The sequence below is a fragment of the Lithobates pipiens genome, unplaced genomic scaffold, assembly GCF_037356315.1.
Source record: "Lithobates pipiens isolate NorthernLeopardFrog02 unplaced genomic scaffold, aLitPip1_a1.2 Scaffold_8, whole genome shotgun sequence".
In the NCBI taxonomy this organism is placed as follows: domain Eukaryota; kingdom Metazoa; phylum Chordata; class Amphibia; order Anura; family Ranidae; genus Lithobates; species Lithobates pipiens.
In genome coordinates, this window is record NW_027507903.1 from 485269517 (window position 1) to 485525424 (window position 255908).

Here is a 255908-nt window from a genome sequence, read left to right on the forward strand (position 1 = left end):
CAACTATGCCGAACTGACATGTCAAGCTGGTGGCTCAGTCCTGCAGATTACAATGTGAGATAAGGGCCCTACTTGTGTATCCAGTGGCACTCGACTCCCCCATCACTGTGACACCAGTCTGCTATGTAGGAGGAATTTTGTGTGCCCCTGATAAACAGACCAAAACACCCAACTGCCACAGAGCTCTGATGATTAGACAAGAAGAGCAGCAATCTCCCTGTGTAATCTGCAGGACTGTGCTATCAGTTTGAGGCTGGGTTCACTCTGTTGCGAATTGGATGCAGCTTTTCCCACATCCAATTTGCATAGAAGGAGATTGTGACAGGCTCTCTATGGAGCCAGTTCACACATCTTGCACAGGAGTCCCATGCATCTATTGGTCTGTTTCAGGTCCGAATGCAGCCAAAAATTCAGACTGAAATGGTAACTGTGGACGCCTGCTGTGACATGGAGTGTGCTGCAGTGTGAACCCAGCATGACAGCTCGCGTCCTGCTCTGCATTCATTTATGAATGAATGCTACTACTGTAAAGTAAAAGTCATCCTCCTGCTAGGAACCAAGGAGTTTGACACCCTAGGATGTGTCAGTTTCCCAGTGGACTTCTAATGCCATGTACACATGACCGGATTTTCCGGCAGACTAGGTCCGACGGTCTTCTTGACGGACTTTCGGCGGAGTTCCCGATGGAACTTCCGAACTAACAAACTTGGCCACACACGAACGGACTAAGTCTTTTTAAAAGTCCGTCCATTTTGAACGTGATCACGTAAACGGGACTAAACAAGGAAGTTTAATATCCAGTAGCCAATAGCTTTCCTTGTGTCGTATTTGGTCCGTCGGACCAGCACACAGACAAATGGTTTGCCCGATTTTAGTCCGTCGGGATTGAGTCCGTCAGATGGATTTGAAACGTTCTATTTCTAGGTCCAATCATTTTTCAAAAAATAAATCCGACGGACTAGTCCACACACGATCAGATTGTCCAACGGACTAATCCCTTTGGACATAGTCTGCCGGAAAGTCCAGTCGTGTGTACATGGCATTAGACCAATTTTACAGAAGAGAGCAGTGTTTGGTAGCATTGGCAGCAGGTTCAGTCTCTTCTTTAGGCTAGGTTCACACCATAGCGATGCGGGAACGCCGCAAATCCGCGGCATTTTCCCGCATCGCATGCCTCCCACCGGCAGTTCACACTGCCCTATGCGGACTGCTGGTGTCAATGAAATCTTAATGACACCCCCAGACCAGTCCGCATATCGCAGTGCGATCTGCAAACTCGGACAGGAATCAGATCGCATGGTGTGAACACCCATGTGATCCGATTCTGCTGCGGACCAAAAAAAGGGTCCTGTGCGAGTTTGCGGCGGGTGCGATGTGAATTCAGCCATACTATCTGTATGGCTGAACTCGCATCGCACAGACAGATCGGATGTGATTTGCACTGCAGTGCGGTGCGAATCACATCCGGGTCTCCCACCTGCAGCGGTGTGAACCCAGCCTTACAGGTAACAGAGTCATTTGAAATGTTAGATTTGAACAGTCACTTTAACTTACCTTTCAAGTGAGTCAAAGTCAAGCGATGCCACTGCTGTCGGACACCAGGCATGTTGGATATAAGTTGCCAGCTTTTCTAGGAAAAGTACCAGCCTTGTATTCATAACATTGGGAAATAATTCTCTTTCTACTGACCAAGCTGGGAAAACCCCAGCCAGATGGCAACTCTAGTCAGATAAGGGCAGTGGGTGCTGTGATTCCTCCAGCATCTCACCATTCATAATAGCCTCTATGTTCTGTAATGTCAGTACCATCTATGGTCCTATCCACTGTCACCACCACATCCAGTTATGTTTTCATCATCCCCAGCCTCCCCACAACCAGTAATTTCTATATCAGGGCAGGGGTCTTCAAACTATGGCTCTCCAGTTGTTCAAGAACTACAATTCCCATCATGGCTAGTCATGTCTGTGAATGTCAGTTTTACAATGCCTCATGGGATGTGTAGTTCCGCAACAGCTGAAGGGATATCTCTGTCACCTTCATTTCCCCCACTGTCCCTGGTCCCATCATATCTCTGTGACCCCCAGTCCCCTCACTGTCCCTGGTCCCATAACATCTCTGTCATCCCCAGTCTCCTCACTGTCCCTGGTTCCATTATATCTGTCAACCCCATTCCCCCCACATCTCTCTCATCTCCAGTGCCCCCACTGTCCCCAGCCCCCTCATATCTCTGTCATCCCCAGTCTCCTCTACATCCGATATGACTCCATTCCCAGCTCCTTGCACCACTCCCACAATCCCCCCATTCATAGATGGGCACACACATATTATTCATTCACAATTCAGTAGTATTAATGACAATCCCCAGTCCCCTCACTGTCCCATAATATCTCTGTTATCCCCAGTCCCCCCACTGTCCCTGATCCCATCATATCTCTGTCATCCCCAGCCCCCCCACTGTCCCTGGTCCCATCATATCTCTGTCATCTCCAGTTACCCTACTGCCCCTGGTCCCATAATATCTCTGTCATCCCCGGACCCCCAACTGTCCCTGGTCCCATCATATCTCTGTCACCCCCAGTTCTCCCACTTTCCCTGGTCCCATTGTGTCTCTGTCACCTCCATTTCCCCCACTGTCCCGGGTTCCCTCATATCTCTGTCATCTCCAGTCTTCCCACTGTCCCTGGTCCCATCATATCTCTGTCATCCCCAGTCCCCTCACTGTCCCTGGTCCCATAATATCTCTGTAATCCCCACTCCTCTCACTCTCCCATCATATCTCTGTCATCCCCAGTCCCCCCACTGTCCCTGGTCCCATAATATCTCTGTCATCCCTGGACCCCCAACTGTCCCTGGTCCCATCATATCTCTGTCACCCCCAGTTCTCCCACTTTCCCTGGTCCCATTGTGTCTCTGTCACCTCCATTTCCCCCACTGTCCCGGGTTCCCTCATATCTCTGTCATCTCCAGTCTTCCCACTGTCCCTGGTCCCATCATATCTCTGACATCCCCAGTCCCATCACTGTCCCTGGTCCCATAATATCTCTGTCACCCCCAGTTCTCCCACTTTCCCCGGTCTCATCATATCTTTGTCATCCCCAGTCCCCCCACTGTCCCTGGTCCCATCATATCTCTGTCCCTGACTCCATTCCCAGCTCCTTGTATCCGCTCTCACAATCCCCCCATTCATAGATAGGCACAAACATATTATTCATTCACAATTCAGTAGTATTATTAATGACAATCACTAATAACAGTAGTAAGTGCAGATTAATGAGATTCCTCGCCCCCTGGGCTCTGATTGGCTGTCAGCGGCTTCTACACTCCCTCTGGCGGGCGCTCCTGGTGTTGCAGAGCTCAGTGACGGGTTCTCCTCCCCTGGGTTCTGATTGGCTCCGGTTAGACTCCTGGCTCCCTCTGGCGGCAGGTCCAGGTGGTGCCGTGCTGTGGTAGGCGCGGAGGGATATGCGCCCCCCACCTTTCTGAGTATCCCTCCACCTTCTCGCACCCTCCGGCCACGGGCAGAACCCAGGGTCCCCTCACACCACAGCCTCTCACCTCCGGAGCCTGTTTGTCCCCTCCCCTTATCTTCTCACGGCTGCGCACTAAGTTCCGACCGGCGGAGGAGGACAGTTCCGGCTGTCTCTGACCTGACTTCCGGCCCCGGACTTGGAACAAAACAAACCGGTGTTCGCTGTTCGGTGCCGGAGAAAATAGGCTGGAAGTGACGGTGACAAGAAACAGTGCTGGAGGAGCCGGAGGGGTCCCTGGAGAGACCGGAAGTACCTGTGCTGGGCCCCTAAGAACCGCAGAGAGGAGCCAGCTGATCAGGGGCCACTTTCAGGACTCAGTGAGAGGCCTCAGCATTACCTGAGGAGATCTCCGTGTGATCTATTACCTGGACCGATCTGAGGACCATGTATGACTTGGAGACATCTTGGAATGATCCATCATCTGGAGTGACGTGGGGGGTGATCTAATATCTGGACAGATCTGGGGGGTGGTAAGCTATTACCTGAGGAGGGATTCATGGCCTGGAGAGACCTGCAGGCTAATCTGTTATCTGGAGACATCTGAGGAGTGTCCCATTCGCTGGGGGCCCTGGAGGTTATCCATTACCCAGAGAGACCTGAGGATGATCCATTATCTTTAAAGATCTGGGGGCGATCCATCACCTGGAGAGATCTGGAGGGTGATCTGTTACCAAAAGAGACCCAGGGGGTTGATCCATTAAGAGCCGATACCTGGGAGGGGTCCATTACCCGGAGGGATCTGCTCTGGACCCTCTATCAGGAGACATCTGGTGGTGATCCATTACCTGGAGAGATCTGTCGGAAGGATTTTTCCCCTTAATTGCAGCAGTTCTATGAATCGCCTTGAGTGATCCTGTGATGGGATCTGTCTCTGTCTCCGTGTGGATTTTGGATTGTGACGTCTCCAGGGTGGATCTGTTATTGTGCATTTAGTGGATCAACCTGTAGGCATCCAGGGAAAGAATCTACTGATTATCTCTGATGGATTATAATTTGCAGCTTCACTGAAGGATTCTGAGACTGTCTTGTAGCTCTTTTAAAAGTTGGGGTGTTGTGTTAGACTAGATTTTACCCCCCCCCCCTGCGCGCTCCTCGGAATACGAGTGGCAGATGAACAAAGGGCTTTGTACTGCCAAGAGATGTTGAGGGTCCCGTTGTGACAAGGCCACATGCCTCTCCATCCGTTGGCACTCCACACTCCAAGCATCTGTGCTGCCTTTTACTGCTCTGTACATGTAACTCTATGCTGAAGGATTGATATTAACCCCTGGGATGGCTGCGTACAATGAATTTGTGCCCCCTCCGGAGTGCCCGGTCTTTGAACCAACCTGGGAGGAATTCTCAGATCCTCTCAGCTTCATCGGGCGTATTCGTCCCATTGCTGAGAGAACCGGAATATGCAAAATTAGGCCGCCCAAGGTAAGCCTGCCCTGCACACCGAGATGTTCTGACCTGGAAGGTTTATTCAACAGAACTATTTGCATGCAGCTGGCAGATGGTATTAAAGGGCTTTTGTCCACAAGCAAACACCTCAGTGAGAAGCCTCAGATGGTCTCGCTGGTCGTCTCCTATTTCTGACAAGTGACGTCCTTGACATCTGAGTCTTATTACCAAGGTGTGACGGAGCCCTTGTAAAATTTTTCCGTTGGGATAAGTGCAATAGAGAAGCCATTTTGTGTAGCTTAGAAATATGCCACCCAATTCCTCATAAATGGTCAGGGTGAATTTTGAATTGCAAATGATAACGTTCAGCAGGACACAGAGAGGATGATGGCAATAAAAATCTGACAGGAATCCTAACCCTTCCACATTCCTTGGCTTTAGATAACACCGCTTCTTATGAATTTGATTCCGGTTTATCTATCATGACCGGAATATACTGACCTCCTCCTAATAATGCCAGTTTGTCTGGCTTCAGTACTTTGAGTAATAAAATAGTCAGAATGCCTTATCTCTATACTTGATACTATGTCAATATCTCCAGAATGCACTAAAGAAAAGGCATCAATGTTGTACATAAAGGAAATAACATTCTTAAAAGTAGAGCTCAGCAATGACAGCCTACATAATTATCTTATGACAGGTGTACTTCAAGCTATGCTCATGTTTAGGCTGGGTTCACGCATGTGTGAATTGGCTGCGTGTTTCCCCACAGCCAATTCGCATGACATGCGAGTGTGACGACTCCTAATGGAGCCGAGGCAGCCGGATTGAAAAAGGGTCCTGTGTGGGCTTGGGTCCGCTTCATGTGCAAATTCAGGAAAAAATTTGGACCAGATTCGCACCTGGACAGGTGAACAGACACGCACGGGACCCCAGGCACTAACCTGCGGCCACATATATTTGAACCCGGCCTAAATGCATTGGTACCAATGATGGGGCACTATTCTTCCCCTTAATGCCAAATGTGATGAAGTTTACTCCTGCTGATGGCAGGAACATTTTTCTCTCCAGCTGGCCACAGTCCGGTCCCCCCCTAAGGTCTTAAGGACAATAAAATGCTCCTTTTGTTTAGAAAGTTTTGAGACCCCTGTTCTACATCTAACCCAATCATCCCCACCCAGGTCCTTACATCTGTTCGGACTGACAAACTCCTATGGCGCTGACTGCACCCACACACAGAGTCTCTGTAGACTTCATTGGGACCATATTCCTACACTAGAGACACTAAGGCCTCATTTACACAGCTCAGTCAGATGCGGGGTGGCAAATATTTAGCAGAAAACTGCTCTGGGAGCCCTGGTGTCTGAGTACAGTTGTGAATGGGAGGCCTGTAAGTCAGGCCATAGATTATGCAATTTTAGTTCCTGCAACCACAAGAACACAATGATTGTTGCTGGTGGTTATACTCCCTGGCAGTAATGGCATGCTAGAAATCCAGCATGCTGGTTGTTTTCAAGGCGATCAGTGGATCGCCTGTAGATGAACAGAATTTCAGCCTGTCCCTGCTGAACCAGCAGAGATTCAAACCATCAGTTGCTGGGTTAAACTGGATCTTTACTGCATCTGAGCACCACAAAGCAAAAACATTATTTATTTTGTCTTTAATATTCAGAGCAAACTCATCCATCCATGTCTCTGTACATTTTGTTGAGAAATCACTTTGAAAAACACCCCCTTGCATTTCTGGCTGTGGCCATCTTTAGTAAGGGCAGATGATTCATACAGCATTTACTTCCTGTGATCCATCTGCCCTTAGCTCAGGCATGCAGGCAGGAGGGTGTGCTTAGATGAGAAAACCCCTCTTCTACCCTTTTGAAGATTCATGGGATATATGACATCATTTGCCTAGGCAAGAAACCAGGAAGTAACTGAAGGAAAAAAAACAGTTTAAGACAAGTAAATATGATCTAGTTTCTTATCTATTTACTAATGCTAGCAGTATGAGGAATAAAAATAATCAATGTTGATTGAAAGTGTGAAGTTCCACTTTAAGCAACGTCGGGCTGACAGAGGCTGCAGCTGCCTGCCAGTGTTTGAACAAAATTGCACAGGGAGTGATTACCTCCAATTAGGGGCAGATCATTTCTGGATGTAAGCTTGTTTGGCCACTTGCGGACGCCTGCAGCCACTGTCAGCCTGTCATTGCTTTGTACAGGCTTCCCAGCCACAGCTGTCCGCACACACCTCAGCTCCCTGATACATTTTTCCTGCACAATACTTGCCACCAAGGCCAGTTTGGCCCTGTGAATGAGGCATTGGGGTACAGCCTCATTCTAGTCTGCAGGGACTCACTTCCCTGACATGCAATGCATCTGACCTGGGAGGGAGAAGCGGCTCAAAGAACCAATCGGCTGTGCTGTATTGCTTTTATTCTAACAAGAAACATACAAAGCAGAATAAGAGCCGGTTCACACAGCGGGCGATGCGAGGCGACACGATTTGCCTCGCCTCGCTCTCACAAGTCGCCCCCGTTCTGTACAATGGAACCGTTCTGAGAGGAGCGACTCGAGTCGCTCCAACTCAGAAAAAAGGTTCCTGTACTACTTTTGGGTGACCTCGGGGCGACTTGCATTGACTTCTATACAGAAGTCATTTGCAAGTCGCCGCTGAGGCCGCGGCAGGTCGCGGCGAGGCAAGTCGGAGTCGCCTCGCCTCGCCTGCTGTGTGAACCGGCCCTAAGAGAGAAGAACTTTTCAGTCTGCTGCTTCATATTTCACTGACCAATCATAAAGTGGTGGTGGGAGAGGACCCATAAATGTTACTTAACTACAGCAAAGAAAAATCAGGTATCCTGCCCCGCCAGACATTTTTTTAAAAGTTTTGTATAAGTTTGCTGCACACACTGCTCTTATACAAGCTGAAGCCTGTGTACAATAGCTTTATTCTTCTGCTTTGTCAAACTTAAAAAATTGTAGGCTTGCTATGTGGTTAAATTGTTATCTCAGCAATTACTTAGTAGGGATTTCAACTATACTAAGCTAGTGGAAAAATCCACAACTTTGGACATAAAATGCCATCATGGAAATGTGAAACGCAGGCACGTAAAATAGGAAAGTAAGATCAAAAATTGATTTCAAGGCAACTTTTCCAGAAGCTGTCCTTGTATAGCAAATCCCTGGATTCCCTTTCCCCTGCCCTCTGTAAATCTGTATATAGAGCATTGGTCTGAAATGGGAACAGGAGCAGATTACATAAAACTGAATAGTGCAGCATTTTCCTTTAGCCCCCCGGTTACACATGCGATTTGATCGTGTCAAAATGCATGACAAGCCGCACTCTCCGGTCCACAATGGAAGCAGTCAAATCGTTACGACTCCATCAGAGTAGCACCGACTTTGAAAGTAGTTCTTGCACTACTTTTTGCAAGTTAGGCGCAACTTGCATGAAGTCTCTCAGATGTCTTCCAAGTCGCACCTGAAGTTGCACTGACATACAGCTTAGAAATCTTGTGATTTTGTGTGAAGTCACACAACACTGGTCCTAGTGGCGTTGGAGGTCTGGTTCTCAAATCACACCTTGCCGATGGGAATAATGGCCCATTCAAAGTATGGATTGTGTGAATACACACTGAGATGTGCTGTTCATTTTGAATAGGCTGACAATGCACAAACCAAGTCCTGCTTTTTTGTTTTTCTTCCATCAGCAAAGTGGACCACAGTGTACAGGTGGCTCACACCTGTATATTGTAGTGCATGGTCTAGTTGTGTTGGGACGCTCATAACTCACTGATCTTAGTTCTAGTACTGCAATTCTCATAATGGTCCTAGGGCTTCATTCACGCTGACCTCTGCTGATGAGAATGCGTTTTTCCACCAGCAAGATTAACCATCTGCTATCACACAATTGATTTATTTAAACTGGAGAGTGCAAAATGTGGTGTAGCTGTGCATAGAAACCAATCGGCTTCCAGGTTTTAGACTCGGTTCACACTAGTGCGCACAGTGTTTGTTCGGGCATGGCAGTCCATTCATTTGAATGGGCTGCTGTGTCATATGAAACACACAAAAAAAGGTGCATGCACTTTTTTTGAAACGCGGCCGCAGGGAAACCACATGGTCTTTTTTACCATGTGGTACCCGCGATTGCGCTGCAGGCTGAGATGCATGGGGGGAGCCATTAAGAATGAATGGTAGCCCTGCACATCTCACAAGAGCAGTGGGGTGCAAGAATCGATGCAATACCTGCAGCTGGAACACACAGCCCGCACTAGTGTGAACCGAGCCTTATTGTCAAAGCCTAATTGAACAAGCTGAAGTTAGAAGCTCATTGGCCACCATGCACAGCTGCACCAGATTTTGCACTCTCCAGTTTTAGTAAATCAAACCCAGTATTTGCAAACATCTGCATCCAGGCTCTGTGCAAATCAATGGTCGGCATTGCCAATGCCTAAATGCAGTTTGTGTCCAGGTATGGCGTATATGGTTTCATACAAACTGCCCGCAGCTAATCTGCCTGTTTTTTGTATGGGATCATGGCCCAGAGTGCATACAGAGGCTGTGTTTAGCTGCATCTTAACGCAGCAGTCTATTTGCTCTCATTCACTCATCTGAATGAGCTCTAAAGCCTGGTACACAATATTATTATTTTTTTTTTTGTTCAACCCAACAAGGCTGAACGAAAAAAACAACAACTTGACAGCTCCAGAGGAGCCGCTGTACTAACCATGAGCCAGAGCATAGCCGTCAGCGCTTTCACCTTTTTTCGGTCATGCCCCATGGACAGAAGCCGGCTGAATGGCTGCAGTACACACGGGCCGAATGTCGTCTGGTTTCTGTTGAACCAGCCGATGCCGCCCAACATTCGTCCCGTCTGTACTGGGCTTAACGGTCATTCCTAGAGGGTAGTGCAAATGCTGGGAAAGCCTATATTCTCTCTGGTCATACCTTTATGACAAGGCTGGCAAGATGGGGAAGCTGGGGCCCTGCTGTGTGAGTTAACCACGCCCAAGAAACTCAATGCCTTTTAGGATGCCAGATATGTCCACATATATCCTTGTCGTCATGATCATAAATATGTTTCAAGTTGACTGTTGTCTCTGTGTCCAGTATAATTTTCATAATCATTTACACATAGCCTGCTTTGCATAGACAAATCTACAGTCCCATTATTTTACCCTATCTGTAAGAGTGGGAGACTCAGTAAAATATATTTAGAGCTGCTGAGATTACATGATCAGCCACATACAGTGGGGCAAAAGTATTTAGTCAGCCAACAAATTGTGCAAGTTCTCCCACTTAAAAAGGTGAGAGAGGCCTGTAATTGTCGTCATAGGTATACCTCTCAACTACGAGAGGCAAAATGTGGAAACAAATCCAGACAATCACATTGATTTTTGAAAGAATTTATTTGCAAATTATGGTGGAAAATAAGTATTTGGTCACCTACAAACAAGCAAGATTTCTGGCTCACAGACCTGTATCTTCTTCTTTAAGAGGCTCCTCTGTCCTCCACTCATTACCTGTATTAATGACACCTGTTTGAACTTGTTATCAGTATAAAAGACACCTGTCCACAACCTCAAACAGTCACACTCCAAACTCCACTATGGTGAAGACCAAAGAGCTGTCGGAGGACACCAGAAACAAAATTGTAGACCTGCACCAGTGGGAAGACTGAATCTGCAAAAGACAAGCAGCTTGGTGTGAAGGAATCAACTGTGGGAGAAATAATTAGAAAATGGAAGACATACAAGACCACTGATAATCTCCCTCGATCTGGGGCTCCACGTAAGATCTCACACCGTGGGGTCAAAATGATCACAAGAACGGTGAGCAAAAATCCCAGAACCACACGGTGGGGGGAGGGGGACCTAGTGAATGACCTGCAGAGAGCTGGGACCAACATAACAAAGGCTACTGTCAGTAACACACTACGCTGCCAGGGACTCAGATCCTGCAGTGCCAGACTTGTCCCCCCTGCTTAAGCCAGTACATGTCCGGGCCCCTCTGAGGTTTGCTAGAGAGCATGTGGATGATCCAGAAGAGGATTGAGAGAATGTCATATGGTCGGATGAAAGCAAAGTAGAACTGTTTGATAGAAACACAACTCGTCGTGTTTGGAGGAGAGAGAATGCTGAGTTGCAATCAAAGAACACGATACCTACTGTGAAGCATGGAGCTGGCAACATCATGTTTTGGGGATGTTTCTCTGCAAAGGGAACAGGATGGCTGATCTGTGTACATGAAAGAATGAATGGGGCCATGTATCGTGAGATTTTTGGGTTCAAACCTCCTCCCATCAGCAAGGGCATTGAAGAGGAAACGTGGCTGGGTCTTTCAGCATGACAATGATCCCAAACACATCGCCGGGGAACCAAAGGAGTGGCTTCGTAAGAAGCATTTCAAGGTCCCGGAGTGGCCTAGCCAGTCTCCAGATCTCAACCCCATAGAAAACCATTGGAGGGAGTTGAAAGTCCGTGTTGCCCAGCAACAGCCCCAAAACATCAGTGCTCTAGGACAGTGATGGCGAACCTTGGCACCCCAGATGTTTTGGAACTACATTTCCCATGATGCTCTAGTACACTACAGAGTGTCAGAGCATCATGGGAAATGTAGTTCCAAAACATCTGGGGTGCCAAGGTTCGCCATCACTGCTCTAGGAGATCTGCATGGAGCAATGGGCCAACATACCAGCAACAGTGTGTGACAACCTTGTGAAGATTTACAGAAAACTTTTGACCTCTGTCATTGCCAACACAGGATAAATAACAAAGTATTGAGATGAACTTTTGATATTGACCAAATACTTATTTTCCACCATAATTTGCAAATAAATTGTTTAAAAAAAATCAGACAATGTGATTGTCTGGATTTGTTTCTACATTTTATGTCTCATAGTTGAGGTATACCTATGATGACAATTACAGGCCTCGCTCCACTTTTTAAGTGGGAGAACTTGCACAATTGGTGGCTGACTAAATACTTTTTTGCCCCACTGTAGGGAATGTAGAGTTTTCATTATCCTGGCAATAAAGCACAATCACTGTACAACATTACTAAGCAGAAAAGAACAGCCTGCCTATTTAATGGAAACAGATGTGAAAACAGACATTTGGACTTAGGAAGTGTTATAACTAGCATCAAACTGATGAGGAGTTTAAAGCGGAGGTCCACCCTAAAATGGACCTTCCGCTCATCGGATTCCTCCCCCCCTCCGGCGCCACAATTGGCACCTTTCAGGGGGGAGGGGGGTGCAGTTACCTGGATAATCCAGGTAACTGCACCCACTTCCGGGCTAGCTCTCTGCGGAAAGGGGCGTACATTATGCCCCTTTCCGCAAGTGCCCACCCCCTTCCGCAAGTGCCTGCTGCCTGCTGGGAAACACACAGATCCCAGAGGCAGCGGGGACCGTCCTCATTGCGCAGCGCGGCTCGCGCATGCGCAGTAGGGAACCGGGAAATGAAGCCGAAAGGCTCCATTTCCTGATTCCCATACCCAAGATGGCGGCGGCAGCACTCGAGTGTCGATCTAGAGATCGGCTTCGGGTACCGACATCGCGGGCGCGCTGGACAGGTAAGTGTCACTATTTTAAAAGTCAGCAGCTGCAGTATTTGTAGCTGCTGACTTTAAAAAAAAAAAAAAATGCGGAGTCCCGGCGGACTCCCGCTTTAAAGGTGACATGCAGGGTGAATTTGCTTAAAATCACTAGTAAAAAGGCTTGATTTAAATTGACTCGATTTTAAGTCATAATTTTTAAAGCGCACCTGTCATCTCTGTCCCACAATGGCTCCTCCTCTGACCCACTGTTGACTCACCGACAGTCCCATTCACTTTAATGGGACAGCTGGTGATGCGGCAGTGACACAACAAGGTGAATGACGTGGTGGCAGTAGGTGAGTAGATGCCGGCTAACAGGCGCTGCCATGATGGATCTGAAATTATCTGAAATGACAGGTGCTCTTTAAATGTAAGGCCTTATTCTTGCTAGTAGAATCTTAAATTAAGGTTTTCTATTTAGAATAAGGGTGTTTATTTATTTATTTATTTATTTTCTTTAAATGTTTTTGCAATAGTATTTTCTTGTGTTTTATTAGAGTTTCTGCATTAAAATTTATTTTTATTTTTTTTTGGATCAAAAAATGGTAAACGCTGGTGAGATGTTTGAGCGTTTTATCAGCGTTTTTTTGATGGTGTCTGGGGTTGGCTGGGATGTAGTGTGTTTTTTTTATTTATTTATTTATTTTTTGTTTTTTATTGCAGAGGAGCGCAACTTTTGTACAAATGTCTTTTTTCCCCCACAAATGGAGCTTTCTTTTGGTGGTAATTGATCACCTCTACGATTTTTTATTTTTTGCGCTATAAACAAAATTAAGAACGACAATTTTGAAGGAAAAAAAACATTTTTTTTTACTTTTTGTAATAAATATCCCCCACATAAAAAAAAAAAAAAAAAAAAAATAATAATATTTCTTCCTCAGTTTAGGCCAATATGTATACTTCTACATATTTTTGGTAAACAAAAATTTGCAATAAGGATATATTGATTGGTTTACAAAATAGGGGCTATATTTATGTCATTTTTTTTTATTATCCTCCAGCTGGGCGCTCGCATGCTCCCTAGTAGTCTGAAAGCGAGCCAATGTATAGCTACGATGGCTCGCCCAGTAGAGCAAACCCGACGCAGTATAACTGCGGTGGCTGTTCAGGAGGTGGTTAAAGCCAGAAAACACCCAGACAAAAACTGCAGATAACAGCCTGTGTGCATGGACACATAGGATAACATTATGGGGAGTTTATTGACTGTAGAAAAAAACATCTGAAGCCAAAAACAGACGCTGTAAAAACGTCAAGTGTGCATGAGGTCTAAGGCTGAATATTTTGATTCTTGAATGAGCCTAAAGCCTAGTACACATGGTCCGAATGTCAGGAGCGGCATTGGCCGGTTCAACAGAAACCGATCGACATTCAGCCCATGTGTACTGCAGCCAGTCCGACAGAAGCTGACCATTTGTCGATCGTCTGTCGAAGGGGCATGACCAAAAAGGGTCCACCGATCGGCTCAACCAATGGCTGAGCGCACTGACTTGAATGTTCTGGTGGTGGAGCCAGCTGCCACACTGTCAGAACACAATAGCACAGCAGGGTATATCGCTGTACTAACATCACATAGTTAGTACAGCTTCTCTTCCTGAGCTGTCTTTTTTTTTTTTTTTTTTCCAGACCTGCTAGGTTGAACGAAAAAACACTAGCAGTGTATACCAGGCTTTGGCAGACCATAGATGAGCCAGCTGCAACATGCAATTTGTGTGCCACAATCAAGTGTGATCCAACATGCTGGATTTTGTTTCGAAAAACAAAAAATTATGGCACAATCGTATGCACCATTTTCTTTTTTCGATCGACAGAAGGTTCAACGTTTGACACGTCTATGGCCTGCCTTACATGTGATAATAGGAGATTGGAATATGCTATTATGATGAAATTCCTTGGCCTGCTATCTAATATGTTTGTGTGTAAACTGAAGAGCAGTACTTTTGTTTATACCGAAAATGTATTGTCTTTGCTTCTGCTGGTGTTTTGAATACATATATTCTAATTTGGCAAAAATTTTGACATTTCTTGAGGATTTCTAATCCTGTAATTTCCTTTTGTGTGTTTTTGTTTTATTGTATCGAATGGGGGGGGGGGGGGGGGGCAGTTAATACTCTGCTATTCTTTATCCTACTTCCTCTGAGTGCAGGTTGTCCTGGGCACTGAAAGGAGAAGCAGCACAGGGATGAGCTCATCTCTGTCACTCTGCTCTCTCCTATCATGTCAGCACATACACTGGCTGCTTGTGCTGCTTCTCCCTCTCACACTCCAGCCCTGTTGTACAGGGGCTGCAAGAGGGTGATATTAGGTCAAGTACATACAGGTACTTACACTGCTTGCATTTAACCACTTTCAGACCGGACTATTTTTCTGGCTTAAGACCAGAGCACTTTTTGCGATCCGGCACTGCGTCGCTTTAACTGACAATTGCGTGGTGGTGCGACATGGCTCCCGAACAAAATTGGCATCCTTTTTTTTTCCCCCACAAATATAGCTTTCTTTTGATGGTACTTAAAAAAAGAGCGACAATTTTGAAAAAAAAACACATTATTTTTTACTTTTTGCTATAATAAACATCCCCCAAAAATAACTTTTTTTTCCCCTCAGTTTAGGCCGATACGTATTCTTCTACATATTTTTGGCATATTTTTTCGCAATAAGCGATTATTGGTTTTCGCAAAATTTATAGCGTTTACAAAATAGGGGATAGTTTTATGCCATTTTTACTAGTAATGATGACGACCAGCGATTTTTTTTTTTTTTTTTTTTTTTTTTTTTTTTTTTACACATCAGGCATTTTTGGGACCATTTGTCATTTTATACAGCAATCACTGCTATAGAAATGCAGTGATTCCTGTGTAAATGACACTGGCAGTGAAGGGGTTAACCAGGGGGTGGCAGTGTAGGGGTTAAGTGTTCCTAGGGGTGTGTTACTAACTGTGGGGGGCGTGGCTGTGTGCTTAGTGAACAATGATCTCTACTCCAATCACAGGGAGCAGAGATCAGTGTCACTTGTTGCTAGGCAGAAGGGGGAGATGCTGTTTACTTCTGCATCTCCCCGTGAGACGATCACGGGTATCCCCGCGGCGATCGAGTCCGCGGAACCCACAACCGGTGTTGTGGGAGTCCTGACTGGCGCGTGCCCATGATGGCACGGCGGCATCCTTAAAGGGACGTACCTGTACGCCCATATGCCTGTCCGTGCCATTCTGCATCGTCGTGCGCCGCTCTGGAAGTGATTAAAATATAAATTCAGTAAACCTGTTACACAGTTGTATTAAAGTGATGATGGATTTTTTTTACATTAAAATAACAAACCTGTCACACATACTTGCTCTGCGCAGAGCAACACTGATCCTCCTCTTCTCAGGTCTCCCGCTGGCGCTTCTGGCCCTTTCCTCCTGCTGAGTGCCCCCAGAGCAAGCAGCTTGCTCTGGGGGCACCCAGGCAGGTTTGCTCCTGAGCCACTGCTGTGTCCATTCACATGCAGAGGCTCAGCCCCACCCCTCTCTCACTCCTCATTGGCTTACTGGCTGTGATTGACAGCAGTGGAAGCCATTGGCCAATGAGGAGGGAGAGTCCTGAATGAATAAAGGTAAAAACCTTGAGCCTTTAGGACCACTTTTAATGTGTTACTTTTATATCTGCCTGAAACTCAGTTTGAATGTTATGCATCAGGATTTGAATATATTTTAAGTATTTGGGTTATGTTATGCAGCCAGGTGTGATGTGAATTTTGCTTGGTGGTATTTTTAACCTTTTATTTTGTTTTTTACAATAATTTTCTTGCACTGTATATATATTTTTTTTTTTAGGACTGGCAGCCACCATTTGCTTGCGATGTCAAGAGTTTCAGCTTCACCCCTCGAGTGCAGCGACTCAATGAGCTGGAGGTACGGTACTTGTCGGAGTCTAGAGGTGGAATATTGTATGAGAGAGATACCTGGCTTGTGACAAACTCATTTGCATATTTGCTGGCTGGCAGATGCGTTGCAGGATGCAGCCAGCTTAACCTCTTGACGGTTTCACCCCCTTTTATGACGGGCATTTTTTGATATTCAGCACTGCGCTACTTTAACTGTCAATTGCTTGGTCATGTACGCCAATTAAATTGATATCATTTTTATCACCCAAATAGAGCTTTCTTTTTGGTTGTATTTATTCACCACTGGGATTTCTATGTTTTTTTTTGCTATATAAATTGAAAAATACAGACAATTTAAAAAAAATTAAAATAAAGTTTTTATTAGTTTCTGTAAAAATTTTGGAAACAAATAATCTTTCTTCATAAATTTAGGCCAAAATGTATTCTGCTACTTCTTTATTTATTTATTTATTTTTGCAAAAAATAACTCAAATCAGTGCTTATTTCATCTGTAGGAACGTTTATAGAGTCCACAAAATATGGTATCAATACTTGAAAATTGATCAATCCTGATGTACTGAGGTCTGATGACCTATCTCTCACTTTTTTGAAGCCCTAAAATGGCAGGACAGTAAGAATACCCCCCAAATGACTGGTTATTGGAAAGTAGACAGTCAAAGGTATTTAGTAAGAGACATGTAGAGTGTTTTGAAGTTGTAATTATTTTTTCACAATTTTTTTTAAAAAAAAATTGCATTACCAGTGCAGTACAGCATATGACTGGTGTGGCAGTGATCAGGGATACTGACTGGTGACAGTATGTTCAAACATTCCCCCCCCCCCCCCCTTTTTTTTTTTTTTTTTTTTTTTTTTTTTTTTTGCCACAGCTATTACATGGTACAGGTGCTGTAATTGGCCCAGGTACCATGTGATCACTGGTGACCAATGACACATCATAGACAGTAGTAATTAATGATCTCATGAGTGGATTCCCCAGTGGGCTGATGGGGGGGGGGGGGACAGAGGGAAGTGATCTCCCCCGCTGCACCTTTGTGTTCTGATAAGGGGACGCCAACATCCCATGTCCCGCTAGCCCCCCCCTCCCCCCCCCAACACAACAGATCATATTGATCTTCCCCCTATCTGTCCTTAACTAATTGAAAAGGTTTTGGCTGGGCTTATTTTTTCATATAGGTGTGGGTAAATTTTTTTTTTTTACTTATTTTCTTGTTAACTGTAATACAATTACACTTTGAACATATTAGTTAATGTTTTTTATCTTACCAAAGGTACAAATAAAATTGTTATTGTTTGCTAGGCAATAACCCGTGTGAAGCTTGACTTTTTGGATCAGCTGGCAAAGTTCTGGGAGTTACAAGGCTCCGCGTTGAGAATCCCAGTAGTGGATCGCAAGCTCTTGGATGTCTATGCATTGAGTAAGGTATGTCATTCTTTACATAAACACTGCTTTTCAGGAATGGATGTCAGTGATGGAATATTGTGGATGTGACCTCTGGTCAGCGGGTGCCAGTTATTTGTATTATTACGCTGCCTGATGGAGGTTGCTGGAAGAACACTGCCTTAAAACACTATTTTGTAAGTGAGGCCTTCACTTACTTTTCTGAAATTTACACAGTTGTAGTGATTTCTGTTTAGAGCCAACAACTCCTGTCTTCTGGAATTCTTTAACCGATTGCCGGTGTTGCATCTATGTTGTACAATATTTGCACAGCCATCAAATGCATATTTCCAGAAATAAAAATACACTTACGTTGAGTAAATAAATACATAACATTTCAATATTTAAAATTGCGCAGTTCTGTGAAATAGAGACAAACTACCTTACCCAAAATTGTCCGTAGACGAGGCTTTGAAAAGCCTGTACAAGTTACCAGTTTAGAGTCAAACATGAGCTATGGCATTAGAATTATTGTTCTCACTCCGACATTTGTGGTAATATCGACATGTGGTGCAATCACGGTTTACATATGTGTGTCAGACCCATGTGCATGTTTGCATTTAAAGAATTTTTATAGACTTTTTTTTTTTTTTTGTTTTTTTGTTTTTTTTTTTTGTTTTGTTTCTGTAACAAGAAACCACTTTTATTATTTTCACTGGTTACTGGGCTTTATAAGGTTTCTGCAAGGGCAGCTGCTGGGAGGTCAGTTCATTTTGACGTAAACACACCCTTAGCACTACATATGCCAAGATCCCTTTCCCTACACACAGCATGTAGGGAATTTCAGAGCTGAAAAGGTAAGTTGTCGGCCCAAGGAAATTTTGAACACACTGGATTTCTGGCAGATCAACGGGTATTTCTCTGTACTTGCAACTTTAAAATATGGTGAGAGATGTAGTAGATACAGTATCTCACAAAAGTGAGTACACCCCTTACATTTTTGTAAATATTTTATTATATCTTTTCATGTGACAACACTGAAGAAATTAGATTTTGCTACAATGTAAAGTAGTGAGTGTACAGCTTGTATAACAGTGTAAATTTGCTGTCCCCTCAAAATAACTCAACACACAGCCATTAATGTCTAAACCGCTGTCAACAAAAGTGAGTACACCCCTAAATGAAAATGTCCAAATTGGGCCCAAAGTGTCGATATTTTGTGTGGCCGCCATTATTTTCCAGCACTGCTTAACCCTCTTGGGCATGGAGTTCACCTGAGCTTCACCGGTTGCCACTGGAGTCCTCTTCCACTCCTCCATGAAAACATCACAGAGCTGGTGGATGTTAGAGATCTTGCGCTCCTCCACCTTCCGTTTTTAATGATGCCCCACTGATGCTCAATAAGGTTTAGGTCTGGAGACATGCTTGGCCAGTCCATCACCTTTACCCTCAGCTTCTTTAGCAAGGCAGTGGTTGTCTAGGAGGTGTGTTTGGGTCGTTATCAGGTTGGAATACTGCCCTGCAGCCCAGTCTCCGAAGGGAGGGGATCATTCTCTGCTTCAGTATGTCACAGTACATGGCATTCATGGTTCCCTCAATGCACTATAACTATCCAGTGCCAGCAGCGCTCATGCAGCCCCAGACCATGACACTCCCACCACCATGCTTGACTGTAGGCAAAACACACTTGTCTTTGTACTCCTCACCTAGTTGCCGCCACACACGCTTGACACCATCTGAACCAAATAAGTTTTATCTTGGTCTCATCAGACCACAGGACATGGTTCCAGTAATCCATGTTTGCGGGCTTTCTTGTGTATCATCTTTAGAAGAGGCTTCCTTCTGGGACAAAAGCCATGCAGACCAATTTGATGCAGTGTGCTGCGTATGGTCTGAGCACTGATAGGCTGACCACCCCTTCGACCTCTGCAGCAATGCTGGCAGCACTCGTACATCTATTTCCAAAAGACAACCTCTGGATATGACGCTGAGCCCGTGCACTCACCTTCTTTGGTCGCTAATGGAGAGGCCTGTTCTGAGTGGAACCTGTCCTGTTAAACCACTGTATGGTCTTGGTCACTGTGCTGCAGCTAAGTTTCAGGGTCTTTGTAATTTTCTTATAGCCTAGGCCATCTTTATGTAGAGCAACAATTATTTTTTTCAGATCTTTAGAGAGTTCTTTACCATGAGTTGCCATGTTGATCTTCCAGTGACTAGTATGGGAGAGTGAGATCGATAACACCAAATGTAACAAAGGAGGATGTTGGGATTTTTTTAGGTGCAAAAATAATATCAAATATATTTATTAAAAAGATTGTTTATTTTTAATAAAAAATGTAAAAAAAAATAAAAAAAAACACAAAGCAATTGGGATGTACAGTATATCACAATATTATCAGGACAGCACTGTATGATGGATATCCCAACATGTTTCACCCATAAGTCGGGCTTCTTCAGGGGAGGCTGTCCAGTTTGAAGTACAAGCCTTCTAACATAAAAACCAAACAGAAAAAATGCAAAATCCATAAATATGTTGACTAATTTATAGTTTTTATATTGTATATGTTGCATCATATTATATAAACTCAGTCACATAATGATTTATATGCACATGCATCTCAATTTTCAGGGCGATGCTTCTTACCTATATAGCCCAAAATGGTTCCAAATGCAGCCTCTCTCTCTAAACAGCATATCTCAAGGGGCTCCAGCAGCATCTAATAGCTGGAGCTAGCGGCCTTTTATACCCCCCCCCCCCATCTGGTCTGAGGGACCGGAAGCGGACATGTAAGCCGCATCGGTCACATCATTCCACACCAGCCAATGCTGGGTTCTAAGACTCGGATGTGAAGACAGAGGGAGTGGTTCCCTCCAGTGGTGGAATAAAGGAATTCACCCTTGTGAAATACAGGGAGAAATCCATAGGGGGAAAAGGAGTGATACGAAGGGCACAATAGTGGCATAGTAAATCGGGTACCCTGACTGACAGGCAATGACACCCTGGGCATCCATGTGGCCACCATATTACACAAAATGGACCAAGGCATACTTGAAATATGAGTTTTTAACAAGTATTCAATTCTATAAACAAATATAAAGTTTTATATATAAAAATATATGAATTTGTGAAATAATTAATGTGGTTATTATTTAATCATAAACAGATTTAAAATAAAGGAGGGTGGGCAAGGATGTAGAAACCCATATTATTATGATGAGGAGGGGGAAGGGAAAGGATCCTGACACTTATGATTTTGCATTTTTTCTGTTTGTTTTTTATGTTAGAAGGCTACTTCAAAACTGGACAGCCTCCCCTGAAGAAGCTCAACTTCTGGGTGAAACATGTTGGGATAGCCATCATACAGGGCTGTCCTGATAATATTGTGATATACTGTACATACCAATTGCTTTGTGTTTTAAAAAATTTGTCTTTCAAAATAAAAAATTATCTTTTTAATATATTTGATATTATTTTTGCACCTAAAAAAATCCCAACAACCTCCTTGGTCCATATACTTAATATAGGGTTGTGGTGCTAAAACAAAGTTGAAGTGTCCACGATCAAAAAAACTTTTCACCAAATGTAACACCCCTGCTCCCCATTCACACCTGAGACCTTGTAACACTAATGAGTCACATGACACCGGGGAGGGAAAATGGCTAATTGGACCCAATTTGGGCATTTTCACTTAGGGGTGCACTCACTTTTGTTGCCAGCGGTTTAGACATTAATGTGCGTTGTTATTTTGAGGGGACAGCAAATTTACACTCTATTACAAGCTGTACACTACTTTACATTGTAGCAAAGTGTCATTTCTTCAGTGTTGTCACATGAAAGGATAGAATAAACTATTTACAAAAATGTGAGGGGTGTACTCCATTTTTGTGAGATACTGTGTGTTTTTTTTTTTTCTTTGTTCCAACAGCCCCCCCAAACCATACGCTTCAAAGAACAGGAATCTATAAATTTTTAATGTTTTTTTTAATTAATTTTAGCATTTTACAGTTTGTAACCATTTGCTTTTACCTTCTCTTTTAGGTGGTTTCTAGTGAAGGAGGCTTCGAGGTCGTCAGCAAAGAGAAGAAATGGTCAAAAGTTGGTAGCCGTCTAGGGTACATGCCAGGCAAGGGCACAGGATCTCTTCTGAAGACCCACTATGAGCGTATTTTGTACCCATATGAGCTCTTCCAGTCTGGGATCAGCCTCATGGTAAGATCATTTCTCTTGATAAGCATGTTCTGCAGTAAAATAACAGCTAAGATGGGTGTAGTTTGTCTTGTGAGAAGTCATATACAAAATATCACCCTTTATTTTTTGAAGAACTACAGGGCTCAGCAGGAATCATTTGACTTTGCATTTTTTTTAGCTTGTGCAGAGTAGTAGGAAATCTACAGATTGTACGAAAACACTTCGAAGCGTCGTAAGGTTTTCTTTCTAATTTCTGAACAACCAGGGCATCCAGAAGCCTAATCTGAAGGCAGAGGAGAAAGTGGAGGTGACGGAGCCCTGTGAAGACTCCAAAGAATCTGCAGGAAGTGAGAAAATCAATATTCCTCTGAAGAGATCTCGGCGGATAAAGTCAGAGGTGTTTAGGGTTTTTAGTATTTGTTATTTTATTACCTGTATCCATCTCCTTTGCTTCTTGCAGTCTCGCCTAGAAAGCAGGTAAACCCCAGAGTAGGAGAGAGTTAATACCCATGTCAGGTTGCTGTCCCTGAATGCTGGAGAGATTCTTTCACTTCCTGTCCTAAAGTGACAACAGGAAATGGGAGAAAATCTCACCAAAGTGAATGGAATTTTTATGCTAGAGATTTGTCACAAGAACAGTTGTCATCGTTTTTTGGATTTTTCCTCATCTCTTGCTTCTTTGAGAACTCTAATGAGAAGCTAAAATGTATTCTTATGTTTTGCCTTCTCTGGTTCCTCCCTCCCCTCTCATCAGCATGCTAATTAAAGTGTAACTGCACTGTATCGGAGCACAAACCAAAAATGCTGTATAATTCATTTTTAATATTCAGAGAAAACTCCTCCATCCATCCATCCATCCATCTATCCATCCATGGCTCCATTCTTTATTTTGCTGAAAAATTTTACAAACACACCCTAGCATTTCTGGCAGAGGACATCTTGAGTAAGGGCAGATGATTCATGTAGAATTTACTTCCTGGAATCCACCTTTTCTTAGCTCAGGCATGGGCTGAGCTGAGAACACCCCCCTCCTGAAGACTCCTGGGATGTATGACCTCATTTGCCTAGGCATGGAAACCAGGCAGTAACTGAAGAAATGCAAAAATTTAAGTTTAAAACAAGTAAATATGATATACTTTCATATCTAGTTACTAACGCTAGCAGCATAAGGATTAGAACTAAAAACACATTGAGGTTTCCCCATGGGGTTTTTTTTTGCAGAAAAAGTAAGTCAAAAAGAGATTTTTCATAAAAATAGATTTTATTGTCAAAAAACTTTGAACATGGGTTACACAGTACACAAATTTAAAACATGAGCTCCGGTTTACATGATACGAGACAACTTGGATTGGATAGCAGATTGAACAGTAAATAGTATCATAAAAAGTTTTTGTTATGGGGAATATGCATCAAAATATGCTACCCACAAAATTGGTTATGGTTATACTGTTCGATGCTGGGGTTTTTTCCAGCATCGGGATGTGCAGCCTTATCAGACTCTTGATAGGTGTCATTCTATGCTAAAGGATTAGAAATAGGCCATCAAGATAAGAACTCACCGCAAACCATAGGCTAACCATGCCAGGGTTACACCTCCTGCTAGCAAAAGACCAGGTGCAGGCTCTGCAAGTGCATAGAGCAAAAACTAGCTATGATTAAGCACCCATTTGTGGTGTGCAACATGTAAGTCTTTCCTTGTCCTGTTCCTCTGGGACTGATGTGATTGTGACTATTTGGATTTTATCTGACTTCAATAAAGGTGTCTTAATGGAGTGCGGCCGTCCAGCCACTTTTTACTCTTAGAAATAGTCCATGTTTGAGCGTAAGGACTGCTTTAAATTTTTCATTGCGTACCTTATTTAAGGCCCAGTGATGTAATCACTGGATCTCTGTGTTTCTCTATGCAATGCGTTCAGGTCATAGCTGATGGGAGGCTCTAGCAGGATGCTATAGATATCGTTTCTCTCAATAGCTCTTAGACCTGATGCAAGCAATAACCTGGTTCTTCAGAGGAGCTATACAGATATCAAAATTACTTAATTGTTGGATGTCAGTGTGGAGGATATGGAGTTCTTGGGCAGATTGTATTTATATTTGCATGCAGACCACCATAGGTAAAGCCCATGAACAAGTTAAATGATGTTGGACATCCTCCAGCCAGAAAATCAGGTGGACACTATGGGGTGATTTACTAAAACTGAGTGCAAACTCTGGGTAGCTGTACATAGTAACCAATCTGCTTCTAAATTCAGCTTGTTCAATTAAGCTTTGACAATAAAACCTGGAAGCTGTTTTTTTATTTTTATTTTTTATTTTTTGCAGAGATGCACCAGGTCGTAATAAATCAACCCCCCATTGGACTTTCTGTAACTTCTAATTCTTACTGTGAAGTGAAATCAGAGTAGGCAATTTCAGTAGTGGAGAGGAGCCTGCACATCTATGCAAGACTGAATGTAAAGCTGGGGTTCAGTTTTAAAATTTTGGATTTCCCTCTTACTTGTGGCTTGGTGAATTATAGTCCCCAAAACCATGATCACAATACTTGATGATCGGTTTTGCTTTTCCTAATCCATTTACAACTACAAAAAAATAGTATGCCTTTACTTTACACATGAAGAAGTAAGAGTTACCCCCCCTGTAGGTTGTACTGTACCCCTGCAATAGGCACTGCTTGGTCAGTGCTTACTTTCTGTCTGTTAAACATAGACACTAAAGCCCAATTCACACTGATGCTCCCACTTTGAGAGCACATGTCGCATCACAAGTCACACCCCATTAAGTGCAATGGAACCTTTCTAACAGGAGTGACTTGAGTAGCTCTGACTTGGATAAAGGTTCCTGCACTACTTTTGGCTTTGACTTCGTGCTGGGATGTTGGCTTCAAAGCCGTGTGAACTGGGCTTAAGGGGGAGATTTACTAAGACTGGCCTAACACTATACATATTTCTTTTAGATTTACCTTCAACTATGTAGTACAAGGGCCTGCATTTGGTGCAGCTGTACATAGTAACCAATCAGCTTCTAACTTCAGCTTGTTCAATTAAGCTTTGACAACAAGGCCGGGTTCACACTGGTACGACAGATGCTCTGACATTGGGAGCTCATGTCGCATGACGTGTGAAAATCAATGTTTCCCTATGGGAGCCGTCTTAACTGGTCCGACACAAGTCGTTCCCACTTTGAAAATGCTCCCTGCACAACTTTGGTCTGACTTTGATCCTACTTCAGCCCGTTGGCTATCATTGAAGTCGGATCGCTGTCTTGCATGATCCGACTTTGGCATGCACTCCACGCCAAAATTTAAATTGAAAAAACTGATCCCCACCCTCTTTCCTGACTGGCCGGGCTGTGTTCTTGTATAAGGGTCTGGTATGGATTTTGGGGGGACCCCCATGCCGTTTTTTCTGCGTAGTGGGTTCACCTTAAAATCCATACCAGACCCAAGGGCCTGGTATGCTCCTGGAGTTCCCCCTCAAGATTCATACCAAACACAGTGCATGGTATTGGCGGGGATCCAAGTCTGATGCCTGTTCATTGAAAGTCGGACATATGTAGGCTTCAAGTCACAGAGCAAAGTCGGATCCAAAGTAGGACAAGTGTCATGTCGCACCAGTGTGAACCTGGCCTAAGCCCTCGTTCACACTGAACGCTGGTTTTAAATCATGCGAGTTCCACTGGCATGATTTCAAACCTGCATTTCAGTGCGTGTTCAGGGGTGATTTGAAAGACATCTGCGTGGATTCATGCACTGATGTCTATTGAAATTGCCCCTGAAGTCGCCAAAAGTAGTGTAAGAACTACTTTTGGCAATCGGCGGTGCCAAAAAGTCGGCATGGCACTGTCCCGTTGCCGGCAATAGGCTGCGATTTGGCATCTGGTTTGATATGTCACATCGCACGACAAATTGTGCTGATGTGAACGGGGGCTTAAACCTAGAAGCTGATTGGTTACTATGCACAGATTCTGTGTGCCAGTTGTAGTAGATCTCCCCCCAAGTATCTTCCAGGTCCAGTTCTTGATTTGCATACTCTTAATTATAGGAAACAAAAATTGTAAGAAATGTGGGGTAGCCATTGCTGGCTTCCTCCTGAATGTGGTAGCTGCCTGGCTGTCTCTGGCATGAATGATGCAGTAATTTGGAGCAACTATGCAGCCAGTGAAACTTGAACTGGTTTAGCAAAAGTTAGCATAGCGGCAAGGTAATCCAGCATTTTTAAAAAGTGGCGTCGTAGCAGTAGGGTCAGTCTCTTAGGACAAGTTTTCAACATTTACAAAAAAAAAAAAGAGGCTGCTACCCTTAAAATGCAGTAGAATCTGTCTTCCAGTTCTAGTATTGCCAATGGGGTATGTTTCCTGTGTGAAGTGTGCCAGATAGCCAACAGGCTCCATACTGTCAAAATAACAACCAGTCCAAGAACTCCAAAGTCGTTTTTTGCTCAATTGCACAATAGTTTTCCAGGATCCCCCCCACTCTTCATCAGATGCATGTAAAACTAACAGGCTAGGGAAGTTCAATTAAAGCCTAACTATTTAAAGTAAATCCAAAGATAGGCTATAAATAACAGCTGAGGACAGGAAACCACAAAGCTGCTACAGTACAAGATCCATCTCTTCTAATTCATGTTAATTTAGAAAAGCACCGAGAATTTTCTATGCTTTTCTGACGTTTACACAGCTCTGCTACATAGATCAACCCTGCCTGGAATGGGAGGAGACCCGAAATTTCCTTGTAGCAATCAAGTAGAATTTACAGGGCTTGTCCCTCCCTCAGTTTGACAAACTCCTCCTCTTATCAGTATGTCCCTAATTCTAGCACAGCTGAATGGCTCCTTATTTGGCTTCTCACAGTATGACTTTTTTTTGGAGGGGGGGATTTGCAAGAGGCTGTTTAGCAAGTCAGATTTAGGCACTTATGCATTTTTTTTTTTTTAACACATTACCCCTTTTAATGAATTTTGTGTGTGTTTTTTTATTTTTATTTATTTATTTATTTATTTATTTATTTTAATTTGTACATGTTCTGTTTTTAGCAGGAGATGGTGGAGAACAGAAAAAGCACAGAAGTAAAGAAGCTGCATGTGCTCGGAGCACCCAGGGTGATTGGTGTCAGTGATAGCGTTAAAGACAGAGCTGGTGAGAAACTATAAAAGCTGTTGTTATCCAAATATTTATGATCTGAAGTTATATTTCAGGATATTTTCTGGCAATTCCACAGGTATAATTACGATATCAAGAATATTATTGACTGAGATTTCCAACATCTGTGGCTGTGTGATTTTCTTTTACAGATGAAATGTTCAAGAAAAAGGGCTCAAAGTTGGAATTGTTTGGGATGCAAATGAGAAAGAAGAAAGGAGCCTTATCAGTTAATTTCGTAAGTGAGATAAAAATTCATATTATCCACATCTGCTTCATTTGTAATGAACATAAGAGAGTCTAGACCAGCCATTTTCAGGGTTCCTCCAGAGGTTTCTAGGGGTTCTTTGAGCTTTTGCTGACTGACATCCTATTTGATGCTGTCTGCATAGTTCTGGGACCAAAACCACTTGACCTAGCCAGTTACATAATACCAATTATGTTTTGTAGCAGTTTGTAGGGGTGACAATTAGACACATTTCTCATACTGGCCATCAATATAGGGGGCATTTTTACCACTGACCTCCAATGAATTGGTGTGAGCAGTGATTATACAAGGCCTGCAAGTGATCTCAAGGGCTTCCATGAAGTAAAAAAAAAAGTTGAGGAAATCTGATTAGATCTGGGAGCTTCAGATTCAGGCCTAGACTCCTGAAAATGCTTCTCCAGAAGTTAAAGCTGAACTCTGGAGAGGAAAGACATTAACCCTTGCATTGGCTCCTCCCCACCCACTTCAAGAATTAGCTGCTCATTCACCCAGGGGATGATGAGTAATGTGACATACTTGCCTTAACCCTCGTTGCTGCAGGCTTCCTCCTTTTTCCTGTAACTGGTCCCCCAAAGTCTCTTCCTTTCAATGCTCAGCTGCTCACACCTTCCTGACATCATCCCGTACATAGCACCAGCATTCCTGCATTATATGGGAGGATGTAGAGGGCCCATGAAGCATTGGAAAGAGGAGGTGGTTGCTGGGGGAGTAGGGAATAAGGCAAGTTATTCATAATCTCTGTTGTATTGTATTGTAAAGTCTTTGTTTGTTATTTTTATAGAAAAAAAAAACATGTTACACTTGTCCAGTTGGTTTTGCACAGAGCAGCCCAGATCCTCCTCTTCTCGTGTCCTCCTTCGGTGCTCTTGGCCCCTCTCTCCTGTCCAGTGCCCCCACAGCAAGCAACTTGCTATGGAGGCAGCCGAGTCACATCTCCCTGTGTCCATTCAGACACAGAGCCGCGTCCCGACCTTGCCCCCTCTATCTCCTGATTGGCTGACTGACTTTGACAGCAGCAGGAGCCAATGGCACCGCTGCTGTGTTTCAGCCAATCAGGAGGGAGAGTCTCCCACAGCTGAGACACTCGTGGACATCACTGGACAGAGAATGGGGCTCAGGTAAGTATTGGGGGGGGGGAGGCTGCTACACACAGTTTTTTTTTTTTTTTTTTTTTATCTGAATGCATTCAGATAAAAAACCTTCTGACTTTACAACCCCTTTAACTTTAGTCACTTTCAAAAGAGACTGTTCAGTAATTCAATGTTTTAAGCTCAGGGATGCTAAAGGCTGTTGGATACCTGAGCCCCTATCCCAAAGCAATCTGTTAAATAGCCCGAGCTGCCCTGCTAAGGGAATGTTAATCTATGCACCATTATAGAAATAGGCATTTGCAGCAGTGTAAACTTCTAGGTTCAAGACCACCCATTCACCGCTTTGTCGGCCAGTCACCACACCCACCGTAAACTGGGTTATTGTCAACCAGCCCTCCAAACCCTCTGTGCCCATTTAGCTATGCAGTGACACTGTCCCGTCACTGTATCCATTGGAAAATACTAACTGCTCCACTGCTCCTCCTCCCACTTTAGCATCATAAGAATGACAGGAAGAAGAGGTAGAAAAGGCTGTACGGGCACGTGACCTGAGATAGTAATTTTAAAACAAAACAATTTAGCAGTGTTTCTAAAAAATAAATCCTGGATTGCAGAATAGCATTAGTAAAGAGTACCTTTTGGGCCTCGTTCACACCATACATGCAGAAAAACTGATGGAAAAAAAAATCAGAATTCACTTGCAGAGACATGTTTACATCGGTTTTCATGCGCATTTCAGTGAGTTTTTTTTTACTTGTTGCAGATTCCTGCGCAGAAAAAAAATCTGCATGTGATACTAGTGCTGTGGTGTGAATAGGGCACATAGAGAACAATTATTTTCCTTGTGCCCTTGCAGAACGTGTGCAGACAAATCACATCTATGCAGGTAGTATGAATGAGGCCCAAGTGTCACTGGTCTAGATTTGCAGCTCCCATACCTCATAAACTGCATTATACAGAGCTAACACAATGGTATGTCATTGTATGTTCTTAAGTATATTGTAAGAAATTGCTGTGTAGCCCCTGCATGTTGAGAACAGTTTTTGGTGGTTGTTACAGGTGGATCTGTATATTTGCTTGTTCTGTGGCCGTGGAGACTGTGAAGAGAGACTTCTCCTCTGTGATGGCTGTGATGACAGTTACCATACCTTCTGCCTCATTCCTCCTCTCCCAGAAGTGCCCAAAGGTGACTGGAGGTGTCCAAAATGCATTGCTGAGGTAATAACGCTATATCATTCACAGAAATGTAAGTAGTGCCTCGTGAGGGGTTCTGCCTCCTATACCTCTTAAAGCTACAGAGTGAATCAAATCTTACTTGTTTGAGCTGGGCTTATTGAGACGCAGGTTGATCTTTCAACTAAAATAATAAGATGCCCATACTTCGATTATGAGTCTGTTTGGCCAGATACTCTCTGCTTTTAGATGTTTGCATCTGTTACTTTGGCTATTCAGGCTAGAGGGACAGTGTCTGTCAAATGCTACTCTAATTACCAGAAAGTGCCAGAGCTTTGACTGATCATAACAGACTGGCATTCAGGTATAGACAGGCTAGAAAAAGCCGGCATGTATTGGCAACACTAGGGGTCTGGATTTTATCAAGCATATATTATATATTAAAAATGAAGTTCTGGTATTTGAAATTTTTATATAGGTCCAACTTGGACCAATGTAAGTATGTATGTTCCATGTCTGTGGGATTCCTGTGAAAGCTGCAAATAGCTGTAGTAAGTACAGCCTACAACTCCATTAGCTTCTGGGTCCTGTGCTGAGCATCTGCCTTTCTGCTTAGTGCCTTTTACGGCGATTTTCATCTTCCACAGTGATCCCACAGGTATAGTAAATACCTACTGTACAAGCTGGACTAATGTAAAATTTACCATACCTAAACTTCAGCTTTTAAAGTGTACCTAAAGGCAATTTTTTTTCTTTTCCATCTGTGTCCCATTTGGGAGATTTCCTTTCAATTCCTGTCCCATAACCAAAACAGAAAGTGAGAGGAAATCCCTCCAAAGTGAACAGAACTAGTGCACCCATTGGAAGATTTCCTCTCTATTAGTATTCATACTAAAAAAAATGTGGGTTTTACTTTTGATGATGAACGTAACAAGGACAAATAGAGAGGGTGAATCTCCCTAACTGGGGCACAGACAGCAATAAAAATGGACAGGTGTTGTAATCCCTCCCCACTATATCCAAAACGAATAAAAAAAAAAAAAAAATTGCCTTTAGTTGCATATATAAAAAAAGTATTGAGGACTGCTTTAGTGCTCTGTGCCTCCATACTATGACCTTATCACTGTGGCAGTGCAGCTAGGTTATTCTGTTAAATGGTTGATAGGCTCCACTGCCATTTATCTTCTTGAAGCAACATTCTGAGTAATACTAGACTCTTCCATAATCTAATGTTTTTACAACGGCTTATGCAAAATAGTTTGCAGTTTGATAAAGCATAGCTGGACTTTGGGCATTTATATTACACCGACAGTTAACAAGAGCTTTACATACTGTACACACACACACACACACACACACACACACACACACACACACACACACACACACACACACACACACACACACACACACACACACACACACACACACACACACACACACACACACACACACACACACACACACACTGTAGTACCTGTAGGAAAGTGCAGGGATAACGTGCACACGCCATACAGATCGTGTCCTGGTTGGGATTTCAAATGAGGACCCAAGTCTTATCTACTAAGCTTCTGCGCTTTAAATTATCCCTCCAAATTATATAATCCCTAATGATGAACTTTTCTTCTTTGCTCCCTTTTGGTCTTTTGAATTTAGCATTTGAGGCATTTTGTTTCATCTATTTAATAAGTGCAAAAAAAGTTACAAATAAAAAAAAAACTGTCAAATTCAGAGCTGTCTTGTGTCTGCACATCCTGTGTTCTCTAAAAGACCCCCCAGCCCTTATCTTGAACTACAGAATAAGTAGCCTATATGTTGTAGAGATCTGAGAATGGGAGTGGTTGAGTAGTTTAGCAAAAGACAGCTGGGCACGACTGGCAACACTCAGTCCACAAAAAAGTTGTATGGTGTCCGCCCACAACAGAACTCAGGAATCCACAAAATATCTGACGGGCAAGTATTTCTCTGTTCTTTTAGAATCTTTAAAGGTATGAAATCTTTGAAAATGTGCATGTTGTGCAGAGATACACCACATGTATTTTTTTTTTTTCTTCCTTGAGATGCACTTCAAAGGGTAAGTTCACCTTTTAAGCGCGCGACCTTCAGAAGTTTTTACCCCCTACATGATCAGGCCATGTTTTGCTATTCCGCACTGTGCTACTTTCACTGGCAATTGCACAGTCATGCAACACTGTACAAAAATGACATTTTAAATCATTTTTTTGCACAAATAGAACTTTCTTTTGGTGGGATTTTCTTTTATTTATTTTTTTCCTTTTCATTTTTTGCTATATAAATGCTACCTGCTGTTTTATAAAATGTATCCAATCAAATTTCTGCATAAATTAAGGGCAAAATGTATTTTGCTACACATCTTTTGGTATACAAAAAATCCCAATGCGTGTATAGGAATTTGGTTTTGTGTGAAAGTTATAGTGTGTGTGCATGTGTGTGCATGTGTGAAAATTGAGCAACCCTGATGTTCCAATCGGATGTGCTGGGGTCTGGATTTCATCTTGAGAGATTATTTGAAAGCCCTTGAGCCTCACACGAGAGTGTAAGGCTTAGCAGTCGGTGAGTGTTTTCACGAAGGGGGGAGCATAAATCACGGATGGTGTGGTGAAGGAGTCACTTGTAGAAAGGAATCTGAACACTGGATATTTTTTTATGCATTTATAGAAAGACTTTCTGTAATCTGGATTCTTTTGCAAATACTGTGTGGTGGATGGACTATATTCACATTCGTTTATATTTTTCACTATATGTGTAATTTAAATGCAAATTTGGTTATTCACTGAGTGATTAACATTTATATATTTTGTTATTGATTATACAATTTATTATTTGAGATAGGATCACTGAGGGGGTGAGGACTTGTGCACTGAAAGATACACAGGTTATAGCGCCACGTGCAACTAATTAGTTCTTTGGAAGTTTATTACTATTTTTGTATGCACCTTTTTATATGTAACCCTGATGTACTGATGACGTAGCTAATTTCTTGAGCCCCTTTGAATGCCAGGACAGTACAAATATCCCCCTCCTCCCCCACCCAAATTACTCCTTTTTAGAAAGTAGAGTCTGAGGTATTTAGTAAGCAGCATAGCTATTTATTTATTTTTCATCATCTTTTGTCACGATTTGTTTGGAAAATGAAGAAATTAAACAAAATACGCTTTACACAGTTTTTTTTTTTTTTTTTTTTTTTTATATACATTCACCAGTGCAGTACAGCATCATCACATGACTGGTGTGGTGGTGATCAGGGATACTGATTGAAGGTTAAAATGTGTCGCCATAGAGATATGGTGAGGGGTGAAATCTGGTATATTTTTTTTTTTTCTATTATTTACACTTTGATGTTTACAGTAATGATTACTGTAACAGCAATGTTTTGAACTCTCATGAATGGGTTACATTCATAACAGCTGTGATTACTATTGTGTGCTGTGATTGGCTCACAGCTATCACATGTGATGTGATTGGCCCAGATACCATGTGATAGCGATGGCAATCACAAGCATCACTATAGGAAGCATAGCTGATCTGAATGAAAAAATGTGCATTTATTTTTTTATTTTTTCCCCCAGCAGCCTGCAAAGCATTGCACCCAAGATCATTGGATCCCTGGTGCAATGTTGGGCTTCTGCAGGCAATTACTCCAGCTTTCTTGCACAGGTGCTGATCGGTGCCCTTGTAGTTCATTGAGGACTACTATCTGTCTGGCATGGTGGCAAATGAAACTTGTAATTCATTAATTCACAAATTCCTGTGAATGAATGATGTGGCTGTGTTGGTGGTGCTGCACCAGTTTTAAAATGTGACAGTCAGTGTGGGTAGAGGATCCCACTGCCTGCTGTTAAAAGTGAAGGGGTGAGGGAGGTGAGTGGGGCACAAGCTGGAACATGATGCATATTTACACACTAAATATTGTTGTAACATGTTCGAGAAGGTGAACTTTTTAAGTGAAACTAAAGTGCTGTCAGGCAGACTTTCTACTTATTTATTTTGGCAAGTATACCCTGAACCACACATGGGCAGCTCAGTGTACAGCACAACTTTGTGCCAGCACAAAATAAGTCCTGTGCGCTTGCATGCATGGGAGTTGCATTATCCTGGCCTGGACTTTTAAGATTGCCAAAGGCTCTGAATCCAGAAGGAGCCTGTGAGCAAAAGAGCTGCCAGTGACAGAAAGAACGCACTGGAGAACGTTGTCTTACTAGATAAGATTGTCGTATTGTTCAATTATGCTACGTGTACTTGCACATTATGGCAAAAAGTTACTAGGGGCCCAACAATGTCTATCTGGTCTGGTAGTTTAGTTGTGCTTTAAGGCTTTTTTTTATAACTGAAAAACACTAGCAAAAGATTTTTCTTCTGTTATCTTTGTAGCATGTGGTTTTCTCCAACAGTACAGCTGCTCTTTACATCTCATCTGAGTCACAATGCTACCTGTAATAAAACATCTGGTAAAATCTAATCTCACAGGTCCAAGGAAAGGCAAAGTGAGGGAGAAATGAGAGGGACAGAACTAGGATAGATTGTAGGGGGTGCAGAAGCTGCATGTGGATGGGAAGATGGAATTCCAGATGTAGATCTAATATGATGACCTTTCCTTTTCTTCTATAAGGAGTGCAGCAAACCACGTGAAGCATTCGGTTTTGAACAGGCTGTGAGAGAGTACACCCTACAGAGCTTTGGAGAGATGGCAGACAGCTTCAAATCGGACTACTTCAACATGCCGGTGCATGTAAGTTTATGAATTTCATGGTTTGAATTCTGGCTCTCTAAAGAGATATAGTGAAGGTAACAAACTGCTGCAAGTATAAAGTGTAGGCAGTGAGAGTGGCACATATCTCTATCAGCCTCCCAAACACTCTTGTCATGGGGCAATACCAGGTGATTCTGACAAGTAAAACTTTTTGATACTTCTGGGTATTGTCCAAGCTTTCTGCTAAACTCCATCCTTGCACATTCCTGTTGGGACAGCAATCTAAAGGGCATAAACAAAATAGGCTTAAAACAAATAATAAAAATACATAAGCTGGTGACTAATTTAAACACATGTAAAATAAATCAGACCAATGTAAAACAGGTGAAACAAAATGGTAAACAGTCTAAATGGTTATCCACATGGGTAATAAATCCCTCCACCATGAAACGGCAAAACAATTGGTGCCTAGCCAATCTCCTATAAGTGGCACCTCTGTGTATGCAAGCCTCACATCTTACTGCCGTAAGGTTTACAGCATAAGTATAATCACAGGTAATAATCTTCAGAAGTTCCGTCTTGATCAAATAAATGAACCTTCTTTCAGTCGTGGTCTCAGTATGCAGTGTTTAAATATGGAAGAGAAAACAGCCCTTAGCGTGATCCCATATAGGAGGATTTGTTGTGACAGAAAAAATGAATGAACTCACTTTTCAAACTGTGACAACCGGCAACTATCCCCGAGCGCCGAGCTTGTATGCTTCTGCCCAATCCTGATGGTGCCTAATGTTCAAATCCCTTCACTAGTGGAATCCTGTGTGTGGGGTTTAAGCATCTGAAAGAAAGATGCCCATAGCATAATCCCATTTGGGAGAATTTATTAAAACAAACAAGGTAAGTAAAACTCACTTTTAAAATTGGGCAAACGGCAGCAATCCACAAGCGTCAAGCTCGTATACTCCCGTCAGTTCCTGGTGATACCTATTGCTCCAATCCCGACGCGTATCGTCACATCACGTGACTTCATCAGGGGTGGACAATAGGCTGCGATTACTGTCCTTATGTGTATTCACGTACAAAATATTTTAAATGGCTATGATAAACATAGCTTGTCTAAACATTTTGCTAAATGTCACATTAAAAATCCTACCCATTTAAAATTTTGGGGTATTGTACCTTCTACACAACCATGGCGAGGGGGTCACAAGGTGAGAACCCTTAGCGAACGCAAAGCTAAATGGATAATTTTGCACCCAGTGGATTGAACATTGAATTTGATTTAACCCTTTCATGACTAAGCCTATTTTTGGAATTTGGTGTTTACAAGTTAAAATCCATATTTTTTGCTAGAAAATTACTTGGAACCCCCAAACATTATATATATTTTTTTAGCAGAGACTCTAGAGAATAAAACGGCGATTGTTGCAATATTTTATGTCACACGGTATTTGCGCAGTAGTGTTTTAAACGCAACTTTTTGGGAAAAGGGACACTTTCATGAATAAAAAAAAAACAAAACAGTAAAATTAGCCCAATTTTTTTGCGTAATGTGAAAGATAATGTTACGCCGAGTAAATAGATACCAAACATGTTACACTTTATAATTGCGCGCACTTGTAGATTGACGACAAAATACGGTACCTAAAAATCTCAATAGGCGACGCTTTAATTTTTTTTTACGGTTGCCAGGTTAGCGTTACAGAGGAGGTCTAGTGCTAGAATTATTGCTCTCGCTCTGACGATCGCGGCGATACCTCACATGTGTGATTTGAACACCGTTTACATACGCGGGCGCGACTTCCGTATGCGTTTTCTTTGCTTCGCGAGCTCGCGGGGACGGCGGGCGCTTTAAAAAAAAAAATTTATTTTTTTATTTTAAAATAACTAAATTGTTTTAAAAAAAATAATAAAAATGATCACTTTTATTGCTGTCACAAGGAATGTAAACATCCCTTGTGACAGTAATAGGTGGTGACAGGTCCTCTTTATGGAGGGATCGGCGGTCTAAAAGACCCCCCACCCCTCCTTTACACTTCAATGTATTCAGATCGCCGAAAACGGCGATTCTGAATACCGGATATTTTTTTAAAACCGGCGCCATTGGCAGCCGAGTAAACGGGAAGTGACGTCATGATGTCGCTTCCGTGTTTACGATGAGGAGACTGGAACGAAGCCGATTACGGCTTCGTTCCAGTTCCTCCGCAGCAGCCGGAGGCGACGGATCACTGATCGGTGCTCCCGATCGAGCTCCCGATCGAGCGGGAGCACCGGTAGCAGCGGCGAGAGGCGGCGGGAGGGGGGGGGACGTCCCCTCCCGCTCCTCCGGCATAACAGTCGAGCGGCTTTTAGCCGCATCGGTTGTTATACCTGGATAGCCAATCGCCTGCTGCAAAAAACGGTACCGGGATGATGCCTGCAGGTGCGGGCATCATCCCGGTATAACCCCCGGAAGCCGAGTACGCATATCTGCGTACGCTCGGCGGGAAAGGGTTAAACTGTTTTATCATTTATTTATAGTTGTTTCATTATACCCCTCTCTGTTTCACCACTTCATATACTCCTACATTGAAGGAGATGCACAGAGGCGCCACTCTAAGTGCAGTAAACTTGTAATTTTTAATGAGCAAATTGACCATATATACTCACAAAGGTAGGATTAAAAAGAGCATATCAGGAGTAGGTAAATAAACGTCCATGAGGGAATCTATCCGGGGCTGTGCACTGGTATGATGGAGTGGGTTGCGCCGGTGGTTGCCGGCGTTTTCTGGACCTCGTTCACACAGGATGTTTACATTCCTTGTAATAGGAATAAAAGTGATTGTAAAAATTTAAAAAAAATTGAAGAAAAATAAAATTTTTAAACGCCCCTGTCCCCAGTAGCTCGCCATCAGAAGCGAACACACATAAGTCTTACCCACATATGTAAACGCCATTCAAACCACACGTGAGGTATCACCGCGTGTGTTAGAGCGTGTGCAACAATTCTAGCGCTAGACCTCCTCTGTAACTCTAAACTGGTAACCTGTAAACATTTTCAAAGCGTCGCCTATGGAAGTTTATAAGTACCGAAGTTTTGCCATCATTCCATGAGTGTTTGCAATTTTAAATCAAGACATGTTGGGTATCTATTTACTCGGCGTAACATCTTTCACATTTATACAAAAAAAAGTTGAAAAATGATTGCGCAAATATCGTGCAAGATAAAAAGTTGCAATGACTGCCATTTTATTCCCTAGTGTGTCTGCTAATAAAAAATATATAATGTTTGGGGGTTCTGACTAATTTTCTAGCAAAAAAATTATGATTTTTACATGTAGGAGAGAAGTGCCAGAATAGGCCCGGCATTGAAATGGTTAATAAATGAAAATATAAATATAAAAAAAATAGAAGAAATAAAAAAAATGAAAATGGGAATCAGGGGGACCAATCGGATCAAATGGTTCACCTCCTCATTGAGGCCCTTGGGTATGAGAGAGTCCAAGGTATAAATCCAATAAGTTTCCCTCTGGCAGAGGAGTTTGAAGTGTTCTGCCAGTGGGAATGTACTGGGGACAGACTCTATGACAGACACCCTGAGGCCTGCAGAAGATTGACCATGATGTTTTAAAAAATGTCATAGTCCTCCCAACATAGTGTAGGCCACACGGGCAAATAAGACAGTAAGCAGCAAACTCAGTGGAGCAGTTGAAAAAGTTGTAAATCTGGTATGTTTTGCCTTTGGTCACGAATTCTCTTTGGTCATGGTTAACATGTTTACAAGTCGGACATAGTGCTATTGTAGAGCTGCAACTAACGATTAATTTGGCTGCCGACTAATCTATCGATTATTTCTTCGATTAGTCAACGACTATCCGATTATTTTTTTTTATTTTTATTTTTTAATGAATCTAGTGGTTTTTTTTTGATTAGCTAATTAATCCCTTGGATAACCTTGAGAGTATTGTATGGCAGAGTATTGTATGGCAGAGTATTGTATGGCAGAGTATTGTATGGCAGAGTATTGTATGGCAGAGTATTGTATGGCAGAGTATTGTATGGCGGGCATTGCAGGGCAGAGTATTGGCGGGCATTGCAGGGCAGAGTATTGGCGGGCATGGCAGGGCAGGGCATTGGCGGGCAGGGCAGGGCATTGGCGTGCATTGCAGGGGAGGGCAGGGCATTGCAGGGCAGAGCAGAGTATAGTATAGTATTGCAGGGCAGAGTATTGCATTGGCAGGGTATGGAGGGATGGCTGCATCCATCCGACCTCTCCCCTCCACTGCACAGATCAGTACAGAGAGGGGAGAGAGAAACCGGCGTCATGTCATGACGCCGGTTTGTTAACAAGTGATCGCTCCATCGGAGCGATCACATTGTAAACGCCTGGGTGTAGAAAGATGGCCGCCGCTTCGGAGCTAGGCCGAAGCCACGGCCTCTCCTAAGGCCGAGACCGCGGAGCGCTCCGCGGATCGCGGCATGTGCGCACGGATCGGTGACGATCTGTTGCACCCCTAGGGACGGCGGCACGGAGGGGGAGAAGAGAGGGGGATGGCGGCACGGAGGGGGAGAAGAGAGGGGGACGGCGGCACGGAGGGGAGCAGTAAATGCTAAGCACTGCCCCCACTGTGACGCATTGACGCCCTGCACGCACGTCGACGTATTTTCTTAGTCGACGTAGTCGATTACGTCGACGCGTCGTGGCAGCTCTAAGTGCTATGCGGCACTGGTATATACCGACTAAAGAAATAAGGCGCAGAATGGGATTTGTACTTACTAGGGGCTATAAGGTTTTTGATGTTCCTAGCTTTTTTTCTGTAAGAGAATTTGGGTTTGGCCAGGATGGGGAATTGCAACTGAGGATTTTTCAAGTAGGATGGACCAGTGTCTGCTCAATATTCATTCCATTTCTTTGTGATTAGTATGGAATTGGGTAACGAACCTGACTGGTTGGCGAATGGACTCATTGATGCCTTCCAAGATTTGCTTCTTATCTCCACTGGGCTGCCTTCAAGGTGCTAATAGCAAGGACTATATGGCCTTTTATAGTCACTTACTGTTACTCATTTTTTAATGTCCCCTTCACTTTGAGGTATTAACAGTCAAGTGGCTCTTCACTGTGACTGGTGCAAGCACCAACTTTTCCCCATGTATACTCCTACATTACCTATCACCAGATCTGTCGCCTCCTATTCCCGTGTTCCATGAGATAGTAATGGTTTATTTTGCCACGTACATAGTCCACAAGTTTTGTGTTTGTTTTTTTTATATATTTTCTATTTTTACTCTCTTCCTGGTATCCCTGTGACTCCTTCATTTTTTTTGGTATTTTTCAAAACAATTTTTTCTGACTCTTATCCCAGATTATTGTAGTACATTTTTTATCATTTAGTCCATTTTTTGTCCGTTCAGAAGCAATAGGTTTCACCAGGAACTGACGGAAGTATATGAGCTCGGCACTCGTGGATTGCTGCTGTTTGGCAAATTTTTAAAAGTGAGTTTTACTTACCTTGTTTTAGCATAATCCTGTTTGGGAGAATTTTTATTATGGGCATCTTTATTTCATATGCTTAAACCCCACATACCGAGACCACTAGTGAAGGTATTTGAACATTAGACACCATCAGGATTGGGCAGAAGCATGCATACAAGCTCTGCGATCGTGGATTGTTGCCAGTTGTCACAGTTTGAAAAGTGAGTTCATTCATTTTGTCTGTCACAAAAAATCTTCCTATATGGCATCACGCTATGGGCTGTTTTCTCTTTCATATTTAAACCCTGCATACTGAGACCACGACTGAAAGAAGGTTCATTTATTTGATCAAGAGGGAACTTCTGAAGATTATTACCTGTGATTATACTTATGCTGATTGTAAACCTTACGGCAGTAAGGTGAGAGGCTTGTACACACAGATGTGCCACTTATAGAAGATTGGCTAGGCACTGGTTGTTTTGCTGTTCTATGGTGGAATGATTTATTACCTATGTGAATAACTGTTTAGACTGTTCTAGTGTAATACATTTTTCTGATCACATCGTTTAATCATGGGATTACCATCATTTATTTGGATTGCAGTTTTTTCACTGTTCATTCAGCTGTGCACATTGGACTTTTTACCATTTTGTTTCACCTGTTTTACATTGGTCTGATTTATGTGACATGTGTTTCAATTAGTCACCATCTTATGTATTTTTATTATTTATTTTAGGCCTTTGTTAATGCCTGTTTCCACGTGGTAATTTTATAATTAGCTAGTCCCCAGCACATACTTGCACTCACACAGCGCAACATCGCCATTTACACATTCACTATTTTTTAGACTAGGATCAGTTTTACTAGGTGTTTGCTGCCGTCTATCCCAGTCCCCTTTCTGACAGCACGGGAGTTACTTATTTATATAATCTAAAGAGCAGCCTTACTGGCTAATGAGAATGTGCTGGAAACAAAAGGCACAGGCAAGCCTTGCATGTCAGAATGGTCTGCGGTTCTTGCACATACCTGGCGAAATTTACCACCCTTCCTTCCAGTGACTTTATAAAGTAGAATTGTACAACAGATACAATTTAAAAAAAAATAGCCAAATCGCTAGCAAAATGTCTGCATTAGGGTTGCGAATGTGTTACTGAACTTTGAGTTTTGTCCAGAGTTGCCTAAAAACATGTTTAACAAAACTTCCTGATAACTCTATCTTCCTTGTATATACAGATGGTGCCCACCGAGCTGGTGGAAAAGGAGTTCTGGCGCCTGGTTAGCTCCATTGAAGAGGATGTCATTGTAGAATATGGGGCAGACATTTCTTCTAGAGATTTCGGCAGTGGCTTTCCGGTGCTCGATGGCCGGCGGAAGCTTTCTACAGATGAAGAGGTGAGAGGAAGCATGCACTGATTACAGGTTCTCTTTAGGGCTAATGTACCCAGGTGTTTGCAATTGGTTAAAGCTGAACTTCAGTTATGCCTTCAGTTGTACAGGCTTCTCTTGTGCTGAAATGAGTTGGGCTTGGTTCACACTAATGCGTCTCTGCGAGTCACATTTTCTTGGGCATGGCAGCCCATTCATTTGAATGGGTTGCTGTGTCTTTGTTTCGTGGAGGAAAAAGGCTCCTACACCATATGTAAACACTTCCTGACTGCTTGACGTCGTTCTACGTCGGCTTTAACGTTGAATACCATTATTATGGCAGCAGATAGCTGCAATAGCCCCAGTATTTTTAAAAATGGCGGGCAGGCCGCTTTCAGATAAAAGTGGTCTCTGTGGCGGATTTGCCACAAGATCACTTTTATCGGCAGCGGGAGAGATGCCCTCCCGCCGTGTCCCGGTCATCTCCAGCCGCTTACCAGAGCTGCCAGTAGCGGTGGAGACGATCCGATCCTTTCCCCTCAGAGGCTCGAAGTCAAGTGAGGGAATGATGGCCGCCACTCGACTCCATACCGATTGGATGACAGAAGTGACGCCAAACGTCGCTTCCTCCTAATTAAAGGGGAATTTATTTTATTTTTTTATTGGGGGGGGGGGGGAAAGGTTTTTCTTTCTTTCTTTTTTGTTTATTTTTTATTGCATTTAAGTGTAAATGTGAGATCTGTGGTCTTTTTGACCCCAGATCTCACATGAAAGAGGTCCTGTCATGCTTTTTTTTTCTATTACAAGGGATGTTTACATTCCTTTTAATAGGAATAAGAGTGATCCAAACTTTTTTCTTTTTTTTCTTTAAAGGGACAGTATAAAAAAAAGTAAAATAAATAATAAAAAAAAAGTTTAACCACTTCAGCCCCTGGAAGATTTGGTTGCTCAATGACGAGGCCATTTTTTGCAATTTGGCACCGCATCGCTTTCACTGACAAATGCGCGGTAATGCGACGCTGTACACAAACAAAATTTACGTATTTTTTTCCCCCAAAACTTAGCTTTCTTTTGGTGGTATTTGATCATCTCTGCAGTTTTTATTTTTTACACTATAAATAAAAAAAAAAAAAAAAATTTTGAAAAAAAACACAACATTTTATACTTTCTGCTATAAAACATATCCGATAACAAAAAATTTAAAAGAACAAATGTCGTCATTAAATTTAGGCCAATATGTGTTCTGCTACATATTTTTGGTATAAGAACGTTTGTGCAAAAGTTATAGCATCTACAAACCATAACATATATATATTTATGGAATTTTTATTTCATCAGCGACTTCTAGTGGGATTGCAATGTTGCAGCGGACAAATCCGACACTAACAAACTTTTTGGGGACCAGTGACACTGTACTAATGACACTGGCTGGGAATAAGTTAACAGGGGCGATCAAAGGGTTACCTGTGTGCCTAACAATGTGTTAGGGGGGGGTGTGTATTTTACTATGGTAAGGCAATGATCCATGTTCCTGCTTTGCAGGAACACAGGATCTATGCCTTACCTACTGACAGAATGGCAATGCGCCCTTTTTACATAGGCAGATCGCCATTCTGGCACTCTGCCTAATGATCTGCAGGTGAACACCTTCAGATCAACTCCGGATGTGTCTAATCGGAGTGGGTCGCTGGTGGCATGCATGCGCGCCCCGGAGCCCAGATATGCGGAATCGCATACTAGGTACGTGATTCTGTGCAGGAGAACCGCCTAGCAGTTAAACTCAGTTTTAAGGTCTCCGAGATCAGTTTTTGGTTTGGTTTGCTTCTATTCTTTCTAAAAGTCAATGTAAAATCTGTGTATAATTCACCTTTACTCTGACCATACACATTACAATTGTGCTCTCTTCTTTAGCTCTGTAATTCCTAATTAGATACAATTTTAAAAGGATTGCTAAAAAAGGCCTTCACATTGCGCAGTTTTAAATCTGAATAAAATTATTTTGTGATTGTATAATCAGCTTGTAATGTATATTGCCAGCTTTACACCTGGTTTGGTGTTAATACAGCGATCTCCCCCGCTGAGCTATTGTTTTCTGACAGGGGGATCGCCAACCCCCCCACCAGAACACAATGGTTAGTGCTATCGGCCACTTATCGAATGCAGATTGGCAGACTTTTTTCGGTCATGGCCGTCTGACAGAAGCTGGACAAGCTGCTGTACACATGGACCAAATGTCGGCTACTACCCTATATTCGGTCCGTGCTTTAAAATTTTAGGGGAAGGAAGAACAGCCTGTGCTGTTATATTATTTGGACACCTGTGTGGAGTTGATTTGTCACCTAGTGGTAAAACCTGTTAATTCTTCTTTTCCCCTAAATGACAGGATTATGCTCAATGTGGATGGAACCTCAATAATATGCCTGTTCTGGAGCAATCTGTACTGTCCCACATCAACGTGGACATCTCTGGCATGAAGGTGCCCTGGCTTTATGTGGGAATGTGCTTCTCTTCTTTCTGCTGGCATATCGAGGATCACTGGAGCTACTCCATCAATTACCTTCATTGGTATGTTACAAGAAACTGCATTCCTAACTTAAAGGAAAATGGTGGACTTTTTGTCTTTTTGTTATATTGTTGATTTGTTTTGCATCACTTATATTCAGGACTACTAGACTGCAAAAAGTTACCCCTGGGTACTCACTTCTGTGACTTCAACTTTTGTGTTTTCAACTATATTTTCTAAGTTAGCAGTTTGTAAGGCCTCGTTCACTCAGGGTATGTCTGTGCAGCCACTACATCCCACTTGAAAGCTATGGGACTGCCTGCATGGGGATGCACAAAACACCTGTGCATATCTGTGCCAGTAAACATGGTCCGGTATGTGGCACTGATTAAATCATCCCATGTGAATGAGGTCTAACACTCGGGCCATTCTATAGCAGAGAGATAATACCGCTATATTCCTCGACAATTTGGAATGTGGCATACATTTCAGGCAAGTCACTTGACTTTGAGGGTCATGTGACTGGGCTCTTCTGCCTTTTTTTTTTTTTTTAGTTCTTCATTCATTAAAATGGCACTTTGAAGTCTCAGCACACTTGTAAAGCATACCGCTGTGCACCATTATGGCTGCAGTAAGGTCATACTGCCGCTTTTAAAAAAGAGGTCTCTGTTTTAGGATAGGATTTCAGATGGTAAAGTAGAATTCCAGGCTAAACTGAAAGAGTAACACCAAAAAAAATGGCAAAAATAAAATATATATAATAACATACAGTTGCTCAAATCCAGGCCCCATGATCTGGCTCGCCTGTGTCTGCAATTGATGGCAGCAGGGGTGAGGAGGGAGCGATGGGAGCCTATGAGTGATGTCATTACTCTTAGGCATTCCCAGCTGTTGTTGAGCGCTCTCTCCTCCCCTGCAGCCACTGATGGCTGACACTCGGGGTCATGTGACCAAGCTGAAAATGGGTAACTATATATCTCTTTTACACAGCTTAGTCAACATGGGTGTTAGGAGGGACTAGTTGGGTTTAGCCTGGAATTTTACTTTGAAGTACAGAGAACACATTAACTTTGCTTTTATTTTTCTCTCCTCTGTTAAACATTTCCCCCATAATCTTCCCTGCAGGGGAGAGCCCAAGACTTGGTATGGTGTTCCATCCCATGCAGCGGAGCAGCTGGAGGATGTCATGAGAGAACTGGCCCCAGAATTGTTTGAGGCCCAGCCAGATCTGTTACATCAGCTTGTGACCATCATGAACCCCAACATCCTTATGGAACACAGTGTACCGGTGAGTCTGATGATGGTCACAGTGATGTCATTGCCATCTCTCATGGATTTTTAAGAAAATGGCAGACTACTCTTGCATTAAACTTTTTTGGTTCATATGCTTGATTTTAGGTTTACAGAACCAACCAGTGTGCTGGGGAGTTTGTGGTCACTTTCCCTCGTGCTTACCACTCCGGGTTCAACCAAGGCTACAACTTTGCTGAGGCAGTGAACTTCTGCACAGCGGACTGGGTATGTTTACCTAAATAGAATTGTTGTAGGACGTGCATCCTGGGGCAGATTAAAGTGTCTGCCAAAAAATGTAAATACTGACAGGCGTAGTGATACTGAGAAGAGATTAAAAGTAGACCAATGAGATGTGATTTTTATACATGATCCCGGCATATGACATATTGAGATGGATACTTTGGCTGCTCTCTTGGCTTGTTGTTTTTGTTCTGCAGTACCACACCAGGTCCATCACTTTGCTCTGATGTGGTTGGATAGTACTCCTCTGTTGTTGTGTTTGCTCACCATAAAATCCTTTTCTTGGAGTCTATTTAGAGACACAGGTCCCGCCACTCTGTATTTAGGGTCATGCCCTCCCTACTGCTTTGCTACAAAACCATAGGCATTCAGGTAGTAGGACGAGTTATCCTGGGCCGGCCTCTTTACTAAGGATGAGCTCAGGCATGTTCGCAATCGTACATGCAGAGCCCGTCAGGAAGTCGGCACAGCGCTAATTACAGGCAGTGAGACATTTACTGATCTCTGCGGCCACGGATCGGGAAAATGTCTCACTGCTTGTGATAAGCTATCCGCAGTGCCAAATTGCTGGCAGGCTCTGCACATGCGATTGCGAAGATCGCCAGAGCGCATCCTTTACTAAGGATGGCCATACACTTCAAACCTCGGCCAGTTTAGCAGGAACCGGACGAGAGTCAAACTGTTAATGGGCAGGCTGAATGTACCAAGTTAATCAATCGATCAACATGGGTACAACCAGCAAGCCAAATTCTCTTGCAATTATCGATAGTGGCTGCTATAGCCGTTAGCAATAATCACTGTCTTCTCCCAGCAGGGAAGCTTCTCCTGCCGCGGGAGCAGACAATGGCTCTGCAGGATGGATTCCCCTGTCCACATTGTCTGTGTTGGAAAAGAATTTCACACCGTGTGTGGCTGGCCTTGGAGAAATTGACAGAATTACTGTGTGTGAAAATGGGGAGAACTTATTTCCTGTGTGGTCACTGGGACACAAAGTGAGGGGGAAATGTCCCTGGGAACAGAAGGCATTTACCGTATTTATCAGCGTATAACACGCACTTTTTTCCCCTTAAAATCGCGGGTGCGTGTTATATGCCGATCCTTCACCATTTTGGAGCCTCTGGGTGGCTTTCGGCCGCCTTCGGCCCTTCTCGTCGGCCGAGGAGAAGGGCCGAAAGCCGACGAGAAGGGCCGAAGGTGGCCCAGAACTACGGAGTTCTGTGTATCTCGGCGGCGCCATTTTTAAAAATAAAAGTTGAAAATGACACTGACAAGGGTGCAATGATGGACAAGCCTGCATGACAAGGCTTCAGATGGACACTGATAAGGCTGCATTGATGGGCATTTAAATGTGTGTTTTTTTTTTTTTCCTTAAAATTCCCTCCTAAACTTGGGGTGCGTGTTACACGCCGATTTAAATACGGTAAATACTGACAGATTCTCTATACAAAATTTAAAGAAAAGTTTAGTTGGTATGATGGCTTAAAGTGGCTTGATAAGAAAGGCTGCCTATGCCACAGGATATCACAAGTGCCTCATGAATCGATAAGAGACCCCCATACAGTTTACGGGTACCATTCAGAGCAGTAGCTGGTTGATGCATGTTTCTGTGATGATCACACTTGAGAAAAAGCTATATTGATATAAATGAATTGCTCATGTGTGTTCGATCTCTGGTAGCTGCCGATGGGACGCCAGTGTGTGAATCATTACCGTCATTTGAGGCGATACTGTGTCTTCTCACACGAGGAGCTGATCTTCAAAATGGCAGCTGACCCTGAGTGCTTGGATGTTGGCTTGGCAGCTGCTGTATGCAAGGAGATGACCGTAATGATTGAGGAAGAGACACGACTACGTGAAGCTGTCCTACAGCTGGTAAGAACAGAGTTTTACATCTACATCTGCTGTTCAGTTTTTTTTAATTTTATGTTGGTTCATTCTATTTGTTGTTTTTGAGAACTGCTGTTTTTGGTTGCAGGGAGTCAAGCAGTCAGATGAAGAAGTATTTGAACTTGTCCCGGATGATGAGAGACAATGTTCATCTTGTAGAACAACTTGTTTTCTCTCTGCCCTCACTTGTAACTGCAGTTCTGACCGTCTTGTGTGTCTGCATCACGGCGAGGAGTTGTGCTCATGTCCAATGCAGGACAAGTGTCTCAGGTGAGCATTGTCATAACAGGTTTGTTCATGGTCAGAAACTTAGGCTACCCTAACCTCTACTTTACAATGTTAAAAGTCGAACACTAGTCAATGATTAATTTATTTTTAAAGTGTGGGAATAGTTCTCATTTCTGACTGTGACTACATTAATACGCTTTCCTCTTGCTTCCTTGTCCCTATGATTCCAATAAGGGAAATGTTTGTGGAATGTCATTGAGACAAGAAGACACGGACCGCAACAAAAACATTGTTCACTTTTTTAATCTTTAGTTTTGTTTGTGTCCCCTATGGAGATTTTTCCTTCACTTACTGTCCTAACAGGAAGTTGAGGTTAAATCTCCCTGAAAGGGACACCAACCGCTTTAAAAAACAGAGGCTCTGAACCCCTTTTATTGCCCTATCCAAAATAAAAATGCAGTTTGCTGTATATTTTGTAAGCTTTCCAGCAAAGTACAATTGTAATTTCTTTAAAAAAAAAACAACCACAACACATCACAGGTAGAGATTTAGCATGAATGTTTGAATGTATGGCTAAGCAGGATGGGTTGAGAATAATTAAACATTTGCAGTGAGTATTTATTATTGGTCAAACCATGCCTACTAGCCTGCAGTCCTGAAATCTTACTAGTTTTTCATGACAGGACAGATCACAGGACAGATGGCTGTAGTCCTAGACAATGGGTTATATGTAGGCCCCACCTATTTGCATGTCGATTCTGCTTGTGCTATAGTGATGTCATTGGCCCTTAAAGAGTCTCTCTTTAATGTTTCTTAACACCTGGTCAAAAGGGTAGGCATTTCTCAAACATGCGACTACTGTAAATGGCTATCGCAGTGAAATCCTACTGGCTTCTGATCGTTACTTTGTGGCCAGGGGCTATTGGTCACAGTGCTGGGACATGATTAGGAAAAAATAAGCGGCACATACAGTGAGGGAAAAAAGTGTTTGACCCCATGCTAATTTTGTACGTTTGCCCACTGACAAAGAAATGATCAGTCTATAATGTTAATGGTAGGCTTATTTTAACAGTGAGAGACAGAATAACAACAAAAATATCCAATCCATAAAAACGCATTTCAAAAATGTTATAAATTGATTTGCATTTTAATGAGTGAAACGAGTGTTTGACCCTTTCGCAAAACATGAATTGGTACTTGGTGGCAAAACACTTGTTGGCAATCACAGAGGTCAGACGTTTCTCGTAGTTGGCCACCAGGTTTACATACATATCAGGAGGGATGTTGTTCCCACTCCTCTTTGCAGATCCTCTCCAAGTCATTAAGGTTTTTAGGCTGACGTTTGGTAATTCAAATCTTCAACTCCCTTCACATATTTTCTGTTCTGGGATTAAGGTCTGGAGACTGGCTAGGCCGCTCCAGGACCTTAATGTTGTTCTTGAGCCACTCCTTTGTTGCCTTGGCAGCGTGTTTTTGGTCATTGTCATTCTGGAATACCCATTTTCAATGCCCTGGCTGAATGAAGGTTTTCACCCAAGATTTGACGGTACATGGCCCCAGCAATCGTCCCTTTGATGTGGTGAAGTTTTTCTGTTCCCTTAGCAGAAAAACACCCCCAAAGCATAATGTTTCCACCTCCATGTTTGACAGTGGGGATGATGTTCTTGGGATCATAGGCAGCATTCCTCCTCCTCCAAACACGGAGAGTTGAATTGATGCCAAAGAGCTTGATTTTGGTCTCATCTGACCACACCAGTTCTCCTCTGAATCATTCAGATGTTTATTAGCAAACTAAAGACGAGGCCTCTACATGTGCTTTCTTGAGCTGGGGGACCTTGCTGGTGCTGCAGGATTTAAGTCATTCATGGTGTAGTGTGTTACCAATTGTTTACTTGGTTATTTATGGTCCCAGCTGCCTTGAGATCATTGACAAGATCCTCCCGTGTAGTTTTAGGCTGATTCTTCACCGTTTTCATGATCATTGAAACCCCCACAAGGTGAGATCATTGAAACCCCACAAGGTGAGATCTTGCATGGAGCCCCAAACCGAGAGAGATTGACAGTTATTTTGTGTTCCTTCCATTTGCGAATAATCGCTCCAACTGTTGGCACCCTCTCACCAAGCTCCTTGGCGATGGTCTTGTAGCCCATTCTAGCCTTGTGTAGGTCTACAATCTTTTCCCTGACATCCTTGGACAGCTTTGGTCTTGGCCATGCTGTAGAGATCGTAATTTCATTGATTGCTTCTGTGGACAGGTGTCTTTTATAGAGGTAACAAGCTGAGATTAGGAGCACTCCCTTTAAGAAAGTGTTCCTAATCACTGCTCGTTACTTGTATAGAAGACACCTGGGAGCCATAAATCTTGCTGATTGATAGGGGATCAAATACTTATTTCACTCATTAAAATGCAAATCAATTTATAACTTTTTTGAAATGTGTTTTTCTGGATTTTTTTTTTTTTTTTTGTTCTCTCTCACTGTTAAAATAAAGTTGGCATTAAAATTATAGACTGATCATGTTTTTTGCCAGTGAGCAAGCGTACTACATCAGCAGGGGATCAAATACTTTTTTCCCCTCACTGTATATATGGCAGCACAGAAGCAGATGCACTTCCTTGTTGCTATAGTGTGTGTGTGTGTGTGTGTGTGTGTGTGTGTGTGTGTGTGTGTGTATATATATATATATATATATATATAATGTGTATATGTATATATAAAATATACTTTGGAGATCAAAATTAGAGAACAACATACAATTTCCTAAATTTCAAGGTCACTGTTTAGTCCTATTTGAAATGATTTAAACGGGAGTAAAAGAGCAGTTTTTGTTAAGCATATTTCATGAGTTACATATATTTTGAAGCACAGAATAAAAAAACTTCAATGAGATTTGAAAAGGAGCATTGATAAAAATTAGAGAACACTTTCAGACACCTCCCAGTTATTTGGGATAAAAGATCTTGCGAGCTACCAAGATTGATCGCTGTGCAATCTCCCTGAGGAAGACACGTGATCCCTGTGTCGACACGCGTTGGGGAGGGGTCAGGATAGTATAGGCAGTGACAGCTTTGCTGGAACGAGCAGAAAACGAATGGGCATATGGTCTTAATTGGATTTATATACAGATCTGCTTGACGGTGTGGTGTGCTACAAGCACCCTCAATATGTGAGTAACCTGTATGAGGAGCTTTTAACTGATAAAGCACTATGTAGCTTGTTTTTCTATTTGTGCACCAAGGATTTACCCATAGAGCGGCTCAAGAACCTGCAGAGTCAAAATAACACAAAACCCAGGGGTGGTTCAACAGTGATTCTGACCAAACTTAACTGTGTGGTCACACGCCCTGAGGTGAAGTTCATTACTTGAGGGGGGGGGGGGGGGGGGTGGCATGAGAGTGGTGACACTTTGGATAAGTTTGGAGCACTTTTCACATGGATTTACTTAAACTAAAATATTTTAAGAACTTTTCTTGATTGAAACAATTGAGCACTTTAGTGCACCTTATGGACAGCACAATTTATTGCTCATGTTGATATAATTAGCACCCTTTGTTTATATGGAATAGAATCCTGAACACTGGATATGTAATCTTGTTTTTGTTTTTATTTATCGGATATATTTGTTAATACATTTAGCACTTTTTGTTTATAAGGATTAGGATCCTGTACACTAGATGTGTAATTTTGCACTTACCTCCCAGTTATTGATGTTAATCTGGCACCCTGTGCTAATTTCAGTTTGTGAGATTTTTTTTTCTCACAAACCGTATTTAATTGCCAGCCTACCTTTCCAGTTTTCACTGACTTTCCAAGATGAGCCGTTCTAAAGTGACTGAAACCCTCTGACAGCAGGTTGTCCAAATAAAGGAGAAGGGGATGACTCTTTGAGCCATATCAAGAGAGTTTCATTCCAAATCTGTGATTTCTTGAATAGTGTATCTTTACAAAGGCACAAACTCATTCAGGTCCCCCAAGAAGGCTGGTCATCCACGAAAGAAAAATGCAAGCGAGGCCCGGATAATGCTGAGAATCTCTACGGGCAATCATTTCAACACTGCAGCTGCGATTGCTCGCCAGTTCAACGCTAAACAGAGTAAGGATCTGTCTCGTCATACAACTTCTTGCCATTTAAGAGACTTTGGACTGAAAGACCACTCTGCAGTGACCAAACCTCTTATTAGCAGAACAAATCAAAAAGGCTAGACTAACCTTTGCTGAGGAGCATTTTGTGTGGACAGAGGGGAATTGGTCCAAAGTTAACTTTAGTGATGAAAGAAAGTTTTACTTTATTTAGTAAACCAACCCAAAGTGTGTAAAGAAGTCAGTGAAAGGTGGAGGGGGAAGCGCCATGGTTTTGGGGATGTTTTCCGCAGCAGGAGTTGGGCTTCTTATACAGGAACATGGCAGAGTGCAAATGTTTTTCAGAACCTTCTTCCACAACATGCAGTTTCTTCCCTGCATTCATCACCCAATCGGCCAGCAAATTTCATGCACGACAATGCCCCCTGTCAAACAGCAAAACTGGTAAAGCATTTCCTTGAAGCTGAAAACATTGAAATAATGAAATGGCCATCCCAGAGTCCTGATCTAAACCCAATCGAAAATCTCTAGAAAATCCTTGGCTACAAAGTTATGGCCAAGAAACCTACTACAGTCACTGAACTGTAGAAGAGACTGGAAGAAGAGTGGAACAAACTCACACCAGAGTAGTGTGAGAGGCTAGTGATGTCCTGTGGCTGCAGATGTGCTGAAGTCATTCAAGGCAAAGCCCTGTACACTACCTATTAATTGTTGTAATCAACAAAAATGTTAGTTGTAATCATTCTCCGTGCTACAGTCATTGCTGTTCTCTAATTTTGATAATTTGTGTTTTCTGTAAAATAAGGATGGATCTGTGATGATCCGCCCTGTGGACATCCGCTCCGTCGATCCCACTGAGCAGGAAGATGACAGGTCTGTCTCTACACAATGCGCAGGGACGGATCTGTCAGAGCCCCACTCTCCCCTATGGGAGATCGGATGACGACGGACCTCAGAGTCCGTCGTCATCGGACCCGCAGACGGATGGAAAAGTAGGTTTTTCCTCCGTCGCACTTTTTCGGATCGGAGCGGGTCGGATGTCAGTGGACATGTCACAGCTGACATCCGACGCTCCATAGAGGTCTATGGAGCATCCGTTCAGGTCCACCTAAAAAAATGACAGGTGAACCTGAACGGATCGGTCATGTGAAAGAGGCCTAAAGGTTTTTTTTGTTGAAGGGCCTTGGTTATTTTGAAAAACGCTGTTCTATTAGCATGGTAAAGCCACAACAAAAATTCCTTTAAATGTTGAGCAATGAAGATTACAATATTTCTGAAAAAATATTCTGAGAAAAGTGTTCATAAATTGTTCTCTGATTTTGATCTTGTGTGAGTATGTGTGTATATATATATATATATATATGTGTGTGTGTGTGTATGGCCAGTAGGAAGGGGTTAAGGACAACCCCAAATCCAGTTTTACCTTCCCCATGTTACCCAATCTCCATACCTCCATAGTTCTTTAGAGCAGTGGTCTTCAACCCTGTCCTCAGGGCCCACTAACAGGCCAGGTTTTATGTATTACCTTGGGGAGATGTAGACTAGAATACTGCAATCACTGATCAGCAAATGATATCACCTGTGATGTATTTCTGTTATCGTGCAAACCTGGCCTGTTAGTGGGCCCTGAGGACAGAGTTGAGGACCACTGCTTTAGAGCCACTGCAAGATACATGGTGCTACCAGGTATGGAGATATGTGACGACTCCCATTGTTAACTATATCATCACTCTGACATGGAGCTTACACAGAGTTTGATGATCCTTCCTTTCTTACAGTTCATAGCACCAGATATTTATGGTTTGGCTCCCAAGAAACATAGGCGCTCTAAAGTGACTCTGTCCCTTTTACCCTGAGTGATAAAATATTTTATAGGTAGATTCTGTATAGAAGTGAAGAATAACAACAGATTTTATGTTACTTCAACACATACACTTTTTAAATTATTTTAAAGTCCATGTTTTAGGACCGCAGGCTGCATTTTACAAGTCCCCCCCCCCCCCTTTTTTAATTTATTATGCATTGTGCTTGCTGCTTTTAGGTACCGCTACTCTCTGGAAGAATTCCCTGCCTTGCTATACGGTGTAAAATCTCGGGCGCAGTCTTATGATACTTGGGTCAGTCGAGTAACTGAAGCACTGACTGCCAGCCTCAGTCACAAAAAAGGTGCGTCTGCTTGTTTGTGGAGGAAAGTTTATTAGGTTGTAATTGCTCACCCACAAGACTAATGTTTGTTTTAGAATTGCCAAAAAAAGGCTAGATAATCTAGTCTTTCTGCTGCACTCTTCAGTGAGTGCAAAAAAAAAAAAGAAATTGTTCATCCTCCCAGAAATCCAATGCTGTCCTGTGTATTTTGCAGTGTTATCTCAAACAATGATATTGGGAGGTTTTATTAGTACTACAGAACCTCTCCCCCATATGTTATAGGGGAGAGTGACTAAAAAGTGTTCTGTGTGGTTCCTACACACGTCCTATTATAAGATGCTTTTCCTCTAAATACAATACAGTACAGTACAGTGAGTGAACGTTGTGCAAGGACAGGAAAAGTGTTACTGGCAAGACTGCTTAAGAAGTTTCTCAAAGCTATCATTTAGATTCAAAGCTGTCTTGGAAGTTTGGATTTATTTGTAAAAAGTCCATTGGGTGTGACAGACTAAAGAACAGAGAGTACACAAATTTTACTGATGGTGTTTTATTGACAACTAGACAATATAAAACAGCCAAGACAAAAATGTATGCTATTGCAGCTTACCAGTTCTTGTATGTGGCTGCATTTGTATTTTTTATTTTTTATTTTATTTATTTTTTCTTTAATTTTACCTGTTGATCCAGCCAGTAATCTGTTTTTTTTTTTTTTTTTCAAATCCGTTTAACAGACCAGGCCATTCAGCAAAAGTTGCAGTTAGAAGGTGAAGATAAACCATGTATCGCTGACAGGGGTGCCTACAATCATCAGCTATTATTAATTTATGTAAAACCTTTAAAGGATAAGTTCACCTTTTGTAACATGTTGCGCTGATATTCAGGGTGTAAGGTGTTACGAATAGACCAGCACCTGATTCACCAATCGGACAGCTAGCGGGGATCTTCTCCCCCCTGCTAGATGTCGTAATTTTAAAAAAATGTGGCCAAGTGGGGCTATACCCGCCCAGCTGCGTTATACATTTACAGTGTCATGTGAATGGAAAATGACGACAAGTTCCGGCAGCCTTTGCAGCTGTTGGCTTGTAGTTTTCAATGAACTAGCACAGGGATGTGGAGCGCCGTGGTAGTTCATTCCCTCTTCCTGTCAGATTGTATCTGCTTGCCAGTACGGGATGTATGGGTACACAGATAGAATAGCAGATCTTCTGGGGACCTGCATGGCACCAATGCTTTACAGGTTCCAAAAAAAAAAAATCGCCTTTTTTACCTGTGAAAAATGTGCATTTATTATTTTTTTTTCTAAAGAGTGAACTTATCTTTTAACCAAATCGAGAAAAATAAAACTGCCGCTGTAACTACGTAAAATGTGTACCTGGAGATCAGCTTTACATTGTTAGTCAAGTCAATCTACTAGTGAATCTAACACCACCCTATCCCAAGATTGATGCTGCAGCTGTGTTCGTTGCTCCTCCATCCACAGTGGATATAACCTAAACAGGAAGTGTATTACTGGCCAGATAATTGGGTGAAAATGAAGGGGAAAGAACGCCCAAAAATAAAACTAACGCAGCCACCAAATTTAAGGCTTGGTAAACTGAAATATATAAAATTTTTGTTTTTGGGTTTAATAGCACTTTAATTAGAAGATAATACATAAAGTGCTGGTGCTAATCTAGCTCTTGTCTTTTTTTTGTGTCGTCCTTCTAAATAATACATTTTGGTTATTGTGCCATTTTTAGTCATTCCAAGTATACACTATAATTTAACCCTGAGGGAGAGGGGGATCCTTATTCCCCAAAACCTGTTTTAGCTGTTTTATATTGTCTTGTGAGTGAGCCCCATTATTAAAATATTTTGGACTCTCAGTGGTCTTAGACTGGTACTCTCAATGGTTTCCTTACACACACATTCCTAGAGTTTTTTTAGAGTACACCATATAGATGCCCATATAAACTTCATTCATCTTCTTCAACCATAATCCTTTGATGAGTTGAATGCAGCACCTCAAATAAAACACAACAGAAGCTTCAGGTAGTCCCCTCTCAGGGATTCTATGAAGAGTTCTCTGGAACAGATATATCTCTCATGATTATATGTAGAATCTCTGTTGTACAATTGTTAATATAGCCCTCTCTCAATGCATCCCACATGCCAGCAACTGGCCTGGGTGTCTTGTGGTTTGATACCAGCATATGCTAGTTTGTTCGAACCTGCAGTTTCTCTTGATTCTTCTTCATAACGTAGAGACTTGCCTTAGCTCTCAACCAATAATATTCAAACTGTTCTCTCCTGGTCCCTTTGCAGACATCATAGAGCTAAAAGTGATGTTGGAGGATGCCGAGGACCGGAAGTTCCCTGAGAATGAACTTTATCGGCGGCTCAGGGATGCTGTGAAGGAGGCAGAGACCTGTGCCTCTGTCGCTCAGCTGCTGCTCACCAAGAAACAAAAGCACAAGTGAGAATATTTCCTTTTCAGTTACACTGGCTTTTTTTTTTTTTTTTTGTATAGTGGAGAAGGGTTAAAACCTCCTGATGAAGTCCTTCCCGGGAGAAACTCATTGGCGTGTGGAACGTCAGGGTGAACCTTTTGTGTTTTATCATCCTGAACAAAACCAATGCTGATATCATTGGAATGCATGCAGTCTCTTTGCTTGCTAGAATACTGAGTGTAATTGACACGTTACACTTACCTTCCAAAATTTCCTTTTATATTGGAAATTAACTAGGAAGCAGTCTGCAAGTTTATGTATTGAATCAATTAACTATCTGTGGGGTTCTCTTCTTTAGTGCATTTAATATCTATGTTTGCGATTTTTCATTCAGGAAAATTATATCCCTTCTTTGCATGATGTGTTCTGATGAATTTTTTACCCTCTACGAGGATCAGTTGCCTCATTTGTTCTTGTTTTTGTACAGTAAACTGAGTCAGGACTCTGGGAAGGCACGTACCAAGCTCACTATGGAAGAGCTGAAAGCCTTTGTCCAACAGCTGTTCAGCTTGCCCTGCGTCATCACACAGGCCCGTCAGGTTAAGGTGAGCCCATATCCACATTCGTGTTTTTATTTCTAGAATGCCAGCGTATTTATTTGAATAAATGGAATGTAAAATGCAAGAAAATATAAAGATTGACGAAGGACAGGAAGTCTTCAGCACTGGTAGTTTAGCACCCAAGCTGTTGGGTAAGTACACACATCCCATGAGGCAATGCAAGACTGACAGCCACAGACATGACTCCCAGAAGCAGAGGTGCGATGGGATTTTAGTTTCGCAACAGCTGGGGTGCTGAGTTTGCCTACGCCTATAATATAATATGAGTGTTTTTTTTACGTAATTATTTAGTATTAGAGTTCGGTTAGGGGATTACAATTCTGGTTCGTTTTATAGATTTAAATAGATTTTTAACCTTACCAGCAATTAAGCCTTAACGCAGACCATACAGTAAAATGCAAAGTCCACTTACTGTCCAGGCCACCTCCCCCTTCAGAAATAATATACTGTTAGTAGGTGTAAAATGTATCTGTAAAGAAATAAATTTAGTTGTACATAATACCTCACCCATGTCTACCACCCATGTAGCCTAGGGGACAATGACATACTACTTCTGCCTACATCCTGGGGGGAGCAGCACAAATTTTTCACTTGCTCTGCATTCTCCAGTAATCTTTGTGAAAAAACAGTGATATCACATCCAGCAATGCGGAAGTTAGGTCTTTTATTTTTATTTTTTGCAGGGTTTTTTTTTTTATTTTATTTTTTTGCACCTGCTAAATGTAGATGATTTGTAAAGTGAAAGGGGACCAGGACAAATTGAGCAGACCTTGCATTATAGAGCAATACTGTCTGTAGTAATAGAAGCTCCCTACATGTTAAAACAATGTTACCATTCAGACATGGAAAGTTGCAACACTTCACTGTAGTGTCAGAACTTTCTGCCAAGTTTCACCTCCACAGATTCCTATTGGCCAGTCATTATATTAGCCAGCCTCCCTGATCACTAGCAGGAAGAGTAAGCAGGATTTGTCAGCCCTGGTACGAGCTGTAAAAGCAGAATTTTATAGTCTACAGCCAATATGTTTGTCTTAAAGTAACACTAAACCTACTTTCTTTTTATAAAATAAATTGAATATGTCTAAATATAACTAGAATGTACCTTTTTATATCTCTATTTTTGTTCTCAGACTTCCTATTTTAGTGTGGTTACATTTGTATGTGAAATGTGTAGACATATTCAGCGCTATGGAAATTGTAGTATGCATAGAGTGGAGCTAGTGACCAGAAAAAAAAACAGCATTGCTCACTTTACACTAGTAGCAGTGAGGTGCACCAGTGGAGGATAGGGGGTGTGCATGGGACAAAAAAAGAAGCCTGTAAACAATGGTAAGAGACTAAAACACAAAATCAAAACAAAGCCAGGGTGCACTTGATAATTTAGAACGATGTAAAAAAAATAGATTTTGGTGACACTTTGAAGGTGCCTGTACTCAATTTCTGTACAGATTTTTTAAGTGCCTAATGTAAGAGTGCTAAAATGCAGCTACCTTCTGATGCCTGCAAGTACCTGTGTTATCATTGTTAATAGGTTATATTTAGAGGTCAATATTGTGAAAATTATGTTGTGCAAAATTGTTCCTTTATGCTTTAAAATTTTCTGAACAAGTGTTGGTGTTGTAGTTATGCAAGTTTACACTTCCTATAAGTATATAGAAAGACATGAAAGATACTGGGGGTACAGGCCCCCATCATGGGAAGACAGCGCACTAAGACAGTTCCTCTTAATCGATATGAACACTGACAGCTTTTAGCTTTCCCAGTGTCTCCCATCTCCTATTGCATTTTACTCCAGCTCTTCTGTCGTTTTAAGACCCCTTTCACACTGGAGGCATTTTAGCGCTAGAAATAGCACCTGAAAAACGCCTCTCATGCCACCCCAATGTGAAAGCCTGAGTGCTTTCACACTGGGATGATGCGCTTGCAGAATGTTAGAAAAAGTCCTGTAAGCAGCGTCTTTGGGGCGGTGGATGTATACACCGCTCTTCCACTGCCCCTGCTCATTGAAATGAATGGTCAGCGCTGCCAAATTGCAGTGGCGCTTTTAACCCATTCTTCAGCCGCTAGCGGGGGTTAAAAGTGCCACCAAAACTACGGTAAAGTGCCACTAAAATTAGCGGCGCTTTACCACTAACGTGGCCCGCTGTCAGTGTGAAAGGGGTCTTGCTGTTCATTGGAACAGAATCCTTTCGTACACTATATGGCTAAAGTTTGTGGACAGCTGATCATTACACCTATATGAGCTTGTTGCACATCCCATTCTCAAAACATGGCCAATAATTTTATCATGTATTTTCCAGTTTTATATAGTTACAATGGTAGCAAATTAATATTTTACTTGCTGCATGGTAGCATTATATACAGTATGTCACAAAAGTGAGTACATCCCTCACATTTTTGTAAATATTTTATTATATTTTTCATGTGACAACACTGAAGGATTGACACTTTGCTACAACATGAAGTAGTGAGTGTTACAGCTTGTAGAACAGTGTAAATTTGCTGTCCCCTCAAAATAACTCAACACACAGCCATTAATGACTAAACTGATTGCAAAAAATGTGAGATCACCCCTAAGTGAAAATGTCCAAATTGGTCCCAAAGTGTCAAAGTGATATACAGTAAATCCTTGTATGAAAAGTGCAGAAAAAATTGATTGTAAAATGTGACCAGCACTTGACTAATTTTGACGTTGGTTTTTAATAAACGCCTTGTTATCTGTTGTGCAGAATCTGCTGGATGATGTGGAGGAGTTTCACGAGCGTGCACAGGAAGCCATGTTGGATGAAGTTCCAGATTCCAGCAAGCTGCAAGCTCTTATTGATTTGGGCTCCAACCTATACGTAGAACTCCCAGAGTTGCCTCGCTTAAAGCAGGAGCTGCTGCAGGCACGCTGGCTAGATGAAGTCCGTCAGACTCTGTCTGACCCGCACAAAGTCACCTTGGACGTGATGAAGAAGCTTATAGATTCCGGTGTTGGTTTGGCTCCTCATCACGCTGTAGAGAAAGCAATGGGCGAGCTTCAAGAATTGCTGACAGTGTCTGAAAGATGGGAGGAGAAGGCCAAAGCTTGTCTGCAGGCCAGGTGAGCACAGACCGTTTCCTCTTGCTGTTCATTAAGGAAAGTGAAACTGCATTGTTTGTCTTTAGAGGAGAACTGACACTTAGGCTGTTACTTTCTACCTTCTGGACCAGTACGATGCTTTGACTGACCTGTTTCTGTTTGAGGGGTTCATTTATAATAGGGAGAGAATGGCAGTATCTACTCTACATTATGCTGTGCTCCCTCTGCTTTTTAAAGAAACCCCTTAGTTTCCATGCGTGGAAGGCACTGTACTTATCACACTGTTTTTGTTAAAGGGTTTGTTTACTTTTACAAAAAACTGACTATGCAGGTAAAGGTAGTTTGTAGATAAGAAAATTGACTAATGTCCTTGCTATAGGTGTAGGCCTTTTTACATACCTTCCAAAGCTTGACTGGAATACTCCCAGGATGTTGCTAATTGAGGCCTAGTCATTTCTGCTCAGCTCCATCCTCAAAGAAGTGAACTTTTTCACTGATTCAAACCCCCTCACATGTGCTTTCTCTCCCCTGATGCAGTAGCACTGAGCTCAACGTTTGAGAAGTTCATGCCCGTCATGGAGTAGATGAGCAGTAACAACTAGGCCTCACTTAGCAAAGACCTAGCAATGTCCTGGAAATATTTGACTCATGCTTCAGGAGCTGAACATATTGTTTTTATCTACAAATGTCCCTTATCTGCATAGACCCTTTTATGGTAAAGGTGAATTAACCCTTTAAACTCCATCAATCCTCTGTATAACTCTGACTGTTTTTCCCTCCCCAGGCCACAACACACGGTCTCTAGTCTGGAGAGCATTATTGTCGAGGCCAAGAGCATCCAGGCATATCTACCCAACATGCTGGCATTGAAGGAGGCTCTCCAGAGAGCCAAAGATTGGACTGCCAAAGTTGAGGCCATTCAGGTAAGGACATCCTCTGAATCTCCGTTTTGTAACACTGCTATTTTCCATTCATTTGAACAGCTCACAATTCTTATAGTGAACTTTCCTCTCTTTTCAAGATGTACAAAAATGTGTAAATTTTGGTTATTCTGTCTCTGTAGAATGGTAGTCATTATGCCTATCTAGAACAGCTGGAGAGCTTGCTCGGCAAAGCTCGCCCCATACCAGTGCGTCTCGAAGCTCTCCCACAGTTAGAGTCTCAGGTAGCGGCCGCTCGAGCCTGGCGGGAACGTACAGCCAGGACCTTCCTGAAGAAGAATTCAAGCTACACATTGCTGCAGGTAAGATGGTACTCATCTGTGTTATTTTGCATATTTAACCCAGTACATTCTCTCCTTGCATGCCACGCTCTATACTTCAGCACCAGTTTCTGCTGTCTTCATGACTGGAAAACTGTCCCATGCCATTAGACTGCTTAGAAGTCTGTTGCTTCCCATTGGGCTAAGCAGTAGCTTCTCTGCAGCAGTATGACACACCACCCACCTTCTAAATCGGAACTAGAGCTCTCCAATCACCATGGAGCGTGAGCAATGCATGTTGCATCAAGGTCACTCAGTGGGGGAGGGGGGGAGTCACACAAAATTGAGAGAGGCTATTGCTTGCACACCGAGAGCAGCTATCCATTTTGCAACCTGCTGGCAGGGAACAGACTAGCAACAAAAACAAAAATAAGAGCTTAACCAGTTACTCGTGGATGCCCACTCAGTTGGTTTATTGACTTTTAAGGAAACCTTCAATTGGGCTTTAAAGTAGAACTATAGGCAAATTTTTGTTTTTCAATCAGGATACAGCAAGGAAGGGTTATAACTTGTGTCAGATTTTTATTTTTTTTTGCCATCTGTATTGTATTGGGGAGATTTCCCTTCACTTCCTGTCAAACAGGAAGTGAGAGGAAATCCCTGCAAATTATTGAAATTCCTTACGGGTCACCAGAACTAGTGTCCCCATTGGAACATTTTCCCTCTGTATTACAACCTAAAATTGTGGGATCTTCTTTTACTTTCACTTTCAATTATATTGGTAAATAGCTCAATTTAGAGAGGCTGAATCTCCTTAATGGGGACACAGACAGCAATAAAAACTGACAGGTGTTCTAATCTATCTCTACTCCATCAAAAACAAAAAATAAATAAAAATGTGTCTTTTTAGTTATACTTTAAGGGCAACAAAGGATAGGATGTACTTTATCACGAAAGGAAGGTTATACCCTCAAATCCATGCTACCTTTATCAGAGGGGGTGGACGATAGTTTCTTCTACAGTATCCCCTGCATGAAGAAGTAAGAATGAAGTAATTGCTCAGAAGCTATATTGTCAAGGTTATTAGAAACATCTCTGCTGCTGCTACTGCTGCCAAGGTTGTTTTAAAAAAAAAAAAAAAAAAAAAAACCGACTGCATCAACTCTTGTGTAGAAGTGAAACAAAAATATACTTTTTAAAGTCACTTTTAAAAGTTCTCTTCAAATAGCGAGACTGGTGGGAGATAATCTTTGGCCATTCCATATCATAATGGAGTATTGCAGCTACGATGGGTCCAAATCAATGGTGACATATAGGATGAAACTGCAATTCCACGTACTGCTTCTGAGAGGAGCTCAGTGGTGGAAAAGTGACATTGAAGTGGCATTTTAATAGTCATGTTTTTCCATAGCCTCCTGAAGACAGGAAGAACCCTACCTGATTTTAGGTCACTCTCCTTTTCATGTTATTTTGTTATCGCCGCAACTGTACTCCATAACTATTCAACGTTGTGATGGCAGAACTTTAACCTCCCTGTGTTTCTCATACATGCAGGTCTTGAGCCCTCGCAGCGATATTGGTGTTTACGGAAGCGGCCGGGGTAAACGGAGGAGAGTAAAAGAGCTCTTGGAAGAGAAGGATTTGGATTTGGACTCTCTGAGTGAACTCGAGGATCCTCTAGATGATCACCGGGACACAGCCTCTGTAGTAAGGAAATATGTCAGACTTTCAGTTCTACGTGTTATAAAGAGTTATTTTAATGCTTTTATATAAGAATATGGTATTATGGTGTCTCCACATTAGGTCCAAGAATGGGGTACTGAGCTTGTTATTAAACCATGCCCTACACCAGGGATATGCAATTAGCAGACCTCCAGCTGTTGCAGAACTACAAGTCCCTTGAGGCATAGCAAGACTCTGACAGCCACAAGCATGACACCTAGAGGCATGATGGGACTTGTAGTTTTGCAATAGCTGGAGGTCCGCTAATTGCATATCCCTGCCCTACACCATGCTATGATCTGAATATGATTCAGGAGCTGAAAAGATAGCCCATTTACAACAAAACCTCAAGCTAGCAAAAAGGAAATGCCCAGAACTTCAGAGTGTGGAAGAGCAAATGACTTGCTTCATGTGACAGTGCTGGGCTAGCAGTGCTGTCACACTGGGACACCATAATCCTGTGTAAGCAATGGCTAGCCACTTGTAGCTCTTGCATAGGACTTTCCTTTGCTCCCAGCAGCCAAATGGAGGTACAGGAAAGAAAAAAAAAAACGAAATATATAAATATTCTGCTTGGGAGGGGGGAGTTAAAGTGATTGTAAAGGCAGAAGGTTTGTTTATCTTAATGCATTTTAGGCTATTCTGCTTCTTATTTCACTGTCCAGTAACAGGCCAGCGGTATAGGGGGGGTCGGGGGGATTGGCGGCCTGTAAGTGTTAATAAATTGCAGTAGAGAAAAAAAGGCCTCCAGCCATGCCTGATAGGCCTATGCTGGATGGACAGAATTACAAATATTTTGGAAGGTAATATATGTATTTTTATATGTGTACTTAGCTGTTGGCCTGGAATTCAGCTTGAACAGTATTTGTGGGATGAACCAGGTTAAACTTCTTCATTGTAATATTTTTCTCTTGTGTACAGGTTGCTGTATTTAAAGAAATGGAGCGCAAAGAGGTGGACGCTATGCGTTCTCTAAGGGCTGCCAACCTGGCAAAGATGGCCATGGTGGACCGCATTGAGGAGGTGCGGTTTTGTGTTTGCCGCAAAGCTGCCAGCGGTTTCATGCTGCAATGTGAACTGTGCAAGGACTGGTTTCATGGCACATGCGTCCCCCTGCCCAAGACCAGCTCCCAAAAAAAGGGCAACAGCTGGCAATCGAAAGACGTTAAGTTTCTCTGCACGCAGTGTATGAGGTCCCGGCGGCCACGATTGGAGACAATCCTCTCGCTGCTGGTGTCATTGCAGAAGCTGCCAGTTCGGCTGCCAGAGGGGGAGGCGTTGCAGTGTCTAACAGAGCGAGCAATGAGCTGGCAGGACCGAGCGCGACAATCGTTGGCTACTGAGGAACTGTCATGTGCACTGGCCAAGTTGTCTGTGCTGAGTCAGCGCATGGTAGAACAGGCAGCGAGGGAAAAGACAGAGAAAATTATCAGCGCAGAACTCCAGAAAGCTGCAGCAAACCCTGACCTGCAGGTAAGTGCCTGAGGACATGATAGCGCTGATATTTCTGTTCACACTAGCTAGTATCCATTAACAGTGGTTGTATTCATTGATCTTATTGTTTCCTCTTATTCATTTTTTTTATTGTTTTTCACTTGTATACTGTCATTCACTGGTGATTTGTTTTAAGGTGCAATTAAACAATAACTGCCTTTTGCTTTTGATATTTCGGCTATGCTTCTCCTATGGATCATAGAAGTTCAGTTCGTTCTGCACTCCTCTGACTCGTTTTCAGCCAACAGCGGACTACATTTCACTGTTGGCTGACATTAGTCAGCCTGTTCAGGCTCTGGATAGATCTCGACTTTACAGTCGGGATCCACTCAAATGTCTACACGGACAGCTAGCTGAGCCTCTTGGGGAGCTGTTGGGAGACTGAGCCAGCTGCTCCGGCCCCCCTACACAGCCCAGTGCACCAGTGTGCGCTGAAGGGGCAGAGCAGAGAGCTGATGGCTGACAGTCATCTGTTCTCTGCAGAATGAAGACCGAGAGCTGAGCGATGAGTGGTGTTTAATCGTTTAGTTCTCGGTCTTAGAGGTGGCGGGGGTCAGCTGCAGCAGGGATTGGTGCTGCAGCCATCATCTACCTTAGGTAAGTATGTATTTTTTTTTTTTTTTGTTGAAGCCATACTTCTCTTTTTAATGTGTATTTCCACTTTTGCAGCCAAATTGGCATGCTTTATATTTGTTACCTATCCCAATTCACATAAATGAAAATAAATATTAAATTGCGTCTTATCTTTTTAAATGCTGTTTTTGGGACTCTCGTGCAAGAAAAAAAAATCCTAGTTAGTTCTCATTGTTTTGGAAGGGGCTGGGCAGCCGTCCTTGCCATAATTCATCCTTTCTGTATTGTGCATGCAGATCTTCATTATCAATTGTAACTAGATTTTAAAACTGCCTGTCCTAACAAAGGGTTAAAGGTGTAGAAGCTTTGCTTCTTGCATTGTATTGCAATGAGGACATACTTGGGACATATTTACTTTATCATTGTTCAAAAAAACAAACAAAAAAAAAAACCTTAGTTAGCCTGGACACCTTTTTTTCATGAAAAATATCTAAAAGGTAAGAAATATTTAAAAAATATTTTTTTTTAGGCATGCAATGCGAATAGGAACACATGACAAACATATAGTGGGGTTTTCTAAAATATGACTGCAAACATAGAAATACCCTTTAAGACAAAGTACCATTTTCCCTGACCTAATCTAACCCACCACCCTCCTCCTCCTCTACAGATGCACAATTCCCTTGTTTAGTATATCTCTGGAATACATGCACATTTCCTCATGTTCTATTCCTGTAAGTACGGAAAATTAACTGTTGAGATGCCAGAAGTATAATCTGCACCTAGCATGTGTTGTCAGCCCTGCCTACTTGATTTCTGGTGTATTACAAAGAACATTGACATTTTTTCAGCTACTGGAACCAGCTATTGGTGCATTTTCTGTTTGACAAACTGTAGCTAGTTGGACTCGGGCAATGAACAACCAACAGGATCCTGTCATCTAGGACTGAACTTCAGTGAAGCACTTACAAACTTTACCCTCTTCTTTGCTGTTTTGTGTTGATGCCCTAAAACAAGTCATGACACAAATCTCCAGAATGGTTCTGATGACTGTCCATATTTACAGAATCTTGTAGATAAACATATAGACAGCTGAAGCTGGCTGTAAAAGAGACTTCACATGTACAGTTAGGGAAAAAGTCTTTGAACCCCTGCTGATTTTGTTTGCCCACTGACAAAGAAATGACTAGTCTATAATTTTAATGGTAGGTTTATTTTAACAGTGAGAGACACAATAACAACAAAATCCAGAAAAACGCATTTCAGAAAATGTATACATTAATTTGCATTTAAATGAGTGAAAAAAGTATTTAACCCCTTCCCAAAACATGACTTAGTACTTGGTGGCAAAGCCCTTGTTGGCAATCGGAAGTCAGACATTTCTTGTGGTCACCAGGTTTACACACATCTCAGGAGGGATTTGTCCCACTACTCTTTGCAGATCCTCTTCAAGTCATTAAGGTTTCGAGTCTGTTTGGCAACTCAAACCTTCTGCTCTCTCCACATATTTTCTATGGGATTAAGGTTTGGAAACTGGCTGGGCCACTCCAGGACCTTAATGTGCTTATTCTTGATCCATTCCTTTGTTGCCTTGGCTGTGTGTTTTGGGTCATTTGTCATGCTGGAATACCCATCTACTACCCATTTTTAATGCCCTGGCTGAGGGAAGGAGGTTCTCACCCAAGATTTGATGTTACGTGGCCTCGTCTACCAACTCTTTGATGCGGTGAAGATGTCCTGTCCCCTTAGCAGCAAATCACCCCCCAAAGCATAATGTTTCCACCTCCATGTTTGACGGTTGGGATGGTGTTCTTGGGGTCATAGACACCATTCATCCTCCTCCTCCAAACATGGCAAGTTGCGTTGATGTGAAACGGCTTGAATTTGGTGTCATCTGACCACAATAATTTCACCCAGTTCTCCTCTGAATCATTCAGATGTCCATTAGCAAACTTCAGACTGGCCTGTACATGTGCTTTCTTGAGCAGGGGAACCTTGCCAGCGCTGCTAGATTTCTGTCCTTTACAGCGTAGTGTGTTACCAATTGTTTTCTTGGTGACTATTGTCCCAGCTGCCTTGAAATCATTGACAAGATTCTCCTGTGTAGTTCTGGGCTGATTCCTCGCTGTTCTCATGATCATTGAAACTTCATGAGGTGAGATCTTGCATGGAGCCCAGACCGAGGGAGATTGACAGTTATTTTGTGTTTCTTCCATTTGTGAATAATCACATCAACTGTTGTCATCCTCTCACCAAGCTGTATAACGATGGTCTTGTAGCCCATCCCAGCCTTGTGTAAGTCTAAAATCTTGTCCCTGACATTCTTGGACAGCTCTTTGGTCTTGGCCATGGTGGAGAAATTGGAATCTTATTTTCTTCTGTGGACAGGTGTCTTTTTTTATACAGGTAACAAGCTAAGATTAGGAGCACTCCCTTTAAGAGTGTTCCTAATATCAGCTCGTTACCTGTATAGAAGACACCTGGGAGCCAGAAATCTTGCTGATTGATAGGGGATCAAATACTTATACTTATTTCACTCATTAAAATGCAAATCAATTTATAACTTTTGAAATGCGTTTTCTGGATATTTTTGTTGTTGTTCTGCCTCTCACTGTTAAAAATAAACCTACCATTAAAATTCTAGACTGATCATTTTTATAATGTACAAAATCAGCTGGTGATCAAATACTTTTTTTCCCCTCACTGTATGCCCTTTCAAAGGAGGACATCTCTTTGGTGAGGTACTTCACCAAATTCACTAAAGGCTGCCCTGCGCAGCGTGTCTTCCTAATCCTATCGGAAAACCTTTTTTTGAACATTTCCACCATTTGTGCATCTTTTAACAAGCGCCCGTTTCGGTATCCCTCTCCTACATGTCTCAATGGGAGTGGGACCTCCAGTTCCCAATAGATCTGGCAAACTGGAGCAAGGCTTGGAAAATGGTTGCAAAATATTCCTTTAATACAAATATGCTTGAAGCTGCGTATAAGGTCCTTTTTCAGATGGTACTAGGTTCCTGCTCGACTTACTCTTGCTTACCTGGGAAGTTGTGACTGATGCTTTCGCAACTGTGGACAAAGGGGGGATGTCCTCCCATACGTGGTGGTTCTGTCCTAGACTGGTGGGGTTTTGGTCCCGGATCTTCAGCCTGCTCCAGACCCTGTTCTATCCAACGATCCACAGAGACGCTAAATTGGCCCTTTTGCATGGCCGATACCTGGCTTATATGCACCCCAGCAGCAGCTAGTCACTTTTTTTTTTTATCTCTGCCAAACAGACCCTAGCGCAAGCCTGGAACACCCCATGCATTGCCTTTCAAGGGGGGGAAGTCGCTTTTGACCGCTGTAATGCTCCATGAGCAGATGTCCAGTATTGTGAATGATTCCCATTCCACATGTCTCAAGATCTGGGAACCATGAATCTCATATAAATTTCCCTCCCTTGACCTGGCTTGTTCAGGCCTTATCTGACTGTCAATGGCAAAACTTCAGTCTGAGTTTTCTTCCTTTCTTTTCCTTCTTTCTTTCTTCTTTTTTTTTTTTTTTTACCTTTTCTCTGGATCTTATTTCTCCTTTTCTCTTTTCTACCTTCTTTCTGGCACCTCATCCTGTTTATACAAACGCTGTACTCTGGGGTTGATGGCGGAAGTTGTGCCACCTTGTTTGTAATTTTTATATGGAATCTTCTATAATACTTGACCAATCTTTAGCCCCTGTGTGGATGATTTTATATGCATACACTGGATATTTTACACTGAAAGATAAAACCAATAAATACACTGAAACAGAAAAACTTACGAAAGATGTAAATTTCCCTCTTCAGGGACTTCTATCTCCTCCAAAATGAAGAACATCTCAAAGCTCTACACACGCTTCAACTTCTAAGCCAAAATTCAGCACTTTCTTTTGGCGCAAGAATTTGAACACAGCATTCACCAAGTCTACCCCAAATCCCTCTTTCCAACGAAGGGGACCTCTCACTCCTAGGAGTGGGGGGCGTCTGTTACAGTTTGCTTCTCTCTTATCACAGACGTCCCACACCTGTGTGCTTATTCGGTAATTTCAAAGGGTTACATATAGAGTTCTCTACTCTACCCCCTAACCGTTTAATTCTCTCAAACCAACCAAAATTTGCTTAAGTCAGATTTACAGAACTATCTCTTGTCTTAGGGAGTGGTTGCTCAAGTATCATTGCGAAAAGGATTTGATTCAAACCTGTTTAATGTACCGAAACCCAATGGGGGTATTTATCACTCACATGTAAATTCCCTGAAGAAGTATCTTCAAGTTCTAAAATTTTGTATGTAATCCACAAGGAGTTTTAACCTGTCTGAGACCAGGGGAATACCTAGCATCTGTAGACATCTAAGATCCTTGTCTGTAAATTCCCATTTAGGCCCCTTTCACACGGGCGGATAGAATTGTGCTTTTAGTTGCGGACAGATGACGTTCTCTATCGCAGTTAAATGCACACAATGCTTTCCTATGGCCCCATTCACACACTGTGTTTAGTGACGGTTTTGTTACATGCGGTTTTGTGCAGATAGAAAAAATAAAGTTGACTGTGTCCAGGAATGATTTACTGCAGCTATCTGCACATAACTGCAGGTAATCAGTGTACTATTTCTCCTGCAGATAGCAGCGGCAACAAGGAAAGAAAAACAATAGGAAGCACATCAGAAATGGCAAGAATTTTCCAAACGCAGCTAAACGCAGCCGCATGTAAACGCAGCTAATCGCAATGTACAACTGCAAGTGAATGCCGTGCCAGGATTCTCTGAATTTCAAAATAACAAAACATGCTTTTAACAGCAGCAGAACAGCCACCCATGTGAAAGGGGCTTTACTCACTCCATTAGCACTTTCTACGCTTTGCAGTAGGGGACAATCACTTTCAGTTTTGTCACAATGCCTTTTATTCTGTCCTCTGCTTTCAGAGTATCCACACAGGTATTTGCAGCTTGTCTTGCCCTTCTGAGAACTCAGGGCATCTAGGTGACAGGTTATCTATACAGCCCTCTCTTGAAGAACTCCTCTCCCTTCCAGCTCTCTGCAGACTTCCACAGGACAATTCAACTACTTCCGGCTTTCAGCTGGGTAATCTGTTTCCAAAAATGTCCTCTCAATCCTCTCTTCCCCTGAAATATTTGGGCCTAATTCAAGACACAGCCCAAGCAAAAGTCTTCCTTCCAGAAAAGAATTTGCTCTCTCCCGCCTTAGATTTGAGATCTAAGAGACGCCCCCAGTGGGATTCTCCACGAATGTTGTGGTCTTCATGGTGGCCGCCTTCAAAGCTGTTTCATTTGCTTAATTTTATTTGAGACCTCTGCCAGTCAACACAACATCTTGTTGGCATAAAACAATTTCTCTCAATCTACCAATGCTCCTATCCATCTTAGATTTCCAAGTCATTGCACTCCAAAAGACAGGGCTCCTTCTGCACATTTATGTGCTTACTCCACTAGATCGGTGAGAGTCTCCTGGGCATTTTGACATCAAACCTCCCTGTTGCCAAACTTTGTAAGGCAGCACCCTTGTCTTCTGTTCATACATTTTACAAGATATTTTGACTTGCTTGTAAATTCCATGTATTGCGGTAGCATACAGGAGAAAGGCCACCCTCCCTTCTAATCCTGTTACTTTGTATTGCTTGCTACTAAGATGAGGAATTATGGAGTGAGATAGCCTTACAGGGGAATACCATGGGGGCAAATACTTCAAAGATTTGCCAGTGTTCAATCACATGAAAGCACCAGCCTATAACCCAAAGTCTATGAATATAAAACCTATGTCCTGTAATTTACTTCAAGATATGTAATTTACAGGTAAATCAAAATTCTTTAATAAACAGATGTTGCAACTGAGGTGGAAAGTTCACTTTAAATTTCAAACTTTCTGCACAGTAAAAGATGGCTACTAGTGTTTTGGTAAAATCAGAAGTCCTTTTTGAACCCATTAACAGATTTATACTGGGCACAACCATTTTTGTGTCCTTTTTGATTTTGGTTCAAGCTGCCAGAAACACCCATAAAACGTAGGCACCTCATCCCAATTAGAAACGTAATTTATAAATGGAGGGAACAGAGGGGGGATTTAAACATTTAATTTATTTCAATACAATTTAAATAACACACATTAGTGTATTATTTAACCATCTACATAAACAGATTACATGTAATGAACATGATTACGTGTAATCTGTTTATGTAGATGGTTATATAATACACTGTGTGTTATTTTAATTGTATTGAAATAAATTCAATGTTTTTATTTTACTGTACCTACTCTTTTTCTGTATTAATTTGTATGCACGCACCGCAAAAATTCCCCCTCTGTTCCCTCCATTTATAAATTATGTTTTTGTGTCCTGTTTGGGAAGTACAGAATATCTGTATGTGTGTCTGTCTATGTCACATATTCATATATATAATCGCACACTTTTGGTTTATGAAGTGCCAGCTGAAAACTTTGTTTAACACAGAGCCCTTTTTATTATGTCTTTGTTTTTTGTATTGTCACTTCAGGGTCACCTGCCCATTTTCCAGCAGGGCTCCTTTAGCCGAGGAATGTCTAGTTTGACTTCATCACCACAGGCTCCCCTGGAGTACGACGATGAAGAGACGGACTCAGATGAGGACATCCGGGAGACATATGGCTATGGTGTTAAGGTAAAGCAGCAGTCTTCAGAAATTACTACAAAACAAATTGCCTCCTATAATGTACAAAGTCTTAGACTGGCAAGTAATTATATTGGAAAAAAAATAGCAACGGGGCTACGCACGCCCATGCACCAATGACCAATAAGAGACGAAAAAAAATCGACCTTTGTTTATTATAAAGTATATCATGAAAAGAGAGAAAAAGCAGAGTCTGTTTATACTCGATGGTGGGACAAGGTAATTCAGTGCCCAGGGCAAAGATGCCAACTGCACCCCCCTCCCGAGCAGGGGTTGGAGCTATTTGAAGCATGCGCAGTGCACCAAAACCTATGTAATGGTTACACACACACAGCCAATTATATTGCTTTGATGATGGCTTGGTTTACAGGAGTAAACCAGGTAATAGCAATAGTGGCTGCCCAAAGGTGATGTCTGAAGATTGTAAATGGAGCTCAAGAACTAGCTGAAGCTGGCCTTGGCTTCTGTCAAATGGTCCTGTTGAAAATCCTCCTTTGATCAGCGGGCTGCAGCACTGATCATTGTATTCTGATCAGTGGAGGAGTCCTGCTGTCAGAGTACAATGGAACAGAGGGGAGAGGGGGGATTCTGAATCCACCTTGTTTGTGTACATGCAGGGATCTATTTTTCTTCCATCAGGCTTAATAAAAAAAAAAACTAATAGCGTATACCCAGCTTTAGACAATGTATCAAAGAAAACATTTGTCTTTCCTGGTACTGCTGCACATGAACAGTAAAAGGTGAGCATTCACTTTACAATCTGATTGTACAATTTCTGCATCTCCCTTCAATTTACCAAGACTTTGTAATATAGGTACAAACCTAAACAATTTGTTATTCAATTAGTAGTATCCAATCAGGCAGGCCCTTGTACTACGTAGTTGGTGGTAGATCCAAAAGATATAGTACAATCAGATTGTATAGTGAATGGTAAGCCGGCCATAGATGGATTTTTTGGATCAGTTAGTGTCTGATTGAAAAAAATTGAACCGATCCCCTCATCCACAAAAGTGAGGTGGATGGAGGAATCCTCTCCACTGAGACATTGCATTGTGATAGTGGTCAGAATACATTGATTAGCGCTGCATATAAAAGGAAACATTTAGGAAAAAAAGAGAAGTTGATCATATTAGATTGACTTCTCTTTAGCAGAAATGGCCATAGATGGATTGAAACTCACCCAGTCGTTGGTAAATCAGCTGAATTTCATTCCATGTCAAGACTTGGTAGCGCTTGTGTAAAATCCCTGTTTTCTGATGTCTGGGCAGCTGGGGAAATCAGTAGGCCTCATGTACATGAGTTGTTTAGGCCCATTCAGACATATATGTCCTGTGCAGGGCTCTCTTGCACATTGTGTGCATCCCTCTGCCAGTGTTCTATTCATTTCTATTGGGACCCAAACCTGCATGTCATATTAGAATACAGAGGCTGTGTGCATGCAACCTCATGTCCCAGTAGAAATGAATGGGTGCTGGCACAGGGATGCACACAATGCTCATGCATCCCCATGCTGATAAATGACAGCCCTGCGTGAGAACTGCATGTCTGCACCTAATCTTAAAAGGTCCTTAATAAAAAAACAGAATCAGAAAGAACAGTTTTCTTCAGAGCTAGAACTGTGATATCATGCCTGAAAGAAGGTTACCTGTTAGCTGAGTAGTGGCAGCCTCAGCAGCACAGAGACATAGGAGAGAGATGCCACTCGCTTTACAGTAGGAATGGAGCGGAGGGCATCCGAGGGAAAGGACACAGCAGGTGAAGGGGTCACAACACAGAGGAGGAGACACCTCCACATTGTCCAGAGCAGGGAGGAAAAAAACGGGAGGCTGGAAGGCAGAGCTGGTGATGTTACACAGACATCAGTACACTGAAAGTAGGAGTGATAGAAATAAATGGCGAGTGGAAGGAGAAGCCGCTGTCCAAGCAAGCAGAGCAGGAAAGCTGTATGCATCTGGAATCACAGGAAAGCATTGATATGTACCGTATTTTTCGGACTATAAGGCGCACCGGATTATAAGGCGCACTAGCAACGACCGGCTGATAAAATGGATATTTCCATATATAAGGCGCATCGGACTATAAGGCGCACCGGATTATAAGGCGCACTAGCAACGACCGGCTGATAAAATGGATATTTCCATATATATATAAGGCGCATCGGACTATAAGGCGCACGGTCGATTTTGTGAGAAAATTTAGGCTTTTACGTGCGCCTTATAGTCCGAAGGTTAACGTCAAGAGACTTGATCTGTGACTCCATGCGCGCCCATCTGACAGATACTGTTAACAAAGAACTCCAGCGATGTCAACAGGTCATATATAAGGCGCACCGGATTATAAGGCGCACGGTCGTTTTTGGGAGAAAATTTAGGCTTTTACGTGCGCCTTATAGTCCGAAAAATACGGTATTCCCAACCTCATGCGCCCCGCCCACTCCACTCTACTGTCACTCAAACTTGTACAGTGCACTGTGCAGGAAGGGGACGGGTGTAGTGTTACAATCTAGAATACACGCAGGAACAAAACTGATCTCTGCCTACTCTTAGATTCGGCACTCGGCAGCACATTCTGTGCTGGGCAAGGTTACACCTAGCAGACAGCGCCATCTTCCTCCAACGAAATCATTCTGCCCAGGGCAGCTGCCCATCCTGTCCACCCCTCGTATCGGCCCTGTGTATACTTCTATGATGGAAAGCATATCAATTCTGTAGGCGAGCAGAAGGCAGAAAGATAAGCCAGTAGTGCTAATCTGCTAATCATTTTTAGCCGGTCCCTATAATATACGAGTAATAGATCGATGGTCACTATCTGCAAGGAGGCCTCCTTCTCAAGCAATTTGACTGGCCAATTACCGTGGTATGGTGTCATGCATCCAAGCCACTCGTTGGCCTTTTTTCCTTTCACTAACATGGAGCTTATATGTTTGTTTGTCCTATTATTTTGATTTGGTGCACTATTTGGTACTCTTGACAAAGCTCGTTCAGTGAGCAAACATAAAGAGTTAAGTTATTTTTGCACCTATTTTCTAACTTTATTTTGGGGTGTCACATGGGACACATGGTTTACTAGGATGGTGAATAAGCAGTTTTCTGTGTAGTATGAGAGCTCTTTTTGACAGAGACCAACAAGTGGCTTGGATGCAAGACACCAACCATCCCACGGTAATTGGCCAGTCAAATTGCCTAGTAGGTTACAAGGGAGGTATGAGAATTACCCTTTTTTGACTGAGTAGCTTTGATGCGTGCCACCATACCACAGCAATTGGCCATTCAAATTGTTTGAGAGGGGGAGGTCTCCTTGGAGATAGTGACCATTTATCTGATACCCCTATATTATAGGGACAGGCTAAATAAGATTAGCAGATTAGTACGATTGGCGCTATCCTTCTACCTTCTGCACCCTTACAGGTTTTATATGCTTTCCATCTATAAGTATACACCTACTTATTTGCTTTTGTCTTTTTATAAGCAGTTTTATATGTAGTTAAGAGAGCTATTTTTGACTGAGGCCAACTAGAAGTTTGGATGCTAAACACCATCCCACTGTAATTGGCCAGTCATATTGCCCAGTAGGTCACAATGGAGATATGCAAATGTACCCCTTCTTTTTTTTTTTTTTTTTTTTTTTTTTATACTGAGACCGAGTGGCTTGGATGCATGACACCATACCACGGTAATTGGTCAGTCAAATTGTTTGGGAGATGGAGACCTCCTAGTGACAATCTATCTGATGCTCCTAAATTATAGGGACAAGCTAAAAAAAAATAGCACTACTGGCGTGTCTTTCTGCCTTCTGCTCTCCTACAGATTTAATATGCCTTCCATCCCATAAGTATACACATACACTCATTTGCTTTTTCTTTCTTTTCGTGATATACTTTAAAACGGTATTCTGCAATAACTGGAAGGGCTCACCTTGCTTAACAAAGGATAAAGAAATTTTACAGCACAGATCTATACCATTATAGCACTTTAATTGAACATATTTGCTGTGTAGTCTGCATTTTCTTATGAGTTTATAGTGACCCTTTACAGATCTGCCTGAATTAATTCCTGTCATGTCACAATATACAGCAACAGTATCTTTTTTTTTTTTGGGAAAAAGTTAAATTTTTAGTTAGAGTTGTCTTTGAGCTCCAGTCAGTGCCGTCACCTAGGCTGGGAGAATGTCACCAGTTTGCTGCAAGTAGTCTCCTTTTCCTTAGAAATCAGACTGCTTTTTAACTTTGTAGTACATACAGTTGTGCTCAGAATTTATGCCTCTCCACCTAACCTCTTTGACGAAGACATTGAGGAAAGTGGGGTGGATGCAGAAGAGGATCCTGCAGAGGAATTTTCACTTCCTGCATTTGATGAGACATAAGCTTGGACGAAATTAATGAAAAATGGTCTGCTCCAGTAGTGGCTCCTGCCATTTCTGTTTGTAACATGCATCTCACTGTTCTGCTGAGGATGTGTGTTTCTTTAAGGATTCTGTTAAAAGATGCTTTGAAGCCTTAGTGAAATCCAATATTTGCTCTCACTGGTCCTGCCTTACAGCAAGCTATTGTGGCTCTGTACTTTTGTCAGACTGTTGTTAACTAGATTGGGCAAACAAATAAAAAACCCAATCCTGTCTTTGAGGACCCTGTTCTGCTGGAACAATTGCAGCTCATGCCTTCAGCACTGTTATTTTGTGTTGATGCCCTAGAGAATGCACTTCCCCAGGTCTCTAGGATGACACTGTTCTCTGTGTATTTGTGTAAAATTGTGTGGTGAAAGGTGTCTTACACATGACTTCAATGGTGTCTGTCTGTTGAATCCTTTGATAGATTTACCAGTGGACATTACTGGGTGTATTTTTACCCCCCAAAAAATCAGCCTATGGCTACAGCAAAGGCAGATCCATCCTTTTGTTGCAAACCTTAGACCCCTAAAATCCTGCAAGCCTACCCAGAAGCCCTCCTCACAATGAAGGAAATAAGGGGCACCCCTTCCGGGGGGGGGGGGGGGGAATACCTGTAATTTCCAACAAAATAGAATTTCTATCCCGGCCCCCTCCTCAATTCCAGTCTTCCAGCTTCACTTCAAGGACGGACAGATGTATGGGTCATCCTGATTCAAATTTAGGCACAAGGAGTGGTAATCCCAGTTCCTACAGAGTAAAGGTTCAAATGTTTTTAACCAAACCAGTCCCAAAGCCAAATGCAGGCATTCGCCCAATTTTGGACCTAAAATCCCTAAACAGATTTCTATATTTGCCCAAATTCCACATGGAGTCCATAAATTCTGTCATCGCTTCTCTCAGATCAGTAGAATTTTTGGCATCAGTGGACAAACAAGATGTCTATTCTAACCTTCCAATGTTGTGGAGGCCAACCCTTTACTTTTGTCACCCTACCACTTGGACTTCCCTCAGCACTAAAAGACTTCACAAAAATGCTTGCTCCACCCCTGGCCATGCTAACGTCTCTTGTCATCCATGTTATGGGGTACTGGGGCAACCTTCTGCTGAAAGATTCCTCAGCCAAGGGTCCAGTCTTCCAATATCCAAAAGACAATCCAGTTCCTTCAAACTTTTGGTTGGCTGATTAACTTAAAACAGTCTGCCCTCCAGCCTTCCTTTCGCTTGGAGTATTTGGGGCCGATCTTGGACATGGTCCAGGCCAAAATTTCCCTTTTTCCAAGAAAAGAGTGACTCTGAGGTCTGGCAGTTGGACATAATGGCCTACAGATTTAACAAGAACCTGAAGGGGTTTATGGCCAAGTCCAAAGATCCCCTGATCTATGCATCAGATGCTCTGATGATTCTTTCATTTCTTTTTAACTGGTGCATGCATTTCTTTGATGGTCCTTATGTCATATTGGCCCAGAAGAACTTGGTATACAGAAATGCACATATTCCTGGCAGATGAGCCTTGACCCCTTCCAAACAGACCAGACCTCTTATCACAGGGCCCTCTGTTCCACTCTGCTTCTCAATCCCTGGCTTTAACAGCATGGCTGTCTAAACTTAGGTCCTACAGGATAGAGGCATTGCCTATGGCGATAAAATCCACTCTTTTTATAGAATCTACCTTTTCCCCTGGAGCGCCTTTGGCTGGTGTGAGAGAGGTTATCTTGGCTCCCAGATATATTCTGTTCCTCACATCCTGACCTTCCTCCAGCCTGATCTGGACCAGTATCTGGCTCTTGGTACTCTAAAGAGACAGGTTCCTACCTTAACCTTTGCTTCACAATCTCATGGCAACATGTTTATACAAGGAGTTGATCCCTTTAATCACCCACTCCAGCTTCCTGTGTCTACCTGTAATTTGAATGGGGGGGACTTTCAATTATTCAAAAACCTCCTTTTGAATCAATTCAGAATATCTCATGGGGGGGTAATCTCACAAGTAAGGTGGCCTTTTTGGTGGCCATTACCTCTATCGGGCATTAGGGATGGGCTTTATGTTCGGGTCGAATATGAGTTTGACTCGAACATTGGCCGTTCGCCGAATAGCAAACAATTTTGGGTGTTTGCGGCAAATACGAAAGCCACGGAACACCCTTTAAAAGTCTATGGGAGAAATCAAGTGCTAATTTTAAAGGTTAATATGCAAGATATTGTCGTCATAAAAAGTGTTTGGGCACCCAGGTCCTGCCCCAGGGGACATGCATCAATGCAAAAGAAAAGTTTTAAAAACGGCAGATTTGTGAAACAATAAAAGTGTAATATTCCTTTAAATTTCGTACCTGGGGATGTCTATAGTATGCCTGTAAAGTGGCGCATGTTTCCCGTGTTTAGAACAGTCTGACACCGAAATTACATTTCTAAAGGAAAAAAAGTCATTTAAAACTACTCGCAGCTATAAAGAATTGTCAGTCCGGCAATACACATAAAAGTTCATTGATAAAAACGGCATGGGATTTCCCCACAGGGGAACACCGAACCAAAATTAAAAAAACAAAAAAAATGCGTGAGGGTCCCCCCAAATTCTATACCAGGCCCTTCAGGTCTGGTATGGATATGAAGGGGAACCCCGTGCCAAAATGAAAAAAAAAAAGGCGTGCGATCCCCCCAAAAATCTATACCATGCCCTTATCCAAGCACGCAACCTGGCAGGCCGCAGGAAAAGAGGGGGGGACGAGAGAGCGCCCCCCCCCCCCCGAACCGTACCAGGCCACATGCCCTCAACATTGGGAGGGTGTTTTGGGGTAGCCCCCCAAAGCACCTTGTCCCCATGTTCATGGGGAGAAGGGTCTCATCCCCGTACCGGGTGACCCTGTCCACCTCTGACAACATGGGAAAAGCCATAGGGAAGTTCACGTGCGTCAGAGGGGGAGCGGGGTCACTGGGTGGCCCCACCCTCTTTTATTTAAGAACACAGAGGAAGACTCCCACTCAGGCGGATCATGCAGAGGACGAAGCGAAGAAGAAGCCGGAGGAAGATGTCGGACGAGAAGACCGGAGGAAGAAGCAGGGGAAGAAGAACACCGAAGAATGAAGATTGAAGAAGAAATTAATAAAGGAATCGCCAAAAACCGTCTTGTCTTTTTTAACACTTTTTTTTTGTGAAATGGTACCCCCCCCCATTACCAATTCACATGGGGGGGATGGAATCTGGGGGTCCCCCTGTTAAAGGGGGCTTCCAGATTCCGATAAGCCCCCCGCCCACAGACCCCCACAACCACCGGGCAAGGGTTGTGGGGCCCTTCTTCCCAGCAAAATGGGGACAAGGTGCTTTGGGGGCTACCCCGAAGCACACTCCCAATGTTGAGGGCATGTGGCCTGGTAGGGTTCAGGAGCGGGGGGGCACTCTCTCGTCCCCCCCCCCCTCTTTTCCTGCGGCCAGGTTGCGTGCTCTGATAAGGGTCTGTTATGGTTTTTTGGGGGGACCCTACGCCTTTTTTTTAATTTTATTTATTTTGGCACCGGGTTTCCTTTAAAATCCATACCAGACCCTGGTATGGATTTTGAGGGGGGCCCCCCCTTTTTTTTTTTTTTTTTTTTGGCACAGGTATGGAATTTAGGGGGGCGCCCACGTTTTTTTTTTTTTTTTACATTTTGGTTTGGGGTTCTCCTGTGGGGAAATCCCATGCCGTTTTTATCAATGAACTTTTATGTGTATTGCCGGACCGACAATTCATTATAACCGCAAGTAGTTTTAAATTACTTTTTTCTTTAAAAATGTAATTTTGCTGTTTAACATGTTTAGAACAGTCTGACATGCGCCATTTTACAGGAATACTATAGATACCCCCCAGGTACGAAATTTAAAGGAATATTACACTTTTATTTCACTTTAAGCATTATTAAAATCGCTTCTCCCGAAAAAACATTCGTTTTTTTAACACTTTTTTTTTTTTTTGCATTGATACTTTTCCCTGGGGCAGGACCGAGGTCCCCAAACACTTTTTATTATTATTATTATTATTATTATTATTTACTTTTTTAGGACAATATTGTGCATATAAGCCTTTAAAATTAGCACTTTTGATTTTTCATGTTCGTGACCCATAGACTTTAGCGGTGTTCGCATGTTCGAACAAATTCTTTGCCTGTTCGTGTGTTCTGGTGCGAACCGAACGGGGGGGGGGGTGTTCAGCCCATCCCTATCAGGCATGTCTCTAAGATGGCAGCTCTTCTTGTAAGGAACCATTTGTTTTCTTACATGGGGTCAAGGCGGTCCTTCCTCCCCAAGGTAGTTTCTTTCTTTAACCACAATGAACATTTTGGTCCTCCCTTCCCTATGTCCTGCTCCAAAACACGCCAAGGAGATTTCACTCAACTGCCTTGATATGGTCAGAGTGGGTCTACCGAGCTGCAACAGCTTCCTTTAGCATAACGGAGTACCCTTTTTCCCTTCTTTTAAGGGACATTCTGATTCCTTCTTCACAATTGCTAGGTGGCTCAGTTGCTCATTTCCAGGGCTAATTCCTCAGTTTAATGCTTGAGGATGTCTCATAGTTTACAATTTCCTGTCCTGTATTGTACGATTAGGATAATGGAAATTAATAGTAAATTCATGGAGTACAGTACAGGACGCAGATCCCTCCCCTCTCGTCTGTTTCTCTGTTTAACCTCCACGGAGTGGATGGAGCTGTACGAGTGCCCTGAGGGCATTCCCAGTGAAGCATTTGTCACTGTCCAATCACCTGAATATAGCAACATATAACCCCTGGTCTATTACTTTGGCCTGTACTGTACTCCAAGATAATGAATTTACCGAATTTTAAGTCAAAATTCTAAATTCACTGCCCAGTCACAGGCTGGAGTAGATTCAGGACATCCTGGGCTCAGAGAAAGTGAGTTGATTGATGCTGGCGTCCACTGGCAGAAAACTGTACTTTAAGCCCAGGTTCACACTATTGTGATGCGGGAACCAGAGCGATTCTGGTGCCGGTTCCTGCATCGCATCTCTCCCACGGGCAGTTCTCTCTGCCAAATGCTGTGGGTGTCAATACAAAGTTAATTGACACCCCCAGATTGGTTCACAGATCACCGTGCAAACTGTGAATTTGAAAAGGAATCGGATCGCATGGGTCTGAACACTCATGCGATCCGATTCCAGTGCAGGAAAACGGTTCCTGCATCTTTTTTGGGCGAATTCAATGCGAGTTCAGCCATACAAACTGTATGGTTAAATTCACGTGATGTTCACATAGGTGTGAACCCAAGCTAAGGAAAGTCTTTCAACTGAAGCTGAATATTGCAAAAAAAGTTATGTTATCATATCTTAATGTGCTATTCATTTCAATCTTGTATTCTGACTGGATTCCTGTTTTAGACAAGCACAAATTAGACTTTTTTTTTTTCCCTAGGAGACTGGCAGCATCAAGTCCTCAAGCAACCTAGAACCCAACCTGTTCTGTGATGAGGAGATACCAATTAAATCAGAGGAAGTGGTCAGCCATATGTGGGCCACCCCCTCATTCTGTGCAGAACATGCATATTCTTCCGCTTCCAAGAGCTGCATACAAAGTGAGTATGGACGCCATTATTCCATAGAATGATTGCACTGCCTGGTTTATCTCAGGGATTGAAGGAGTGCTTTTCTCAGAGGTTGGATGGGATTTCCAGGGACTTGTATTTCTTTAGCCGCTAAACCAGTAATTTCCTTTTGAGGTTAGCAGTGTTGTATTTTTTTTATTTTTTTTATTTAGCGTGAACCTGATCCAGCTTAAAACAATTTAGGCAAGATGGGAACAGTTCTGAAGTGCTACACCTTGTGTTAATCAATCCCCGTGGAACTCCTCAGATCCTTATACTAGGCTGAGTGTGGGTCCTTGATTTCTACACAGATCAGGAATGTCTATAATTTTAAGAAGGTGAAGCTACAGGTAGCATATAGGTGTGCGTATTGGGGACAACGCAGAGACCAATGAGAACAGTAGGAAGTGCTTATATGCACTTGTCTGCTGGAAAGTTAAATACAAAAACCATTGTAAAGATAGTTACCAAACCGCTGGCAAACTGCCACTGCAGCAGCGATTTGCGGGCAGTTTTAACCCTTTTTCGGCCGCTAGCGGGGGTTAAAACCTCCCGCTAGTAGCCGAATAGCGCCGCTAAAATGACGGTAAAGCAGTGCTAAAAATAGCACTGCTTTACCGCTGCCGCCCCAGTGTCAAAGTAGCCTAACTTCAGGTTTCATTTTACTTTAAATAGTTTGTAACAGAGCGAATTCCATTACAAAGAAAGGCAGCTGCTGTCAGCACAGTATAAACTGTATGTAGCATCAGCTGTATACAGTACGCAGCTCTGTGGTTCCCGACCGCAGTAAAAGAACTTCCCATCCTATTTCAGCAACAAAGTCAAGTTGGGCTAAGGGCTGCTCAGTCATTCACAGGAATCTTTGTATTGTAACAATTAATACAAGGCTTCCTCTGATTAGCTGAGGTGGAGAGGCAGGTGGATGACATTATAAACTTTACCTCAGTGAATCAGAGAAAGCCTTGTATTCATTCATAAAAATATAAGACTTTCTGTGAATGTGAATGGATAGTGCAGCCTCAGTTATGTTCTTAGAGCAGGACGGTTAGTCCCCATACAGCGCTGTATACTTTATGTAGCTCATGCTATATACAGCTTATACAGTACTGATAGCAGGAGCTTTTCTTGGCTATGGAAATAGTTATGGAAACAAATAATTAAAAATTTAAGTTTAAGTTATAGTTGAGCTTTAACATTCAAATAATTTCCTATGACGCTAACCCTGTTACTAGAATTTTCCTCTTTAAAGCGGACCTCCACCCTGAAGTGGAAGTTACGCTCATCTGATCCCTCCCCCCCTCCGGTGCCACAATTGGCACCTTTCAGGGGGGAGGGGGGGTGCAGATACCTGGATAATCCAGGTATCTGCACCCACTTCCGGGACAAGCTAGCCGCAGGAAAGGAAACCTAACCCTTCTTAAAGGTACAGGTGCACACTGAGTACCCAGCAAATCGCACAATGGCTGCGAAGGTGTCAGTTTGCGTTTTGCATGTAGACTGCCCTAGGTAATACCCATACATGATAATGAGCCTCCGTGATTAAAAGAACTGAAATCCGATGTATAAAATGGGCATACCATGGACAGTAAGGCCTCATGCACACAGGATGTTTTGCAAACTCTCCTATAAGCCTTTTCTCCTGGAAGCAGAGATTTGGCAGAAAAAACGCCTGATGCTCGTAAAAGTGTTTAGGCTCATTTATAGGCATCAAGCGCTTGAGCAATAATTTATTCATTTAATTGACCAGAATAATCATTTATTCTGCCCACTACAATTAATTAACGTTCATGCACTTTATTTGATTTTATTGAGTTTCAAGTTTTTGACAATAGAAAATAAAGTTTATTCTGACCAGTGATAGCTATAGAAGACACTGCAGAGCAGGGCAATGGATGAGTACATGGTACAACAGACATATCAGGAATATGAAATGTTGAGGTCACGTACTATTTAAGGTAGCTGTAGCCAAAAACGTGTGTTTTTTTTTTTTTTTTAAATGGTTAAGTGTGGAAGGCTTAAACCTGGGTACACACTGTAAGTTTTTTTCCGTTCAGCCCAGTGGATTGGACGAAAAAAAGAAAAACTTAGATTGCTGGACTAATGTTGGTGTGGTGATCTCCTCTGCTTAACTATTGTATTCTGGTGGGGACTGACCCCCTCCCCCCAATTTTCTTCCAATTTAAGTTTTAATTTTAGTGGAGAGTCACTGTGTAAGAAAGTGATTTCTACTCTGGAGAGATCTTCTCTTGTTTTTTGTTGTCTCTAGGCCAGGAAACGGCGTAATCTCAACAGCACAAATTAAAATGGATTTTAAAAACGCCATGGTCTATTGAATGCAAATACCTTTTTGGCTTTAGAGATAGTTTAAACATATGACATCAGGATAATCTTCTTTTTTAAAAGCTTCAGGAACCCCTCGGAAGCAGCCTCGGAAGACCCCTCTCGTGCCCCGTAGCCTGGAGCCCCCTGTTTTAGAGCTATCTCCTGGAGCTAAATGCCAGCTGGACGAACTCATGATGTTTGGGGACCTTCTGGAGGTGTCTCTGGATGAGACGCAACATATATGGCGTATTTTGCAAGCCACACATCCTCCATCAGAGGAGAGGTTCCTGCACGTTATGGAGGTACTGGATATTCAGCAAAACTATTCAGAATTTGGTCATTTTTGACAAATGATTTGCATTTGTTTTTCTTTGTTTATAACATTTTAAAGGGTCAATTCAGTTGGGTCCAAAATTGTTTGAAAACACTGAGAATTACCAGATTTGTTTATGTTAGATGGATTTTTGAGGATTTTTTGCATTGGGGCGTTTTCCCTTCACTTCTTGTCCCATATCCAAAATATGAAGTAAGAGGAAATACTCCAAAAGTGAGGGCATCCTGGGGTGTAACCAGAACTAGTGTTCCCATTGGAAAATGTCCCCTGTATGTATTCCTGTTCTAGTGTCAACCAAAATTTGGGATTTTCTTTTAATTTCACTTTCTTTGATAACTGTAAAGGGGACAAATAAAGAGGGGGGGGATCTCCTAAGCAGAAGCACAGACAGCGATTAAAAACCTGACGGGTTCAAATCCCTCACCACTCTACCCAGAACTAAAAAAAATAAAGTTTTGTCTTTAGTTATAGCTTAAGTACAGCACTGTCTGACATCCTCTGGTCAAATCATTTCTTGTGGAAACGTTTAATTCTAAGTTCAGTGTTTCTACAGGTTAAAAAGTCCCAACTTTGCCCATCAAGTCTTCCTATAGACAAGTGTTGTTTAGAAGAATGCTTCTCTAGTATGAGATAACAGGCCATAGTCCCATCTATCCACATTCTCTGTTCAGCATGGCTGTAAAGGAAACTTTCCTGAATAGCACTGATAGCTTGGATGATTGGTTTATCTTGTCACTTTGAGTTGTTTTGAATACCCATTTTGTCTTCCTACAGGATGACAGCCTGGATGAGAAACCTGTGAAGGTAAAGAAAGAGTCATCGGAGAAGAAACGAAAGAGGAAATTGGAGAGGGCAGAGCAGTTCTTAACTGAGGGTAAACAGAGGTCGAAGGAACTGAAGAAACTTGACAAGACAAAAAAGAAAAAACTCAAGCTGGGTCATGACAAGGCCAAGGAGCTCACCAAACTTGCCAAGCGGCTTGCCAAAGAGGAGGAGCGAAAGAGGAAGAAAGAGAAGGCAGCGGCGGCAAAAGCCGAGCTTAACAAGGAGATCACCGAGAAGAAGAGGGAAAAAAAGGTCCTGGACATTCCCTCGAAGTACGACTGGTCCGGAGCGGAAGATTCGGATGACGAGAACGCCATATGTGCTGCGCAGAACTGCCAGCGCCCATGCAAGGACAAGGTGAGGGAGGTGCACAGGTGGATGGGCGCGTGGAGTTTTCAGAATAGCTTGCTCACATTAGTTGATACTGTCTGTGCATGACCACGTGTCCTTCCTGTGCTTAATATTTGTTTTAAAGGTATTTTCTACATTTTACAGGACCTCTAGCACAGTAGAGCACTACAGTGGCTTTGCTATGTACAGACGCCCTCTTATTTAGCTGTACAGTTTGTTTCTGTGTACCTACTGAACCTTTCCTTAGGACAGTGCCATTGTTAATGTTAAGGCCACATGCAGGTTAGGGACCACTCTAGAACCCCTTCCCACATTTAAAGCTGTAATCCAGGTTCATTTTTTTCTAAGGTCCACCATTTCTGCAGTGCTCACCACCTCTCTGGCACTGTTTACCCAGAAATTATTCACCAAAAAAAAAATGTCTATTTTTTTGGGATGACTGACACCCAGCGGATTTACTGTGAGTGCAAGGTATCATGGACCCACTCCCTGAGAAGGCATCATCATATCAGTGCCACTCTCTGCATCATTCACGGCCAGCCACCACCAAAGTAAATATGAAGAGTGGACCCAGCACTTGACTGTCTTCAACACATCTGGAAAAGTATAAAATAAATAAAAGTTGGGGAAGGAAGGGGGTGGAGTTGGGCTTTAAAGTGTATGTCCAGCCAACACCTCTTATCTTAATTGCACTTCTGCTCCATCATATTGGGCAAAAATGTTCACACGATGCTTTCTGCACTTCCTGCTGCCTTCTGCTAAAGAGACCCAGCAAGACAACTGTTTCACCAAATGGGAGTGGGTGTAAATATGCAACAGGGACATCAGTAAAAATCAGAGAGGTATTCTAGCCTTCTCCTAGTCTGCTAAACAAAAACATTTTATCTAAATCTGTTTTTTTTTTTCTTGTGGTAAATTTTCTCTTACGCCCTCTCTGGTAAAATTGTTGCCACTGGGGACAGTTGGACCCCTTTCACACTGAGGCTCTTTACACAAGCTATAGCACTAAAAATAGTGCCTGTAAAGCACCACTCCTTTCACTGGAGCGGTGTGCTGGTAGGATGCTCAAAGTCCTGCAAGCAGCATCTTTGAGGCCCTGTAGGAGCGGTGTATACAGCACCCTGATTTTTGCTCTTCTGCAAAAATCGCTAATCATTTCACCAGGTACTTAAGCCCCTTTCACAATGAGACCCAGCAAGACAACTGTTACACCAAATGGGAGTGGGTGTAAATATGCAACAGGGACATCAATAAAAATCGGATAGGTATTCTAGCCTTTTTCTACTCTGGTAAACAAAAGCATTTTTATCTAAATCTGTATTTTTTCTTGTGGTGGATTTTCTCTTATGCCCTCTCTGGTAAAATTGTTGCCACTGGGGACAGTTAGACCCCTTTCACACTGAGGTGCTTTACAGGCGCTATAGCGCTAAAAATAGTGCCTGCAAATGCGCCTCTCCTTTCACTCCAATGTGAAAGCCAGAGAGATTATGGACAATAGAAGCTTTAACCCCTCCCACCTGCTCAGTTTTGCTGTGTGTCTGCTTCCTTTTCTGCAAATTTTTTTTTGCTTTCTATTATGAACAGCTACTGGAAGATTAAAGTATGATCCTGAATATTCTGGTCTCTCCATTTAGCCAAGGAGCTCCATTGTGTATACTGTTCTCTCCATGATGGTCCTGCAGTCAGTGGATAAATCCCATCTGTGCTACAGTTAACACAAGACTCATCTTTAAGGATAGGCCATCCAATCCTTTCACATTCTATCCAAAAAAAAAAAAAGCTTTAGCTGGACATCCACTACAAGTTTCGAAGAACCTCAATATACATACCTTAATTCCAGTAGTACCATGTACTGTTTCAGTCCTTTTTTTTTTTTTTTTTTTTGAAAAGGGGAGATCTTTTTATGGAGCAGTGAACAATCCTCATCTCTTCCAAGCATGTAACGGGGAAACATACAAATACAAGGCTAGGTAGAAACTAGTGAGACCCCACAGCACCTTGAAAATCACTGCTGTGGGGACCTCTAATGTATGTTAACTGGAGTTCATAGATTACATCAGCATATAACATAATACTGCTAGAGCGTTTTAGCAATACAAATGCAGGAGGTTCACCGTCCAGTTAACCCCTTAATGAGGCAGATGGCATTATAAAAGATTGTGGACTTGGGAGTCTAGCATTGTTATTGCCAAATCATGATGGGGTAGTATTGGTGGCAATAGTGCCTCTAACTCAAATTGTGCGATAACTAAGGCACTTGTAACTATCACCATTGTAACTATGAAGTACGAAGGATCAAATTCCTCAAAGAGTGCCCAGGTCAGTCTGGAATACATAAAAGGGGGGCTACACCCCTGCGAATCCAAGTTTGGCTAAGAATAGTAAAAGGAATAGAGAAAGGAAGGAAAGAGAGCGAGTAAAATCCATACCAGGCGCATCACGCCAGTCGATTCAGAAAATATCTCATGCATTAGGGACCTGCAAGTAGGCAAGCCAAGGGGACCATGTTTTATCGAATAGGGATTGTTTGTTGCGTAGTACAGTCATTATTTTTTCATTCAACATGATCCACGTGAGCTTGTGTTTTAAAATTATGGCCATGTCTATAACAGGACTTTTGCATGTTGTGGCAATTTTGGCATGCAAAATTTTCTAAGGTTATCCTGCGTTATGTCTCCGTGTGGGCATGTCCATGACCGCCTGGGTTCCCATGGAGTGGGTTGAATAATGCCGGGAACCATTCAACCTGGAAGAGTTGTGACAGCCAGCAAAGGAGGAGTACGTGGATGGAGGGGGTGGAGAACCGAAACCCATGGAATTTCGTTTTAGTGTAAACGGCTAACTTGCTTATTCACTGTCCCTTGTGCTATAGTTGCTAACAGCCTGTTCTGTTTGTTAACAAGTGGCTTCTGTTCTCTAGTCTCGTGGAAAGGAAATCTGCATTTCATTCCGTCTTTGCGGATTTCTCTTAAAAAATAATCCTCTTCCAGAAAAGACCAGTTTCTCATGAGCTGCTGAGTACCATGGGTTGTGCTGCGCTTTGTATGAGTGACAAAGTGTTAATTACCATGTGATTTATTTTTTATGCAGCTGCAGACATAACTTCCCTTTCAATAGTTAAAACTGATGTTTAATCTGCTTATATTTTGCCTTCCCTGGTTCCACCTCTCATTCCTCCCCCATCAACATAAGGACATTTTTTAATCAAATCTCTCATTTTTCATTGCATGCCTTATTTTAGATCCACTAGGCAACACTAAAGTGAGTTATACTGCAGGAGATTGAACACTAGCAGACAAAGTTGTTTATCAGCCAGATATAACCTCTGCTACTCCCATCATTCTCTAGTTTTGTGCAAGTGTCTTAGGAGAATTGACGTCTTCTCTCTCTGAGAGAAGCAAACCCTTTCTACTAGATGTTTCCTCTTTCTTTTTTTTTCTTCTATCGAGATCATTTTTTTCAGTCAGGCTTCTTCGCTTTTTTTTTTTTTTGCAGTTTTGTGGACTGGCTGAACCATGGCTTAGTCTTGGAGGCTGTAACCAAACAGATGAGCATTTCAGTTTGCTGCTTTGCCTTTCACTTTCCAGTCACAAAGTGGGGGTGGGGAGTAGACCTGAAAGTGAAAGTATCCTCCCCTGCCAAGCCTGGGTGTGCTGTGTGTGTGTAAATCTTGGGACTGGTTGGATTCGGCAGATAAAACAGCTCACATATATGTATTTAATGTAAAATATTTAGGTATGCTCCTAGTACATGTGTTTCCAGTTTAACATTTCCCTTTGCTTCACGCAGGTTGACTGGGTGCAGTGCGATGGCGGCTGCGACGAGTGGTTCCACCAAGTTTGTGTTGGTGTCTCTTCTGAGATGGCAGAGAACGAGGATTACATCTGCACGAACTGTACTCGCAAGAGAGTCCAGGGACCTTGTCCCCCCTGCCCTCCCAGCCTGAGTTGCCCACCAGGGTTTCCTATGCCGAGCATCGAGGTGAAACAGGAAGTCAGCTAGCATCACAGACTCTTCTGATGTAGACTTTGGCAGCTCCTTTTCTTCTGTAGCTCTAAAAAGTACCATACTCTACCTGTGTCTGTAGAGCCACTCATGTTAGGTAGCCCCCTTTCTGCACCGTGTGTTCTACATAAGGGGAGGCCCCAGACACGGGCAGATTTCTGTGGTCAGTTGGAGAAACCCAGTCATCAAACTGTCCTCATGCCTTGGGCTGTTTTGGACCCTTTTGCAGGTTGAACTCGGTAGCTTTGAAAGCATTGACGGCTTAACCCAAATCCTTTTTTTTTTTTCATAATTTCGTAACGGTTTCAGTCTCTCCTGAAACTTCTTAAAGCAACTTTTTATAATGAATGCCCATTCCCCACAAACCCGGGCACAATGCACAGGGAGTGTTTGCTCGCTCAGGTGATAGTATGTTTTCCTTTTATGCTTTTTGTGTCAATGCTGTAACTTGGATGCAGAGCAAGAGAGATTGACCATCGTTACAAAGAGCTGGACCACTTTCTAAATGCTTCCAACAGTTGTATGGCACCATCATAGTGCAAATCAATGGTTTTGCATCTCATCAAGGAGCTCCTGCACATATGGTTAATCTTGCCGACAGTGCAGAAAGATTGCCATTTCCCGAAGAGGGCAGGTGGAAGGATTGCAGTAGTCTTTGGTTTCAGAAAAGCCCAGGGTAGAATAAAAAAACCTTAGACCTTTCCTGGCCTGGTTTCCCTCCTAAGACTACTGACTGTTTAAAAATTTTCTCCCATAGTACAAGATTGTTTGTAAACCGGAGATCAAGGAGTCTTCGAAAAGCCTTTTTTTCTTTGTCGTTGTTTTTCCTTTGCGATATACATATTTTATCAAAAAAATTGAAGTGAAAAACATTTAAGACTCTGGGTGGATAGATACATTATTTATAAAAATTTGGTGAACGTTTGCTTTTGGTTTTGTTAGCTTGAGTAAAAATCTGGTATTGAGAGTCCTTTTTGGTATTGAGAGATAATTTTGTCATTATACCCTTTAAAGAAGAGGATGAATACTTTACTTGCCATCTGCACAGTTCAGCACTGCGTCGCTGCAAAGAACTGCAACAGAGGATACATTAGAGTCCTGCGGTCAGAGGGAGGTAACAGTAAGATCTGCTAGGACCACGAAGATCAAGACTCCCGGAAGTGTCGGTTTCCTTCAGATGTTGGGCTACCAGTTCTCTGCAGCAGTGGCAGGAGAGTACAACTGGCCATAGTTGGGTCAAAATTCGGGCAGTTCAGCAGGGACCCATCAAATTTAAATCATGTGTAGCCACTCCCGCTCGACAGAAGGTATGGTCAGCTTTAGGTTCCCAGAAATGTGACAGGACGTGAGTGACAACTGCCTTAGTCGGGATTTCCCTTCATTTTGTTGTGGCCACAGGACAGGAAGTGAAGGAAGATCTCCCTAATAGAATATAGCTGGGGTAAAAAGTTTGATATATGAAGGGTCTTGCAGAAATAAAATTAACAACATTCCCACAAAGTACAACACATGGTATAAAATGAGGTGTTATGTGTTGAATGACATTGTTTTCTGCAGCTTTTGGACTGTCCTTACACAGTTTAGTAATGGTCACTGCTAGGTCATAGTAATTATATATGCCGTATACAGTGCCTTGTAAAAGTATTCATACCCCTTGAAATTTTCCACATTTTGTCATTTTACAACCAAAAATATAAATGTATTTTATTGGGATTTTATATGATAGACCAACACAAAGTGGCACAAAATGATAAATCGTTTTCAAATTTTTTTACAAATAAATATCTGAAAATTGTGGTGTGCATTTGTATTCGGCCCCCATGAGTCAATAATTTGTAGAACCACCCTTTGCTGCAATTACAGCTGCAAGTCTTTTTGGGGATGTCTCTACCAGCTTTGCACATCTAGAGTGACTTTTTTGCCCATTCTTCTTTTCAAAATAGCTCAACCTCTGCCAGATTGGATGGAGAGCGTCTGTGAATAGCAATTTAAGTCTTGCCACAGATTCTCAATTGGAATTAGGTCTGGGCTTTGCCTGGGCCATTCTAATACATGAATATGCTTTGATCTAAAACATTACATTGTAGCTATGGCTATATGTTTAGGGTCTTAGTCCTGCTGGAAGGTGAACCTCTGCCCCAGTCTCAAATCTTTTGCAGGCTTTCTTTTAAGATTGCCCTTTATTTGGCTCCATCCATCTTCCCATCAACTCTGACCAGCTTCCCTGTCCCTGCTGAAGAAAAGCATCCCCACAACATGATGCTGCCACCACGTTTCACGGTGGGGATGGTGTGTTCAGGGTGATGTGCAGGGTTACCTTTCTGACAAACATAGCGTTTTGCTTTTAGGCCAAAAAGTTAAATTTTGGTCTCGTCTGACCAGAGCCCCTTCTTCCCCATGTTTGCTGTGTCCCCCACAAGGCTTCGCACAAACTGCAAATGGTACTTCTTATGGCTTTTTTTCAACAATGGCTTTCTTCTTGTCACTCTTAAGGCCAGATTTGTGGAGTGCATGACTAATAGTTGTCCTGTGGACAGATTCTCCCATCTGTAGATTTCTACAGCTCCTCCAGAGTTACCATGGGCCTCTTGGTTGCTTCTCTGATTAATGCTCTCCGTGGACAGCCATGTCTTGGTAGGTTTGCAGTTGTGCCATACTCTTTCCATTTTCACATGGTGGATTAAACAGTGCTCCGTGAGATGTATGAAAGCTTGGGATATTTTATTATAACCTAACCCTGCTTTAACCTGCCTGGCGGTAATCCAAAGTGTGGCTTGGGGTTAAATTTCAGTACCATTAGCAGTAGCCCCAAGCCACACTCGGGATTGCAGGGGTGAACAGCGGCGCTAGATATGATGATAACTTATATAGCAACTAGAATATAGGTATACATAAAGTGTGTGTGTGTGAGAGTGAGTGTGAGTGAGTGTGAATAAGCACACATAATATTAAAACATTTGTTTAAAACATAATGTTCATCAATGATCCAAGATCTTGTATGATTAGCACCTGGAGGCAGCTCCCTTAGAGTGAAGCGATGGGCTCTGTGTAGAAATGGGAACAGAGGGGTACCAGAGTGCAGTATAAATCGTATATTTAATAAAAACAAGTAGTAACTCACAGGTTAAATTAGATGAGTTCAGTATGTGGTGAAAATCGCCAATCCTGGAGTCTCATAAATGTCTTCCCTTTGCAACCTGGGGCACTGGGGTGATTTTACAGGGATCAAGAGAATGCTGGGAACCAGGAGGCAGGAAACAAGAAGCAGCTGGTTGTGACGTCACAGGAACAGGAAATGTGATTATTCACAGTGGCAAGGAATGGTAATGCATTTCGAAGCTACAGCTTCTTCATCAGACCATGATTGTCTGGCAAACCTGGAAGTCTTAAATACAGAGGAAATAGAAACGGAGAGATCTGATTAGCTGGCCAGCCCGTCAATCAAATAGACAGATTTAAAGATACACTGGAGATTGCATTGCAGAATCCTGGTCCAGGTTACTTACCTTGTCCCCAGGATCCTGTAATGTCCCCCCGCTGTGGCTGTGTGATGGGCTCCGTTCCCTGCGAGCGTGGCAACGCATGGGGGCAGCGCCCATTGGCGAATTCAAAAAGTACAAAACACATACAGTACACTGTAATCTTATAGATTACATTACTGTATCAAATCATTTCACATCCCTTTTTGTCTAGTGCCCTGCATGCACTTTTCTATTATAAATACTGTTCTTTCTGCCTGAAAACTTGAGATTGTCCATGGCTACCAAAAAGTCTCCCTTTACATCAAAAGCGGTTTTAGACCAGCTAGAAAACAGCGATAGTAAATTAGAAAACTTGCATAATTGAGCGATAGTGAATCGTGGGGAAATTAATTTAATTTTTATTATATTATTATTTTTTATAATTGTTTATACAGTGGTGTGAAAAAGTGTTTGCCCCCTTCCTCATTTCCTGTTCCTTTGCATGTTTGTCACACTTAAGTGTTTCGGAACATCAAACCAATTTAAACAATAGTCAAGGACAACACAAGTAAACACAAAATGCAATTTGTAAATGAAGGTGTTTATTATTAAAGGTGAAAAAAAATCCAAACCATCATGGCCCTGTGTGAAAAAGTGATTGCCCCCTAAACCTAATAACTGGTTGGGCCACCCTTAGCAGCAACAACTGCAACCAAGCGTTTGCGATAACGTGCAATGAGGCTTTTACAGCGTCCTGGAGGAATTTTGGCCCACTCATCTTTGCAGAATTGTCCTAATTCAGTTACATTAGAGGGTTTTCAAGCATGAACGGCCTTTTTAAGGTCATACCACAACATCTCAATAGGATTCAGGTCAGGACTTTGGCTAGGCCACTCCAAAGTCTTCATTTTGTTTTTCTTCAGCCATTCGGTGGTGGACTTGCTGGTGTGTTTAGGATCATTGTCCTGCTGCAGAACCCAAGTTCGTTTCAGCTTGAGTACACGAACAGATGGTCGGACATTCTCCTTCAGGATCTCTTGGTAGACAGCAGAATTCATAGTTCCTTTTATCACGGCAAGTCTTCCAGGTCCTGAAGCAGCAAAACAGCCCCAGACCATCACACTACCACCACCATATTTTACTGTTGGTATAATGTTCTTTTTATGAAATGCAGTGTTCCTTCTACGCCAGATATACTTGGACACACATCTTCCAAAGAGTTCCACTTTTGTCTCATCGGTCCACAGAATGTTGTCCCAAAAGTCTTGGGGATCATCAAGATGTGTTGTGGAGAAATTGAGACGAGCTTTGATGTTCTTTTTGCTCAGCAGTGGTTTTCTCCTTGGAACTCTGCCATGCAGGCCATTTTTGCCCAGTCTTTTCCTGATGGTGGAGGCATGAACGCTGACCTTAACTGAGGCAAGTGAGGCCTGCAGTTCCTTGGACGTTGTTGTGGGGTCTTTTGTGACCTCTTGGATGAGTCGTCGCTGCGCTCTTGGGGTAATTTTGGGCGGCCGGCCACTCCTGGGAAGGTTCACCACTGTTCCATGTCTTCGCCATTTGTGGATAATGGCTCTCACTGTGGTTCGCTGGATTCCCAAAGCTTTGGAAATGGCTTTATAACCCTTTCCAGACTGATAGATCTCAATTACTTTCTTTCTCAATTGTTCCTGAATTTCTTTGGGTCTCGGCATGATGTGTAGCTTTTAAGGATCTTCTGGTGGACCTTACTGTGTCAAGCAGCTCCTATTTAAGTGATGCCTTGATTGTGAACAGGTGTGGCAATAATCAGGCCTGGGTGTGGCTAGAGAAATTGAACTCAGGTGTGGACAACCACAGTTATAGTATGTTTTAACAAGGGGGGCAATCACTTTTTCACACAGGGCCATGATGGTTTGGATTTTTTTTCACCTTTAATAATAAACACCTTCATTTACAAATTTCATTTTGTGTTTACTTGTGTTGTCCTTGACTATTGTTTAAATTGGTTTGATGTTCCGAAACACTTAAGTGTGACAAACATGCAAAGGAACAGGAAATGAGGAAGGGGGCAAACACTTTTTCACACCACTGTAGTTATTTATTATATTATAATTTATGATTTCGTGTTTCAAACTTTATCATACCCGGGATGTCTACTAAACTCTTGTTTGGAAAGATTTAAGTGTGTTTATACCAGGAATTACAGGCCTACAATCTAAAATGCCAAATTTCTATGCAAAACAATGTACCGCTTTTGAGATTCAAAAATCTGACACAATCATTCCGCCAGGGAGGTTAAACTTCTCCGCAACTTTATCCCTGACCTGTCTGGTGTGTTCCTTGGCCTTCACGATGCTGTTTGTTCACTAAGGATCTCTAACAAACCTCTGGGGGCTTCACAGAACAGCTGTATTTATACTGGGATTAAATGACATACAGGTGGACTCTATTTACTCATTTGGTGACTTCTAAAGGCAATTGGTTCCACTAGATTTTAGTTAGAGGTATACGATTGAAGGGGGCTAAATACAAATGCATGCCATACTTTTCAGATATTTGCAAAAAAAAAAAATTAAAACCATTTATCATTTTCCTTCCACTTCACAATTATGTGCCATTTTGTGTTGGTCTATCACATAAAATTCCAATAAAATACATTTACGTTTTTGGTTAAACCATGACTAAATTTGGAAAATTTCAAGGGGTATGAATACTTTTTCAAGGCACTGTATGTGTTACATTCCTCTATGTAATGCCAATTTGAGTACATTGCAGCAAAATGAACAAAAAAAAAAAAAAAAAAAGGAATCAAGTATGGCCATCCTAAATTAGCCTATACAAGACATCTACTGAGATGATGGATCTCATACTAGCTTTGACTCGTTAATGTAATTTCAGAGGCTTTCATTCAAATAGTTGCTGGTGATCTCTCCGTGAAGGACCTTGTTCAGGCACTTCCTTTAAAGGGTGACCAAGGTGTCCCAATCATTGTCCCTGTGTTGCATCCTTTTCTAGTGGTGATTTCAAGCAGCCATGCTGACATACATTGCACAGCCATGGTCCACTACTGTCACTATAAGGAAGTAGGTCCAGAGCAATGACATGCAGCCAACAATGGAACACGTGCATGTTAACAGCAAGTGGTTGAAAGAGGCTAAATGAGATCAACAGCACTGAGATGGGGGGAAAAAAATAAAACATTTGAAAACAGATTTTTTTTGGGGGGAAAAAAAAAAGCAATTGTTTATTCTACACCCGCACAGATAAAACAAAATGTAATCTATTTAGGGTTTGCATTGTTTAAATAGACTTAATCTCCAGGCCTATAGATAAAACACAGCAATTTAAACACTTCACATTGTAAAAGTCAAACATTCACCTTTTATGATGGAGTACAATGAGGTAACTTTCCATTCCATGGATAAGTTCCTCTGCTGCAAACACCCAACATGTCTGAATATCCACGGGGTTCGCAAAATGTCGGAGATTTACCTGAAGATTGTCTCAAGCTGGAGCCTGGAGGTGAGATAAGAAATCTGCTCACTTTTCATTTTTTTTTTTTTGTAGATATTGATGTATTTGGGGTAATGTAAAGAAACCATAATAACTGCTTTCCGTCCCACTTTAGCCACTTGCTCACCAGGCCTTTTTCTGACATTTGTTGTTTTACAAGTAAAAAAATCTGTATCTTTTGCTAGAAAATTACTTAGAACCCCCAAATAGTATATATTTTTTTTAACCAGAGACCCTAGAGAATAAAATGGCGGTCATTGCAATATTTTATGTCACACTGTATTTGAGCAGCGGTATTTCAAACGCAGTCTTCTTTGGAAAAAAATACACTTTAATGAATTAAAACAAAAAAAAAAATATTTACCCCAATTGTTTGGTATAATGTGAGATGATGTTATGCTGAGTAAGTAGATTGATAAAAAGAAAAAACTGTAAGTGCAAATATTTGTGTACATTATGTAATATAACAGGCAATATAAGAGCAATAACAGCTCAATAGTCCATACAGCAACAGTTCTTAAGGCGAGGAGGCAGCTGTCCTCAGAGAAAAGCCAGCTCTGTAAGCAGATTGAGGAAGGGGGAGAGACACAGGAAGCGCCAACCTGAGTGTAGTATATTAGATACGATTTATTAGCAAAGAAAGTAATGCACTTACAGGAAATAACATAAAAACAGGCTCATCTGTAAATGGTGGTGTCTGCAGGTGTAGATCGGCATCCAAAACGAGCGTCCACGGATCTGGCAGATGACTGGGGGAGCCTCAATCCGTCCTGTGGCCGCCAAAAAGTCGGTCTGGGCCACTGTGGAGCGCAGGGAGATGACGTCACCTGGAAGCAGTAATACTGTACCCAAATACATTTTTTGTCCTTTATTTCATACAAATAGAGTAACCTCTGAGTTAATTCTTTGCGCTATAAATGAAAAAAAGACCAAAAATTTGGAAAAAAAACAACACATTTTTCTTTCTTTCTGTGATAAAATTTTGCAAATTATAAATTTTTCTTCATACATTTTGGCCACAATTTATACTGCTACGTATCTTTGGTTAAAAAAATAACCCAAATTAGTGGATATTATTTGGTCTTTGTGAAAGTTGGAGTCTACAAGCTGTGGTGCAAATCAAAAAATTGATCACACCTGATGTACTGGTGGCCTATCTCATTTCTTGCAACCCAAAGGCCCCTTTCACACTGGGGCAGTTTTCAGGCGCTACAGCGCTAAAAATAGCACCTGAAAAAAACTGGCCCCTTTCACACTGGAGTGGTGCGCTAGCAGGACGGTGAAAAAAGTCCTGCTAGCCGCATCTTTGGAGCGGTGAAAGGAGCAGTGTATTCACCGCTAATACCCATTGAAATCAATGGGACAGTGCGGCTATGCCGCCGGGAAAGCGCCGTGGGCGGTTTTAACACTTTTTCGGCCACTAGTGGGGGTTAAAGCCACCCCACTAGCGGCCGCAGACCGCCGCTAAAACGATGGTAAAGCGCTGCTAAAAAATAGTGGCGCTTTACTGCCGACGGCCGCACTGCCCTAGTGTGAAATGGGCCTAACAAGCCAGGAAAGTACAAATACTCCCCAATGACCACTTTTTTGAAAGTAGACATTCCAAGGTATTCAGTAAGAAGCATGGTGAGGTTTTTGATGTCATTTATTTTTTCCCACAATTCTTTGTATAATTAATATTTTTTTTCCCCACAAAATTGTCATTGTAATAGGTTATTTCTCTCACATGACATGTGTATACCACAAATTACACCACAAAATACATAACTCCTCTGGAGTATTGCGATACCACATGTGTGGGACTATTTCACAGTCTAGCCACATAGAGAGGCCCAACATGCAGGGAGCACCATCAGGTGTTCTAGGAGCAAAAATTACAGATCTAACTTGTTAACTACCTATTACACTTTTGAAGGCCCTGGAGCACCAGGACAATGACACTGATGTGGCACTGATGGCACATGACACTAATGTGGCACTGATGACACGTGACACTGACAGATGGCACAAATATGTGGCACTGATGACAGATGGCACTTATACGTGGTTCTGGGGACACTGAAAACAGGTGGCACTGGGGACACTGATAACAGATGGCACGTGACACTGACAGGTGGCACTGGGGACAGATGGCACTGATAGGTGGCACTGGGGACAGATGGCACTGATAGGTACTGTGGGCACTGTGTTGTGTTAGTGTGGCATTGTAATTTATGATTTTTTCACTCACGCTGCAGCACAGAAGCTCTCCTTCCTCACACGCGGTCTCTGTGTGAGGAGGGAGAGCTGGTGTCCAGTCAAATACTGTCCCCCGTCAGATAGTGTCCGCTGTGTACTGTGCATGTGCAATACCCATGACAAGCAGATTTAGAAAATATCCGAAGATGAACGGCGCCTGCGCCGTGATTTCAGGTTCAAGCCCCACCATCCAAGTGGAGTTAGAATATAAAAGAGCCGAGCGAAGCGAGGCCATGCCCAAAGCATGGTGAGTGGCCCTCTAACTACGTGCAGTCCTATGTCCACTTGGATGGTGGGGCTTGCACCTGGACTCACGGCGCAGGTGCCGTTCATCTTCGGAGATTTTCCGAATCTCCTTGTGCTCCGTACTGCGCAGGCGCTGCGCCTGCGAAGTACACAGCGGATACTATTCGATAGGCAGACATTTTTTGACAGAACAGGCAATGAGAGATGATCTCATATGATTACATATGAGATTATCTCTCATTAGACACTCTGATCGAGTGCTAAATGGCCGCTGTGATTGGCTGTGTCTAAGGGACACGGTCAACATAGATTTCCCCCGATGCGCCACCGCGGCAGCGCGCAAGGAGGAAGTAAACAGGAGGACGTCCATGAAAGCTCTCCCAGCAATTGAGTTCCGCGCTGTAGCCATCTTTCGGCTATAGCACAGCTACATATTGGTTAAGAGCACAGCAATAAATAAATGTGAGTTTAAAGTGGAAGTAAACCCTCCTATTATTTTCAGCCATGGAAGCTGCCATCTTGGTCTCTGTTTAATCTTCAACTGCCATGATGCTGCACATGTAATCAGTTATGACACCAGCCATTGGATGGTGTGACAGTTTGGTTAAGAGCACAACTAATGTGACAGTTAGCATTTCCGGCATGCCGGGAATGTAACTGTTTTTTGGAACTATTAAATCGTTGGGTTTACTTCCGCTTTAAATGGAAACATAATGTTCATATAACTATCCATAAATAAAACAGAGAAGGGTATGGAGCCCACTGAGTTAATAAAAACATATATATTATATAATTATTATTATTTATGCGCAATACCATTTCTCTATACATTTTTTATTGTGATTATTATGGTTTTGCATATGTGCACATGCTTGTATATATGTGTGTGCATATATGTATGTATGCGCATATGTGGCCAATCAATTGTCACTTGTCTAACGATGCCTTTTATGATTTCTTAATTATCTTGTGAAAGCTTTTATTATTATTTTATAATTTAATACACGGGCGTGTATATGCTATTTATACGCGTATACATGTTGTGACTATGAGAGAGAGAGAGGTGTGTGTGTATGTATATATATGTGTGTGTGTATATGTACAGTGGGGATCGAAAGTTTGGGCATCCCAGGTAAAAATGTGTATTAATGTGCTAAACAAAGCCAAGGAAAAATGGAAAAATCTCCAAACGGCATCAAATTACAGATTAGACATTCTTATAATATGTCAAAAAAAGTTAGATTTTATTTCCATCATTTATACTTTCAAAATTACAGAAAACAAAAAAATGGCGTCTGCAAACTTTTGGGCACCCTGCAGAGTTAATATCTTGTACTGCCCCCTTTGGCAAGTATCACAACTTGTAAACGCTTTTTGTAGCCAGCCAAGAGTCTTTCAATTCTTGTTTGAGGTATCTTTGCCCATTCTTCCTTACAAAAGTATTCCAGTTCTTTGAGATTTCTGGGCTATCTGTCATGCACTGCTCTTTTAAGGTCTATCCATAGATTTTCAATAATGTTGAGGTCAGGAGATTGGGAAGGCCATGGCAAAACCTTCAGTTTACGCCTCTTGATGTAATCCCCCGTGGATTTTGAGGCGTATTTAGGATCATTATGCATTTGTCTCTTTAACTTCAGATTTTTCACAGATGGCATCAAGTTACCATCCAAAATTTGGTGAAATTTTATTGAATCCATTTTTCCTTCTACTCGTGAAATGTTCCCTGTTCCACTGGCTGCAATACAACCCCAAAGCATGATTGATCCACCCCCATGCTTAACAGTTGAACAGAGGTTCTTTTCATTAAATTCTGTGCCCTTTCTTCTCCAAACGTACCTTTGCTCATTCCGGCCAAAAAGTTCTATTTTAACCTCCATCGGTCCACAGAACTTGTTTCCAAAATGCCTCAGGCTTGTCTATATGTTCATTTGCAAAGTTCAAACGCTGATTTTTGTGGTGAAGACGTAGAAGAGGTTTTCTTCTGATGACTCTTCCATGAAGACCATATTTGTACAAGTATCTCTATAGTGGAACAGTGTACTACAACTCCAGTGTCTGCCAGATCTTTCTGGAGGGATCATGCAGTCAAACGTGGGTTTTGAATTGCTTTTCTCACAATCCTGCAAGCTGTTCTGTCTGATATTTTTCTTGGTCTTTCAGATCTTGCTTTGACTTCCACTGTTCCTGATGACTGCCATTTCTTAATTACATTCCGAACAGAGGATATTGACATCTGAAAACGCTTTGCTATCTTCTTATAGCCTTCTCCAGCTTTGTGAGCATTAACTATTTTTAGTTTTCTAGACAACTGCTTAGAAGAACCCATGGTGCTGATTGTTGGGGCAAGGTCAGATGAGTCTGGCCATTTAAAACCTTTGAGATTGACATCACCTGGTCTTCCCAGACGATGATTGAGAACAATCCATGACACTGGCAGGTCTCAGCTTTGCAAAGGGGGCAGTGCATGCTATAAAATCTGCAGGGTGCCCAAACTTTTGCAGAGGCCATTTTTTTGTTTTCTGTAATTTTGAAAGTGTAAATGATGGAAATAAAATCTAACATTTTTTGACATATTATAAGAATGTCTAATCTGTAATTGGATCCCCACTGTGTGTGTGTGTGTGTGTGTGTGTGTGTGTGTGTGTGTGTGTGTGTGTATGTATGTGTGTGTGTATATATATATATATATATATATATATATATACACACACACAAAGGGCTGTGGAAATTAAAGATTAATTCCTGGATTAATCGTTCATTTTTTTTTTTTTTTTGATCGATCAAAAAAAAAATCAATTAGATCTTTTCTTTCTACCCATGACCTGACGTCCTTGCTGAGATCTAAGGAGACCAATGCTTTACGGTGAGAGTGATTAGTTAGCCCGGACATGGAGGAATTGTCCCGCTACTGTGGGAAAAAAATGATGTCAGTTCTACAGTTTGAATTTAAAATGTTTTGTATGAACTGTGAAGTTAGGTCATGGATTGTGGAAACTAACTAGTGTCGGGTGATTGTATATAGTGTATACCATATTTACCACTGACTAATGCAGAGTTGCAGTGCAAGGAGATCAGCTAAAAGTAGTTGGATCTGTATGTGCGTTATAATTAATCAAAATTAGTTGATCAAATTTTTTTTTTAATTGATTAATCGAACACGAAAATTTAAATCAGTAACCATCCTAATAAAAAAAAAAAAATATAATAAAAAAAAAAAATATATATATATATATATATATATATGTGTGTGTGTGTGTGTGTGTGTGTGTGTGTGTGTGTATGTATATATGTGGTTTTATGAACTCTGCGGGCTCCATCCCATTCTCTTTTTTATTTATGGATACTGGGTAGGTTTAATATTTAGTGTCAGGCTGACCCATTTTGTGATTAGTGATCACATCACCATCAGGTGAGCTGGAGCCCAGACATATAAATACCACCAGTCCAGCACTTCCCCCATATGTCACCATCAGGAATACCTCCTCTGTGTGAACAATTTCTAAACTGTAGCTTGCGGTACAGTGCAAGTAAATCGTAATGACTTTCCACAAAGACTGGTCATCACAAAATGTAAAAAGGGGGGGGGGGGGGGTTCAGCAAGTTTGCGCAATGACGAAATCGTGGCCTTTAAATAGAAGGATTAGTGGGATATCTGTCATTTCTTCCATCCTCAAAGACACCTCAGTGGAAATCTAGGGACCTATTTGCATACACAAATACAATCAATTATTGGGAGGTGTAGATTTAAATAATGGAATGATAAAGTCCTACCCGGGCAGTGGCCACAAGAAGATTAATTCACTGGTTTAACAAAGTGTCCATCTACTTATTTATATTGGCAAAATTACAACTCTTATGCCTCGTTTCCACTGAGCGGATCAGTTCGGTACGCTATTTTAAGTGTTTCCATTATGAAAGCGGCCCATACAACCGAACCATACCGCACCATTCAGGGTCCTGCTTCAGATGTGGGGCCATAGAAAATGGTCTGGTATAGTTAGGGCGGAGCTACGATACATTCCACTGATTGGCAGACAGAAAAACATCTGCCAATCAGTGTGAGGCCACGCTAGGCATTTTTTCTAAACCCCGTATGGCCCCTGGTGGTCCAACTTGCAGTGGAAACGCTCACCTGAATAGTCCAGACCATTCTAACCCTTCCAAACTGTACCGACCCGAACCAATCCACTCAGTGGAAACAAGGCATTACTTCATCTACAGGGCCATGGGAAGAATTGACTCCTTCCTAAAATACCAAGAAGAGGTTGTAACAGACCTTATTTACCAGCATGGCCCTGCACCTGAAAACCTGTGAGAGACACTTCCCCAATAGTATGTATCCCTCCTACCAACACAGGCCAAAGACTCCCCAAAAATGTTGCGCATGCATCAAAGATGGAGTAAGGCATGACACACGTTACCATTGTCCCTTACAACCTGGCCTCTGCATAGTAGACTGCTTCTGTCACTACCATACCTCACTACAATATTAGTGAAGTGATTCTGACTACCTGCATTTTGCCTGTACCGGCTGTTTTCTCAACCACGTTTCTGCCCCTGACCCGACTATTTGCCTGCATACTGAAACTGACCCTGGTCTGTTTATTGAACATGCTTCTGCCTGCCACCTGAATTGATCTGTCTCCATATTGACCACGGCTGCCTGAAATTACCTTGGCCTGTTAATCGCCCATGATTTTACCTGCCACCTGGACTGACCTTTTGCCTGCTTACTGACCACGTTGTTGCCTGCTGGTCGGACTGATCCTTTGGCTATTTGCTGACCATGTCTCTGCCTGCTGCATGTACTGACCCTAGCCTATTTATCGACCATGATTGTGCCTGCTGCTTGGACCAATACTTTTGCTGCTTGCTGACCATGTCCCTCCCTGCCATCAGTACTGACCCATCTGCATGTGCCACTGACTACATTCCTGCAAGACACCAGTCCCACCCACCCTCTGTGAACAACAGCACTACTGAAACAACAGATACTCTTTTGTTCACCACTTCGACAGACTCCTGTACTTCATGGCCGGTGAACACAGCATTGTGCTATGGTGGCAGACCTATACTAGTAGAATATGCCTGTTTGGCTTTTCGGAACGGGGACTGCTGCAGGTGAAGCTACACAAAGCTATATTCACTGATTACTTGCACAGAGGCAATCTTTATGGTATTTTTTCTATACAGTGTTGGTTGATTTTTCTGATAAGCAAGATGTAATTCCAGGTACATAATCCATCCAAACATTGAAAAAGGCTCACACATGTGGCATTCTCATACTTGGCAAGAGAAGCAGATGGTGTTTTGGTGTGTAATTATAAGTGTGAGAAGTAGTTAGGAAAATAGATGTGTAATTGGTAAATAGATGCTCCTTGGATTTTGGGCTTCTCTATGGGGTTGGGATGCGGAAAATTCTCACACAGGATATCCCCATATTTGGGATAATTAGCAGAATGTGTCTTGGGGCGTAATTGTAAGTATGCCTATGCTGTGTGTAAAATGTAACTTGTCAAAAAAAAATTACTTTCATTAATTTCCAAAGAATTTTGGCAAAAAGTACTACTTCAAAAAAAATGCACCCGCCTCTTACTAAATGGCTTAGACTGTCTACTTTCCATAAAGGGGTAATTTTGGGGGTATTTGTACTTGGCTTACATTTTAGGACCTCAAGAATTAAGATAGGCAGTCAGAACATCAGGATTGATCAATTTTTAAACATGAATACCATAGTTTGTAGACTCTAACTTTCTAAACAATATACCTATTTTTTTTTCACCAATTCAATGTAAGGCAATCTTTTGCCTGCATTTTTAAAGAAATATTTATTTGCAAAGTTTTATTACAGAAACGAAGAAACATTTTCCAGTCTTTTTTCTTTTATATAGCAAAAAAATAAAAATCACAACAAAAAAACAGTGGTGGCTAAATACCACCAAATGAAAGCTCTATCAGTCTCATAGAAGAGTATAACATTCATTTGGGTAAAGTGTTGCATTACTGAGTAATTGTCATTCAAAATGTGACAGTACTGAGAAATGCTAGTGCTGTCCCTAGTTTTTTTTTTAAATCTGAATTATATGTGATGAATCAGAACCCAATAGTTAAGTTGGTGAGGTAAAATAAGAAAAATATATACATAAAACTATTTTTCAGAAATAAAAAACTGATAATTGGCATGTGCATATGTATTCACCGCCTTTGTTATGAAGCCCATAAAAATCTCTGGTGCAACCAGTTACCTTCAGAACTCACATAATTAGTGAAATGATGTCCACCTGTGTGCAATCGAAGTGTCAAATGATCGGTCATTACATACACACCTTTTTGAAAGGCCCCAACACCTAAGCAAGAGGTACCACTAACCAAACACTGCCATGAAGACCAAGGAACTCTCCAAACAAGTAAGGGACAATGTTGTTAAGAAGTCAGGTTTAGGTTATAAAAAAAATATCCAAATCTTTGATGATCCCTAGGAGCACCATCAAATCTATCATAACCAAATGGAAAGAACATGGCACAACAGCATACCTGCAAAGATACGGCTACACACCAGAACTCACGGACAAGGAGGGCATTAATCAGAGAGGCAGCACAGAGATCTAAGGTAACCCTGGAGGAGCTGCTGAGTTCCACAGCAGAGACTGGAGTATCTGTACATAGGATGGCAATAAGCCGTACGCTCCATAGAGTTGGGCTTTATGGCAGAGAAGCCAGAAGAAAGCCATTACTTTCAGCAAAAAACAAAATGGCATGTTTTGAGTTTGCAAAAAGGCATGTGGGAGACTCCCAATATGTATGGAGGAAGGTGCACTGGTCCGAGACTAAAATTGAACTTTTGGCCATCAAAGAAAACGCTAGTCAACAGTCAGGGCTGGGAAACTGGTCAGAGTTGAGGGAAAGATAGATGGTAGGCTTGTGCAAATCGTTTCGTAACTAATGGTTTTTCGTAACTAATCGAAATTTGGATGAATTTTGCATCTGATGCATACGAATAAAAAAATAATGAATTTCAACTACTATGAAAGAAATTATAGCAGATATAATGAATGAATTCGACATGATTCGGTAATTCGTTAAAGATGTAATGAAACAAAAGTAAATCTTACAGTCCGATCAACTGATTAATTTTGTGCTGGAGGTTGGATTACTGGCAAAGTGCATTCCTGAGAACTGAGTGAGAAGGGTGTTGTATTTGAGCAGAGGAGAAGAGATATTGTCATTGTGTGTGTTAATAGATTCAATAAACAAACAACGTTCCAAAATACAAATCATTATCACGAATCAATATACATACATAAATATCGAATTTCAACGAATACAAAAGAAATTATAGCGGATATGAATGAATTTGACATGATTCGGTAATTCGTTAAAAATGGAATGAAACTAAAGGTTAACTCAAAGTAAATCTTATGCCGCGTACACACAAGCAGACTTTGCGTCAGACTAGGTCCGACTGTCTTTCCGACGGACCTTCGGCGGAGTTCCGAAGGACTTTCTGAATGAACGGACTTGGCCACACACAATCACACCAAAGTCCAGCAGATTCTAACGTGATGACGTACGACCGGAATAGAATAAGGAAGTTCATAGCCAGTAGCCAATAGCTGCCCTAGCGTCAGTTTTCATCGGTTGGACTAGCATACACACGAGCGGATTTCTCGATAGGAACTACAGTGCCTTGCGAAAGTATTCGGCCCCCTTGAACTTTTCAACCTTTTGCCACATTTCAGGCTTCAAACATAAAGATATAACATTTAAATTTTTTGTGAAGAATCACCAACAAGTGGGACACAATTGTGAAGTGGAACGAAATCTATTGGATTTTTTAAACTTTTTTAACTAATAAAAAAATGAAAAGTGGGGCGTGCAAAATTATCCAGCCCCCTTGCATTAACACTTTGTAGAGCCACCTTTTGCTGCGATTACAGCTGCAAATCGCTTGGGGTATGTCTCTATCAGTTTTGCACATCGAGAGACTGAAATTCTTGCCCATTCTTCCTTGCAAAACAGCTCGAGCTCAGTGAGGTTGGATGGAGAGCGTTTGTGAACAGCAGTTTTCAGCTCTTTCCACAGATTCTCGATTGGATTCAGGTCTGGACTTTGACTTGGCCATTCTAACACCTGGATACGTTTATTTGTGAACCATTCCTTTGTAGATTCTGCTGTATGTTTGGGATCATTGTCTTGTTGGAAGATAAATCTCCGTCCCAGTTTCAGGTCTTTTGCAGACTCCAACAGGTTTTCATCCAGAATGGTCCTGTATTTGGCTGCATCCATCTTCCCCTCAATTTTAACCATCTCCCCTGTCCCTGCTGAAGAAAAGCAGGCCCAAACCATGATGCTGCCACCATCATGTTTGACAGTGGGGATGGTGTGTTGAGGGTGATGAGCTGTGTTGCTTTTACGCCAAACATATCGTTTTGCATTGTGGGCAAAAAGTTGGATTTTGGTTTCATCTGACCAGAGCACCTTCTTCCACATGTTTGGTGTGTCTCCCAGGGGGCTTGTGGCAAACTTTAGACGAGACTTTTTATGGATATCTTTGAGAAATGGCTTTCTTCTTGCCACTCTTCCATAAAGGCCAGATTTGTGCAGTGTACGACTGATTGTTGTCCTATGGACAGACTCTCCCACCTCAGCTGTAGTTCTCTGCAGTTCATCCAGAGTGATCATGGGCCTCTTGGCTGCATCTCTGATCAGTCTTCTCCTTGTCTGAGCTGAAAGTTTAGAGGGACGGCCAGGTCTTGGTAGATTTGCAGTGGTCTGATACTCCTTCCATTTCAAAATGATCGCTTGCACAGTGCTCCTTGGGATGTTTAAAGCTTGGGAAATCTTTTTGTATCCAAATCCGGCTTTAAACTTCTCCACAACGGTATTACGGACCTGCCTGGTGTGTTCCTTGGTGTTCATGATGCTCTCTGTGCTTTCAACAGAACCCTGAGACTATCACAGAGCAGGTGCATTTATACAGAGACTTGATTACACACAGGTGGATTCTATTTATCACCATCAGTCATTTAGGACAACATTGGATCATTCAGAGATCCTCGCTGAACTTCTGGAGTGAGTTTGCTGCACTGAAAGTAAAGGGGCCGAATAATTTTGCACGCACCACTTTTAAGTTTTTTATTTGCTAAAAAAGTTTAAAATATCTAATAGATTTCGTTCCACTTCACAATTGTGCCCCACTTGTTGGTGATTCTTCACAAAAAATAAAAATTTTATATCTTTGTTTGAAGCCTTAAATGTGGCAAAAGGTTGAAAAGTTCAAGGGGGCCGAATACTTTCGCAAGGCACTGTAGGGCTCGATAGGAATCCCAGGAACTTCGAGCGATCAGGCTATGCCTCTCCACATGGTCGATGAGACTACAAGGACGTCCGATCAGGATCCAGTCAGACAACACCACAGCGGTGGCATATGTCAACCATCAAGGAGGAATAAGAAGCTTGGCTGCAGCACGGGAGGTCGCTCACATCCTTCGATGGGCAGAGCGGCACGTACCGGCCCTGTCGGCCATATACATCCCGGGAGTAGAAAACTGGCAGGTGGACTATCTAAGTCGCCAGATGCTGAACCCAGGAGAGTTCAAGAGACAGACAAGAGATCCTTCCTTGGGTGGATGCGTCAGAGGCGTTGTTGGCTCCATTGGGAGCAGTACTGGCTGATTTACGCCTTTCCTCCGCTAAAACTGTTACCACGTCTGCTCCGCAGAGTGGAGGCCGAGGGGATTCCGGTGATACTTATTGCCCCAGATTGGCCTCGGCATCCTTGGTACGCCGACCTAGTACGCCTGGTGGCAGATGATCCTTGGCAGTTACCGATGCGAGAAGACCTTCTGTCACAAGGCCCGATTATCCATCCTGCTTTACCATCGCTGGTTTTAAAGGCATGGCTGTTGAAATCCAGGTGCTAAGGAACTAAGGTCTGTCTGACTCTGTGATTTCCACTATGTTAAGGGCATGGAAATCTTCTCGGAAGATATACCATCATACGTGGAAGGCTTATATCTCCATGTGTGAGGAGATAGGGTGGCGTCCATGCACCTATTCCGTTTCCAGGATCCTGTTGTTCCTACAGCGAGGAGTGGACCAGAAACTGGCCTTAAGCACCATCAAGGGACAGATATCAGCCTTGGCTGTCTTTTTTCAATGACCCCTGGCGTCTCTCTCTAGTGAGCACCTTTGTACAAGGGGTCCAGGAAGTAGCCCCCCGGTGCGTCCACCCTTACCTCCATGGGATCTTAACCTGGTGTTGTCAGGGCTTCAGAAACCGCTGTTTGAGAACATCAGGGAAATCCTTTAACACTCTCTCAGAAAGTGGTCTTGCTAGTGGCCATTACATTGGCCAGGAGGGTTTCGGAACTGGCGGCCTTGTCTTGCAAGTCATCCTATCTCGTTATACATAAGGATTGTCACATTAATGAAGACATTGTGTTACCATCTCTGTGTCCTAAACCGACACATCCTAAGGAGGTGGCCCTCCATTCCTTGGACATGGTTCGGGCTCTAAGGGTATATCTGTCTGCCACGGCTCCCTTCCGGAAGTCAGACTCTCTGTTAGTTTCGGTAGCTGGTCCGAAAAAAGGATTGGCGTTCTTTTCGTCCACCATTTCTAGGTGGATCAGACAGATTGTGGTCCAAGCTTATGCCTTAAAGGGACAGGTGCCCCACTTTCCTGTCACGGCCCACTCCACCAGGGCAATTGGGGCCCCTTGGGCCTTCCGACATCAAGCGTCAGTCGCTCAAGTGTGTAAGGCTGCGACTTGGTCGTCCGTTCACACTTTTACAAAATTCTACAAAGTGGATGTAAGCGCATTTACTGATGCTTGCTTTGGCCGCAAAGTTTTGCAGGAGGCCGTGTAATGTTGCAATTTTACACTCTTTCTTCTGTTAAGAGAAGGTTGCCTTTTTTGAATGTTAATGCACTCTGATGCATATGTTGCCTGCAAGTTCTGATGCTGTTGGTTCAGATCGTGACTCCCCCGTTAGGGAGCACCTCTGTTTGCGGGTAAAGTTATGTTGCTGTTCCCACACCTCATTATGACACTGCTTGGGGACGTCCCTATGGTCAAGATTACTGGAGCTGTGTCCGTCAATGAACGAAAGAGAAAATAGGATTTTTTGTACTCGCCGTAAAATCCTTTTCTCTGAAGTTCATTGACGGACACAGCGCCCTCCCCTCCTATTGGTTTACGTACTGAGCTGCAGGAAGCAGGGTGAGGGGTTATCACCAGAGGGACTGCCCCCTGGGCGGAACTGTACAGTTCTGTGTGTTTGACTTGTTTTACATGTTCTGCCTAGTCCTCTCCTGAAGGTGGCGTAATAACCTACGGTCAAGATTACTGGAGCTGTGTCCATCAATAAACTTCAGAGAAAAGGGTTTTACGGTGAGCACAAAAATTCTATTTTTGCTATTCACCACTGCACTACTTTAATTGGCAATTGCTCAGTCATGCAACACTTTGCGCAAAATAAATTTATATAATTGTTTTCACCCAAATAGAGCTTTCTTTTTTAATCACTGCTGGGGGGGTTTTTCTTGCTATATAAACTACATACAGAAAATTTTGAAAAAAAAACAAAACGTGTTTTTCTTAGTTTCTGTTATAAAATTTTGCAAACAAATAATCTTTCTTCATAAATTTAGACCAAAATGTACTCTGCTATATTTCTTTGGTAAAAATAACCCAAATCAGTGTGTTATTTAGTCTGTGTAAAAGTAATATTTACACACTATAGTTATATACCTATCTCATTCGATCCTAAAATGCCAGGACACCACAAATACCTATTTTTTTTTTTTTTTTCTTTTTTCTTTTTTTTTTGGGGGGAAAGTAGACAGTATGTAAAAAGTAAAAATGTTTAAATCTTTTAACGTTTTTTTTTACATCCTGTCATTAGAGTACTTCAGTGTCACCACAGTGAATAATAATAATAGATGCAAATATTTTTTGCAGAAAAAAAGTGAATTTATTATTTTTTCCTACAGGAGCCTGCAAAGCATTGTACAGGTTGTGAGTGCAATGTTAAGCTCATGCACACTCCCCCTCCAGCTTTCTGCCTGTACCTCTGCAGAGGCTTTCAGTTAGAAAACTGGAGAAAGAGTGAATGGACTACAAGCATGTTAATCATCATGCTTGCAGCCCATTGAGCATAGCTCCCAACTGTCCCTAATTTGGAGCAATGGCCCTCTGGCCCTCTTTCCTCCTCATTAGTCCCTCATTTTGGTCCAATCTATGTAGTTGTATATAATATGCACTATTTATCTTTCAAAATGTTTTTCTGAGTACTAAACCTTTCATCCAATTTCTAAATTGCTGCATTCATAGATTTCAAAAGCCAGTATAAAGGAATAGCAGTGGTAAAAAAAAAAACAGAAAAACAAAAACAAAAAACAAAACAAAAAAAAAAAACTTGTGGGTTTAATTAATTTCTTTTTGTAAAATTCTCCATTAAGGGGGTGTAGCAGTGTTTCCTATGCCTTTATACAGTTGCTAATAGGTGTCCCTCGTTCCCATCTCAAAAAGTTGTGAGGTATGCATTGAGAACTACAAGCCGTCTGCCGTGGTGGAAGAAGGACTTGTAGATTCATTTATAGATTCACAGAGATCTGTGAATGAATGATGTGACTGTCTGGGCATTGCCCCGCATAATAATGTCAATTTTAAATATGAGAGCGAGGGAGGGGATCCTTAGCTCTGTCACAGTGGAAGGGGGTCAGGGTAGAGGCGGGTAGGAACTGGAGCATGTTACACTATAAATACAGGTGTAACATGTTCTAAATGGTGAATTTAGTCTTTAAAGCGGAGGTCCACCCTAAAGTGGACCTTCCACTCATTGGAATCCTCCCCCCCCCCTCCTGCGCCACAATTGGCACCTTTCAGGGGGGAGGGGGGTGCAAGTACCTGTACAGTACAGGTATCTGCACTGACTTCCGGCGTAGATTCTGCAGAATCTACGCCCCTTTCCGCAGAATCTACGCCCCTTTCCAAAAGTCCCCCGCTGCCTGCTGGGAAACACACGGATCCCAGAGACAGCGGGGACCATCCTTATTGCGCAGCGTGACTCGCGCATGCGCAGTAGGGAACCGGTAAATGAAGCCGAAAGGCTCCACTTCCTGATTCCCATACCCAAGATGGCGGCGGCAGCACCCGAGAGATGATCGAGAGATCGGCTTCGGGTGCCGACATCGTGGGCGCGCTGGGCGGGTAAGTGTCACTATTTTAGTATTTGTAGCTGCTGGCTTTAAAAAAAAAAAAAAAACGGTGGACTCCCGGCGGACTCCCGCTTTAAGGCTCCATTCACATGTGCATTTTGCCACTATGCCAATCCCAGCAGCTAGGAATCTACGGATTTTTGCTGCTGGGTTTGACAGCTGGAAGTGGATAGCTGCGACTGCCAAACTCTTTGACTGCAATGATAGGCTGTCGGCAGCCACAGCTATTTGTGCCTGTTTGCACACCCATGATCAGCTGTGGCTATCACAGTTAGATGCACACAGCTGCTTGCAATTGTAAAATCCAGTAGCAAAAATCTGTAGATTCCTGCCCCTAGGATTCGCACCTGGGGTGGACGGGAGGGAAGGAGGGGCCGGCAGGGAGGTGCGTGCCATGAGAGGTCTCCGCGCAGCATGGGGGAACCAGTATGGGGTGTGTCTCCAGATCTCCCGGCTCTGTCCAGCCCCCTCCCCTGGCTACAGACAGAAGACGGAGCAGGCCATACTCCATTCGGCCGCTTGGGTTGCTCTGTCTGTGACTGAGTGACAGTCCTAGCCAGGAGATCGCCCGACACTCGCAAGTCTCCAGGAGCCTGCAGTCAAATGTGGGAGACTCCCGTGACTCATAGGAGACTTGAGAAGTCTGCTAACTGGAAAGACAAATGAATAGAGAACATGAACCTATCATTGATGAAATGTGCTCTCATATTGTAGCTGATGTCCTCGGCCTTATTGTTTTGTGTTGACACCTTAGAGCCATGGTGCCCAACACAGGGCCCAAAGGTCGCTGCCTGTTGGGTACGTGCTCTGTGTTCCAGTGCCCAGCACAGAAAGAGAGACTGTACTGTGTGTGGCGTTCTCAGTGCTGCAGTGTGTGATACGTAAGTGGCCAATGGCCATCAATAGGTGGATAACCTACCATGGCCACCATGCTGGGGGATGTGGTGGATATTATTATTGTGTCCACTGACACAATGTTGGGGGTTATTATATCCACTGACACCAATTTAGGTACAATTTATTATGGCCGCCATAATGGGTTACTCACAAAAAGTAGGCGGTATACAGGCACTTTAATATGGGTACTCTCTGGGAGGTCTGTCCGTCTATTCCTTGAGCTCTGGGCAGCTGTGGGGGTGTGGAGCTTTAACCGGATGGCAGCCACAGAAGCCCTCGAGCAGTTCTGGGATCCGAGGTGGACCCCAGCGTGGAGCGCAGCCTTGCGTGAGTGGTGAGGAAGGTGCTGACGTCACAGGTCCCAGGATGCCGCGTGATGCGTTTCGGTGCATGCGTCATGCTGAGTTTGACCATGCGCACTCCTTTTTCAAGCTTCAGATATGATGGGGAACCTAGCATTCAAATATATATATATATGTGTGTGTGTGTGTGTGTATGTGTGTATGTATGTATGTATATATATATATATATATAATTTATTAGACACACACAGTATCTCACAAAAGTGAGTACACTCCTCACATTTTGGTAAATATTTTATTATATCTTTTCATGTGACAACACTGAAGAAATGACACTTGGCTACAATGTAAAGTAGTGAGTGTACAGCTTGTATAACAGTGTAAATTTTCTATCCCCTCAAAATAACTCAACACACAGCCATTAATGTCTGAACCGCTGGCAATAAAAGTGAGTACACCCCTAAGTGAAAATATCCACATTGGGCCCAAAGTGTCAATATTTTGTTTGGCCATCATTTTTCTCCAAAAAAGTCCTGCAAGTAGCATGAGGCGTTGTAGGAGCGGGGTATACAGGGAGCGGGGTATAAACCTCAACTAAAGCGCTCCTGCCTATTGAAACCAATGGGCAGTGGCGCTTTGCAGGTGCTTTTAACTCTTTTTTTTGGCTGTTAGCTGGGGTTAAAAGTACCCCGATAGCAGCCGAAAAGCATTGCAAAAACGACAGAAAAGCGCAGCTAAAAAATATTTTATAACATATACTTTGAGTAAAACTCCAATGAATCATAGTAATCATGTTTTAAAGGTGAAATCATTTATGGTTATAACTGCTCCTAGGCTCTTGGTAACCTGAGAGGTAGCAGTGCCCAAAGGGTTTTGGAACTGCAAAAAGGGGGAAATATATCAACATGGGGAAAACATTCAAATAATATTCAGAAAGTGCACCTAGTGGGACTCGAATCCAGGACTCCAGCATTCCAAGACCATGGTGGTAAACAGTGATTTTGAACATTTCTTTATTTGACTCAAGTCTGAGGTCACATCAGTGCACACTGCAAGTTACTCTGTACAATCTATAGAATGAGTCTGGTGTTAGTTTCCTCCCACATAAACACCTCTATAAATACTCTGAGTTAAAGATTTAGCCAAAGGACTAAGTGCAAAGGGATATTTATACTTAACAAGGCTGTAACGAATTAACCGTAAGTAAACTTGAGCTAGTTCAGCTTTTTATAGGAATTGCTGTGGTAAAGTGTGTTTTTTTAAAGTGGTTGTAAACCCTTACAGACCACTTTAACCTACAGGTAAGCCTAGATTAAGGCTTACCTGTAGGTGCAAGAAATATCTCCTTAACCTACACGGTTAAGGACATATTTTCCTAAAAACTACACCGATGTCTATGGCGCATGTGCGCCGTAGACAACGGCGCAGGCGCACTGAGCATGCCGTTAGTGAAGGTGATCATGCCGTCACTGACGGCTCCCGCGCACATGCCGTGGAGTGATGTCATCGCTGCTCCGGCCAGTCACAGCGCCAGAGCGGCGATACCCGGAAGTCACTCCGGGTATCATGGCGGCGACGGAGGATGTGAATGAGGGTCGCTTCGGGGGCTTTGAATCTTAGGTAAGTAATTCATAATGAGCTAGTATGCTATGCATACTAGCTCATTATGCCTTTGTTCTGCAGGGTGTTTTTTTTAGTTTTTTTTTTGACAGGCTTTACTTGCTCTTTAAAGAGATGCTGTTTGTTCTAGAAAATATTTTGATACTGTATTAGAAAGTACATGTGTAACTCTCACCATTAATTCCTCTTGGTAAATCCAACCATCGCTAACCTACCAACTTAAAGCGGAGTTCCGAGCTGCTGACTTTTAATATAAGGACACTTACCTGTCCTGGGAGCCCACAATGTCGGCACCCAAAGCCGACCCATCCCTTGGCTCCAGGTGCAGGCGCCAACATATTTACTAAGGGAAACAGCAAGTGAAGCCTTACGGCTTCACAACTTATTCCTGCTGTCTGCTGGGACCTGTGTGTATCCCAGAAGGAAGCAGGGGGGGAGGAGGAGGGGGCCGGACATTACGTAGTTCGCCGCAGAATGTGCAGCAATCTTTCCCCAAAAGTGGGAGCAGATACCTGAATTTGACAGGTATCTGCTCCCCCCCTCCTCCTTGAAAGGTGCCAAATGTGGCACCGGAGGGCGGGAGGAATCCTTAACCTTAATATATTTTTTAATCAAAAATAATGAACATGGTCTGTTAGTATATAATACCCACCTAGGGACAACAAGTATATACCAACAACCATGAACGAATCAATAACTCATGGATCAGCTCATAAGGCTGTACCCAGATAGTCCCTATAGATTAGTTAGTCTATCTATACTCTGAGCGCATGCTATCGTTAATATCACAATACTATAACAATTAGCTATGAAACCAAATACACGGTCTAGGATCAATCAAATCTCATTTATTTCCCAAGGAAATAAGAAAGCTTGCATAAGGTATCAATAGAAGTTACAAGAAAACATAGCATACAATCAGAATACAATATAAGCAGTATACTTATCAGACCCTCGTGACTGGACCTCCTGATGGAATGAGAGGCAGATCTCATTGATGAAACCCTTTTTTATAAACACACCTCAGCCACACCACACCCCATTGCCCACCCTCCTTTGCCTGTGGACCAATCAGCGTCTCTGGGGCGTCTCCTCCCCCAGGCTAAATATTTCTGACAGTCCTGACATAATTGGCCTTTGGGGGGCAGTGTTTGCCCATGAATTGCAACTGCTCCGACTGGGTTCACATCTTGTGATTCGATCTCGGACGCCCTTCCCGCTCATTAGCTCCCTATCTGTCCTTACACACAGACCGGAGCCCTCATTGTCCGAAATCTCTTTGAAGCTTCGTGCACACCAGGTGGGCTGAATAGAACTCATTCTGCTATGCAGATTGTGTTTGGTGACTTGGTTTTACCAACAGATATGTAGAAACTTTAGATGTATCATGTTCGATTCCAACACCCCCCCCATCCTCCAAATGAGAGGGGGTCCAGGGGATAGAGCCATGGGACAGCCCGACCACCACACCACATCCCCACATATGTGTAATGAGTGCACTCAATTAAAAAAAATACAAACCTACAATTTTTTTTTTTTAAATAGTACATAGATGAATGAATGAAGTGAAATTAAAAAAATAAAAAAGGAAAAAAAGTATGAATCTAAAAGTATGCAGTGAAAATGATGAAAGCTACTATAAATATTGAATAAAACATCTATGGGGGTTACTTATGAAAGGCAAATCCACGCAGTCTGCCCACCTCTGCTGTGACATAGGATGGAAAAGAAATGCCCAGGCTTCAGGCATCACTGAGTGCCGTGAGCAGGGCGTGTCTGCATGGCGTCGAGATCAAACCCTGCCCCCATCGCAAGATAGGGATAGGGGAGGAGAGAGAGAGCTGGGCACCTCGCAACTCCTGAAATAAGAACAGAGTATCCATACACTTCGCCCATGAGCTGGGCTTACTAACACATACATGGAAATATTTATAGTAGCTTTCATCATTTTCACAGCATACTTTTGGATTCGTATGTTTTTTTATTTTTTATTTTATTTCCCTTCATTTCCTTCACCTACAGTGCCTTGCAAAAGTATTCACCCCCCTTTGGCTTTTTACCTATTTTGTTACATTACAGCCTTTAGTTTAATGTTTTTTAAATCTGACTTATATGTGATGGATCAGAACACAATAATCTTAATTTGGTGAAGTAAACTTAGAAAAAGTTTATATAGTATATACTTGTTGTCCCTAGGTGGGCAATATATACTAAGAGACCTTTTCATTTATACATAAAACTATTTTTCAGAAATAAAAAACTGATAATTGGCATGTGTGTATGTATTCACCCCCTTTGTTATGAAGCCCATAAAAAGCTCTGGTGCAACCAATTACCTTCAGGAGTCACCTAATTAGTGAAATGATGTCCACCTGTGTGCAATCTAAGTGTCACATAATCTGTCATTACATATACACACCTTTTTTAAAGGCCCCAGAGGCTGCAACACCTAAGCAAGAGGCACCACTAACCAAACACTGCCACGAATACTAAGGAACTCTCCAAACAAGTAAGAGACTATGTTGTCGAGAAGTACAAGTCAGGGTTAGGTTATAAAAAAAATATCCAAATCTTTGATGATCCCTAGGAGCACCATCAAATCTATCATAATCAAATGGAAAGAACATGGCAAGAGATGGCCAGAACACAAAAACTCACGGACTGGGCAAGGAGGGCATTAATCAGAGAGGCAGCACAGAGACCTAAGGTAACTGGAGGAACTGCAGCAGAGACTGGAGTACCTGTACATAGGACAACAATAAGCCGAACGCTCCATAGAGTTGAGCTTTATGGCAGAGTGGCCAGAAGAAAGCCATTATTTTTAGAAAAAAAACAAAATGGCACGTTTTGAGTTTGCGAAAAGGCATATGGGAGACTTCCAAAATGTATGGAGGAAGGTGCTCTGGTCTGATGAGACTAAAATTGAACTTTTTGGCCATCTAAGAAAATGCTATTTCTGGCACAAACCCAACACATCACTCAAAGAACACCATGGTGGTGTCAGCATCACGCTGTGGGGATGTTTTTCAGCAGTCGGGACTGGGAAACTGGTCAGAGATGAGGGAAGGATGAATGGTGCTAAATACAGGGATATTCTTGAGCAAAACCTGTACCAGTCTGTGTGTGATTTGAGGCTAGGATGGAGGTTCACCTTCCAGAAGAACAATGACCCCAAACACACTGCTAAAGCAAAACTTGAGTGGTTTAAGGGGAAACATGTAAATGGGTTGGAATGGCCTAGTCAAAGCCCAGCCCTCAATCCAATAGAAAATCTGTGGTCAGACTTAAATATTGCTGATCACAAGCACAAACCATCCAACTTGAAGTAGCTGGAGCAGTTTTGCAAGAAGGAATGGGCAAAAATCACAATGGTAGGATGTGGCAAGCTCATATCGTTTTATCCAAAGCGACTTGGAGCTTTGATAGCTGCAAAAGGTGGCTCTACAAAGTATTGACTTTAGGGGGGTGAATAGTTATGCACATTGACTTTTTCTGTTATTTTGTCCTATTGTGTTGTTTGCTTCGCAATAAAAAAAAATCTTCAAAGTTGTGGGCATGGTCTGTCAATTAAATCATGCAAATCATCATACAATCCATGTTAATTCAAGGTTGTGAGGCAACAAAACACGAAAAATGCCAATGGGGGTGAATACTTTTGCAAGGCACTGTATGTACTATTCTTTTAAAAAAAAATTGTAGGTTTGCATTTTTTGACTGAGTGTACTCATCACACATATGTGGGGATGTGATGTGTTGTGGTGGTCGGGTTGTCCTATGGTTGTTTCCACTGGACCCCCTCTCATTTGGAGGATGGGGGAGTCTCTCACCTCAACCCCGGGTGAGACAGTCTGTCCAGGCCCCTCACCCTTTCCATCTCATAGCTGTGTACAGCTTATGAGCTGATCAATAAGTTATTGATTTGTTTATGGTTGCTGCTATATACTTGTTGTCCCTAGGTAGGCAATATATACTAAGACCTTTTAATTTATCCATCTTTAGTTTTACCATTGCATCCTACTCCTGATGAGTAGCTATAGGCTATGAAACTTGTAGAGTCAACAACAATGGGTATCAAGACCAGTCTGTTTTGAGCCTGTAAATATAAATTTTAATACTTAATTTTTAACATTATATATTTAGTCGCATATTGGATGTATTATGCTATCTTGGATTTATTCTGTTGATTATGTTCACATGATTAATTTATATCATCAACTTCTAATTTTTAACTTCTGTATCAATCATGTCTGTCAAATTATGTATGATTGTTAATTGACATGTTCATTATTTTTGACTAAAAATATATTAACCACTTGCCTACTGGGCACTTAAACCCCCCTCCTGCCCAGACCAATTTTCAGCTTTCAGTGCTCTCACACTTTGAATGACAATTACTCAGTCATGTAACACTGCACCCAAATTAATTTTTTGTTCTTTTTTTCATATAAATAGAGCTTTGATTTGGTGGTATTTGATCACCTCTGGGTTTTTTATTTTTTGCGCTATAAATGAAAAAAGACCGTAAATTTTGAAAAAAAAACACATTTTTCTTTGTTTCTGTGATAACATTTTGCAAATTATTAATTTTTTTTTATGAATTTTGTCCACAATTTATACTGCTACATATCTTTGGTAAAAATAACCCAAATTAGTGGATATTATTTAGTCTTTGTGAAAGTTAGAGAGTCTACAAACTGTGGTGCGAATCATACAAAATTGATCACACCTGATGTACTGATGGCCTATCTCATTTCTTGCGACCTGAACAAGCCAGGAAAGTACAAATACCCCCCAAATGACCCCTTTTTGGAAAGTAGACATTCCAAGGTATTTAGTAAGAGACATAGTGAGGTTTTTGGTGTTGTAATTTTTTCCCACAATTCTTTGCAAAATGAAGATTTTTTTTTTATTTTTCATTTTTTTCCCCACAAAATTGTCATTGTAATAGGTTATTTCTCTCACATGGCATGTGTATACCACAAGTAATTCCCCAAAATACATTCTGCTACTCCTCCTGAGTATTACAATACCACTTGTGTGGGACTTTTTCACAGCCTGGCCACTTAGAGAGGCCCAACATGCAGGGAGCGCCATCACATGTTCTAGGAGCATAAATTACACATCTAACTTGTTGACTACCTATTACACTTTTGAAGGCCCTGGAGCACCAGGACAATGGCAGATGGCACTGATACGTGGCACTGATGGCACGTGACACTGATGTGACACTGATGACAGATGGCACTAATACGTGGCACTGATGACACCTGACACTGATGACAGATGGCACTAATACGTGCCACTGATGACACGTGACACTGACAGGTGGCACTGGGGACAGGTGGCACGGATAGGGGCACTGGGGACAGGTGGTACTGGGGACAGATGACACTGATAGGTGGCACTGGGGACAGATGGCACTGATAGGTGGGACTGGGGACAGATGGCACTGATAGGTGGCACTGGAGACAGGTGGGCATGTGTGTGTGTGTTTTACTGGTTGTGTGTGTGTGTGTTCTCACTGACGCTGCAGCTGCAGCACGGAAGCTCTCCCTCCTCACACGCTGTCTCTGTGTGAGGAGGGGAGCTGGCGATGAGAGATGATCTCATATGTTTACATATGAGATCACCTCTCATTGGACAGGCCGATCGAGTGCTAAATGGCCGCTGTGTTTGGCCATTTAGCACGATCTGTGATTGGCTGAGTCCAAGGGACACGGCCAACACAGAACTTCCCTAATGCGTGCCCGTGGTGGCACGCAGAGGGGAAGTAAATAGGACTCCAGGGACGCCCTCCCGGCATATAGCGTCCACGCTGTAGCCGTCTTTTGGCTATAGCGCGGGCGCGGAGTGGTTAATATTATTATTATTGTCATAATTATCAATATTCTTATTGTTATCCTTATTATTATTAGCATTTTCATGAATTAATTATTTGTGTTCAACAGTCCCGCAATGTATTGTGATATTACATTACATTTATCCAGCCAGACTCAGTGGAGGGAGATTTCTGCAGCATATGTGACAAGTAGAGAATCACAGCATGTGTAGAATAATATGCAAAATGGTTGGAAGGAAGTTTCAGAATGGCAAAGATGTTTTTATTACAAATTATTTGAGCAGTTCCTCTTTAAAGAGGCAGATCTCATTGGCCCTCTTATGACTCACCCCCCACCCTTCCTGGCAAACTCTCACTAGAGAGAAAGAGAGAGAGAGCTGTGCATGATGTCATAAGCCTATGCCTTTTTACCGGACAAGAAACAGGAAGAGGGCTGTATAGGGTATTTACTGGCCAAAAAAAACATGTTTTACTATCCAAAGTTAAAACGACAAGGGCAGAAGATTTAATAGATGGAAAGATGAAGAAATGACTGAAGTTCCACTTTAAGAGGCATTGCTGATCTAGGGATCTAGTGCCCTCTACTGTCTCTAATTACAGTAGATATTTAAATACCTGTGCTGCTGATATATACTGTATTATGTATGCACTTCCTGACACTGGGATGTGGGACTGAAAGCCCCAGAAGGAGGAAGTCAAGAGAGAAAGAGAGGGAGACAATCTGAGACCTTGTGTCCTGTCCATGAAAAGGCTGTTCCTAAATTCAGGCCAGAAGGATTAATAATAGGCAAGTGCTCTTATGTATAATAGTTTACTATTGTTGTTTCTGGGTGAATGTGTGTATATATATATATATATATATACATAGTGCTATGAAAAAGTATTTGCCCCTTCCCGATTCAGTTCATCAAACAAATAATATTAATTTAATATTAATTTATAAAATTATATTAATTTAATATTGCACAAAGATAACCCGAGTAAATTATTATTTCATTTATTAGGGAAAAAAAGCTGTTCAAACCTGCCTGACCCTATGTGAAAAAGTAACTGCTCCAACTCATGCTGAATCATGAATGAACTGTGATTAACCACAATTTTGGAAAGCTGAGTTAAATTTCACTTGCCACACCCAGGCTCGATTACTGCCAGACCTGTTGAATCAAGAAATCACATAAATAGAAGCTGTCTGACAAAGTGAAGCACACTAACAGATCACAAAAAGCCATCATGCTACAATCTAAAAAAAATAATCAAGAACAGATTAGAAACAAAGTAATGTACATGTATTGGTCTAGGAAGGGTTTCAAAGCCATTTCTAAGGCTTTGGGTGAACCACAGGGAGAGCCATTATCCACAAAATGGAGATAAAAATCTCTCAAAAATTGCACTCGTCTGCTCGCATTTTGCGAGTGCATTTTGAGTGCTGGCTTTGAAGGGCTGCCTGGAGCGGAGCGAGCACCGCCAGCAGCCTGGGTGGAATGGAAATCCTTCTCCCAGTGATCATGGATGGGAGAGAGAGGGCAGCCGCAACAGCGCAGTGCAGGGAACACATCGATATTAGCTTTCATTTCACATTGCTGTGTTCCCCGCCACTCGCTGTCAGATACAGCCCCCTGGAACCGGGACTTTGATAGACAGATACACTAAGAATTTTGCTACGGAAGTGACGTCCCGTCGCCGCTAACTTGCTACACCCCACACTCGTCCACAGTAAGGATACACTAAGAAGGGGGGAAACTGGACATGTTCTTACACCCACCAGAGTTTTGCATTTTACACGTATTTATAACAGTAAAGTGCGTTTATATAGTGAAATACAGGACATAGAACTCCGTCTGACTAATTATAGCTTGAATTTTAAAAGCAGAGGCAACCCTGCTCAACTCACAGGTTTGCTAATCTGGCAGAAGTTCTCTGCTTTTAAAATTCAACATCTAAGCAGTTAGACAGAGTTGTAAGTACTGTATTTCAATATATAAACTCACTTTACTGTTATAAATACATCTAAAATGCAAAACTCCGTTGGGTGTAACATGTCCGCTTTACCCTTCTTAGTATATCCTTACTGCGGACGAATGTGGGATGTAGCAAGATGGCGGCGACTGAATGTCACTTCCGTAGCAAACTGCAATGGGTCGCCGAATATTTCATTACTACGCCGCCGGGTGTACCAAGATGGCCGCCGCTCCATGGCCTTTCCTAAGGCCGAGGCAGTGGAGCACTGCGCGGATCGCGTGGTGTGCCGATCCGAACAGGTTGACCCTTTTGGATTACGGATTGTTGATGCTCCGTTGCACCACTAGGCTGCATGGTGGATGGTGGGAACAGGGTGGATGGTGGGCACAGGCTGGATGGTGGACACAGGTTGCATGGTGGATGATGGGCGGAGGCTGCATGGTGGGCACAGGCTGCATAGTGGATGGTGACCACAGGGTGCATGGTGGATGGTGGGCACAGGCTGCATGGTGGACACAGGCTGCATGATGCACGGTGGACACAGGCTGCATGGTGCATGGTGGGCACAGGCTGCATGGTGCACGGTGGGCACTGGCTGCATTGGTGGGCACAGGCAGCTTGCATTGGTGGATGGTGGACAGAGGCTGCATGGTGGATGGTGGGCACAGGGTGGATGGTGGGCACAGGCTGCATGGTGCATGGTGGGCACAGGCTGCATTGGTGGATTGGTGGGCACAGGCAGCTTGCATTGGTGGACACAGATAAAGTTGTTTTTTTTTTTAAATATCTTAATTCTGCATAAAACATTTAAGTGTCATTAAATGAGATAATTTATGAGGGCGTGTTTAGGGGCGGGGTGGAGTGGGCCGTGTTGTGGGGCAGGGTTGGGCGGTGCAACTGGTTTCGCGTAACCCTTGAGGCCTGGCTAGTAGCTCAGGACTTGAAATTTTGAGCCCTGTATATATATATATATATATATATATATATATACATATACATATATATATATATATATATATATATATATATATATATATATATATACATATATATATATATATATATATATATATATATATATATATATATATATACAGACAGACAGACAGACACACACACACACACACACACACACTCTGTATATACACAAGTGGTTAATTACTAAAGGCATTTGTAATATGCAGCATGAGGGGGTTAATGTATTGCCACTGGTCACTGATGCATTAGTGACCAGTGGCAGGTAATTACCTCTTTGTGCTGCATTAGTGGCACCAATGTCAGTGTTAATTAACACTGACATTGGTGCCTGCCACTAATGTAGCACAAAGGAGTTATTATCTGCCAATGGTCACTAATGCATCAGTAACCAGTGCCAATGCATTAACCCCCCATGCTGCATATTACAGATGCCATTGGTAATTAACCTCCCCCTCCCCAATCCAAACAGTTAACAAATTAATCTGCAGATGGCAATCTGCTTACTTGCTGTGTGATGCACACTTGCTTGCTCCTCCTGCACTCGCAGGTCCAGCAGCAGCACTCCGTGCTCCTCTCCCATTCCACCTCAGGCCGGCCTCTCAATGACATCACGCCGAGCCGGAATAGGAAGCGCCTGTCAGGCGTAGATACCTTGCTTGATCTCCACCTGACAGGGAAGTGAAGGGCCTGTCCCTCCTAGGCTTGTGCCTGGTACAGGAGCACACTCTGCACATTACTGTAACTATGTAGCGATAGCGTGTGGCCGGTGTGTACAGTCACAGACAGTGTCAGTATGTCCATTAGGGGAGCCCGGTTACTGCCCCCTCTCTCCATGCCACCCCCTATATGAATAATAGATAGATTCATGCATAGCATGAATCCATGGCCACTGCAGCCACCCTCAAATCAGACATCCGGGCCCTTTAAGGACACTGGGCGCCTGAATTACAACGGCGGGGGTGCTTTTTCTTAAGCACCCGATTAGAGCCATAGACTCTAATAGGCTTCAAAATAGGGTGGGCTCGGAGCGCAGAGCAATGCGCCATGAGCCCATCCAAGTGTTACAACAGCGAAAGAATTTTGGCTGTTGTAACACTGATCCTCAATCCAGCCAATCAGGAGCAGGTCCGAGACCCGTTTGCCAATTGGCCGAAAATAGAAGAATCCCAATTGGCCATCAAGGAGGAGGGAGGAAATAGAAACCCCCAATGCCTATGGAGAACAGGGAAAGGGAGAGTTGTCGCCGCCGAGTAGCAAGGGAAGCCACCAGTGAAGCACTGCATAATTGAGGTAAGTGCACCTGACTCACCCGTCGGGGTGCCCTTCGCTAAAAAATTACCACTGGCCGCCACTGGACAGTGTACTTCTGCAGCCAGATGTGGGATTTCAAGTGGGATTTGTCCCAATCAAGTTTGTATTTGGTTCTGCAATGGTAGGATGGCTAAAGACTTCTGACACATTAGCCATTGTATCATTGTCCTTCTCCTTCTCCAATGGACTAATTGGTAGTGGACGTGGTTCGACAGTTACAAACTCCCCATGATTGAGAGAGTAATGACTCCCCTGAAAGTGTACATCCTATGCTGGTCAGTGTAACAGCATGTAGTTCAGAAGGCCAAAGCTGAAAGAGTAGGAAAGCTATAGAAATTAGACAAGATAGAAAAGGTCTTGCAGCAAGGTAAAGTAATGTGTCTGTGGGCTTCGGTCAAATATAATCGGGATAAACCTGGTCCTTATGATATTTTTGAGGGTAATCTACATCGGTAACATTTGAGTTTGGAATTGATCCAAATTAAGAAGTAGTTTTTATGTAGGGTCTACGGAGAACCCATGGGAAAGTTCCTCTTCATGTATGCAATATTATTAATTCTCCAGTAAAGCTTCAGCCTCGAATGATGATAGGACAAGTGGTGAGGGGAGCCACAGAAGAGTTGTCAGGGGAGATCAGTTCTATCCAAAGAACTCCCCTATGAAAACTGAATGGAAAGAATGGGCCAAGTAACACATTTTAAACTGGCGGAAGTATTCTCCAAAAATCAGTTCAACATGGGATATGCAAAGAGCGCTTAGCATCGCATTCATCTTCAAGAGGACAACCCGTTTAGAGAAAGCTTTCCACAAATCACATTAGCAGACTTGGATGACCTCAAAGAACAGATTGTGGAGTTGAAGAGGACAGTTGTGGTGGTGAGGAAGAAAAATGCACCATTGAGAATGTGCATCGACCCTCAACAAAAGGACCATCCCATACCAGAACACCACTCCTTGAATAGAAGACACTCTGCAATATATATCTATGCAAAATAGTTAGGTGTGTTGGACCTGAGAAGAGCGTGTCATCAGATCCCTATGCACCCTGATGATCAGTGGGGTTATTTGAGTTTACTTGGATGCCACAAGATCTACCAGGAACCCCTGCAACATTTCAGTGTTTAATGGAGTATTATATTGGCAACTTGAACCGCAATGCAGTGCTGGCATACCTGGAAGACATAATAGTCTTTGGACAGACTTTAGAAGAGCATGAGGAGCCTTTGGAGAAAGTTCTGAAGTGTCTCTTTAAAAAAGGGCTGAAGTTGTCTATTGAGAAGTGCCAATTCTATCAACCATAAGTCACCTACTTGTTGGGCATGTTGCCTCCATTGAGGGACCTAAAGAAGTGTGAAGCTGTCACCACCTGGCCCAGGCCCTGAAATGTGAATGAGCTGAGATTGTTTCTGGGGTTCTGTTCTTGCTACTGGAGGTTCGTAGTAGGGTTTGCAAAGATACCCCAACCTCTCACCGAGCTCCTGCGGGCTGAAGAAGAAGATTGAGGAAGAGCAAGAGATCTTAGAAGGAGTTCATCAAGCCAAAGGGCTGAGAAAGTCCTGAGAGTACATAGAGGGAGAATGGTCCAACCAATGTGAACAGGCCTTTCTTCAGTTGAAATAAGTTTGACCAATGCCCCAAAGATTTTAAAGTGGTTGTAAACCCTTACAGACCACTTTTACCTACATGTAAGCCTAGATTAAGGCTTACCTGTAGGTGCAAGAAATATCTCCTAAACCTACATGGTTTAGGAAATATTTGCAAAAGACAGGCACCGATGTCTATGGCTATCGCGCTGTTAGTGGCAGCTCCCACACGCATGCATGGGAGTGACGTCATTGCGGCTCCGGCCAATCACAGTGCCGGAGCCACAATACCCGGAAGGAAGATGGACACTTCGTGGAAGAGGGGACAATGGTGACATCGCAGGCTCCTGTGTCAGGTAAGTGACACATAATAGTAGCCCATTATGCTTTACCTTTGCAGGGAAACAAAGAGGAAGTAAAACCCATCAGGGTTTACTTCCTCTTTAAGAGCAGGCTCAATGCACAGCTGTTTGGGTTTTGGGATCTACATAGACAGAACATCAGCACAACTCACAGAGGCTATGTGGACAGGCTCCAGAAGAAACTAAAGAAGGCCTATGAGAAAGCTCAAGAAGCTTCTGATGTCAGAGGTCAGTAGAACAAGACTTGTTGTGATCTGAGAGTATATGACTTACAGTTGGTGTTGCTATGAAATCTGGGACCTCTTCGAAAGTTAGCTAACCGGTGGAGTTCTCTTCTGAAGACCTGACATAAACATTTACTGCCCCTGAGTGAAGCTGTCAGGGTACCTGCAAGAACTGAGGTGCAATCACCCAGATTGTCTTCTTCCAGGCAAGTTCCAGTCACTGGGTCTGATTTGGTCAACTCCGAAGCAGAACAAGATGATTACAGTGTTGATTTCTTAAACTTGTATTGGTTGTGGCCTTCTGAGCCTGTGTACGCCACTCTATCCACTTCTGCCATGGGGTGTTGTTCCAGTGTACTTGGGTCTGAAGCTCCAGAGTTCGTGTCACAGACTCAAGTGGAAGAGAAACTGAGGTACTCAAAAAAAGGAACCTCTGCAGAATTCCTTAAAGTGGTAACAAAACTGTCTTTAGCACCCCCTTCAGTATCTTATCCAGTGTCCCCAGATGTTAAGAACCTTGGGTATTGAGTCTGACTTAGTGGAAGGGGACCTCTCTTACGGCTCTGGTTCTGGTCTCACTGGAATGGGAACAGGGAGACCGGAGCGCAGTGGGGTAGGAGAGTCCAGCCAGGTGCAGCAGCAGGTGTCGGGAGATGATGATCCTCTGAAGCAGGAACTCTCTGTAGCAGGGAAGCAGAAGGCTGCAGGCCACTGGATCAGGATGGATGGAACCTCTGGATGCAAGGTAGCAGATACAGGAACAGGCAGGAGACAGCAGAGGTATCAGGTGCAAGCAGGGGTTCGGCAACAGGAAATCAGTCCAAGAAGGGTCAAACAAGCCGGGGTCGGAGCAGGAGAGGTCAGCAAGGTCAAACGGAGCCGGGTCAGATATCAGATAGGTAGCAGGCAGGTAAGCAGGTATTTTCAGGCACTAGCTGCAGACGAGACAGCACAGAACCACTGTAGCTGCGCCTTTAAAAAGGGCCACTGGCGCCAATCGAGCTAACGCTCGTCCGTGCGTGCGTGTACCGCGCGCACATACGATCGACGTGCACCCGCACGCGTTGGAAGACGCTCGTACCCACGACGACCCGCGGCACGAGTGCGCGTGCGCGTACGGAAAGTCGATCGTACGGAACGGACGGATTCCTGACATTGCCCCCCCACAAGGGGCAACCTCCGGGTGCCCCAAGTGGCTCTTTTTTCCGGGTGTGCAGCAAAGAAGGCTCGGATCAGTCTATTAGCATGTACATTGGAAGCAGGTTCCCAAGAATTATTCTCCGGGCCATAGCCCTTCCATTTAATTAGAAACTGACCTTTTCCCCGTCGTTTTCTGAAATCCAGAATGGCCTCCACTTCAAATTCCTTGCTGCCATCAACCAGCACAGGGTCAGGTGGTCTTGTTTCTCTACCAGGGAAGGGATCAGGTACAGCAGGCTTAAGAAGAGCTACATGAAAGACTGGGTGTATTCTCATGGAATCAGGCAGGGACAATTCATAAGACACCTCGTTAATCCTCCTCTTAACGGGAAATGGGCCCAGAAACTTGGGTGCCAATTTCCTGGAGGGACATGCTAATTTTAGATTAGAAGAAGACAGCCATACCTGGTCCCCGACTTGAAGGATCAATTCTCCCCTTCTTCCTCGATCAAAGCTCTTCTTGATGTCAGCCTGAGCCTTGGTTATGACCTCCTGCAGGGTCCGATTATTCTGCTGGAGAAAGGATACCGTATCCTGTACTGCTGGCACATGAGATTCTGTAAGGATATCGGGAAGAAAAGACAAGTTAAAACCGTAATTGGCAAAGAACGGGGACTGCCCGGTGGTGGCATGGCTGGCATTGTTGTAGGCGAATTCCGCCAGTGGTAACAGGGAGACCCAATCGTCTTGGACAAAAGAAGAAAAGCACCTAATATACTGCTCAAGGGTTTGATTGGTGCGCTCCGTTTGCCCATTGGTCTGTGGGTGGTAGGCAGAGGACAGGGCCAATTCAATCTTTAAAGATTCACATAGGGCTCGCCAGAAACGGGAGGTGAATTGAACCCCTCTATCAGACACAATATTGGTGGGCACCCCGTGGAGCCTGATTATTTCTTTAATAAGATGGCAGTGCAATTCTCGGACGGGGGAAGTTCCACAATGAAATCCATAGTGATCATCCGCCAAGGGCGGTCGGGTGCGGGAAGAGGTTTAAGCAGCCCCCAAGCCCGAATTCTGGGAACTTTATTCCGATTGCATACAGGGCAGGAACTTACATACTGTTTGCAAAACTCCCTCATGCCTGGCCACCAGAAGGAGCGCTGCACCAGTTCTAAAGTCTTACGGACACCAAAGTGCCCAGCGAGTGGGTGGTCATGAAGGAGGCCCAAAACCTTAATTCTCACATCTTCAGGGACGAAGATCAGGTTATCCTTCCAAAACAAGCCTTCTCTGGACGCTAGTGAGAGTCCCGAGGGACAGGAAGATGTAGAAGAGGCACTCCTTAGCAGAGACACTAGGTCTGGCTGGATGAGTAGGAAGGAGTTAGCAGGGAGGATGGTATCCGGGGGTGTGATGTCCTTGGGGCTGTCAAACATACGGGAAAGGGCATCTGGCTTGACGTTTCTTGATCCAGGGCGATAGGTTATGTGGAAACAGAACCGGGAGAAAAAGAGGGCCCAGCGAGCCTGCCGAGGTTTTAAGCGTTTTGCGGTACGGAGGTACTCGAGGTTTTTGTGGTCCGTGTAGATGAGCACGGGGTGTACCGCCCCCTCGAGTAAGTATCTCCACTCCTCCAAAGCAGACTTGATGGCAAGTAATTCCCGGTCGCCCACATCATAATTCCTCTCCGCCGGAGAGAGTTTTCGGGAAAAGAACCCCACGGGGTGCATCAGGTCGTCTTTACCTATGCGTTGGGAGACCACTGCCCCTACTGCTATCTCAGAGGCGTCTACCTCCAGAATATAAGGTCTAGATGGATCCGGGTGACTGAGGATAGGAGCAGAGGTGAATAAGTCCTTGAGTCTTTTGAAGGCGGCCTGGGCTTCAGGGCCCCAATGGAAGCACGTATTTAGTTTGGTGAGCTGGGTGATGGGCGAGATAATGGCTGAGAAACCCTTAATGAATTTTCTATAAAAGTTGGCGAAGCCCACAAAGCGTTGGATGCCTTTTTTGTCAGAGGGGGCTGGCCATTCGAGGACAGCAGCGACCTTCTGCGGGTCCATCCTGATGCCCGCTGGGGAGATTTCAAGGCCGAGGAATTGGATCTCCTGTTGTTCGAATTTACACTTCTCGGCTTTAGCGTAGAGTCCGTGTTGCCGGAGCCGAAGTAGTACTCTGCCAACGTGTCCCCGGTGCTGCTCCAGGGACCCAGAGAAGATCAGGATGTCATCAAGATATACGATGACAAAGGTATCCAAGAAATCCCGGAAGACGTCATTAATTAAGTGCTGAAAGGTAGCTGGGGCGTTACATAACCCGAAAGGCATCACTAGATACTCGTAGTGCCCAAAACGAGTTCGGAACGCAGTCTTCCATTCGTCACCTGCTCGAATGCGGACCAAATTATAGGCTCCTCTCAAGTCTAGCTTAGTGAAGATAGTGGCCGACCTTAGTTTCTGGAAGAGTTCTGGAATCAGGGGTAGGGGATAGCGGTTTTTAATTGTGACCCTGTTCAGCTCCCGATAGTCCACACAGGGTCGAAGGGTCTGGTCCTTCTTAGTAACAAAAAATATTCCAGCCCCGGCCGGAGATGTAGAGTGCCGGATGAACCCCTTTTGGAGATTCTCGGAGATGTATGTCTTCAGAGCCTCCTGTTCCTTCTCGGACAATGGATAGACACGTCCAAACGGGATCTCTGCCCCAGGGAGGAGCTCTATGGGACAGTCGTAGGGGCGATGCGGGGGGTAAGGAATCAGCCCCCCGTTTACTGAAAACATCCAGAAACTCATGGTAAGGCTCGGGGACGGATTGACATGAGTCCAGATCTGGGTCTAGGCAGAGAAGAGTTCCGGATTGTTCAGAAGCCCCTGAAAAGTAGTGGTCCTGGCAGTAAGAGGAAAGGAACTTCACCTCCCCCGAAGTCCAGTTAATGGAGGGATTGTGGGCCTGCAGCCATGGGATGCCCAGAATCACAGGAAAGAGTGGGGATGAAATTACATCAAGGATCAACAGTTCCGTGTGTTGGCAAGAGGTGGAGGTAGGTAGTGGAAGGGTCTCCTGGGTGACTCGGCTGGACTTAATCTGGGAACCATCAGCCAAGAAGATAGCGAGTCCATGAGTCTTTTGCTTGAGTGGAATGGAATGTAGGTCGGTGAAGGCGGAATCAATGAAGCAACCGCAGGCTCCGGAGTCAAGGATGGCGTTGACGTGGATCGTTCTTCCCGAAAGCTGAAACGAGAGCAGAAGGGCAACATGGAGAGAGTTGGAGGGAAGGATACAGGTACTGCGAGACACTGAAGAGAGGCACTTACGTGACTTCACCGGACAGCTGGCCACATAATGTCCGGAGCCGCCACAGTATAGACACAAGTTCATCTGACGGCAGCGGGCTCGCTCTTCAGGAGACAGGGAAGGTCGGAGAAGTCCAAGCTGCATAGGTTCCTCAGGAGCAGGAGGCACACTGGCAGGTCCTCTTTGAGGGAGAGGAGAGAAGAAAGGTGTGGAAGATGGGGTCCTGGCCGTCATCCAGGCAGGTCTCAGTGGTTGGGAAGAGCGTTCGGCCCTACGCTCGCGAAGTCTGCGGTCTATCTGAATGGCCAAAGCAATCAAGTCCTCTAAGGCGTCGGGAGTGCCAACGCGAGCTAACTCGTCCTTGAGACCTTCAGACAGGCCCATGCGGAATTGGTGTCTGAGGGCCGACTCATTCCACTGGGTATCTGCGCTCCAGCGTCTAAAGTCCTAGACATAGTCCTCAGCCGTCCTACGGCCTTGCTGGAGCGCAGTTAATGCGGATTCTGCGGTGGCAGCCCGTTGGGGATCATCATAAAGCTGTGCCATCCCTTCGAAGAAGGTGGAGAGAGTCTGTGTAAGGGGACTGTCATTCTCCAGGAGATGGTGGGCCCAGGACTGAGGTTCTTCTTGCAGGAGAGAAATGACAAATCCCACCTTAGTTGCCTCCAGCGAAAAAGTCCTGGGCTGGAGGGCAAAGTAAAGCTGGCAGGCGTTGCGAAAAGCCCGGAACTTGGAGCGGTCCCCAGAAAATCTTTCCGGAATGGGAACCCTAGGCTCAGGTGGAAGCATCATGACTGTCCTATGAGCTGCTGGCTGGGCAGCAGGAGGCTGAGGTGTGGTGTCTGGAGACCCCGAAATGGAGAGATGCTGGACCCGCTCCTCCAATCTGGTGTAGCCATCCTGAAGGGACTTCACGGCCTGGGTGAGAGCCGCAAGGTGAGAGCAAATCTCCTTCATGGCGGAGGCCCCTTCCGCAGACTCAGACATGGCTGTCTCGTACTGTTAAGAACCTTGGGTATTGAGTCTGACTTAGTGGAAGGGGGCCTCTCTTACGGCTCTGGTTCTGGTCACACTAGAATGGGAACAGGGAGACCGGAGCGCAGTGGGGTAGGAGAGTCCAGCCAGGTGCAGCAGCAGGTGTCGGGAGATGATGATCCTCTGAAGCAGGAACTCTCTGTAGCAGGGAAGCAGAAGGCTGCAGGCCACTGGATCAGGATGGATGGAACCTCTGGATGCAAGGTAGCAGATACAGGAACAGGCAGGAGACAGCAGAGGTATCAGGTGCAAGCAGGGGTTCGGCAACAGGAAATCAGTCCAAGAAGGGTCAAACAAGCCGGGGTCGGAGCAGGAGAGGTCAGCAAGGTCAAACGGAGCCGGGTCAGATATCAGATAGGTAGCAGGCAGGTAAGCAGGTATTTTCAGGCACTAGCTGCAGACGAGACAGCACAGAACCACTGTAGCTGCGCCTTTAAAAAGGGCCACTGGCGCCAATCGAGCTAACGCTCGTCCGTGCGTGCGTGTACCGCGCGCACATACGATCGACGTGCACCCGCGCGCGTTGGAAGACGCTCGTACCCACGACGACCCGCGGCACGAGTGCGCGTGCGCGTACGGAAAGTCGATCGTACGGAACGGACGGATTCCTGACACCAGAGCTGTCTGAACCCAGGTCAAGAGAATGGTACAATCCCCATGAAGATTTACAATACATATGATTCACAGAGCAACGGTTCATAAGAGATCCTGACTGTGCATGTGTTGCACTCTTCAATGCTACCTATGACAGCACCAGAGGCAAGGCCTACTTGCTACACACCAACACACCCTTATGGCAGCCTCTATTAGCTGGTGTGTTTGTTAGGGAATGACATAAAATCAGTGTAGTTTTTAGGTAACTTTTTTATGAGTTTGAACACCTTTGGTGTGGGGGGGGGTATGTAACCTAGACTGTAGCCAATAACTGCCGTGAAATCTTCTGCAGTGTGGACAGGGTTAAACGAAATATTTATTAATGCAGCAGTGAGACAGCTTTAAGGGGAGGCTTTTGCAATACTCATCTATGGAGTGTCTCCAGTGCAGGGGGCTGATATCATGGCCGAGCATGGATGGATCTTGGAGGACAGTGACTGGCTGATGCAACAAAGCAAGGAGAAGTATGTCTACAGGTTGCTGAGAGGAAAAGATAGGACAGTCTTAAAGCTACAAGGGGGTGATAAAACTACAGGCTGTTGACTGAATGGAACACATCAATTGAGTGAGACCTCATACAAGCTAAGAGACAGCTCATCGCCCAGGACTTTGCCTCAGTGACTGGGAATCTTCTGTTTGGGAGAGTGTGAGGTGTGATTCGGATGCCTGGTGAGATCAGATGGTGCTTAGACAGCATTCCCACCACTTATAAAGGAAGGAAAAGTGGGACTGTACTAGCAGGATTGAAAGAGATATCACAGTAACACCTATCTTCAGTCTAAGAACTGAATCAAAGCATGTGTTTGGAGACCCAGAAGGGGGCACCATGGGTCTAGTAAGAGACTAACAGTGTACAAGTTAAAGCAGTAATAAACCCAAAAGCAAACATTTATTATATTGCAGCTTACCAACTCTTGGATGTGATGACTGCATTCGTTTTCCTGCTTTCTTTCCTTTATTTTCATTCATCTGGTTATTCAGTCAGGAAATCTGTTGTTTTTCAATAGAACATGCTGTCCTGCAAAAAAAGTTGTATATGATTTTAGAGTGTTGAGACAAACCATTTACCGCTAACAGAAGTGCTTATAATAATCAGCTTTTATTTATTCATCTAAAACCTTTATTCCAAAAGAAAAAAATCTGCCTTCTGCAACTGCTTGTGTAAATGCAGTGGGAACTGGAGTTTGGCTTCAATTTGGCAGTGTATCTAAATCAAATCTGATCTACAACTCCTCACCCCAGATTAAGAATGCTGCTGTCCATAGGGGCCTCCTGTGCTCATTAATTCAGAGTGGGGGTACTCTAAAGCAGGAGGTGTGTTACTGGCCAAATCACCAGGTGAAAATAGAGGGGAATTAAGCCTATAAAAAGAAAAGAAATGCAGCCACCACATCTAAGGATTGGCAAATTGCAATATATAAATTTTTGGTTTTGGCTTTAATACCGCTTTAATCTGCTGTCTTCTGGGAACTGTTATGCTTTTTTCAAAGGCCCTAACTTTGCTAGGCAGTGCTCAGTGGGATAAAATGTAGATTATTATAGCAAGGTAGGACTGTCTTTTTATTCTGTTGCTAGGTAAATACAATTAGTTTATTTTAAGTCATAACTTTTTTCAGTCAAGGCACCCTTTAAAATTATGGACAATCTTGAGGCACCCTCCAAAATTATGAGCAGCCTCGAGGCACCCCATTCTAAAATGCAAAAACTATTCTGATAGTTTTACATGTAACACCCTGGTGTTTAGGCAGGGTATCTAGTAAATTTAGTTTGCCAGGCAGTAGTTGCCCTGGTTGATTGTTAGTAGATCCACTGATTCCTCTCTAGTTCTGGACTTGCTGCACCTTCTCTAGTCTGTCGCTAGGTGGTGTTATGCTGGTGACATTAGATAGACAAGGGCTTAGCAAGGTCAGGATGGGGTGTCTTAGCCAATGGGCTGCCATAAAATAAGAGCGTGTTACCAATAGTTAAGTACAACTACCATTAGTGACTATTACAAGATTGTTGCCATAAGAGACAGCGGTCCTACCTATACAGAAGTGGTGTCCGGAGGCCATCAACTGTATAGCTGTCTACCTATAGAAGTCCTGAAGTCTGGTAATTATTATTGCATCTACTTAAGGGTGTCCTGGCCCTAACCATCTCTCCCACAGTTCTTGTTCAAGAAATAATAAATCTCTTTGCATTCAAAAAGTGTCTGGCGCCCATAACTTCACCTTATATTACACCCACCATGCCTTGTAACCCACTCTACCAAGAAGGATGTCGGCTCTCCCTGACTCTGGAGGTCACCAATAGGCCTCCAGAGGTCCGGGACCTTGTTACATACATAATGCAGCAGTTGGCAGCTCGAAAGTTGTAATAGTGTACAATGAAAACCTGTTTCTTTGTGTAACTGAAAGGCAGGTTTCATCCACCCACCAGCTTGTATACAATTTTTGGGCAATTTATAGGCATTTTGCCAAGGCACCCCTGAAGAAACATCAAGCCATCCCAGGGGTGCCTGGGCACCCTAGTTGAAAAAGGCTGATTCAGAATACTGCAGGTGTTTAGCCACATCTCTCAGAGTAAAGTTTTATTGTCTCATCAATTGTATAAGTGCATTTGCCAATCCTCTCTTCTTTTAGGCTATGCTTGGTCTAATTAGTTCTTTGAAATACCTCAAGGTGTGTCGGTAAGTGCTGGGTGAGGTGGTCATCTACATATGTCATGTCATCTACATATGTGCAGAGAAATTACAATAAACTTCAGTGGCTACTCTGGTGATAGTGCTAAACTCATAAAACATGTCAGAGCCTAGGAGGAGCCTAGGGGACACTGTCCTGAGCTGAGCTCTGATGTGTTTTGCTGCCTGGAGAGATGCCAGCTACTGTAGTAGTAAAAGATTGCAGCATCTGGGACCTGGTGCACTCTGCGATGTGGGGCACGTGCCCCAGGTGTCCGACACTAGAATGCTCCCACTAGTGCTGTGCACTAAATTTACGGATTCAAGTGCTGGAACTTGTTTCCCCATTGGGTTCTGGAACCCAGCACGGAACCGCGGGACACTGGAATTTGTTTGAAATCCCAGGACAGTCCTACAAGATCTAGGTTGGTTGGGAGGTGTGGTAGACAAGCTCCTGGACAACAAGCAGGAGGAAGTACATTGGTTGGTGACCTATTCATGCTGCAGAATAATCACCTTAATGTGTGTGTATAGAGGTGGAAACGGTTAGAATCCCTTTTATTGTAGTCTGAGGGTTCATTAGAGAGGTTGTCAGAATTTTGTTTGACATTTTTAACTTAAGAACGTTAATTTTTCTAATCATTTCTAATCATTAGTGGGGTCAAATTGATGTTTGTTTTTGACCACAGTGATGAGATCATTCAAATGAGTAAGATGGAACATTTTTCTAAAATGTATGAATTTCTTAAAGTGTTGTGTGTTGTTTTTTTTTTTTTGTCCATTCATTCAAAAGTGGAATTTTAAAAGCAAACAAAATCTTGAACTACTTTTCAGATGATATTCGAATGTACTGGGAATTTTCATATGAACTTTCATATAAATTTGGGTTAAAAATTCTACTAGTTTATAACCACCTTTACTCACCATCGCTGGGACAACTTTTCCACCAGACAGGAAGTGAGGGGAATTCTCCAACAGCAAGATAGAGATACAGTGGGGAAAATAATTATTTGATCCCCTGCAGAATTTGTAAGTTTGCCCACTTACAAAAAATGAAGGGTCTATAATTGTTATCATAGGTTTTAAATGATAGAGACAGAATATCAACCAAAAATTCAGAAAAAACACATGATACAAAATGTTGATGTAAATTGAGTTGCAGTTCAGTGAGTAAAATAAGTATTTGATCTCCTACCAACCAAAAAGAATTCTGGCTCCCACAGACTGGCTACAGTATGTGCTCATGTGATACACAGATTAGACCTGTCAATTTCTTTTTCAAATATTTTCTTGAGAATAGCACAGGACATAGTAAGGCTTCTCAATAATTAATCAAGACAAAACAAATGTTATTTGTTATTTTCATTAAGTTATGCAATACAACGGGTATTCTACTGGGCATATCTTTAGGCTATGTATGTCACAAATAGCTAACAGAGTAGAGTTAGAACTTAAAATCATTGTAATATATCTTAAAACATGGGATTGATGAAGACAAGGTAATCTATTGGTTAATAGGATGGTTAATTAAGGGATAGTTGGGGAAGGTATTCATTTAACCAGGACCAAGATCCGGCTATGTGGCTTGACTTATCCTGGGGATAGGATCAATAATACCAACTATCTCAAGTGCACCCATCGTTGTTTTAATTTTAAACTATGGGTAGGTGACCTTTACCGTCTTGGTTTCTTATGTATTGGGGGATCAATAGGTCACAGGCAGCATGAGATATGAGAACAACGGTGTAATAAGTGGGTGGGGATGAGCGGGATCTGAAGGGAAGTTGGAGGAGAGAAAGTGTCTCCAGAGGGGGTCAGTGTTTTAATTAACCAAGCATTGTTTATGGATAATAAAGTGGCGGATGGTAAGTATCCTCAGGGTAATAGAAGTGTGCACTCAAAACCAGTGGTAGATTGTGTTCGATCCATGGGAGCCACAGTGATTTGAATTTAGAAAGTTTATCTAGTAAGATTGCCTCTGTTTTAGCGTGGATCATTGCCTGTGCTACTCGTTGTTTAATCAACACTATGCATAGTGTGGATGATTTCCAGGTTTTCGCAATGGATTGTTTTGCTGCCGTGGTAACAAACAGTAGGAGTTTGAATTGACTGTGTTATGGTTTGTGGTTTGCTATTCAAGAGCACTACTGTTGGGTCAGGTAACAAGGTGGTTTTGAACATGGTAGAGAAAATGTTGAATATTTTTGATCAAAAGGCTTGGGCTGTGGGGCAGGCCCACCAGATATGTAGATGTGTACCTGGGTCACTACAGGAATTTTGATATTCTTGCAGGGACCAAGTACCATCTGTTAAGTACCTTGTAATTAGTTTCAAGGGCTGCTATGTTTGGTGTGGCTGATTTTGTAACTTGCCAGATTTGAGCCCAATCTAATGTGTCTTATTGTAGATTCAAATCAATCTCCCATTTGATAGTATAGGATGGGGGGGGAAGAGTTTGTGTGTTAGAGTAGTTGGGTGTACAAATCTGAGATGAGTCCACGTTTTTGAGGGTCTAATGTACAGATGGAGATGGATGCTAAGAGGGATTCTGTGCGAAAGGAACAACCTACGAGGCGATAATTGAATTCTTCAACCATAAAGGGGATAGTAAGGTATGAAAGCGTTTATAGTAGGTAGCCAAAAAGCCATCAGGGCCTGGGCGTTTGTGTAGTTTTAATGTTTTAATTGCGGATTGGACTTCTAAATCTGAGAAATGTTTGTCAAGGGTTGTTCTTGTTGAGCAGTGGAGAGGGAGGGAAGTGGATAAAAGGGTATCTACACGTGTTTGGTCAAATGGTTTTCTGCGGAACACATGTAGAATCTTTTGTGGGTTACTAGAGTACCTATCCTTAGTTATTTGAAGTCAGATTGGTTTCGGGGTGTAGTCAGTCCTACGTAGTGTTAAGGCTAAGAATGTGGTCAGCTTGTTTGTTTACATGTAGAAAGTGTGTTAGATTTGCGGAGAATCTTTTCTGCCAAGACCATCAGGAAGAGATCAAGTCCTAATCTTGCTTTATCATAGGTTAGTTTATTTGAAGGAGAGGGCATGTTTTGAAAATTCTCATTAGCTTTGTAGAAAGCTTCATCTAATTGCTTATGAAGTTGTCGTTTTAGTTTACGTTGATAGGATGCTTGGCTGATGCAAACCCCTCTGATGGATGGTTTAAGAGCTTCCCATAGTGTCATGGGGTTTGTATCCCTGGGTGAATTATTTATTAGGTAGTCCTGTATAGCTTTTTCTTGTTGATACGTTGGATTGGCTAGTAGACTCATTTATATACCAGGTTCAGAGTTTGGGTCTTGGGATCAATCAGGAGAAAGTCGTCAAGACTGCATTGTGGTCTGACCAAGCGCATGGGATGATTAACGAGTTTGGTATAAGTGGTGAGGTACTGATGTTTACAAATAGAACTACTTATGGGGATGGGAATAATGTGCATATTGTCACCTTTTAGGGTTTTGTTCTCGCCATGAATCAAGGAGGGAGTGTTGGTTAAGGAGCTGTTGGTAGGCGAGGCGATGAACCTTTAAGGGAGTCAGTGATTTATCTAAAATTGGGTATAGTACTTGATTCGAGTCACCACTTATCATGAGGGTACCCTGTTTATGGGATTCCACTATGAAGAAAAAGTAATAATAATAATAATACATTTTATTTATAATGCACTTTTCATCAAAAAGATTTCAAAGTGCTACATGAATACAAAAAATACAACAAAAGCATACATCTAACGTGAACAAAAAACTTTGCTAAAAAGAAAAGTCTTTAGTCCTTTTTTAAAACAATCAGTAGATTGAGGAGCCCTCAGACTATCAGGTAGGGCATTCCACAAATGTGGGGCAGCAGCACAGAAGGCCCTATCTACCATTGTCTTCAATCTAGTTTTTGGAATTAAGTGGGAGAGGAATGACAATGGGTTTTTATTAGGGGCATAATATGAAACAATGGTCATTTTGCTGTCTAGCAAGAGACCAGTAAGTAGTAGATATCACCCTTCTGGATCTTTGATAATATTTTCGTAAGTAACCTTAAGATGGAGAACCCATCATGAGGCAGAGTATAAGGTCTGTCCCAGGGGGTTGTATCCATCAGGTCCTAGTGTGCGTGGTGAAAACATATAAAGGTCCTTAAGGCATAATATCACCCATAGGAGCTACTTCAGTCCATTTGATCTCGTGGTGCTGGTGGTGGTGAGCAAAGTGGCTTCTCTTGTGGGTGCTGGAGTGGGCTTGATGTTCAGTATTGTCCTGTTGATTTTTGGGGGAGCTTGATGTTGTTCCGTGTTTGGACCCTTCAGCAGCATTTTCTGGCATTGACAGGCGGGGATCTTGGATTACGGTGAGGAGGTCATCTGCTGATTTGCAGGTATAGGAGGTACCTTTGTAAGAAAAGCGGAAGGCGAAAGGGAAACTCCAACGATAGGAGATGTGATGGTGTTGGAGGATCTGTAGGTGTGGCTTCATCGCTTTTTGCTTGATGAGGGTTTGTTGTGAGAGGTCTTGGAAGATTTGGTAACAGTGTCCCTAGAGGGTCAATGAGGGGCTGCTTCCATTAATTGTTCCTTGGTGCGGATGTAATGTAGTATTATAATAATATCTCTGGGGGGGGGGCCCCTCTTCTTTTCGGGGAGCCAGAGTTCTGTGGATCCTGTCCATCTCTAGGCTTTCAATGGGAATCGATGGGGCGAGTTCCTGAAAGAGCTCTGTTATGGTAGATTGGAGATCCTCTATAGCCTCAGGTATGCCACGGACACGAAGGTTAAACCTCCTGGCTCTATTCTCAAAATCCTCAAGGCGGTTATAGAGAGAAGAATTTTCCTCCCTAAGGGCTTCCAATTCATCATTGTGGTTAGTGGTGACGCCATCTAGCTCATCCAGCCTCTGTTCCAGAATAAACGCACGGCGGCCCACCTCACGAATTTCCCACGTGAGCTTTTCAGTGATAGTGTCTGATGTGTTTTGAAGGGCCTTTTGTAGAACCTGTTCAAATTGACTAAGGAGGTCTGAGCCAGGAGGGGTTTTTTGTAGGCTAATGGGAGTCAACCCAAAATTGAAGTTGGACACATTGCACTGAGAGTAATGTAAATTCCGGGTTTGTTTCTGCACATGTGGCAGTGCAGAGCGGGAAGATGGTGCGGCCGCCATTTTAGTGTTGAAAATATTTTTATTGGTGTATTTCAAGAGAAAACAGTAAAACAGTAAACATCATGAGATAAATGCAAGCAAAGAACAGTAACAGAAATACATTTACGGGGGGCCGGCTAATGACTTTCGGTCACAGCTGGTCCCCGTCAGTAAGCTTGGAGAATTGGGAAGATAGCCTATTCTCTGATCCACGAGGTCATACTAGTGAGAGATGCTCATGGGTTACTACATGAGGCAATGTTTAAACAATAGCATAAAGGAGAAAGAAAGAGAGAGAAAAGAGGAAAGAGAAGAGAAGAACAAAACAAAGAGGAACAAAGTGGTAGAGGGGTGAGCTGAACAGCAAGGAGAGAGGAGAGTAGAGGGAGGGGGAGAAGGGGAATAGATACGGATAGGGGGGTAGGGTAAGAGAGAGCCCATAGTGTCCCTATGCATTCGAAATTTTGTTCAACAAAGTGTCAGAGGAGAAGAAGTGGAGCCAGATCGACCATCGAGTTATAAATTTGGCGTAGGTGTCATTGTCCAGCGCCAGCATCTCCTCCATTCTCATGGTGTCATTCATAATTGATACCCACCGTGACAATGGAGGAGTATTCTTTGTCTTCCAATAAGCAGGTATCAATTGCCTAGCAGAGGACATAAAGAAACGGAGCAATCTTTGCCTCGATTTAATAGACCTGGGCAGTATAGAGAGTAATGCAATTTTCGGAGAGATAGGAACCGGTCTATCAAATAAAAGATTATAACATTCAAAAACCTGTGTCCAGAAGGGGCGGATCCTCTCACAGTCCCACCAGACATGTATATAAGTTCCGACTGAGGTTTCACAGCGCCAGCAGGTGGCTGGTGTAGACGGGAAGATTTTTTGTAAAGTTGCAGGGTCTCTGTACCATCTGGACAAGAGCTTGTAGTTCTTTTCTTGGGAGTAGCAGGAGATGGTTGACTTATGTGTAAAGTGAAAAGAGGTTTGCCATTCCGGCACAGAGATGTCTTCACCCAAGTCCGCAGACCACAGCCTAGTGTAATGCGGGAGTTGATCATGTGCTAAAGTCTGTAGTAGGTTATATAAGGAGGATAGGAGGTCTTTGGGAGTTTCTAGAAGCGAGCACAGTTCCTCGAAGTTGGTAAGCTTGCGATGTATTTGAGAGGAGGAGTGTAGGCGTCTGGTAAATGTGGACACATGGAAGGCTGTGAGCCAATCTTCAGAGTCTGCCGGGTGGACCGGAGTCCCCTGAGAAGAGTGTACAAATGTGCGGCCGCCATTTTAAATGTGGCTCTCGTCAGCGCTTCTTGACAGTTCACTGGCTTCAGCTTGGATTTTCTTCCACTGTATGTCCTGTCAGTATGTGCCCTGGGGTCTCAGTAAGAAGTGGATCACTGTGGGGATGCGGTATGCAGTTGTTACTCAGCGTATCGAGGTTGTCGGGTCCCGGTAGGTGCAGAGTGCTAAGCAGCCATGTCCTGCCTAGTCAGCCTTGCGTATGCGCCCCCTGGATTGAAATCCTGCAGTGCCCGCAAAATTCCCCTCCTCAAGAAGGCACATATACAGGCCCATCTGTAGTTTGCCCATGAATATCTAAATGATTCAGAGAAGGATTGGGTGAAAGTGCTGTGGTCAGATGAGACCAAAATTAAGTTATTTGGCATTAACTCGAATTGTCCTGTTTGGAGGAAGAAAAATGCTGACTATAACCCTAAGAACACCATCTCTACAGTCAAGCACAGAGGTGGAAGCATTATGCTTTGGGGCCATTTCTCTGCTTAAGGTACAGGCCGACTTTGCTGCATTGAGGGGCCAATGGATGGGGCCATGTATTGTAAAATCTTGGATGAGAACCTTCTTCCCTCAGCCAGAACACTGAAGATGAGTCGTATATGGGTCTCCCAGCATGAGCATTACCCAAAACATACCGCCAAGGCATCAAAAGAGTGGCTCAGGAAGAAACACATTAAGGTTATGGAGTGGCCTAGCCAGTCTCCAGACCTTAATCCTATAGAAAATTTATGGAGGGAGCTGATTTTTCGAGTTAAAAAGTGACAGCCAAGAAACCTTAAGGATTTAGAGATGATCTGTAAAGAAGCGTGGACCTGAGATGTGTGTAAACCTGGTTACCAACTACAATAAACGTCTTACCTCTGTGCTTACCAACAAGGGTTTCTTCACAAAGTACTAAGTCATGTTTTGCTTGGGGATCAAATACTTATTTTAGTCACTGAACTGCAACTCAATTTATAAAATTAAAAATGATAGACCCTTAATTTCTTTGTAAGTGGGCAAACTTACAAAATCTGCAGGGGATCAAATAATTATTTTTCCCGCTGTACTTGTAAAAATTGGGGGTCAAATAACAGCAGTCTAAAAGATTTCTCCATCCATGCTATACCGTACTGAGGGGGGCGAATCTTGCAGTGCAAGCTCTTGTGTTCTGAATACACTGTTCACTGCCAGCACTGTTTAGCTGACAGTTTTTCAGCTGGCGCCTTTGGCAAGAGTTAAAAAAAAAAAAAAAAAAAACAATTGTGAAAGATTCAATAGAAATTGGTTGAATATATGGCCAACTTTATATTCAGTCAAAGTTGTACAGATCCCTCTCCTAGACCAAAATTGCTTACTGCACACTGTGAGCTTTCTCTCATAGTGTACATTAGACTCCTCCCAAGAGCCAGCCCGTTTCTTGCATTAGGCCTCCACTATTAAAGGGACACTCTAGAGCAGTGTTTCTCAACCTTTTATCAGGCAATTCTTCACAATCTTGCGGCACCCCATTCAAAAATGTTAAGAAACAAAACTAATATTTTTAGACATTGGAGCAACATCCACACATGTAGGATTACCAATGTTAGAGGTGATTTATTCTTCCACAGCAAACACACCTTTGCACACTGGTACTGATTAGACAATGCTACCTCCCAACATTTTCAGATGGGAATGAGGGACACCTACTAGCAAATGTATGTAGGCATAGGACACGCCCCTTGCCACACCCCCTTAAACGAGAATTAACCCCCCAAAAAAGGTTAATTAAATCCACAAGTGCTTTTTTTACCACTACTATTCCTTCATATTGGCTTTAAAAAAATGTACAAATGCCGCAATTTAGAAATTGAATGAAAGGTTTATCACTAGGAAACACTTCTTGAAAGATAAAAAGTGCATTTTATATACAACTATATAGATCAGACCAAAATGAGGGACAAATGAGGAGGAATGAGGGATAGAAGCACATTGCTCCAAATCAGGGACAGTCCCTCGAAATCAGGGACAGTTGGGAGGTATGTCATTGGTTGTCAGTACACTGGCAGCTGGAAGGTTGTAATAGTGCGGAATGAAAACCTGTGGCTTTTTGTAACTAAAGGGCAGGCTTCATCCATCCACTGGCTTGTATAAAATTTTTGGGCAATATCTAGCAATTTTGTCAAGGCACCCCTAAATAAACCTGAAGGCACCCCAGGTTGCCTGGGCATCCTAGTTGAAAAAGGCTGGTCTAGAGAAGTGTTGGGAATGGATAAAATTCTCAGGCACTCAGGACATTCATGCCAAAGTGCACTCACAGCCGCCTCTATCAAAATGTGAATAGCAACTGTACATGCTAGCAAATGGGGCAGGTTCTTTCTGACTTGCTGCAGCTTCTGAAGCGCATTGGGGGTTATTTACTAAAGGCAACTCCACTTTGCACTACAAGTGATAACTACAAGTACAAAGTGCCCTTGAAAGTGCAGTCACTGCAGATCCGAGGGGGACATGCAAGGAAAATAAAAAACAGCATTTTAGCTTGATTGGATAATAAAATCAGCAGAGCTTCCCCTCATTCAGATCTACCCTTCAGATTTACAGTGACTGCACTTCCAAGTGCACTCTCAGTGCAATTTCAAGTGCATTTTGCACTTGTAGTGCAAAGTGGATTTGCCTTTCGTAAATAACCCTCATTGTGAGAATCTCACAGTGTGCAGTAAAGTCAGAGTAAGCAATTTCAGTACAGGGAAGACGCCTGCACAACAGTGCAAGACTGAAGGTAAGGCTGGAGTTCAGCTTTAACCCCCCTAGCGGTATTCCCAAGTCTGGCTCGGGGTGAAAATTCAGAACCATTAGAGGTAACCCTGGGCCAGACTCGGGATCGCATCGCAGGATCCAGGATGAATATGCTTAGCTTATCCACTGGATCCAGTGATGTCTCCCCGCAGTGCAAGCAGCTTGTCCTCCGCTCAATCTATCACGGAGCTGAGCTCTGTTCCCTGAGAGCGCTGCGACGCATGAGCGCGGAGAACGGCGCCAAATTCAAAAAGTGAAACACACACATTACATACAGTATAATGTAATCTTACAGATTACATTGCTGTATGTAATAATTTCACATCCCCTTTGTCCCTAGTGGTCTGCCAAGTGCCCTGCATGCAGTTTTATAATATAAAAACTGTTCTTTCTGCCTGGAAACTGGAGATTGTCCATAGCAACCAAAACTGTCCCTTTACATCAAAAGTGGTTTTAGACCAGCTAGAAAACAGCGATAATAAATTAGAATCACTCGCAGAATTGAGGGATAGCGATTTGTGGGGAGATCCGTCATCAAATACTGAAAAGTAATGACAGTGACAATTCTGAAACTGAGCAAATTTCTGTGTTTTTGATTTGATTACATTATTGAATAATTTTTCTTATTATTATATTATTATTTGGTATAATTATTTATATTTATTTATTATATTTTCATTTATGATTTTGTTTTTCAAACTTTATCATACCCGGGATGTCTGCTAGACTCTGGTTTGGACAGATTTAAGAGAGTTATTCCTAAGAATTACAGGCCTACAATCTAAAACGCCAAATTTCCATGCAAAACATTGTACCGCTTTCAGCACCTAAAATCCAACATAATCATACTGGCAGAGGTTAAAGGCAAAGGGGATAGATAAAAAAAAAAAAACAATTCCACCAGTGATGACTTTTTCTTGTGCTATTGTAGGACATTTCCAGGGACACAGTTTTAGAAGCAGGGACAGTCCCTGGAAATCAGACTCCAAGGGGTGGATTTACTAAAGGCAAATAGGCTGTGCATGTTGCAAAGTGCAGTTGCTCCAGAGCTTAGTAAATGAGCAGAAGCTCTGCTGACTTCCACCATCCAATCGTGTGCAAGCAAAAATACAGTTTTTTTCATTTTCCTTGCACATGATTGGGTATTCTTTGCACAGTTAAGGTTTACCTCATTTACTAAGCTCGGGAGCAACTGCTCTTGCAGAGTGTAACTGCATTTGTGAAATCCACTATTTGCCTTTATTAAACCAACCCTCAAGTGTGTCAGCAGCTTTACAAGGTTTCTTTTCCCAGGACACAAATCTTCTGTAGAGAAGATAGAGCTCAGAGCACTTGTGGGAATATAGGGGGTTGTTTACTAAAGGCAAATCCACTTTGCACTACAAGTGCACTTGGAAGTAAAGTCGCTGTAAATCCGAGGGGGACATGCAAGTAAAATAAACAGCATTTTAGCTTGCACATGATTGGATGATAAAATCATCAGAGCTTCCATTCATTTCAGATCTACCCCTTAGATTTAGAGCGACTGCAGTTCCAAGTGCACTTGCAGTGCAAAGTGGATTTGCTTTTCGTAAAACCCCCATAGTATTCGTTTTCACCATCTACAATATCTACTAATTTCCACACAGGAAATATCTGTTGATTCAAGACTCATTTTTACATCCTGGCAAGGACAGGGTTATCCATATTCCTGGGGGCCCCCTGCAGACTCTGGAATTTTTGGGATGCTATTTCTCTCCAGCCCTTGAGCTATGGATGCATCTGCTGGACCGCACACTGCGACGGCAGCTGGATTGTCAGATGTTCTGAGAGATGACAGTGAACAGCAGGGCGGCGACACTCAGAGGGGGGAGAGTCACCTTTATATAGTTAAGTAAATGTGCAGCGTATGCAGGAAAGCATGAAATACACAGCACATTAACCCAGGAAGAGCCAAGGGGTTATAACAGGCTAAAGGGAATCAATAGTCCTCAATTAGATATAAACCCCAGCTGGATGGCAATGAATTTGCTCTATGCACTGTGTATCATAAACAGTTGCCATTTATTTGTGATTTCCCCCTATTTTTGTCCTTTGTTGCAAATCAGTGCTGCTGATCTCCCTCAACCTCTTTGCAGCCACGTCCTCTCTGCATGCAGTCCAGTGATGTCTGCATGGAATTTGATACGGTTGATTTTCTAATGGTGATCACAGTGGACCATGCCAACATAATATGCATCATCACAGATAATTATAGCCTGTATGACAGAGTAACAACACAATTAGAGACAATAACACATTAGAGCTGATATGTGATTGTAGAGATGGGGGGTTCACATCTACTTTATATGTTTTTATTCTCTCAGGTTACTGTCTACTTAGAGTTTGTGTACTTTTTCTGTGTCTGTGGGGGGAGCACCATCCTGGTGGAGCAACCGGATTGCTCTTAAATTGATTGCAGCATATGTTTGTCTTTATGCCTTTGGTGGGGGCATTTTCTTGCAAGCTCTTTTGCGTTTTCCACCATCACTATGCTGTGTTCCTGGGTCTGAAGACCTGTTGTGCCCATTATGAGGGGTTTCCACCATCACTAAGTCCCAGGTCTGTACTTCTGCTAAGCCAATTACAAGGGGTTCCCACCATCCCTGCACTGAGTTCCCAGGTCTGCAAATTTGCTGTACCCATAATGAATGATTCCACTATTGCTGCACCGATATCCACAAGTGCTATTCCCACTATGAGGGGCTCCCTCCATTCCTGTGCTGAGTTTCTGGCTAGGCACACCTACTTTTCCTACTATGTGGGGCTTCCACCATCCCTGTGCTAAGTTCCTAAGTCTGTACACCTGATATGCCCATAATGAGGGGTTCCTATCATCCCAGTGCTGTACACCTACTGTGGCCATCTGGATGGTTTCCCACCATCACTAATCTAAGTCCCAGGTCTGTACTTCTGCTAAGCCAATTATGAGGGCTTCCCACCATCCCTGCACTGACTTACTAGGTCTGTACACCTGCTGTGCCCATTATGATGGGTTCCTACTTTGCGGAGACTGAATTCCCAGGTCTGCAAACCTGCTGTACACATAATGAATGATTCCACCATTGCTGCACTGAGTTCCTGGTTCTGTACAACTGCTAATCCCACCATGAGGGGCTCCCACCATTGTGTGTGAAAATGGATGCCCTCGTAGCCGCACATCTAAGCAAGCCCGTGTGTTGGGGCTGAGTTTCTGGGTCTGCACACCCGCTGCACCCAATATAAGAGGCTTCTAATATCCCTGAACTAAGTCCCTGGTTCTGTATACCTACAGTGTTCATTATGATGGGCTCCCTCCATTCCTGCACTGAGTTCCCAGGTCTGCACACCTCTTTTACCCAATATGAGGAGCTCCCACCATCCAAGCTTTGAGTTTATTTATTAATAATTTATATTGTGGAGAATGTAGCATGATGAGCTAGAACAAAAAAGGTGAGAACGCCCTAAAACCAAGGCCATCTTTAATGTTGATTGGACCCTGGACAGACATTTTCTTGCCCCCACCCTATGCAATTTTGCTCTCCACCTGCCTGCACACCATGGACTGGGGTGGTGTGAGAACTTAACAGACAGATAACTCCTAGGGATCCTCAAACTCCTGGGATCAGTGGCAGTGTTGGGGGGGGGGGGGAGGGTGTGATCAATGGCAATGCTGATTTTACTGACTACCAATATAAAGAGGAGTCTCAACACTGGCCACCAATGTAATAGGGGTTTACACTGACCACTAATGTAATAGAAGCATTCACAGTAACCACCAATGTAAGAAGGGGGACCTTCACACTGGCCACTAGTGTGAATAAGAGGATTGTACACCAAGCCCAAATGTAATGAGAAGATTTACACTGATCACCAATGTAAAGGGGATTTGACCACTGACCACTAATGTAATAGGAGCATTCACAGTAACCACAAATGTAACAAACGATTTAAACTGACCACCAATGTAAGGGGAACCTTCACACTGGCCACCAGTGTGAATGAAAGGATTCTACACCAAGCCCCAATGTAATGAGAAGATTTACACTGACCACCAATGTAAGTAAGACATTTAGCCTGCCCCTGCTAACCTCTGCACCCCAAACCTCCCCCATCCTCTCCACTCCAATCCTCCACCCAACTCTAACTGCCTCTTCTGATTATCTTTACACCCACCTTCCTTACCTCTATACATCCCCTCCTTGCTCACCTGTGCACACCAAACTAATTCTTTCTATGCCAACTTCTGCACACCCCACACTACCTTCCCCCACCAATTTGCTTACCTTTGCAGAACATGTCTGATGTTAGGCTGAATGACCACAGATGTAGGCAGGGCTTTCAAGCATGCGCCTTTATCTCCCCAGTGGGCAGCATTCAGTATAGGTGATGGTAAATATGACTTCAGGGGGGCATGATATACATTTGAATGCTGCCTCTATTTACATATCAATGCAGCAGGCCTGTGGCTATTTAGATATGAATGCAGCAGCTATTTACATATCAATGCAGGCTATTTACATGCAAACACAGGTTCTGCAGGTAAGTCATCTGTACACAATAGGGCAGTTAGGCAGCATTAGTAGCAACACTTCACACTGAGATATCGGGACACAGCACGGGACTAAAAGTTCAAGGGACAATGGAATTTCAACCAAAATAGATAGCAAGTATAAGGTTATTATTATTATTATTATTATTCAGGATTTATATAGCGCCAGCAATTTACGCAGCGCTTTACAATATAAAAGGGAGACAATACAGTTACAATACAATTAAATACAAGAGGATTAAGAGGGCCCTGCTCAGAAGAGCTTACAATCTAAAAGGGTGGGGCAGGTGGTACATAAGGTATAAGGTAGCTGCTTTGGGCCCCACAACAGTGACTGACCCCAGGGCAGCTGCCCCTTTTGCCCTGCCTTAAAAATGGCCCTGCCTAAAACAGGTAGACAGGTGTAATAAATTATGCTGTAACTTATGAATATAATTTTTTGAAAATTTCAACATGTTTAAAAAGCCAGGGACTGCTAAATTCACCAGGCTCCATATAAATCATAATGATAACAGAAATCACCGAAATGGCCCTGATCAAAAGTTTCCATATCCTGGAATGTATGTCTTTGGAACAGACACACAAGGTGAAACAAGCAGGTTAGAATGACACTTAAAGGTTAATTTACTAAATCTGAGCCTTTTTAAATTGCAATTAGTGTCTGTGTATAAGCTCTTGTTCACATTGGAGTGACTTGTCATGCGATTTGACAGGTCAAATCGCATGACAAGTCACACCCTATTGTCAGCAATGGCCATGTTCACATCAATGTGACGCCAACTTTGCGGTGCCACATTGATTTGAAAAAGTAATTACTAAACTACTTTTGGCAATTTCGGGTGCGCCTTGCATAGACATCTGCACAGATATCTTTGAAGTTGCACTGACTGACTTCAGATGAAGTTGCATGATTTAAAAGCCACATTCAATGTGAACGAGGGCTTCATAGTCAATGAATTTGTTAGCTCTCATGTTGATGCATTAAGCAGGCTAGACACTGAGCCATGAGGAGCAGAAAAGAACTGTCAAAAGACCTGCGTAGCACGGTAATATAACTTTATAAATATAGAAGAGCACAATGGGTTGACTGACCCATTTCAAGCAGTATTAAACACAAACCCAAAAGTGTAATATATTGCAGCTTACCAATCATTAGATGTGTTGGCTGCATTTGTTTTTCTTTTTTTAGTCTTTCTTCCTTGTTTTCACCTGGTGATCTGGCCAGTAACACACCACCTGTATTAGAGTGCCCCCACTCTGAATGAAGGAGCACAGGGGAACCTTTGGACAGCAGCGTTGTCAGTCTAGGGGAGAGGGGACTGTTAGATGCACTAGCAAATTTAGATACACTAACACTTTAAAGCCAGACTCCAGCTAATACTTTATAATCAGTTACAGCAAACATTTGTTTTCCTTTTGGGATAAAGGTTTTACATGAGTACATAAAATTGGATCATTCTAAACACTCCTATCAGAGGTAAATGCTTTGTCTCATCTGTCTAACTGCTACATATGGAAGAAAGCTTGTTCTTTGAAAAACGACAGACTTACTGGCCAGATCATCAGATGAAAATATAAGAAAGAAAGCCTAAAAAAAAAGAAAAGAAATGCAGCCCCTAGATCTATGAATTGGTAAGCTGCAATACATTATAATAAATATTTGCCTTTAACTTTAATACCAATTTGAGGCAATCTGGAATTATGGATACAGAATATAGTGATTATTCCAGATTCCAACAGAATGAATGGGAAGGGTTATTATATTTCTGCGTGAACTGCTGCATGAAGTGGAATGTGTCCTGGTACCTGGTAAAACATTAAATTAATATCTGAGATGGGAATGGGTATATACGAGAAAATCGAATTGGACAGAAAGGCCTATACTGCACCATGCAACCATTGGGCAACTGTAGACAGCCAGGGGTTAAATAACCAAGTGATTCCCAGTTGTGTTTGTCCTGTTGCCCCTGCAGGACAGAATTGGCTCTTCTAGCTGCCCTGTGACCCCTCTGCTCTCACTGCTGGACCCTGGAATGTAAGAGGGCGGAGAAGTTTACAATTACTCCTTCGTCCTTTAAATATCTCCAGCTTAGGGATTTGTAGCTTGGTGTTTGGGAGAGTGAAGCTGGTGGGTGCCACAGCCGTGCCATCTCTGCCTTCAGCATGCTTTCCTTCTGTCTGCCACCTCTTACGGTCTGACCTAACCAGGAACTCTTTGTTTGGATATACCCAGGACGCACCGTTCACACCGCCGTGCCTGGTAGCCGGCTGCTGGCACCCTGAAAAGTATCTCGCTGCTGCGCACTTTCCTGCTCCTGTCACCCCAAAAAGGTATTGCTTTTTAACTTTTTTTCCCTTAAAATCTATTTAAGCCAGAACAGTTATGCCGCATACACACGATCGGACTTTCTAACAACAAAGTTTTTTTGGCGGAAAATTTGAGAACCTGCTAGCTAACATTTGTTGGCGGGAAGTCCGACAGCAAATGTTCGATGGAGCATTCACACGGTCGCACTTTCCGACAACAAGCTCATATCATTTCCCATCTGAATATCCGACTGTGTGTACGCTGCATTAAAGTGTATGTCCAACAATTTTTTTTCTAGGTTTGCATAATGTTGGGAAGGATTAGAACCCCTGTCAGGTTTTCATTGCTATTCTTCCTGCCTTTCTGTCCTGGTGACAACGGCTTTCCAGAAAGGAAAGGAGCGCAAAAATCTGAAACAGGGACAATGACAGAAACAAAGATCTGACAGGGGTTCTGACCAAATTCCTGAAAAGAAAAAACATTTTTATTTCTTTGTGTGTTACGGTTTCTCTCCTGTCCTGTCTGGTGAAGCCGCAAAGGAGTGAAACTCTCACAGGGCTTGTAATCCTTCTCCATTCTATCCAAAGCTAAAATCAAAAGTGTTGGCTGGATACACACATTAAACCAAATATATTGTTGCACAAAATGTTTGAAGCCTTTATCAATTTGATCAAGCCTGGTAACCCTACCAGCCAAATGTATATACAAGCACTTTTCAATGGTGACAACACTTACTCAATTCAGCTGTGGTGTTGTCACCCTTTCCTGCACTCACAAGTTAGACTACAAGCAATTGTGGCGAAACAGTGCGCTGACATTCTCCAACTCTGGAGCGTGCGCACATCCACAGGAAATTCATACAAAGGATGTGCACAACAAGGCAGTGATAGAATCAATGAACACTGTAAGGACCTGTTCACATGGGTAGCCACCCACCTAAACACTGCGATGCAGCCACACAGGGCTATACCCATGCCGGCATGTTGCATCATTTATGTGAATGGGTTCATACCACAAACTTCCTTCAACTGCATGCAATGCACATGGTTTCAGTTCAGTAGTTAAAGCAGGCGCCTCCTGAATGCCTGTTAAATGCCTCTGAAAAATGATCCATCACGGATCACTTGTCAGAGGAGCCGCAAGCACTGCCACAAGTGTGACCAAGCTTTTGGCACCCTACACAACTAAAGTGTAACAAAATAAAAAATTACATGCATTCGGGTTGATTTACTAAAGGCATATCCACTATGCACTATAAGTGCACTGGAAGTGCAGTCACTGTAGATCTGAGGAGTAGATCTGAAATGAGGGGAAGCTCTGCTGATTTTATCCAATCATGTGCAAGCTATAATGCTGTTTTTTTATTTTCCTTGCATGTCCACCTGCAAAGTGGATTTGTCTTTAGTAACTAACCCCCATTATGTAGTCTGTCAGTAGTATTAACGCAGCAGTTAGGTCAAGCTGTCCATCAAAAGTGAAAGTTACAGAGGTTGGGCAAACCTTTCATTACTGCCTGGGGCACTTACAATGGTCAGCTTTTATTCATCTTTTATTCATTGATTCAAGGGGGTTATTTATGAAAGGCAAATCCACTTTGCACTACAAGTGCAAAGTGTACTTGAAATTGCACTCAAAGTGCACTTGGAAGTTCAGTCGCTGTAGACCTGAGGGGGACATGTAAGGAAAATAAAAAACAACATTTTAGCACATGATTGGATGATAAAATCAGCAGAGCTTCCTCTCATTTCAGATCTACCCCTTAGATTTAGAGCGACTGCACTTCCAAGTGCACTTGTAGTGCAAAGTGGATTTGCCTTTTGTAAATAAACCCTCCCCCCGACTGCTCTGTCTATATCTGGCGGTATGATTATTTCAGATTTTAGGTGCTGACTGCGGTACCATTATTTTGCATGGAAATTAATTCTTAGAAATAATTCACTTAAATCTGTCCAAACAAGAGTCTAATAGACATCCCAGGTATGATAAAATTTGAAAAAAAATAAAATAAATAAATATATATATATATATATATATATATATATATATATATATATATATATATAATATTATACTTTATGATTTCATATTTCAAATTTTATTATACCTGGGGTGTATATAAATAAAATATAATAAATAACTATAAATAATTATAACAAATAATATAATAATAATAAAAATTATTCAATAATGTAATCAAATCAAAAACACTGAAATATGCTGAGTTGCAGAATTGTCACTGTCATTACTTTTAGTCTTTGATGATGAATTTCCCCACGAATCACTATCGCTCAATTCTGCAAGTGATTCTAATTTTATTATCGCTGTTTTCTAGCTGGTCTAAAAGTACTTTTGATGTAAACGGACATTTTTTGGTTGCTATGGACAATCTCCAGTTTCCTGGCATAAAGAACAGTATTTATAATATAAAACTGCATGCAGGACACTGGACAAACCAAAGGAGATGTGTAATTATTTGATACAGTACAGTAATCTGTAAGATTACATTATACTGTATCTATACTGTGTTTTTTACTTTTTGAATTTGGCGCCAAACTCCGTCCTCGTGCATTGCAACGCTCGCAGGGAATGAAGCTCGGCACTGTGACAGATCTAGCGAGACACAGTGGCTTGCAGATCACAGCGCGGAGACATCAGAGGATCCAGGGGACAAGGTAAGTAAACCTCTACATGGATCCTACGATGCGATCCAGAGTCTGGCTCGGGAATACCGCTTTTGGTACTGAAATCTCACCTCGAACCAGACTCGGGAATACTGCCAGGGAGGCTACAGTGTAACTTAAGGCATATATTTTTATTTTTGGATAGAGTGGAGAGGTATAAGAACCCCTGTCAGGTTTTTATTGCTGTCTGTGTCCCCATTCGGGAAATTCACCCTCTTTTTTGTCCTGTTTTCTGATATTGTCGAAAGTGAAATATACAGTTGGCCTCAGAAAAGGAAGTGAAGGGACACAGATGGCAAAAAACCTGACAGGGATTATAACCCACCCTTACTTTATCCAAAAAAAAAAAGTTTTGCATTTAGTTCTTAGTTATACTTTAAATGCCCTCTTTTTTGTAGCCAGATAGTCCGGCACATGCGGGTGCAGACTATCCGGAACCAATGCCCAGAACATGGCACTGACATAGCAACAAAAAGGTACAAAAAGAAAAATGTAACAAAAAAAAAATGACATCCATAGAAAATAAAAATGCAGCAGTTGTGTATGTAGTTTGTGCAAAAGTACGTGTATATTTAATGATATTTACGCTACATCATTGATGTCTCCCTTCGAAGACAGGATAATAGTAGGAGTGAATACATAAATAGTAATCTACCCCCAGTCTGGACTCATATACCGGTAACAATTATGCCATGGCTGCATTCTCCATCCACTTTGCCCAGACCTTAGGAAACTTACGGGTGCAGCCTCTGTGTGCATAATGTCTTTGTAGAGTGGTAAATTAACGTTAACCAATTGCTTCTGTAGCAACCTCTACTTTTGTAAGCAGGTCTAGCTGTCATCTAGGTCTGTTTGTTTTGATCTGTGTTGGCTGTAGGGTTACCGCCTGTCCAGGAATCACCCAGACAGTCCAGGTTTTGCATCATGTTTCCGGGTTTCAGACCACCTGATACCCAGACACAATATTCAGAATGTACTGTGGCTCCCCAAGTGACCAAGTACCACAACCGCTGAGTGCATAGGTGTGCACATGGGCCCAACCCCCATACACGGACAGGAGAGGAGAGAGGGCTTCATCTGCTCCTCCTCCTCCCGTCCCTACCCCTCTGTCTGCCCACCCACACTCCAATCCCGGAGTTCTGTGCCTCAGAAAAGGGATGTGTGGGCTGGAAGTTTGAAGCTTAGCAACCAGCAGATACATTGTGGATGAAAGGTGCCCGAGCCTCTATCCCCTGATGAGTGAGCTCACCATCCACTGTCTGTGACTGAAGTCTCTGCCCTCCCTCCCTTCTCTCTCCTGCCTTCAAGCGAGTGAGTACACTAAGGGAAGGTGGACTCAGATGTAAGGGGTGCCTTGTGGACTCTGATGAAATGGGGGCTTTGGGAACCCTAATTTAAGGGGGAATGCTGGAAACTCTGATGTAAGTGAGAGGTTTGGTGAACAAAAACCCCCTTACATCAGAGTTTTCCTTTACACCAGAGTCCACAGCATTCCCCCTTAAAAATAATATGTTTCCATGCATGGATAAAGTGTTCGTGTTTGGTTTGAAGAAAAGGTGGCACCCCTAGTGGGCAGGGAATGGCTCAGTATAGGCTGGTGACTCACAGATAGCTTCATCTTTCGGTTTCCTCCCTCTGGATTCTAGAGAATTCTAGAAGGGAGGAGGGGAAGAGGGGTGGAGCTGTCTGAAGGTGTCTTAAGGAGTAGTGATGGACGAACTTCCGACGGGACGTTTCGCGAACGCGAAACGCGAACGGACACAAACGTTCGCGAAAACGACCGTTCGCCGCGGGCTCCATTGACTTCAATGGGAGGCGAATTTCGCAAACCTTTAGGTCGAATTTGCGGCCACGGGGTAATTATTAGGGGGTAGCACGTAGTCCCACCACCTGGACAATAGCATAATACATGTATGAGGTGAATTTGGGATCGATAACTACAAGCATTTTTTTTTTATTTGGGAAATTGTTCTGACAATTCAGGACTATGGAGCTAATGAAGGCAATGGAGGAGAGGGAAGGTCAGGGACCAGGGTAGGCAAACAAGAGGGTGCAGGAGATACAGAGCACTGACAGCAGCACCGTAATACAGAGCACTGACATCAGCACCGTGACATACAGCGCTGACAGCAGCTCCGTGACATACAGCGCTGACAGCAGCTCCGTGACATACAGCGCTGACAGCAGCTCCGTGACATACAGCGCTGACAGCAGCTCCGTGACATACAGCGCTGACAGCAGCTCCGTGACATACAGCGCTGACAGCAGCACCGTGACATACAGCGCTGACAGCAGCTCCGTGACATACAGCGCTGACAGCAGCTCCGTGACATACAGCGCTGACAGCAGCTCCGTGACATACAGCACTGACAGCAGCTCCGTGACATACAGCGCTGACAGCAGCTCCGTGACATACAGCGCTGACAGCAGCACCGTGACATACAGCGCTGACAGCAGCTCCGTGACATACAGCGCTGACAGCAGCTCCGTGACATACAGCGCTGACAGCAGCTCCGTGACATACAGCGCTGACAGCAGCTCCGTGACATACAGCGCTGACAGCAGCACCGTGACATACAGCGCTGACAGCAGCTCCGTGACATACAGCGCTGACAGCAGCTCCGTGACATACAGCGCTGACAGCAGCTCCGTGACATACAGCGCTGACAGCAGCTCCGTGACATACAGCGCTGACAGCAGCTCCGTGACATACAGCGCTGACAGCAGCTCCGTGACATACAGCGCTGACAGCAGCACCGTGACATACAGCGCTGACAGCAGCTCCGTGACATACAGCGCTGACAGCAGCTCCGTGACATACAGCGCTGACAGCAGCTCCGTGACATACAGCACTGACAGCAGCTCCGTGACATACAGCGCTGACAGCAGCTCCGTGACATACAGCGCTGACAGCAGCACCGTGACATACAGCGCTGACAGCAGCTCCGTGACATACAGCGCTGACAGCAGCTCCGTGACATACAGCGCTGACAGCAGCTCCGTGACATACAGCGCTGACAGCAGCTCCGTGACATACAGCGCTGACAGCAGCTCCGTGACATACAGCGCTGACAGCAGCTCCGTGACATACAGCGCTGACAGCAGCTCCGTGACATACAGCGCTGACAGCAGCTCCGTGACATACAGCGCTGACAGCAGCTCCGTGACATACAGCGCTGACAGCAGCTCCGTGACATACAGCGCTGACAGCAGCACCGTAAGCAGCCCCAGGAGGAAGTCAGCACAGCACAGGGATGGTGTGATCCCCTCATAATAAGAACCCCCAGGAGGAAGTCAGCACAGCACAGGGATGGTGGGAGCCCCTCATAATAAGAACACCCAGGAGGAAGTCAGCACAGCACAGGGATGGTGGGAACCCCTCATAATAAGCAGCCCCAGTAGAAATATGACACCGCTCAACCTCTTCAAAGAGGAGGGTAGGGGCATATAGTACGGTGTGCTTTTTTGGGTCAGGGAAGTGAGCCAAATGAATTAAGAAGGTCTGTGTGCTTGATTCCAAAAATTGTTTATAGACATATACATGGTCTACTGATCACATGTGTTGAATTCCTCCGAGATCCATGCCTCATTCATTTTTAGAAATGTGAGGTAGTTAACACTGTGGTGAGCTAGGCGAGTACGCTTATCGGTCACAATCCCCCCTGCTGCGCTGAACGTCCTTTCGGACAGGACACTGGATGAGGGGCAAGCCAACAGTTCGATTGCAAATTGGGCAAGCTCTGGCCAGAGGTCAAGCCTGCCCACCCAGTAGTCTAGGGGTTCATCACTCCTCAGAGCGTCCACATCGGCCGTTAACCCAATGTAGTCGGACACCTGACGGTCTAGGCGTTCCCTGATGCTGGATCCGGATGACACCTGTCGATGGGTCGGCTGAAAGAATGACCTCATATCCGAAGTCACCAACACATCTTCAAACCGGCCTCTTCTTGCAGGCGCTGTTGGATTGGTACCCGCAAATCCTTCTCTGGGAGTGGGAATTGCTCCTCTGCCAGCGCACGCAAAAGCAGAATGCAGCATTTCTCGAAGCAAGGCCTGGAAGTGCTGCATTCTGACAGCCCTCTGCGACGGCGGTAACATTTCCGCCATTTTGTGTTTGTACCGGGGGTCTAAGTACGTTGCCACCCAGTACTGGTCCTTGACCCTCATGCTTTTTATACGGGGGTCCCTATTAAAACACTGGAGCATGAAGGCCCCCATTTGCACTAAAGTGGAAGCGGTGTGGTGGCCTGGCTCCTGCTCATCATCCAGGATAATGTCGTCCTCTTCATTCTCCTCTCCCCATCCTCGCACAACAGGGATCCCAGAAAGGTTTAAAGCATGCTCTTCTTGCTCCTGCTCATCCGCCCCGGCACCATCCTCCTCTGACTCCTCATCAGACTCCTGTTGTTGACTTGTCTCAGATAGAGTAGCCCCCCCTGGGAATTCATCCAGCATTGCGACTTCCTCATCTTCCCGCTCCTGCTCCTCCACAGCCTGATCAATGACACGACGCAATGCACGCTCCAGAAAGAAGGCATAAGGTACCATGTCACTGATGGCGCCATGGCTGCGACTGACCAGTTTGGTGATCTCCTCAAATGGCCGCAGAAGTCTGCATGTGTCGCGCATGAGCAGCCACTGGCGCGGTGAAAAAAAACCCAGCTCCCCAGAACCGTTTCTTTCGCAGAGTTCATACAGGTAGACGTTAACTGCACGTTTCTGCTGGAGCAGCCTATCAAGCATATAGAAGGTTGAGTTCCATCGCGTCGGGCAATCGCAAATAAGACGTCTGACCGGCAGATGGTGTCGCCGCTGAATGTCAGCAAGGCGAGCCATGGCCGTGTAAGATCTTCTGAAATGGGCCGAGATTTTCCTTGCCTGCCGCAAGATGTCCTGGACCCCAGGGTATTTGACAAGGAATCGCTGCACGACCAAGTTTAAGACGTGTGCCATGCACGGCACGTGCGTGATTTTGCCCTGTTTCAATGCGCTAAGCAGATTGGCACCGTTGTCACACACCACTTTACCAACTGTCAAATTGAGCGGTGTTAGCCACTCATCTGCCTGTGAACGCAAAGCTGAAAGGAGTGCCGGGCCAGTGTGGCTCTTTGCTTCCAGGCACAACAGACGCAGCACGGCATGGCAACGTCTCACCTGGCATGTGGAATAGGTTCTGGGGAGCTTGGGCGGTGCAGTGGAAGAGACGCTAGCAGCGGAAAAGGAGGAGGCAGCTGAGGAGGAGAGGGAGGAGGATGGAGTAGGAGGAGGAGAAGAAGAGTCAGGCCTGCATGCAATCCGTGGCGGTAAAACCAAATCTACACGGGTGCCACGGGTTACATGCTTGACGGCCGTCAGAAGGTTCACCCAGTGGGCAGTAAAACTGATATACCTTCCCTGCCCGTGTTTGCTAGACCACGTGTCTGTGGTCAGATGTATCTTGGCACCGACACTGTGTGCCAGAGATACATTCACTTGCCGCTGAACATGGCCATATAGCTCTGGGATGCCCTTCTCTGAGAAATACTTCCTTCCTGGGACCTTCCATTGTGGTGTTCCAATGGCCACAAATTTGCGAAAGGCCTCCGAGTCCACCAGTTTATATGGCAGTAGTTGGCGGGCTATGAGTTCTGACAAGCCAGCCGCCAACCGTTGGGCAAGAGGGTTATCCGGCGTCATCATTTTTTTACGCTCAAACATTAGGCCCACGGAAGCCTGCCTTTTTGCAGAAAAATGTGAGCTTGGCGTGATGGAAGGTGGAGTGGAGGACAATTGTGAGGAGAGAGGAGAAGGAGAAGTAGAAGACGAGGCTGGACGGTGAGAGCCTGCAGTGTGGCTTTGTGTGTTCCGTTGCTCCCACTGGGCTCGGTGATGGCTGCTCATGTGCCTTCTTAAGGCGGTCGTCCCTAGGTGAGTATTGGGCTTACCGCGACTAACGCGTTGACTGCAAAGATTGCAGATGGCAACGCTATTGTCAGCAGCGGACACGTTAAAAAAAGCCCACACTGCGGAGCCATGTGCCGGTGTCCTGGGAGCGCCAGATGTGACCGTACATGGTCGATGACTCGCTCCTGATACATTTGCAGTCTGCTTTGTCCCTGCTGTGCAATGTAAGTCATTGCTGCTTCTCCTCCCTATCTGCTGGTCCATATCTCCCTCTGAACTCCCCTCCTCTTCCTCTCTTGTGGGCACCCACGTGACATCACTAGACACGTCATCATCAACGTCACCTTCCCCACCGCTATAAGTAGAGTAGGCAGCAACACCGGGGACCAACCTCCTCCTTGGGCTGATCTGGGTACTGGCGTCAGACTGCTGAGTAGCGCTTGTTGCTACCTCCTCTTCCTGATCCAATACCAAGAGTGGCTGCGCATCAGAAATGTCCTCTTGATATGGATCGGAAAATAATTCCAGTGACTCAAGCGGAAGGTATGTGGTGGTGGTGGTGGTGGTCGTGTTGTTGGTGGTAGTGTCTTTGGGGGTGCACATAGCAGAGAGTGAAGAAGAGGGTGCAGATCGAGAGGATGAGGAGGGTGCAGAAGAGTAAGGCTGAGCGAGCCACTCAACCAAGTCTGGTGCATCCTTTAAAGTAATTGAACGCACCTTCTGCAACTTCCCACTTTGGCTCAAGCCTGTTGCTCCTGCCCTACCCCTACCACCCCTGCGGAAGGGCCTGCCTCTTCCTCTGCATGTCATTTTTTAAATGACCCTGTGACAAAACTCTTAGTCCCTATACCGCTGAAGGACTGCTGCAGTATAGGTGAGCGGTCAGCAGTGGTGCACGTCAACCCTATCTATTGTGGACCTATAGCGGTCCTTACAGAACAGCAGACTGTACCGCACTCAAGCCTATGTACCGTAGCACCCTATACCAAGTTACCAGTCCTTATAAGAACTTTTGTGGACCAAGCAGGTTGTGTATTAGTGTTTAGCAGACTGTACGTCAGTCCCTATACCGCTGAAGGACTGCTGCAGTATAGGGCAGCGGTCAGCAGTGGTGCACGTCAACCCTATCTATTGTGGACCGATAGCGGTCCTTACAGAACAGCAGACTGTACCGCACTCAAGCCTATGTACCGTAGCACCCTATACCAAGTTACCAGTCCTTATAAGAACTTTTGTGGACCAAGCAGGTTGTGTATTAGTGTTTAGCAGACTGTACGTCAGTCCCTATACCGCTGAAGGACTGCTGCAGTATAGGGCAGCGGTCAGCAGTGGTGCACGTCAACCCTATCTATTGTGGACCGATAGCGGTCCTTACAGAACAGCAGACTGTACCGCACTCAAGCCTATGTACCGTAGCACCCTATACCAAGTTACCAGTCCTTATAAGAACTTTTGTGGAACAAGCAGGTTGTGTGTTAGTGATTAGCAGACTGTACGTCAGTCCCTATACCAATGAAGGACTGCTGCAGTATAGGGCAGCGGTCAGCAGTAGTGCACGGCAACCCTATGTATTGTGGACCGATAGCGGTCCTTACAGAACAGCAGACTGTACTGCACTCAGGCCTATGTACCGTAGCACCCTATACCAAGTTACCAGTCCTTATAAGAACTTTTGTGGACCAAGCAGGTTGTGTGTTAGTGTTTAGCAGACTGTGCGTCAGTCCCTATACCGCTGAAGGACTGCTGCAGTATAGGGCAGCGGTCAGCAGTAGTGCACGGCAACCCTATGTATTGTGGACCGATAGCGGTCCTTACAGAACAGCAGACTGTAACGCACTCAGGCCTATGTACCGTAGCACCCTATACCAAGTTACCAGTCCTTATAAGAACTTTTGTGGACCAAGCAGGTTGTGTGTTAGTGATTAGCAGACTGTACGTCAGTCCCTATACCAATGAAGGACTGCTGCAGTATAGGGCAGCGGTCAGCAGTAGTGCACGGCAACCCTATGTATTGTGGACCGATAGCGGTCCTTACAGAACAGCAGACTGTAACGCACTCAGGCCTATGTACCGTAGCACCCTATACCAAGTTACCAGTCCTTATAAAAACTTTTGTGGACCAAGCAGGTTGTGTGTTAGTGTTTAGCAGACTGTGCGTCAGTCCCTATACCGCTGAAGGACTGCTGCAGTATAGGGCAGCGGTCAGCAGTGGTGCACGTCAACCCTATCTATTGTGGACCGATAGCGGTCCTTACAGAACAGCAGACTGTACCGCACTCAAGCCTATGTACCGTAGCACCCTATACCAAGTTACCAGTCCTTATAAGAACTTTTGTGGACCAAGCAGGTTGTGTATTAGTGTTTAGCAGACTGTACGTCAGTCCCTATACCGCTGAAGGACTGCTGCAGTATAGGGCAGCGGTCAGCAGTGGTGCACGTCAACCCTATCTATTGTGGACCGATAGCGGTCCTTACAGAACAGCAGACTGTACCGCACTCAAGCCTATGTACCGTAGCACCCTATACCAAGTTACCAGTCCTTATAAGAACTTTTGTGGAACAAGCAGGTTGTGTGTTAGTGATTAGCAGACTGTACGTCAGTCCCTATACCAATGAAGGACTGCTGCAGTATAGGGCAGCGGTCAGCAGTAGTGCACGGCAACCCTATGTATTGTGGACCGATAGCGGTCCTTACAGAACAGCAGACTGTACTGCACTCAGGCCTATGTACCGTAGCACCCTATACCAAGTTACCAGTCCTTATAAGAACTTTTGTGGACCAAGCAGGTTGTGTGTTAGTGTTTAGCAGACTGTGCGTCAGTCCCTATACCGCTGAAGGACTGCTGCAGTATAGGGCAGCGGTCAGCAGTAGTGCACGGCAACCCTATGTATTGTGGACCGATAGCGGTCCTTACAGAACAGCAGACTGTAACGCACTCAGGCCTATGTACCGTAGCACCCTATACCAAGTTACCAGTCCTTATAAGAACTTTTGTGGACCAAGCAGGTTGTGTGTTAGTGATTAGCAGACTGTACGTCAGTCCCTATACCAATGAAGGACTGCTGCAGTATAGGGCAGCGGTCAGCAGTAGTGCACGGCAACCCTATGTATTGTGGACCGATAGCGGTCCTTACAGAACAGCAGACTGTAACGCACTCAGGCCTATGTACCGTAGCACCCTATACCAAGTTACCAGTCCTTATAAAAACTTTTGTGGACCAAGCAGGTTGTGTGTTAGTGTTTAGCAGACTGTGCGTCAGTCCCTATACCGCTGAAGGACTGCTGCAGTATAGGGCAGCGGTCAGCAGTGGTGCACGTCAACCCTATCTATTGTGGACCGATAGCGGTCCTTACAGAACAGCAGACTGTACCGCACTCAAGCCTATGTACCGTAGCACCCTATACCAAGTTACCAGTCCTTATAAGAACTTTTGTGGACCAAGCAGGTTGTGTATTAGTGTTTAGCAGACTGTACGTCAGTCCCTATACCGCTGAAGGACTGCTGCAGTATAGGGCAGCGGTCAGCAGTGGTGCACGTCAACCCTATCTATTGTGGACCGATAGCGGTCCTTACAGAACAGCAGACTGTACCGCACTCAAGCCTATGTACCGTAGCACCCTATACCAAGTTACCAGTCCTTATAAGAACTTTTGTGGAACAAGCAGGTTGTGTGTTAGTGATTAGCAGACTGTACGTCAGTCCCTATACCAATGAAGGACTGCTGCAGTATAGGGCAGCGGTCAGCAGTAGTGCACGGCAACCCTATGTATTGTGGACCGATAGCGGTCCTTACAGAACAGCAGACTGTACTGCACTCAGGCCTATGTACCGTAGCACCCTATACCAAGTTACCAGTCCTTATAAGAACTTTTGTGGACCAAGCAGGTTGTGTGTTAGTGTTTAGCAGACTGTGCGTCAGTCCCTATACCGCTGAAGGACTGCTGCAGTATAGGGCAGCGGTCAGCAGTAGTGCACGGCAACCCTATGTATTGTGGACCGATAGCGGTCCTTACAGAACAGCAGACTGTAACGCACTCAGGCCTATGTACCGTAGCACCCTATACCAAGTTACCAGTCCTTATAAGAACTTTTGTGGACCAAGCAGGTTGTGTGTTAGTGATTAGCAGACTGTACGTCAGTCCCTATACCAATGAAGGACTGCTGCAGTATAGGGCAGCGGTCAGCAGTAGTGCACGGCAACCCTATGTATTGTGGACCGATAGCGGTCCTTACAGAACAGCAGACTGTAACGCACTCAGGCCTATGTACCGTAGCACCCTATACCAAGTTACCAGTCCTTATAAAAACTTTTGTGGACCAAGCAGGTTGTGTGTTAGTGTTTAGCAGACTGTGCGTCAGTCCCTATACCGCTGAAGGACTGCTGCAGTATAGGGCAGCGGTCAGCAGTGGTGCACGTCAACCCTATCTATTGTGGACCGATAGCGGTCCTTACAGAACAGCAGACTGTACCGCACTCAAGCCTATGTACCGTAGCACCCTATACCAAGTTACCAGTCCTTATAAGAACTTTTGTGGACCAAGCAGGTTGTGTATTAGTGTTTAGCAGACTGTACGTCAGTCCCTATACCGCTGAAGGACTGCTGCAGTATAGGGCAGCGGTCAGCAGTGGTGCACGTCAACCCTATCTATTGTGGACCGATAGCGGTCCTTACAGAACAGCAGACTGTACCGCACTCAAGCCTATGTACCGTAGCACCCTATACCAAGTTACCAGTCCTTATAAGAACTTTTGTGGAACAAGCAGGTTGTGTGTTAGTGATTAGCAGACTGTACGTCAGTCCCTATACCAATGAAGGACTGCTGCAGTATAGGGCAGCGGTCAGCAGTAGTGCACGGCAACCCTATGTATTGTGGACCGATAGCGGTCCTTACAGAACAGCAGACTGTAACGCACTCAGGCCTATGTACCGTAGCACCCTATACCAAGTTACCAGTCCTTATAAGAACTTTTGTGGACCAAGCAGGTTGTGTGTTAGTGATTAGCAGACTGTACGTCAGTCCCTATACCAATGAAGGACTGCTGCAGTATAGGGCAGCGGTCAGCAGTAGTGCACGGCAACCCTATGTATTGTGGACCGATAGCGGTCCTTACAGAACAGCAGACTGTACTGCACTCAGGCCTATGTACCGTAGCACCCTATACCAAGTTACCAGTCCTTATAAAAACTTTTGTGGACCAAGCAGGTTGTGTGTTAGTGTTTAGCAGACTGTGCGTCAGTCCCTATACCGCTGAAGGACTGCTGCAGTATAGGGCAGCGGTCAGCAGTAGTGCACGGCAACCCTATGTATTGTGGACCGATAGCGGTCCTTACAGAACAGCAGACTGTAACGCACTCAGGCCTATGTACCGTAGCACCCTATACCAAGTTACCAGTCCTTATAAGAACTTTTGTGGACCAAGCAGGTTGTGTGTTAGTGATTAGCAGACTGTACGTCAGTCCCTATACCAATGAAGGACTGCTGCAGTATAGGGCAGCGGTCAGCAGTAGTGCACGGCAACCCTATGTATTGTGGACCGATAGCGGTCCTTACAGAACAGCAGACTGTACCGCACCCAAGCCTATGTACCGTAGCACCCTAGACAGACCAAGTTACCAGTCCTGATAAAGAGCTTTGTGGAACAAGTGAGTTGTGAATGATTAGCAGACTGCAGCAGAAGGGCAGCAGTCAAGTATAATATTCTTTCTATATTTGGAAGAAAGAATATTATACGTGTACAAGCCTATTACCGTACCACTGATACCAGTCCTGAAAAGAACCTTTGTGGAACTAATAGTAACAGCAAGTCTTTAAAATTATCCTCACTGCCTGACACACTGCTTCCTGCCTGTCCCTATACAAATTGGCAAAAAAGAGTAGGCTGGAACGATTAGCTGGAACAGCTCTTTTGTGGACCTGATAGTAACAGCTAATGATGATGATGATGATGATGATGAAGAAAGACTAATCTGGCTGAGCTGTCCCTAAAATAGCAGCATACAGCGCTCTGTCCCTTTATCTAAACTGACAAAAGAAACTCAGGCTGCTGACCTAACACCTATACCAGTCCTGAAAAGAACTTTTGTGTACCAAATAGCTAGCGTTTTCTCTGTCCCTACTCCACACAGGATCCTTTCCCTACAGTGACAGAAGAAAGAATGTAAAATGGCCACCGGATCGGGTGTATTTATAGGTTAGGGGGAATGTCCAAGTGTCCATGAGCTGTCATGTCTCAATTGGTTGTCCTGTAACACATGATAAACGTGTCACGAAAGGTTAAAGTTCTTGTATACATTAAACACGTAAGTCCGCCGGGGCGAACGACGGAAAAAGGCGTTCGAACCCGCGGACGGCGAAAGTCGGAAATTCGCCGCGAAACGACCGCCGGGCGAACCGTTCGGCCATCACTATTAAGGAGCTCTGACCAATCCCCAACTAGGATTGGCAGGGGGAAGGCCTCCTTGGTATACCCAGGGTCAGCCCAGCTGGGGAAGAGTTGTTGGGTGGAAGAAGCTGGAGCACTAGGCTGTTGGGCCTTTGGAGCACTAGTCTAGGGGGTTGACCTTGGGCCTGAGGGGGTTTCAGGTGAAAGTTAAAGCCTTTCTGAGAAACAAAGAAGGATCTGGACAGGAGGTACAAAGAGGGACCGGGAAAGACAGCAGGAGCTAGTGTTTCCAGGGAAGTCTCTAGGAGGGATCCGCTGGAGTGCTGCCAGGAGGGCTGGCAAGGAGAGGCACAGTTGGGAGATCTGGGAAGGCATGCCGGAGCAGAGTTGGAGTGTGCACTGAGATGGATGTAGAGCCAGCAGGAGAGACTGAGGTCATGGACAGTGGAGTTGGGCAGCTGCAGTCAGGAGGGCTGGCAGGGCCTGAAGAGGACTGACTGGGAGCAGTAGTCCACCAAAGTACAGCTAGCATTAAAGGACTTTTCTTCTACTATTTGTTGCTACACTAAAGGGGCCCATGGTCCCTGCCTGCAAATGTCAGTTGCTAAGGCCTGACAGTCTCTGGAAATTATTTTACCATTATTACCAGCTGTAGAAGAAGCTGCAAAGCTCTCCATACAACTAAAGATTCCCCACCCATGTTAAACAATGTGGATTGAGGCATTTCCCTCTGCCTACCATTGTATTCTGATAGCTGGGACCTGCACCTGTCAGAAAATCCAAACAGTGATTGGGTGATCACTGTTAAGGTTTCCACCTGTCCAGGATTCACCCGGACAGTTTGGGTTTTAAATCACGTGTCCGGGTTTCAGGGGGCTGTCTGAAGGCAGGTTCGGCATCACTGGGATGCAGGGTGAAGATGTCAGCAATAGCAATTTGACCACAATCACTGTTTGCTTTGGGAAGCTATGCGCACAACATTACTACACTCCTTAGGGCACCCAAAGGTGTCCCAGGCTGCTAAAGTGTTCAGGTTTGGCTTGAAGAAAAGATGGCAACCCTAGTCACTGTATAGCTGACTTTTTCCCACCAAGCTCCTTCGATTTCTCAACTAAAGTTTGTAGATCCATGTGCATTAAGTAGGACCACCATAACTCACAGATTTGCTAAAATTCGAGCCATGTTTAGACAGTATAAGGAGGTTTAGAAAAGGTACTTACTGTATGGCACACTTGCTTGATGGAACTTCCAAACATTTCTTTGGGCATAGCTATCTAAATGTTCTTTAACCTCCCTGGCGGTACGATTATTTTGGATTTTAGGTGCTGAAAGCGGTACAGTTATTTTGCATGAAAATTTGTCGTTTTATACTGTAGGCCTGTAATTCTTAGGAATAACTCTCTTAAATCTGTCCAAACCAGAGTCTAGCAGACATCCCGGGTATGATAAAGTTTGAAAAATGAAATCATAAATTATAATATAATAAATAACTATAAATAATTATACCAAATAATAATATAACAATAATAAAAATTATTCAATAATGTAATCAAATCAAAAACACAGAAATTTGCTCAGCTGCAGAATTGTCACTGTCATTACTTTTCAATATTTGATGACAGATCTCCCCACAAATCACTATCGCTCAATTCTGCGAGTGATTCTAATTTATTATCGCTGTTTTCTAGCTGGTCTAAAATCATTTTTGATGTAAAGGGCCAGTTTTGGTTGCTATGGACAATCTCCAGTTTCCAGGCATAAAGACCAGTTTTTATAATATAAAACTGCATGCAGGGCACTGGGCAGAACACTAGGGACAAAAGGGATGTGAAATAATTACATACAGCAATGTAATCTGTAAGATTACATTATACTGTATGTAATGTGTGTGTTTCACTTTTTGAATTTTGCGCCGTTCTCCGTCCCCGTGCGTCGCAACGCTCGCAGGGAACGGAGATCGGCTCCGTGATGATTCGAGCGGAGGAAGAGCCGCTCGTACAGCAGGGGGACATCGCTGGATCCAAGGGAAAAGGTAAGTAAACCTCCTCCTGGATTCAGTCCTTCCACTTGTTTTTTTGTATTTTTATTGAGGGATATTAAACTTGGATAAGGTAAGGGAGTAAGGGATGCCCACTTAATTGAAACATAATTTACACAGGACTCAACGTATATACACCTCAGTATTATACACTTCTTCTCTTCTCTCCAGCACATCATTTGCTTGTAGACGATCTCTCCTTAATACCTCCAGCACATCACTTGCTTGCACTTCCCAGACCAGCTAGCACTGATTTGTAGGCCTGACACTGGCTCAGCCAGGCCTAGGGTAAATGCCCTTTGTAGGCAGGGACAGCAGGCCCTTTTAATGTAGCAAAAATAAGGTAGTCCACATTTTCAGGACCTGCCAGCCCACATGGCTGCAGCTGCCACTCTCCACTGCCTGTGACACCCCCATCCACTCCCCTGGCTCTGCATCCATCTCAGACTGCACTCTCCCAGTCCTCTCAGGTGTACCTCCACCGTCTTCTCCCAAATGTGTGTCACTCACCAGTGTTACAGGCTGTCAACTGTTCCTCTCCTGAACACTTTGCCTGGGAGTGCTCTCCTGCTGTCCTCTCTTGCACCCATGGCACCTGTCCAAGAAGGGTTCTGAAGGGTTCTGTCCCCACCTGAGCCCCAGGCCCAAGGTCACCCCCCCCCCCCCCCGAGACTGGGAAGCTCCCTCAAAGGCCTGACAGCCTAGCACTCCATCTCCAGCTTCCACACCGAACAACTCCTCCCCAGCTGGGCTGACCCTAAGTATTTAAGGAGGCCTGCGCCCTGTCAATCCAAGTTGGGGATTGGTCAGGGCTCCTCAAAGCACCCCAAACAGCTTTGCCTCTCCTCCCCACCTCTCTTTCCAGAAAGTACCAGAACATTCTGGAAAGAAGTGGGAGGTCTTGATGATGCTGCTTGTGAGTCACCAGCTCTACACTGAGCCACTCCCAACCCAGATCAAAACAAACAGGCCTACCTAAATTTACCTACTCTGCCAAAAAAAAATATTTACCTTCATCTAGTAACCAAGAGGGTGCTACAAACTACAAAGCTTTTATTGGTGTAAAACATTAAAGAAAGACCAACAATGCATTGCTTATTGACTGGATCGTGTGATGATGCTGTTAAGCCTCTCTCGTGTCTCTTTATCGACTATAATTATTGGCCTGATTTGGATCTTTTTTGATCCATACCTTGATGCCCTCTGATTGGATTAGCACCACTTTACCACCACAACTCATCATTTGAGTGTTTGATGAATCTTTGGGCTGGTATATCTTTTGGCAGCTCCATGAGTACCGCTTGTGCTGTACCAGACACCTTAAAGCCTAGTATACACTAGCAGTTTTTTTTTCATTCAACACAGCAGGGCTGAATGAAAAAAAAAACTAACAGGTCTGGAGGAGCCACTGTACTAACCATGCAATGTTAGTGCAGCGATCTCCCTTGCTGTTCTATTGTGTTCTGACAGTGGGACGGCCTACCCATCAGAACACTCCAGTCAGCACTCTCAGCCATCGGTTGGGATCGCTGATCGGGATTCGGCCGGAAGACCTTTTTTGGTCATGCCCCATAGACTGAATGGCCAGCTTCTGTCGGACCAGATGTCGTACACATGGGCAGATGCCGCCCGACATTCAGCTCGTGTGTACTAAGCTGTAGAAGAAGATGCTTTTTGTGAGTTGAAACATGTTGGGATCTACTATATATACACACTTTAGGCAATCTTTCTCGCACTGAAGATACCTTTTCAGTGGTGGTTTAAAGTCACGCTTTAAGCTGTTTATATGTATATGAAATCGTGATGTTTAGACCTGTTTGTCTTTCTGTAATCTTATACACCAATAAAAGTTTTGTTTTTTATACTTTTACTTTTTTGTGGTGCCTTAAAATCCTTCTCCCAATGTAAACAGTTTTTTAAGTTATTGTTTAGGACAGGGGTCGGCAACCTACGGCCTGTGGACATTTTAACCCCGGTTGGCTATTATGATAACAATCGATGCGGCCAAGAAGCTCGGCTGTTATCCGAAGCAGCGCCCCCCCGCTGCATTCTGCGGCTCGCGCAGGCTCTCCCGTCCCACTAGGAGGCCCAAATGACCAGCCAGCACCTCCGCCAGCTGGCCGGAGACCAGAACAAAGCTGCAATGGGCTTCGATCGGGTCTCGGATCTAGTAGCCCGGATGCGATGTCATGACATCACTTCCAGTTTACAGAAGACTTAAAGCCACCAAATTTAAAAAAAATTAGAGTAGTCAAAACAGCCAACTTGGTGCCTTAATGCTTTTAAGTGCAAAGGAGCGATTTGGGGTCTTATATACACAGATCCCTCCATAAAGAGTACCTGTCACTGACTACTACTGTCACAAGGGATGTTTACATTCCTTCTGACAGCAGAAAAAAATGATCGTTAGAGTGAGAGTAATGTAGAAAATTTGAAAGCGTTGCCTATGGAGATTTTTAAGTAGTCTAGTTTGTTGCTATTGCACAAGTGTGCGCAATTTTAAAGCATAACATGAGGAGGGCTGTGTAATATGCAGAGGGGGCTGGGTGGGGGGGGGGGGGGGACTGTGTGATGTGCAAGGGGGGCTGTGTAATATGCAGGGAGGGCCTGTGTAATGTAAAGGGGTCCAGAGGTGCAGGGCTGTGTAATGTAAACAGATCCAGAAGTGCAGGTAGGGTTGTCACCTTTTCGTCAAGTCAAACCCGAAACTATACATATATTTTGCTATTATTTTGCTATTAAATAACATTTCTAATCATATGAAGTTAATAACAAGAGTCCCCCTTTACATCAGAGTCCACAGCGTTCCCTTTCACTGTAAAAGGAGTCCGCCGGGAGTTCCGGCGTTTTTTTTTTTTTTTTTTTTTAAAAGCCAGCAGCTACAAATACTGCAGCTGCTGACTTTTAAAATAAGGACACTTACCCGCCCAGCGCGCCCGCGATGTCGGCACCCGAAGCCGATCTCTCGATCGTCTCTCGGGTGCTGCCGCCGCCATCTTGGGTATGGGAATCAGGAAGTGGAGCCTTTCGGCTTCATTTCCCGATTCCCTACTGCACATGCGCGAGTCGCGCTGCGCAATAAGGATGGACACACTACCTCTGGGATCTGTGTGTTTCCCAGCAGGCAGCGGGGAACTTTCGGAAAGGTGCCAATTGTGGCGCCGGAGGGGGGGAGGATTCCAATGAGCGGAAGGTCCACTTTAGGGTGGACCTCCGCTTTAAGTGGAAAAGGGTTGCCGACCTCTGGTTTAGGATGTGGTATCTTTAGATCATATTGATCTAGTAAAGGCACAACTAAAAATATTGGAGCTCACCAGACCCTATATGTGATGGCTGTTTTAGTTTTCTTTTTTCAAGCTTTTTTCCCTTTATTTTTAATTGGTGGTCTTGCCAGAAACACACTTTCTGCCCTGGGGTGACAAAGATCACTCACTGTAGTTTTTGCACAGCTCTGTGTACACTGAGGTTTTAAATTAGTGAGTAAAGTTCCACCCTATTATCAAAATGCCATATAAGCTTTAACATATTAATGTCATTCTCTTCCAATCCTGCCATGAAAAGCATTTCTCTTGTGAGGTGACAATGCACTCTCCCTGTCTCCCAGTTGTAATCCTGTATTGTCACCTTGCCACATTGATACATATGAGACACTGTGCACAGAATACACTAAATATCATCTAGTTAGTGTTTAGATATTCTTTAAAGTGGTTACAAATCCTTACATATACTCACTGAAAATAACAACAAGCCTCAGGTGGTACACAGAGATACACCTAATCCTCCAACATAAGTTGCAACTGTTTATCTGCTGCCTTCTCTTCTACAGAGCTATTTAATGTACACAGATTAAAGGCTATTTCTGAGCTCCAAAAAGCAGGGGGCATGGATCTGACACACTGCACAGCATACAGCAGGGGTAGGCAACCCCCAGTACACAAAGCCTCTTTTACCGGCACTCTTCCCTCCCCAACAGCAGAGCGGGGAAGTGTCAGTAAGACGCTAATGCATTCCAATCTCACAATTCCCCATGCCGCACCTGCACTGAGGGGGAGGCACTGTGCCCCCACACATTGTAAATGATGGGAAACATTGATTGGTTATCTAACTTTTTTGTATGTGATGGGGAAAAGATTGGGTGCAGTTCTGCTAGGGGGGCAGTCCCTGTTTCCAGGAGGAGGACTGTGATTGGCCACTGCCAAAGTCAATCCAAATCCTGCTAGCCCCGCCCACCATGTGGAGGAAGATGACTCGCTTGGTTGCCACTACCAATCTCAAAGAAGGGATTTCACTGTGATTGAGAAAAGTGTGACAGTTTGTGGAATTACGGTTGAGCTTCTGGGAACTTTGTTAAAAAGAACAAAAAAAATAAAATATATATATATATATATATATATATGCAGTGGCGTAACTAGAAACTTCAGGGCCTCTGTGCAAGAAACCATGGACCTCCCGCCAGGGCCCTTCCCACTGATCTCAGGGGCAGCAGGACCTGGATAGGAGGGGGAAAAATCCCCTCTATTTACCTCCTGCAGCCACTTAATGCCAGAGGGTGAGGAGGAGAAGCAGACTTTTAGTGGCTGCAGGAGAAAAATTGAGGGGATTTGTTCCTCTAAAACTCCCCCCCCTCCCATCCAGGTGTTCAGGGGCAACATTTGCGCTATTGCAATTGTGACCCCTGTAGTTATACCCCTGGGATGAATGGCAGCGGTGGTGGTGGGGGATGGGATTAGTGGCAGCAGTGGCGGCTGGGGAGGGATAGGATCAGTGGCATCGGTGGTGGGGGATGGGATGGGTGGCAGTGGTGAGAGAGCGATGGGATGAGTGACAGCTGTGGTGGTTGGGTGGGGATGGGATCAGTAGTAGCGGTGGTGGTGGGGGGATGGGATGAGTGGCAGCAGTGAGGCGGTGAGGGGGATGGGATCAGTGGCAAGGGTTGTGGTTGGGGGGTGGATCAGTGGTGGGGGGGGTTGAATGGGATGAGTGGCAGAGGTGGTGGGGGGAATGGGATCAGTGGCAAGGGTATTGGTTGGAAGGGGATGGGATCCGTGGCGAGGGCGGTGGTTGGGGGGGGTGGGATGGAGAATGGTATCAGTGGCAGCAGTGTTGTGGTGGTGTGGGGGAGGGGGAATCAGTGGCAGCAGTGTTGTGGTGGTGTGGGGGGTATCAGTGGCAGTAGTGGTGGTGTGGGGGGAGTATCAGTGGCAGTAGTGGTGGTGTGGGGGGGAGTATCAGTGGCAGTAGTGGTGGTGTGGGGGGGAGTATCAGTGGCAGTAGTGGTGGTGTGGGGGGGAGTATCAGTGGCAGTAGTGGTGGTGTGGGGGGGAGTATCAGTGGCAGTAGTGGTGGTGTGGGGGGAGTATCAGTGGCAGTAGTGGTGGTGTGGGGGGTATCAGTGGCAGTAGTGGTGGTGTGGGGGGTATAAGTGACAGTAGTGGTGGTGTGGGGGTATAAGTGGCAGTAGTGGTGGTGTGGGGGGTATTAATGGCAGTAGTGATGGTGTGGGGGGCGTATCAATGTGGCAGTAGTGGTGGTGTGGGGGGGGATCAATTGCAGTAGTGGTGGTGTGGGGGGGCATCAATTGCAGTAGTGGTGGTGTGGGGGGTCATCAATTGCAGTAGTGGTGGTTTGGGTGGTATAAGTGGCACTAGTGGTGGTTTGGGTTGTTATCATTGGCAGCAGCGGTGTGGGAAGGGGGGTTCAGTGGCAGCAGTGGTGTGGGGAGGGATTCAGTGGCAGCAGTGGTGTGTGGGGGGGGTATCAGTGGCAGTGTTGAAATTGAGGGATGGGTGCCACTCACTTGCAGATCACTTGGTTCCCCCTCCTTGATCAGTCTTGCTTGGGTGAGCCGAGAGGATGGGCGGGGCCTTGAGTGAAGGCGGAGTGGGTGGGGACTGTGCCTGTGGGCGGGGACAGAGAAGATGGGCGGGGACCCCAAAGCATCCTTCCCATGTTGGGGACGGATGCCTGGTACGGTTCAGGAGGGGGGGCACGCTATCGCCTCCTCCCTTTTCCTGCGGCCTGCCAGGTTGCATGCTCGGATAAGGGTCTGGTTTGGGGGGGGGAGGCCCCCCGCGCCATTTTTTTTTACATTTTGTCACGGGGTTCCCCTTAAAATCCATCCAAGCCCTGAAGGGCCTAACATTTTGGTGCAGGGTTCACCTTAACCACTTCAATACACTGTGTTATATAAACTACCGTGCCTGCACTGACTGAATATAGAGTCTACATTGAATATATCATCTACGCTAAATGCAGAATATATATATATATATATATATATATATATATATATCTCAAATACACTGCCACTAACTAACCTGCCTGGGTGATCTAGCTCAATCTATCTTCGTCCACACACGATACACGTCCGCTATGTAAACAGCCTTATATAGTGTGGGGCATGGACTTAGTCCCCCTGAGCCATGATTGGCCAAATGCACCCTGCCTTTGGTCAATTATGGCTCTCTCAGCAGAGCGCGCTGTGATTGGCCAAAACATGCAGGTCAGGTGCATGCTTTGGCCAATCACCATACAGCAATGCACTGCAATCTCGCAGTGCAATATGGGGCATTCCACGGCACTCGAATTTCCAATGAACACCCCATAATATTCGCTGTTTGGCGAACGGGCAAACACCCAATGTTCGAGTTGAACTTAAGTTCGACTCGAAAATCGAGCTCATCCCTAATCAAGTATCCAGCAATGAATATTTATCATGTCTCAGCCAATACCTGGAAGGGGGGGGGGGGTCCAGAAGGTGGTTGGAAAGGTGATAAATGTCTGGGAGTCCTAGCCAGAGTGTTCTTCCTCTGCTTTAGGGGTTCCAGTTCTCATAGGGCTGCAGCTCCTGGTAGGCTGCTAGAGGCCTCAGCAGGTGCGGGGCTGAGGGCCGGGAGAAGATTACTAAAGGGACTTTTTCTGGAGGGTACCGTCTGAGAATCCTTATCTAGAGAAAAAGCTTTATCTGTCTCACTGAGGAATTACTGGTGGAAGCTGGATGACAGACAACTCATGTAATATTGAGCAATATTGAGTCTTATTGATTGTAGTTTCATTTGGAGTACCCTTTTCTCTGACCACCTCTCCTGTTTCATGTTATTCAGAAATGAATTCTAAAAATGCATCCACTAGACTGAGCTTGAATTGTCAGTGTGCATGGAACTGTGCTTGTGACTGGCAGCCTCTGTATTAGCAAGGGAGACCTGGGGCAATCTACAGGGACCCCTCTGGGGGTGAGTGCTATGCTAAGCTTGGACCACATACCATGTCTGCTTTCTCTTTCAGGTACCATGGACAACAAGGTCCCGGGAGCTGTGGTTAATGGGGAATCCTTTCCAGCTCAGCCACTGATGGAGAAGGAGCCTCAGGAGCTGAACGAGCAACACATGACAGAGAGAGGACAATGGAAAAACAAGATGGAGTTTGTCTTGTCGGTAGCTGGAGAGATTATTGGATTGGGGAATGTATGGAGGTTTCCATACCTTTGCTACAAGAATGGAGGAGGTACGTCACTACAACAAATACAGACTTCTTAGGAGCAATGAGGATGTGTCGCGTTTGCCTTTGTTCACTTCAAATGGGTTTAGCATTTCCATTCACTCATTTCAAGCCTATGGGAATGCAAAATCTCTTGAAACAAGTCAAGTGCATTTCAGAAAGAGGTCAACTGCAGGTCAAATGCACCTGTCAATGATTTCTGATTGATCGCAAAAGCATTTGAAACTGATGTCATTGACACAAGCTCAAAACCATTTTTTTTATTGTGCTTTCCTCTGTTTCCATTATTAGTTTGTTGTAAAAAGATTCAAGCTGCAATTTATACTCCATAGAGGATGAGTGATTAGATCAGTGACTCCTCTCCCTCCCTTTATATATCTGCATCTGAGGTTTCAGTAAGACCCGGTTCACACTGAGGCAGCACGACTTGCAGCACGACTGCCTCAGGCCACCGGGATCCGACTTTAGCGGCGGCTTGCAAAATGACTTCTGTTTAGAAGTCAATGCAAGTCGCCCCAAAAGTTGTACAGGAACCTTCCATTGCACAGAATGGGACGCAACTTGCCAGGCGGCTAAGTCACCTGACGAGTCGCCCCTGTGTGAACCGGCTCTAAGGCAGACCGAGCAAGCCTGAAGGCCCTGAAGGCAGCCACCCACTAAGCTCTCTCTTTAGGTAACCCATTGTCATACTTTGTCAGTTTGCTGTGGTGGTAAAAATGGGTCATATGCATTTTACTGGGCCGTTGCAGTGTGTTGACACAAAGAATGGACTGACTGTGAAATCAAAAGGGAAAAGACAAGCGCAACCGCCATAGTGTAGTAAACAAAGTGAACAATATTTATTAATAATTAAAAAACGCACTCACAAAGGGACAGCTTGTGCAAAGTGATAAAAGTCAAAACTGCTGCTTCAGCCATGAACAGGGGGAGAATAGCACAGGCAGGATGGAGCTGCTGCTGCAGGAAGACAACCTGACCAGGGATGGAAGCCAGGACCTGGATGGAGAGGATGCCTGACACCGCTGGGAGTGCGCTGGGAAATAGGGACATGTTTCAAAGCACTTCGCTTCTTCTTCAGGCTATCTAATCTAAAATTGTCTACCTGCCGAAAATAAATACAGCACTATAGGGGTGGGTCCAGGAATGGCTGCAACTGCTCACCAGGAGGGTCAAAATGCCACAGGTGCTGGTATTGGGACCCACCTGGAGCCACAAATGCAAGCGTGTAGGACCAAGGGGTGAACTGCTTCACATGGTATATATCCTAATAAGAGCAAATAATAAAGTTGTGGTTGTGTCATAGTAAAACATATACACACACATATACATGTATATATATATATATATATATATATATATATATATATATATATAGCCTTGAAAAAGTATTTATACCCCTTGAAATTGTCCACATTTTGTCATGTTACAACTAAAAATGTAAATGTAGTTTATTGGAATTTGATACGATAGACCAACACAAAGTGGCACATAATTGTGAAGTGGAAGGAAAATGATAAATGGTTTTCCAATTTATTTTCAAATAAATATCTAAAAAGTGTGGCATATATTTGTATGCAACAATTTTTACTGTAATACCCCTAACTAAAATCTAGTGGAACCTATTGCCTTCAAAAGTCTCCTAATTTGTAAATAGAGTCAACCTGTTTGTAATTTAATCTCAGTATAAATAAAGCTGTTCTGTGAAGCCCTCAGAGGTTTGAGAATTAACAAACAGCATCATGAAGGCCAAGGAACACAGTAGATGGGTAAAGGATAAAGTTATGGAGAAGTTTAAAGCAGGGTTAGTTTATAAAAAAAAAATTCCCAAGCTTTGAACATCCCACTGAGCACTGTTTAATCCATCATGTGAAAATGGAAACAGTATGGCACAACTGCAAACCCACCAAGACATGGCCGTCCACCTAAACTGATAGGCTGGGCAAGGAGAGCATAATTCAATAATTGAAGCAGCCAAGAGGACCATAGAACTCTGGGGGAGCTACAGAGATCCACAGCTCAGGTGGTAGAATCTGTCCACAGGACAACTATTAGTCGTGCACTCCACAAATCTGGCCATTATGGAAGAGTGGCAAGAAGAAAGCCATTGTTGAAAGAAAGCCATAAGAAGAATTCTTGTTTTCAGTTTGAGAGAAGCCATATGGGGGACACAGAAAACATATGGAAGAGGGTGCTCTGATTAGATGAGACCAAAATTTAACTTTTTGGCCTAAAAGCAAAACTAAGCTATGTGTGGCAGAAAACTTACACTGTACATCACCCTGAACAACATCCCCACCATGAAACATGGTGGTTACAGCATCATGTTGTGGGGGTGCTTTTCTTCAGCAGCGACGGGGAAGCTGGTCAGAGTTGATGGGAAGATGGATGGATCCAATTTCAGGGCAATCGTAGAAGAAAACCTGTTTGAATCTGCAAAAGACTTGAGACTGGGGCAGATGTTCACCTTCCAACAGGACAATGACCCTAAACATACAGCCAGAGCTACAATGGAATGGTTTAGATCAAAGCATATTTATGTGTTAGAATAGCCCAGTCAAAGTCCAGACCTAAATCCAATTGAGAAACTGTGGCAAGACTTAAAAATTGCTGTTCACAGATGCTCTCCATCCAATTTGACAGAGCTTGAGCTATTTTGCAAAGAAGAATGGGCAAAAATGTCACATTCTAGATGTGCAAAGCTGGTAGAGGCATACCCAAAAGTATTTGCAGCTGTAATTGTAGCGAAAGGTGGTTCTACAAAGCACTGACTCTGGGGGCTGAATACAAATGCTTTCACATATTTGTAAAAAGATTTGAAAACCATTTATCAGTTTCCTTCTACTTCACAATTATGTGCCACTTTGTGCTGGTCTATCACATAAAATCCCAATAAAATACATTTACTTTTTTGGTTGTAACATGACAAAATGTGGAAAATTTCAAGGGGTATGAATACTTTTTCAAGGCACTGTATACACACACACACACACACACACACACACACACACACATAAAAAAACAGTTGTATTGGAATAAAAAAGTATAGTTAATGCATATACATTATAAAAGTGCACAAATAAATATGTATATGTATCTCTCTTGAGACCATACAATAAAAATCTATGAAAAATAGAAATATTTTGGGGAATAAACAAAGACTGGGCACAATGGTCTCTTGGATTAAAACAAACATATAGCATATAATATGGTGTATGAACAGAGACATTTCTGACCACCTGCGAATATATATATATATATATATATATATATATATATATATATATATATATATATATATATATATATATATATATATATATATATATATATATATATATATATATATATATATATATATATATATATACACACACACACACACACACACACACACACACACACACACACACACACACACACACACACACACACATACAGTTGTGCTCATAAGTATGCATACCCTGGCAGAATTTATGATTTCTTGGCCATTTTTCAGAGAATATGAATAACACAAACAACTTTTCTTTCACCCGTGGTGTTAGTGTTTGGCTGAAGCCATTTATTATCAACTGTTTTTCTCTTTTTAAATCATAATTACAACAGAAACTACCCAAATGACCCTGGTCAAAAGTTTACATACCCTGGTGATTTTGGCCTGATAACATGCACACAAGTTGACAAAAAGGGGTTCCAATGGCTATTAAAGGTAACCATCCTCACCTGTGATCTGTTTTCTTGTAATTAATGTGTGTGTGTATAAAAGGTCAATGAGTTTCTGGACTCCTGACAGACCCTTGCATCTTCCAGTGCTACACTGACGTTTCTGGATTCTGAGTCATGGGGAAAGCAAAAGAAATGTCAAAGGATCTGCAGGAAAAAGGTAGTTGAACTTTATAAAACAGCAAATGAATTTAAAAAGATTTCCAAGGAATTCAGAATGCCCATCAGCAGTTTTCAAACTCTAATCAAGAAGTGGAAAATGAGCGGTTCTGTTGAAACCAAACCACGGTCAGGTAGAGCAACTAAAATTTCAGCCACAACTGCCGGGATGCAAAGAGAAACCCATAAATAACTTCAGGTGAAATACAGGACTCTCTGAAAACATGGTGTGGTGTGGCTGTTTCAAGATGCACAATAAGGAGGCACTTGAAGAAAGATGGGCTGCATGGTCGAGTTGCCAGAAGAAAGCCATTACTACGCAAATGTCACAAACTATCCCGCTTACAATACACCAAACAGCACAGAGACAAGCTTCAAATCTTCTGGCACATAGTAATTTGGAGTGATGAGACCAAAATTTTTGGCCACAACCATAAAAGCTACAAGGCCTATGATGAAAGGTTCACCATTCCTACTGTGAAACACGGAGGTGGATTACTGATGCTTTGGGGATGTGTGAGCTACAAAGGCACAGGACATTTGATCAAAATTGATAGAAAGATGAATGCAGTATGTTATCAAAAAATACTGGAGTAACATTTGCCTTCATCAGCCAGGAAGCTACGCATGGGACGTACTTGGACATTCCAACATGACACTGATCCAAAACACAAAGCCAAGTCGACCTGTCATTGGCTACAGCAGAATAAAGTGAAGGTTCTGGAATGGCCATCTCAGTCTTCAACAACCTCAATATCATTGAGCTACTCTAGAGATCTCAAACGTGCAGTTCATGCAAGACAGCCCAAAAATGTACAGGAACTGGAGGCTTTTTGCCAAGAGGAATGGGCAGCTTTACTATCTGAGAAGATAAAGAGCCTCATCCACAAATACCACAAAGACTTCAACCTGTCATTGATGTTTAAGGGGGCAATACACTGTATTAAGAAATGGGGTGTGCAAACTTTTGATCAGGGTCATTTGGGTAGTTTCTGTTGTGATTATGATTTAAAAAGAGTAAACACAGTTGATTGATAATAAATGGCGTCAGCCAAACACTAACCATGAGTGAAAGAAAAGTTAGTGTTATCATTAATATTATGAAATCATAAATCCTGCCAGGGTATGTGAACTTATGAGTACAACGATATATATATATATATATATATATATATATATATATATATATATATATATATATATATATACACACACATACACATACAAACACATAGGGATATAAACATAATTAAATTACTCTGCTTCTAGGAGGACCTTCATGATGTAATAAACAAATATGTCAAAACCATAAGTGACCATGTTCCTGTGTCCTGGATGATAGAGTTATATAGGGTTCTCGCATAATCTCTAACCACATGGGAGAATCAAGATGGAAGATTGAAAATAAAGACATGTCATTGGTAGCATGTCATATACAATGTATGGTATATGGATGGGTGGGGACTATAATGGATCTGCAGGAGGCCCAGGGGGGGGGGGGGGCAATGAATGATGACCAGACACCACTCCTTATAATGGCCAAGATGAAACAGGGCCTGTAGAACTCCAGAATGAAATAGCTCAGGTGCAAAAGATGATTATAAGATGATATTCATATCAAGCTCCTCATTGAGGCCATTGGGGGACATAGTTTTGAGCCTAAATATTCAATAAGTCTCTCTGGAGCACAATGCCTTGAAACATTTGCTCTCTGGCAGGGACCGTGTAATGGATTTAATCACAAACTCTGAGTACACTGGTATCCTTGTGATGTTGCATAGACAATAAACAATATAAAGTAATCTTGCGCATTGGCGTATTAACAATCAGCCTAAAAGCCGACAGTATTATAACAGTGAATGATAAAGTCCAAGAAAATGGTCAAAAAAAAGGAGGGACGGTGGGTTTCAAATAATTATACGGTTCAAAAAATAGAATGGAATATATAAAAAATTAATAAAAGTAACAAGAGTCCATACACGGATATAAATATATCAAAGAAATGTCCACTTCTCCAATATGTCATTTCATAGACTCCACATAATGAATATCCAATAGAAAATGAGCTCACAGAACTCTCACCTCAAATCTGTATGTAACCAGCATGAACACCATAAGGGCAGCCTTTAACCTTCTATTCCTCCATCCTTCATTATGGCATCCCCGTCTTTAAGGAATTATCCAGGAATCATGCATCAAGTACTGGGATTTGGTGATGGACACACCCTGTCCGGCCCTATGTGCTCAAAATCGCCACAGGAGGGCTGGAAGGAAAGGAATGCTTCCAATAGTGCAGTATGTTAAATAACCACAAATAATTTATTAAAGTGGTTGTAAACCCTTACAACCAACTTTGACCTACAGGTAAGCCTAGATTAAGGCTTACCTGTAGGTCCAAGAAATATCTCCTAAACCTACACGGTTTAGGAGATATTTGCCGAAAGACACGCGCCGTAGACAGCGGCGCGCAGGCGCACTGAGCGCACCGCGGTCAACGGCCATATGCCGCGAGTGGCGGCTCCCGTGCGCATGCGCGGGAGTGACGTCATCGTGGCTTCGCCGAATGACAGCGGCGGAGCAGCGAGACCCACCAAGAAGATGGATGCTCCGGACTACAGGGGACAGTGGTGACTTCGCTGGCTCCTGTATCAGGTAAGTGACACATAATGGACTACTATGTGATGCATAGTAGTACATTATGCTTTACCTTTGCAGGGAATGAAAGAGGAAGTAAACTCATCAGGGTTTACTTCCTCAGTCTTTAAGTACAAATGGTTGAACTCAGAACAAAATGAAAAAGCAAAAAAGACTCAAGCAAAAGTGCAGGATGAAAAAACATAAAAGAAAAAATAAATAGTGCCCGTGAAGGGCGTAGGCTAGGCCCTAAGGCCTGGTAGCTAAAAAATTGCCCTGTACTTAGCCAAAAGTGTTGAAAAAGCATAGCTGCCGTGACTCTGTGCTCTATTCTGACGCCCATGTAATACTAAGTGGAACCATGGGGAAACCAGCTCCCAGGGGGCACTGATACTGTGGATCCTCTGCCTTCCCAGCCCATGGCCAGACAAGGTAGACCAATTCAAATAAGTAGGCACTAGGCTCCTCCAATCTTCCTGGGGGGAATTACTTCAGTACCCCACATCCCGTTGGCGCCCCAGTTTCTGTTCCAGCCATCAGAGCCCCCATCAAACCAGCAGGGATACTATACAGCCAACCATTATTACCAAAAGGCCAGAATTAAGCACCCCCTACTGGACACTGAGAATAAATATACACTTGATCTTAGCCAAAAAGGGTGTGGTTGTGGTGCTTTTCAGAATTCAACAAACATTGTGGAGCACAAACGTTAGAGGATGATTCACACCAGTAAGTGCATGGCATGTTGTGAGTTGTGCACACTTGCTAGGATGCATTGTTACAACACAGAGTGTCTTTTAACTTTATACATAAGAGCTCATTGTGATGCGCTGATGCACATTGAAGAGATTTTTGTATGTTGCGTTGCATTAAAATGCAGATATGTACAATTTTTAGTCAATGCATTCCAACACATTGCTGATCAACATAGCATAAAGCAACTAAATGCACTTGCTTGTGCACAAGCATTAAAGCGCATCATAATGCATGTTTAACGTGCACAAATGCATAATCAAAGGTGCGATTAGAGGCCAGACACATACTTGCACCCATGTACAGTGCAAATAGAAATATGATGGCATTAGCCACATGAACCACACCATTAACATTACATTTATTGTCTTACGCTGACTATGTCAATGAGGCCAAAGTGTGCGGCCTGTGCCTAAGCAATGATAACACAGGTAATAGGAAGGTTTGGCGTTTGTATGTTCTAGATAAAAGTGAGCCTGTAAAGATAATCTTTCATGGAATTTTCTTTAGCTCATTTTCTCTGGAATTTTGCAGGATTTGCATTGATTACTGAGCAAATAAGACATTCTCGGCTGAAGCAAACAGAGCACAATGAGAAGAAGTGTGCAGCCCCCCCAGAAACTGACATCTGAGGCAAAGGCTGAGCCAAGGGTTAGGCAGAAAAGGTGGCTTTGGGTGCTATTGCAAGATGGAGAAAAAAAAAGATCAGGACCTGCAACCTATCCTTCAGAAATAGTGCACAGCTCATAGGGGGTCATACTTTGGCCTTTTGGGTACAAAAGTACCTTGTCCCACAACAGTCTAGGGCAGTAATTCCAGAGGGCAGCATCAAACCATAGCATTGAAATCACAAAATTATATATGCTAATTTGAAGAAAATATTACTGAAATTAAAACAGTGTTGTTTTACCAACAGGAAGAATTTAGATGTCTGTTCTCTTTTAATTTAAGGGCTTTCCATATGCATCAGGGAATGGACAGATATGCAGCCTTGACCTAACCATCCAGGTGCCAGATTTACTATTTGTACAGCTACCCAAGAACTCTCTGGCAGCTCATTTATACTAGCCCGGCCCTGGGACCCCCCACTGTCTCATAGATCTGGAGGACATGACTCACTTCCATCTAGCTGTCAATCAATATGCAGTGAATTCATATTTGTCCTTGGCCAGTATTTTCAGGGGGGGTCTTGATCTTGGACAGGGCCCCTTGGTGACTTTTGTCCATCTAGGCATGAGGTCCAGCTTTGGGCATAAATATGAAGGTTTGGAGTTGGGTTAATTTCATTCTACAGACCACAGAGGAAGGAGACTATGCAGTAATCTCTGGATCCACTTTATAAGGAAGGCACAGTGACTTCTATTTAATCTGGGATCTCTTGGTCTGCATGTTCTGCAGATGCCCAAAGTCATGGGATGAGATCATACACTGATTTATCTCAAGGGGCATATTTATAACGCTGCTATGTATGTGGCTTTCACAATATATTGACCAGTGGTGAATCAATCACTGTCATTTAAAACACATGCACCAGGATGATTCACCAGCAGTGAGTGAATATTTGGTAATTGACAAATTTACTGCTTTATATATATAAATATACTCCCAAATGTGTAGATCTGGTTGTGTTTGATGAGCAGTCTGCTGGCTATCTGCTATGAGGGAAACAATTCACTGGGTGGGTTGGTAAACCTGTTGAGATAGCAGCAGAAGCAGTATTCTTTTCACTGGAAGCCCACGGGCAAAGTTCTGTGCGTGAAACAGTAAAGCACAATCACTTGTTCTATCCTGCTAACCATGAAGAAAAATACATCCATATATATTACAAATATGACAGCTCTCATGTACATAAGTATCTCAAAATATATAAATAGAACACAAATAAAATATAAATAAGGAGAAAGCAGAGTGTCAGAGAGCTCACCAGTCTGAAGCTTTACATTTCTCTGTCCAATCACAGGCTGGGGAGGTATCAGACCTGTGATCTTATTGAACTGCAGCAAACAAAAATCAGGTCTTCCTCCCTACCAGCCAGGATTGTGCAGAGCTTTATAAATCTCATAAATGCATGGACAAGAATCCAAATCCTCTGGCAGGTACAAAATTCTCCCATATATGTATTTAATCTCTGTGTTTAGTTGTTTGCTGGAGTTCACTTTTAGGATGCATTGAAATTATTGTCATTATGGGTTTTGGTCAACTGTATTTATATTTTTAAAGCCAAAAAAATAAAAATGCTTTCAAAGATTGTTATATATACTGATATTGACAATCTGCTAAAAACACAGAATTACTGAATTTATAAAAATGGTCAGTTATGACACCGCTTGCTTAGTTCCATCAGTGGCCGGTGTCAGTGACCTGTAATCTGTGTATATTGAGTTTCCTTGAACTCCATATAACATAACCTTTGTACAGACATTTACATTCATGCTGTCATAGGTATGTTACTCATGGTACCTGGCATTATAATGCTGAATGCATATGGATAGTATATTCACCAACTATCTCTAATTACAAGGGTCTGTGACTAATCATGACATAAATAATGAAATGAAAAAAGCCATGTGTTGCAGTCTTTCACCAACATAATTTGTTTTATTGAGCCTTTCCCACTTCCTGAAACAGAAGGTTTCAAGATTTCTATAATGAAATATGGGGATACCCTACTGACCACACCCACAAAACCCATGCCCCTATTTGTAGCGACGATAACAAAATTACCACAAATCAATATGGTTGCACAGTACAGATAGTTTCATTGTATGTGTGGCTGGCTCCAGCAGCACCATATTGGGGTGGTGCTTGTGTCTCTTAGTGGCACCGTCACGAACATGGCTACCCAACAGCACAAGATAATGGAGAGCTCAGGGGTGTTGGTGGGACAGTGAAAGACCTGGGCCAACCTTGGGCACTCACTCAGCTATACGTGCCATGACAACTGTTGGGTGTGGCCAAATTGCAGTGGGAGGGGTATAGTTAAATAAAAACTGAGCCTACTCTGCTCTGTGCCAAGAATAAGTATAGCACGGAGTCCAGGGGTCAGGAGTAAGTAATGCACAGAGTGCAAGGTCAGGAGTAAGTAATGCACAGAGTGCAGGGGTCAGGAGTAAGTAATGTACAGAGTGCAGGGGTCAGAGTAAGTAATGCACAGAGTGCAGGGGTGAGAGTAAGTAATGTACAGAGTGCAGGGGTCAGGAGTATATAATGTACAGAGTGCAGGGGTCAGGAGTATGTAATGTACAGAGTGCAGGGGTCAGAGTAAGTAATGCACAGAGTGCAGGGGTGAGAGTAAGTAATGTACAGAGTGCAGGGGTCAGGAGTAAGTAATGCACAGAGTGCAGGGGTCAGGAGTAAGTAATGTACAGAGTGCAGGGGTCAGAGTAAGTAATGCACAGAGTGCAGGGGTGAGAGTAAGTAATGTACAGAGTGCAGGGGTCAGGAGTATATAATGTACAGAGTGCAGGGGTCAGGAGTAAGTAATGCACAGAGTGCAGGGGTCAGAGTAAGTAATGTACAGAGTGCAGGGGTCAGGAGTATGTCATGTACAGAGTGCAGGGGTCAGGAGTATGTCATGTACAGGGTGCAGGGGTCAGAGTAAGTAATGTACAGAGTGCAGGGGTCAGAGTAAGTAATGTACAGAGTGCAGGGGTCAGAGTAAGTAATGTACAGAGTGCAGGGGTCAGAGTAAGTAATCTACAGAGTGCAGGGGTCAGGAGTAAGTAATGCACAATGGCGAAGGCTAATGTCTTTTGAGGTTAAACCCTCTTCTTCCGTTCAGCACTTATACATAGCTATTGTACTAGCATAGCTATGCTACTATAGCATAGTTAATAGAGCCACTGGTCATATACCTGACTAAAGCTGGCTTCTGGTTTATGCATATGAGCTCCTCATCCAGTTTGGTTTGTGAGTGTAACTATATGTGTTTATTAGTTTAATAAATAGTACCTGGGGTAATGCACGAGGCTGATGTGCCCTTCTTGCTTCTTGTTTATTTTGTTTGCAAAGTGGTTGTAAAGCCTAAACTTTTTTACCTTAATGCATTCCCTACATTAAAGCGGAAGTAAACCCGCTGACGTTTTGTTTTTTCAGACCTGCAAGGGAAAAGTCATAATGAGCTAGTATGCACCACATACTAGCTCATTATGAAATACTTACCTTAGAACGAGGCCCCAACATCTCATCCGATCCAGGCTGAGAAAGCTGACATGTTCCCTCGGCGTGTCTTCCAGGCATCGCGGCTCCGGCGCTGTGAGTGGCCAGAGCTGAGCTATCGTCACTCCCGCGCATGCGCAAGGGAGATTTCTTCCTGGCAGGGTCGGGTGTCTGCCAGACTTTCAGCCGAGAATCCCCTATGCGCATGCGCCGCTGCAGTCAGTGGCGCATTGCGAGGTAATATCTCCTAAACCATACATGTTTAGGAGATTTTTTTTACCTACAGGTAAGCCTTATTATAGGTAAATATAATAAGGTAAAAGTTATAAAAAAAGACTATACAACCGCTTTAAGGTAAAAAATGTTTCAGTAAGTGTATTGCCTGACTGACACCCTGCAACTACAATCTCGGTAAAGACTCTCCGACAGAGATTCTTTGCTACGTGATCAGCCGATCAGCTGCTCCTCTGACATGGGGGGTCTGTGCTGATTGATTATCAGCGCAGCCCCCCCCCCCCCCCCAGATGATGCCGACACTGGACCACCAGGGACGCCACCAGACCACCAGGGATGCCCAGCACAAGGTATGCCACCCTAGACCACCAGGCATTCCAGTCAGTGCCCACGATGGATGCCAATCAGTGCCCACAATGGATGCCAATCAGTGCCCACAATGGGCATCACTGATTGGCATGCATTATTGTTTGGCACTGATTGGCATCCATTAGTACAGTATGATACAATACAATGCCGCCTATCAGTGCCTATCTGTGCCGCCTATCAGTGCCCATCTGTGCCACCTATCAGTGCCCATCTGTGCCACCTATCAGTGCCCATCCATGCCGCCTATCCATGCCCATCTGTGCCGTCTATCCATGCCCATCTGTACCGCCTATCCATGCCAATCCGTGCCAGCTATCAGTGCCAATTTTTGCCACCTATCAGTGCCCATCAGTGCCACCTATCAGTGCCACATATCAGTGTCCATCAATGCCACCTCATCAGTGCCACCTCATTGGTGCCCATCAGTGCCGCCTTATCAGTGCCCATCAGTGCCCATCAGTGAAGGAGAAAACTTACTTATTTACAAAGTTTTGAAACTGAAACAAAAAAAACATTTTTTTTTTAATTTTCGGTATTTTTTTATTTGTTTAGCAAAACAAACACCATCAAACACATCAAACACATCAAACACCACCAAAAGAAAGCTCTATTTGTGGGAAAAAAATGATAAAAATTTCATTTGGGTACAGTGTAGCATGACCGCGCAATTGTCATTCAAAGTGCGACAGCGCTGAAAGCTTAAAATTGATCTGGGCAGGAAGGTGTTTAACCTCCCTGGCGGTATGATTAGTTCTGATTTTAGGTGCTGAAAGCGGTACAATTATTTTGCATGGAAATTTGGCATTTTATATTGTAGGCCTGCAATTCTTAGGAATAACTCTCTTAAATCTGTTCAAACCAGAGTCTAGCAGACATCCTGGGTATGATAAAATTTATAATATAATAAATAATGATAATAAATAATAATAAAAATTATTCAATAATGTAATCAAATCCAAAAACACTGAAATTTGCTCATTTGCAGAATTGTCGCTGTCATTAGATTTAGTGTTTGATGACGAATTTCCCCACAAATCGCTATCGCTCAATTCTGCAAGTGATTATAATTTATTATCGCTGTTTTCTAGTTGGTCTAAAATCACTTTTGACATAAAGGGACACTTTTTGGTTGCTATGGACAATCTCCAAATTCCAGGCAGAAAAAACACTATTTATAATATAAAAGTACATGCAGGGCACTGCACAGACCACTAGCGACAAAGGGGGGGGGGGGGGGGTGTATTTTTTTTATATAGTACTGTAATCTGTAAGATTACAGTACTGTGTGTGTTTTGTGTGTTTTTACTTTTTTGAATTTGGCGCCGATCTCCGCTCCCGTGCGCCGTAACATCGCAGGGAACGGAGCTCGACGCCACTCGGGCACTGTGTGAATCGAGCGGAGGACAGCTCGCACACACAGTGCGGAGGACATCGCTGGATCCAGGGGACAAGGTAAGTAACCTCTCCCTGTATCCAGCGATGCGATCCCGAGTCTGGCTCAGGGTTACCGCTCGTGGTACTGAAATCCCAGCCCGAGCCAGACTCGGGATCACCACCAGGGAAGTTAAGTGCCCTGTATTGAAGTGGTTAAAGAAAAAAAAAGAAAATTTTTTAAAAAGATCTAAAACACTATTTTGTAGATTTTCAGACAGCAGTGTAATAAAATATTATGCATGACAGAATCCCTTCTCATAGGCAGGTAGTTTTAGACAAGTTACCTGCACCTGCTGTCGCTTATACTGGCCATTAGGGATGAGCTTCGTGTTCGAGTCGAACATACGTTTGACTCGAACATCGGCTGTTCGCCCGTTCGGCGAATTCCGAACGTTATGGGCCGTTTGCGCCAAATTCGTGTGGCGCTCACGGCCCACAATGCACTGCGATAGTACACGCCCCACACTATATAAAAGGCGCCAGCGCCGTGGCCTTGTGTAGTGTGTTGGTGTCTGTAACAGTTAGTGGGTGTTGTGTGTACCTTCAACACAGTATACACCGATCGTTATCGGACGATTTTTAATTCTTGCTCTTCTGTGGTGGTTGTTGTCTGCGTGCCCTGACCACAGTATACACCGCTATATTCACCTATATAGCTAACTATCTTACTCGTTTTAAATAGAGCTGTCAGTCAGTGTTAGGAGATTGTGCGTGCTGTCTGCGTGCTCTGAACGCAGTATACACCGCTATATGCACCTATATAGCTAACTATCTTGCTTGTTTTAAATAGAGCTTTCAGTCAGTGTTAGGAAATTGTGCGTGCTGTCTGCGTGCTCTGAACGCAGTATACACCGCTATATCCACCTATATAGCTAACTATCTTGCTTGTTTTAAATAGAGCTTTCAGTCAGTGTTAGGAGATTGTGCGTGCTGTCTGCGTGCTCTGAACGCAATATACACTGCTATATCCACCTATATAGCTAACTATCTTGCTCGTTTTAAATAGAGCTTTCAGTCAGTGTTAGAAGATTGTGCGTGCTGTCTGCGTGCTCTGAACGCAGTATATACCGCTATATCCACCTATATAGCAAACTATAATGCTCGTTTTATATAGAGCTTGCAGTCAGCGGTAGGAGATTGTGCATGCTGTCTGCGTGCTCTGAATTGCAAACAGATTCTACTTAACACAACAAACCTACACAGTCCCTGTCTTGTTTGCACCGCCTGTATACTGCTGTTCTGAGTATATAGGGCCTGGGGGCCACACGTATTTCCTTTTTTCAATATGGGTACGGGGTTCCCTTTAATATCCATACAAGACCCAAAGGGGCTGGTAATGGGCAGGGAGGGCTACCCATGCCATTTTTCTCAATGATTTTCAACCATATTGCAGGAACCAGATATAACATTAAAACCGCAAGCAGTTTTAAATGACATTATTTCCGTTAAATGTCATTTTGTGCAGGGACTGTTCTAAACACAGGAAACACGTGGCACTTCACAGGCATACTACAGACACCCCCCAGGCATGATATTTAAAAGAATATTTCACTTTTTTTTTCCACTTTAATCGTCATTAAAATCAGTGCTCCCGCCAAAATGGCCATTTTTAAAAGTTTTTTTTTTCATTGACCCATGTCCCCTGGGGCAGGAGCCAGGTCCCCCCACCACAGTATACACTGCTATATTCACCTATATAGCTAACTATCTTGCTCCTTTTAAATAGAGCTGTCAGTCAGTGTTAGGAGATTGTGCATGCTGTCTGTGTGCTCTGAACCCAGTATACACCGCTATATCCACCTATATAGCTAACTATCTTGCTCGTTTTAAATAGAGCTTTCAGTCAGTGTTAGGAGATTGTGTGTGCTGTCTGCATGCTCTGAACGCAGTATACACCGCTATATGCACCTATATAGCTAACTATCTTGCTTGTTTTAAATAGAGCTTTCAGTCAGTGTTAGGAAATTGTGCGTGCTGTCTGCGTGCTCTGAACGCAGTATACACCGCTATATCCACCTATATAGCTAACTATCTTGCTCGTTTTAAATAGAGCTTTCAGTCAGTGTTAGGAGATTGTGTGTGCTGTCTGCGTGCTCTGAACGCAGTATACACCGCTATATGCACCTATATAGCTAACTATCTTGCTTGTTTTAAATAGAGCTTTCAGTCAGTGTTAGGAAATTGTGCGTGCTGTCTGCGTGCTCTGAACGCAGTATACACCGCTATATCCACCTATATAGCTAACTATCTTGCTTGTTTTAAATAGAGCTTTCAGTCAGTGTTAGGAGATTGTGCGTGCTGTCTGCGTGCTCTGAACGCAATATACACTGCTATATCCACCTATATAGCTAACTATCTTGCTCGTTTTAAATAGAGCTTTCAGTCAGTGTTAGGAGATTGTGCTTGCTGTCTGCGTGCTCTGAACGCAGTATATACCGCTATATCCACCTATATAGCAAACTATCTTGCTCGTTTTATATAGAGCTTGCAGTCAGCGGTAGGAGATTGTGCGTGCTGTCTGCGTGCTCTGAATTACAAACAGATTCTACTTAACACAACAAACCTACACAGTCCCTGTCTTGTTTGCACCGCCTGTATACTGCTGTTCTGAGTATATAGGGCCTGGGGGCCACACGTATTTCCTTTTTTCAATATGGGTACGGGGTTCCCTTTAATATCCATACAAGACCCAAAGGGGCTGGTAATGGGCAGGGAGGGCTACCCATGCCATTTTTCTCAATGATTTTCAACCATATTGCAGGAACCAGATATAACATTAAAACCGCAAGCAGTTTTAAATGACATTATTTCCGTTAAATGTCATTTTGTGCAGGGACTGTTCTAAACACAGGAAACACGTGGCACTTCACAGGCATACTACAGACACCCCCCAGGCACGATATTTAAAAGAATATTTCACTTTTTTTTCCACTTTAATCGTCATTAAAATCAGTGCTCCCGCCAAAAAAAACTTTTCCTGTTCGAACAAATATTTGTACAGGGTATCTGGTTTTCATTTAGACATTACATTCATTTTAAAATTGAATTTTACAAGCAAGTAAACTTTCGAACAAGATTTGACCATTCGTCGAATGTACAAAGATATTTCATACAAATATCTGTACGAATATGCATTGTCCAAAAATCGATATGTGTATGGCCGGCATAAGATTTGGCTGCATGTTTTTTTTTATCACCTTTCGTGATGGGATTAAATAAACAAAAATTATCCCTTTATATTACAAAAAAAGAGACATTTTAATTGTAATGCCTGGCGAACACAGGGAACACACCCCAGCAGGCTGAATCAAAAAAAGCGAGGGGCTCAATGTACTAATTATATGATGTTATATATATATATAACATATATATATATATGATTTGGTATATTTTCTATATTTTTTGGGATGCATAGAATGCACTTTTTGGTTACGTTCTATTGGCAGATAGCATGTCTAATTTTATTTTTTACATTTTTATAATGGACAATAAAAAAAATTAGTAGAATACTACATGGCTATGTGTTTTACTTCAAATTACATTTTGGAAGTAGGCAGATACATAAAAAAAAAAATACAATTTAAAATTAACAAAGAACACCAACATAGTTGTATCTTTGTTCTTAAAAACTACGGAATAATGGTGTTGTGGTAACTTTCCCAAATAATAAAAAAAGGCAAATAATATTATTCTTGATATCACTAGAAAAAAAAAGCCTTTGAAAATTTGTTTGCAATAACTCCATCAGTATCACCAGCAAAGCAGCTTCATTATTATCCCATTAAAGTAGAAGAGAATGTGCGCTGCATTTCGAGATTTCATAATTTGCCGCGTCACGAATGTTAATTCTCCATTACGAACGCTAGTTTACAAGACCGACCGCTTCTGGCTCATCCTTGCTTCCGATCATGCGTGTTTGTACTTTGGACTTTTGTCCGACGGACTTGTGTACACATGCTCGGAAAACCCAACAACAGACATTTGTCCGTGGAAATTTGAAAACCTGCTAGCCAACATTTGTTGGTGGAAAGTCTGACAACACTTGTCTGATGGAGCATACACACGGTCGGATTTACCGACAACAGCCTGTCATCAAACATTTCCCGTCGGAAAGTCCAATCGTGTGTACGGGGCTTTCCAGTATTGTGGGACAAAAAACATTTTTTTTGCTCAGTCATGCCCCATTGCATTGAGCAAAATTCCTGTTGCTGTTGTGTTGCTCTGTGTCTGCAGTGCAATATACTATTTTAACCAGTAGATGGTGCAAGTACACATGTACAGAAAGGTACTTTACCCCAGAGGGGATAAAAAAATTGGTGGGATTAGGTGAATGTCCAGCGAATGCCCAATAAACTATATTTTCATCAAATGCAGTCAGGTCTCCTGGGGATCATCTCTAAGGCTGGGTTACTGCGGAGATGTCTGAACCTGCTTCCTAGAGAACCGGTCACAATCTCTTGTATCCAATTCCCAATAGTGTGAACCCAGCCTTAAAGCAGAGGTCCGCCCAAGAAAAAAAATAAAAATTAAAAGCCAGCAGCTACACATACTGCAGCTGCTGGCTTTTAATAATCGGACACTTACCTGTCCTGGAGTCCAGTGATGTCGGCACTGCAGTTGATGTTTCCATCAGCTGTCAGGTGCTGCCGTTGCCATTGCGGGTAAGGGAACCCGGCAGTCTAGCCTTACGGCTTCACGCTAAGAACCCTGCTGCACATGCGCGAGGCCCCAGTCCCCTCTCCTACTGGCCCGGCGACAGAGGGAGGAGGGGGCCCTGCTGTGATTTCACGGGCCGCAACCCAGACTCCCGGAAGTAGGAACAGGATACCTGTCAAAGACAGGTATCCTGTCCCCCCGAAAGATGCCAGTTGTGGCATCGGAGGGGGAGAGGAGACAAATGAGCGAAAGGTCCATTTTTGGGTGGAACTCCGCTTTAAGTTCAACAGTTATTCTAATACTGCTTCATGGGAGCATACAACAATATCCAAAACTATGGAAGAGCCACAAGGTCATTCTGAAAGAAAGTAAAAAAATCTATGAAACAAAGTTCTGACTTTTAATCTCAAAATTCTATCTTTACAGTCAGGGTTCTTACTTGTAGCCTAGGTTCACATTGGCAGCAGGAATGAAATTGTGCGAGTTCAGCTGAACTCGCACAATTTTATTCACGCATGTCAGTCCGACTTTGGGGGTGATTTCAAAGTCATGTTTGCAGATTTCTGCACAGATGTCTATTGAAATCGCACCCCAAAGTCGCCAAAAGTAGTACAGAAACTTTTGCTGCAAATGTGGCGTTGCACCAATTAGGACAGTGCCATTGCCGGCAATAGCCACCAATTTGGCATGCCAAATCGCTGCAATGTGAACCAGGGCTGAATGTCAAAGTTCTTAATTTTATTCACTTAATTTTGACTTTGAAACTCATATTTGTGCCTGAAACTCAGGATTCTGCCTTTTATTCTCAGAATTCTGACTTTGCAACTCAGAATTTTGACTTTTAAAATATAAATGTTGAGTTTTCATTAAATCTGAATTCTGAGATAATTAAGTCAGAATTCAAATTTTAATGTTATAATTTTAACTTTCAAAAAGTTTGAGCTTCATTCCAAGAATTCTACATTTTTCAGCATTCTGATTTTTAACCTCCGAGTTCTGGCTTTTCATTAAATCCTAATTCTGAGGCCATAAAGTACGAATTTGCATTTTTATATGCAGAAATCTGATTTTGAAACACAGAATTCTGACTTTAAAAGTCAAAATTTTGCTTCATTGGTGGGACAGATAAGAAAGCAGGTTATAGTGGTGGGGTAGATGAGCAGATGGTTTCAGTGTTAGGACAGATGAGAAGGTGATTCATTAGTGAGACAGAAGAGCATGGGGATATGGCGGTAGAGCAGATGTGCAGGGAGGTACAGTATTGGGGCAGATGAGAAAAGGTGTACATTGATGGGCAGGAGCGTGCCTAGAGCATTTGGCACCCGGGGCGGATCCTATATCTGGCACCCCCCACCTTAAAATGTAAAAACACCCCACTGTGCCCCCTGCATACCTCTGCATCTTTCAATATCTTTTTGTCACTACTGTGTACCCCCCCCGCTCCACAACTGCACCTCTGGACCCCTTTAAATTACACAGCACCCTGCACCTCTGGACCCCTTTACATTACACAGCACCCTGCACCTCTGGACCCCTTTACATTACACAGGAACTTGCACCCAAGGACCTCTTTACATTACACAGCACCCTGCACCTCTGGACCCCTTTACATTACACAGGACCTTGCACCTAAGGACCTCTTTACATTACACAGCACCCTGCACCTCAGGACCTCTTTACATTACACAGCACCCTGCACCTCTGGACTCCTTTCCATTACACAGCCCTTGTACCTCTGGACCCCTTTACATAACACAGCACCCTGAACCTCCTGACCCCTTTACATTACACAGCCCTTGTACCTCTGGACCCCTTTACATTACACAGCACCCTGCACCTCTGCACCCCTTTACATTACACAGCCCCTCACAGCTCTGGACCCCCTGCATGTTACACAGACCCCCTACAGTGCAGACCTCCCTCCCTACCGTACAGACCCCCATCTACAGTGTAGACACCCCCTACACTACAGACCCCCCTACAGTACAGAATCCTCCCCTACTGTGCAGTCCTTCCTACAGTACAGACCCCTCCACCCTACAGCACAGACCCCCCTACAGTACAGACTCCCCTACAGTACAGACCTCTCCCCCCTACAGTGCAAACCCCCCCTACAGTACAGAATCCTACCCTACAGTAAGAACTCCCCTACAGTACAGACCCCCCCCCCTACTCTACAGACCCCCCCTACAGTACATAATCCTTCCCTACAGTACAGACCCCCCTACAGCGCAGAATCCTCCCCTACAGTACAGACACCCCCTACAGTGCAGACCCCCCCTACAGTACAGTATCCTCCCCTACAGTACAGACCCCTCCCCTCTACAGTGCATACCCCCCTTCACTGCAGACCCCCCTACAGTGCCGAATCCTCCCCTACAGTACAGACCCCTCCCCCTACAGAGCAGACCCCCCTATAGTACAGACCCCTCTACAGTGCAGGACCCCTCCTACAGTGCAGACCTCTCTACAGTGCAGGACCCCCCCTACAGTGCAGGACTCCCCTACAGTGCAGGACCCCCCTACAGTGCAGACCCCCCCACAGTAAAGAACCCCCCCACACTGCACAGACACCCCTAACAATACAGCCCCCCCCCACAGACCCATACTGTACCTTGGAAAACACACGGAGAGCCCAAGGCAGTGGCATTGCAGGGGGGAGGTGCGAGCAGCACCCGAGTGACACCTGTCGGCTCAGTGATCCAGGAACCGGTGCAACAATTCCCTTCTCTCTGTGGTCGCATCGCGCCGTTCTGATCAGTCGCGGCAGCGGCTGTCACAGCCGAGCAGAGTGAAGCCGCCTCCCCCTCCTCCTGCATGCACAGCACTGTGTAGACATAAAGGAGGAGGGGGAGGCGGCTTCACTCTGCTCGGCTGTGACAGCCGCTGCCGAGACTGATCAGAATGGCGCGATGTGACCACAGAGAGAAGGGGATTGTTGCGCCCGGTGTTCTGCTATTTAGTGTCCGGCCATCATATAGCGTCCGCACCGTACTGCGCATGCGCAGTGCGGAGCAGACGAAGCTTCGGAAAATCTCCGAAGCTGAACGGCGCCTGCGCCGTGAGTGGAGGTGGTAGCCCCACCATCCAAACAGATATAGGGTTGTGAATATTAGAGGGCCCCTCGCGGGCGAGCTTCGCTCGCCACGCTTCGGGCTCAGCCTCGCTGCGCTCGGCTCTTTTATATTCCTACTCTGTGTCCACTTGGATAGTGGGGATAGAACCTGGACTCACGGCGCAGGCGCCGTTCATCCTCGCCAATTTTCGGAATCTGTGTTGCTGTGTACTGCGCATGCACAGTACACAGCGGACACTATCGGATGGGGGACCTTATATGATAAGACACCGGTCCCGGATCACTGAGCCGACAGATGTCACTCGGGTGCTGCTTGCACCTCCCCCCTGCAATGCCAGTGCCAGTGCCTCGGGCTCTCTCTGTGTGGTCTGTCACCGCGCCACTGCCTAACCTGCGGCGCTGTCTCCTCTTCAGTTGCGAAGGGGGAGGGCGCTGACCTGACACCCCCCCCAGTGTGTGGCACCCGGGGCGGTCCATCCCCCACTTAGTACGCAACTGTTGATGGGGTAGATGAGCAGCAGGGTTACAGTGGCCGGACAGAAGAGCAAGAGGGTACGGTGATAAGGATGATGAGCAGGAGGTACAGTACTGGGAGGGATGAGAAGGGGGTTCAGCGGTAGGACAGAAAAGCAGGGGGTTACAATGATGGGGCAGATAAGCAGGGGGTCACAGTGGTGGGACAGATGAGCAGGGGGGTTCAGTGTTGGGACAGATGAGCAGGGGGTTCAGCGGTGGAACAGATGTGAAAGGAGGTGCATTGGTGGGACAGATGAGAAGGGGGTTAAAGTGGTTGGGCAGAAGAGCAGGGGGGTAAAGAGGTGGGGCAGAGGAGCAGGGGGTACAGAGGTGGGGCAGATGTGCAGAGGAGAAAGGTGGTACAATGGTGGAACACATGAGCAGGGGGCTACAGTAGTGGGGCAGAAGAGCAGGAAGAACAGAGGTGGGACAGAAGTGCAGGAGGTACAGTGGTGGGGCAGATGAGCAAATGAGTTCAGTGTTAGGACAGATGAGAAGATGGTTCAGCGGTGAGACAGAAGAGCATAGGGGTACGGCAGTCGAGCAGATGTGAGGGGAGGTACAGTGGTGGGGCAGATGAACAGGGGGTTACAGTGATGGTTCAGAAGAGCAGGGTGGTACAGTGGTGGGGCAGATGAACAGGGGGTTAAAGTGATGGTTCAGAAGAGCAGGGTGGTACAGTGGTGGGGCAGATGTACAGGGGCTTACAGTGGTGGTGGCAGATGAGAAAGGGGGTTACAGTGGTGGGGCAGATGATCAGGGGGTTACAGTGATGGGGCAGGTGAGCAGGGGGGTACAGTGGTGGGGTAGATGCAGTGGCGTATCTAGGGTATGGCACATATGGCAAGTACCATAGGCGCCATATGAAGGGGGCTGCTCGTGAGTGGCTGGGCAGCAAGCAGTGTTGCCAACTGCGGGCACCCGTATTTTTCAGCAGTCTCCAGAGCAGCCTGATCCGATCCTGTATTTGGCCAGTGGGCGGGGCCGCCCAGCCCCGAGGGCAGACTTGACAGAGGCTGGGTGGGTGGCGTGCTACTACTAGTGGTAGGCAAGTGATGTCATGGTGCATCCCGCCAAGCATGCCAGAATTTTAAAACAGTCACCAAGAGCAAGAGGTGAGCTGTGCAGGAGGAACGGAGGAGTCCTCGTAGTGGTTTGAGTGTCCTGACGATCCAGAGAGTTGGGGACAGAGTGACAGCATGAACAGACCAGCCCAGGGCAGGCAGGCACCTCTTACGGTAATAAATAGAGGAGGTGATGGAGGCAGGAAGGGTGGATCGTGGAGGCAGGAGGGACGGTGTGGTGGTGACAGGAGGGACGGTGTGATGGTGATAGGAGGGATGGTGTGATGGAGGCAGGTGTGATGGAGGCAGGAGGGATGGTGTGATGGAGGCAGGAGGGATGGATCATTGAGGCAGGAGGGATGGTGTGATGGTGACAGGAGGGATGGTGTGATGGCGACAGGAGGGATGGTGTGATGGAGGCAGGAGGGATGGTGTGATGGTTACAATAGGGATGGTGTGATGGAGGCAGGAGGTATGGATCATGGAGTCAGGTGTTATGTAGGCTGGAGGGATGGTGCGATGGAGGCAGGAGGAATGGATCATTGAGGCAGGAGGGGTGGTGTGATGGTGACAGGAGGAATGGTGTGATGGAGGCAGGAGGGATGGTGTGATGGAGGCAGGAGGGATGGTGTTATGGAGGCAGGAGGGGTGGATCATGGAGGCAGGAGGGACGGTGTGATGGTGACAGGAGGGTTGGTGTGATGGAGGCAGGAGGATTGGATCATGGTGGCAGGAAGAAGGGATAATAGAGGCAGGAGGGATGGTGTGATGGTGACAGGAGGGTTGGTGTGATGGAGGCAGGAGGGTTGGATCATGGTGGCAGGAAGAAGGGATCATGGAGGCAGGAGGGACAGTGTGATGGTGACAGGAGGGATGGTGTGATGGAGGCAGGAGGGATGGATCATGGAAGATCAAAGAAAGGCAAGGCACTCGGTGGCGGTCTTGGTGACTCGGAGGCAGTGGCAGTCCCCATCAAAGAAGGTCAGGACACTACGCTACTGTGGGGGGTGAATTGGACAGAGGAGGATATACTACACTATTGTATATAATTTAATTTGTTAATTGAAAGAAGAGCTTGACTTGTAGTTTTGTTAACTGTTTTTTGTTTGTTAAGGTTATCTGAAAGATGGGTTTCAAATGTTTTGACAGGGGCACAGTTTCAGTGCTTGCCATAGGCACCCTTTTCACTAGATACGCCTCTGGGTAGATGTGCAGGGGGTTACAGTGGTCGGGCAGATGAGTAGGGGATATAGTGATCTGAGGTGTGAAGTTGCAGGAATCGGGGCTGATCTAAGGCATGAGAGTGCAGGATGTTAATTTATCACTACTACTCAAGTAGTTTACAGCATTTACTTTATAAAAATCTTTTTCGTGATTGAGAGTGTGAAGTTGAAATTTTTTTTGTTATAAAATTGGCACGCTCAATTTCTTTGAAAACTTTTTCCAGGAAACACTGTGCTCAAAAGGTTGCCCTACCCCTGGCGCAGAGACAAGATGCAGTTCCAGGTCTGAGTCCTTATTTAGGTCACATGAGCAGGAAAACCTTTGTGTTCCAAGAAGCAGAATTAGACGGAGATTGACCTGTTTCCTCCCCCTGTGCTATTGGCTGCGTTATCTCCGGAGAAGGGAGGAGGTAGGAGGGAAGACTTGGGCCAACACAGCAATCACTAGCATCTTACCAGTCTAAAGTCCCAGTACAAGATGTTACATCCACTGTACAAGTGTAATTACTGGACTTTCTGCTAATGTCACTGAATGAGTGTTGTTGAAAAAGGTTAGAGCACTGACACATAAACCCTCATGCACACTGGATGTTTAGCTGCAGCTGGAAGCAGTATTGCAAACCTACCAGATTGAAATTTACTGACACGACTCCCGACATTTTACTGGCACAGACAAGTTTTTACTGACATTTCCAAAAGTTACAAAATTACAGTTTTAAGTGCAAATTTCAGGATTTAGGCCATAAACAAGTATAATATGCAATTAGCAATGTGATTTAGGCCACTTTCACATGAACGATCCGTTCAGGTCCGCCTGTCAGTTTTTTAGGCGGACCTGAACGGATGCTCCATAGACCTCTATGGAGCATCGGATGTCAGCGGTGACATGTCTGCTGACATCTGAACCGCTCCGATCCGAAAAAGTGTGATGGAGGAAAAACCTACTTTTCCATCCGTCTGCGGATCGGATCAGGTGACGACAGACTCTACGGTCCATGGACTCTACTGGCATCCCTTTCCTGTCACTGGCATTTAGTGGCAAAATAAAAATGCCAGTTTTTTACCTCCTGCCAGTAAAAATATTAATGGTTGGCAAGACTGGCTGGAAAGACACAGGCGCACTGTATACTTCTGCTGCCGGTGTCCTGTCAAATACTGTCCCCCGTCGGATAGTGTCCGCTGTCTACTGCGCATGCGCAGTACACATGACAAGCAGATTCCGAAAATATCTGAAGATAACTGGCGTCTGCGCCATGAGTCCAGGTTCAAGCCCCACCATCCAAGTGGACATAGAGTTAGAATAAAAAAGAGCCGAGCGAAGCAAGGCCGTGCCCGAAGCGTGGTGAGCAAAGCGAGTGCACGAGGGGCCTCTAACTATGCGCAGCCCTATGTCCACTTGGATGGTGGGGCTTGCACCTGGATTCATGGCACAGGCACCATTCATTTTCTGAGATTTTCAGAATCTCCTTATGCTCCGTACTGGGCAAGCGCTGCGCCTGCGCAGTACGAAGCGGACACTATTCGATAGGCGGACATTTTTGGACAGAACACCGGCAGCTTGTCAAACTTTACGAAATTCTGATTGTTGTGTTGAGCTGTTGTGGCTGGATGAGACGCGGTGCGCGGTGCGCTCAGTGGTACTTCCATTTAGGGCAGTGTGCATCCCATCGCGAATGCTATAAGCCACAGAGACCACTCATCACTCCCATCATCTATTCCTAGTTATTAAACCCACTCACCAAAATCAGGCATTAGGTTCACATTCTTAAAGTAGATGCAAACCCTAACTGAATGCCATTTCGTTTTCTAAAGCGTGTGTATCATAAACACTTGCCAAATCCTGTTTTCACCATTTCTCATCTTTTGTTGCATCTCAGTGTTGCTAATTTTCTGCAGCCTCATTACAGACACTTCTTGGCTACATACACTCTAGCAATGTCTGCATGGCATTTCTCAGGATGGGTTTCTTGATGGTGACAACAGTGGAAAATGCCTGTGAAATATGTCTCAGCGGGGACACTTAAAGCAGAATTCCACCCAAAAGTGGAACTTCCGCTTTAAACACTCCTGATCCCCTGACATGCAACATTTGGCATGCCTTTTTTTTGGGGGGGGGGAGCAAGTACTTAGTTTTGACAGGTACCCAACTCCTACTTCCGCTCATGGCACCACGGCACAGAGAGGAAGTTCTCCTTTCCCCCCCTCCCTCCCTGCAATCTTCTGTGACACATCACAGGTCCCAGAAGATTGCTCGGCCATTCAGAACACGCAGCGCGACTAGTGCATGTGCAGTGCACACCCGGCTGTGAAGCTCCAAGCTGTCATAGCCAGGTGCCCACACTTGAAATGCCAGCTCCGCGGAGAGGAGTAGGAGAGCATCGAGCCTTCGGGTGGCCTCATTGCTGGAGCGCGGGACAGGTGAGCGTCTGTTTATTAAAAGTCAGCAGCTACACGTTTTGTAGCTACTGACTCTTAATAAACACAGAAATGGGTGCAACTCCGCTTTTAAAGTCACCACCAAAGATGCATGTGTCAGGGTAACAACACGGGATCATTATTAAGAAATAGGTGTCACCCTATTTCAGAAATTGTCTGAGCAAGGAACTCTTATGAGCTGAATCACAAGGTATTATTTAGAATAAAAGCCCTACTACAGGATTATCTTCTCCCCCTGTCCATCCCTCCCTCCCACCCCCCTCCATCTGATCGATGGATTAAAAAAAAGAAATCCTTATTTAAATGCTCTTTGTTACTTACACTAAAGTGGAAATGAAGGCAAGAAAATAAAAATTGCGAACAGGCTGACTATTTATTTTAGAAGAGACATGCAGTGGTCTTATCTGTGGTCCACCCATCTAGAACCAGCAGCAGAGAGGGACCAGAAGGGGGGCATAGATGAGTATATCTAGCTTCACAAGGGAAGGAGAAAAGAAAATTTAAAAAATTGCATGGGTCAGAGTGGGTGGGAGGAATAGTTAAAAAAATAGTTGTATCCTAGAGTGGAGCTTAAAGCGGAGTTCCACCCAAAAATGGAACATCTTCTTTAACCACTTTCAGACCGGACCATTTTGCTGGTAAATGACCAGAGGTCTTTTTACACTTTGGCACTGCGCTGCTTTAACTGGTAATTGCGCGGTCATGCAATGTTGTACCCAAACAAAATTTGCGTCCTTTTCTTCCCACAAATAGAGCTTTCTTTTGATGGTATTTGATTGCCTCTGCGATTTTTATTTTTTGCGATATAAACGTAAAAAGACCGCAAATTTTGAAAAAAAATGATATTTTCTACTTTTTGTTATTAGAAAAATCCAATAAACTCAATTTTAGTCATACATTTAGGCCAAAATGTATTCAGCCACATGTCTTTGGTAAAAAAAAAGTCAATAATTGTATATTTATTGGTTTGCGCAAAAGTTGTCACATCTACAAACTAAGGTACGTTTTTCTGCAATTTACGCAGCTTTTAGTTTACGACTGCCTATCTCATTTCTTGAGGTGCTAAAATGGCAGGGCAGTACAAAACCCCCCCAAATGACCCCATTTTGGAAAGTAGACCCCCTAAGGAAATTGATAAGAGGCATGTTGAGCCCATTGAATATTTTATTTTTTTGCCTCAAGCGATTGAATAATGACAAAAAAAAAATTATTTTTTTTTTTTTACACAAAGTTGTCACTAAATGATATATTGCTCACACATGCTATGGGCGTATGTGAAATAACACCCCAAAATAAATTCTGCTGCTTCTCCTGAGTACGGGGATACCACATATGTGGGACTTTTTGGGAGCCTAGCCGCGTACGGGGCCCCGAAAACCAAGCACCGCCTTCAGGCTTTCTAAGGGCGTACATTTTTGAGTTCACTTCTCACTACCTATTACAGTTTTGAAGGCCATAAAATGCCAAGATGGCACAAAACCCCCACAAATGACCCCATTTTAGAAAGTAGACACCCCAAGCTATTTGCTGAGAGGCATGTTGAGTTCATGGAATATTTTATATTTTGCCACAAGTTGCGGGAAAATTACAAACTTTTTTTTTTTTTTTTTTTTTCACAAAGTTGTCACTAAATGATATATTGCTCATGCATGCCATGGGCATATGTGAAATGACACCCCAAAATAAATTCTGCTGCTTCTCCTGAGTACGGGGATACCACATATGTGGGACTTTTTGGGAGCCTAGCCGCGTACGGGGCCCCGAAAACCAAGCACCGCCTTCAGGCTTTCTAAGGGCGTAAATTTTTGAGTTCACTTCTCACTACCTATTACAGTTTTGAAGGCCATAAAATGCCAAGATGGCACAAAACCCCCACAAATGACCCCATTTTAGAAAGTAGACACCCCAAGCTATTTGCTGAGAGGCATGTTGAGTCCATGGAATATTTAATATTTTGCCACAAGTTGCGGGAAAATTACAAACTTTTTTTTTTTTTTTTTCACAAAGTTGTCACTAAATGATATATTGCTCACGCATGCCATGGGCATATGTGAAATGACACCCCAAAATAAATTCTGCTGCTTCTCCTGAGTACGGGGATACCACATATGTGGGACTTTTTGGGAGCCTAGCCGCGTACGGGGCCCCGAAAACCAAGCACCGCCTTCAGGCTTTCTAAGGGCGTTACAGTTTTGAAGGCCATAAAATGCCAAGATGGCACAAACCCCCCCCAAATGACCCCATTTTGGAAAGTAGACACCCCTAAATTTAGGGGTACACTAGTGAGACTAGGTAATAAATGGCGGGTGCCCTGAAACTATAAAAAAATAACTAACCAACCAGCGTCACCTGTAACAGTTATATGGTGATCACTGGTGAAAGGGTTAACTAGGGGGCAATCAGGGGGCTTTATGCGGTAGTATATGGGGGTCCCTGGCGCTATAAAAAGCTGCGGCAAACCTAAATACCTACCTGCCTAACTAGCGTCACCTGTGACACTAATACAGCGATCAGAAAAACGATCGCTTATTAGGCTGGGTTCACACTGGAGCGATGCGGGAACGCCACGAATGCGCGGCGGGTTCCCGCATCGCATGCCTCCCGGCGGCAGTTCACACTGCCCTATGCGAACTGCTGGGAGTGTCAGTGAAATGTTACTGACACCCCCAGATCAGTTCGCATATCGCAGTGCGATCTGCAAACTCGGATCGCATGGTGTGAACACCCATGCGATCCGATTCTGCTGCGGGCCAAAAAAAGGGTCCCGTGCGAATTTGCGGCGGGTGCGGCGGGTGTGGCGGGTGCGGCGGGTGCGGCGAATGGCTGAACTCGAATCGCACAGAGATCGGATGTGATTTGCACTGCAGTGCGGTGCGAATCACATCCGTTCTCATAAACCGCTGCAATGTGAACCCAGCCTTAGTGACACTGGCGACGGGGGGTGATCACGGGGTTAAACCTTTATTGGGGGGGTTAGGGGGGTACCTTAGAACTAAAGGGGGCTAACCCTAACTGCCCTAACAGTTATTAGTCACAAATGACACCCGCCGGGTGATCAGGGGGTTAAACCTTTATTAGGTAATAAATGGCGGGTGCCCTGAAACTATAAAAAATAACTAACCAACCAGCGTCACCTGTAACAGTTATATGGTGATCACTGGTGAAAGGGTTAACTAGGGGGCAATCAGGGGGCTTTATGCGGTAGTATATGGGGGTCCCTGGCGCTATAAAAAGCTGCGGCGAACCTAAATACCTACCTGCCTAACTAGCGTCACCTGTGACACTAATACGGCGATCAGAAAAATGATCGCTTATTAGGCTGGGTTCACACTGGAGCGATGCGGAAACGCCGCAAATCCGCGGCGGGTTCCCGCATCGCATGCCTCCCGGCGGCAGTTCACACTGCCCTATGCGAACTGCTGGGAGTGTCAGTGAAATGTTACTGACACCCCCAGATCAGTTCGCATATCGCAGTGCGATCTGCAAACTCGGATCGCATGGTGTGAACACCCATGCGATCCGATTCTGCTGCGGGCCAAAAAAAGGGTCCCGTGCAAATTTGCGGTGGGTGCGGCGGGTGTGGCGGGTGCGGCGGGTGCGGCGAATGGCTGAACTCGAATCGCACAGAGATCGGATGTGATTTGCACTGCAGTGCGGTGCGAATCACATTCGTTCTCATAAACCGCTGCAATGTGAACCCAGCCTTAGTGACACTGGCGACGGGGGGTGATCACGGGGTTAAACCTTTATTGGGGGGGTTAGGGGGGTACATTAGAACTAAAGGGGGCTAACTCTAACTGACACCAATGCAAAAAAAAAAAAAAAAAAAATGACATTGGTGTCACTGTGACTGGGGGGCAGGGGTAATTGGGGGGGTGATCGGGGGGTAAAGGGGGGGTGTGAGTGTGCCTGGCATGTTCTACTGTGTGTGTAGAGTGTTGGTGCAACTCACCGATCCGCTCTCCTCCGTGTCGGAACGAAAAATACCGACACGGAGGAGAGAATACATCACTTCCTCTCCTGTGTTTACATTACAGGAGAGGAAGTGATGTCACGGGGGATTCCTATTCGTCGGGAGCGATCGCGAGGGGGTGGCCATGAATGAATGGCCGCCCCCTCGTCCCGGATCGCTCCCGGACGAAAACCGACCGCCGCAGGCACCGGGCGGGGGCCCGATCGGGCCCCCGACCCGCGGGAGGCAAGGGACGTACATGTACGCCAATATGCCTGCCCGTGCCATGCTGTCGACGTACATCGTCGTGCGGCGGTCGGCAACTGGTTAAGTGATGGTGACCCCCTGAGATGCCACATTTGGCATGTAATATTTTTCTGGGGGGGGGGGGGAGCAGGTATCCAGTTTTTAAGGGCACCAAGCTCCCACTTCCTCCTCTGGCTCAGCGGTGTTGGAAGGAAGTTCACCTCTCCCCCTCCCTGCCTGAAATCTTCTGAGATATGTCACAGGTCCCAGAAGACTGCCCGACCATTCACAGAGCACACCCGGCTGGGGAGAGGATCGGGGCTTCGTGTGCCTGCATTGCTGGAGCGTGGGACAGGTGACTGATTATTAAAAGTCAGCATCTACACTTTTTGTAGCTGCTGACTTTTAAATGGGTCGAACTCTGCTTTAACAAGACTGAAAACAACTTTTAAAATGAATTTTTAATGTTATCTTACAAAATTCTATGATTTTCATTCTCTGCCCACTGCCCATCCCTTATTTCTTTTGCACATATGCAGAACAAAATGTAACTTATTCCTACAGAAAGGCTGTATTTTGCTAAGACACATGATATATGGTCCCACAGGAATAATATGGATATTTCTGTGCATGTGCAAAAGAACAACAGAACAGCCCAACAGACTACAGGGACTGCTATGCAGATCCAACTGCATGGACATGGCAGTAATGTGTACAAGTTGGGGTGACATTAAAGTGGAGTTCTGCTTAAAATACTGCAGCTGCTGACTTTTAATAATTGGATACTTACCTCTCCCAGGGTCCAGCGATGCGGGGGAATGAAGCCCCGCTCTTCTCCCCCTCCTCTCTGTGGTGCCGGCATTATAACTGTGGGAGCCCAGTTGTGGCTTCACAGCCGGGCACCCACTGCGCATGCGCAAGCTGAGCCATGCGCCGTGACTGGCGGGGCAATCATCTGGGACCTGTGATGTGTCCTAGATGATTGCCGAGAGGAAGGGGGAGAGGTGATCTCCCTTCCGATGCCACAGTGCACCTGGAGGAAGTGGGAGCTGGAACCCTCTAAAAAGAGGGTATCCCCCCCCAAAAAAAAATTACATGCCAAATGTGGCATATCAGGGGGTCACCTCCCTTAAAGAGGAAGTTCCATTTTTGGGTGGAACTCCCCTTTAAAGGATATCTTTACGAAAGTACAGTTCTCCTTTAAGGTGTAACTAAAGTTTTTTTAGTCAGGTTTGTATTGCTGTCTGTGTCCTTATTAGGAAGATTTACCCTCTCTATTTGTCCTATTTACTATTATCACCAAAAGTAAAAGAAAATCTAAAATTTTGGGTTGTCCTCAGAACAGAAATAGAGGGGAAATCTTCCAAAAGGGACACTCGTTGCTGTGACCCTGGTGGCACCTAGGGATTCCTTTGATTTGCAGGGATTTCCTCTCATTTCCTATTATGGATTATGGGATAGGAAGTGAAGCAAAATCTCCACAAAAAAGACCTTTATCCAAAATGAAGGAAAAGTTTTGCCTTTAGTTCTACATTACGTTGTGTTTTACATGGTTTGGTGGCTAGTTAGCACAGTACAAATGTCTGCCTTCTTTATAAACAGGACAACATGTATGGGTTTAATCATTTCTGGTTGCGGTTAAACTCTCTGTTTTCACACCCAGTTAATAAGCCAGTTAGTTGAGGCTTTGTGGCCTGATGAAGTGTGATGTTGATAGTGTGATAACGTTTCTCATTAATCAGATTTTCTTTTTTCCTTAAGTCAGTTTTATTTAGTCACATATACATCTGTGTAGTGTCAGGACATTACCTAATCATTCAAGGATTCCTAGGTACACCAGGAGGAATTTGTCTGCTCAGACATGGTCCAAACTTTCAAAAGACTGAACAAACAATTAGATGCTGAACAATCATAATTGAGCAAACAATGGTATCTTATCATTTGACTCATCCAATTTTAGGACAATTGGTGGTTGTTTTTGACTTTAATCTATTAAGTTTTACATAGAGTGCCTTGCGAAAGTATTCGGCCCCCTTGAACTTTTCAACCTTTTGCCACATTTCAGGCTTCAAACATAAAGATATAAAATTTTATTTTTTGTGAAGAATCACCAACAAGTGGGACACAATTGTGAAGTGGAACGAAATCTATTGGATAATTTAAACTTTTTTAGCAAATAAAAAACTGAAAAGTGGTGCGTGCAAAATTATTCGGCCCCTTTACTTTCAGTGCAGCAAACTCACTCCAGAAGTTCAGCGAGGATCTCTGAATGATCCAATGTTGTCCTAAATGACTGATGGTGATAAATAGAATCCATCTGTGTGTAATCAAGTCTCTGTATAAATGCACCTGCTCTGTGATAGTCTCAGGGTTCTGTTGAAAGCACAGAGAGCATCATGAAGACCAAGGAACACACCAGGCAGGTCCGTAATACTGTTGTGGAGAAGTTTAAAGCCGGATTTGGATACAAAAAGATTTCCCAAGCTTTAAACATCCCAAGGAGCACTGTGCAAGCGATTATTTTGAAATGGAAGGAGTATCAGACCACTGCAAATCTACCAAGACCTGGCCGTCCCTCTAAACTTTCAGCTCAGACAAGGAGAAGACTGATCAGAGATGCAGCCAAAAGGCCCATGATCACTCTGGATGAACTGCAGAGAACTACAGCTGAGGTGGGAGAGTCTGTCCATAGGACAACAATCAGTCGTACACTGCACAAATCTGGCCTTTATGGAAGGGTGGCAAGAAGAAAGCCATTTCTCAAAGATATCCATAAAAAGTCTCGTCTAAAGTTTGCCACAAGCCACCTGGGAGACACACCAAACATGTGGAAGAAGGTGCTCTGGTCAGATGAAACCAAAATCGAACTTTTTGCCCACAATGTAAAACGATATGTTTGGCGTAAAGCAACACAGCTCATCACCCTCAACACACCATCCCCACTGTCAAACATGGTGGTGGCAGCATCATGGTTTGGGCCTGCTTTTCTTCAGCAGGGACAGGGAAGATGGTTAAAATTGAGGGGAAGATGGATGCAGCCAAATACAGGACCATTCTGGATGAAAACCTGTTGGAGTCTGCAAAAGACCTGAAACTGGGACGGAGATATATCTTCCAACAAGACAATGATCCCAAACATACAGCAAAATCTACAAGGGAATGGTTCACAAACGTATCCAGGTGTTAGAATGGCCAAGTCAAAGTCCAGACCTGAATCCAATCAAGAATCTGTGGAAAGAGCTGAAAACTGCTGTTCACAAACGCTCTCCATCCAACCTCACTGAGCTTGAGCTGTTTTGCAAATAAGAATGGGCAAGAATTTCAGTCTCTCGATGTGCAAAACTGATAGAGACATACCCCAAGCGACTTGCAGCTGTAATCGCAGCAAAAGGTGGCTCTACAAAGTATTAACGCAAGGGGGCCGAATAATTTTGCACGCCCCACTTTTCATTTTTTTATTAGTTAAAAAAGTTTCAAAAATCCAATAGATTTCGTTCCACTTCACAATTGTGTCCCACTTGTTGGTGATTCTTCACAAAAAATAAAAATGTTATATCTTTATGTTTGAAGCCTGAAATGTGGCAAAAGGTTGAAAAGTTCAAGGGGGCCGAATACTTTCACAAGGCACTGTATCCTGTACTTTACATAGCCATTGATAAAAATATTTTTCAGAAGATATCTGAAGAGAAGGGTTTTCCAACAAACTGGAAATGATATTGACTCACCTTCTACTATTTTTAATCTGTCAGGGATCACTTTGGTACCCAAAATGTTGCGATCCCTGACTAGTTTGTGGAACTGTTGAATCTTCTACAAAAGGACCTGTGTTTGGCAAGTTTTACCAGCTGATCAATTGATTGTCTCATTTTCAGTTTTTCTTCATTTTTTTATGAAATTTTTTTGTATTGTTATTGTCAGCTTTTAGTTATTTGCAATTTACATGTTGATCTCATTTTCCTTACGTGCCCCTTCACACAATAGGTAGCATTGTCTTATGCCGTGTACACACGGTAGGACTTTCCAGCAGAAAAAAATCAGACGGAATAATTTCATCGGATATTCCAATCGTGTGTGGGCTTCAGCGGACTTTTTTTTTTTCGAAAAATTCTGATGGACCTAGAAATAGAACATGTTTTAAATCTTTCTGACAGAATCAATTCCTATCGGGAACACCGTTCGTCTGTATGCTGTTCCGACGGACCAAAAACGATGCAAGGGCAGCTATTGGCTACTGGCTATTGAACTTAATTTTTCTAGTCCTGTCACCGCGATCGAAACGATCGGATTTTGGTGTGATCGTGTGTAGGCAAGTCCGTTTCACCGGAACTCCGTCGGAAAAACCGTCAGAGTTCATTCTGACAGAAAAACCGGTCGTCTGTACGTGGCATCACTGTTAGTTTTCTGCATTAATGCCGTATCATACCAAAAATCATACATTTACACAATTTTTTTAACACAGCACATTGCAACTCCCACCATGTTTGCTGTGGTGTTTTGGATAAAACGGATAAATGTGTTGGAATACCATTCATTTTGAGTCTGTGTGTATAATGAGCAAATATGCCTGCTCTTGTGTACATATATGATATAAAGTTATATAAAAACAAGATTTTTAAAGCAGAAGAATCATGATAATACTAAAAAATTTCAATTTTTTGAGGAACAATTAGATAGAAAAAACATTTTTTTTTGCTATTTTAATTTCAAATTCAGGCAACACTGATTTTATTGTCATCTGGGTCCTTTTTGGTCCCACAGAGAGGGATCAAAACCTGACATTAAAATTTTTGTACGCAGCTGCAGTTTTGCCTGGTTTTGAGCTTTTTAAATCAACCAGCTATGGAATCTTTACTTCAGTGACATTTTTCCTAATACTTTGTATTGTAGGAGCCTTCTTCATCCCTTATCTGATCTTCCTCTTCACCTGCGGGATTCCCGTCTTCTTTCTGGAGACAGCGCTGGGCCAGTACACCAGCCAGGGTGGCGTCACCGCCTGGAGGAAAATCTGCCCCATCTTTGAAGGTCAGTTTATATAATATAAAATGTCATCAGTTTCTTGTATAACCATCTCAGTTCTTTATTTTACCCAAGACGAAAAAGATTGTTCAAAATAACCAATGAATCATGAGCATCTAAAATCACTATTGTTCCCCCCAAAATAAGGACAGAGACAGGGTTTTGTTCTCAGACAGTCGCTCTGGGGATTAGGGATGAACAAAATAAATATTTTACAGTCAAATTACCAATTTCACCTTTGCCAGAATTTTGACAAGATTAGCTGCTAATTTTAACGCTAATGTTTTGGTGAAATTTACTTAGTAAACATGAAAAAAATAAAATAAAATGGTCCCCTGTAGGTTAATGGCATAATCTGCCAGTATGCACCGCATAGTACCACATTATGACATACTTACCTTAAAAATGGAGCACTCGTGCAGATTTCGACACAAGTCTGCTTACACCATGAATCTCAGTACAAATACTACTGAGTGATCCCGTTGTCTTCTGGGTTCCCGTGTGGTCCTGCCGACACTGCTATATTCTTTCTCGCTCTACTCTTCTCTTTCTATACACTTCTCTTTACCTCTTTATTTTTCTCATTCCTCTTTTCCTCTCTTTACCTTTTGACCAAAAATTCTATATACATTTTCCCTATAACAAGAATAGCCTAAATATCTCTCATGACCAATGTCCCCCGTACCTGATAATGATTGTTTTTTGTTATATGTTGTTACTGATTCAGGGACACTTCCCATTAACTCCTGTTACTCTCTTTACAGTCGTACTACTACTTTAGGCCTCTTTCACACGGGGCGGATCAGTAATGATCCGCCCCGTGAAGATCCGCTCGCTCAGCGGGGATCGCTCCGTTGTCCCCGATGAGCCGGCTGCGGACAGGGCGGTCTCTGCACACTGTGCAGGGACCGCCCTGTCAGATCTCCGCTCTCCTCTATGGGGATCGGACGAGCACGGACCGTGTGTCCGTGTTCGTCCGATCCGCTCTGCAGACGGATAGAAAAATAGGATTTTCCTCCGTCTGCAGAATCGGACTGTTGCGGAGGCGGATGAAATCGGGTGTCTGCGGATGCTCATCCGCAGACACCCGCTATCCCATAGGGATGAATGTATGTCCGTATTTAATCCGCAAACGGATGGATGAAATACGGACATACCATCCGCATGTGTGAAAGGGGCCTTAACCTGTTTCATAGTAGCGAGTGTTGATGACACTTAAAATGTTACATTGCTATTATTATAAAAGTTTAACATTATTTGCACTGTGAGATATCTACTGTATCCTTAAAGCAGATTATTTCTTGTTGTATTCTGTGATCTTTCTATTAATAATAAAAAAGTTTGAAACCGAAAAATGGAGCACTTGAGCTGCGCACTGTCACCACTCCCACTGCTTCCATCTTCACCTGGTGGTCTACTTTCTGGGATAATACTTTCTGGCCATTTGAATGGCCAGGCCGCAATAATGTCACTCCCGCACTTGCGCACGGGAGTCACTACAGGGTTGCATGCATGCAAAGAGTACTACACATGCATCAATGACGTCTTTGGCTGCCGTTGATGCCACTGTCTACTAAACAGTGAAAGTTCAAGCTGTTTTCACCTATGAGTAAGACTTTTTATAGTCCTACATGTAGGAAAAAGTCAAACATTTGATTTTGATACCACTTTATAAAAAAATAAATAAAAAAAGGACATGGTTTTGTTTTCTACCAAAGTCATTGGGTCATTGTGACATGCATGATCGTGTTTATCAACATGAATTGAAGTTAACATTACCTTCCTCTGATGCTGACAGCTGAATGTAAACCAAAGAATTTCCGGCAATACAATTTGAGAAAGCGTGGGAGTCCCCCCCAAATCAATAAAAGGACCCCTAGGTCTGGTATGAATTTTGAGGGGAACTGCATGCCAAAACGTAAAACAAGAAAAAAAGAAAAAGGCATACCAGACCAGACCCTTCTCCAATTATGCAGCCTGGCCAGGAAAGGAGGGGAGGGGGGAAATAGCAAGCGCCCCCCCCCCCCGCCCTGCTGAAGCATACAAGGCCAGGTGCCCTCAACATGGTGGGGGGTACTTTGGGGTAGGAGGGGCTCCCCCAAAACACATTGTCCATATGTTGATGGGGGCAAAGGCTGGGGGCTTATAGGAATCTGGAAGATTCCAGCCCTTCCCTATGTACCCCTACTTATTCAACATAAAGACAGTTTTTGACAAGTCCTTTATTTAAAAAAAGCAAAACAAAAACAATGTTTCCTGACCCCCCCAAAAAAAAAATAGAAAAAGAGCTCTGTGCCGATCTCTGGGTCCTGCCGTCTGGGTCAATGACATCACAAGAGGCCGGGGTGACCCTGCTCCTTGGTTATTTAAAAAACAATTTTCTTATTTGGGTTGCGGCGGCAGTGTTCATCATAATTAATGCTGGATTTACAATGGGGGACATTGTTTTTGTTTTTTTAATAAAGGAATTGTCAAAAACTGTCTCTGTGTTTTTATTTATTTTTAACTTTTTTGGTGAATGAGTAGGTTCCCATCCACATGGGGTAGAGGGAGCAGAATCTGGGGCCCCCCTTGTTAAAGGTAGCTTAGAGATTCCAATAAGCCCCTCACCCACAGACCCCCACAACCACCAGCCAGGGTTGTGAGGAAGAGACCAGGCTACACGCTCAGATAAGGGTCTGGTATGGATTTTGGGGGGACCCCATGCCATTTTTTTGTTACATTTTGGAGTTACATTTTCGCCTCATGTGGATGGGGGGCCATGCTGAGTTTTTTTCTTGGATTGTGTTTAAAACCGATGACATGTATGATTTAGAAGCGTTCCTATAAAAGGCAATGAGCCTGGAATTCGCATCTGAACCACCGCACTGCAGTGCTCAGAAAACGCACTGGACTATTTTTTAATTTGCACTGCCACTGCACCACAGATATGTGAAGCAGTTCTATAGAAAGCTGGTTTGGTTTACATGTCATATGAATCAGATGCGGTTCAAAACACATCCAATTTGCATATATGTGAAGCGAGCCTAAACGAAATCTAAGGTCATGATATACTTTCATTTTATAACATCACTATTGTAATAACAATTTAAACAATAATTATATTTGACAATCCAATATAAGCTTACTTAAAAGAAAATCTAATTTCATATTATGACTGCTACCTGTTTGCTGGCCATCGCTGTCCCGGCTCTTACGGGACTGTGCCAGAAACTGAGCAGAGTCCCGGTGTCCCGCAGATCTTAACAGTGTCCCTCCAGCAGAACTCTGCAGCTGCCTTCTCTTGACTCTCTCTATCTCTCAGCAGCATTGTGCTGTTGTTATGGTTGGTCTCTTATCACAGGTAAGCCCTATTTTGCACACAGTGGTTGCAGTGAGCCGCTGTGTGTTGTAGCCACTCTCCTTCTCCCCTCATCTCCCCCTGCTCTACTCCTGACCAGAATCGCTTTATTTGTGGAGGATTACCTTGTGCTGTACTGCCTGCATGCAGAGTCTGGATTGGGCACACTGCTATATCTAATCCCCCCCCCCCCCCCCCAGCCATCCTAGAGAAGTGCTACGACCATTGCTGAGAAGCCATGGAAGAGGTATATTCTGTATCTGTGCCCTACTCCCATAAACAGGCTGTTCTTCTCATGTAACCCAATGGTGTGCTAGTACAGTCATTTGTAAAAACTCCCTTCTATTTTATACAGTAAGCTTCCTGACTAGTTCTACCTTAAAGAAGCCCCACTTATCACTTTCAGCATCCAGCCCTCCTTAGTGCCTCTCACTCCCTGCTCAGAGTGCCAGTGCCCCCCCTCTCCCTCCACATAGAGCCACTGTTCCCCCTCACCATCTGCACAATGCCAGTTACCACTACCCTAAGGTAGAGAACCAATGCCCCCCTCTCCCTCCACAGAGCACCAGTACCCCTCCTCTATCGCTGTAGAGCACCAGTGCCCCTCTTTCTCTATGCAGAGCGCCAGAGCCGACCCCCTCCCTCCCTCACCTTCCCACAAAGCACCAGTGCCCAAAAGCATAGAATGGCATGTTATCTAAAAAAGAATTATTTCCAATGAAGGCTGTTCACATATACATTATGTGGTGCAAATTTGATCAGGTTCAAAAAAGGGTTCCAGTGTGAGTTTAGTGCGGTGCGAATTTTAGCTTCATAGACTTCTCTGGGACCAGATTAAAATTTCAGTCTGGTGTTTGCACTGCAAAATTTTTTATATTTTTGCCTAGTTTTTATAGAAAATAAAATCGCAGATGTGACCACTCCCCTCACAAATTTGCACAAAATTTTCACCAAATTCACAGCACATGTGTGCGAACTGGGGCTCAGGGTCAACTCAGTTCTGTAGATCCTGGTGCCTATGCAGTTCACAAACGTCTGACACAGATCCCTACTGCAGCCTTGCACCTTGTGGCTTGCTACAAAGGTACAATGTTGCAGTCTGATTACTAGTAGAGAGGAGACTGAGGAATCTTCCTCCTGCCTGCAGAAGGCTTGATATGTCAGAGCTATTTTTAGGAAAAATCAGTTGGTACAAACTAGAGAAATTGTAGACCTCATAACATGTGCTATGTCTTTTTGTTCAGGGATTGGCTATTCATCCCAAGTCATTGTCATCCTGCTGAACTTTTATTACATTGTCGTCCTGGCTTGGGCCTTCTTTTATCTCTTCAACTCCTTCACGTCTGATCTGCCCTGGGCGTCCTGCAACCACACCTGGAACACAGGTAAGATGTATACGAGGATTTACAGTGGATTTCAAACGGTGGTTCCACCCCAAATTGATACTACGGGTACTGGTGTCTGCTATGGTCAAGGATTTCATTCGTGAGAGCTCTTGCCACTGAATTTCCACCTGCTGTGCCCATTATGTACTCACTATCTCTGCACTGAGGTCTGGGGTCTGCATACCTGCTGTGCCCATTATGAGGGGTTCCCTCCATTCCTGAGCTTAGTTCCCGCTGCTTCAAACCTATGAAACATTATGAGTAGCTCCCACTATTCTTACATTGAGTTCCCCTGCCTACACGCTTGCTGTCCCATTATGAGAGGCTTCCACCAACCCTGCTTTGAGTTCCTGGGGCCTACACACCTGTTGTCCCATTATGAGGGGTTTTCACTATTCCTGTTCTGAGATCCTGGGCCTTCACACCTGTTGTCCCCATTATGAGGGGTTTGCACCATCCCTGCTCTGAGACCCAGGGCCTTCACACCTGTTGTCCCAATATGAGGGGTTTCCACCATCCCTGCTCTGGGTTCCTGGGCCTACACACCTGTTGTCTCCATAAGGAGGGGTTCCCAGACATGCACATGTGGACAGTAACCCTTAGAAATTATGAATGGGAAATCTCAACACTGGAATTCCCAGAAGAACTATGAAACCAGTGACAGATAATTCTATACTAATCATGCCCACAATGCTGTAACTATATGTCCTTGGTGACTAAAATATTCTGCAAATATTGCTGAATGTAAATGTGTTTTGCCTTTTTGTCATATTTTTACCCATCTGTTCGTGTGTTCCCTGTTTTCCTAGAACAATGCCTGGATTCTTACAAAAGTAATGGCACACAGAGCGCAGTAAACGGCACATCAAGCGTCATCGAATTCTGGGAGTAAGTGCACGGCTACTATTTACCAATATCACTTATAAAAACGAGTTATCTTGCTTTATCGATTATGTTCACAGCTAAAAAAAAAAATACCATTTAGATGTTTGTTTTTCCTATTATTAGGGTACTGCTCTGTTAGGCACATTTCACACACAAATGAATATGACTGCTCTGGTCAGAAAGGGCATGTGAAGTTTCAATTGTAGAGGAAGGTTGTGAAAGGAAAAGTTACTATTCTCTATCTTTATAAAAATGCATACCAAGGGTATGGATTTAGACACTTTTTAACCAAACAGAGCCTGCAATACATCCAGAGATTCGGGCAGCTGAAGTTATATGCAGATCCCCACTTTTCCTGTGAACCATTTGCTCAGCCCCTCCCAACTCTGATTTTCTCTGCAATCCTTTATGACAGGCAGCTACATGGCCAACAGCAGGGCTCAGGAGGTGGCCCAGGGAGGAACAAATTTGGCTTTTGCATAAAAAAGTCAAGAATTGCTTATAACTTAATTTCTCTATAGTTATACATCTAGAATAGAACTATTATGAAGTTTTCACTGGAGTTTGCCTTTTTATGCATTCATGTGCATAATGTGTTTGGTTTGAAATGATAATTGACAGGTTTACTTTAATGCTGAATTGAAGGGCTTAAAATGTAACCCCTTTGAAAACTTTTCTAAGTTTTAGATGTATAGTTTTTATTTTTATTTTGGGTAGAATAGTCATTGAGTCTGTTGTCATTAAAGTGGGGTACACAAGAAAATCAGGCGAACAATCGTCCAATTTTCTTTGTTGTTTCAAATCAAATTGGAACCGATGAACGTCAATTCGTATGAAAATTCTCATATGACAAAGGCCTTTTTTTGTTGTTTATTGTTTCTCATCATGCACAGTGTTTCTTTTCTTGTACAAAAATCATACGAAAACTGTACACATTAAACTAAAATCATTCATTCTGTTTTCATACAAGAAAAATGTTAGAGTTTGTCCCTTTGGGAATTTTGGTACGAAAGTTCGGAATCAGCTGCCGAAAGTTGTGTACACGCTATACGAAAACCGTACGAAAAATCTTTGGACAAAAATGTTTGCCCGATTTTCTTATAGTGTGTATTAGTCTTAACACAGAAAGTGATGAGAAATCTAAAGTTTGGTAGTTGTCATCAGAACAAGAGGTGGGGGAAAATCCTCCCCTCGTTTTGGGGAGATTTCCTTTAATTTCCTGTTGTGTCTCTGTAACAGGAAGTGAAGGTTCATTTCTACAGCAAAAAACTGTCAGGGTGTTTAAAATATCAAAAGGACAGCGCTGTGCAAAAATATGTCTTTTTCTATTTTTAGTGCTCTAATCTTAATCTTAATCTTAATCTTATACTTGAAAATCAGTACATTATAGTGTGATATACCTACATAAGTTAAAGTGCCATTGTGCAAAACATATTCAAATTATTAATCAATGTAAACAATTCATGCAACAAATTAAATAATTGAAATAAAGGTGAAAAAATCCATATAATTCATACATTTTATAAAAAGTCTTAATGAGTAACTTGCAGTGAGAATTTTCTCTTCTTTTAAAAATCTTATGTCTTCCACCACACCACAAGTGAAAAATCCACCACCAGATGTGCTAAAATAAACCCACGATCCCTGCGCGTTTTGTCATCAGATGACCTCTTATTTTATCGAAAACAAAACAATTGAGGTAGAGATATATTTTAAAGGCCACCTATGGGCTAATTCTTCCTCATCCACCGACCCGCCAACCCCCTCATCATCACCAACTCCCTCTCCCTTCAGGAGATGCAAGGTCTTCTGATATTGGAAGCTTCTCCGTTATGCAGAGAGTGGCGCTCATTTTAGTGGGTGGGTTATGCCCTGCACTCACAGTTTATCCTCAGTCTTCTCGTTTGAATGGTGCTAGGAGTCACTCAACCACAAAGACCAAGGACATCTAGAGTCAAAAGGAGATGAATGTGGGGGAAAGTGCAAGAAAGGGTATGAGCATTGCAGCCTTTTTTTTATGTTCAACACTAGCTGAGTGTGACAGGAGTCACTTTGGGTGGGGATTGTGAAACTCAGCTTACCTTGGACAGCTTTGGAAACGCTTCCCCGGACCCTCTTATGTGTAAATCACCCTGTGTCCATTGAGAACACCACTATGATCTGTGCTATTCAGACTCAATGTTGTATATGTGTATATATTGTGTGTTGTCTCATGCTGTTGTGGACTCTGATTGTTTGGGGTGTGGTTGTATTCCATTGTTTAGTATATGTGCTGCAGAAACAAGGACAAATCATAGTGGGGTTCTCAGGCACCCTGTGCCCCTAATGGACACAGGGTGATTTACACATAAGAGGGTACAGGGAAGCTGGACACGGAGTTTCCAAATCTCTCCAAGGTAAGCTGAGTTGCACAAACCCCCCACACAAAATGACTCCTGTCACACTGGGACTCTTTGTTTCTGAAAAAAAATTATGCAGATCTTGCCTTTTGACTTCATTTACTTTATGATTTTTCAGTTGATTATAAAATGTACAGTTTGTGCCTCAGAGATTTCATTGGTTCCCAGTAAGTTCTTAGGAAGAATATTCATTCATGTCTTCAGTTATGACTCTGCTTTCCTTATTGAGCCCTCTTGTATCTACAGGAGGCGTGTATTGAGTATATCAGATGGTATTGAACACATTGGCAGTCTGCGCTGGGAGCTCGCACTGTGTCTTCTCCTTGCCTGGATCATCTGCTACTTCTGTATCTGGAAAGGAGTGAAATCCACTGGAAAGGTGAGTATTGGCCCCAGCTTCACTAATGGCTTTGTTGATTTACTGTACTGCACTATGCAAGTGCAGTTGCTCTAGAGCTTAGTAAATGAGGAGACTCTCTGAATTCCATCATCCAATCATATGCAAGCAAAAATGCAGTTTGTTTGTTTGTTTATTTTCCTTGCATATAATTGGGTATTCTTTACAAAGTGAAGCTTTACCTCATTTACTAAGCTCTGGAGCAACTGCACTTGCAAAATGCACAGTCTATTTGCCTTTAGTAAATCAACCCCAACCTCTTCTCTCTGGTGACATCTGGAATTGCTGCTTAGCTGACTACACTGCTTATCTATCCAGTCACGTCTCTGTGATGCACCGTGATCATCAGCAGCTGCATTGGATAACCCAAGGGGCTAGTGAATCTGGAGATTCTGTAGCTCCAATGCTGCAAAACAATCAATTGCTCAGTGACATTGCTTGGAATTTCTGGTCACAGACCTTTCATCGACTGCAATTAATTTTTCCCTTGCCTCCCTCTGAAAAGCGATCAAAGTGGATCACTGTTCAGAGAGTGTTTGATGGGCAGTTATGAAGCGATATGTTGCCTCCCCACTGCCCAATTTAAAGTGGAAGGCCATGAAAAATCTAAAATCCCTGCATCTATAATCCCTGTAAAGAAAAGATGAGTATACATACCTTTTTGGAAGCCGATCTAACCCGCTCCAACCCGATCTCCAGCTCCGGAAGCTCTGCAGAGAACACGGATGACAACGACTGTGAAATGAATGGGAGGTGACGTCACCCATAGAGTTATTATGGGGCTTCCGTTGTCCTCTGTCTCCTCTGCACCCACATACACAGAGAAGCCGCGACTGACAGCTCAGCATAGCATCCGGTCGGAGCTATGTATACTCATTTTGTCTTTACAGGGATAGAAAGGTTAGTGTTAGATCCCTGCAGGCTTACTATGGTTTACGTCCAACAAGGTGACTGTTTGGTTATTTTATCTTTCAAAGACCTTGTCATTCTTACCAAATTATTTTTGGTTGGGGTTCTACTTTAATAATTTTGGCTAGAATAGGTAGGAGGGAGTACATTTTTATTGCTGTCTGTGTCCCCACTGGGGAGATTCACCCTTTCTAATTATTCTGCTGATCATTGACACTGGGCAGAAAGTGATGGAAAATCCAAAATGTGTTTTTATAGTTGTCACCAGAATTAGAAGTGAATCTTCTGAGGGAGACACCTGTTCTGGGCAGGAAGTTACATAAAATAAATATCTGCAATGGGACACAAACTGCTAGACATTTAAAAATTAAACTCCCTGGTTTTAGCCATGCCCAACTCAAAACTTAACTCAAAAGAAATGCAAGCTCCAAAAGACTCTAATTTAAACCAGGATCGCACAATATGTTTCACCTTCCTGTCTCTCTGATGTCACCAGAGACTAGTGAAGCAATTGGCCACAATTTGGTAGACATCCATCGTTACTCTACCAATTGTCTTTGGACTCACTCACACCATTAGGTGTTGGCGAAATGTCTGAAGCAATGTAAATCTCGTAACTGCAAGCAGATCTGATTGGAAGGCACACTGGAGACTAACAACTGTAGAGGGAAAAGATACAATTAGCTGCTCCGGGGCAGTGCCAACTGTTTGTTTATCAAGAGTCATCATCATTTGCCTCTTTAACTTTATCATCCATCTTGTCTTATACGGTGCATATCATTTCACACAGTATATGTTCCCTTTCTTACCTGTTTTCCTAGGTTGTCTATTTTACTGCCACCTTCCCTTACTTGATGCTGGTTGTCCTACTTATCCGTGGGGTTTCTCTCCCAGGGGCCCTAGAGGGGATCCAGTTCTACTTGTACCCAGACCTCAGCCGACTTAAGGACCCTCAGGTACCTACAGACTATAGACTCCAACTATTTTTTACATTATTTTAATTTAACATAAAGATTAACTATGCATTTACTCATTGTATAACTCACCCCAGTGCTGAAGGAAGCCCATTGTTTACACAACTCAATGAGGTAGATTTACTATAACTGGTGCACACAGAATTTTGTGCAGCTGTGCATAGTAACCAATCAGCTTCTAACTTCAGCTTGTTCAGTTAAGCTTTGACAATAAAACCTAGAAGCTGATTGGTTACAATGCATAGCTGCACCACATTCTGAGTGCACCAGTTTTAGTAAATCTCCCCCAATGAGTCATCACAGCAGCGACTACTCTATTATCAGACGGCTCAGTAAGAGGCTTCATTTAGACCCCTTTCACACCGCAGAGTCTATAGCGTCAGCGGTAATACGCCGCTGTTTTTAGCGCTGTTTTACCGTCGGATTTGCAGCGCATTTCGGCCGCTAGCGGGGAGCTTTTACCCCCGCTACAGAAAAGGTTAAAACCGCCCGCAATACGTCACAATAGCGCCTTTTTTGCCGGCGGTAATACAGCGCTGCCCCATTGATTTCAATGGGGAGCAGCGGTGGAGGAGCGGTAAACACATCGCTCCTTCACCGATCCAAAGAAGCTGCTGGCAGGACTTTTCCTGACGTCCTGCCAGCGCAACGCTCCGGTGTGAAAGCCCTCGGGGCTTTCACACTGGAGACAAAGGAGCAGCAGATTGAGGGCGGATTGCAGTGCTATTTCTAACGCTATAGCACCTGCAAAATGCCCTGGTGTGGAAGGGGTCTTAGACACAGGGACCTGCAAAGCAAGCTAGTCTGTTTAGCTAACCCACCGTGCTCTGGGTACACTTTGTTTTGTAATAAATGTTTGTTTGTAAAACAAAGCTTGGATAGACATAGGGAAAAAACAAGTATAAAACAACAGTTTAAAATCACCTAAAATGTAAAAAAAATACTAATAACTATAATAAAACTAAAAGAAAAATCATTAATGTTTCTCTTTTCCACTCCCCCACCAATATATACCTGAACTTTTTACAGGTGAAACAAAAGAACTGAGTTGGCTTTGCCTTTCTTCCTTTTTTGTTGTCATTTGGTAACTAAAAATCCACAGTAAAACTTTTAACCAGAACCATGTAAGAAAAGATCAAGGCCACATTCCGGGCTTCGGTCACAGGGCAGTAGGTGACCCGCCTGTGCAGAGCCATGCTGGGCCCCAGAGTCAGATCACAGCATGCAGTCACATAGTGCTGTTCACAGGCGGCTGGGCTTTACAAGGTCTGTACTGAAAAACATCTACCATGCCGGGAGCAGAGGCCTGGGGCAGACTATGTTTTTCCTTCTGCCAGTTTTTTCAGATGTTTTGCTCTGTGTGACACTCAGCTGTGCTTACTAAGAGAAAAGCTGAATTAGGAACACGAGGAGGCATATAGGCTAACTTTGAAGGAAGCAAATCACATCATTTTCACAAGCCGGATTATGTAATAAAAGGTTATAATAAAAGACAAGTATAGTCAGTTAATATTTATCATTTTTCAGATATACTTGTAAAAAGATCAACTGAAAGTGAACCCTTTATTGACTTTACAAGTGTACCTAACTACATTCCTCACATGTCCCGATATACAACAGCATTATCATTTATCAGAAATAAATGGCGGCCCATCCATTAGGGGCCCCGCCCCCCTAATTCATACGTCCAGCCCCTAATCTACGTACACATGGAGTTCAATGGGGTTTTTTGAGCCCACCCAGTTGTGTTGACAATAGCGAATTGATATTCGCTATTGTCTTCCTGATTCTCCTCCCGGACAATCACCAAGAGGAGAAGTGATCATATTGACCACTGAGGGAAGGAGGAGGGAAGCTTCTGAGGACGAAAGCTGCTGTGAAGCCAGAGATGCAGGGTGAAGTCGCTGAGGAGGAGGAGACGCAGGAAGAAGCCAAAGCTGCTAGTTGGGGTAAGTGCAGGGCTGGTGGGGGGATGGACAAGTGAGCAACTGAGGGGTGGGGGGGGCATTGTGGTGATGGGTGTCATGTTTGCCGCCCCCGCCCCCCCCCCCCCCCAAAGTATACAGCACCAGCCGCCACTGTCAGAAATACTCCACCCATTATTATTATAAAGCCTTGTTTGAGCTCCAGTCAGCAAACTTGCCTAGGATGGAATGATGTCTTCATACTGCAGGCTGGAGGAAGCTTTTTTTCCAGTCCTTCCCCACTTGGCGATCAGAAGGCAACAGTGTAACATTGTAGCAAGTCAAAAGGTGGAGAGGCTGCACCAGGGCCTGATCTGTGTCAGAAATTTGTGAACACAGCCAAGAACTGCAGAGGCACCAGGATTTACATGATTGTGTCATCTCTGAGCTGGAATCTCAGTCCAGGAAGCAGATGGTGACCCTGATGATGGCTCAACAAAGATGGTGCAGTCCTTCTGGAGAGAAAAGCACATGAAGGCATTGTCAGGTGGAGTACTGTGATCTCTGTGAGAGGTAATAAACACCTGGAAGTGTTACAATAATGTACTTAGCATGCATGTAAAAATAAATCTGATGCTAGGCCCACTTTAGCAGAAACAATCTGACCTATGCAGGGCAATGACTTCATTTTAAATTATACATTTTGTTGTCATGCAAGCACATAGAGTGAGCAATATTTTCTCATTACATTTACATTCACTGTTTCCTACTAAATCTGCTTATATATACATGGATAGAAAATAGTTCTTTTGATTCTCAAATTGCAATGTTTTATGCCAAAAGAAAGATCCCTCATGTCGGAATTTTGCTGTGTAATTGAACGGCTTTCAAAACATTAGTAGAGAAAATGATCGTAAATATTTTGAAAAAATGTACAGCGCATGTGCATTGATCATTGATCGACAAAAAATGTACCATTGATGGTGCTAACGATCGATAATATGTGGAAACCAATTAGATACAACAATGTCGTTAGCACACATTCATTCGACAGTTCTCTTTTAAAAACAAAAGTTATTTCAAACGATTTTCTATCCATGTATGGCCAGCCTTAGTTGTGCTGCACAGTCTAGCAGAGGAAGACGGTCTGATTGAGAGCAATACATTCTTGCATTCTCTAATAACCTAACATACGCAAAACTCCTAGTAGCCCTTTGGATTTGGATCACGTGGCCAGAAACTTTCTGATTATAGCCATAGAGATTGCTAAATGCCTTTGTGTCTCACGCTAGAAGTCCCTTGTTCATGTCACCACTGCACAGTAGGTAGTGGCTGCTTGTGCCGCCCCATTATTATCACAGATGATCTGAATGTTTGCCACAAAAGTTGGTTCTTCTGGGTCACCCTATTAATGTTGTTTGTGTTACTAATAGACATGTTAGGAGCAAAGGGATACCCCAATCCTCCTTTACCAACCCATCCTTTATTTGCCATTCATTAGACTCTCCTCGGCAGGTCTGGATGGACGCGGGAACTCAAATCTTCTTTTCGTACGCCATCTGCCTGGGCTGTCTGACAGCGCTAGGGAGCTACAACAAGTACAACAACAACTGCTACAGGTACTCGTCTGTGACACTCATGTCCCCCTAGTGGTGTCTACTTTAGAAGGGGAGGGGGGGGGGTTCAGACATTTGCCTGTGAAGAATCTTCCTTGCCCACAGCCAACTCTTCTTTGTTCCATGCTAAGTGGCCTCTTGAGAAAGGTTCAGATTTTCCCTTTACAAGGTTCAGGCTTTCCCTTTGTCACTGTTTAACCATTTTCATACCAGGCCTATTCTGGCACTTCTCTCCTACATGTAAAAATATTTTTTTTGCTAAAAAATTACTCAGAACCCCCAAACATTATATATGATTTTTTTTAGCAGACACCCTAGGGAATAAAATGGCGGTCGTGGCAACTTTTTATGTCACGCGGTATTTGGGCAACAATTTTTCATGAATTAAAAAATAACAAAACAGTAAAGTTAGCCCATTTTTTTTATATAATGTGAAAGATGATGTTATACCAAGTAAATAGATACCCAACATGTCACGATTTAAAATTGCGCACACTTGTGGAATGGCACCAAACTTTAGTACTTAAAAATCTCCATATACATTTTTTTACAGGTTACCAGTTTAGAGTTACAGAGGAGGTCTAGTGCTAAAATTGTTGCTCTAACGCACGCGGCGATACCTCACATGTGTGGTTTGAATGGCGTTTACATATGCAGGCATGACTTACTTGTCCGTTTGCTTCTGTGTGCGAAAGCACGTGGGGACAGGGGCACTTTAAATATTTTTTATTGTTTTTTTTATTTTATTTTTATTTATTTTTTTTTACTTTCGTTTTAAAAAATAAATGTTTTGCTCACTTTTATTCCTGTTTACTTTTGATCACTTTTATTCCGATTACAAGGAATGTAAACATCCCTTGTACTAGGAATGGTGCGTAACAGGTCCTCTTTATGGAGAGATTATGTGGGGTCTATAAGACCCCACATCTCTCCTTCAGGGTGGAAAGCATCCGATCAAAAAAAAAGACAGAGCCGAGATCTTGGCTTTGTTTACATCCGCGGCCTGGACATGACATCACAACGGCGCGCCCGGGCCTCCAACAGTCATAGAGATGACGGGTGATCATCTGGTCTTCATCCGGCAGTGGCAGATTCTTTCTCCAGGGGTCCTTAATCGCACGGGAGAGCCCGAAGAAGCACCGGAGGGCTGGCAAGGGGGATGTTCCCTCCCGCCGCCTGTAAGAACGATCAAGCAGCTGAACTGCCGCTATGATTGTTCTTATAGTGCACAGAATCGCCAGCTGAAAAAGAAAATATTTGAATGATGCCTGCAGCTACAAGCATCTTTCAGATATCACCACTGAAAGTCAAAGAAGTCATATGACTTCCTTGGGCTGGAAGTGGTTAAGAAATCTGCAGTCAATTAGTACTGTGCGAACGTTGTGGGCAGGTGCCAAGAAATGCTGTAAAGTAAGAATGCTTTCAAAAATATATATTTTAAAGTGGTTGTATACTCAATTTTTAAACTTTTACCTACAGGAAAGCCTATAATAAGGCTTACCTGTAGGTAAAAAAAATATCTCCTAAACCTGTACGGTTTAGGAGATATTCCCCTCGGTATGCGCCGCTGACTGCAGCAGCGCATGTGCACAAGGGGATTCTCGGCCTGAAAATCCGGCAGTGGCCGGCCGGCCGGAATGAAATCTCCCGCGCGCATGCGCGGGAGAGACGATATCGCGCCTCCGGCCACTCACAGCCCCGGAGCCGCGATACCCGGAAGAAACGCAGAGGGAGCATGTCAGCTCCCTCGGCGTGGATCGGGCCAGATGTCGGGGCCTCGTTCTAAGGTAAGTATTTCATAATGAGCTAGTATGCGATGCATACTAGCTCATTATGCCTTTTGCTTTGCAGGTTTAAAAAAAAAAAAAATGTGCGGGTTTACTACCGCTTTAATTGTTTATTTTTATCAATTTACAAAATGGAAAGTGAGCGAACAGAAGAAAAATCTAAATGAAATCAATATTTGGTGTGACTACTGTTTGGCTTCAAAACGGCATCAATTCTTGTAGGTACACTTACACACAGTTTTTGAGGGAACTCGGCAGGTAGGTTGTTCCAAATGTCTTGGAAAACTAACCACAGATCTTCTTTTGGATGTAGGCTGCCTCAAATCCTTCTGTCTCTTCATGTAATCCCAGACAGACTCAGTGTTGAGATCAGGACTCTGTGAGGGCCAAACCATCACTTCCAGGACTCCTTAAGATGGTTCTTAATGACATTGTCCTGCTGCAGAATAAATTTAAGGCCAGTCACATGCCTTCCTGATGGTATGGCGTGATAGATAAGTATCTGTATGTATAAGTATTTTGAAGGCAAAGGGTGGTCAAACCAAATATTGAAAAGGTGGGGGTACTAATACGCAAACCACAAAGGAAAATAGTAATAAAGCCTAACAAAGTAGCTGCCAACATAAAGGTGTTCTCACACTAGACAGAAATTATAATAATAGCAGGTAATGTGGCACTTACTAATAAAAAAACAAATAATTGTGGTGCTTCATGAATTATAAGAACTAAATGAAATAAATAACTTAATCCTATAACGTGCAAAGGTAATCTTAAAATCACAAAAAATTACTTGGAAATTCCAAAGAGATAGATCCAAATAAATACAGCTTCCTTGGAATTAATCTCTTATATGAATTTGTGAAGCAAATGATTATCAAACCAATGCTATAACAATATATGAAGAAATGTGCAAAACAGCAATCAAACAATGTTCAATAATGTCCTAAAAAGGTATATAAGACTAAACGCCTATATATACAAATAAATCCAATTAAGTAACCAGGTCCAGGTCGTGGAGATAGAATCATCAATAAGTGAATAACAAACATGCATCAGTGGCATAAACGCATGTACAAAATAACGTGCAGACAATTGTAAATATGTGTAAAAAACAATTAATATGCTATAAATAACAATATTTGTGCAATATATAGCAATATAAAGTGCAGATGGTAATGAAATACAGTGAAAAAAAGAATCCAAACATAACTCCCAATAAGGGAATAAAAAAGTTACAAAAAATAGGAGGAATAATTAAATCCCAATTCAATGTGCATACGATCACATACACAGTGCAAAATCAGTCCAAGCCAATCCGTGCAACAGCAAACGTCCAAAAACAAAAGTGTAATGTGCCACCATCCAGAGAAGGGTCTCCACTATCCACTGTGTAAACCGTTTTCCCCAGCCTCTCGCTTAGTCAGCAAGCCTTAATGATACTGCCACACTGATCGGTTGGTTTCCCGGAACTCCTCAGTGTAGTCACAGGATGTTAAAACTCATGGACATATAGAGAAGAGAGAAAGGCTCCATGGTGAAGTATAAGTAATGACAATTTTTGTTAAATAAAAGTAACTTACAGTTTATAAACCAGCAGTGTAGTATTGTTTTAAAAAGTCTGGTCTCGGCCCCGACTGGAAGTGACGTCACCCGGCTATTTTTCCCTGGCGCCAATTGCTTTGATTTGGATTTCTCTTCTGTTACTTTACTGTCCATTGTGTTAATTGATAAAAAATAAAGTATTAACATTTCTATTTATGAAAGCATTCTTAATTTACAGGGGTCCTTTTTTTCCTTTTTTCCTACAGCATTTTTCACCCCTGCCTAAAACTTTTGCACAGTACAGTTGTGCTCAAACGTTTGCATACCCTGGCAGAAATCGTGACATTTTGGCATTGATATTGAAAATATGACTGGGCATGCCAAAAAAAATGGTCTTTTATTTAAGCATAGTCATCATATGAAGCCTAATATTATCACATAGTTGCTTGGCTCCTTTTTAAATTGTAATAACAGAATCACCTAAATGGCTCTGATCAAAAGTTTCCTTCCCCTGGAAAGTTTGGCCTTGGTACAGACACACAAAGTGACACACCCACACAGGTTAAAATGGTAATTAAAGGGTAATTTCCTACATTTGTGGCTCTTTCAATTGCAGTTAGTATCTGTGGATAAATAGTTAATGAGTTTGTTAGATCTCATGTGGATGCACTGAGCAAGCTAGATACTGAGTCATGGAAGCAGAAAAGAACTGTCAAAGGACCTGTGTAACAAGGTTATGGAAGTTTATAATGATGGAAAAGGATATGAAACGATATCCAAAGCCTTGAATATGCCAGTCAGTATTGTTCAATCAATTAAGAAGTGACAAATTTGGGGATCTCTTGATACCAAGCCAAGGTCAGGTAGACCAGGAAAGATTGAGCCACAACTGCCAGAGGAATTGTTCAGTTTACAAAGAAAAACCCACAGGTAACCTCAGAAGTACAGGCTGTTTTGGAAAAAGACAGTGTGGTTGCTCCAAGGATCACAATACAACGATACTTGAACAAAAATGAGCTGCATGGTTGAGTTGCCAAAAAGATGCATTTACTGCGCCTATGCCACAAAAAAGCCTGGTTACAATATTCACGACAACACCTTGACATACCTCACAGCTTCTAGCACACTGTAAGTGGCGTGACAAAACCAAAATAGAGCTTTATGGTCACAATCATAAGGCATTATGTTTGGAGAGGAAGAATACCATCCTCACCTGCAGTTTAATATAAATCCCATAAGAAAAATAAATACATTTTGCCTGCTCACTCATGTTTTCTTTAAAAATTGTACATTACCAATTCTCCAAGGGTATGCAATTTTTTGAGCACAACTGTATTTACTTTCGGATACATCATGGAAGGATGAGAACCCCTGTCTGGTTTATATTAGTATCTGTGCTCCCTCTGGGAAGATGAACCTTCTAATTGTCCTGCTGATCATTGACAATGAAAGATTGGGATATCCCAAATTTTATAGCTGAATAGAAATAGAAGGGAGGATCTTTCAATATCAACACTTGTTCTGGTGGCAGCTGAATAAGAGGACATTTCCTCTCACTTCACTCTCCTTTGCTGACCTTGAAAATCAATACTGTCCTCCAGTAATGCAGAGGTCAGCAGGAGGAACCAGTGAGAACTGTGGGGGACCCAGAAGAGTGACACTCCAGGAAGTGTTTGCTTCAAGGAATAATTCCTCAGCCAAGGAATGGCCTTCAGTGGCTATTTTTTTTTACAAGTACATTCTTGTTTGACAATTTTTTATAATTTGAAAGGGTCTCCAGCTGATGACCACATGGAGCTACAGGGCCATAAGTGACCTTGAAGATGCCAGCCAGTCTGACCTGCCTGGCTTTGGCTGTCTGCATATCAGTGGTTGCCAGATATATATTTATTACGTTGTTACATTGTAGCAGTTATATCAAATGTATCTTTTTCTTTTGACAGGGACTGCATTGCTCTTTGCTTTCTCAACAGCGGCACTAGTTTTGTGGCAGGTTTTGCTATCTTCTCCATTTTGGGTTTTATGTCACAAGAGCAAGGAGTGCCAATATCTGAAGTGGCGGAATCTGGTGAGTATTCCAACTTAGAGGCCACATACAAACCACAGTCGCACAAAAAAGTTGGTCTAACCCTATCACTTTATTGCATTCTTCCTTGTTGTATATTCAAGTATTTTTCCACCTTTGCAAACACATTTGGGAACCTCCCATTCTATATTGGTTATGTGTTCCCATTTACACAGATTTTTACATAGGACACTATAAGCGCTGCTGTACAGTGACATGAATGAAATATCAATTTGTGCACTTTAAATAAAGTTGACACAAAAATAAGGAACTGTATAGTGCACTAAAATGCGCATCACACCACCCCCTACTGACCGCTCACTGCAGCTGCAACCACTGCGGTTTAGTGTGCCGAAGGGCAGTGTGAATGGGCCCTTAAAGTTGTGCTATTTGAATAGGAAAATGTAATGAATATAAAGTGAGTGTGATCCCAATAAGGCTGCAAAGATATACATACTCTTTAATTATTTCGGGGGACAGAACTTCATTGGGCAGTAAAGGCTGTAGCATTTGACTCTTGAATGACAGGGGTTTAGCTTGGGGAAGGAACTTAATCTTGACTTGGCTTAGGATTCTGGGGATTCAGGTATACGGAAATAGTTTTTAAAGACTAACTCAGAAACTTGTGGGCACCTCAGTGACCTGCATTTAGGCCAAGACAGGTGCTTGTTATGATTAGGTTAGGTTAATGCAAAAAATTTAACTATTTTATAAGTATGAAGGGTTATTTTAAAATACTTTTTAGCTTGACCCCCCTTGTCTAGACCTAGGGGTCAGGGGAGAGATGTCACTTGAGGTCTTACAGCTGCTGCCTATGAACTGCTTGACTTTATACTGATTATAAAACTTATGGTTCTGCTCCGTCCCGATGAGAGGATCAGAATAGCTAAACCATTAAGTAGCAGGGCAAAACAGGGAGTGAGCCTGCATATGTGATAAACTTATTTGCCTGTGCCTATGTATATATAGTTATTTGTTTATTACAGATACTTCTATAGCAACATTAATTTATGTTGCGCTTTACATATATATATTCACATCAGTCCCTGCTCTCAATGAGTTTTCAATCTAAGGGTCCCTATCTAACAAACATGCATACACATACGAGGCCAATTTAGACAGAAAACATCTAACCTAACAGCATGTCTCTGGAATGTTCGACACTCTAGGCAAAACCTCATTTTGCTGCCTCTCCACTTATTTCTGCAGGCCCACACCTGAGCTTATGGACTCGGCCTAAAGACAAATAGTAGTGGTATGCCAGCTGTGGTCCGCAGGTATATGGACAGGCTAGGGTAGTATATGTATAGCGATACCAAAAACTAGGGTAGTACACTGTATATAGACAGGCTAGGGTAGTATACAGACAGGCTAGGGAAGTGTATAGACAGGCTAGGGAAATGTATAGACAGGCTAGGGAAGTGTATAGACAGGCTAGGGAAGTGTATAGACAGGCTAGGGTAGTATATAGACAGGCTAGGGAATTATATGGACAGGCTAAGGTATTATATAGGCTGGCTAGGGTAGTATATAGACTGGCTAGTGTAGTATATTGACAAGCTAGGGTAGTATATAGACAGGCTAATGTAGTATACGGACAGGCTAGGGTAGTATATGGATAGGCTAGGGTCATATATAGACAGGCTAGGGTAGTATACGGACAGGCTAGGGTAGTATATAGACAGGCTAGGGTAGTATATAGACAGGCTAGGGTAGTATATTGATAGGCTAAGGTAGTATATTGATAGGCTAGGCTAGTGTACGGATGGCTAGGCTAGTATACGGACAAGCTAGGCTAATATACGGATGAGCTAGTCTGGTACACGGACGGGCTAGGGTAGTACACGGATGGGCTAGGCTAGTATACGGATGGGCAAGGCTAGAATACGGATGAGCTAGGGTAGTGTACTGGGCTAGGGTAATAAACAGATGAGCTAGGGTAGTATACTGATAGGCTAGGGTAGTATACTGATGGGCTAGGCTAGTACACGGATGGGTTAGGCTAGTACACAGATGGGCTAGGGTAGTATACTAATGGGCTAGCATAGTATACGGATCAGCTAGGCTAGTATACGGATGGGCTAGGCTATTTTATGGATGGGCTAAGGTAGTATTTGGATAGTATATGGATAGGTTGGGAGTCCTGCTGGTCAGTGGTGTTGGCCCCAGGGGAAAAGTGAAGGTGTACAGAGGAGTGGAGTGGACATACAGCTGGAGGGATCCTCCTCTGATGAGCAGGGATGTGGGCAAACAGAGAGCGGGGAGCAGAGCAGGACTGGCTGTGAGTGGCAGTCGGGCGGTCCGGGACAGACATAGAGCGGACTGCTACTTCCAAGTGCTGGAGGAAGAGCCCGTTCTGGCCGGTCGGGCTGTGTGCTGGGGCTCAGGATCCGTAGCCGGGATTGGTGCTGGGATTATCAGTCAGGTTACGTGTACATACCAGCCTGCTGCATCAGTCAAGATACTCCGCTGTACCTGCCGTGCTGGGGGTGATGAGGATGGAGCCTGCCAGAGCCTTGTGGTGCAGATCAGGATGGAGCAGAGCAGCCCAGGGGGCCCTAGGAGGCTGAGGAGGAGTGTAAAGAGCATCCCCCAGTTCCAACTTCACTGAACTGCCAGGCTTCCATGCCCAAGAAGGAGCCAGCAGGACCTGCGTGATCTCTGTGAGAGCCACCAATCAGGACCTGAGGGAGGCAGCTCTGCTGGAGAACTTCATGGAGGTTCTCTTTGATAGCCACTTCTCTTGATGGCCACCCTGGTGGGAAACATCGTCAGACCAGTGGCCGTGGCTGCACCTTAGGCGGCAATGTGCCCTAGGCAGCTGTCTAGTTTGCCTAGTGGTAGCACCGGCCATGCTTAGTAGAGAAGCTCACACTCTACTTCAGGTTTAAGGCAGAAAACTATGGTCTCTAATTTGGAAGCACTATAACAAAGTGAGTTGCCATTTTGTACATGGGTTCCTCTTCTAAATATGTCCTTGGTCTGCAGGCCCAGGACTGGCATTCATTGCTTACCCACGAGCTGTCTCCATGATGCCATTCTCTCCACTGTGGGCCTGTTTTTTCTTTATCATGGTCGTTCTGCTGGGCCTGGACAGCCAGGTAAGTAACAATCCACCATTCTCCTTATAAACTGTCATATACTCTGGGGGGGTTTGTCTCCTACCTGAAATGATGGTAGGTAAGGGATCTCAGTTATGGTAAGACATTGGTGGGTAGTTTTCTTTCCCATCTCTTATACCTTTCACAAAATTATCCAGAAATGGTTTGTATCCCTCCCACAAATGTGCAATGAAGGTGTCACTCACTTAGTGCTGAATTTCCAAATTATTTCTTTATCCTTCATTATAAGAAATCCACTGGGGGAGGACAACACCACCATTTAGAGCAGTGATTCTCAACCAGGGTTCCTCCAGAGGTTGCTAGGTGTTCCTTCAGTATTGGGCAATTTCTGCCTTTCAGATAAGTTCCCACTGCTACCACTGATCTTTTCAACTTTCTGGAGGAGGTAATTCTTCCCAATGACCACAAGTGTAAGGATCATTCTTCCCACTGACCATCACACTAATGTATCATGAGTTGTAGATTTCTAATTTTTAGCAGGGGTTCCCTGAGACCATGAGAACTATTTCAAGGGTTCCTCTGTGTTGAAAAGGTTGACAAAGGCTGATTTAGAGTATAACTAAAGGCATAACTTATTTTTTTTAGATTTTGGATAGAGTGGAGAGGGATTAGAATGCTTGTCAGGGTTTAAATCCCCGTACACATGATCAGAAAATCGTACGGAAAATACCGCTTTCTAATCGATCATACGATAATCGGATCATTCATACATAGCTTTCGAGAGCCGATCAGGACAGTTCATCCGATATTCTATCGGACATGCACAAATTTTTTTTTCGTACAATGCCAGATCGTACAATTTTCATTGAACCACTTGCCGACCAGCGCACGACGATGTACGTCGACAGAATGGCACGGGCAGGCAAATGGGCGTACATGTACGTCCCTTTAAATTTGTCGCCCTGCCATCGGGAGCGCGCCGGCGGCGGCGCGCTCCCGCGCTGGTCGGGACCCCCGTGAGTCCGATCGCGGGACCCGCGGACTCGATCGCCGCGGGCATCCCTGCGATCGTCTCACGGAGCGGCCGAATGGAGAAGTGCCGTTGTAAACAACATTTCTCCATTCTGCCTAGCAACTAGTGACGCTGATCTCTGCTCCATGTGATTGGAGCAGAGATCAGTGTTCACTAAATGAAAGCCGAACCCCCCCACAGTTAGTAACAGGCCCCTAGGAACACTTAACCCCTACACTGCCACCCACTGGTTAACCCCTTCACTGCCAGTGTCATTTACACAGGAATCACTGCATTTATATAGCAGTGATTACTGTATAAATGACAATGGTCCCAAAAATGTGTCAAAAATGTCCGATGGGTCCCCCACAATGTTGCAGTCGCAATAAAAATCGCTGATTGCCGCCATTACTAGTAAAAAAAAAAAAAAATTATTAATAAAAATGCTATAAAACTATCCCTATTTTGTAAACGCTATAACTTTTGCGCAAACCAATCAATAATCGCTTATTGCGATTTTTTTTACCAAAAATATGTAGAAGAATACGTATCGGCCTAAACTGAGGGAAAAAAATGTTTTTTTATATATTTTTGGGGGATATTTATTATAACAAAAAGTAAAAAATAATGCGTTTTTTTCAAAATTGTCGCTCTATTTTTGTTTATAGCGCAAAAAATAAAAACCACAGGGGTGATCAAATACCACCAAAAGAAAGCTCTATTTGTGAGAAAAAAAGGATGTCAATTTTGTTTGGGAGCCATGTCGCATGACCGCGCAATTGTCAGTTAAAGCGACGCAGTGCCGAATCGCAAAAAGTGGTCTGGTCTTTGACCAGCAAATTGGTCCGGTCTGAAAGTGGTTAATCAGTACAGCTATCATTCGAGAATGCAATACTAATGCATTACAAGACATGACATCACTTTCGATTTGATCTGAGATTAGCATGCAATAAAAAACGGACGATCATTCGTCCAATAATCTCATCGTGTTTATGGGGCATTATTGTTGCCTTTGCCCCCTTTAAGGAAGGTTCGCCTTCTCTATCCTTGAAACTGTTATCTGTGAGCGTGAAAGTAAAAGTAAATCTAAAATTTTTGGTTGCCACTAGAACAGGGATAGAGGGGAAATCTTCCAATGGGGCATTCGTTCTGGTGACCCTGGTGACAACCAGAGATTCCTTCACTTTGGAAGGATTTCTTCTCAGGTCCTGTTTTGGCCATGGGATAGGAAGTGAAGGGAAATCCCCCACCCCCAATGGGACACAAATGACAAAAAAACATCTGACAGGGGTTATAACTTTTGTCCAGGAGGTCCCGCCATACATCAGAAAATGGCAAACTGAATTAAGAGCACAATGTGATCAGGACACAATAAGTAAAATAACGAGACTAACACATAGTTCGGCAATAGACAGTAAAACAGCTGAGATGAACTATAAATGCCTATCCAGATGGTACAACGCGCCAGATAAGATGGCGAATTACCAGCAGGGAAGATCGGCGGAATGTTGGCGAGGTTGCAAAACCAAGGGAACAATGGCACACTTATGGTGGGAATGCCCAAAAATCAAAATCTATTGGGGGAAGATCCTACAAAAAATAAGTGAAATAACTAAAATAAGTCTGAAGATGGATCCTTGGATTGTTTTGTTTCACGCTACAAAGTGTGATATAAAACAATATCAAGAAACTATAATCCCACATCTCCTTAACGCAGCGAAAAAATTTATTCCTAAAAATTGGCAGAAAATTGAGCCCCCATTGATGTGGGAGTGGGTGGATGCGGTAGAGGCGACATATAAGATGGAAAAACTAATTAGTGGAGTGGATCTGGAAAGAGAAGTGGTAGAAAAAAAATGGAAATGCTGGAAAGACTTTAAGAAAGACTGGAGTTATGTAGAACATCTAAGACCATAAATAGAACCCATAATGAGATCAGGAATTAGAGGAAGGAGGAAAAATACTGACACATAATGAGGGGATAGGGAGGGGGGTGGGGGATGGGGTAGAATAACTAATGAGTTATGAGGATTAAATGTATTGCACTTCTTTTTTACAAATAAAAATTTATATTTATTGAAGTTAATGGGAGAAAAAAAAAAAACACACATTTATATTATGCCACAATGATGTGAATATACAAGGAGACAACATTGAACGGAAAGGTGATTTATGTCTCACTAGTGAAATTCGCTGATGTGTAAAAAAAAAAAAATAACTTTTGTCCAAAATAGAAAAAAAAAGTTTTGCCTTAGTTTTAAATTAGCTTTGTAATGGAAGATTATTTCATTGAACACCCTTTTCACTTACAGTAGGCATATAGGTTTTATTCTGGGGAAGCATTCTGTATAAGATAATAAAGAATCTCCTGTTTAACCATCAATGCTCAGTAAAGCAAGCCATAGATGATACAATTTTCTTTCCTGCAATCACGGGTTGCAGGAAAGGAAATCTCTCGATTTCACCATCAACACAGTTGATGGGGGAATACCTCCTGCAATGTTATTGTGTTCTTCCTGATAGCAGAACGCAATGATTACTGCTGCCGGCTAGTAATCGAATGCAAAAAATCCGACAAGCTGGTTGTTATGAAGTTGATCGATTTACCTCAGTGCAACCAGCCTGCCCATAGATGGATTGAATTTTGGCTAAGATTCGTTCCATCTGGGGTTGGCTTAAGAAGGCCCCCTTCTCTGAGCTACAAAGTGCAAACAAGAGAAATGCCAAATACTGTCAGTCACATGGTTTTCAAAAGAAGTGATTTTAGAGATACCGTGTTGTTCTGGAGCAGTTCACTTATGTGAAGCATTCCGTAAGTTGCTCTTGTAGTAAGTCAAAGAAATTCTAACTGCCCATTACCATTTGGATATTAAAAACCAAAGGGACAGTTAGGTCATTATGAAAAAGACTTCTAGTTTTTACCTTCCTTAAATGTGACACTGTCCAGGTCTAAGTGAAGTGGGGAAGGTTCCAGCCACATTTAGTTAAAATGGTCTCCCAGAGGGCCCTTAAGCAGGAACACAGTCTGTGCAAATGGTACGTCTGCCCCTGTCTTTGCCTCATTGTTACTATTTGCAGTCTGCAGTCACTGAAACTGAGTCTGTTTTCTGTTTTTTGTTCTTCCTGACTTAGTTTGTGTGTGTAGAGAGCCTAGTGACCTCCTTGGTAGATATGTATCCCAGCACATTCCGTAAGAAGCATCGACGGGAGCTACTCATCCTGGTGGTCTGCATTTTCTCCTTCCTCATTGGACTAGTCATGCTAACTGAGGTATGAGGGGTGGGGTGATTAGGTGGTAGGGTAAGGAGTTAGTCATTTATTATAACCAACAAAATTGTGAATAATGTTTACCTTTTTATTTGAAAGTTCCATATTACAAAAATTAGTTTAATGGAACCTGTTGCCTAGAGTCAAAACCTGTAATCTGAATCTTAGACCTAATCATATACAACGAAATATACAAAGCAACTTATGTCAAAATTGCCCATATTTCCTTATGTCAAATAAGTTGCAAGTAGAATCTCTGGCATTCCCTTGTATCAGTACAGAGTATTCAAACCATTACCCAACCAGTACATTGCCATAATGTTTTGACCTTACTGTCACCTTTTCCTTTGTAGGGTGGCATGTATGTTTTTCAGCTCTTTGACTATTATGCAGCCAGTGGGATGTGTCTGCTGTTTGTAGCTATCTTCGAGACTCTGTGTATTGCTTGGATCTATGGTGAGTGTGTTATCCTATTATACAGTATATGATAGACTTACCTCTGCTGTTTAATGACAGTTGCACTCTAATGGCACATGAACAAAAGCTTTAATGATTTGATTGGTTACACCTAAATTTTATTTATCTATCTATTTATGGCACACACCTGTATAGGAGAGAGGCTCTGCCATCTTAGCTACTCACATTCGCCTGGCCTGAGGACCACCACCGATAATGTCCACACGACAGCCCTTTAATGATTGTTCTATACTAGCAGCATATTTTAGATCTTTACATCACATTCTCCAACTCCAAAGTTTAATATTCATTACACATTTCAACATCAAATGCAAGTACTGGAACACGGAATGTCAGGCCAACTCTCCCATCTCCTCAATGTAGGTCCTCCACTAGTGGATTCTCCCTCAGAGTCTCTACATCCTACCCCGAAGGGTACTCTCCTTCCCAGGCTACAGACCTACATGGCATATATCAGGCCTGTTGCTATTGCTCTTCTGCCTAAGTACTCCTCCCATACCATGTTATATAGGGACCCCATACTCCACCCACTATCTCTAACCAAACAAGGGACCTTACTAGCCCCTGCTTACATAATTATCCCTACTTCTCTCTGGCTTTATGATAACAATATATCTAGATCCGATATAAAAGAATTTATGGTAAAATAATACATGTTCGTTTATGAAAAAAATAATCTATCTATCTATCTATCTATCTATCTATCTATCTATCTATCTATCTATCTATCTATCTATCTATCTATCTATCTATCCATCTATCTATCTTATCTATTTCTATACAGGTGCGGATAACTTCTATGACAATGTGGAACACATGATTGGGTACCGACCCCTGCCACTCATTAAGTACTGCTGGATGTTTGTTACTCCTGCTGTTTGCCTGGTGAGAGGGAGGTAGTTATGATGTAGGGGGTGGGTACCAAAGTTTAATTAAGTACTAGTTGTGAAAAAAGTTTCAGAGACTGCCAGCTTACACATTTTCATATCCTTACCTTACTCCAGGCCACATTCATCTTCTCGCTGGTGAAGTACACTCCATTACAGTATAACAAGCGCTACACATACCCATGGTGGGGGGATGCTGTTGGATGGCTTTTGGCAATTGCCTCTATGGTTTGCACCCCATTGTGGGTTTGCTATAAAGTCTCAACCATTAAAGGTCCATTGGCACAGGTAAGTTAGATACAGCATATTCTATTTATATTGATATATATTGATAAGCAGAAAATTGTTAATTTCAATATGCTAAGGTCTCAACAGGTTTCAGCAGTAAAATATAAAGACGGGCCCCCATATGCACTGCATTTCAACTTCCCGAACCCATTGCCATTCTGGCAACTGGGGCTCTGGAGAGGCAGTAGACTAGTTTGCCCAGCAGCCCGCTATAGAGTGAAGTCCCAGCCTGCCGCACAATGCTGATTCTCTAACTTCTATAGAACTAAAGCTAATAGAATATCCACCTGGAGTTTCTCATATATGTGTCACATAATACATGCACTCTTAAAAACCATCAAAGTACCCCCAGCAAAGAACATAGTAAATATTCACCTCAGTTGAACACTGCTATAATAAGAAAAATCACCTTCTAAAGATTTGAAAATTACCATTTCAGTGTCAATTTTTGGTCTCCGGTTGCATTCAATGTCTACTCCTGCCCACCCTTTTGTCACTACAGGAGGGCTCACAGAGCTCAGCAGGTGCTCAGGAAATCATCACTCTTGGAAATGTTGTATTCTAAAGAGTTCTCAAGTGGTAATTTCTCTACACTGTAACAATGTTTAGTGGTTTCGCCTTCCATATTGGTTCCAATGCATTTCCACTCTAAAAATTAAAAATAAGTAAGCCACTGAGAAGCAATAAATAGTTGTATACAACAAACAGGGCTTTTCTGCTAATGAGGCTATTTTGAGGGGGCACTGAATGAGGCATGATGGGTGGGGCACCAAGGCTGGAGTGTCCATACCAGGTTCTCTGTTCTCAGTGCAGCTCAGTAACCCTGAGCCTAGAAGATTCACAGCATTACTGAGCTTCCTGCCTGGCCACTCTGTTGGTTACACAAGCAAACACAGCAGCTTCAGTGACATGGAGCCCCCTAAAAGTGCATATTCAGTGTCACAGAGCACAGTGCTGCAAGCAGCCGGGATGCAGAGCCTGCACCCTTAACAAGCTCTCAGCATGGGTGTGTCAGTGCACACATACACTGGCAACACTACTACCCGAGACAGCCATCTTTGCTGTGGAAAGCAGCATAAATGACTGCCTTGGGTGGCATTCTCCCTCTGTATAGACCAGCTTTGTCAAGAGGTTTGACCTCCCCAGTACCCTACTCGCCAGCCCTTTGCTTTAATGTTTTCTATGCAAACCTGATCAATTTTTAAACTTTTCTCCATCCAGAGATTCCGTCAGCTCATCTGCCCAGACCCCGACCTGCCACAGAAGCAGCTAAGAGATCGACAGACCCAAGCAACAGCCGTATCTCCACTGGAGGAGTCTCTGTGCTAGGACAAGGCTGTATGTGTGTGCGCAGTAGATGGCGTGTGCAGGACAGATGTGTTTTTCTGGGCAAAGTGACAACAGTATACATGCTTACGGCTAGGGTCACATCTACATGCATTGACGAATGACATCAACGGTTGAGTAAACACACACACCTGCACAAATGCTGGGATGGACTGTCTACACAGCTGCATATGCTCCACAGCTCAAAGACATTTGCGCAGTTTGAAACAGACTTGTGAAACGCACAGTTTTTTTTTTTAGAACTTTATGCATTCCATTCATTAAAGCCATGATTTACAGTTTGTTATGTGTCAAAATCTTCCTTCCCCAATTCTGTGGAGCTTGTCACATGACCTAATTCTGCTTTCCATAGCATTGTATTAAAAAGTGTAATGATTTTTATTTTACAGTCAGCACCAAAAACAAGTGGTTTTTGTTTTGTGATATTTCAACTGAGATAGTTTTTATTATATGTATCTAAAAGGTATAAGTGCTACTTTCAAACATAAGTGTATAAGTTAATCAGAGGAGACTTAAAGTGGTTGTAAAGGCACATTCTATGCATGAAGGTAAAAAATCTTCTGTGTGTTGCAGCGCCCCCCTCCAGTACTTACCGGAGCAGCCAGTGAGCCAATCAGGAGACGGTGGGGGCAGGGCAGAGCCACACCTCCGTATGTGAATGGACACACAGAGCTGTGGCTTGGGAGCGCACATGCTTTGTTTCCCCAGGGTAAGCTGCCAGCTGTGGGGGCACCTGGCAGGAGGGAGGGGCCAAGAGCGCTGGCGTGGGACCCGAGAAGAAGAGGATCCAGGCTGCTCTGTGCAAAACTACTGCACAGAGCAGGTAAGTATAACATGTTTTATATAAAAAAAAGGCTTTAATACCGCTTTAAAGCTGATCTTCAGGCAGATAGTAAAGATGCAGACATCTCTGTAATAATTGATATCATAGCATCATAGTAGGTAAAATTGAATAAAGACAATAGTCCATCCAGTTCAACCTGTGATGGTGTATGTGTGTCAGTGTTGGTAATCATTTCCCATATCCCTGTATGTTGTGTTCACTAAGATGCACATCTAAGAGGCTTTTAAATATATCAATACTCCCCGCTGACACCACCAATTGTGGAAGAGAGTTCCACATCCTTATTGCCCTGACAGTAAAAAAAAACCCTGTGCAGTGTAAGGTTAAACTGCTTTTCCTCCAATCTCATTGTCTGGCCCCGTGTCCTTTTACACTCCCTGAGACTGAAAAGTTTCCTTCCTATGCTGGGATCACCATTGAGGTATTTGTATACCGCTATCATATCTCCTCTCATGTCTTCTCCAGGAAGAATACATTTGGTCAAAAGAGAAATGGAAAAATAGGCACCAACCTTGTGCATTATTTTTGGATATATTTTATTAAAAGAGTAAATTAAAAACTACTCACAGACATGTGAAAGAAAACCGTAATATCAATAGCCTTCAAATGATGGCAATCAGTCTAATGACAACAGACTCCAGATGGTAATGGAGATTTTAAGGGCCACTGCCGACTGACGCGTTTCAAAGGGATCCTTCCTTCCTCAGAGCCCAGATATAGAATAAATTCAGTGCCCGTAAATTCAGTGTTCCTCGTAATTGAGGTCCTCCAGTCCACTTATTAATTTAGTTGCCCTTCTCTGGACTCTCTCCAGCTCCAGCACATCCTTCGTGAGGACTGGTGATCAGAACTAGATGGAATACTCTGCATGAACCAGAGTTTTATAAAGTGGCATGATTATCCTTTTATCTCTGGAGTAAATTCCCCTTTTTTATACAAGCTACTAGTCTTCTGGCTTTGCTTGCTGCAGCTTGATATGTTATTTAATGTATTTGTTTATACAAGCAGTGTAAGTACCTGAAATTGACCTGGCATCAGTCTATTGCTGTCTATGTACAGCAGAGCTAAGAAAGCGCAAGAAGCCAGTCTGTTGTTCTGCAGCTCATGTGCCAAGAAGGATTGTGCCGATAGGAGGAGGGCAGATTCACAGCAAGATGACCTGATTGGTCTCCTGCTAATCCTTTCTTTTTCTTTTCACAGGATGGGGAAGGCATATGACATGTAATGCCGTGGACACGCAACCGGACTTTCAGGCAGACTAGGTCCGAAGGGATTAGTCCGTCGGACAATCCGATCGTGTGTGGGCTAGTCCGATTGTTTTTCAGAAAAAAAATCTGACAGACCTAGAAATAGAACATGTTTCAAATCTATCTTTCTATCTATCTATCTATCAAATACGACGCAAGGGAAGCTATTGGATATTGGCTATTGAACTTCCTTGTTTAGTCCCGTCTTACGTCATCACGTTCAAAACAAACGTACTTTCAAACGGACTTTGTGTGCGTGTCTAAGTCCGTTTGTTCGGAAAGCCCGTCAGAACTCAACCGAAAGTCTGTCGGACCTAGTCTGCCGGAAAGTCCGGTCGTGTGTACGTGGCATTAGTGTTACTTAACTACTTTCTCACTGGGCACTTAAACCCCCTTCCTAACCAGACCGATTTTCAGCTTTCAGTGCTCTCACATTTTGAATGACAATTACTCAGTCATGCAACACTGTATCCATATAAAATTTTCGTCCTTTTTTTCACACAAATAGCGCTTTCTTTTGGTGGTATTTGATCACCTTTGGGTTTTTTATTTTCTGTGCTATAAATGAAAAAAGAACGAAAATATGGTAAAAAATTTTTTTTCTTCAGTTCTATTATAAAATGTTTCAAATAAGTAATTTTTCTTTATAAATTTGGGCCAAAATTTATACTGCTACATATCTTTGGTAAAAATAACCCAAATTACTGGATGTTATTTAGTCTGTGTGAAAGTTATAGAGTCTACAAGCTATAGTGCCACTTGTTGAGACCCTAACAAGCCAGGAAAGTACAAATACCCACAAAATGACCCCTTTTTGTAAAGTAGACATTCCAAGGTATTTAGTAAGAGGCATGGTTAGTTTTATGAAGTTGTAATTTTTCCCACAATTCTTTGCAAAATCAAGATTTTTTTTCTACACCAAATTGTCATAATAACAGGTTTTTTCTCTCACGTGGCATCTACATTCCACAAATGACACCCCAAAATATATTCTTCTACTCCTGAGTGTACTACATGTGTGAGACTTTTATAAAGCCTGATCACATACAGAGGTCCAACATTGAAGTAGCACATTCAGGCACTGATTGTACTGTAGTGACACTGATGGTACAGATGAGCACTGTGGTGCCACTGATGCACAGGTGGGCATGGATGGCACAGGAGAGCACTGGTGGGCACAGGCAGCACTGGTGGGCACAAGGGGCACTGATGTGGCACTGCAGTAGCACAGATGAGCACTGATGGGCACAAGTGGCACTGATGGGCACAGGTGGCACTGGTGTGGCTCTGGTTGCACTGGTGTGGCCCAGGAGGCACAGAGGTGGCACATGCAGCACTGGTGGTCACAGGTGGTGCTGATGTGGCACTGCAGTGGCACAGATGGGCACAGGTGGCACTGATGGGCACAGATGGCACTGATGGTTACAGGTGGCACTAATGGGCACAGGTGGCACTGGTGTGCACTGTAGTGGCACTGGTGTGGCTATGGTTGCACTGCGGTGGCTCTGATGGCACAAAGGTGGCACAGGTGGTACAGATGGCACAGATGTGGCACAGATGGCACTGTTGGACACTGTTGTGGCACTGTTGGGCACTGCTATATATGAAAAAACTCACAGTTGGGCACACGATAGCTCTCCTTTCCTCTCACGCTGCAAGGTGTGAGGAGAGGAGAGCGATGAACTCCTGATGACCCTGATTTCCCTGCTTTGTTTACATTTGTGATCGCTCCGTCATTGGATGGAGCAATCACGTGGTAAAGGGCCGCTGCCATTGGCCATTTACCACAATCCGTGTTGCACTGGGCCCCATGAACCCGGCGAGCATGGATGTTTCTGTGTGCACACCCCCGGGGGACGCACAGGAGCAGCTCTCTGGGTGGACGTCAATGTACGCCCTCCCAGAGTTATCGAACCCCCTGTAGCCGTCATTCGGCTATGGGCCAATTGGTTAAAGAGGAGCTTCACACTGTAAACAAAAAATTAAAAGCTGCTGACTTTTAAAACACCACACTTACCTGTCCCAGGATCCAGCAGTGTCCTCCCCTGACCCGGCTCTTTGCTGGTCTTCAGATCCAGGCGTTGCCATCTAAACTGTGGGAAGCCAACTGTGACTGCTTGCGGCTTCAAACTGACTGGAAGTGGGAGTGGGTACATGTCAAAATAAGGTACCAACACCCCCTAAAAAATACATTCTAATTATGGGAGAGGAGGGGGGAGGAGGAGGAAAAGCGTAACTTCCCCTTTTGGGTGAAGTTCTGCATTAACTGCAGCAAATATAAATTAGGTCTGCCCTGCCCTGCCAGGCTGTGCTGTATGGCAGAGCTGTGCAATAATAATCAGGACTGAGTAGACAAATCCTTTGGTAGCTACCATATGCAATATCTTTTCACGTATTTAGCTGTTTGCCTGGAGTTCAGCTGTTAGGCTCTATTCACACCTGAGCGTAGCGCAGCGACAGCTACTGCAACGTGTCTTTTTTTTTTGTTTTTTTTGTGGTGCGTTTTTGGAGCAGCACCATTCATCCATCTGCTCCAAATATTCTCCAAAGAAGCTCATGTACCAAGCTCTAGCTTTAATTTTTTTAAGCTGAAATTAGAAGGTGTCAATATGCCTAAAAAAGTGAGAACTATAAGGGCCCTTTCACGCGTGTGGACCTGAAAAGTCGCTCCATACATCTCTATGGAGCGACGGATGTCACCAGTGACATGTCCACTGACATCCAATCTGCCACGATCCGCTCCGCTCAGCTATATCCAGACGAATGGAAACCCTATTTTCCATCCGTCTGGCAGATCGGATGAAAACGGACAGGTGGTCCGCTTTTACCCGATCCCCCCATAGAGCAGAGATCTGACAGGTCCATCCCTGCACAGTGTAGAGACGGACTTGTCATCCACTGGTAAATCGGGGATCAACGGAGCGATCCCCACTGAGCAGGCGGATGTCTGAAAACGGATCCGCACATGTGAAGGGGCCTAAATCTCCCACAAATACAGTGCTCAAAACTCAAATAAAGCAATGAAGGTTTATTTACTAAAGCTGGAGAGTGCAAAATCTGGTGCAGCTCTGCATAGAAACCAATCAGCTTCCAAGTTCAATTTTCAAACCTTCAATTGAACAAACTGTAGTTAATAGCCCATTGGTTAAAATGCACAGCTGCATCAAATTCAGAGTGCACCAGTGTTAGTAAATCTACCCTGATGCTACAAAACATATAATGCTAAATAAATTGCTACAAAATAAACAGTGTTGTCACTTGTGTTTCACCACAAATGTTCATAAATTAAAAGAGAATTATGGGTTTGAGGGTTTTTCCATATTCATACTTATCTAGATGGATACAGAATTGGTTCAATGCTGCATCTGTCCCCGGCGCCTCTCTCTCTCTCTCTCTCTCTCTCTCTCTCTCTCTCTCTATATATATATATATATATATATATATATATATATATATATATATATATATACATATACAGTTCCTTCAAAAAGTATTCATACTCCTTGAAATTTTCCACATTTTGTCATGTTACAACCAAAAATATAAATGTATTTTGTTGGGATTTTATCTGATAGACCAATACAAAATGGCACATAATTGTGAAGTGGCAGGAAATTAATAAATGGTATTCAATTGTTTTTACAAATAACTATATAAAAAAGTGTGGCCTGCATTTGTATTCAGGCCCCTTTACTCTGATACCCCTAACTAAAATCTAGTGGAACCAATTGTTTTCGACCCTGTTCACACTGAGTTGTTTTTCAGGCACTAGAGGGCTAAAAAACAGCGCCTGTGAAGCGCCTGAAAAATGCCTCCCTGCTACTCCAATCTGAAAGCCCGAGTGCTTTCACACTGGGGCGCTGCACTGGCATAACGTTAAAAAAAGTTCTGCAAGCAGCATCTTTGGGGTGGTTGAGGAGAAGCGTTTACAGCGCTCCTCAACCGCCTCTGCCCATTGAAATGAATGGGCACTGCTGCCGAAGCACCTGCAAATCGATTTGGCAGCGGCGCTACACGGGCACATTTAACCCTAAAAGCGAACACTGCCATGTGGATCATAGTGAAAGGGCTCTTCAGAAGTCACCTAATTAGTAAATAGAGTCCAACTGTGTGTAATTTAATCTCAGTATAAAAACAGCTGTTCTGTAAAGCCCTCAGAGGTTGTTAGAGAACCTTAGTGAACAAACCGCTTCATGAAAGCCAGAGAATACACAGGTCAGGGATAACGTTGTGGAGAAGTTTAAAGCAGGATTAGGTTATAAAAAAATATCCCAAGCTTTGAACATCTCGTGCAGCACTGTTCAATCCATCATCCGAAAATGGAAAGAGTATGGCACAACTGAAAACCTACCAGGACATCCACCTAAACTGACAGGCCAGGCAAGGAGAACATTAATCAGAGAAGCAGGCAAGAGGCCCATGGTAACTCTGGGGAAGCTGCACAGGACAACTATTATGCCGCGTACACAAGAGCGGATTTTCCGTCAGAAAAATATTGGATGGTTTTTCCAACGGAATTCCGCTCAAGCTTGGTCACGGTCAGACAAAAGTTTGCTGAACTTTCGACCGTCAAGAATGCGGTGACATACAACACTAAGACAAGCCGAGAAAATTAAGTTCAATGCTTCTGAGCGTGCGTTGAATTGTTTCCAAGCATGCGTAGGAATTTTGCGTGTCGGAATTGCCGCAGACGATCCGAATTTCCGATTGGAACTTTTTCTGACCGAAAAAATTGAGAACATGCTCTCAATCATTTGCTGGCTGAAATTTGGGCAGCAAAAGTTCGATGGAGCGTACACACAGTCGCATTTTCTGACCAAAAGCTCTCATCAGTCTTTTGCTGGCAGAATTTCCGATCGTGTGTAGGTGGCATTAGTCGTGCACTCCACAAATCTGGTCTTTATGTAAGAGTGGCAATCAGAAAGCCATTGGTGAAAGAAAGCCATAAGAAGTCTCATTTGCAGTTTGCAAGAAGCCATGTGGGGGGACACAGCAAACATGTGGAAGAAAGTCCTCTGGTCAAGTGAGACCAAAATGTAACTTTTTGGCTTTTAAAAGCAAAACGCTATGCGTGGTAGAAAACGAACACTGCACATCACCCTGAACACTCCTTCAGCAGGGACAGGGAAGCTGGATGGAGCCAAATACAGGGAAATCTTAGAAGAAAACCTGTTATGCCCCATACATATTATCAGATTTTCTGCTGATTTTTTCCTTCAGGTTTACCAAAACCATGTAGTGCAAGGGCCTGCCTAATTGCATACAAATTGAAACTCCTAAGGTTTGACCTCACATTATATGGTTTTGGTAAATCTGAAGGAAAAACTCAGCAGAAAAACTGATATGTGTATGAGGCTTTAGAGTCTGCAAAAGACTTGAGACTGCGGCAGAGGTTCACCTCCAAGCAGGACAATGACCCTAAACATAAAGGCCAGTGCTACAAAGGAATGGTTTAGATCAAATTATTGTTGTATGTTAGAATGGCCCAGTCAAAGTCCAGATCTAAATCCAATTGAGAATCAGTGGCAATACTTGAAAATGATGATGCTTTCCATCCAATCTGACAGAGCTTGAGCTATGGGCAAATATTTCTGGGCAAATATTTCACTCTCTAGTTGTGCAAAGCTGGTAGAGACATACCCAAAAAGACCTGCAGCTGTAATTGCAGCCAAAGGAGGTTCTACAAGGTATTGACTCAGGGGGGCTGAATACAAATGCACCCCACACTTTTCAGTTAGTTATTTGTAAAAAAATGTAAACAACATTTATAATTGTCCTTCCACATCACAATTATGTGTGTTGGTCTATCACATAAAATACCAATAAAATACATTTGTGTTTTTGGTTGTAACATGAAAAAATGTGGAAAATTTCAAGAGGTAGGAATACTTTTTCAAGGCACTGTATATATAAATAAATTGTTTACTTCTTGACTGATACACCATCATAATATTAGTATATTAGCATGTGAGCAGGTCAGATACAGACTATTTTCTCCACTGCAGGTGGTGTTCATCCGCTGTGGCAAGGGAGGTGAAGGAAGAAGTAGTGAGGAGTCTCGCTCCTCTATGATCTCCTCGGTCACAGATACGAAGCATCAGATTGGATGCTGGTGCCCAAGGTGACCTTGGCTAGCCCTCTTAGGTCAGGCAGAGTCTATTTTAGACCCTGGCTCCCTGGTTTGGCACGCATTTCACTCGCGGGTAGAGTAGGGACAGGTCTCCCATCTGACAGAGACAATGCTTAGTGTCAGGGATAGGTTCCAGACGAGTAGGGAAAGTCCAAGGACATGCCATCCTTCCTGGAAGCCTCTCCACCCGGTACGGACCAGCCAGGCTGCATTCCATCCCTCCAGACAGATGGTGTCAGCACACCTCAAACCTGCTGCCACCACTCATTCTGTGAGGGCATCTGAGCGGGTTGCTTTCCTGTCAGGCTTATTGTGCATTGTTGAACTTCAATTTCAATACAGTTCTGTTTTCTGCAACTGGATTCTGAATGTTTACTGCTGCTGCACAACACTGAACCTCCCCACAAGCTACTGTACAGTTTTGAGCAACCATGCTCTTCACATAGCTTAAAGAGGAGCAACTGCACAGTTGTTAATATACTAAAATTTTGATGGTATAACAATTAAGAAGTAAATTAATGTTTGCATCAGTTTTGATACTGCATCTCCTTCTTCTACAGACATACCTTTCTGGATCTTTTATATATAAGCATGTTTGTTTATAGCAGTGTGGGCACATTTATATATTCATTTTCTGTGTATAAGTTTTTCTGTAATGCATATTTATGATTTATATGTAGAAAATAAATATCTGCACTAACCCAAATAAAAGTGTATATATATAAAGAAAGCACGCATCCACTAGTTAAAAAATATAGTGATCAAATATGAATTCAGTAGATTGCCATAAAAATGCTAATAAGGTTCATATAAGTGATAACACAAAGTCCATTTACTGCTCCAAGGGGTGCAAGGTGATAAAAAAACAAAATGTATTCATCCAGTGCTTTAGTTCCTAAAGTGATAAATCAGCGCCGCTTACTAGGACTGTAGGATCTCAGGTTATAGGGATCAGACACGCTCACGCAAATGCCTGCCATCAGGGATAATCTCCTCCTCGGATTCCTTCAAGGGAAACATCCTTTTCCAATATAGTGTGCTATCCTGTTAAGTGCAAGTCTCAGAGAAATGAATCATCCTTTGCCAAGCAATCCTAAGTATTCTCCGGCATCATAGGATAAAAGGAAGAGGCTTCATGGTGTAGTATTCCAAAAAGATTTATTTAAAACATAGTAACACTTACATCCAAGAAGACTAGAAAATAGAACTTAAACAATCGCTGCTCTGACCTGCTGGTAACGTCAAAGGATGCTGCTCCACTCAACGCGTTTCCCCATACAAGGCATCGACAGGGACTGGAGGCTCTACCTGGACGTCACTCACCACACGCACTAAATACTAATGAGGCAGGAGAGACACCGGAAGAGCCATTTCTGTCTCTTCCTGTAAAGTGTCATGCGTTTCAAAGGATTTCAGTATCAGCAATCTAATTGTAATTCATAAAAACTATTGGATATATAATATAAAAATGCTATTATGCATAAATATACATCACAAATCAATTATATAAAGAATTTAATAACAAATAATATTACAATTTTTCTGATTTAAAGCAATACCCAATAGAAACACAAAAAATGATTCTCAAAGGAACAAGAAAGTCCTCTTATGCTAGATCAAATATCATATATAATGCATCTCAGAAAAAGGAATTTACATACATACAATAAAATAAAAACATACTGAACAATAATGATGTGACATACATAAAATAAATACACAGAAATATATCTAAAAAACATATAAATGGGGTGGAGAGGATGAATTATTCATCTCCAACTTGCCATGTCAAAGGGATATTCCATTACTAAAATTAACCATATTTAGAGTGATGTGTGTGTCAGTCATGAAAAAAAGAACATGACTATGCCCCAACAGATTGACAACACACATGGCTCCAACCTGAATAACATGTGGACACAACATACCAAAAACTGAAAATAGAAATAAAGACTAAACCACTAGCTTAAAAAAACAAAATGGTAATATAGGAATGTACATAAAAATATAATAATGAGAATAGGAAATTGTCCATTAGTCCAAAGCAAGGGAGACAAGTGGCCAAATATATCTGGTATCTTTACAGCAATTAATGTCCCATTCCACGTTAAGGCCCAAGGGGCCTTATTACATGGGCAAATTTCAATTTAGTTTTAGTCTTAGGACTAAAATGGCATTTCAGTTTTAGTCTTCTGCAATTGTTTTAGTTTTAGTCGTATTTAGTCGCCTAAATCTCCAATACATTTTAGTCTACTAAAATGTCCTACGTCTCTTTTAGACGTCTAAAACCAAATGGGTGTAGTTAAATTGTAATGCATTAGTTAACATTTTTCTACAATTTCCAAACTCATTATATACGTCTGGAGTGAAACATCGAATGTTATTTATTATGGTATTGAGGTATGAACATGCACTACAGACAAGTGTTAATTTTGAAGTCAAATTTCAATTTAGTTTTAGTCTTTTGACTAAAATGGCATTATCATATTTTAATCATCTCATTTGTTTTAGTTTTAGTCGACTAAAATAATATTCATTTAGTCGACTAAAATGTTTTAGTCATTTTAGTTGACTAAATTAACACTGGTACCAACACATTTTTTAAGGTTTTATTTTTCCTATAGACAACGTTTGGCTTGAATGGGAGTTTGGGACTTGCCAGTGTTTTTTTTTTTTCATTATTCTATTCACCCACCAGTATTGGGAAGAGAAGGTGGTTATAAATACCCACTTAAAACTATTGTTATTTACCAGAACGCTATTCCTGGGGGCTATCTCTATCTATAACTGAAATATCTTTTAATTCCCTTCCTACAATCCTGGGGTTATATCACCTTCTCCATGAAAAGATCTTTTAATATATTGGCTTTGGATTCAAAATCATCTAATCGGGAACAATTTCTTCTAATACTTTGAGATTGTCCCTTTGGTATGGCATTAAGCCAACTGGGATGGTGACAGCTAACTGTTGGTATATATCCATTCCTGTCCGTGGGTTTAAAATATGTTTTAATTAATAACTGTCTCTGATCTTAAAGATAACTAAATCTAAAAAAATTACAGATGTCTCACTATATTCATAAGTGAATCTGATACCCCACTGATTATCATTAAGACTTCTCATAAAGGAATGCAGAGATTCCCCATCCCCTTTCTACAAAAAGAAGGCATCATCTATGTACCGACAGCAGAAAAGGAGATGAGGACATCTCCTGGAGAAAATATGATCATTCTCCCAAAGAGCCATGAAGAGATTGGCGAGTCTGGGGGCAAATTTTGCCCCCATCGCCACACCTGTGCCTTGCAAATAATAATCTCCTCAATAGAAAAAATAATTATGCTCCATAGAGAATTGTAACAACCTCAGAATAAAGTCCAATGAAGGAGTATCTACAGATTTATCTTTAATTAAAAAAGTATCTGGCCACTTGGTATCCCAACACATGTGAAATAATATATAAAGAAGAGACGTCTGCTGTTACCAGCAGTACATCCTTCCCTATTTCCAATTGTGAAATTTCATTGATAATTTACATCAAAAAAGCTGTTTTGGTCACTAGGGGTTGTAAAAAATAATAGGCATTCTCCGTGCCAAAGGAATCAAAAATTCCTGCTCTGTTTTTTACTAATAATACCCTTTCTATATCCATCCTCAATCAGGTTATTTAACTGTCTTTTATATACACTTGTGGGGTCCCTTTTAAGGATAGTATACATTTCCTTATCCGACAAGAGATTGCTCATTTGATCTAAATAATCCTGTTTTATAAAAACACAATCCCTCCTCCCTTATCAGCAATAAGGGAGGAGGGCGTATAATTTGAATTTTCTTTTCACACATGGACTCTGTGCCTTCTAGTTTATCTTTTTGGTGTTCCTTTTTGAAATGTGCTCTTTATAGATCCTGTAAAACCAATTCTTTAAAGACTGAAATGTTGGGAGCGGGATTATCTGGGGAATTAAACAGGGACGCATTCCTCAAACCTGTTTCCTTCATATTACCCACCATATTTCGATTTGTATCCCTATTGACTGTATTAGAACGAAAGTGCTCAACTTTCTTACATATTTTTGAACATCTATAAACATCTGAATTTTGGTCAAAGATTTTTTGGGTGCATATTTTAAACATATTGTAATCTTCTCTCATTCAGTCAACTCCACTCCACTTAGATTAAATATACCTTCACATTTCAACTCAAATTTTTTGGGAATGGCTCCACTTCCCTCTTATGCCGTGTACACACGCTCTGAATTTCCGGCAACAAATGTTCAATGTGAGCTCGTTGTCAGAAATTCTGACTGTGTGTAGGCTCCATCGGACATTTGTTGTCTGAATTTCAGACAACAAAAATTTGAGAGCTGGTTCTCAAATTTTCCGACAACAAAATCTGTTGTCGTAAATTCCAAGCGCGTGTAGACAATTCCAACGCACAAAATTCCATGCATGCTCCGAATCAAGCAGAAGAGCCGCACTGGCTATTGAACTTCATTTTTCTCAGCTCGTCGTACGTGTTGTACTTCACCACGTTCTTGACGTTCGGAATTTCCGACAACATTTGTGCGACCGTGTGTATGCAAGACAAGTTTGAGTCAACATCCATTGGAAATAAATCCAGGATTTTGTTGTGGGAATGTCCGATCATGTGTACACAGCATTAGTCTTCCTTTCTTGTTCTGTCCTTTTCCTAAAAAATTATCTGTTTTATTCCTTAAAGGTGGTCCCTCATTAGGACGAACATAGTTGTCCCGTGATGGTCCATATCCTGTAGCCTGATATTTTCCTTCATCTTATGTCTCATCACAATAATCCTGCAAAGATCCAAATCTGTTTCCCACCAGAATATCATATTTCCTTGGAGCATCAGGGGAATTTTGAGGTCCCTCATAATATCCCCCCCCCCCCCCCCCGTTGTCTCCTCTGTGACGGGTCATCATATCTGCCTGTATATTCCATATGTGGTTGTCTCCTTTGAAGATAGGGGTAATGATTCCCATAGTTGTTATAGGGAGGTCTGCTTCCCCTATTAGGTCCTGGCTGCTGGGATCTACCCCAATTTTAAAAATTATTTGCCAGGGGGTATTGATATTAGTTCCTCAGGGCATTAGAATAATTTCTGTATTCGCCATTATTCCCCCTTTTCTTTGACATGGTGTACATCCCCATACCCCCCTCAGGGGTCCAAAATCCCTATGGGTTGAGGTTTGGGGTCCAGGTTGAGTTCTATTATTTTCAAGAAAGGGGTGTGGTTGATTACTCCCATTGGTATCTGTGTTCTCCATATTCACAGCCTCAACTGGTTGTATATAAAAATAAATCTCCTGCCATTTAAAGACGTTATGGGACTTGTAGTCCTCCACGTCTCTTAAATATTTCTTCTGTTTTTTAATCCTTTGTTCCTCTTCCTCCATTGCCATGATCTCTCTTAATTCCTTAGTGTGGACTCACTGATTTCTTGTTGTAGTTTAGCAGCCTAAATTGGATATTTCTTTTAATCATAATAATTTGAATATTATTATTTTTTATTCAATTCCTTATATAATTGATTTGTGATGTATATTTATGCATAATAGTTTTTCTATTTTATATATCCAATAGTTTTTATTAATTGCAACTAGATTGCTGATACTGAAATCCTTTGAAACTGATGACACTTTACAGGAAGAGTCAGAAATGGCTCTTTTTCGGTGTCTCTCCTGGCTCATTAGTATTTAGTGTGTGGTGAGTGACATCCAGGTAGAGCCTCCAGTCCCAGTCAATGCCTTGTATGGGGAAACGCCTCGGGGGAAGCAGCATTCTTTGACGTCACCGCATATCAGCCAGCTGGTCAGAGCCGCCGCTGTTTGAAAGTTCTATTTACTATCGTGTTCTTGGATGTAAGAGTTACTATGTTTTAAATAAATCTTTTTGGAATATTACACCATGAAGCCTCTTCCTTTTCAAATATGATGCCGGAGAATACTGCGGCCCCCCTACCCCAAAGCACCTTGTCCCCATGTTGATGAGGACAAGGGGCTCTTCCCGACAACTCTGGCCGTTGGTTGTCGGGGTCGGCGGGCGGGGGGCTTATCGGAATCCGGGAGCCCCCTTTAATAAGGGGGCCCCCAGATCCCGGCCCACCACCCTATGTGAATAAGTATGGGGTACATTGTACCACTACCCATTCAGCTGGGGGAAAAGTGTAAAAAAAAACACACTACACAGGTTTTTAAAGTAGTTTATTCTCCACGCTTTCCAGTTCTTCTCTCGCTCTCTGGCCCCTGCCGGAAAGTTCGATCATGTGTACGCGGCATTAGGATTACTTGGGAAAGGTTGATTAATTTCCCTGAGACTTCAACTTAATTGGATAGCCCTCTGTATTGAAAA

At 43.4% G+C, this 255908-nt stretch overlaps 2 protein-coding genes across 8 annotated transcripts; both read left to right on the forward strand.

The window, feature by feature from the left end:
* The first annotated feature begins 3429 nt into the window (after window positions 1–3429).
* KDM5A (lysine demethylase 5A) lies at window positions 3430–90061 on the forward strand. Of its 6 annotated transcripts, none has more exons than XM_077468951.1 (28): window positions 3430–4949; window positions 16318–16395; window positions 17686–17808; window positions 21806–21976; window positions 22221–22352; window positions 26986–27088; window positions 27244–27329; window positions 29510–29668; window positions 34254–34373; window positions 41017–41175; window positions 43532–43713; window positions 44777–44939; window positions 45050–45169; window positions 46862–47056; window positions 47160–47341; window positions 53421–53545; window positions 55829–55979; window positions 56441–56558; window positions 59303–59658; window positions 60422–60560; window positions 60701–60880; window positions 62393–62545; window positions 63482–64033; window positions 71151–71294; window positions 81086–81245; window positions 83664–83878; window positions 84685–85092; window positions 88876–90061. In XM_077468951.1, exons 1-28 carry the CDS (start codon window positions 4803–4805, stop codon window positions 89086–89088), a joined length of 5034 nt encoding a protein of 1677 aa, XP_077325077.1. In that variant the 5' UTR covers window positions 3430–4802; the 3' UTR covers window positions 89089–90061. The 6 variants fall into 6 exon arrangements, with proteins under 6 accessions (XP_077325077.1, XP_077325076.1, XP_077325074.1 ...); XM_077468950.1 differs by having other exon boundaries at window positions 81089–81245; window positions 83658–83878; XM_077468948.1 differs by having other exon boundaries at window positions 3431–4949; window positions 83658–83878.
* Window positions 90062–95811: 5750 nt separating this feature from the next.
* Window positions 95812–241601, forward strand: SLC6A13 (solute carrier family 6 member 13). 2 transcript variants are annotated; one of them, XM_077468955.1, is made up of 15 exons: window positions 95812–96056; window positions 175919–176137; window positions 211649–211783; window positions 216362–216502; window positions 217312–217390; window positions 220033–220165; window positions 221914–222048; window positions 225486–225589; window positions 230859–230983; window positions 233969–234081; window positions 238187–238324; window positions 238675–238777; window positions 239583–239683; window positions 239803–239973; window positions 241195–241601. In XM_077468955.1, the coding sequence occupies exons 1-15, from the start codon at window positions 95984–95986 to the stop codon at window positions 241300–241302; spliced, it is 1878 nt and encodes a 625-aa protein (XP_077325081.1). In that variant the 5' UTR covers window positions 95812–95983; the 3' UTR covers window positions 241303–241601. The 2 variants fall into 2 exon arrangements, with proteins under 2 accessions (XP_077325081.1, XP_077325082.1); XM_077468956.1 differs by lacking the exon at window positions 95812–96056 and adding an exon at window positions 151417–151668.
* The last annotated feature ends 14307 nt before the right edge of the window (window positions 241602–255908 follow it).

Coding starts and splice junctions, on each gene's coding strand:
- KDM5A (XM_077468948.1), top strand. CDS start 4,803: ATGGCTGCGTACAATGAATTTGTGCCCCCTCCGGAGTGCCCGGTCTTT. Junction 4,950..16,317: donor GCAAAATTAGGCCGCCCAAG/GTAAGCCTGCCC, acceptor TTTTTTTTTTAG/GACTGGCAGCCACCATTTGC. Junction 22,353..26,985: donor CTCGGCGGATAAAGTCAGAG/GTGTTTAGGGTT, acceptor TTCTGTTTTTAG/CAGGAGATGGTGGAGAACAG.
- SLC6A13 (XM_077468955.1), top strand. CDS start 95,984: ATGTCTGAATATCCACGGGGTTCGCAAAATGTCGGAGATTTACCTGAA. Junction 230,984..233,968: donor ATCTGAAGTGGCGGAATCTG/GTGAGTATTCCA, acceptor CTTGGTCTGCAG/GCCCAGGACTGGCATTCATT. Junction 238,778..239,582: donor GTGTATTGCTTGGATCTATG/GTGAGTGTGTTA, acceptor ATTTCTATACAG/GTGCGGATAACTTCTATGAC.